The 288,358-nt window shown below is 42.3% G+C and overlaps 1 non-coding gene across 1 annotated transcript; it reads left to right on the top strand.

Annotated features, from left to right (window-relative positions):
• The first annotated feature begins 187,665 nt into the window (after nucleotides 1-187,665).
• LOC124620918 lies at nucleotides 187,666-187,771 on the top strand. Its single transcript, XR_006980423.1, has one exon. It is a non-coding gene; the product is annotated as a U6 spliceosomal RNA (small nuclear RNA).
• Nucleotides 187,772-288,358: the final 100,587 nt, after the last annotated feature.

Genomic DNA, 288,358 nt, shown 5'->3' on the forward strand with positions numbered 1-288,358 from the left:
GAAAAGGCATATTCAGTTTCTGCGCTTGGTGCTGTGTCCCTGAGAGGTTTCTTTAAATTTGGGTCACTAGGTTTGACAATGAGTGCAGTAACGACACTTTCCATACTCGTAGATGTACGTGCCTCCTGTCTGTATTCCGGCAGAGGCAGCTGAGTTACGGTTTGCACTACGGATAGGATGGGTGTCGCATCTGTGACAGGTGTCTCTACTGGCATCGAGTAGTCAGCTTATGGCAGTCTTCTGTTGGTGGATGACAGGTGCCGTCCGGTCTACTGGCTGTGTCTGCTCCACGAGAGGGCTGTCTCGCGCGAGGGTTGTTCGAGTTGCGGCTACGACAGCAGCTAATTACGTCAACGGAATGGCTGAGTGGGCCGCCGCGTCGTCGCCGGGCGGTAGCTGGGCCACGCGGCGGCGAGGGCACTCGGCGCGTACGTGATTCGGAAATAGCAAATTGCGCACGTTCTTGGCTGCCCCTCGTACGTGACCAGTGCTCTATAGCCAGACACAGTAATGAATGACGGGATGTGTTTCACCAAATCAGTTTTCACCTGGCGAACGCCGTTCAACACACGCAATGAAAACCGTTACCCCACCTCTCCTCAGTGACTGATATACACGCCCATATCATATAACGAGTCTCGTTTCAAATTATATCGATCGGATGGACGTGTACGGGTATGGCGACAACCTCATGAATCCATGGAGCCTGCGTGTCAGCAGGGGATTGTTCAAGCTGATGGAGGCTCTGTAATGGTGTGGAGCGTGTACAGTTGGGTTTATACGGGACCCTTGATACGACACTGACAGCTGATACGTAAGTAAGCATCCATTCTGATCACCTGCATCCATTCATGTCCAATGTGCATCCCAACGGACTTGGGCAATTTCAACAGGACAATGCGACACCACACACGTCCAGAATTGTTACAGAGTGGCTTCAGGAACACTATTCTGTGTCTAAACACTTCCGCTGACCACCAAACTCCCCAGACATGAACATTATTGAGCATGTCTGGGATGCCCTGCAATGTGCTGTTCAGAAGGGATCCCCACGCTCTCGTACTCTTACAAATTTATGGACAGCCCTGCAGGATTCACCGAGTCAATTCCTTTCAGCACCGCTTCAGACATTAGTCGAGTCCATGCCACGTCGTGTTGCGCTGCTTCTACGTGCTCGCGGGGGCCCTACACAGTATTAGGCAGGTCTACTAGTTTCTTTGGCTCTTCATTTTATATCGATCTTTCTTGTAAAGATATCGATATATCAATATTTGCTTTCAACAGCCCTACTGCTCATTGTCGGTGAGTTGGACATACACACTGTCTTTATATATATATATATATATATATATATATATATATATATATATATATATAGCCAGAAACCCAGAGAATATTTCCGCACCTCCTTGACTGTACCATCGACCATGAAACGTTGCGGTGAGGTAGTGTCGCACGATCCGCAGAAAACGAGTGAGACTCCGTCTTGTATAAACCGTAGTCGTCTGTCTCCAAGGTTCTTCAATAGCGCTGGTAATTCATCGCGCAAAAATCAGTGATACGCAGCACCTTTTATTCTTGTAAAGTGTGTGGCCCTATCAGTCCCTCGCCGACAATTCGTGGCCAGACGTGGATACTAAAGCGATCCTGAGGCCTCATCATGACTGCTCGAGTATTTGCATCTACCTACGAGTGGGTATAGAGCTAATTTACTGTGCCTTCTCTTGTGAATCCTGCCTCATCTGTAAATTAAATTACAAACTATGAACTGTAGATTTTCGGTCCATATCTCAGCAGATAATTGTTTCCAGACATATACACTGATGAGCCAAAACATTATGACCAGTGCCCACTGCGAGGTTGGGTGTCGCTTGGTCGCTTTGGAGGAAAAATGTCTAAGCGGATCAAAGACGGAAGGGGAATCGTTCCAACGACGACACGGGTTGCAAATGGGGAAATGTACTGACAAGCGACTTTCACAAAAGTGATATTATTGTTATCCAGAGGCTGTGAATGAGTATGTCGAAAACGGCGTAGCTCGTCGAATGATCAGATGCTCTGTAGTGAGCGTCTATGGAAAGTGGTAGAACGACAGTGAAACTACCACCGGGCGGTAAGTGGTTGGACGTCCACGACTAGTGCGTGGGATTTCCTGCTCTGTAAAGCAGAATAGGTGACAATCTATGGCATATGTGTCGAAAGAGCGCAACGGTGGTGCACGCGTAAGTGTTTCGGGGCACACCGTTCATCGCACATGGGGCTCCGCAACAGATCACCCCTACATGTTAGCCCAGCGACATCGCCATTTACGATTACAGCTGTCACGGGAGTCGAGATTGGACCGTGTGTCGATGGAGACGTGTCGCCTACTCGGATGAATCGCGTTTTTGGTACACCAGGTCGGTGGCTCTGTCTCCACAAACGCCGTCATCCACGTGAACGGCATTTAGAAATGTGCACCGCGCTACGGAGGGTGGTGGGAGCAGTACTACATTCTGGGACCTGCGGCAGTGATCGAAGAGACGCCGACAGCTGTGCACCACCTGCACTCCTCCATGCTTGATGTTTTCCCCTCCGGCGATGTCGTCTTCTAGCAGGATAACTGTCTACGTCTCAAAGCCAGAACCGTGCTACAGTGGTTTGAGGAGCATGATAGTGTTCTCAGGTCGATGTCTTGGTCACGAAATTCACTTGATATGAATTTGATGGAACCCATTTGGATCGCTATTAGGCTCCATCATCGCAATCACAAATCAGCGGGCCGCGCGGGATTAGCCGAATGGTCTAGGGCGCTGCAGTCATGGACTGTGCGGCTGGTCCCGGCGGAGGTTCGAGTCCTCCCTCAGGCATGGGTGTGTGTGGTTGTCCTTAGGATAATTTAGGTTAACTAGCGTGTAAGCTTAGGGACTGATGACCTTAGCAGTTAATACCCATAAGATTTCAAACACATTTGAACAAATCAGCGGCCCGCTGTTTAAGGAAATAACATGCGAGGATATCTCGTGCGACAAACCCCAACAAACCTACTAAAAATGTAAATGTCGTGTGACTAGGGCCTCCCGTTGGGTAGACCGTTCGTCGGGTGCAAGTCTTTCGATTTATTTTTTTTTTTTTTCGGTAATGTTCGTTGCGTTTGGTCTGGGCAGACGTCATAGGACATCCGTTCAAGGTGATCGTTGATCCCTTTACCCAGTTTTTTTTTTTTTAATTACAGAGGGCCCGCGCCTCTCTGACCGAACACGCTGAGCTACCGTGCCGACCGATTTGACGCCATTTCGGTGACTTCCGCGTCGATGGGGATGAAAATGATGATGATTATGACAACACAACACCCAGTCCCTGAGCGGAGAAAAATCTCCGACACAGCCGGGAACAGAACCCCGGCCCTTAGGATTGACATTCTGTGGCGCTGACCACTCAGCTACCCGGGGCGGACAACACACCTACTAATGAACTGTCGAATCCATGATAGGCAGAATCGGTGACCTATCGCGTTCCAAAGATGGAACAACAGCTTATTAAGCAGGTGGTCATGATGTTTTGACTTGGCAGTGTAATTATAGGAACTTTCATTGCTATTTTGACCAACACTGCCTCCGGTAGTGGTACGCAAGCGATACTCTTTTTTAAACATCCTATACAAGCGGAGCAGAGACGAATGCGGAGGTGTCTTTTGCGTGTGTGGCATCAGTCTTCTGACTTTGTGTGGCTCACCACTAATTCCTTTCTGGCTTCAATCTCTTCATCTCAGAGTAGCACTTTCACCCTACATCGTCAACTATTTATTGGATGTATTCCAATCTCTGTCTTGTTCTACAGTGTTTACCCTCTACAGAAATCCCTAGTGCCATGGAGGTTCTCTCCTGATGTCCTACGACGTCTCCTAACAAATGGCTCTGAGTCCTATGGGACTTAACATCTGAGGTCATCAGTCCCCTAGAACTTAGAACTACTTAAACCTAACATAAGGACACCACACACATCCATGCCCGAGGCAGGATTCGAACCTGTGACCGAAGCGGTCGCGCGGTTCCAGACTGTAGCGCCTAGAACCGCTCGGCCACTCCGGCCGGCAGAGGCAGCAACTCCAGCCACTAGAAAGCGAGCTGGGGACAAAATCTCCGATGAAACCCTTTAAGGTTAAATATTTTCAACATTCCGCGGCCCTCTCAGCACCTATATAAATATTAATTTTAATTTCAATAATGAACAGCTTCAGTTGCAACCGTTTAGCTAGAATTTACCTATGTTTCAGACAGGATAATCCAACCTTCTTCAGAATAACAGTAACTACCGTTTGTCCATAGTGGACATCGCCAAGTTAAAACTACAAATCCATAAATTATCGTCAGACAAAACTTATCTGAAACTTTTGAATACATTATGGAAGTGGCTATTAAAAACAGGCTTGATCACGATTTATTTATCAAGGTGACCGTTTCGACCACTACTGTGGTCATCTTCAGACCTACAAGTTGTATACAAAGCTTTAATTAGTGGGCTACATACATTAAAGAAAATGGACAAAGTTATAAAGATATAAAACGATGAATTACCATTGAGTAGGAACCTCTTTCTGTTGGAGAATCACTACTGCAAAAACCAGTGCACGTCTTATTACAATTATCTGAGACTGCCTCGGCCTCACTTCGCGACCGCGATGCGGCAGCCATGAGTGCTGTTCAGGAATTCCAATACAGCACTCGTGGCTGCCGTATCGCGGTCGCAAAGTGGGGCCGAGGCAGTCTCAGATAAGTTTTTACAGTCTGACGATAATTTATGGATTTGTAGTTATAGCTTGACGATGCCCTCTAGGAACAAACGGTAGTTACTGTTATTCTGAAGGAGGTTGGGTTATCCCGACTGAAACCTAGGTAAATTCTTGGTAAACGGTGAAAGTGAGGCTGTTGATTATTGAAATTAAAATTAACCTTTAAGATTACTCTGTTATTTTACTTTAAGTTTTTATGTGAAGCCTGTACTGTTATAATTACTGCTGGCTCTATGGTGAATGTTGGCTAAAGACAAAACAAATAAATAAGTAAAAAACAAAGGGCAATAGCTGGATGACCCCCTGTAGCCTCCGCTATCGTCGTACGGTAGGCGGCAGCCGCCTCTCGGTAAACAGAGTAATAAGCTCTGGGCGAGGAGCGAAAGACGGCAGGCGGGAGGCGGTGTCCGCTAAGTTGTTGACCCTGCGCAGCGCCGCCTCCGCTTCCACCTCCGCCTCTGCCGCCCCTGGGCGCGGCAGCGGACAAAAGGCGCGCGCGGTAGCCATGCATATTAATGGCCCCGGAGCCGGGCCAGCGCCTATTATCATTATTACCGCCATTATTCCGGAAGCGGCGCCGGCACGCGGGGGCGGGGGGCGGAGCGCGGGGGCGGAGGGCCGGCGCGCGCCATATCATCCGCTCGGGCAAAAGCGCGCTCATTTGCCGGCAATTATCACGCAAATGTCGCGCGCCCGCTCCGCTCCCTGCGCTCTTCTGGCGGGCGCCGCAAATTGGGCGCCAGATGATCCCGTGATTTACTCGTTAACTGCGCGCGTCAGCCGCAGACCCGGCCACTTGACTCCAGCTTGCCGCCGCCTTTTGTGCTCGCCTGCAGCCGCCGGCGCTGCCACTGACACCCACTCGGCGCCTGATCGCCGCTTTCTGCGTTCCCCGATCGCAGCTGCACCAGTCGGCAGATCAGCTAGCGCTTCACAGCTGGCTACGACCGCTGCGACCCACTTGCGGTCGGTATCTTTACATAATAAGCGAACACTACAAATACCGTACAAAATAGTATTAGTCGCATCTATTGTCTGGCAGAACTTACAGAATACGAGAACAATACGAATACCAGACGAAATAATATGAGTAGCATCTAATGTTTTTCAGAACTGCGTTAGCACCAATGCAGCGTAAATCCTCCTCTTCAGGGCCGAGGTATACAGGGTGTAAATGTTTACTCCGTACCAGATCTGGTATTACTTCTTAAGTAATAGAACCCAGTAAGTTGTCCTCGATGCTGAGTGTTCATCGGAGGTGAGGACATCATCTCGAGTGCCCCAGGGAAGTGTGGTAGGTCCACTGTTGTTTTCTATCTACATAAATGATCGTTTGGATAGGGTGGATAGCAATGTGCGGCTGTTTGCTGATGATGCTGTGGTATACGGGAAGGTGTCTTCGTTGAGTGACTGTAGGAGGATACAAGATGACTTGGACAGGATTTGTGTTTGGTGTAAAGAATGGCAGCTAACTCTAAATATAGATAAATGTAAATTAATGCAGATGAATAGCAAAATGAATCTTGTAATGTTTGACTACTCCATTAGTAGTGTAGCGCTTGACACAGTCACGTCGATTAAATATTTGGGCGTAACAATGCAGAGATATGTGAAGTGGGACAAGCATGTAATGTCATTTGTGGGGAAGGCGGATAGTCGTCTTTGGTTCATTGGTAGAATTTTGGGAAGATGTGGTTCATCTGTAAAGGAGACCGCTTATAAAACACTAATACGACCTATTCTTGAGTACTGCTCGAGCGTTTGGGATCCCTATCAGGTCGGATTGAGGGAGGACATAGAAGCAATTCAGAGGCGGGCTGATAGATTTGTTACTGGTTGGTTTGATCATCACGCGAGTGTTACGGAAATGCTTCAGGAACTCGAGTGGGAGTCTCTAGAGGAAAGGAGGCGTTCTTTTCGTGAATCGCTGCTGAGGAAATTTAGAGAACCAGCATTTGAGGCTGACTGCAGCACAATTTTACTGCCGCCAACTTACATTTCGCGGAAAGACCACAAAGATAAGAGAGATTAGGGCTCGTACAGAGGCATATAGGCAGCCATTTTTCCCTCGTTCTGTTTGGGAGTGCAACAGGGAGGGAATATGCTAGTTGTGGTACGAGGTACCCTCCGCCACGCACCATATGGTGGATTCGGAGTATGTATGTAGATGTAGATGTCGATGTAGTCTGAGTCGCATCTAATGTCTTGCAGAACTGCGTTAGCACCAGTGCAGCGTAAATCCTCCTCATGAGGGTCGAGGTATATAGGGTGTAAATGTTTACACCGCACCAGATCTGATGTAAAGAAAGTCGACACAAACAGTTTGGTACGTGGTATCTGCGGTCTGTCAAACTGGAGAAAAATATCCTTGCCCGATGGCCAGTAAGTTATGTTCGTTATTGAAAGTACGATACCGCCTATCATGTTGGGAGCCTGACCTGTGTCAAACATGAATGTTATTTATGTTATATTGCTTGTGATGAAATGTGGTGAAATGTGTACCATTTTCCATTATAAATATACCACTCCTCCTCTACTACGTACGGACTGTGTTTCATGTCATCCGTCATCTCACGTGATTATTCCCGTCCAACAATCTCTCTGTTCCTCAGAAACTGTCAAGCAGAGTATTCCGTCCGGCTGCTACAGTCATTCTTCGCGTTATATTCCTCGCTGAGCGGCAGCGGCAGTAACGGCCAGTGGCGCAGACAGGCGGGCTGCCCACACACTGCAGCGTCGATACCGCCGTCCTGACTCGGCGGTAGTGACGCAGACGCCGACGAGACCTGCTATTGTTGCGGTGCCGAGCAAGGCCAACCAGTAGCGCCACCTGTCTTAGTTGCAGGCCGCAGCGATGCCGTTGCCCGGGTTCGACCCGAGGACCGACGACTGGAGAGCAAGGGCGGGCGGGTTCGCGGTGTTGACTGCCCTGGCTGGGCACGCTGGCAGAGGTCCTTCCTTCGCGGCCCGGTGGCGGCAGAGTTACGGCGACGACGTCCATTGACGCAGACATACTGTCGAGCTGGTCCAACGATGATGAGCTGGTACGGCTGTAGTTAAATACTACACCGCCCCCCCCCCCCCACCCCACCCCCCTGCTGATTCCACGATAACAGTGGTGTTCCTCGATCACGGCGAACCTTCTGGAGCGCGTCGATATCCGAAACGTGTGGCATAACCGGCAGTCGGTCAGCGAAGCTGCGTAGATTACGTGACGTGGGGATATTGCCTGATTCCGACGCTAGTGATCTGACGACACAGAAGATGACCACGCAGTTAAATAACAGCATCTGCTCCCTGGCTGTGGCCTCATTGAAGTTCTGGACTCTCACTTCTGCTTCAAGTTCCCCTATATATTTTTTTCCACATTATAATTGCTTCATAAAATACACATATTGGAAAAGTCAATACGGCGATTTTCAGCCTTATGGTGGTATTTGTTGTGTCTAGACAAGACAGCCTAGACACAATGAGAGGAAGCCGAAAGGCACGCGCTAAGCCAAAGCAGGGTGCGTGAGGTCTGAAACAGGATACGTAATGAATGCTATAAAGAAAAGTACGTAGCTTCTGGAATACTTAACTTTAATGCATCCTTTTGGTACATCTGGAGATTGTGGCGATACAAGTGAGACTCTTTAGATACAAGCTATGTAAGGCTAATGGCGCCTTGCTAGGTCGTAGCCACTGACTCAGCTGAAGGCTATTCTAACTATCTGCTCGGCAAAGGAGCGAGGCTTCGTCAGTGTAGTCGCTAGCTACGTCGTCCGTACAACTGGGGCGAGTGCTAGTCCGTATCTCGAGACCTGCCTTGTGGTGGCGCTCGGTCTGCGATCCCTGACAGTGGCGACATGCGAGTCCGACATGTACTAATGGACCGCGGCCGATTTAAAGCTACCACCAGCAAGTGTGGTGTCTGGCGGTGACACCACAGTATTTGCTCCCAGTTCTCAGTTTTAGCAGTCCAATATCACATAAATATTTATGAAGACTATTCAGAAAGTAAGGGACGATCAGTCGCGAAATGGAAACCACAGCGAAAATCAAAACTGATTGATTTGCAACAACCTTCCAGCTATCTCTAAATTGTCAGCGCTCAGATTTAAGACCCCTGTCCTAGCGTTCTACCAACTTTACAGTACCCTAACCATAGAAGGCAGTCTCCTGTGCTTTCCGTAAATTTTCTACGCTGGATTACAGCCCGTTGTCCGTGCCAAGATGTTCTCTTCGTAACCAGCAGTCTATTTGAGCAGAGATGAAAATCAGGCGGACCCAAGTTCGGACTGAGATCAAAGCCTTCCCAGGGGAAACGCTGCAGGAGCTTCCTCATAGACGCTGCAAAATTATCAAAAAATGGTTCAGATGGCTCTGATTACTATGGGACTTAACATCTGAGGTCATCAGTCCCCTAAGAACTACTTAAACCTAACTAACCTAAGGACATCACACACATCCATGCCAGAGGCAGGATTAGAACCTGCGACCGTAGCGCTCGCGCGGTTCCAGACTGGTGCTCCTAGAACCGCTCGGCCACACCGGCCGGCGACTATCATGAAGAAGGGAATCCAAGACACTTGCGTTATGTACGGCTGTATGCCATCAGGCGGAATCTCACGTCAGGAACCCATACTTGACGGAAGACACTATTTTCTAGGCATTTCTACACGCTCACCGTGCGCTCAGAACCGAGAAGAGCGATGTGGCGCTATCCGCTGGCATACTAGAGACGCTGCCCAACACATCTATGCAAAGCTTCTATGGATTTTCACCGTGGTTCCCACTTCGAGACCGACCGTTCCTTAATTCCCTGACAGTACTCGTATTTTTCCCCTCAATTACCCCCTCATTGCAATTTAGATTTCTCGTGTCATCGTGTTTGAGCCACTTGCTGAGCTGCTACTTATAATAGAGAAGATTAGTCAGGCTCCTGGTTCTCTCGTAAGTAAGAAGACAGCTAGAATGGCCTAAATGTTAACGTCCTGGATTCTAATCTGACACCTGGTCCGAATAATGGACGTTAAGAAACAAAATGTTTTAACGAGTAACTTCAAATGGTTCAAATGGCTCTGAGCACTATGGGACATAACTACTGTGGTCATCAGTCCCCTAGAACTTAGAACTACTGAAACCTAACTAACCTAAGGACATCACACACATCCATGCCCGAGGCAGGATTCGAACCTGCGACCGTAGCAGTTGCGCGGTTAACGAGTAACTTATTATGTCTATAAGAACGAACACACATTTCGGAATTTTGTACTGGTAATCAAAGAATGCATTCCTTCCAGAAAAGTAGATACTTTATTAGATTTAATCAAAGAATGCATTCCTTCCAGAAAAGTAGATACTTTCTTAGATTCATGTTTGAAATGAACAAGTTAATTGAGACAATAACTTCTCTTCGTCATCTGAAAGTTGAATACGTATTCATCGCTTTACTGGAGTGCATCTGAGTAAAAGGACAACACCGTTTCCTGTAGAATAAATACAGCCATGCTTAAATTTGATCCAAGCGTTTCTAGCGTCCATTTTTCCTGCGCGATACCGTGTTTACGTTAGCTGTCGCAAATGAAACGTCTGTATTAGCACTTTTCTTGGAATCGATTGCTTGAATGTTACCGAATTGTTAGAGAAAACAAAACTTTTTGTTTCTAGCAACAACTACGCATCTGATACCACTACCAGCACCTCTGCGCAACCTAGACCAGAAATAACTGTTTTTTTTTCTCTCATGCGGTATCAGTTAGCGTAAAATAAATTTACGTCGGGCTATGCTTTACGCGTAGTAATCACATCGGTAATGTTAGATAACTGTTCGAATATCCCGCACTGTGATCAATTAGACAAGCAGGACTGCAGACGGAATGTTAGGTCACGGACGGTAAAGTTATTTTAGAGGTAGGCTGCCTCCACTAGGTACATTGTTCGGTCGAAGCTAGAAGTTCATGCAAAAGTGGTCGCCTCTGGTTTTCGAAATGAAAGATAATTTTAAAGAATCAGCAAAACAGTCATCAGCCTGTCAAGATTTAGTACATTTAATAGAATATGCCACGCTAAGGTTAAATCCCAAAATATTGATTTTTTTTGTACGTAGACCGTAGTACACTTCGGCTGCTTGAAGAAGATATTACTTTTATTCAACCTCGCCGTTGTCAGATTTTTGCTATTGAGTTACTAACCAAAGGAGGTAGAAGGCCGAGTTATCTTTCCATAGTCAATTTCATTGTGAGGAATGTTTGCACAATAGACTATATTAACAAAGTTCAACAACTGATTTGATAATCAGCTACAGCTTTACGAATCACTAATTCTTCCATTTTTACCTCCCTCACTGCTCCAAACATGATATCTGGAGCAACTTCCACTCTTTTGATCTTTTCTATAGTGCCTCAATATTTTTACGTGCAACAAGTGAAAGTCTACACAAATTCTGCTGGGAAAGGTTTTCGCACATGACGACCATTCCCAAAACTTTTGCGACAATCAACTCCGAACAGACATTTCGGACAAAAAGCGATATCGAAAATTAGACCTTGAACTTAACGTCAATGTTGGTACGGACTAATATTGTGCAACTGTTATACAATAGTAAATATTGGGAATTTAAATTTCAGTGAATACAGAGTAAATAGTGAGAGTTAATTATATCAATATATCAACAGTCACAGCCCTAAAAACGTAACAACACCACTTAAATATAGCAATCTGTGGCCAGAAGCTAGAAACTCGGTACACCCTGCCCAGAATATGTTGTCGCCCTGCTATTCTTCCATGAATCATATTATTCACGATACACGTCTTGATGTGGAACCTATCAACAGAACCAGCATAGAATATATATTTACATATAAAAAAGATAAAAAATATTTGTTTAAAAGTTTATCCGTTTAAGGGAGTAATTATTTCTATTTCAGAATTGCTCTATAGTATAGAAGGAGTTGTTATGGAGAAAAATCTTTAATCCACAGTTGAAATCACTTCACCTATCCGTCAGATATTTTATTTCCTTGGGTATATTTACAGCTGCACTCGCTCTCTTCCCTTGATACATAACAACACAAATTCAACACTCCACTGTGCATGTACTTATAACAGTCACACACACGGTACAAATATGTCCCTGGCACTTCATAGCAGACCAGAGGAAGGCAACAGCAAATCGCATCCACTAGGACCTTGTCACGAGCAGCGATGTAGGATTTCTGCATCTGCATCCGTGCGCTCGTTTTCTGAATGTGAGACTATATAGGCTTTTGACTAGATGTTATTTCTTGTTGGTGTACAAGGGTAATAGGGGTGGGACTTTTTTGACAGTACAAAACTGGATGAGCTGTATCTTTTTTTCTTGTCTATTTATGCCAGCCCATTTGTGCAAAAGTAGTAAGAAATTGTCACAAAAAAGTATTTATTTTCTCTGTCAGTGGTTCTTTGCTTGATTTCACAAAAATGCTCATATCTTCTGCAAATAGGACAACAATACTGGCCATTAGAGTTGCTACACCAAGAAGAAATGCAGATGATAAACGGGTATTCATTGCACAAATATATTATACTAGAACTGACATGTAATTACATTTTCACGCAATTTGGGTGCATAGATCCTGAGAAATCAGTACCCGGAACAACCACCTCTGGCCGTAATAACGACCTTGATACGCCTGGGCATTGAGTCAAACAGAGCTGGATGGCGTGTGCAGGTACAGCTGCCCATGCAGCTTCAACACGATACCACAGTTCATCAAGAGTAGTGACTGGCGTATTGTGACGAGCCAGTTGCTCGGCCACCATTGACCAGACGTTTTCAGTTGGTGAGAGATCTGGAGAATGTGCTGGCCAGGCCAGCAGTCGAATATTTTCTGTATCCAGAAAGGTCCGTACAGGACCTGCAACATGCGGTCGTGCATTATCCTGCTGAAATGTAGGGTTTCACGGGGATCGAATGAAGGATAGAGCCACGGGTCGTAACACATCTGAAATGTAACGTCCACTGTTCAAAGTGCCATCAATGCCAACAAGAGGTGACCGAGACGTGTAACCAATGGCACCCCATACCATCAAGCCGGGCGATACGCCGGTATGGCGATGACGAATAGACGCTTCCAACGTGCGTTCACCGCGATGTCGCCAAACAAGGATGCGACCAACATGATGCTGTAAACAGAACCTGGATTCACCCGAAAAAACGACGTTTTGCCATTCGTGCACCCAGGTTCGTCGTTGAGTACACCATCGCAGGCTCTCCTGTCTGTGATGCAGCGTCAAGGGTAACCGCAGCCATGGTCTCCGAGCTGATAGTCCATGCTTCTGCAAACGTCGTCGAACTGTTCGTGCAGATGGTTGTTGTCTTGCAAACGTTCCCATCTGTGACGCAGGGATCGAGACGTGGCTGCCCGATCCGTTACAGCCATGCGGATAAGATGCCTCATCTCGACTGCTAGTGATACGAGGCCGTTGGGATCCAGCACGGCGTTCCGTATTACCCTCCAGAACCCACCGATTCCATATTCTGCTAACAGTCATTGGATCTCGACCAACGCGAGCAGCAAAGTCGCGATACGATAAACCGCAATCGCGATAGGCTACAATCCGACCTTTATCAAAGTCGGAAACGTGATGGTACGCATTTTCTTCTTTACACGAGGCATCACAACAACGTTTCACCAGGCAAGGCTGGGCAACTGCTGTTTGTGTATGAGAAATCGGTTGGAAACTTTCCTCATGTCAGCACGTTGTAGGTGTCGCCACCGGCGCCAACCTTGTGTGAATGCTCTGAAAAGCTAATGATTTGCATATCACAGCATCTTCTTCCTGTCGGTTAAATTTCGCGTCTGTAGCGCGTCATCTTTGTGGTGTAGCAATTTTAATGGCCAGCAGTGTATTTCTACTTCCTATCTCACGTAAAATGCCAGATCATTAGTGTCATGGATGAACAGTAACGGAGCAACGATCGAACCCTGTCGGATTACCACTGTGACATCTCCCTATGCTTTTGTTTGAGTGCAGACCGATGGGAAGTAGCAGCGCTTGACGGTTGAGACTTATAACGACGTGTGACAACCTGCTCCAGTCTCTCGTACAGAGGGACGGAAACGGTGAGGGCTGCAAATATTGCTCTGTAGTCACGCTGAAGTTCTTTGCTAATAGACGGGACTCCTGTTCCCAGGTAGTATAGAAGTGGCTGCTGGCCTGGACAAATGAAGCAGAAGGTCGTCAGGCCAAACCACGAACGGCATCTAGAGCAGATTCTGCCGGCTGCAGACTTGTATTATCTGTGGCAAACGAGTCATCCCGAAATCTTTCAAACACCAGAGGAAGTGTAAATGCGATATCCACATCCAACATTCCACCACTTCACTAATAGCTAGAAAGTACGAAAGACAGGTGTTCAGCACTATCCACAGCATTAACTGCCGTTATTTCCTTGCAGATTATGAAAATCCTCGGGCAACTGCCCCTAGGATGGCGGCGAGTTTTAAGGCCTGCACGCAACATGACTACTGCAATTTAGAACCTCGTTGCGATGTTAATTCCGCCCCTTTGTTTATGTTCTGACGCGGACGCTTAATGCTCGGCGCGCGCTCGACAAAGGAGACCCCTTGTCTGACGCTCATTTCTTTCTTTTTTGCGCTTATGTATAGAAAATATTATGAAATTGTAACTCCCGTAATTTTTTACGCTCAAGTTTTGATAACGAATTCGAACGGACGACGCGTCGCTCTTTCGCTTCGCCGCGGCGGAACGCACACGACCGCACCCTCCTTTTTTTTCTCTTTTTTTTTTTTCACCGCGCGTATTTTTTTCCACCGAGCGGGGGACGTGGCTATTGGCGCAAGTTTTGATTGCAGACACGGCCCGGCCCGGCCCGGCCCGGTCTGCACAGCACAGCCACTAAGAGCGGGCTGCGGCGCACTCATGCAAGTTTAATTAACGATTTTAATGAGCGGCCTGGGAAGAATAACAAGACCGCGGCTCTCGCCGACCGCGCCGAACGCCTCCCACCTGTTAATATTTTTATTGAGGTCCAGACCCCCTTTTTTTACTATTGTTTTCGCCATCAGCGAGCAGTAAAATGATTTTTCGCCTCTTTCCACTGCCCATCATGTCAAACTTCCCCGTACTCACCGACATCTGTTCGAAACAGCAATCGTGCTGCCTGTGAGGTGTATGTGATGCAGTTCTCTCTCTCTCTCAACCTCCATGTGTGTGTGTGTGTGTGTGTGTGTGTGTGTGTGTGTGTGTGTGTGTGTGTATGCAACTTCTCGCCCAGTGCCACGTTGTTTATAAACTGTAAATGTAATCATGGAAATAGTAAATACATGTAATCAGGGTACCTCATTATCATTGTAATAAAAAAAACACAGTGCAGCCTGCAAAATAAACAGTGGAAAAGCGGTTATTTTGTTGCATGTGAAGGGGGAGTGCCGCGGTGCACTGCGTTTGTTTCTGATTCATTAACGCCAGTGGCTCTACCCATCCAGCCACTTCCGTTTTTTTTATTTGAAATTAATTCATTTTATTTATTTTTATTTTTTTTTTTTTCCCCGCAGGGCGTAGCGCGCATGCTGCGGTCCAAATTGTCGAGAAGGTAATGAGTTAAAACAGAGGTTCACAGCAGTCGAATGTTCATTCTGAGAATAACGTGTGAGAAATAACAGCGAAAAAAAAATGTAAAGCTGCCTAAAATACTCTGCTCAAAACAATAACGTGAGCGAACGAGATATTTCAGGTTATGTGAAGATAAGCTTTTAATCTACTTTTATGCCGTACATGTGAGGCTGTGATTCTCGCAGATGGTACTTTGGTTAGACTCGCTTTACTGCCAAGTTTATTAGCTTCGTGGGAGTATGCTAGCGAGAACAACAGAAGAGCCACGTAAACGAAAAATATTGCCCCGATTCCGAAAACCGAAATTAACGGGTGCGAGAGTGGTATGTCAAAGCACGTTACCCTCCACGATGTCGTCCAATGATGTTTGCAACTGAAGTTTAAGCTACAATCTGTTGGAAGTGTCGTGTGGCTACAATGAAGAGATTGCAGGGTAGCCATTATTGTATACACGTGTGGACCTCTTCGTCCGAGGTAAATCGATGACCACCGATGTCTTCGTTGGAAATCGCTTGGGGAGAGATCGGAATTACATGGGAGATGTGTAAGGGTTTTCGAATGCAACCTCAACAGTTTAGTCAAATGGTTCAAATTGCTCTAAGCACTATTGGACTTAACATCTGAGGTCATTAGTCCCCTAGACTTAGAACTACTTAAATCTAACTAACCTAAGAACATCACACACATCCATGATCGAGGCAGGATTCGAACCTGCGACCGTAGCAACAGCGCGGTTCCGGACTGAAGCGCCTAGAACCCCTCGGCCACAGAGGCCGTCGCAGTTTAGTCGAAACCATAGGCAGGTCAGGTTTGGGAAAGTCATGATGCGTTTTTCCTTGACTGAAAGCGCCCGCTGCTCATCGAATTTCTGGAACATGGGACCATAATTAAGGCATAGCGGTACATGGACACTTTGCAGGAATTGAACCGCTGCATCAAGTCCAAACGTCCAGAAATATCGACGGAGGCACCATTTTGTTGGAGGGTGATGCTCGCACACATGTTTCGACTGCACTGCGGAAGTTTCGTTAGGTAACCCTTACATATGCTCTCCCCTTGCGATTTCCACATCTTTGGAGCCCTGAAGAAAGACATTCGTAGCCGTCGATTTGTTTCAGAAGAAGAGGTGCTTACCTGGGTACAATCATGGTTCCGTAGGCATTCGCAAACATTTTTCCATGAAGACATTCACCGTCTTGTCTCACAGCGGAATAAATGTTCTAACTGTTTGGTGTTTTTTTTGAAATAATAAACAGCTTACTTACTTTTGTTCCATGTGCCTTGTTTTCATTTTTGACTGCTCCTTATAGAATCCGATATAATAACTTTTATTTGCTAGAAGATTTTCAGTCGAATATTCCGTACGCAGTGGGCGACGGCGTGGAACTGTATTCAAACCTTTTCGGTAGCTTAGAAACACATCAGTCTGCCTCATATTGCACAGAGTGTTTTAAAATGATTAAAAGAGTGCATCTGTTAAACATACACGGATAACCGCGCATCACAGTAATCGGCTTCCGGGATTCTGTGAGGCGGCGATCCCGATCGAATCCTCCCGTCGATTAACCACGAGGGTCGATATGCCATATAGCCTAGATGTGGTTTTTACGCGATTTTTCACATCCGATTAGGCGAATACTGGGCTCGTAACTACGTCCTGCCTCAGTCTGACGACTGGCAAACATTTCGGAAACGTCCACACACTCTCGCATGGGATAGCAATGACATTAGACGCAGAGAGGTGAGGTAAGCAAATTCCATCTTTGGCGGAAAGGGAGGGGGAGGGTTCGATAATGGGGGGAGTGTCGACAGGAAGGGTATTCGGCCACTCTCTACCACGAACATTGCCAAATATAGATCGACACGGCAACTCTGTGAAGACAAATGATAAGGGCGGGAAAAAAATACAGGCTACATCTCTTTAAAAAAGAATACCTTGACGGCTGATGTATACAGCGGACACAACAGTTATGGGATTCCAGAATGAGTGTGCGCTGATATGAAACATCCTGGCAGATTAAAACTGTGCCGGGCCGAGACTCGAACTCGGGACCTTTGCCTTCCGCGGGCAAGTGCTCTACCAACTGAGTTCGAGTCTCGGTCCGGCACACAGTTTTAATCTGCCAGGATGTTTCATATCAGCGCACACTCCGCTGCAGAGTGAAAATCTCATTCTGGAAACATCCCCCCGGCTGTGGCTATGCCATGTCTCCGCAATATCCTTTCTTCCAGGAGTGCTAGTTCTGCAAGGTTAGGAGAAGAGCTTCTGTGAAGTTTAGAAGGTAGGAGACGAGGTACTGGCAGAATTGAAGCTGTGAGGACTGGTCGTGAGTCGTGTTTGGGTAGCTCAGTCGGTAGAGCACTTGCCCGTGAAAGGCAAAGGTCCTGAGTTCGAGTCTCGGTCGGGCACACAGTTTTAATCTGCCAGGAAGTTTCATATCAGCGCACACTCCGCTGCAGAGTGAAAATCTCATTCTGGAAACATCCCCCCGGCTGTGGCTAAGCCATGTCTCCGCAATATCCTTTCTTCCAGGAGTGCTAGTTCTGCAAGGTTCGGAGAAGAGCTTCTGTGAAGTTTAGAAGGTAGGAGACGAGGTACTGGCAGAATTGAAGCTGTGAGGACTGGTCTTGAGTCGTGTTTGGGTAGCTCAGTCGGTAGAGCACTTGCCCGTGAAAGGCAAAGGTCCCGAGTTCGAGTCTCGGTCCGGCACACAGTTTTAATCTGCCAGGAAGTTTCAGTCTTGGGACAGCTCGTGTCGGCACTTGTTTTGTCCGGCATGGTGCAGTTCGCGACGTGACATGAACTCAAGACGGCACTGGAAGCCCCATGCACACATATCGAGTCATGCTGCCCCCATAGCTGTCCACAACTGTGAAACTGTTGTCGATGCAGGATTTTGTGCCCCAACTGACCTCTCGTTTATGTCCAATAAATGTTCGATGGGATTCATTTCGGGCGATCTGGGTGGCTAAATCGTTCGTTCGATTTATCCAGAATGTTCTTCAAACCAATCGCGAACAATTGTAGCCCGGTGACACGGCGCATTGTCATCCATAAAAATTCAATCTTTATTTGGGAACATGGTTGCAGATGGTCTGCAAGAAACCGAGCATAACGATTTCAGTCAATGATCGTTTCAGTTGGACCAGAGGAATCCAGTCCATTCCACGTAAACACAACCCACACCCACCAGATTGCACAGTACCTCGATCACAACTTGACTCCATAGCTTCGTGGGATCTGCCCCACACTCGAACCCTGCCATCACTTCTTACCAACTGGAACCGAGACTCATCTGACCAGGCTACGGATCTCTAGTCGTCTATAGTCCAACTGAAATGGTCAAGAGCCGAGGAGAGGCACTGTCGTGCTAATAGCAAAGGTAGTCCCGTCGGTATGTGCTGTCATAGCCGATAAACGTCAACTTTCGCCGCACTGTCCTAATGGATGCGTTGTCGTACGTCCCACGTTGATTTCTGCGGTTATTTCACACAGTGTTGCTTGTCTGTTAGCACTAACAATTCTACGCAAACATCGGTGCTCTCGGTCGTTAAGTGGAGAGAATCGGTCGTCGCGTCGTTCGTGGTGAAAGGCAATGCCTGATGTCTGGTATTCTCAACACACTCTTCGCACTGTGGATGTCGAAATATTGAATTCCCTAACGATTTCCGAAATGGAATCATTAATTAAATATTTTATCGTTCCAGCGATAGCACAATAAATTCCTCGCCCTACATGTAGACAAAGACAAATGAAAAACATAGATGCCCCAATAATTTTATCTTGGAACTCCTCCATATGGTCCGTGTTTGCATAGAAAAACAACAATATCAGAAATTGAGTCCACCTTGATGAAAAACACCTTGTTATTCGTTTATTTCTTTATTTTCCCAAGCTAGTTTCGGCGACAAATGTCACCATAATCAGTGTTTTTCTTATCTAAAACATGCAGAAAATAGCATCGTTATACGAACACAGTGGCACATTATTACATTTTTACTACGCGCTTTTTGAAATATAGTCTTCTTTGGATACTTGCATACTACCTTATTTATTGTATGTTACAACATGTTTTTGAGAATTATTGTCGCTGTTTGCGACATATTTTCTGTGCGCTTTTTTTGTTGCCGTTTTTTACTCAGCGAACATGTCATCTGCAACTGTGTGAGCGGCTGATAGTAAACAAAATACTAAAACGTGAACTTCGTATGTCAGCAATATACACTTGGGGTTGCGGTAGTGTTGTGGAATTCAGTTATTTTGTGTGTACTGCGCTGTTACTTAGCTATTCGTGTACTCACGAATGCCCATTTTGCATGTTCCCATGCGTCTAGCTCCTACTACTATTCCGCTTTCAGAGTCCGTCATCTCCCGTCGTGAGGCCGTAATCACGTAGAAAGCTTTTCCACATGACATTCCTGAACACAAGTGAAAGCTCCACCAACGCACTGTCCTTTTTTACCTCGTGCACACGATACTAACGCCATCTGTATACGGCGTCTGCACATCGCTATCCCATGACTTTTGTCACCTTAGAGTAAGTTTCCGTGTTATATATGGTTGCTGGTAGCGGTTTCCTTGGTGCAGCTAGATGCCTCGCTCTTTCTTTATCCAATGTATGTTGAGTCGAATCGGCGATAATACAGCAACAAAAGGCATTTTGCGTACAGCAGGTTCATCCATTTCTTATGCAACTGATCATCCAACAAAAATATCCGGACTCAGTGCATCGAGCTTTTACTGATCCTGGATTCTCATTTTGGTAATACATCTTGAGCCAGAGACTACGTTAACAGCTTTCTGTTCTTTACTATTCAGGTTGACTGTGTGATGATGTGAGAAAGAGTGGTACAGAGAACATGTGATTTTACCTAGCTTCTGGGATGTCTGGGTAATACATATTTTCTCACAAGGTATTTGTACGACTGCTGACACCATAATGTTTCCGCCATAAACAAACAGACTACATCAACAACCAGAGACCGACCTGAGGTGTCCAGTCAGGACTGGTACAGGGTGTTTCAAAAATGACCGGTATATTTGAAACGGCAATAAAAACTAAACGAGCAGCGATAGAAATACACCGTTTGTTGCAATATGCTTGGGACAACAGTACATTTTCAGGCATACAAACTTTCGAAATTACAGTAGTTACAATTTTCAACAACAGACGGCGCTGCGGTCTGGGAAACTCTATAGTACGATATTTTCCACATATCCACCATGCGTAGCAATAATATGGCGTAGTCTCTGAATGAAATTACCCGAAACCTTTGACAACGTGTCTGGCGGAATGGCTTCACATGCAGATGAGATGTACTGCTTCAGCTGCTCCATTGTTTCTGGATTCTGGCGGTACACCTGGTCTTTCAAGTGTCCCCACAGAAAGAAGTCACAGGGGTTCATGTCTGGCGAATAGGGAGGCCAATCCACGTCGCCTCCTGTATGTTTCGGATAGCCCAAAGCAATCACACGATCATCAAAATATTCATTCAGGAAATTAAAGACGTCGGCCGTGCGATGTGGCCGGGCACCATCTTGCATAAACCACGAGGTGTTCGCAGTGTCGTCTAAGGCAGTTTGTACCGCCACAAATTCACGAAGAATGTCCAGATAGCGTGATGCAGTAATCGTTTCGGATCTGAAAAATGGGCCAATGATTCCTTTGGAAGAAATGGCGGCCCAGACCAGTACTTTTTGAGGATGCAGGGACGATGGGACTGCAACACGGGGCTTTTCGGTTCCCCATATGCGCCAGTTCTGTTTATTGACGAAGCCGTCCAGGTAAAAATAAGCTTCGTAAGTAAACCAAATGCTGCCCACATGCATATCGCCGTCATCAATCCTGTGCACTATATCGTTAGCGAATGTCTCTCGTGCAGCAATGGTAGCGGCGCTGAGGGGTTGCCGCGTTTGAATTTTGTACGGATAGAGGTGTAAACTCTGGCGCATGAGACGATACGTGAACGTTGGCGTCATTTGGACCGCAGCTACAACACGGCGAACGGAAACCCAAGGCCGCTGTCGGATCACCTGCTGCACTAGCGGCGCGTTGCCCTCTGTGGTTGCCGTACGCGGCCGCCCTACCTTTCCAGCATGTTCATCCGTCACGTTCCCAGTCCGTTGAAATTTTTCAAACAGATCCTTTATTGTATCGCTTTTCGGTCCTTTGGTTACATTAAACCTCCGTTGAAAACTTCGTCCTGTTGCAACAACACTGTGTTCTAGGCGGTGGAATTCCAACACCAGAAAAATCCTCTGTTCTAAGGAATAAACCATGTTGTCTACAGCACACTTGCAAGTTGTGAACAGCACACGCTTACAGCAGAAAGACGACGTACAGAATGGCGCACCCACAGACTGCGTTGTCTTCTATATCTTTCACATCACTTGCAGCGCCATCTGTTGTTGAAAATTGTAACTACTGTAATTTCGAAAGTTTGTCTGCCTGAAAATGTACTGTTGTCCCATGCATATTGCAACAAACGGTGTATTTCTATCGCTGCTCGTTTAGTTTTTATTGCCGTTTCAAATATACCGGTCATTTTTGAAACACCCTGTATATGCTGGTTGTAATTTTCGCATTATCGCTAAATGCTTCAGTAGTGTGCCGTTTCAAATTTGAATGGGTTCGACGCACATTATATAAAATATACATGAGAGTGAGATGCCACAATACAAATACTTCACTTGACTAACTGAGCTTTATAGCAAGTGTATCATTTTCCCCATATCCTAATTTCAAAAATTTCAAAGGCAGTGCATTTTTTTTAAAAAAAAGAAAAAAGATCTTCTGAGTTAAAACTTCACCTCCTCTGTGCAATTTTCTCTAGTAATTCACTTACGATTTTCGGTGTGATTTTCAGCATTATTGCAAAATGTGGGTGACGATCCGCCATGTCTTGGTGAAATTGTTGTGACCAACTAACTGTGCACCATCGACAATTACAAAAAAGTGATGCAGACGAATGACTGTAGACAATACAAATTTTTGTAATTTAAAGATTTTTTATATTCACATTTCTAGTTATAAATATTCTTTAGATGATTATAATTATGAAATGAACTACAAATTTCTTATTTAATTTTAATATAATATTATATGACTGCTTTTCATATCAAGTACGAATATGGCCGTATTATTTACGAATTTTATTTAAAACAATATGAAAATTATCAATTTAAATGATCAGTTCCAAATGACGCACACAATGTAGAAACTTTTTTAAAAAGAGCTTTTGGGAAACGTGCAGAATTGATAAAACTGTAACTTTACCTCACGTCTCCGTCCGAACAGGCCTTGGAAGGCCCAACGGTACCGACCGGCCGCCGTGTCATCCTCAGCCCACGGGGGTCACTGGATGCGGATATGGAGGGGACATGTGATCAGCACACCGCTCTCCCGGCCGTATGTCAGTTTACGCGACCGGAGCCGCTACTTCTCAATCAAGTAGCTCCTCAGTTTGTCTCACAAGGGCTGAGTGCACACCGCTTGCCAACAGCGCTCGGCAGACCGAATGATCATCCATCGAAGTGCTAGCCCAGCCCGACAGCGCTTAACTTCGGTGATCTGACGGGAACCGGTGTTACCACGGCGGCAAGGCCGCTGCCATTTTACCTCCAACTCTATAGAAAAAAATCTACGTACTACCAAAACTATGTACCCACAAACTGTTACCGAACTTAAACTCGTATGCTAACCTCTGACTAAGCAGAACCTAATTTTAACTGGACTGTAACTGACCTGATTGAGACTTGTCTTTAAAGTCACAACGTAAGTAAAACGGTTATCTGGCCCTAGTCAAAATATCCACCTACCTCGAGTATTAAGAACATTGTTGCAGATCTCTCGTAAGCACGGGCAACATCGCAAGGCACATGCACGTTACCGAGTGCGTTCGCCCTTCCGCCTCTCAGGGGTATAACTGATACTAAAAAGATGCTTGACAGTGCCAGCAAACATTTTGTCTCTAGTAAAAGTTGGTTCCTATGACGTGATCTACATGGCTTGTCCAGAAAGTAAGTTCCGATCAGTCGCGAAATGAAAACTACATTGAAAATCAGAAATGTTTTATTTGCGGCAGATGACTCCACCTTCCAGCTACGTCTCTACACAGTCACAGCTCCAGCTAGGACATCTGTCGCACCGTTATACCAACTTTCCAATCTAACAACCCTACCACAACAAAGGTCAAAAATTAATAATGATTGTAGTGTTGCTCACGCTGCTAAATACTGCATTTTAGGCCAACAACAAAGTTATATTATGTGGCAGGTGTCATTAGAGCACAGTTAATAAAGTCATTTCTTGAAATAATGAATAAACAAGGCACTCATTTTTTCGTGTTTCCCACGCTGGTCTCGTTGTGAACTCATGGCTCAATCGTCAAAAATCTAGGTATTGATGATTCCAAGTTCGGATGCAAAGAGGCCTAGGTGTTATTCTGCGATATTCAAAAGTTTTATAGATGTGTTTCATAAACCTTTCTTGAAGATTAAACTTTTGCAAGTTAGGACAATGGTGATGTAAAAAAGGTTTCAAATGGCTCTGAGCAATATGGGACTTAAATTCTGGGGTCATCAGTCCCCTAGAACTTAGAACTACTTAAACCTAACTAACCTAAGGACATGACACACATCCATGCCCTAGCCAGGATTCGAACCGGCGACCGTAGCGGTGGCGCGGTTCCAGACTGTAGCGCCTAGAACCGATCGGCCACTCCGTCCGGCCGGTGATGTAAAAAAGTAATCAGCACTCCGAATTTAAGTTACACTTCTTTTTTATTACTTTTGTTGCAATATCACGTAACTCGTTCCAAAACATCACTTCACAATATAAAACATACTTGAAAATATCTTTCTCACTGTTAAAGTTCACATTTCATAAACTGACTACAATTTGCGCCGTTTTAACATGACGACCAAAGCTTGGCTCTCTAATAACCGCTTACGCACCCAAAAATCAGAGTTATAAGTACGTCAATGATTATAGTGACAAAAGAAAGAATACGCATAAGAATTATATCATTGCAATATATACATATCGATGTACCGAAGCACCTCTACATTAATGAAATCAAATCTGAATGTTGTCACAGAAATATGTTAACTATTTTACAGAAACACAGTAGAATATTGCTGGTATCGAGAGGTTGAGGTGAGGTGCCGTAATGGTTACGTAATTCAAGTACCATTACACCAATACCCTCGTCATAGAAGGCAGCCGCCTGTGCTTCCCGCCAATTCTCTACGCTCGTCTATAGCTCGTTGTCTGAGCGAAAATGTTGTCTTCATAGCCAGTGGTTAATGTGAGTAGAGATGAAACACAGAGGGAGTCTGTATTGCGGGTGATCAAACACTTCCCATCGAAAACGCTGCAGGAGGACTTTTATCGTCCCTGCAGATTGTGACCGAGAATTGTCACGAAGTGGGAACCGTATGACAGTTCTGTAATGTGGGCTGCATAACATCAGGCGAAATCTCTCACCAGGTCCTCATACACTCCTGGAAATGGAAAAAAGAACACATTGACACCGGTGTGTCAGACCCACCATAATTGCTCCGGACACTGCAAGAGGGCTGTACAAGCAATGATCACACGCACGGCACAGCGGACACACCAGGAACCGCGGTGTTGGCCGTCGAATGGCGCTAGCTGCGCAGCATTTGTGCACCGCCGCCGTCAGTGTCAGCCAGTTTGCCGTGGCATACGGAGCTCCATCGCAGTCTTTAACACTAGTAGCATGCCGCGACAGCGTGGACGTGAACCGTATGTGCAGTTGACGGACTTTGAGCGAGGGCGTATAGTGGGCATGCGGGAGGCCGGGTGGACGTACCGCCGAATTGCTCAACACGTGGGATGTGAGGTCTCCACAGTACATCGATGTTGTCGCCAGTGGTCGGCGGAACGTGCACGTGCCCGTCGACCTGGGACCGGACCGCAGCGACGCACGGATGCACGCCAAGACCGTAGGATCCTACGCAGTGCCGTAGGGGACCGCACCGCCACTTCCCAGCAAATTAGGGACACTGTTGCTCCTGGGGTATCGGCGAGGACCATTCGCAACCGTCTCCATGAAGCTGGGCTACGGTCCCGCACACCGTTAGGCCGTCTTCCGCTCACGCCCCAACATCGTGCAGCCCGCCTCCAGTGGTGTCGCGACAGGCGTGAATGGAGGGACGAATGGAGACGTGTCGTCTTCAGCGATGAGAGTCGCTTCTGCCTTGGTGCCAATGATGGTCGTATGCGTGTTTGGCGCCGTGCAGGTGAGCGCCACAATCGGGACTGCATACGACCGAGGCACACAGGGCCAACACCCGGCATCATGGTGTGGGGAGCGATCTCCTACACTGGCCGTACACCACTGGTGATCGTCGAGGGGACACTGAATAGTACACGGTACATCCAAACCGTCATCGAACCCAACGTTCTACCATTCCTAGACCGGCAAGGGAACTTGCTGTTCCAACAGGACAATGCACGTCCGCATGTATCCCGTGCCAACCAACGTGCTCTAGAAGGTGTAAGTCAACTACCCTGGCCAGCAGGATCTCCGGATCTGTCCCCCACTGAGCATGTTTGGGACTGGATGAAGCGTCGTCTCACGCGGTCTGCACGTCCAGCACGAACGCTGGTCCAACTGAGGCGCCAGGTGGAAATGGCATGGCAAGCCGTTCCACAGGACTACATCCAGCATCTCTACGATCGTCTCCATGGGAGAATAGCAGCCTGCATTGCTGCGAAAGGTGGATATACACTGTACTAGTGCCGACATTGTGCATGCTCTGTTGGCTGTGTCTATGTGCCTGTGGTTCTGTCAGTGTGATCATGTGATGTATCTGACCCCAGGAATGTGTCAATAAAGTTTCCCCTTCCTGGGACAATGAAATTCACGGTGTTCTTATTTCAATTTCCAGGAGTGTACTTGACGGGAGCCATTATTTTATACACATCTTTAAGTGCTCACCAAGCGCTCAGAACTGAAAAGAGCGAAGGACAGGGATACTAGATACACAGTCGAACACATATGTGCAAAGCTTTATTAGATTTTCACAGTGTTTTCTATTTCTTGACCAATCGGAGCTTACTTTCCGAATATCCCTCGTATCACCCCTCGACCTTTGATGAACTGTGTATGAACATTCAGGAGTGTGACGCATAACTTTCAGTCTAAGCATTTTGTACTCGTATGATAACGTCAGTATCTGTGTGTGTGTCAACAGGTGTGGTTCAAGAACCGGCGCGCCAAGTGGCGCAAGCAGAAACGCGAGGAGCAGGAGCGGCTGCGCAAGCTGCAGGAGGAGAGGGCTGCCGCCGCCGCAGCCGCCTCCCAGCAGCAGCCGCCGCCCCCGCCGCCCCCAGCTGGCGCCGGCTCGCCGCCCCCGCAGCACCCGCGCCTGCACCCGGCGCTGCTGGTCGCCCCCAGGCACCATCACCTGCACGACGCCGACGAGGACGGCTCCGACCTGGAGGTGGCGTAGGCGACGGGGCAGCTTCCGACCGAGAACCGAACCCGGGACCGTATTATTGTCTACGGACCTCAGTTTGTGCAGGACGGTGACGGCAACGCCTCGGAACTGGAGCTTTGTGTACCGTCGCCATCTCTGACAGCTCCTGTACAATCTGATAATGACGTCTCTGACAGGGTTAGTCTATTCTGATTCTGTGTCATCACAGTCTTGAAGACGACGTTGACCGTCGAAACACAGTGAAACGTGTGGAATAACTCCTGAAATCGTAACAAACGTTATTCAGTGATTCAAATCTGCACTTCAGTCTCACTTCTTGCAAGATTGTCGCTACGCTCAACGGCTACAGTACTTGAGATATGAGGTTGCCATTTATGAGGACGGTTGACGCCTTTCAAGTACAAATCCAGCTACTTCGTCTGCCTCATTCCAGTACGCGGCACTGCAGGCTGCATCTAGTCAACGTATTCACTCAGCGGCCGTGCCAGTGAAACTGTACAGGCCTCATTGGTCTCCTGGAAAGACTGTTAAATCACACCTTCAGCTTCGTAGGCGAATTTTGTACCAACGCCGTTCCCAAGTTACCACTAGCTCCAACTTACCGAATGTTGAACGAAACTGTGGATTCATCAAATTCCAATAGTCTTGGTGCACGTTTTCTGTACAGCTAAGCCTACTACGATTTGCACTTAGGAGCCATATCATATTCCTCACTTGTTCGCACGAAAGGAAACCTCCAAATCCATATTGACTGAATTCCTCAAATTACGTAAATTGGCATGCTTTCGGCTAATGTGTGAAACAGTCATATTTAGGTTTTTTATAAGCTGTTCTACCTCTTCAGCCACAGAATAAAGTTACCATCAACGTCCTTCAGTGTGGAAGAAATCGATATCGTAGAACAAATATATGTATGACACCCATCCATTCTCTACGTCGTTCATTTGCCTAAGCTTCATATAGGTAATGTGTCCATCTATAAGACGACTTACCAGCATTAGCATATTATAGGCTTTAAACAATATGTATATGGTATCCAATAAAACGCAGCAGATCGTGCGAACTCAACACGGCAGGAAATTGTGGTGTTTCGACACTTTGTCGCTAGTAAAATGTCCGGTTAGTGAATTCCGTGGCACGATCTCATTACTGGGCCAAAATCAGTTAATCGAAAGAAATGACTGCTGTACCAAAGACCAGAAACAGAGCACAAAATTACGGCTGGTTTAATGAAAGTCTCCGGGAACGTAAGAAGCTTACTTGAACCCCATGTTACGAAATATTTGTAGGCGAGTTTAACTTCACTGCTACCACCAAACATTTTTTTTCTTTCTCTTCATGCGACATGCTTCGAAACTTGTTGATAAATAAACAAAGTCTTAAGTCCAAGGACATTAATACGCCACTATTAACTCCATCTGCGTTATAACAGTTTAAGGTACCTTAGCAAAGTAAATAACTCTCTAAATTTGATATTTCTGACTGCCTGTAGAAATATACTTCTTTTCACGTCCTGTTCAATATCAAAGTTCCAAAAAGAAAATTTTAGGTTTTATGTCTGTTTAAGTTTACCCCAAATTTCGATGAATTACAAGGAAGAGAACATAATGCACATGGGGGACTAATGTAAAGTTCAACAGTTTATAAAACACTGCTGTTTTCAAATCCATCGCATTTTTCGATGCACTAAGGAAATGCGTTTAGTTCACTTTTTATTTATATCAGCACTTGAGAGCTTTACTCTGTACGTAGTGCTTGTAAGTAATGATTTTTCACTGTCCATCTTTTCATATCACATTACCTCGAACGTTCGTTTTTTCGTCTCATGTTTCATGAAAGCACTGTTGGCTATACGTATTTACGTATTCCAGCGGTTTGTTTCGCTTTTTAAATCATTTTTCACGACTTGATACTCTTTCAGTTCGTAGGAACTCACCGGATCTCGTAGTGTTGCTGAGCTTTTAACATAAGAGAAAGTTTTCTGTCACCATTCACAAACAGTCAATGAAGCATACGACTCGGATTAGTTCACCGAACATGATAACTATGATACGGAAACTACCACACTGACATATCAGGCACGATGGAGGAATGAAGTAAGTTGGTTTATGGATAAATGGCAAGGGCTTTTGTGAGTATATCCCATTTTTGGATCTGAAATGAGCATCACATCAATGGTGAAAGGGAGGTGCTACATATGTTTAAAAAATACTGGTCTGAATGCTTCGCTAGGATCCTCATTGTGTAATCAAGCAAGTGTTTTATGATAGTGAAATATGAATTTTGCTTGTTGCACGTTTGCATGAAATAAGCGAACTGCTAAAGAAGATTCGTTATCGGAGAGCTGCAGTCAACAGACTTGACTATCTGTTTCTTCGAAAAAAGACGTATGAATTTTTCTGTGAACATTTCGTCACAGTTACTGGACGAGACCTTGTGCAATACTCTTCGCCATTTCCAGTTATATTGTTCTTAGGAAAATGAGTTATTGTAATTCGTAGCTTCTTCTTCTCGGATAATGTCTGAACACTTAATGACATTTTAAATTACTTTAGAAACTAAAAACAGAGGCATAGCTATGTAACCCCCGTCAACGGCAAGTGAGACTGCTATGGAAGGGTTGTGACTTAAAATATCCTCAGTCAGTTGTGTGTGGCTGTAAACTGTTTCCATGTTTATCGTTTATTCGTATGGAAGTAAATGGTGAAGTGCTCGACGTATGAAATTTATGTGTTGTAATTTAATCAGTATTATCAATGAAATGTATAATTTGTTACAATAAAATACCGTTGTTTGCTGCATACGAGTTTTATTCCAACCAACCTTACTAGATGAGCAGTCATGCCCTTTTCTCGATTATTAATATTTATTTTTTGCTATTGGGAACACTTATAAGTACAATATGTGTAATAACACAGTAAGACAAATTAGGTATAAAACAATATATAACATATAGCTAACAAGCACGCTAAAACAATTTTACAAACTGCAGTAAGTTAGACGATTTTAGTCCAGCATCAGACCATGAAGCGTGCGTTTACTGGTCAACAGCTTATACTGAGCATGTCAAGTGTAGGAGTGGTTGTGGGAGATGCGCTGTAGTTTAGATTTCTCCGATGTCATATTTATTGTCTTTTTTCTGCCGCTTCATAAAAAGTGTAAGAGAACGTCAGTGAAGAATTACTGACCACCTAGTTATGGTCAGTATTTTCAAAAAATTTGGAGAACTTCATGTACAATAGGGTTTATACGTACTTAGTACAGGAAAACGTACTCAACAGCAAACAGTTTGGATTTCTAAAAGGACACTCAATTGAAGAAATTATATTTACCTTGACAGATAATTACTAGAATCGATACATCAAAAATAGTTCCCGTTTAAAATATTTTGTGACTTCGCAAAGGCTTCTGTCTGTGTGACCAAGGATATGACAGAAAGCAATGTGATCTTTTCCAAGCCAATCACAAGAATAGTATTTCCAGGATACAGAAATGTGTTGTAAGAAGTATATGTGATGTTAGTTCAAGAAAGCCCTGCAGAGACCCATTCAGAAAGCTGGGTTTACCTATTGTACAATACATATATTCGTTAATGCCCTTTACCATTATCAATATTCCTCTTTTCACAAAAAATAGTGGAAAGCCTGAATATAGCTCAAGGATCAAAAACAACCTCTACGAAGACCTCAGGAGGTTAATATTAGTGCAGACAGGAGTCAGACATACGGGTACCCATGTATTCAACAACCTATTAGACTACATTAAATGTCATGTAGATAATGTAGTGTTTAAGGGTCAATTAAAGTACTTTCTCTCCACTGAAGAATATCCTCTCACAAACTCTTAAATTGGATGTCTAATAAGAATTAGCACTTTAATAGAGTACTGTAGTATAATTTCACTCCACGCCCTTAAATTAAGTTGAAAAGAGACTACTCCCCGTGGAATGCATGGAATACAACTAATGTAATACAATAAGTTGGAAGAAATCCCGCTTTATTAAGTTCTTGTGATGTACATTCGCCTAGCGTCGATTCTTTATACCACACCTCTCAGACAGCTCTTTACAAAGACTGCTCATATACGATAAAAGTACTCAGTCTAGTTGACTTTTCAGAATACTTCGCATTCATATGGTCTTACACACGCCTAACAACATATATTAATAATACCATTACCAATATTTATAACTGTAATAAATTTTTTTTCTCACATTAATGACAGGAAACAAGCTTAATTTCTTCGACGATTTTCCGGTGATGGTAACATAAATACAACGTAATTCTGTCTATTGAAACTAATAATGATAATAATAACAATAATAATAATAATAATAGTAGTAGTAAGAAGAAGAAGACGGCCTACGTAAGAATTCACGACATCTACGCCAAAAAATATCTCTCCATACATACAGACGCCTGTCACTGCAACACAGAAATCGAAACAGCTAAACTCACACGTTCCATATAAAATGTGACACGAAAATCAACCTGAAGGAGAAACGCAATATTATGAGAAAAATTGTCGTCCCAAACAGAAAGGAACAAGTCTACGGAATAAAATCCCTTAAACATAAAAATTACCCAATATCGTGGCAGCCATCTTAAAAAGAAGATTCAAATTATATGGACACATTTACAGACTCCCAGAAACAAGATTTACCAACGAAATTTTAACATACACGAACGGCTGGAAGATATGCGCTGATAAAATAAGTCAAAACACATCTAGAAAGAACCCAGAAAAAATTGTCTCGAATTTCACTCAGAAAAAAAATTGACGGTAGTGCAGTAGGAGAACGAAACTGAGAAGGAAACAGGTACTAACTGGACTATAGAAGGGAAAAACATCGAGGTAAAAAATCAGTACAGCACCAAAATTGCTGAGATTGAATCGTAAAGCTTTGTGTGATCCATTAAGATATAGTCGCACTTAATAATATTAATAATAATAATAAAGGCACGTATTTCAGATCCAGTCTAAAAACTTACTAGAAACTGAGCATAAGCGATTGTTCGGAGATAAAATTATAATGACAGATCCCACCTAATCAGCTGATCGGCCTGATACGTTGTATGGGTTTAAACTTTGCCTAAATAACGGCTCAGATATTTCAAATTCCGAGAAACACCTTACCAAAAATCAAATGTAGAAAATACACTGCCAGGTGATAAAAGTGAAGTAACCAGAAGATGTGGTCTGGTATCAATGTAGCTTTGTACACCTACACATGACTGGCGTGTATATTATTCGTTAAAGTTGCAGTACTCTCTGACAAGTAGAATGCATTACTACTGTTCGTCTTTAGCGTTGTTTCCACCCCTGGTAGGCTATATAAGGGGCGTGTCTAATAACCAGTTTGAAGGACTCGGAGATGCCGCAGGAGGCGACTACGCGTTTAGCGGGGGCTGTGTGGCGTGGACTTCAGTCTCAAAGAGTGCTGGTTGAACACAGGAAGAACGTAGATCTAGGAACTATCGGTATAACAGTTGAAAATTGCCGTAGCTGCGTTAAGGAAGTAGCAGAGCTCCAAGCGCTAATAGAAAGCACTGATCCTCAAATCGTTATAGGCACTGAAAGCTGGTTAAAGCCGGAGATAAGTTCAGCCGAAATTTTTGCGAAGGACCTAATGGCTTTCAGAAAGGATGAGCTAAACACAGTTGACGGTGGCGTGTTTGTTGCTGTTATAAGTAGTTTATCATGAAGCGAAATTGAAGTAGATAGATCCCGAGAGTTAGTATAGGTCGAGGTCATTCTTGGCAACCGGAATAAAATAATGATTGGACCCTTTCGCCGACCTGCCAACTAGGATGATACAGCCGACTCGTACAATTATAGTTGGTAATGACTTCAATTTACCCTCGACATGTTGCAAAAATGCATGTTTAAATCCGGAGGTACGCATATAATGCACTACTGGCCATTAAAATTGCTACACCAAGAAGAAATGCAGATGATAAACGCGTATTCAGTGGACAAATATATTATACTAGAACTGACGTGTCATGACATTTTCACGCAGTTTGGGTGCATAGATCCTGCGAAATCAGTACCCAGAACAACCACCTCTGGCCGTAATAACGGCGTTGATACGTCGAGGCATTGAGTCAAACAGAGCTTGGATGGCGTGTATAGGTACAGCTGCACATGCAGCTTCAACACGATACCACAGTTCATCAAGAGTAGTGACTGGCGTATTGTGACGAGCCAGTTGCTCGGCCACCATTGACCAGACGTTTTCAATTGGTGAGAGATCTGGAGAATGTGCTGGCCAGGGCAGCAGACGTACATTTTCTGTATCCAGAAAGGCCCGTACAGGACCTGCAACATGCGGTCGTGCATTATCCTGCTGAAATGTAGGGTTTCAAAGGGATCGAATGAAGGGTAGAGCCACGGGTCGTGAAAGTGCCGTCAATGCGAACAAGAGGTGACCGAGACGTGTAACCAATGGCACCCCATCCCATCACACCGGGTGATACGCCAGTATGGCAATGACGAATAAACGCTTCCAATGTGCGTTCACCGCGATGTCGCCAAACACGGATGCGACCATCATGATGCTGGAAACAGAACCTGGATTCACCCGAAAAGATGACGTTTTGCCATTCGTGCACCCAGGTTCGTCGTTGAGTACACCATCGCAGGAGCTCCTGTCTGTGATGCAGCGTCAAGGGTAACCGCAGCCATGGTCTCCGAGCTGTGATAGTCCATGCTGTTGCAAACGTCGTCGAACTGTTCGTGCAGATGGTTGTTGTCTTGCAAAAGTCCTCATCTGTTGACTCAGGGATCGAGACGTGGCTGCACGATCCGTTACAGCCATGCGGATAAGATGCCTGTCATCTCGACCGCTAGTGATACGAGGCCGTTGGGATCCAGCACGGCGTTCCGTATTACCCTCCTGAACCCACCGATTCCATATTCTGCTAACAGTCATTGGATCTCGACCAACGTGAACAGCAATGTCGCGATACGAAAAACCGCAATCGCGATAGGCTACAATCAGACCTTTATCAAAGTCGGAAACGTGATGGTACGCATTTCTCCTCCTTACACGAGGCATCACAACAACGTTTCACCAGGCAACGCCGGTCAACTGCTGTTTGTGTATGAGTAATCGGTTGGGACTTTTCTCATGTCAGCACGTTGTAGGTGTCACCACCGGCGCCAACCTTGTGTGAATGCTCTGAAAAGTTAATCATTTGCATATCACAGCATCTTCTTCCTGTCGGTTAAATTTGGCGTCTGTAGCACGTCATCTTCATGGTGTAGCAATTTTAATGGCCAGCAGTGTATCATCCGAGATTGTGCTAAACGCATTCTCGGCTTATATTTCGAGCAATTAGTTCATTAGCCCTATCGAATAATACATCTACATCTACATCTACATTTATCTCCGCAAGCCACCCAACGGTGTGTGGCGGAGGGCACTTTACGTGCCACTGTCATTACCTCCCTTTCCTGTTCCAGTCGCGTATGGTTCGAGGGAAGAACGACGGCCGGAAAGCCTCCGTGCGCGCTCGAATCTCTCTAATTTTACATTCTTGATCTCCTCGGGAGGTATAAGTAGGAGGAAGCAATATATTCGATACCTCATCCAGAAACGCACCCTCTCGAAACCTGGACAGCACGCTACACCGCGATGCAGAGCGCCTCTCGTGCAGAGTCTGCCACTTGAGTTTGCTAAACATCTCCGTAACGCTATCACGCTTACCACATAACCCTCTGACGAAACGCGCCTCTCTTCTTTGGATCTTATCTCTGTCAACCCGACCTGGTACGAATCCCACACTAATGTGCAATTCTCAAATATAGAACGAACGAATGTTTTGTAAGCCACCTCCTTTGTTGATGGACTACATTTTCTAAGGACTCTCCCAATGAATCTCAACCTGGCACCCGCCTTACCAACAATTAATTTTATATGATCATTCCACTTCAAATCGTTCCGCACGCATAGTCCCAGATATTTTACGGAAGTAACTGCTACCAGTGTTTGTTCCGCTATCATATAATCATACAATAAAGGATCCTTCTTTCTATGTATTCGCAATACATTACATTTGTCTATGTTAAGGGTCAATTGCCACTCCCTGCACCAAGTGCCTATCCGCTGCAGATCTTCCTGCATTTCGCTGCAATTTTCTAATGCTGCAACTTCTCTGTATACTACAGCATCATCCACGAAAAGCCGAATGGAACTTCCGACACCATCTACTAGGTCATTTATATATATTGTGAAAAGCAATGGTCCCATAACACTCCCCTGTGGCACGCCAGAGGTTACTTTAACGTCTGTAGACGTCTCTCCATTGATAACAACATGCTGTGTTCTGTTTGCTAAAAACTCTTCAATCCAGCCACACAGCTGGTCTGATATTCCGTAGGCTTTTACTTTGTTTATCAGGCGACAGTGCGGGGACTGTATCGAACGCCTTCCGGAGGTCAAGGAAAATGGCATCTACCTGGGAGCCTGTATCTAATATTTTTTGGGTCTCATGAACAAATAATCACACGATCGCTGTTTCCGGAATCCATGTTGATTCCTACAGAGTAGATCCTGGGTTTCCAGAAATGACATGATATGGGAGCAAAAACATGTTCTAAAATTCTACAACAGGTCGATATCAGAGATATAGGCCTATAAACGGTTCTGTAAACACAATTGACCTCTTAGCAACAAATGACCCTGAGACAATAACGACCATCAAAACAGATACAGCGATTAGTGAACACAGCGAGACTGAATACCATAACTTCCAAAATAAACGAAAAATATGCCTATTCAGAAAAAAAAATCGCTTGACCCGCTCGCGAGAGACAATCTCCACTCCTTTCCAAATTAACAATGTAAGTGTACACCAGATGTGGCTTCAATTCAACGAATTTGTATCGACAGCAATTGAGATATTTATACCAAATAAGTTAACAAACTTCGGAGCTATCCCCCTTGATACACAAAACGGGTCAGAACACTGTTGCAGAAACAACGAAAAAAGCATGCCAAAATCAAACAAACGCAAAATCTGCAATATTGGCGATCTTTTATAGAAGCGCGGACCTAAATGCGAGATGCTTACAGTAGTTTTCACAGCTAAATTTTGCCTCGAAACCTGGCAGAAAATAAGAAGAGATTCTGGCCATATGAAAAGTACACTAGCGGCAGGATACAATCAATGCCTTTGGTGTGCGATAACAATGGAAATACTATTGATGACAGTGCTTCTAAAGCAGAGTTACTAAACGCAACCTTCCTTCACGAAAGAGCACGAAGTAAATATTCCATAATTAGAATCAAGAACAACTGCCAACAGGATTAACTTAGAAGCAGGCATCCTCCGAGCAGTGAAGCAACTTAAACGACTTTATAAAAGCAAGTCATACGGGATAGACTGTATACGAGCTAAGTTCCTTTCAGAATACGCTGATGCAACAGCGCCATACTTAACAATCATTTACGACCACTCGCTCGACGAAATACCCGTAACCAGAGACTAGAAAGTTGAACAGAACACACCAATATTCAAGAAAAGCAGTCGCAATATTCCACTAAATTACAGGTCCATATCATTAAAGTCGATACGCAGCAGGATTTTTGAACATGTATTGTGTTCGAACGTTATGAAGTACATCGAAGAGAACTGTCTATTGATACACAGTTAATACGGATTTAGAAAGCATCGTTATTGTGAAACACAACTAGCTCTTCTCTCGATGGAATGATGGGAACGGTGTCTGAGTTTAATGTCCTCATCACAATACTGTGTTCGCAATCACAAGGAGTAAAGCTCAGATTATGCCACGTACAATCCGGATTTAGGTTTACAGCGTTTTCCTTCGAAAACCTGAAGCGAATACTTACATGGATCCTTCGAGAAACTACAGATGACATCCCGCCCCATGCAGTCTTGTACTCTGCCACTAATGGCTTCGCATCCAGACGGTAAGTTCTAACCTAAGTCACTATTCCTCACGCTACACTTGGGAGATGCTCAGGGTGTAAACAAGGACTTTGGCAAACACTCTGGCGACCAGGGATTGTTTCCTTATCGGGCACATTATAGAGATGAAAATTTCTCTGAACTTAAGGATTCGAACCGGCTACGTACTTATGATTGTAGAACAGACTCGTTCCGTATCACAGCGAGAGGTTGCAATTATGATTCACGGAAGATAAAGATAGCTCACAGTCAGGCTCGAGTTCCACATAAGGACGTTCACCACTGGTACCGAACATGCTCAGGATTTGAGGGGTAGATCACGTAAGTAATGAGGAGGTACTGAATAGTATTGTGGACATCCAGAAACAACAACAATTTACTCTCTTGAAGCGTACAGTATATGCCTATAAACATGGTATGAAAGTACTAGATAATTTAAAAAAATTGCCCATTTTCTTTATTTTTCGGCTAAGTATAAGTATACACAGAAAAGAAGGAAAGGAAGGAATGAAATAAAAAAATTATAAAAAATAATATACAAATAATTCCGTTTTTTACTACCAATAAGCCTTAAACGATTATAAACTCGAGTACAGCTGTCCTCCAGTTATGTATTGGCAACAACAACATAAGTCCAGTTTAAGAATACTAGATCACTTTTTTTCTTACCGATTCTGCTGTCTACACCACGCCCAACAGTTCATAGTGTCTGACAGAATTAGAATCTCTACTTCCTGTAATGGTTATCATCAATCCTTTTTCACATACAAAGTATTCCGATACTAAAGCACACTTCGATTATACAAAAAAATAATATTGTATGAAAATACGTATAATATTATTTATAATGAGATGTATTTCGTAGACTACTTACTCTTATACTATCTACAGCAACAAGAAATAAAATGATATTGCTACAGACAAATTGCCGGCCGGTGTGGCCGAGCGGTTCTAGGCGCTTCAGTCCGGAACCTCGCGACTGCTACGGTCGCAGGTTCGAATCCTGCCTCGGGCATGGATGTGTGTGATGTTCTTAGGTTAGTTAGGTTTAAGTAGTTCTAAGTTCTAGGGGACTGATGACCTCAGATGTTGAGTCCCATAGTGCTCAGAGCCATTTTTGAGCTACAGACAAATTAAAGAACTTAAGAATTACATAGGAAAGAAATGTTTGTAGTAGCAATAAACCAAACAGCGATGACATATCGAAACATATTTACAAAGGGCTGGAAGCTTCCAAATAGTATTCACTATTTATTAAGATCACAATAATTACATTTCCATGAGAAATCCTACAAAAAATTGTAATGTCAGTTTCCCATTGTGCCCTGAACCTGAGAAATTTCATATTTGGCTGGTGATGTGTAGCGATTATGTCTAGCCAATGTCGATGTCCAATATCGTTGTTTTACGTATGTTGCAATAGAACACATTCTGGTGTACCATTCTGATTCTCTGCTGCCTATTTTATACAGATTGACGTGTTACATTTCAGATCCTGTTATAAACTGAATCATGTCACTATTTGATATATGCATCCCAGTTACATTCATTCACAATACAACAACCATGCTTTTAATATCATTTATGACAGGATGACAAGCACTGAGTGGCAAAAATGAAGGAATCTTGACACGACAAAGCTAGTTAACGCAAATTTTCTGTTGTGAAATGATACTCCGTTAATGGAACTAGGAATAAACACAATAAACTATGTGCATCCTACATTTTAGCAGCTATCGGGTCAACACGTCGGCATTGCTGTGAATGTTTGAATGCCAGAAACTTTTACGCAGTGTAATGCAGACACGAAAACAGACCTGTTGAAATTAAGTTAATGAAATCAAACACTGTTTTCTGTTTTAAATTGTAAGTTGACAGCCTCTACTAACACATGCTCCACCTTGTCATAGCAATCAACTGTCTATTTTCTGTTACGTAACTCACACATAAACATCTTAGCATATGGAAATGGGATAATTAGTTCTAATTGCTGAATTACTCATTAAAGGAAATTTTGCTTTATTCACATATATTTTAACAATTGGCACTATCAATAACACATGCTTTATCTTACATCAAACCTGATAAACCAAAGCTAATTGCAATATGATGATGCTGAACGCAGCATTTGTTTAGCATCTCATATAACATAGACATAATTATTACGCAGCTGCATAGTCATTGTTTCGAAACAGTACCGAGCACTGTTTTTATTGAACTGTAGAAAGTTGGGAAAATTATCAATCGAAATATGTAAGATTTGTCTGATGCTACCAATGATGCTCATGTACAGAAAATTTTTTCTGATGACTTATTTTCACAAAGAATATTTTTGTCTTGAGAACAGTGCTACACCTAGAAGTAAATGCGAGTGGGAATTTTTCATTCAACTCACGCTTTGTGAATAACCCAGACAAGTTCTCGAATGTGACACAGCAGTCACCATTTTGGCTAGACAATTTACTGTCGATTTTCATCGAGTTATTAAAAGGAAATGTGTCATTTGTACACATCTATTTCTTTACGTAACTGTTAATTTTATTTCTGTGCATAATTAAATCGATATAATTGAAATCGCAGCTGTGTGGATCGCACATTTACATCCTGAACAGTTTTGCAAATAACAATTACCGTTTATTTCTAATATGCAGTCTATTTGTCAGTTCATCACTCACAATGGATATCAATTACGGACATCGAATGTCGGCGACCTTATTACTCCTATCCTTTTGCTATTCGTCAGTTGAAAAGGACTTTAATCGAACATTATTCGCAATTTGGCAACCATTGATCTGCCTCATCAACTCATTATTACCTTTCTTCAATTAGCAGCAGAGAGCTCTGTGTATGGCAGCTGTATATGCAGGACAAATTCCCAGAATTAGCAATAATCTACTAATAGTATGATGCCAATGTTTCAGCTAACCTTGGAAGCACACGTAATTGCATACCTCTGACGTTAGGTATGCTTTAACATGCCCATAGCACAACTGTAAGGATGATGTTCTTGCTAAGAACACAACAGTATCAGTGAATGGCACTGATTCACTTCTGGCAGTGGTTGTATATATGTGACAGCTTTTGGAACCATTTTCAGACGCGACGTCGAAACGAGACACAAAATTAAGTATCGACTCGCCTGATTATATTGAACAGAACGTCATCCTCATTTTAGGGTAACATTTGCAGTAAGGAACAATTTACCTTTTAGTAGTAAATAAGTTGTCTCAGACATCTGACTATTTTTGACTCGATCGTGGCGTACAGGATCACATTACCTACATAGGAGTTCGTTCATAACGTAGTGCCAAGCTTCCTACAAAGGGTAGGGCAAGGCACTGCTAAAAGGAATAATTTTTATCTTCAATGTAAAGTACTATGAAAGTAAATCAGTAATGATGGCATCCACAGATAATGAGTCAATGAATACAGCTGCTGTGCAACTAACGATGTTAAAAGGCAAACGTAAATCGCTACTGTAGTGGCTACACTTACTGCCTTTTTTAAATATATATACAGCGATTTTATTTCCCAGATTTCAACTCCGAAAGAAAATACATAGGTCGTATTACCACCATTTACCTAATGTTTTCCCGCAGTGAGATCTATACACACGTAGCCGGATGTTTCCGCATTCTTACTTGTCTTAAATACAACTACTCATATTAATACAGTTTACAAAAGAAAAATGTACTTTTCTTCCCTTGGAATACGACAGCTAGACTGCAGTGATACATATCTCAGTAAAACAGTAACTCAGTAATAAAGTAACTGTAAGAAAACTAAATACAGTCTGTAAGCATGTTACATGACAAGCAAATGCATTAAATATAAGAAACCCATAGTAACACATCCAACGCACAGTTCGTCCATAGAACTTTCCAACTGTTGAAACATAGTAGCTGCAGAACTAGAACACAAAAAAATCTGAGCCGACATAACGAGACACAAAATCAGTTTGAAAGATGTGCTCGATACATACGGTTTGAGTAATTTGGCACATCATTTCAACAGCAGACATGTCAAACAATGGCATAATACGATGGTACAAATGCAACGATGAGATAACACTGTAACTTTATAATTCATGTGTTTTTCGATTTTATGGACATCTGACACGATAAGTTGACAAAAAAATTGACACTGATTGTTAGTACCAACGGAAAGCAATAAATATCAGTGATATGCCACAGTTCTGAAAGCCAAACTATCTGTTGCTGTGGGTTCAATAGCGCTCTAGGATACGCAAAACACAGGTTGGAATTGAAGACTTTCCTATATTTTGCTTTTACCAAAAGGTACCGTAAACTTCTTTCGAGTGAATATCATAGGGATCAAATGATTAAGATTTTGGTCTTATGCAGCTGAGGAAAAAAATGCTTAATGTACATGTTCCTAAACGTTGCCTCTGTTTACTGCAGGAGAAAGGAAGTAGTTTATTGGAGTTATTGCATAAAAAATTCACTTAAGGCCAATAGGAACGGACTATCGCTAAATAGAAAGTATCAACTTGAAAACGGAAACTGAGCGGACAAATACGGTGGATGGCATTTGATCACTGGAGTCAATTCAGAACAAGAATATAGAAGAGAATGCGTAACAGAATTCAACAAACTGGATATTTACAATGGAAATACAGTGCAATGTATAAACTACATCTCTGTTTATCCATACTAATGGAGAAAGGGGAACTACTATTACGTTACATCCCATTCATCAAGTACATTTCCTTTTTCTACGACATATACAAGCTGTAAGTAATGTTACGATCTTCATTTCGTGGAGTGCTATTATTTGGTAACAACATTACTAGCATTGAATATAAATACGCGCTTATTTTAGTCCTGATATGAATACGAGTCGTAAAACAAGTACTTAAAATGATCTACAGATATTTTTGTACTGGATATTAATTATATATTAATGATATACAGGGTGTTTCAAAAATGACCGGTATATTTGAAACGGCAATAAAAACTAAACGAGCAGCGATAGAAATACACGGTTTGTTGCAATATGCTTGGGACAACAGTACATTTTCAGGCAGACAAACTTTCGAAATTACAGTAGTTACAATTTTCAACAACAGATGGCGCTGCGGTCTGGGAAACTCTATAGTACGATATTTTCCACATATCCACCATGCGTAGCAATAATATGGCGTAGTCTCTGAATGAAATTACCCGAAACCTTTGACAACGTGTCTGGCGGAATGGCTTCACATGCAGATGAGATGTACTGCTTCAGCTGTTCAATTGTTTCTGGATTCTGGCGGTACACCTGGTCTTTCAAGTGTTCCCACAGAAAGAAGTCACAGGGGTTCATGTCTGGCGAATAGGGAGGCCAATCCACGCCGCCTCCTGTATGTTTCGGATAGCCCAAAGCAATCACACGATCATCGAAATATTCATTCAGGAAATTAAAGACGTCGGCCGTGCGATGTGGCCGGGCACCATCTTGCATAAATCACGAGGTGTTCGCAGTCTCGTCTAAGGCAGTTTGTACCGCCACAAATTCACGAAGAATGTCCAGATAGCGTGATGCAGTAATCGTTTCGGATCTGAAAAATAGGCCAATGATTCCTTTGGAAGAAATGGCGGCCCAGACCAGTACTTTTTGAGGATGCAGGGACGATGGGACTGCAACATGGGGCTTTTCGGTTCCCCATATGCGCCAGTTCTGTTTATTGACGAAGCCGTCCAGGTAAAAATAAGCTTCGTCAGTAAACCAAATGCTGCCCACATGCATATCGCCGTCATCAATCCTGTGCACTATATCGTTAGCGAATGTCTCTCGTGCAGCAATGGTAGCGGCGCTGAGTGGTTGCTGCGTTTGAATTTTGTACGGATAGAGGTGTAAACTCGGGCGCATGAGACGATACGTGGACGTTGGCGTCATTTGGACCGCAGCTGCAACACGGCGAACGGAAACCCGAGGCCGCTGTTGGATCACCTGCTGCACTAGCTGCGCGTTGCCCTCTGTGGTTGCCGTACGCGGTCGCCCTACCTTTCCAGCACGTTCATCCGTCACGTTCCCAGTCCGTTGAAATTTTTGAAACAGATCCTTTATTGTATCGCTTTTCGGTCCTTTGGTTACATCAAACCTCCGTTGAAAACTTCGTCTTGTTGCAACAACACTGTGTTCTAGGCAGTGGAATTCCAACACCAGAAAAATCCTCTTTTCTAAGGAATAAACCATGTTGTCTACAGCACACTTGCACGTTGTGAACAGCACACGCTTACAGCAGAAAGACGACGTACAGAATGGCGCACCCACAGACTGCGTTGTCTTCTATATCTTTCACATCACTTGCAGCGCCATCTGTTGTTGAAAATTGTAACTACTGCAATTTCGAAAGTTTGTCTGCCTGAAAATGTACTGTTGTCCCAAGCGTATTGCAACAAACGGTGTATTTCTATCGCTGCTCGTTTAGTTTTTATTGCCGTTTCAAATATACCGGTCATTTTTGAAACACCCTGTAGATTTACAATATTGAAGGACTGAAAAAATATAAAAAATTTCACGTGGCAGCATTATGCTAACAACAGAACATTTATTACATAACTAACAAACCGGCGTAGCTTTGCACGGGCAGCTTTAAGTGTCTACGGCCCGACTACTTGTCTGACATAGTGATAAGTTTGTTTACAGGCCGCTCCGTAGAGTTAAGCATGAAAATCACAGTACAACGTGAAGTAGCTGAATATCATCACTTCCACATAATCTGAATGACTTAACAACCAGCACACACCAGGAAAGTCCTCGGAGGCTCGAATGTTATCTGCTGCATACATAGAGTACAAATATCTATGAGGCGAGCATTGGGGAGCGAGAATTCTGTGCGCAGCATCTGCTGTAGTTCAAATCACGTGATTTTGGGACGGCGCATTTTAGCCCGTATAGCTTTTAGCGTATTTTGAGTGTTATTACATCACTGCTACAGATAGCTCACCTCCAGAAGGGCCGTGAAACTTTGTATAGGAGTTTTACAGACATGTTAACAAACTGAAATTCTTTTAAAGATGTGAAGAGCAATGGTCCTGTGCTTTTTCATAACAGTATCACAGCTCGGATTCTACTGCATTTACGTTTTTTCAGTGACAGAATAAGAGGTGACAGACAGCAATACTTATTTTAGATTTTCTGTTGAACTTATTCATATTACCAGGTCACTGTTCTAATTAATAACGTTGCAAATATACTGCAGACGGCAGCGAAGTGTCACGAAAAAACAACGCGTTTGGAACTATGAAATAGTTACAGTAAACACGGCAAGTGGTTCGCACCACCCGCTTGTCCTTACCATTAACAATGTTTCTTTATTTACCCTTCTGATTTTTATAGACAAGTATATGTCTATAACATTTTTTCGCCATCTCGTCAGCGAAGTAAAACCACTCACTATGTACAAAAAAATAGAAAATACGACTTCAGTGCTCGAATTGTGGAGTAATAAAAGCAGTGACAGCCAACAATATATTTTGCGTTTTCTGTTGCACTGATTCATACTGTCGAATCTGTTCTAATTAATTACGTTCATCGACAGTGAATAGGAAACTGTCTCACATAGAATTACTTACACACGCACAAGAGTTTGACAATCTGCATAAACTGTAGGAAATTATTCAGACTGTCACGTACAATTTTTTCTGTATGTGAACATAGAACCGATATGTACACACTGGCTGGCGTTTACTCGAATACACTTGCAAATTTATCTAGCACTTGTGTCGTAAACACATGGCCATAAAATAGCAGAAATTACCTCTACAATACGAGACTTTATATTACCGTGTCTCGATATTTTTCAACATGTAAAGTGCCTCGTATCAATATGACATTTACAAATATACATTTGTTGTACATACTTCTCTTCGAATCCGTAGAAACGACAGGACAGTACTGCTCCACAGCTGTTACTAAAATGTGCAGAAACGTACATTAAGCAAGGCGAGTAGTGCAGTATCCACGTTTCGCTGTTACCGCAAATTGTTGACAAGCAGCGTCATCCCAGAATTACGACACCAGCCCGGAGTGATGTTAACGACATGCGCAGTGCGCTTTGCTCACTCCATAGACTTGCCCCCCTTCTAACAGCCGTGTACCGCAAGTCTCTAGAGGAACGGAGGGTTCCAAATGATTGGAAAAGAGCACAGGTAGTCCCAGTCTTCAAGAAGGGTCGTCGAGCAGTTGCGCAAAACTATAGACCTATATCTCTGACTTCGATCTGTTCTAGAATTTTAGAACATGTTTTTTGCTCGAGTATCATGTCGTTTTTGGAAACCCAGAATCTACTATGTAGGAATCAACATGGATTCCGGAAACAGCAATCGTGTGAGACCCAACTCGCTTTATTTGTTCATGAGACCCAGAAAATATTAGATACAGGCTTTCCAGGTAGATGCCACTTTCCTTGACTTCCGGAAGGCGTTCGATACAGTTCCGCACTGTCGCCCGATAAACAAAGTAAGAGCCTACGGAATATCAGACCAGCTGTGTGGCTTGAATGAAGAGTTTTTAGCAAACAGAACACAGCATGTTGTTGTCAATGGAGAGACGTCTACAGGTGTTAAAGTAACCTCTGGCGTGCCACAGGGGAGTGTTATGGGACCATCGCTTTTCACAATATATATAAATGACCTAGTAGATAGTGTCGGAAGATCCATGCGGCTTTTCGCGGATGATGCTGTAGTATACAGAGAAGTTGCAGCATTAGAAAATTGTAGCGAAATGCAGGAAGATCTGCAGCGGATAGGCACTTGGTGCAGGGAGTGGCAACTGTCCCTTAACATAGACAAATGTAATGTATTGCGAATACATAGAAAGAAGGATCCTTTATTGTATGATTATATGATAGCGGAACAAACACTGGTAGCAGTTACTTCTGTAAAATATCTGGGAGTATGCGTGCGGAACGACTTGAAGTGGAATGATCATATAAAATTAATTGTTGGTAAGGCGGGTACCAGGTTGAGATTCATTGGGAGAGTGCTTAGAAAATGTAGTCCATCAACAAAGGAGGTGGCTTACAAAACTCTCGTTCGACCTATACTTGAGTATTGCTCATCAGTGTGGGATCCGTACCAGATCGGTCTGACGGAGGAGATAGAGAAGATCCAAAGAAGAGCGGCGCGTTTCGTCACAGGGTTATTTGGTAACCGTGATAGCGTTACGGAGATGTTTAATAAACTCAAGTGGCAGACTCTGCAAGAGAGGCGCTCTGCATCGCGGTGTAGATTGCTCGCCAGGTTTCGAGAGGGTGCGTTTCTGGATGAGGTATCGAATATATTGCTTCCCCCTACTTATACCTCCCGAGGAGATCACGAATGTAAAATTAGAGAGATTAGAGCGCGCACGGAGGCTTTCAGACAGTCGTTCTTCCCGCGAACCATACGCGACTGGAACAGGAAAGGGAGGTAATGACAGTGGCACGTAAAGTGCCCTCCGCCACACACCTTTGGGTGGCTTGCGGAGTATAAATGTAGATGTAGATGTGGACTCTGTAGTTCTATATTTAAATGACCTTTGGAGTTGCATCTCGTGGCAGTGGTGGGAACAGCGAGCTACTGCACCACTTGGCTTTTCCGACTCCAGAGCCAGTTTGGCACGAACTACAGCCAGTTGCCAGCTGCCCGACTGCAGTACCAGTAAGGCATTGCCCGAGCGATCGCAACTGGTTTAAACGTAGGCTACAGCCATCCTCTGCGTGACTTCCCCGGCGTTTCCATTTACACGCTTTAAGTATTAACTCTATACCAAAAAAATCTGTTCACAGTTCAATATCCGATATGCCTTGCGCCGTAGATCATTTAGGAAGTCAGCAGTAACTCAGGCAGTCCACGCTTTGTAGTCGGGTGGTTCAGGGTTTTTATGTGCCGTACAGTACAAGATGCCGAAAGTTCCTGCGGCTTTTGTCTCTATAGTTATTTCATACCGCTCACCCCAGTGGGCGGGGGAAGGGAGGTTGTCAACAGTGCAATACTCTGCTCTTCAGGTAAGAACTATCTTAAAAATATAATAAAGATGACAGAAAAAATACGATTACTGTTTTCCGTTCTTAAGTTAAAAAGATTAACGATGGAGAGTTGAAGGAACGAAAAAATATACGATTTAAAAAAACAATTGCAACGTTGTGATGATGTTCTACGAAAAAGCACTGGAGCATTGTGCTTCCACTTAAAATCTGAAGGACCTGCACTGGGTGAGAAGCAGTTATGGCAGGAGAGAATGTGTTCCATAAGAGCGAGGGGTGTGGGTAGAAAGAGTATTTTGTTAGGTAGAAAAACTATGGAGATTAGAGGTACGAACTGAGGCGGACAGAAGGACTACGAATGGTGGCTGAGGTTATTTTATTTTGTACTCTCATGTTATCGCCAGTCTGATTAAAATATTTGCCTTTATATCGACTTAAATACAAGTAAAGAAGAACAAATTACATCTTTGTGCAAAGTAGGCCCATGTCATATCTTTCTGTCTAGATATTTGTTACAAGCAACAGTTGTAAAGCGCATGCTGGATGCTGGAAAAGTCTCGCTATGAGAGTGTAAATTAATATAGTTTTTGTGGAAGTGTGTGTAGTGATATAACTACTGGACATCAAAATGGAGGCAGACAGATGGACACTAACCGAAAAAGCCGCCTATACTGTCGCAGTAAGTAAAAAACTAAATTTACATCCATATCGACAGATAAGCTATAGTCATGGCAACTTGAAGAGATAGTAGAGGATCCATGTGGGAGAAGGTAAACGGATGTTGAAAAAGAGAAGGAGTGCATGGCGTTCGAAGATATGGAAGAACTAAGAACTTATAGAATTTGCCCAAGCCTTCTAGTTGGATACTGTCCCATGTATGTTTCTTAAAGGTAGTTGTCATTTGGTACACACAGCCTAACTAACAAACTCACTTATATGCACCAGAATCTCAGCCATGTTTATATCAGCCAGTATAGACAACCATAATAAGTGAAATGGGAGTGAACCATTGGGTAAAATGAATATAAAGGGACGAAAGGATGGTCTTAAAATGTGGAGAACAGAGTTTTAAAAGACAGTCAAATCATTGAGCATTTGGATAGCAGAGGATGGGTCAGATCTGGGTTTTGGAGGTGTAGAGACTAGTGAAGGGGTGTAATCCCCAAGTCCAGCCAGTAGTAGTTTCAGTCTATTATAGGCTTTCTGTGGGATAGTTAATAGATGAGGTTTTCACATTAGTTGCTGATCTAGTCCCAAATACTGTAGTGTGTTATTTAACTGAATAGGATGGTCGTAGACAGTAACATAGAAGGTGGTTCATCGTACAATTATTGCCTGGGTATTGGAGTGATTGGTTACACCAGGATGTAAACAGACTGAGGTAGATTTGGAGGGATTGTTGTGATTTCTGTGGTATATGACAGCAGTCGAGGAAAACGGTGTTATCAACATCTTCCTGTGGCATATAGTAAGTCTTGTATGCACCCAAACTGTGCGCTTTGTGTTTGAGACTGACACACAGGAGTACTATGTGACTCGGCAAATTGTGACCATAAAAATTGTCGTCTATACAAGTGGAGACAGGATTGATATTTTACAGGAGTAGTGATTGACAACCTACATGTGCACTGTATTTCGAGATGAAAACTACACTGACAGTGGCAGAAGCGCTTTACGGGAGCAGGAGATAGCCACCCCACTGCAGAGCCAGGCCGGGGGAAGCTACCCCTATTAGGAGACTAGATCTAAGGATTTCTGGCATTCACTGCTAGGTGGCAATAGCATCGTTTTCACACTGGTGGGGGACTTTAATTCATCATAGTTAAGCCTATTTGCGTGAAATATTAATAAATTTTACACACAAATCTTGCTATGAGTCGTTCTATCTATCACTGAAAACCATATCAAAATCATTACAATAGTTCCTGAGATTAGCCCAAACATACAGACAGAAACCAATGGGGGCGGGGGAGGGGGGAGCAACGGACTTCAGGTTATATATGTGTCGACAGAGGAAGAGGAAGAAGAAAAAAATGCAGTGGAGGAGTATAAGATACTTAACAAACACTCAAGTTGCCCAAGCCTTCTAGTTGGATACTGACCCATGTATGTTTCTTAAAGGTAGTTGTCATTTGGTATACACAGCCTAAAGACAAACTCACTTATATGCACCAGAATCTCAGCCATGTTTATATCAGCCAGTATAGACAACCATAATAAGTGAAATGGGAGTGAACCATTGGGTAAAATGAATATAAAGGGACGAAAGGATGGTCTTAAAATGTGGAGAAAAGAGTTTTAAAAACATAATTGGAAAGTTAAGGCCAATGAGAAGAGTCTAAGTACAAAATGTGTACAAACCACAGGGTCCAGAAAAAGATTTATTACATATCTGAACATCAGAAACATGAATAAAGGATGAGGATGTGTTCAGACTATATGGCTTATTTATATTGAAATAATGTCGAATTTATCATCGTGGAGTATTCGCGCCTTAACTTCTGTAGTTTCATGAAGTTCTGATGGGTGGCGGCATTATTCCTAGCTTTCGAAATAGCGTCTGTACGGAGGTGCGTTCCAAGCAGAGCGCTGTCATTGAGTTCTTTCCATGGAAAACCGGAGCAGCGCAGATATTCATAGGCGCTTCCAGAATGTCTATTGATATCTGGCAGGAAACAAAAGCATGGTTAGTCGTTGGGCAAGGTGTCTATCGTCATCGTAGCAGGAGCGCGCAAACTTGTTTGATCTTCTGCGTGCCACGTGAACGCACACATCTGTGACTCTTGCAATATAGGAACGTGTGGACACTCTCATTCGAGGTGATCGACGGATCACACTCAAGCACACCACTGTTGGTAGTGCTGGTACACTCGTCCACCTGTTGGGGTCCTCAAAGTTACGTGCCCTTTGTGTTCCTCGCCGTCTAACAGAAGACGATTAAGAGCGACAAAGAACCATTCTGCGGAATTGCTTGCGCTTTACGATGCTGATCGTGACAATTATTTGTGGAACATCGTCACAGGCGGTGAAACATGGGTTCATTACTTCCAGCTGGAAACAAAACAGCAATACATGGAACGGCCCCACATCACCCTTCCTTCGAAGAAGTTCAAACTCGCACCAGCAGCCAGTAACGTCATAGCGATGATCTTCTGGGACTCTGAGAAGGTTATTCTGTTTCATGTTCTTCGTCATGGTGCAACTTTAAAGTGTATTGTGCTACCATCACGAAACTGAAGAAACGACTTTCATCGTTTTCGTCGCCACAGAAATGCAAACGAACTTCTCCTTCTCAAGGACAACGGGAGGCCTCACACAAGTCTGCACATCCTAGAGGAACTCACAATACTCCATTGGACTGTTCTCCCGCATCCATGCCCCTCATACACATAATAGCATGACGGAAATTTATATGTCTCTGCAGTCAAACATTATATTAATGAAATATAGAAGGAAGAGAGAGGAAATGGAAGACATGGAAAGCTATGATCATAGAAAACCAAAATATAAACAGTGAACTACTCACATTACAGTATGCAAGCAGAGAACAATAACAATCCTCCTACTGACCTGGCAGTGAACTTCAAATACGGGAAAATATGGCGCGAGAATCTGTATTGCTGCTTTCCGAAATACAAGTATTAGATTACAATATTTTTCATGTATAGTTTATGGGAGGTCCTCGTATTTTAGTGGTAATGTGGGGGCCTGGATACGTTTCTGCGTATTATATTCAAGAAATCTTAATCAAAAGTTGAGATTAAGTTCTCTTAGCTTGGGTTTACAGCCATGAAAAAATCTTTAAATGACGTTGTGGGCAGCTTTGACTTCTGAAATGTGCTAAAGCGCAGTTATCTCCATTTCATAATAGCCACACAATAAAAATTGGAATTGTGAGTTGTACAAATAAATGACGACAATTAAAAGACGACAATGGTGCTATTTACAAGAATCTATAATCCCAAAAAGAACTGTACTTTTACATCTACTAAAATTTAATTTCTATTGTTTATTATTTATGCATATTCGTCATTCGAGATTATCCTTCCAAACGTGACTTTCAAACAAATTAAGTTTACGAAACTAACAAAATACCTTTTTGTATCGGTTGAAAAATAAATATTAAACAGAGGAAGTACACACTGGATGAATGTAGTCAAAACTGTTAATCATCTTTACGATTTTGAATAATGAAATGAAATTTAAGTTCAGTATTTATTTATTAGTTTTTCGAAACGTTGTTCAGTTCATTAGTTAAAATGAACACATAAATTCGTGCCAGCATTACTTTAATCATTACATTTCACAACTCTTCTGTCAGATGCCCATCATCAAGTTCATGTACTGTCAGACGAATCTGGAACAGAGGAAAAAGGAAACCGGCAGCAGAAACTTTATTTTGCATAGGGACACACTTATTATCAGACTGAATATGTAATTAGCATTCCATGAGCGTTTAGCGTTTCTGTGAGCCAACATAACACTTACAATGAAGGAACATTTCTCAAAAAAAATTTTCTTGAAGTTCTAATCTAAAATTCCTTTCCTCCTCCAACCTCTTGTTGTATACTGGCAGTGCACTATAAAGTATGATGCGAATGTGGCTGACATGTCCAGGTTGTTCTTGCTTGAGTATAGAGGGATCTACTGTTGAATGTGCTATACCTAATCACAGTCACTGTAGTTTGTAGAAGTTCAGCTCTGATCAACACCTCACATTTGTATATTCATAGAAAAGTTGATGTAATTTTGTATGTGATGGATAATGAAATACAACTTTTATTAAAATGATTTGAACTTCCTCTTCTTTTCAATTTTAAGTTGTTGAACACACAACTTCCTTTTTTGAAGTTTTTCTTCTCCTACACTTATATATCAGGAATGGTACACTTGTCATTAGAGGTGCCTCTTCTATGGCACAATTATTACAAAATACTACATATATTCTTATTGTGTCACTATGGATAACTAGATAATCATACAGTTGATCATGGAGAGTCCTCAGGAAAATCATAACATTAAAACCTGTACATTTCTAATGAGAAGACACTTCATTATTCTCCTTGAATGATGTAAACAAATGATTTTCAGTTACAACAGATGAGCAGAGATTGGTTTTACATGTGTCACAGCCATATAGTGCATGAATAGTTTGCTGCATGTAGCCTGCTACATTAGCTAACGCCTGGTGATCTTCTACAGTTTCACTCACATCATTTGAGTGAGAATTCAGAATTAGCTGGGACATATCAGTGTTATTACAATCATTTAAATCAGTTTTATTTAAATGTTCAGTACTATCATTATTTGTAAAAAGTGGTACAAATTGTCCAGTGGAGTGTAATCAACATTATCACAATTATTTACTCATTGTTTTGAAAGGCAAAGTCACATGATTTATCAGGTATAATAAATTTTAGCAGACAACAGTGTAATAGAATAATCCTCCCACTCCAAGAAAAATTTGAAAGTAAATAGTATACCAGTCACATGCTTTCACCATTGACTGTACTAGATGCCTCTGTAATAGCAGAGTTTATTAATAAAGTAGTGATCAGTATCAGTACTGCAGAAATACATTCATACTATACCATACAGTCCCATGTACGAATGTGCAGTTCTATGTAGAATATTTTTGCTGCATGCAAATAAATGGCACAATACCAACTGATTCTTTCACTAAGATTTCAATGTGCACTCAGTTTTTTCTATTCAGTTTCCTCTGTGTTATAGGAGGAGTTATTATGAAGAAGCATCTTTAATGCACATTAGAAAATACTTCTGTATGTCAGACATTTTATTCCATGGGTAGAGTGTCACAGAGTCTTAGAGCTGCATATTTCATCTCTTCTGTGCCAAAATTAGATAAATAAAAGGTTAATATAGATCATGTCTTGTGAACAATGTTTCTAAAATGCGCTGTAAAATCGTCAGCGAAATAATACAATCTTTGGAAGGCATGCTGGTGTTGAGAGAGTCAGTTCCTGTTCAGATGATGGTCATATTTGAAACATACAACTAACACAAAATTTGAATTTAATTCACAAGTACAGTTTGCAATTATTGACTATGAAACATCATTTTTATACATTAACAAATAATAATTTGGGATGTAAAGTGAAGAAAAGGACTCATCAAGGACCTGATTCAAAATGTTAACTAAAGGTATAAAAACATAAGATTATTAGCATATTATTATGTCACCATGTATGAAACTAAAGATAATTTTCAAAGAGTTATACATTGTAGATGAAAAGTCCCGAATCATTACTTTGAGCGGGAACATACAATAAGGTTCTTGTATACTATACAACTTAACACACTTCATCGTTCAAAATTTTGGGATGTAATGTAAGCTATGAAAGAGGCAGTCATCACTGATAAAATATATAGATTCCACGCCATGCACAGATAAACAAGAAAAACCTCAATTATTGATAATGTGAAATTTCACAGAGAAATGATTATAGGAAATAAGTGGAAGAAACAAAACCAGAAGCTAAAGAAACTGTCGAAAATAAACCCACACAATAGGATCAATGGGCACCAGCATACAAATATACAATCAATGAGAAAGTTGTTGATTTAATGGTTGTAAAATTATCAAAACAGGTAGAACACCTGTTGGAACAGTTTTGAGGATAAAAACAAAGCACACACAGAACAACAGAAAACACACTTGTAGAAACTCGAAGAAATGAAGGATTCAGGAAACCAATACAGTGCCTAATCAGCGACCTGCTACCAGAATAAATCAGGCATACTCTTAGAATGAAGAGAAACACCATCAGTATCAATGGTAACAAGACGAAAACGGAGGAGAAAACATCGAAAAACATTTACAACAAAATGCAGACATACAATGCAGTCATCATAAGAGCAGACGAGGAGAGTACATTGATCAACCTGTATGAAAGGAATTATACACTGAAGTTCATTACTGAGAACAAAAAACCAAGACTCAAAAATGACTCATGAGAAATTTCAGGGCTACAGCAACACACTATTTAGCTATGTACATACATACTTCTTTATTTACAAACCCACTACTCATATATAAACAAAAGATGCTTAGAAAACACCAATGGCCTAATTTAAAATACTCAAATATATGAATATATTCAACACAGCCACAGTTTTCTCATTTGACATCACACAATTGTACACCTACACAGCTACTGAAGAAGAAATCAAAGAACATCTCTACCTTCATCCATACTCTGCAAATAACTGTGAAGAGCATGGCAGAGGGCACTTCCCAATTTTACCAGTTATTAGGGCTTCTTCCTGTTGTGTTTACATATGCGGCATAGGGAAAAACGCTGTCTAAGTGCCTTTGTGTGCTCTATAATTAACCTTACCTTGTCCTTGTGATCTCTACAGGGTCGATACCTACCAGGTTGTAGTATACTACTAGATTTGTCTTTTAAAACTGGTTCTTCAAACTTTATAAGGAGGCATTCTTGGGATATCTTGCGTCTATCTTCTACTGTCTGCCAGTTTTGTTTCTTCAGCACCTTTGTGACAGTGTCCCACAGGTCAAACAAACCTGTGGCGATTCATTCCGACCTTCTCTGTGAAAGTTCAATACAACATGTTAGTCCTATTTGCCATAGGTTTCACACAATTGAGCAATGTTCTAGGACAGATGGCACGAGCGTTTTATTACTGAAAGACACTTAATATGGCAAAACATATACCAGAAAGACAGAGTCAATAAATCTCAACTGTTTGGAAAGTAATTACAAAGCAAAATTACTTCATGTTTAAGGACGAATTTTACATCTGACTGGAAGGTCTCCACATGAGATCACCTACAAGTGGTATAATGGTCAACATCTTCCTCAACTGTCTTGAGAACTTTGCCTCTGAGGAAAAAATATAACCTAAACATTGCAAAGCAGTATACTGGTACCACTGTGTTGATTACGTGATTTGCTAGGCAAATAAAACATATAACATAATACTACAGCTACACAGAGATATCAATACTGTCCATCCAAACATCCATTTCACACTTGAAACTGAAACAGATACACTTCCTAGACATCACAGTGGAAAATAAAAACCACCAACAACAATTCTCAATGTACAGAAAAACCACTACAACAGGTCTACTCACCCCACAGCATACAAACAAGCCAGCCTCAGATATCATCTACACAGAATGAACAGAAATCCAATGAATAAATACAGCTACATACAAAAACTAAACATAACCAGATTGCCCAAAAAATGGCTATGAAGTGAACTCAGCAATCTGAACAACAAAATAAAAATATAGCTGACACGTAACACACATATACAGCACCACATAGTTATAAAGCTGATACAGGAGAGAACGACACACAAGGTACACAAGATGAGGAAACTAAAAACAACAGAGATGCACGGTATGTACCTACATTCGACAACAAAATATCCCATGATATAGGAAAATGTATGAGAAAACAAGGAATACATGTGGCACACAGAAAAAAGTACACTAACACCCAACGGAAACTCAGATAGGTTCAGCAAAGCTTGTGTACCTCAAAATTGCAAAAATGTGAATCAGTATATGTGGAATAGACAGAATAACATACTGTGAATATTTAAGAACGGTGGAAAGCGATAGCACACACTCTACATATGCAAACCACTTCACTGAAAACACTTATGGCACGGAAACTGACCTCCAGATCCTAAAGCGCAGCAGTATAAGAAATCTCAACAGTTTTGAAAGTAAACACGAGACGAAACTACTTCATGTTTAAGGACGAATTTTACATCCACATTCACAAAGCCATGACACAGGGCAAAAAACATCTGACTGACCAAACAGTACTCTGCAACACAACGTTATTCTACACATGAAGTGAACTGCAACACAACGTTATTCAACACACTAAGTGAACCCTACATGAACGGTAAAACTGTTATAACCAGTCGCACTCTCATCCCTTCGACAGTAATGTCATACGTCGTTATTTTAGTGGATGTTTTGCACCCTACTGCTACAATACAAGCTGTTCATGGAGTATAGGACGCAGTGAGAATTGAAGCTTAGAATCTTTCTGTTGTTACTCCTCGTAAATGGTGTTATCTGTGAAAATTAAAACTTATTAGTATCATGTTTAGATCTGTTAATATGTATCATATTTATGAACACAAGATAAAACGTTGTCGGCTTAGCAGAAATACAAAATTTTGTTTCTGTAATGCAAAAACATAACAAGTATCATCTTCATTTGTACGTATTTTTAAAGTAGTTCTATCACTCCCATTTCGTTCCAATGGCTAAATTTTCAACTATATTGGTTTGCGGTTCTTTGCTGGGACTGTTCAGTGCTAACAGGAATTCAGCCAAAGCAAGTGAAAGCTTCTATGCCATCTGCATTTACATTTTCAGTAATACGGAATGGGCTGTTGTATCTATTGTCGCTACGCTAAATTTTGAACAAGGGCTATAACAATCACCACATAAATGATCTCGAGCAATAAGATCAGCCGTGAGGAGCAGGAAAAGAGCCATGCTTTCATTCATTTCTGTGGCTCCATGTCAGGCAAGGTAAGCAGCGCGCTGAAAAGACACAAAATGAAATCGATCTTCAACCTGAGATATGTAGTGTATGCTATCGCACTGACAACACTAATTTCTTACTGTTAGGGTTACAAAATCAAATCCACAGATTAAGAAAAGATATTATAGAGGAATATATGATTAATGTGTGCTCTGTTGCATATTGATTGATTCAAGCCACATCTCACTACGACCTTTGTATCTGTAGACATTAGTATTTTAAAAGGACATGTAGCTAATGGTAGCTCCACCTCAGCTGCACAGTAAGCTTTTTAATCATTCATCTTTTGTTGGCTATCTCAAAATATGACCAGTTGCCTATACTGAAATATTGGTAGCGCAGGTGAACAAACCTTATCCCGTGTTGTAACGTCATCTCTCACCCTGCTGATGGTAACCAGCACGATCCTTATACCCGGGCGTGAGCTTTCTCGTTGTTGTATTAAATCGTCGTTTATGCCGTTGTGGTCGTGACTGTGTGGACCTGTACGTTTATCATCTTGGAGAATGTAGTGTGTCTTATCGCCAAGCTTATTCAGAACTGTCCACTAACTTGCCGTTTCGTTTTCCAAGTCCCATGTAACAGAAGCAGTATTATTGTGAACTCATATGGGTTGCTAGTGGGTTAAATGTAGAAGTATTTCTGGTCAGTAGGAAATAGCGTATAGTTTGAGAGTGGTTCTGGTCAATTGGGAATAAGTCTCTGTTATAACTCGCCTGTTATTCCCCTGTTTACGGTAGAATGGAATACTGCTGTGTAATCAATACATGTGTAAATTTGAACAGAATTCTGCACAGAAGCGTTTTCAAAAGGCAATACTGCCAAGGAACAGCTGGAGTATGGCTCGTCCTTTTAGAGCGAGATCCTTTTAGAGCGAGAAAAGGAGAGTTACGACGGTCCGTCTACTCCAGCCATTGGCAGATATAATCGACACCTGGTCGCAAACTACACTCCTGGAAATTGAAATAAGAACACCGTGAATTCATTGTCCCAGGAAGGGGAAACTTTATTGACACATTCCTGGGGTCAGATACATCACATGATCACACTGACAGAACCACAGGCACATAGACACAGGCAACAGAGCATGCACAATGTCGGCACTAGTACAGTGTATATCCACCTTTCGCAGCAATGCAGGCTGCTATTCTCCCATGGAAACGATCGTAGAGATGCTGGATGTAGTCCTGTGGAACGGCTTGCCATGCCATTTCCACCTGGCGCCTCAGTTGCACCAGCGTTCGTGCTGGACGTGCAGACCGCGTGAGACGACGCTTCATCCAGTCCCAAACATGCTCAATGGGGGACAGATCCGGAGATCTTGCTGGCCAGGGCAGTTGACGTACACCTTCTAGAGCACATTGGGTGGCACGGGATACGTACGGACGTGCATTGTCCTGTTGGAACAGCAAGTTCCCTTGCCGGTCTAGGAATGGTAGAACGATGGGTTCGATGACGGTTTGGATGTACCGTGCACTATTCAGTGTCCCCTCGACGATCACCAGTGGTGTACGGCCAGTGTAGGAGATCGCTCCCCACACCATGATGCCGGGTGTTGGCCCTGTGTGCCTCGGTCGTATGCAGTCCTGATTGTGGCGCTCACCTGCACGGCGCCAAACACGCATACGACCATCATTGGCACCAAGGCAGAAGCGACTCTCACCGCTGAAGACGACACGTCTCCATTCGTCCCTCCATTCACGCCTGTCGCGACACCACTGGAGGCGGGCTGCACGATGTTGGGGCATGAGCGGAAGACGGCCTAACGGTGTGCGGGACCGTAGCCCAGCTTCACGGAGACGGTTGCGAATGGTCCTCGCCGATACCCCAGGAGCAACAGTGTCCCTAATTTGCTGGGAAGTGGCGGTGCGGTCACCTACAGCACTGCGTAGGATCCTACGGTCTTGGCGTGCATCCGTGGGCCGCTGTGGTCCGGTCCCAGGTCGACGGGCACGTGCACCTTCCGCCGACCACTGGCGACAACATCGATGTACTGTGGAGACCTCACGCCCCACGTGTTGAGCAATTCGGCGGTACGTCCACCCGGCCTCCCGCATGCCCACTATACGCCCTCGCTCAAAGTCCGTCAGCTGCACATACGGTTCACGTCCACGCTGTCGCGGCATGCTACCAGTGTTAAAGACTGCGATGGAGCTCCGTATGCCACGGCAAACTGGCTGACACTGACGGCGGCGGTGTACAAATGCTGCGCAGCTAGCGCCATTCGACGGCCAACACCGCGGTTCCTGGTGTGTCCGCTGTGCCGTGCGTGTGATCATTGCTTGTACAGCCCTCTCGCAGTGTCCGGAGCAAGTATGGTGGGTCTGACACACCGTGTCAATGTGTTCTTTTTTCCATTTCCAGGAGTGTATGTTGACAGAGTGTTTACGACCAGCTCTTGGAAACTTTGAGTACCACCGTCACCCGGCGGCATGGCTGTTTTCTGTGTCACTCTGAATGCACGACAACACTTGTGGTCTATACTTACCGTATAGTCATGCTGCCAGCACGGGTTCGAAATCGTATTACTAATACGGACAGGATAAAGGTAGAAGTTGGCAGTATCGAAGGTTCCAATCCTGGTATGTTCTCTACTCGAGTATAGTATGGAGATGAAACTGTTGCAGAATCCCTTAGTGTTGGATCAGTAACTCAAGTTAAAACCGGACCAGTTGTACTCCAGCTGAGCAATTCCGCACCTAGCAGCCCGGATGATACTTGCATAATGGCAGAATCAGTGGAGGAGCAGTTGTTCCCAGATGCCAGCCCCGATGGGCAGAAGATTTTGTTATTGTCAGTTGAGACGTTAAGGAACTTTAAGTTCTAATTGCAAAACAACGACGCCAACTTAAGTTGGGTTGGGTTGTTTCTGGGGAAGGAGACCAGGCAGCGAGATCATCGGTCTCATCGGAGTAGCGAAGGACGGGGAAGGAAGTCGGCCGTGCCCTTTGAAAGGAACCATCCCGGCATTTGCCTGGAGCGATTTAGTGAAATCACGGAAAACTAAATCAGGATGGCCGGACGCGGGATTGAACCGTCGTCCTCCCGAATGCGAGTCCAGTGTCTACCCACAGCGTCACCTCGCAAGGTACACCAACCTAAGTATCAGTTTAAACATGAAGTTGGATAAGGTAAATCTCATTGTAAAAACTGAGATCGGTGAGGTCAGTTCCAGTGCAAAAACACAGATTACAAATGTAACAACAGAGAGATAATATCCAAACATATGTTTAGATGGTAATCTCAAAGTTGAAATCAGAAGTAAAGCAAGACACAAAACACCAACTTGGCCAACAGAGAGAAACAAACGGATGAGAGCGCTAATTCGCAGTTGCAAATCATTGTTTCGGAGATAGACTCAGAACACAGTGCTGCGTGCAAAATCTGTGAAATACGCGCAAAGAAACACGCGTTGCAGGCCAAGAAAAGTTTGTAACCCAATGAAAACATCTTTCACTTTTTCACGGAATAGGTAGAGCTAAAGCAAGCCGTACGCGAGGAGACTGTGTGGAAGGACTTGTGTAACATAAGTGATATGCAAGATCAACGTACAAATTTTAGTAATCATGTAACAATACCATATCGCACAAAGAATGCCGAACGAATAGTGCGCTAGTTGTTTCAACAGGAACAGCTAAGTATAATAACGTTTTTGATGCGAAATTTGTCATAGGTGACCTGGAAATTGTGAATTTGTGCGAAATCTTAGTACACCATTCGCCTGTTACGTCAGTGGAAATGTCCCTCATGGGTGGTTAAACTTGAGTATACTCATCAAAAAAACTTGAGCTTACTTCCAATTTACCCACCAATAGTCACTCTGGACGTTCATTTTGTGTTTACGTAGGAAGGAGGTTGTGAACATAATGCGAACTTGTTCGTCGTTGCCACTCTGCCTCTTCGGGGGAAGTGCAATCACGGCTTGTAAACAAACCCAGTACACCAGGCGTGAGTTCTTATGAGTGTGCAGCTGTCCGTGTGTCTTGCAGGGGAGCACGGTGCGTCGTAACAGACTCTCCATGGCAGACCATATCAGAATCATCACACTGACGGGACAAAACATGAGACTAGTTGAAGTTGCGGATATCTTTCACGTTAATCAAAGTGTTGTCTCGAGACGGTGGAAAAAGTTCCGTGAAACGTATTCAATAGCGGATCGACATCGCGAACTACAGCAGCTCATGACTGGTATTAACAATATCTGCACGGAGACCCCCTGCAAAGAGAGGGACTGCTCTGCGCCGTAAGCTTCGAGAAGCTAGGTGTTACCGTAATACTCAGACTGTGCGCAACAGACTGCACGCTGGGGGACTCTACAGTCGAAGACAAGACTCCATTGCTCCGTCCACATCACAGGGGTGCTCATGTAAGATGAGGCAGGGCACATGAAGATTGGACACGAGACCAATGGATCAAAACGCTGTTCACAGACGAAGTGCATCCTGGCGACAACTCTGTTCACATATGGAGGCGAACAGGCGAAAGCAATCACCACTCATTGACTGTGGAACGTCACCAACAATCCGGTGGCTCAGTCGTATTCTAGGCAGGTATCATGTATAGCCGCCGCACACCGCACGTTCCAATGGAAGGCAACATGACTGCTGCAGTACGTGGAAACAACATTCTTAGACCCATAGTCAGTGGTTCTGCAGAGACTGTAGGGCAAGAGGTCAGTCTACAGGATGATAACGCCCCACATCATCGTGAGTGTCCGTACCTGACAGGACGTGGGATCCGGAGAATGGATCCGTCAGCACGCTCACCAGGTTTGAATTGCATATAGTATGTATGGAGCTTGCGATTTCTTGTCGTCAACATCCTCCATTAACGATTGCAGCTCTCAGGAATTCTGCCATTGAGGAGTGGATAATATGTCTCAAGAGGCCAGCAGTGAGTTGGCACTGAGCATGCCCTGTCGCATTCAAGAGTGCCTGAGGGTTCGTGGAGGACCTAAACATTATTGAACAGTGCACTGAACACAGATTTTTATGTTTTTTGATGTGGAACACTGCAACTTTTTTGTTTTTTTTTTCAAATAATGTTCCTTTTTCATATCATGAAAGGTTCAAAGAGAACATATAGTGTAGTTTCCTTCTACATAATATTCTATATTATCAAAAAATAGAGTCTCAGACGTCTATCTCATTTCAAGATACGAGAACCAGTTACATGCTCAACCTTTTTTTGAGAGGTGTGTAAATCCAGTTTTATAGTCCGTGAGACGAGTGATTGGTAGTGACAGTTCCGGCGGGCAGACGGCGCTGTTGCCGAACGTGGCTCACAGCACGCGGCGCCCTGTCTGCTACACGCATTCTCTAGCAGCAGAAATAAAAGCGAGACAAAATACAAGTCGCATTGGTACGCGTGAATTTATTTAAAGTTGATGCTCGAAATATATTAACTCGAAAGCTGATAAGAGCTATTTAGTACAAGTATCTAAGATGCTGAAACATAATAAAGCTATTTGTAAAACTTCACAACTGAAATGAAAACTATTTTCGCAAGTTGTTGAACATTAGCAGTTTTGATTTCCATTGTTAAGTATTAGCATTATTAATTTGTTCTACTACAAGCTACAGAATAATTGGTCAGTGCATTAAGAGTTATAATCTGAAGAAAGTACTCACAATATGATGATCTGGTTGTAGATCGATAGCAAACTCCCTCCTTACATTCCTGAATACGTTGTAGTTACTGTAATGGAAAAACACCACTCACATCACTGTCAGAATCTGATTTGACATTGTCTTCCTCAGCACTACTCGAACTATCACTGCTCTCTCCCAGATGTATAATTAAATTTTCGATGCATTCTTCCACAACCCCTTCGGTTTTGGCCGCCTCTCTGATGGCACTTGCAGTGCTGTTTACAATTTTAGCCCAAGTCTCGCTTGTCACTTTATTGATAGCTGCTGGAAGGAGAGTTTCCACTTCAGAGATCGTGAATCTTTTATTGTTTGCAGCAATGTAATTTTTTATCTGCGCCCACACTCCTTCAATTGCATTGAAGTGACAGTGGTATGGAGGAAGCCGAACGATTTCGTGTCCGTGCCTTTTAGCAATCTCGTCAATTACATATGTTGGAAATTGGGGTTTCTTTTGTGCCACAATTTCGAGCAGTTCCGCCTTCCTTAAATCTTCACTGAAATCTACTTTTCGCCGTTTCAACCACTGAATGATATCGTCTTTTTTTGTTGCCAAGGTTGGTGCCTTATCGTGAACAACGGAATGATAAGGCGCATTGTCCATAACAATCACTGATGGACTTGTCAGATTCGTCATAAGCGATGTCTCGAACCATTCTTGAAATACTACACTGTTCATTTCTTCATGGTAATCTCCCGTCTTTTTTGACCGAAACATTTTCAAGCAGTTTGGCACAAAACCTTTCGATGTTCCTGCATGTAAGACAATAATACGCCCTCCTTTGCCAACAGGCACTGCCATTGTCCCCTCGGGCGTTCCATCATTCCAGCCTCTATGTAAAGAATGGCTGGCATTGACCCAAGTTTCATCTAACCACACTATACTTTCGAATTCCACACCCATGATCCTGCGCAGAAATCTGCACCGCCATGCAACTACATCTGTCCTTTCCATTAATATTTTGCGTCCGTTAAACAGTGAATAGCTGAAGCCTATGTCTTTCAACACTGTACGCAATGAAAATTTGCTCCCTTTAAAAAGATCGTCTTTCTGAAGCGACACCTGTAATTTAGATAGAGTGGGATGTTCCCTTCTCTTATAATAGCTGTATATATGACGACGAATAGCGTCTTTCTGAAAATCGTCCAAAGCTGTCACCTGCTTATTTCTCGGTCCCTTCTTTCCTGGTGTGTGCAGCTTTGTTGTGCCACTCTCGTCACAATCTACACTATACTGTTCTTTCCCTATCTTTACAACAGTGTTCTTACTTATTTTCAATGCTGCTGCAGTTCTCTTCACAACCTGAACGACAGGAATTAAGGGCCCACCTTTGTCCTTTTGTTTCTCAAAGTAATCCCTCACAGAGCACACGAATTCACGGGCCTGGGTGTGTAGCACACTTTTCTTCCTCCGTTTCACTTCTTGTGTTGGGCTGGTACTACCCGCCGCACTAGACATTGTTTACAACGAAACATAAACAAAGAAACACTAAAAACAACAAAACCGAAATAAACTGCGAATTCAACTTCAGACAAACGACGAACGACCGCACCGCCTGCCTGCACGCGAGACACTGGTAAGTTTCATAAGCACGCGCGACCGGGTTTCAGAGCGGCAACGTAGCCCTTGCTACCCGCTCAAAGTCAGGCCGTCATTGGCTGCCTGCCTGCGGTCGCTAGGCAGCGGAAAGACGCTACCGAGCTGTCAATACCAAAGACTCGTCTCCCAGACTATAGTGTTCTTGTGAAATTAAATTGACTGAGCAGCCGTTAGAGTCAGGGTGGAATAGAGAATGGTTCATGCACACACATCTAAGGAGAAAAAGAAGATGGATGTAAGAATCTAGAAAGTGTGACATTCGTTAAACCAAAATGTTTCATTACGAAGAGTCGAAAGTCTAAGGTATAAAGAGTTTACTTTGATGGTCGGTTTTCAAATCAAATGGCTCTGAGCACTATGGGACTCAACTGCTGAGGTTATTAGTCCCCTAGAACTTAGAACTAGTTAAACCTAACTAACCTAAGGACATCACAAACATCCATGCCCGAGGCAGGATTCGAACCTGCGACCGTAGCGGTCTTGCGGTTCCAGACTGCAGCGCCTTTAACCGCACGGCCACTTCGGCCGGCGATGGTCGGTTTTGTTAGAAGATGGAGTCGGAATATGTTTCGAAGGTTTCCACGGTTCTGGCGAACAGAACTACGAAGGTATCATGGCAAAGCAGTCGAGCAAATGGATTGTGTCCAGGTCGCAACAGACGATTGTCACGAGAAACTAGGGGGCCACCAGCCCACAATTGGGCATACATCGTACACTGGGGCGACAAAAGTCATGTGTACGCCCATATACAGATGGTGGTAGTATCGCGTACACAAGGTATAAAAGGGCAGTGAAATGGCAGAGCTGTCATTTGTACTCAGCTGAGTCTTGTGAAGAGGTTCCAGAAGTGATTCTGGGAGCATCACGGGAATTAGCAGATTTTGAACGCGGAGTAGTAATTGAAGTTAGACGCATGGAACATGTCGTTCCTAAATTCGTTAAGGAAGTCAATATTCAGAGACAGTGTCAAGAGTGCGCAGAGAATATCAGATTTCAGGCATTACCGATCACCAAGGACAACGCAGTGGTCGAAGGTATTCACTCAACGACCGAGAGCAACGGCGTGTCTAAGTAGTGACCGATCCATCGGCAGTCATTCCACGTGAAAACGCCCAGGGAATAGTTGGCCCAAAGCTCGTGGAAATGGAACCACCACTTTTCGTGACTGGAGGCCCATGAGGAAACGATTTGTTCTATCGTCTGGGTGTTTGTCACAAGTTCGGTGAAGTGCATATCTAACATCTGTGAAAAGTAAATTAAAATATTGATTGCGAACGTAATGTGTGTGTCTCTGTGTAAAGGATATACTCTGACCAAATAGGATGGTTGCTTTGAAAATAAAAACTTTGTAGCACTATGTGTACTTTAACATTCACGCCCAGTTTTTATATTCATTCGTGTAGAAGATCTTGTGAATTCGTATCAGTGATTTTGAAACACCTTGTATTCACGATGGGACATCAGGCAAGGATATTCTCTAAACCACTGAAGAAGTTATGAAGGTTTTATATGCAGCAGATATTAAATCGAATGGAGAAGAGTCAAGCGAAAGAGACGTAAAGAGACAGACATGGAGGACCTTAAATCACAGCGAGTTGGAAAGGGGATAGGGAGCGATCTAGGCGAAAGGGGAAAATCCTATCAGGAGCTAATCTAGAACGGCCGCGGGGAAGCCCCGCAGAAACGGCGCCATAATTACGCGCGGCGCCGCTCGTTTGTTTTCACAGGGGCTTCCCCGATCTGGGGCTCCCCCCAGATGTGCAGCACCGGCCGCAGAACACGTCAAGACATCTGCGACTCTCCCAACTGCGCTGCAGAAATCAGCAGGAGCGAGGTGCATTCTGCCTTTCGAATACGTTGCTGTGAGACTCAGAGATTCGTCCGAGGCCTTCTAGTGTTTAAAAAGATTTCAACGTCAACCCAGCTTTCAGAAATATAGTGGTACGGTATCCAAAATTTAAAGAAAAAAAGTTACTTTCGCGTGATGTGTCACTGCCGTGTAATTTGGACCACACATGGAAAGAAATGATACAGTACAGCACAGAAGGTAACCGAAAGAAATATACACTCATGCTCATAAATTAAGGATAATGCTGATAAATGATGAAACAACTCTCTGGTGGGCGGTTTGCGGATTTAAATCACCTCGGGGTATGTTCATGCAGTGAATTTCACCTGCGGTCGTCGCACGGTGGCGCTGGCAGCAGTCCACATATGCAGAAGTGTGTTGGTGCATGTCAGAGTACGGTGCAGCGAGTAAGTGCGCAGACGTTTTCAGACTTGCTAATGGTGACTGTGTGTTGAAAATGGCTCAAAGACGCTATGAGGGGTAGAATACTAGAGCGACTGGAGGCTAGTCAAACACAGCAGGTCGTAGCACGGGCCCTCCGTGTGCCACAAAGTGTGATCTCATGATTATGGCAACGATTTCAGCAGACAGGAAAGGTGTCCAAGCGCTACAGTACGGGACGTCCACAGTGTACAACACCACAAGAAGGCCGATATCTCACCATCAGTGCCCGCAGACGACCACTGAGTACTGCAGGTAGCCTTGCTCGGGACCTTAGCGCAGCCACTGGAGCAGTTGTCTCCAGACACACAGTCTACAGACGACTGAACACATATGGTGTATTCGCCTGGAGACCTCCAACGTTCATTCCACTGACCCCTGGTCACAGGAGAGCCCGTAAAGCCTGGTGTCAAGAACACAGTACATGGTCATTGGAACAGTGGTCCCATGTTATGTTCACGGACGAGTCCAGGTATAGTCTGAATAGTGATTCTCGCCGGGTTTCCATCTGTCGTGAACCAGGAACCAGATACCAACCCCTTAATGTCCTTGAAATGGACCTGTATGGAGGTCGTGGGTTGATGGTGTGGGGTGGAATTATGATTGGTGCACGTACACCACTGCACGTCTTTGACAGAGGCACTGTAACAGATCAGGTGCATCGGGACGTCATTTTGCACCAGTATGTCCGCCTTTTCAGGGGTGCAGTGGGTCCCACCTTCCTCCTGATGGATGATAACGTACGGCACCACCGAGCTGCCATCGTGAAGGAGTATCTTGAAAGAAGATAGCAGGCGAATGGAGTGGCCTGCCTGTTCTCCAGACCTAAACCCAATCGAGCACGTCTGGGATGCACGTCTTCAAACCCCTAGGAGACTTCAGGAACTCCGACAGGCACTGGTTCAAGAATGGGAGGCTATACTCCAGCAGCTGATCGACCACCTGACCCAGAGTATGCCAACCCGTTGTGCGGCCTGTGTACGTGTGTATGGTGATCATATCCCACATTCATGTCGGGGTACATGCGCAGGAAACAGTGGCGTTTTGTAGCACATGTGTTTCGGGACGGTTTTCTCAACTTATCACCAATACCGTGGACTTGCAGATCTGTGTCGTGTGTGTCCCCTATGTGCCCATGCTATTAGCGCCAGTTTTGTTTAGTGCTACGTTGTGTGGCACCACATTCTGCAATTAACCTCAATTTATGAGCATGAGTTTACAATGAAACGAAAGGAAATGAAACTTTCTTTAATAGACAACAATTATACTGAATTCATTCAGACGTTACAAAAGGCGGGACATGGTTCTTCTCAATATGGTGTGTGATCACCGTGAGTGGCAATTCCTGCTCTGCATCGCGATCCCGTGCTGGCTACCAGGCAGGTAAGTAATTCTTGTTGTAGGGCGTTCCATTCCTCCACCAGCGCGGGTGGCAATTGCTGGATGGTCTTTGGTGCATGTGACTTCCCCCAACACATGCCGCACGTGCTGGAACTGATTTAAGTCGGGGGTAACGGGCGGGTCGGCTCTTTCGCCGAATATTTTCTCGTTCCAAAAGCTCCTCCAACTGTGCTGTTCAAAGCGATAGTGCATTATCATCCATAAAAATGAAGTTAGGCCCGACTGAACCCTTGAAAAGATGCACACTGGGAGGGTCACAAGATAACGCTGACCGTTGAGTGGTTTTGAGTCACCAGTCTTATGACTGGTTTGATGCTGCCCGCTACGAATTCCTTTCTTCTTTTGACACCATTCCATCTTTCGGCTAATGGTACAGCAACCTCTTAACATGATCAAGCAAGAATATGCAGTCTCGGTTCAAATGGCTCTGAGGACTATGGGACTTAACATCTGAGGTCATCAGTCCCCTAGAACTTAGAACTACTTAAACCTAACTAACCTAAGGACATCACACACATCCATGCCTGAGGCAGGATTCGAACTTGCGACCGTAGCGGTCGCGCGGTTTCAGACTGAAGCGCCTAGAACCACTCGGCCACAGCGGCCGGCCGTGTGTCGGTTGCAAAATGGTTTTTTATTTATTTAATTTGTGGCGCTTCTCACTGTAGCAGGAGCATGGTAAGAGATCTGGGGGAGGGAGGGGGGACAAGTTTCCTCAGTACAAATTTACGAGCCAGGAATCAGCTGTAAAGCTACATTGTCAGTTAAATAAAGCAACTGGGAAAATCCGACCCGAATTGTGAAAAGGACATAACCAAAGACAAACTCACGGGGTTAAACCACTCGAGGACCACTGGCAAGTGTACAGAAAGACCCGCAATCACCAAAAGTGGCACCTCATCCAATAAAATTTGCAGGACCCATCCGACGGGTAAAAGCACTCTGCCGGCCGCGGTGGCCGTGCGGTTCTAGGCGCTCCAGTTCGGAGCCGCGCTGCTGCTACGGTCGCAGGATCGAATCCTGCCTCGGGTATGGATGTGTGTGATGTCCTTAGGTTAGTTAGGTTTAAGTAGTTCTAAGTTCTAGGCGACTGATGACCACAGCAGTTGAGTCCCATAGTGCTCAGAGCCATTTGAACCATTTAAAAGCACTCTTGGACCACTGGCAAGACTACAGAACGTCCCGCAGTGAACAAAAATAGCACGTCATCCAATAAAATATATGGGACACAACTATCACGGAAATAAGGAACTTCCTGGCAGATTGAAACTGTGTGACGAACCGAAAATCGAAATCGGGACCCTTGCCTTTCGCGGGCAAGTGCTCTACCATCTGAGCTACCCAATCACGACCTACCTCGTCTCCTACCTTCCAGACTTTACAGAAGCTCTCCTGCGAACCTTGCAGAACTAGCACTCCTGAAAGAAAGGATGTTGCTGGGACTTAGCTGCAGCCTGGGGGAGGTTTCCAGAATGAGATATTCACTCTGCAGTGGAGTGTGTGCTGATATAAAACTTCCTGGCAGATTAAAACTGTGTGCCCGACCAGACTCGAACTCGGGACCTTTGCCTTTCGCGGGCAAGTGCTCTGTGCTGTGAGGACGCGGCGTGACTCGTGCTTGGGTAGCTCAGGTTGCCCGCGAAAGGCGAAGTTCCCGAGTTCGAGTCTCGGTCCGGACACAGTTTCAATGTGCCAGGAAGTTTCATATCAGCGCACACTCCGCTGCAGAGTGAATATCTCATTCTGGACTATGGAAATAGATAAGAATAAATTTCAAGGTGAAGAGCGGTAAGCGGAACAAACATAAGAAACCACGTAAATACGGGTGGAGATAAAGCAGCAAATATTGAGGGCTAAGAGACCTTCGCTGACAGAATGTGTGAGTAATATAAGAAATAAAATCGTACAAGAGTCATGAGTTGCCTGTGCTTACGTGTACTCGCTCTTAACACAACGCAGGACGTGTTTACAACACGGATTAGGTGTATAAAGCATTCTTGTGGCACAAGATTACGACTCCTACTACTCAGCTATGAATGAAAGTGACCGATCCCGTACTAGGTGGAGCCGCCAGAAGCCTTCGAAGTCTTTCCCCTTTTCGAGATCGGGATACGTAAAATTAAGTTTCTTGTGTGTAACGCTCACTATCCAGGGAGGTCCCTTATAGCACAGATCAATGAGCATCTTTTCAAAAAAAAGTGAAACCTTAAAAAAAATATTCTCCCTTCGCGCAACATTTTAAAACTTCTCCCCCATTGCACACCATTCATAAATGATCTCGATATTTTGCATGTTCTACAAAAAGGCAAGAAGATGAACATGTTCGAAGAATTTGAGATTTCGAAAAGAGTTTATTTTAAGAGCCCAGGCCCGCTCAACGAATATCTAACCTTTTACAACCTGGATTACATTTTAGATAAACGTCTGTGCACACGGGGTTTATACATTGATATTGTTTAGTTGTGCTTCCTTGTTTTTATCTTATATAGTGAATCTAACTTTATATATATGAAGATGGTATCTGTTCTTTCGGACATGTCCGAAAGAAGAGTTACCATCCATATATATATATATATATATATATATATATATATATATACCATCTTCTTCTGTGCGGATACACAAACAGTGCCCAAACTCTTACAGGAATCGATAACAAGCCGCGAGTAGTGAGTATAATGGGCAAGAGCACTAGGAATATAGTGCGGGACAATAAGTTGAGAATGTGGGTCTCACGGAAGGCGTGTCACAGATATGTCCCCGCAGTCGCATCATCCTCTGTTTCGCCATGTAAGCAAGAGATCCCGGGTTCGAGTCCCTGTCGGGGCACACATTTTCAACTGTCCCAGTTGACTTATATCAACGCCTGTATGCAGCTAGGGGTATTTATTTCATTGTAATTTCATTCTAACTTTATCATCACTCTGAAAACACACTCTCTGTTTTCCCGTCTGGCGGCGCCACCATATACGTTGCCGGTCACTTTGACTCATAGCTTATCTGTAAAAGTCTGCCATGATGACACTTTACACACCTGGCCTGTGTTGTAAACATGTCCTGCCTTGTGTTAAGAGCGAGTATACGTAAACACAGGTAACGTGGGACTCTTGTATGGTTTTATTCCTTATACACTCCTGGAAATTGAAATAAGAACACCGTGAATTCATTGTCCCAGGAAGGGGAAACTTTATTGACACATTCCTGGGGTCAGATACATCACATGATCACACTGACAGAACCACAGGCACATAGATACAGGCAACAGAGCATGCACAATGTCGGCACTAGTACAGTGTATATCCACCTTTCGCAGCAATGCAGGCTGCTATTCTCCCATGGAGACGATCGTAGAGATGCTGGATGTAGTCCTGTGGAACGGCTTGCCATGCCATTTCCACCTGGCGCCTCAGTTGCACCAGCGTTCGTGCTGGAGATGCAGACCGCGTGAGACGACGCTTCATCCAGTCCCAAACATGCTCAATGGGGGACAGATCCGGAGATCTTGCTGGCCAGGGTAGTTGACTAACACCTTCTAGAGCACGTTGGGTGGCACGGGATACATGCGGACGTGCATTGTCCTGTTGGAACAGCAAGTTCCCTTGCCGGTCTAGGAATGGTAGAACGATGGGTTCGATGACGGTTTGGATGTACCGTGCACTATTCAGTGTCCCCTCGACGATCACCAGTGGTGTACGGCCAGTGTAGGAGATCGCTCCCCACACCATGATGCCGGGTGTTGGCCCTGTGTGCCTCGGTCGTATGCAGTCCTGATTGTGGCGCTCACCTGCACGGCGCCAAACACGCATACGACCATCATTGGCACCAAGGCAGAAGCGACTCTCATCGCTGAAGACGACACGTCTCCATTCGTCCCTCCATTCACGCCTGTCGCGACACCACTGGAGGCGGGCTGCACGATGTTGGGGCGTGAGCGGAAGACGGCCAAACGGTGTGCGGGACCGTAGCCCAGCTTCATGGAGGCGGTTGCGAATGGTCCTCGCCGATACCCCAGGAGCAACAGTGTCCCTAATTTGCTGGGAAGTGGCGGTGCGGTCCCCTACGGCACTGCGTAGGATCCTACGGTCTTGGCGTGCATCCGTGCGTCGCTGCGGTCCGGTCCCAGGTCGACGGGCACGTGCACCTTCCGCCGACCACTGGCGACAACATCGATGTACTGTGGAGACCTCACGCCCCACGTGTTGAGCAATTCGGCGGTACGTCCACCCGGCCTCCCGCATGCCCACTATACGCCCTCGCTCAAAGTCCGTCAACTGCACATACGGTTCACGTCCACGCTGTCGCGGCATGCTACCAGTGTTAAAGACTGCGATGGAGCTCCGTATGCCACGGCAAACTGGCTGACACTGACGGCGGCGGTGCACAAATGCTGCGCAGCTAGCGCCATTCGACGGCCAACACCGCGGTTCCTGGTGTGTCCGCTGTGCCGTGCGTGTGATCATTGCTTGTACAGCCCTCTCGCAGTGTCCGGAGCAAGTACGGTGGGTCTGACACACCGGTGTCAATGTGTTCTTCTTTCCATTTCCAGGAGTGTATTACTCACATACTCTGTGAGCCAAGGTCTCACAGCCGTCAATATTTGTCCCCTGATTTATGTGGTTTCTTTTGTTTTTTCCGCATACTGCTCACCACCTTCAAACATATTCATATTTATTTCAAATGCTTCGGTTCGCTTCTGTTCCAGGTTACCCACAGTCTATGTTTCGCTACTATTCAATACTATGCTCCAAACGTATACTTTCAGAATTTTTTTTTTCAGGTTGAGACTTAATGTTCGATACTTGCAGACTTCTCTTGGCCAGGAATCCTCATTTTTTCAGTGCTAGTCTGCGTTTTATGTCCTTGCTCCCTCCGTAAAGGGTTATTTTGCTGCCTAGGTAGCACAACTCATTAACTACATCCACTTGGTGATCCCCAGTTCTGATGTTAAGTTTCTCGCTGTTCTCATTTCTGCTACTCCTCGTTACTTTGCTCTTTCTTCGATTTCCTCTCTAGCCATATTTCGTACTCAGCAGACTTTTCATTTCATTCAAAACATTCTGTATTTCCTTCTGTCACCTTGAATTTTAATCCCACTCTCGAAACTTTCTTTTAATCACGTCATTACTCCTTCTATGCATAGGTTGAACAGTAGGGGCGAAAGACTACATCCCTGTCTTACAGCCTTTTTAATCCGAGCACTTCGTTTTTGGTTTTCCAGCCACTGTTCCCTCTTGGTTGTTGTACATATTGTATATTATCCATCTTTCCTTGTAGCTTACCCATACTTTTCTCAGAAGTTCGAACAACTTGCACAATTTCACACTGTCAAACGCTTTTTCCAGGTCAACAAATCCTTTGAAGGTGTCTTGATTTTTCTTCAGTCTTGCTTCCACTATCAATCTCAACCTCAGAACTGACATTAAGTTTCCTAAAGCCGAACAGTTCGTCATCTGAAAGGTCATCAATTTCCTTTCCCATTCTTCTGTATACTATGCTCGTCAGCAACTTGGATGTATGAGCTGTTAAGCTGATTGTTCAATAATTTTCGCACTTGTCGGTTTTTGCTATATTTGGAATTGTGTGAGCCATATTTTTCCGACAGTCTGATGGTATATCGCCAGTTTCACACATTTTACACACCAATGTGAATAATCGTTTTGTTGCGCCTTCCTCCAGTGATTTTACAAATTCTGGTGGAATGGTATCTATCCCATGTGCCTTACGTGATCTTAAGCCGTCCAACGCACTGTTAAATTCTGACTCTAATACTGGATCACCAGTCTCTTCCCTGTCGACTCCTGTTTCTTCTTCTATCACGTCATCAAACAAGTTCCCTCTCAACAGCGATCTGCAGTGTATTCTTTCCACCTATCCAATCTCTTCTCTGCATTTAACAGTGGAATTCCCATTGCACTCTTAATGTTACCATCCTTGCTTTTAATTTCACCGAAGGTTGTTTCGATTTTGCCATATGCAGAGGCAGTCCTTCTGACAATAATTTCTTTTTCGCTTTATTCAAGCTTTTCACGCAGGCATTTCGTCTCAGCTTCCGCACATTTCCTGTCTATCTGATTCATAAATGACTTGTATTCCTGTGTTCCTTCTTTCGTCGATCAACTGAAGTATTTCTTCTGTTACTTATGGTTTCTTCGTAGTTACCATCCTTGTACCCATATTTTCCTTTCCAACTTCTATGTCTGCTTTTTAGAGATGTCCTTTCGTCTTCAACTCAACTGCCTACTGTGCTAGCATTATCGCTGCATCTATCCCTTCAGAGGAGTTCAAGTGTATCTCTTCATTCCTTAGTGCTTTCGTATCCCACATCTTTTCGTGCTGATTCTTTCTGACTGGTCTAAAACGTCAGCCTATCCTTCGGTTAGTGTACCGGGAACAAGTATTTGGCGGTCACGAGACCCATGCAACATTATGCTTCCTACACTATAAATCTAGACCACTGAAACTATCACCTTCGACAGTGTTCCTCATACGGTGGAATGTGCAATGCACTCAGGAACATTGAGCACCTGATGGCAGATGACTCTTGCATGTACAATGGCTCTGCATATATACTGCACGCGTCGCCAATGGAGACATATACCAGTCTGGAGATGTCTATCTACAAGTGAAAGCAGTTACCAGAAAAGTAAGCACCATTTGCGATCTAGACTCATTGTCTTTTGTTAAATTTCATACAACGTCGATGTTGTTCCAGTTATGAGTTCAAAAATTGTTATGGTATGACAGTATTTTCTATGTATGGTCCAAGTCTCATTGAATTATGTTACTTGGCAGTGACATATCATATGTCACTTACTTTCATCCTCGAGTTTTTCTCGCCAGTATATTACATATGGTATACGAATGGATGGTTTCTCGGCAGTATGTGTTCATTATGTTCCCTCGAGCTTTCAGCTGCGTCGAGTGATTAAAAACCCATGAGGATTTTTGTCTTTTGCTCCTCGTCACTGTCATGTCAGGACTCTCATGTGATTACTGTACTTAACTAGCCGTGCTACCGCCTGTGACGTCACTGGCGCTCGCTCAAATACCATACTCACACAAGATACCTATTACATTGAAAGCGTTTATGCTTATTAAGAGCAATTTGGATGCGATACTTTGTATCAACAACGTTCTGTGCCTTTGACAATGAGGAAATGCCAAAATGCGTACGGAAGAAGTAAGTATTTAGTTGTTTCATTATAAGCCCTGTAGTCTATAAGAATGTTTTGTAAGGGGCGATTCCCATGAGGGTACATAAGTACCCACATGTAGGCAAGGGATTAGTGTGGCATTCATGTTTTTATGACACGCATGCTGTAAACGCGGAAACATGGACTACGGTAATGTTATTACCAAATGCGTCCGAAAAGGACCGAAGTGCAGTTATTCTTTTCTTGGCTGCCGAAGGACGAACTCCAGTAGACATTCATCGGAGAAGGACGAATGCGCATGCGGCCGTATATCTGTCGAAAACCATCGTTGTGGAATGGTATGCCAAGTTCCGTTCAGGTTGAGATTCGACATAAGATGCCAGTCCGTGTGAGAGGCCAGCGTCATCCATTACGGACGAAGTGGGTGGTTGATGATACGTTTAGGATGGACCGGCGCATACCGATTTGTACGCTAGCGAAGGATCTCGACATCCGCTTCGATAGTGTGCAACACATTATCTGGCAGCAGTTAGGCTACCAAAAGGTCTGCAGCCAGCGGATACCCCACCCGCTGAACGCTGAACAAAAAGCTAGCCGGATGGTTGTTTGTCTGAATCATCCGATGCGTTTCAGTATTGAAGGCATCACGTTCCTTGAGAATCGGAGTCGTAAGAGTCGACGATGCTGTGGTGTTATCATCCATCGTCCCCCCGGTTCAAGGAGTTCAAGAGCCAGTCATCTGCTGGAAAGGTCCTTTGATTATTGGGGACCATTGCTTATTGATTTCAAGCGACCTTGCGTCTCCATTATTCGGGAACGGTACTGTACAAAGCTAGAGAAATTACGGCGGCCAGTCCAGAAAACTGCTACAAGGGCAGCTGCTGATTCACGCCAACGCACATCCCCGTGATGCAAATGTCGTAAGGCAGAAATCACGCCAACTGAAGTGGGAGGCACTCAAACAGCCGCCGTATGGTCCTCACCTCTCCGCATGCGATTATCACGCCATCGGTCCTCTCAAAAATGCCATGAAGGGTCGACGATTACATCGGACTGGGATGTGCAGCAGGCTGTTATGGACTTCTGCACGCAGCAGGGCACAGTGTTTTACAGAACGGGTAACCTCATCCTCGTGCTTCGGTGGGATGATTGCCTCAATGCTCACGGCCATTTTGCCTGATTAGCTTACTGATTATGGACTGTACGGCCTTCAAACGGAAACTTTTGATCGCTACTTATAACTGCAAGACCGTCGTACCCGCTTCAACCTGCTGATGGCCGGGGCCCAAACCGCTTAGCTACATTGTGGGTGTTTCAGAAATTTTGCTGTCGGAAAAGCGATCGAGACTTTCTGACTAAAGCCTCAACAAAGAGGCCGTCTGCAGCAAAGTGTAGCTTAGGATCCGGCCTTTGGAAAGTTGAAGGGAAAGGTGGTCTTCATACAATCATAAGAAACTGTCTGTAAAATCCTTTTTTTTTTTTTTTTTTGGATGTTGGTGAACTCGTACATGACATTGGCTTCATTGTCGATTATGTCGTCAAAGCATTGACCAATCATGTGAATTTCTGCACTTTGTCGCTTTGCGATAGGCTCTTGTCGATAACACCAAGCCTAGTCATCCGCGATGACATTTTTCTTTTTTTTTTTGTTTTTTTTTTTTTGTTTTCAGAAAAGAACTTCTGCAATTTTCATGTCAATCACGTTGCAGCGGGAGTCCACGCTTAGTTGTTTTTGTTCGGGAGTCAGTATGCGCAGGACAAATTTTGAATAAACTTTTCTTTTCTTCGAAAGATTCTGGAGAATATTTTGAAACGTCCCCTTAGAAAAATTATACATGACTGTGCTTAAGCTGACACACAATATTTTTAGCGCAACGCAATCTGACTTTCAAAAATCCCTACAAAAGAATGGCCCTGACTAACATTAACCTATACGTTTCACAAATCACTTACCTCACAAAAATCTTGGTTACTCGAACTACTGCAATACAGCAAGCGCCACTACTGCCAGCTAAATAAAATATTCAAAATACGCAAGGCACTAACTACTGATAGGCATAGTTAGCAAATGAAAGATTTTGATAGAGAACAAACAATGTATTTACCTTAATAGTGTTCAAAAGTCATAATATATATAGCAGTTCATGACATCCAGTCTTACAAATTTCAAAACTCAGCCATTTCTCTCCCCACATCCACCACTGCTGGCGGCTCACCTCCAACTGCGCAACGCTACGCGCTGTTCACATCTAGCTGCCGCTGCCCAACACTACAATGGCAGACAACAATGCAAACTAGCCACGGACTGCACACAACACAGCCAGTGATTTTCATACAGAGCGCTACGTAACGTTGCCAATAAGAAAACATAAACAGCTTACTTACAGTTTTGAACAGTTTCTTTAAAGTTCTTGCTCCACCGCAATTTTTGACACAACAACGTTTGTACAGTATGGCCACATATTCACTACTTAACACTCCCTGATTACAGCTGAGTGGTCCGATGCATATCTATGATTAAAAGCGGTTATTTCAAATTGTCACCGTAGTCACTGCCCTGACGTCGCTTATAAGCCACGAACAAAGTCAGTCTCAAAATTTTCTGGATCTGTAGCTCGTGACAGCGCTACATTGTAAGAGTATCCCACGCCTCGCCATGTTCCTCTGCATAAACAAGAGAGTACTGCCACCCTGGCTAGGTCTTCACTTCGCTTTATTGGGTAATACAATGTTGTTTTAAATCTTCAGTCTTCTGTGGTCGGTGTCAATTTTATTAACATAGGATAGTTTTACATCATCTTTAAAAATTCTTAAAATACACTACTAGAGTAAACCGACGTGTTGGCTGTGTTGCAACGGCTTTCTGCAGGACAGAGACTAACTAGAGCCGCCAGAGAAGAACTCTGGAGATATGAGGACAGTGTGCTTCTCCAGGCAGATAAGGTCAGCGCCACAGTTGTAATGGATACTACGCACCATGAATCGAAAATGTCCAGTGTGGCAAGTGATCCCACCTACAAAGAATTTAGAAGTAATCTAGCTGATGATGAAAACGTGAGCCTTATCCCGAGACTAGAGTATGGATCATGAAAGAGCCAGTGGTCTCATCACTAATATTCAAGTACCATCAAGAACTTATGGATCACGGTACCTAAGATCCGCAAAGAAAACTGCCCCTTCAGATCTATTGTTAACAGGATCGATTCATCTGTCTACAAATTGAGGAAGTACCTAGCCAGAAACTACGTCTCCTGGTAGAACACACAGAATCGTGTGTGAAGGCTTTGACTCGCATCGTTCAACTTACCCAGGATCAAGATGTACAGCATTGAGATATTTCGGTCAGTCGGTCAGTTTTGACATACTCTCTGCACCAAGTAACAATAGTAGAGAAGAAATACCGCTGTATGTGGCCTAGTGTGATCATGTTTATCTTCAACCTATTTCATCTGGTGTGGTAAATATTATCGACAAGTGAGCGTAGTGGCAATGGTATTCCCCACCCCCACTCCGCTCCAAGAATCTGAGAAAACTGCGTTTTAACTCCACGACGTTTCGCCCCTGACGTTCATGACATAATCCCAGGTATCATCCGGCTCAGAAATGTTACGTCCTACACACGCTGACTGCTAGAGTCCATCGCATCAATGAGAAAAGGAATACCAGACAAGGATTGAAAGAGGTGCCAACACCTACTGACACAACAGATACGATCAAGAAGAGCTACCAAGTTCAGTAGGAAGCCAGACGCAAGAAATGAAATAAAACAAGAGATTCTAGTGATGTGTTTACCTTATGTCAGGGGTGTCACTTATAAAGCGGGTCTGGTAATTCGCTGCAGAATCATTAAACCAGTTTTTCGGAGTGTGCGCTGGATCCATGATTTGGTAGGGTCCATTAAAGATGCAGCAAAAGCCTTCAATGCCACAGGTGTTTGTGAAATACCGCGCTTGTGTGTGTGTGTGTGTGTGTGTGTGTGTGTGTGTGTGTGTGTGTGTGTGTTGTGGCATCTACATTGAGGATAAGGGAAGGTCTATTAGCATCCACATAGCAGAACATGAGTGCAATGTTCGATTGGGCAGCACAACAGATCAACTCTAGAGGAGCACCATTGCGATCCTGTACAGACTATTAAGTTTCTAGAAGCACAGATACTTGCAAGACAGACGTAGACGTGGGCACAAAAGAGACAATCGAAATCCTAAGCAAGGAAGTCGGCTACAGACTCCTCCCTTTAATCACTTCTTTTCACTAAAATAAAGTGCTACTTTAAATGAGTATGTTTATGTGGCCACTTGTTATTACGAAAGACAATGGATTTTCTAGGTCTTAATTTAGTCTATAAGGACTAAAATAATTAATAACTTTAAGGAAAATAGTCCATCAGCCTGAGGAACACCAAAAAGAGAGCGAATCTGATAACACAAGTATGTCCCAATACAAGGAGTGTTACATCTAATTTTGATGACCAAGTGGTGAATCTGACTGACAAAAATTTCTCCAATGATAAAGTTGATATAGTAGAAAAAGTTTTAAAGTAAAACTTATGTCCCGAAGCAAATGGTAAAAATATAAAAAGTTTAATTGCCAGTATAAAGCTAGCAACAGATTATTTTATGTCTGCTAAAGCAGCGAAGTTTGTAAAGCAACATATTCAAGAAGATAAAGGGCAATATACATGTAATAGACATGAGTATTTCTTGAAAAAATCATAAATGGTAACTTGCTGAGGAACAAGCTTTAGTCTTCAAGCAGAGAAAGGTAATTTCACTGACATCATGTAAAATCATCAATATATTAGCCAAATATAAAATTTTTTGAAAAAAGAGACAGCATTGGTCGTATATTTTTTACTATTGCAAAATCGATTTTCTGTCACTGAGTGACCATCTTCAGTGCTAGAAGTTAAAAATTTTTTTCACATTACGATCAGAGAGTACAACATAGAAAATCACAATTACATCTGCATATGAACATAACACTTGTTAGAAACAAACCTATATTGTATAACTTAAATTGGGATGCACTGTTGTGCAGGTAAACAGCGACCTCAGTCTATGTGATTGCCATAAGCTTAGTGACAACAGTGTATCCCAATTTAAGTTATACAATATAGGTTTGTTTCTAACAAGTGTTATGTTCATATGCAGATGTAATTGTGATTTTCTATGTTGTACTCTCTGATCGCAATGTGAAAAAAATTTTTAACTTCTAGCACTGAAGATGGTCACTCAGTGACAGGAAATCGATTTTGCAATAGTAAAAAATATGCGACCAATGCTGTCTCTTTTTTCAAGTATACCTGTTATCTGGTCGTAGTGCACAAGACAACATGGAGTCTCCAATCAATAAATATAAAATTTTTTGATGCAAATCACATTTCATAGTTACATTGTGATTCCACTGAACCCTTTCGGAAAAACATAAACGAAAGCATATGTGATATGCAATTCTTACCCAAAGAGTTTCAAAAAGAAGTTTGTCTGGTTAAGAGCCCTAAACACCCTAGGCTTAGGTCCCAACCTAAATTCATAAATTACGTACACCATTCAGACAAACTGTGAATTAGATTGACAGTCAAGATTGGTTACACAGCCAAAACCTTAATCACATTATCACCAAAAATTGTGTCTTTTAGCAGAAATACATGATTAGAAAGGCAAATGACTTGGTCTGTCATTTAAAAGACATTAAATTCCCAGATAATGCTACAATTTATAGATCTGATGCGATCAACTTATACACAAAAATTTCTATCAGTGAATCAACTGAGCTGGTTAAAAAAAATGTACACAACATATAAAATGAGCCTCCTAGAAATAGTGGAACTAATTGAGCTCCTGAGCCTGATACTTCCCCAGGTGTCTGTTATTTCAGTCAGTGGTTTGTAATGTCCTTTGTCTTAATTGGATTTGGTTCTCACATGTGTCTACTGTTATATGCCCCTAACAAGTGTCTCACCAGTCGATAAAGAATTTCCTTCCACACATTTGTACCTTTTTGTGTTTTAAGTTGTTAAACCCATACACTAGGTCATATATATTTTTCAGTGCTCTCATTTTGCAGCTATATGCTAACCTATAACACATTCTATTTTTGCCCCTTTCTTGTAAAGTCGTCATTTATTAAAAAGTTTTTCAGGGTCTTCTTATTACTTACTTTGTTCCTCCAATTACACATAGGTTATAACACTGTGGATTGTATTTTCAATTTAAACTTGTGACATGAATAGATTAAGGACAATGGATTATGAACATTGGATTGTAATATACCTATCTCCTTGTGTTATATCATCATGTTACATATCTTATTATTACTTTTTCTATTCTTGTCATTACATCAGTGCATGTCATAGAACTGGTACACTATTATTGTGTCTGATGACTTCATATTTTTTATGGAATAATATACTTCACGTTTTCATAATATTATTATGTATTAACAGTATTTCTGACGATAATCAGTGCCATTGGGAAAAAATAAATAAATACTGTGACATTAATAATACGTTACATTTTCGCCTTGTATATTGTATTATGGTGTAACTGTTTTATTATATGATACTGCTCATTTCAATGTGTTAACTTCTGTGTTTCTATCATTGGTAAGTAATTTCTTTGGTTATGTATCTCTCACAGCTGTTTTGGCCATGCCTGGAATTTTAGCATCCAGTTATTTCTCTGTCATTGGGTTTCACATTTGAAAATTTAGTTTTTCTGGGCGTACACTATGAAGTTGATTTTACTCGAAATGTTACATGTAAAATTAAGCATGATGTGTGAAGTCGTTACTATTTTCTTTTGTAAACATCATAAAATGATTAGTTGGTTGCATGTGGCCATGCTGTTCGTTGTTTCTACAGTAATTTTCTTTGCTCTATATTGAAACAGTTACTGGGGAGATGGTCGACGACCGAAACGGGTTGTAATAAATGAGAAATGCAACACAGCACTGTATTATATAAAATATATGGCTGATGTTGACAGCCGCCAGAAAAATATAATTTTCAATTTTGTTTCTTTCAGTAATTTCTGATTACAATACGGAAGTAAATATTTTTCTTTTTTCCTTAGCAATTAATCAGTCCCTTTCTGCCTGTTTCTATCCAGCTTTTTGTTTCTCCCACGTAAATATTTATGCTCTGACTTGGTAATGCCTATTTAACTCTCCTGATAACGCAGCGATGATGACTATTTTATAGTTGAAATCTTGGACTGCAATAAATTATGGATTCTGCGACTGGCTGCTGTCCTTTACATTTGTGCTTTACCGGTGCTACCAGTGGACTCTAAATCGTCTCGGATTTGTAGTCGATAGTGGGTACAGTCTTCTTGTGAATGTTCTTCGTAGGCTGTCAGAAATCATCCATTTCCCTTAAAAATAGTTTTACGTTCATAGAATTCGTTGACATTTCGAGGCTTAGTTTTTGTGCTGCCTTACTCTCTGAAAGTGATCAGGCAAAATTGGAAACTTACGTATGTAAAAATATAAACTGAAACTAAACAGAAAAGCCTTTTTTGGTCTGGGGAGGAGGGGGGCGGCGGCTTTCAAGACTCCAAAAAACATACCACCACGCCCATCATTACTTTTCTCTAAGAGTTAGCTGAGAAGTTTGAAAATTGATGTACGTCAACATATAAACAATTTTACTGAAAATATATTTTTGTTGGGTAGTTGGATTCCAATCCGAAAGAAAGCAGGTGTTGACAGATGTGTAAATTACCGAACTATCAGTTTAATAAGTCACAGCTGCAAAATACTAACGCGAATTCTTTACAGACGAATGGAAAAACTGGTAGAAGCCGACCTCGGCGAAGATCAGTTTGGATTCTGTAGAAATGTTGGAACACGTGGGGCAATACTGACCTTACGACTTACCTTAGAAGAAAGATTCTAGCATTTGTAGGCTTAGAGAAAGCTTTTGACAATGTTGAATGGAATACTCTCTTTCAAATTCTAAAGGTGGCAGGGGTAAAATACAGGGAGCGAAAGGCTATTTACAATTTGTACAGAAACCAGATGGCAGTTTTGAGAGTCGAGGGGTATGAAAGGGAAGCAGTGGTTGGGAAGGGAGTGAGACAGGGTTGTAGCCTCTCCCCGATGTTATTCAATCTGTATATTGAGCAATCAGTAAAGGAAACAAAAGAAAAATTCGGAGTAGGTATTAAAATCCATGAAGAAGAAATAAAAACTTTAAGGTTCGCCGATGACACTGTAATTCTGTCAGACAGCAAAGTACTTGGAAGAGCAGATGAACGGAATGGACAATGTCGTGAAAGGAGGATATAAGATGAACATCAGCAAAAGCAAAACGAGAATAATGGAATGTAGCCAAATTAAATCGGGTGATGCTGAGGGAAATAGATTATGAAATGAGACACTTAAAGTAGTAAAAGAGTTTTGCTATTTGGGGAGCAAAATAACTGATGATGGTCGAAGTAGAGAGGATATAAAATGTAGACTGGCAATGGCAAGGAAAGCGTTTCTGAAGAAGAGAAATTTGTTAACATCGAGTATAGATTTAAGTGTCAGGAAGTCATTTCTGAAAGTATTTGTATGGAGTGTAGCCATGTATGGAAGTTAAACATGGACGATAAATAGTTTGGACAAAAAGAGTATAGAAGCTTTCGAAATGTGGTGCTACAGAAGAATGCTGAAGATTAGATGGGTAGATCACATAACTAATGAGGAGGTACTGTATAGAATTGGGGAGAAGAGGAGTATGTGGCACAACTTGTCTAGAAGAAGGGACCGGTTGGTAGGACATGTTCTGAGGCATCAAGGGATCACCAGTTTAGTATTGGAGGGCAGCGTGGAGGGTAAAAATCGTAGAGGGAGACCAAGAGATGAATACACCAAGCAGATTCAGAAGGATGTAGGTTGCAGTAAGTACTGGGAGATGAAGAAGCTTGCACAGGATCGAGTAGCATGGAGAGCTGCATCAAACCAGTCTCAGGACTGAAGGCCACAACAACAACAACTACAGTTGGCGTCACGACCTTCATCACCCCGCTTTTTGTGATCCGCGTCTGTGTACTACACTCTTCATCCACGTCTATTCATCAACTACTACACTAACTCCACACACTGTCCACACGCTATCTGTTGACTTCATGACAACCGTACTTGGTTATTAAGCTTTGTACTGATGCGCGGCCACAGAAAACCGATAGCGCAGTCGCGGCGTTGCGTGTTCGTCATTTGCCGTGCGACCACCACTCGCCCGCCGCTCTGTTAACATCAGAGAGGGGAGCTGGCCGCACGGAACGCACCCCCGCACGCACACGTCTGAGGCACGCCTGAGCCCCAGCGCGGGAAGACCCTGCCCGGCGCCAGCGGCAAGGATTCCTACCGTGTCACCGCTGCGGCGCCCGCCAATTAAGTTAATCTAGCGTAATCCTCACAAAGGTGCGCCACTCAATAATGCAATTAGTTCCCCGGCTGAACTAATGGGCACAAACAGTTTCCGGGCGGGCAGCGTTGCACTAATTGCCGTTAAGGTATCATCGGGTTTCCAGCCTGTTTACACGCCACTTGATGACAATCAGCCAATTATGCCTGTGCGCTCCCACAGCGCTGCCCGCACGGAAATTGTTATGAATGCCGCGTAATCACGGTTTAATTAGATCTCGCGTCTCTTCTTTCTCGCCTAGTGTCAACAGAGCTGCGCTACGTGAAAGATGCCACTGTTACGTGAATGCGGACGTAAAACTCTTTCGACTCCTCCCTTACATTAGCGTCCACTTGCAGACGTTGTACGTTGTTCTTGCAGTCTTCTGTCCTAACACTTGCGTGCTTCAGCTCTCCACGTTAATCTATCATCATCTCTGAAAAACTACCAAAACCTACAGTCACCCAAAAGCCCGTTAACATTTGAAAATTCTTCACGGAATAATGAAGGTAAAGAGGTAAAAATTGGCACGCCTGCTTGAAATGACATGGTGTTTCATTGAAAGCAATAAAAGTGCACAAAATGACCAAAAGATAAGCTTCATATGATACAAAAGCAATAGTTACCACAACTATTTATTTTCAGCAAAGCCGATATTCTTGATGTGTCGACAGAAGTGCCGACACAGTGTGGTTTGAGGGGACCGCAATGCACGCTATAAGCTCACGAAGGATGGTGTGAGGTCTGAAACAGGATACTTAATGAATGCTATAAAGAAAAGTACGTAGCTGCTGGAATACTTAACTTTAATCCATCCTTGTTGTACATCGCTATTGACGATACAAGTGAGACTCTGTAGATTCAGGCAATAAACTACTAATGGCGCCTTGCTAGGTCGTAGCCATTGACTTAGCTGAAGGCTATTCTAACTATCTGCTCAGCAAATGAGCGAGGCTTCGTCAGTGTGCATCGCTAGCTACGTCGTCTGTACAAATGGGGCGAGTGCTAGTCCGTCTCTTGAGACCTGCCGTGTGGTGGCGCTCGGTCTGCGATCACTAACAGTGGCGACACGCGGGTCCGACATGTACTAATGGACCGCGGCCGATTTAAAGCTACCACCTAGCAAGTGTGGTGTCTGGCGGCGACACCACAATTCTTTATAACAAATGCTGAACAAGTCGGCAGTCATTCATCAACAATACAGATAGGCAAGGGGCATTATTATAAATAGCACTGTACAGCGTATCAATAGGTATTGTGAGAAATTTCGTCGGATGTTGTCTTTTAGTTTGTGACAAAATAAAACACTTACAGCCGTCCTTAAGATTTTATTTTATTTTGTTGCAACCCGTTTCAACACTTCAGTGAGTCATCTTCAGGTTGTTGTTGATGCGGTACGGGCATCAACAACGGGCATCAACAACAGTCTGAAGATGACGCACTGAAGCGTTGAAACTGGTTGCAACAAAATAACATAAAAACATAAGGACGGCTGTCACAGTAGTGAATAGCCGTCGTCTCAGAGACCTCCTGGCAAAAGGATGGACATACAAAAACTTGTCTTTTAGCGTCCCTAATGAGGTCGGGCGATGGCGGTAGACTTGCTACTTCAGTTAACCTCACAACCAGTAACAATACCGATTGTGGTCTGGGGTCCAAGCATGACGTACGTAGCGGCTCAGTACATGATCCTTACCAAACGATGTGCGCAAGACATCTTTCACACGTGAAGCAATGTGGGGTGGAGCGCTATCTTGCATTAAGGTCGTACCTTCCAGCAGGTGTTCATCAGCCAGGCTACGGGTGGTCTGGTTATTTCTCTCAGTACAGCTCATTTTACAAACTATTCACATGCAGCGTCGCTGACGTGCTGCTGCCCAGCGCCTTGGGTTGGGCAGTTTTTGCGCTCATTTTTGCTCTCAGTAAAACCCCACATCGATTCAGGTATAAGTGACAATTTTTGCATTTGTACCTACATTATTCCTTGAATTAGTGTATTTTCAAATGTTGATGCTGTTCTGGATCATCCTGTACATTAATTTGAATCTGTTTATTGTATTCAAGCATAAAAAAACACAAAACATTTGAATATAATACTCACTTCCATGATCATTTGTGAGGTGATTGTCAAAGCATGTCAATACATCACAGTGAACTGGAATTGCTAGTATTTACAGAATTAACACACTGTCAAAATGAAACATAGTTATTCACTTTTAACAAATTTATCACATACGGAATAGCTAATAATGACTTTTATGACCAAGTGCTGTCAAAACTGAAGTCTAACATATGTTTTTACTTAAGCAGGTCTGACAGTCCCTGTTAAGACATTAGTCTATTGAGTAGAAGGAGTTGCCTACCAAAAAGTCTTTATTCCTGTCTAACCTATGCTTTTCCTGAAACAAAGTTTTCAATGGTTGCTGCCAAGTTATCGAAAACCTATATTGTTGAATATTGGACCCTTTTTCTGGACCAAGGTAAATGATTTTAGGCCTTTATATGGATTGTTCTTACTCCTAGTATTGATACCATGTATTGAGCTATTGGCTGGAAAAAGAGAAATTATTTGGAACGAATTTCATTAAGGAATAAATTTATTGAGAAGCAGTGGTTAGAATACCCGGTTCCTTGAACAGGTTTCTATATGATATTCTTGAATTTTCACCACAAGTGAGTCTTATTACACGCTTTTTCGCTCCAAAAACCTATGCTCGGTTTGACGAGCTACCCCAAAATATAATCCCATATGATATAATATAAGTAAAGTATGCAATTTTTTTTATTTATATCTCCTACATCTGTCATTATTCACTCTGCAAATATTTGTTTAGACACTTCAGCAATTTTATGGTATGCCCTTCCGACTGAATTTATTATCCAACTGTATTCCCAAAAATTTAACACGGGTCAAAATCTTCTTTTCTCTTGTTGGAACTGTTTATCGTCCACGTTTCACGTACATACAAGACTATACTCCAGACAAACGTCTTCAGAAAAGTATTCCCCACACTTAAACGTAAATTAGACATAAACACACTTCCTTTTTTTTCAGAAGTACTTACCTTGTCATACTTTCTTTTATATTCATAGAACTTCCATCCCGTAAGCTAGCCATCCGGTTCAACCGCTCTTCAATGTCATTTTCGTACATGGGAGAACTACAATGTCATCAGAAGTTTTCATTTATTTTCCCCGAACTCTTGATATTAATACCGCTGCTCTTCTTTTCTCCAGGAGTCGCTTCAATTTTCCTATATGTAATATCTAACTTTCCCCTACTGATGCACGCTCGCACAGCCTTGCATTTGTCCTCTAGCCATACCCACTTAGCTGTTTTCTACGTTCTGCTTCATTTCCTCAACTTCAATACGTCTGTCAATTATTTCTTTTTTTAATCAAGTTTCCGACATTTGACTGTAAATTACAGTCATTATTTTGAATTTATAGCCATTCTCAATTGCAAATAACACTGAAAATTAATAGAACGTACAACTCACACAGTGCAGGGTATAAAAAGTAGCAAAAATTCATTACATAATTTAACAATATTATTTACATGTCACAAAGTATCAGACGTGCCTAAATAATGTCACCGAAGACATAACATATCTTCGGTCTTCTAAATCAGTCGACGGACTACAGTATATCCTGTAATGCGACGATTGTGTTGTAAGACCGGATGTATGTTATTTTGACGATGACATGTCATTTAGGCATGTCGAACACTATGTGACGTCTAATGATCTTAAATTGCGTAATGATCTTTTGTTCACATATTATGCCCTACACTGTGTTATCTGTATGTTCTATTAGTTTTCAGTTCAACATGCCCTTGAAAATCATGATTGTAAAATAAACGAATAATACTTTACAGTCAAATGGCCGAAATTTCTTTCAGAAATTTCTATATGGCTGTGGTACCTCACGAAGGTGAAATCATTTTCTGTCGGTTAAATTTGGTGTCTCGTGTGTTATTATTTCTACTGGGCGTAGTCATTATGTCTCATTGATCTTTCACTATTTAACTTAAAGAAAAGAAAAAGTTTCAGTATTTAGAAGTTAAGCTTGTCTTTGTTTATTCAATAGTAAATAAATATTGTTAAGTAATTTAATGAAATATGCTCTTGCCTGAGTTAAGGAAATTCCAATTTTTACCTTCACTGTTAATGACTAAATAGTGTACTCACGCTGAAGGCCAAATAAATGAACGAATAAGATTATTTGTTGTTCTTTCAATTTATCCAGTCACACGTATCGCTTAAATTTTCATCTCCCTTAAATTTCGATAAAGCTTTTGAGAATATTGACTGGAATACACTCTTTGGAAGGTAGAAGGACAGTGGCGTGATTATGGTACGGTAGCCTGAGAGCTATTTCTGCGGGGTTGTAGTATTACGACAAGCGAACAAATAGAGACAAAACAAATGAAAACAGCAAGAGGGAGGACAATGTAGAAGAGGGTGGTGGCAGTAATAGTAGTAGTAGCAGTAGTAGTAGTGGTAGAAGGAGATGAAGAAGAAGAAGAAGAAGAAGAAGAAGAAGAAGATGATGATGAAGATGATGATGATGGCGGTGATCATGGTGGTGGTGATGAACGCAATGAATGGGAAGGGGGATGCAAATGGCCTCCCTCTCTCTTCTAAGGAGATGTTCGTTTCTTGTTACCGTCTACTCGATGGACCCCTCTCGTTAGCCCAAGGTACTAACGAACGTAAGTTTCAACAGTATATTGTGAATTTGTTATTTTGCTTGATACGGTTTTAGATTGTTCGCCAATGAAGCACTGAAAAAGAAATCGTGTAAATATTGCGTACAATGAGACTTTGGAATAAGTCTTTTCCCTTGTTCCCCCTGCATCATATGAACAAGATCAACTGAAATGTGTGTTGATCTTAACATGAGAATAAACAGGTAAAGCAACGATGAGGATTGTAGAGGTATGGGGGGAGGTGAAAAACTGAAGTTTGTTTTCTACATCAGTTACACTGTAGAAATTATAAAATCCAGAGAGTGAAAGATTATTATCTATAATTTGCACAGAAATCAGACTGCAGATGTGGAAATGAGAATCTGAAATTAGTAGAAGAGCTTTGATGTTTGGACAGCAGAATAACTATCAACGGCATACGTGTTTAGGATATAAAATGAAGACTGGAAATAGCAAGGAAAGGTTTCCTGAATAAGAGAAATGTAATAAAATTAAATATAAATTTCATTATTAGGAATTGTCTTCTGAAATTATTTCTTTATACTGAAGTGAAGACATCAGAAGCTGGTGAAACGCGGTGCTACAGAATGCCGAAGGCTAGTTGCTAATGAAGAGGTACAACATCGAATTTTGCTTGAGAAAACGACGGAAAAGACAGGTTGGACACGAGTCGTAGAATAATAGTTACTTCGATTACGGCTGTAAGTATGGGAGAAGGGGAAGAATTTTCACGTTTCTCAGCCAAGAGTGATCTTCGATAAAGAGATATATTGGTCCAAAATTTAAAGTTGAAATAATTATCAAAATACTTTTAAGAATGTACAAACGGATGGAATTCAGAAAGTTTGACCCCTTCATCGTAACCAAATGAAACTTTCGGTCTGTTTCAGTGTGGGTATCGTTGCAGTTCTTGTTGCTATTGTTGCCCTTATCAAAACATCAAAACAGCTTTCGGTGAATCCAAAATCAAAGGCGTTCGATTAGAAGTACGAGAGGAAATCTGCTATGCTGAAGAGAGTACATAAATATAAAGAGTGGATTGAAGGTCTCTATGAGAGGAGGAAATGTCAATGTGTTAGATAAAACAAGGGATTCGATATGGATGATATGGGGCACCGAGTAATATACAGTTCAATAGAGCTTTGGAAGATTTCCGGTCAAATAAGGTGGAAGACGTAGATAACTTCTGTTCGAAGTTTCGAATGTCATAGGGGAAAGACTCTACCATCTGGTGAGCAAGATGTATGAGACAGGCGAAATACCCACAGACTTCAAGAAGAATATAATAATTCCAATCCCAAAGAAAGCAGGTGTTGACAGATGTGAAAATTACCGAACTATCAGTTTAATAAGTCACAGCTGCAAAATACTAACGCGAATTCATTACAGACGAATGGAAAAACTGGTAGAAGCGGACCTCGGGGAAGATCAGTTTGGATTCCGTAGAAATGTTGGAACACGTGAGGCAATACTAACCTTACGACTTATCTTAGAAGAAAGATTAAGAAAAGGCAAACCTACGTTTCTAGCATTTGTAGACTTAGAGAAAGCTTTTGACAACGTTAACTGGAATACTCTCTTTCAAATTCTGAAGGTGGCAGGGGTAAAATACCGGGAGCGAAAGGCTATTTACAATTTGTACAGAAACCAGATGGCAGTTATAAGAGTCGAGGGGCATGAAAGGGAAGCAGTGGTTGGAAAAGGAGTGAGACAGGGTTGTAGCCTCTCCCCGATGTTATTCAATCTGTATATTGAGCAAGCAGTAAAGGAAATAAAAGAAAAATTCGGAGTAGGTATTAAAATTCATGGGGAAGAAGTAAAAACTTTGAGGTTCGCCGATGACATTGTAATTCTGTCAGAGACAGCAAAGGACTTGGAAGAGCAGTTGAACGGAATGGACAGTGTCTTGAAAAGAGGATATAAGAAGAACATCAACAAAAGCAAAACGAGGATAATGGAATGTAGTCACATTAAATCGGGTGATGCTGAGGGGATTAGATTAGGAAATGAGACACTTAAAGTAGTAAAGGAGTTTTGCTATTTAGGGAGTAAAATAACTGATGATGGTCGAAGTAGAGAGGATATAAAATTTAGAATGGCAATGGCAAGGAAATCGTTTCTGAAGAAGAGAAATTTGTTAACATCGAGTATAGATTTAAGTGTCAGGAAGTCGTTTCTGAAAGTATTTGTATGGAGTGTAGCCATGTATGGAAGTGAAACATGGACGATAACCAGTTTGGACAAGAAGAGAATAGAAGCTTTCGAAATGTGGTGCTACAGAATAATGCTGAAGATAAGGTGGGTAGATCACGTAACTAATGAGGAGGTATTGAGTAGAATTTGGGAGAAGAGGAGCTTGAGGCACAACTTGACTAGAAGAAGGTATCGGTTGGTAGGACATGTTCTGAGACATCGAGGGATCGCCAATTTAGTATTGGAGGGCAACGTGGAGGGTAAAAATCGAAGAGGGAGACCAAGAGATGAATACATTAAGCAGATTCAGAAGGATGTAGGTTGCAGTAGGTACTGGGAGATGAAGAAGCTTGCACAGGATAGAGTAGCATGGAGAGCTGCGTCAAACCAATCTCAGGACTGAAGACCACAACAACAACAAGGGGAAAGTGACAACTACACGACTATTCAAGGTGGTCGTCGAATCTATGAGTCGAGAGACATTGTGTCAAACTTTCAGAAAAATATCTTTCACAAAATGCCAAAGATAAAAAAGGCGGATAACTGCGAGAACAGTCACACATTTGGTTTAACAGTTCACATTCAAGTTATCAACAACAAAAAAAGAAAAGAAAAAGAAGAATAAAAAACTGAGGATATGTTAGATGATATTAAGCTTGGTTTTACGAGAGGTAAACGCACCAGAGACTGTTCTGAGGATGAGCTGTATAATGGCTCAAGAAGCGCTAGAATAATTTATAGCCGGCCGAAGTGGCCGTGCGGTTAAAGGCGCTGCAGTCTGGAACCGCAAGACCGCTACGGTCGCAGGTTCGAATCCTGCCTCGGGCATGGATGTTTGTGATGTCCTTAGGTTAATTAGGTTTAACTAGTTCTAAGTTCTAGGGGACTAATGACCTCAGCAGTTGAGTCCCATAGTGCTCAGAGCCATTTGAACCATTTGCCAATAATTTATAGGACATAACAACCCACAAAAATCGTACGACAATGTAACGTCATGTTCTAAATCCTCAGGAAAGTAAGTACACGCCGTAGAGAAGAAAGGGTAGATAAACAAAGTGTGCAAGAACCAAGAGGTAAAAATATGAATGGAAGATTAAGAACAGAGTGCTCACATTTGAAATTGTGTGATAGAGTATAACACAGGGATGCAGTCTTTCGACCCTACTGTTGAATCTATAAATCGAAGCAGTAACTACGGAAATGAAAGAAAGAAGTGGAATTAAAATTCAGGGTGCAAGGGTACCACTGACAATGTTCGTTGATTACACTGCTGCCCTCAATGTAATGAAGAATTACTGGAGCTGTGGAATGAACTAAACAACAAGAGAACAAGATACTGATTGAGAGTAAACCCTAAGAAAAAAGAAAGTAATGAAGAGTGGCAGAAATAAGGTAATTGATGAACTTGACATCAAAATTCAGGATCACGAAGTGAAGGACTTGTACTACCTTGGAAGAAAAATAATACATGACGGATGAAGCGATGACACACAAAATGCGCTCTATCACAGGAAAGGAAAGCGTTCACGATGAACAGACACCTACTAGTATCAAATATCGGCAGCAATTTGAGAACTACATTTCTAGGAATGTACGTAAAGAAGAAAATCGAAAGCGTTTGAGATGTGGTGTTGCAGAAGACTGTTCAATGTTAGGTAGACCGGTAATCTGGCAGGACATATGTTAAGATAGCAAGGAATAACTTCCGTGGTATTTGTGGGAGCTGTAGAGAGTAAAACTTGTAAGGGAAGAAAGGGATTGGAATGTATCCAACAAATAACTGATGAATTTAGGTATAAGTGCTATTCTGACGCCGAGATGTTGGCAGAAAAGCTAACGACACAAAGGAAAAACATATATATTCTTTCAGGAAGTATCTAGTCCACAGACATTCTATGTGTATTTATTTCTTGAATCACAACTTCTTGTAAGTCGAAGCCTCATTATCCGATGCTCATGCTCGCTGAAATTACGCAAATAAATAAGATGTGGATGCAGAAGAGTTATTTCCTGAAATGTTATCAGTTATGCAACCACAACAATTTTCCCTAGGAAAAATATTTACTGTCTTAGGATATAGTCATATCGTCCATCACTTTAGCAGGGGTACATTCAGAATAAGACTACGAACGTAGAAAGTATATGAAACTGGCCTACCCAAAGAAAGCAGGTGTTGACAAATGAGAAAATTACCGAACAATCAGTTTAATAAGCCACAGCTGCAAAATACTAACACGAATTCTTTACAGACGAATGGAAAAACTACTAGAAGCTGACCTCGGGGAAGATCAGTTTGGATTCCGTAGAAATACTGGAACACGTGAGGCAATACTGACCTTACGACTTATCTTAGAAGAAAGATTAAGGAAAGGCTGACCTACGTTTCTAGCATTTGTAGACTTAGAGAAAGCTTTTGACAATGTTGAATGGAATACTCTCTTTCAAATTCTAAAGGTGGCAGGGGTAAAATACCGGGAGCGAAAGGCTATTTACAATTTGTACAGAAACCAGATGGCAGTTATAAGAGTCGAGGGACATGAAAGGGAAGCAGTGCTTGGGAAGGGAGTAAGACAGGGTTGTAGTCTCTCCCCGATGTTATTCAATCTGTGTATTGAGCAAGCAGTAAAGGAAACAAAAGAAAAATTCAGAGTAGGTATTAAAATCCATGGAGAAGAAATAAAAACTTTGAGGTTCGCCGATGACACTGTAATTCTGTCAGAGACAGCAAAGGACAGAAGAAGGGATCGGTTGGTAGGACATGTTCTGAGGCATCAAGGGATCACCAATTTAGTATTGGAGGGCAGCGTGGAGGGTAAAAATCGTAGAGGGAGACCAAGAGATGAATACACTAAGCAGATTCAGAAGGATGTAGGTTGCGGTAGGTACTGGGAGATGATGAAGCTTGCACAGGATAGAGTAGCATGGAGAGCTGCATCAAACCAGTCTCAGGACTGAAGACCACAACAACAACAACAACAATTATTTCTGTTGTGGTTTACACTCCAATGACTGGTTAGATGCAACTCTCCACGCTAATCTATCTCGTGAAAGCCTCTTCATCTCCGAAACACAGTTGCAACTTACGACCATTTTAGCTTGCTTACTGTATTCATTCCTTTGGCTCTCTCACCAATTTTTATACTCCAGACTTTCCTCCAATACCAAACGGACAATTCGTTGATGCCTCAGAATGTGTCCTATCAACATTTCCCTTCTTTAGTCAAGTCGAACTATAAATTCCTTTTCTCTCCACTTCGATTGATTACTTCCTCATTATGTACACGATCTACCCATTTTATCTTCAGCATTATTTTGTCGCATCACATAGCTGCAGTGTTTCCAAATGCAGGTTAAAAACGTTTCTTCTTACAGATCCCATCTATACCTTAGAAGAATTCTTGAATAGAAATTACTAGTCATTTTTACAGAAAAAGCTGTAAATGGTCAGAGTGTTTCCATGAAAATATTTTTTCGTAGTTTTTTAAAATATATCTGTATGTGTTCTGTGTTTCTTCTGCGGACACGTTCCACGTCATAAGGTTTATCGTGAATGTGATCTATGGAACAGGTAACTAATTGACCAACTGTATATCTCGACTATTGTGTATAAAAAACGTTATTTGAGGCACATACATTTCCAACTAAAATTGATTAGTCCAGCAAAGGAGCAGCTATAAGATATCGAGGATTAAAAAAATCGACTGTATTACTACCATTACATTCGCATGTTTTTTGTTGTTTTTTGTACTTTCTCTAAGCACTTTTCACTGTCTGAAGTAATGGTGCACTACAGGCAGTTAAACGAACAAAAAAAGCGTTTACCTCTGTTCAATAATGTAGCATTAAACACGAAGCGAAATGAAACAATGATCATATGTGTTGGCTTAGTTATGCGCCAGCTGCACTTGAGTGTTTCAACCATCCGCAGACAAGCAGGAAAACCAATATGTCAAGCATTTAAATGCACATCATTTCACAGCAGTATTGGTTAGGTATTTGTACAAGCTAAAACAGTGCAGTTCTTTCTCGCATGATTTACCTGTGGACAACTCTCAAATTTCAAGATAATTTGCCGTATATCTCCCTCCAGTAGGAGTTCTGTTAACGCACCTCCCTTATGGCATCAAAAAAGTGCAGTGGAAACCGCGACAATGAGACATCATATCAATTAAAACTTCCGAAAATAATAATACGTCCTATGCCACACGAAAACAGAAGAGGCAAATATGGCCGGAAGAGCCACGTGAAGCCAATCAGGCTCTTCAGACGGCAGTAAGCGGAAAGGAAAAGGCTACTCTCTCCTAATCCGTCCTCACACGAGACGGGAAGGAGTTCGTTGACGTGGAGTTGGTCGAGGTCTGTAAAGTCACAACGAGGCAACTGAAGCCCATATTCGCTGGTTTTTAAGTATAATTAATGTCCGACGTATATAAGCTGGCCGGCGGTCAGAGCCTTCAGCACGTCTTGAACATCAAAGGCATACATTTACACAACAGTTCTACATCTACATCTTCATTTATACTCCGCAAGCCACCCAACGGTGTGTGGCGGAGGGCACTTTACGTGCCACTGTCATTACCTCCCTTTCCTGTTCCAGTCGCGTATGGTTCGCGGGAAGAACGACTGCCGGAAAGCCTCCGTGCGCGCTCGAATCTCTCTAATTTTACATTCGTGATCTCCTCGGGAGTTATAAGTAGGGGGAAGCAATATATTCGATACCTCATCCAGAAACGCACCCTCTCGAAACCTGGCGAGCAAGCTACACCGCGATGCAGAGCGCCTCTCTTGCAGACTCTGCCACTTGAGTTTATTAAACATCTCCGTAACGCTATCACGGTTACCAAATAACCCTGTCACGAAACGCGCCGCTCTTCTTTGGATCTTCTCTATCTCCTCCGTCAACCCGATCTGGTACGGATCCCACACTGATGAGCAATACTCAAGTATAGGTCGAACGAGTGTTTTGTAAGCCACCTCCTTTGTTGATGGACTACATTTCCTAAGGACTCTCCCAATGAATCTCAACCTGGTACCCGCCTTACCAACAATTAATTTTATATGATCATTCCACTTCAAATCGTTCCGCGCGCATGCTCCCAGATATTTTACAGTAGTAACTGCTACCAGTGTTTGTTCCGCTATCACATAATCATACAATAAAGGATCCTTCTTTCTATGTATTCGCAATACATTACATTTGTCTATGTTAAGGGTCAGTTGTCACTCCCTGCACCAAGTGCCTATCCGCTGCAGATCTTCCTGCATTTCGCTACAATTTTCTTATGCTGCAACTTCTCTGTATACTACAGCATCATCCGCGAAAAGCCGCATGGAACTTCCGACACTATCTACTAGGTCATTTATATATATTGTGAAAAGCAATGGTCCCATAACACTCCCCTGTGGCACGCCAGAGGTTACTTTAACGTCTGTAGACGTCTCTCCATTGATAACAACATGCTGTGTTCTGTTTGCTAAAAACTCTTCAGTCCAGCCACACAGCTGGTCTGATATTCTGTAGGCTCTTACTTTGTTTGTTTGTTGACTGTAGTGTAGTGGATGGAGGTGGGGATTTGTGAACTTACACGTAATTAGCTCGCTATCGGCAAATATTTCTTATTTACCATCACGTGTCCTGAGAGATTCTGGAAATTTCTTATCAATTTAGTGGAAATATTTATGTAATATTGGATGTTATATATATATATAGATATATATATATATATATATATATATATGTGTGTGTGTGTGTGTGTGTGTGTGTGTGTGTGTCAAAGCGCTCTTTCTTCGTAATGAGAGTGTCAGATATTGTGAACAAGCCACGAAACGTGGGGCAACGCGACGCAAGCAAGATTCCTTTCTATATCATTACTGGATTCGATCGCAACTTAGTATTTATTCGCCTAGAAAACTTCTGCTGTTTCGGATACATATTTGCTTGATACATAATGTGTACGGCTTTATGTACACACACATGGGACTGCATCCAGATGTACTTTGATAACTCGGGTGGGAACGATTCAGCCGTCTTATAATGATATTCTAACATGTCCACAACACTCACCCCAGCATGGCTGAATTGTTGTCAGCCGGAACATCACTGGAAGTTGTCGACGTCATATGGCTGCAATCTCGAAACCGCATGGAATACTCATTACACCGGGAAAACTTCAAGAATCACTCGTCTTAGGATGAAATACAAGTGTGGCGATAGGAAAGTCAGCCGGTCACAAAGGTGAAATTAAGTAAATTTTCTACGTCGTTAACAACAGTGAGCTCCATCCGAAATGATAAGCGTAGAGAAATGGAAAGACTGAACCATCACAATACCAAGAGAAAGGGGGGGGTATACTTCATGATCACCTTTTAAAAATATTGTCATTTAGTCAGTTACTTTACATTTTAAATTGAACCTTTTAAAAATATTGTCATTTAGTCAGTTACTTTACATTTTAAATTGAAAACACTATTTGCTGCTTTTTAATGAAATAAATTTTTTAATTTTTTAGTTACACTTAACCCAAAAATTTAAGTTTTAGTGGTAGCTGTCATTTTCCCCAGCGAATGTCATAGTCAATACTTTCAGGTTCATAACCTTACTTACACATCAATATCTCTTTAAAAATGATATTGTAAGTAAAAGTCAACAACAATTAACGAATTTTGCTTTTTTACGATGGACATAAAGTACCCCCCCTTGCTCCCATTCTCCGTCGGCAATAAACATCACTAAAAGTGCGTTAGTATTGCTAGCAGTTTGCTAAAAAGATATATTCTGGTTCCGGACGATAGTTACACATCTGTATCCCTTTAAAAATTATGTTGTTAATATATGTCCGCAACAATAAGGGAGTATTGTTTAGGGTGGGCATAAATTAACACCTTCCTCTTGATAATGTGCTCTAAAGAAAATGCACTGGTATTACTAGTGTTAAGGATTGCATAAATTACCACCTTCCCCATGACAATGTGCTCTAAGAAAAATGCAGTGGTATTACTAGGTTTAAAGACATATTAGCAATCACGAAAAGTTTAGGCAAGAAGGTCGCGATATATAACATACCGTCACGCCAAGCAGGAGGTGCAGATCCTAAAGTTTAAAGATGTGTGAATTACATGAACATGTTGTGATTTACAAACGAAGTGTGAGAAACTGTATATTGCGACGTCACACTGACATACATGCGGTATTCGAAACCAACTGTCTGAAAGTTAAAAAAATTCTAAGTATAGTTGAAAATGAACAGTAGAAGAATTTACGGTGTGCAAACGAATCCTTCCGTTTCCACCCTGTCCAATTTAAGAGCGTACAAAACAATCCGAACTCTGGTACGTTCATACAGCAATATTTATGGAAAACCTTTTGCGAGACATTTAATCAAACAAGAGAAGTCTCATTTCTTCCTTCCTTTTCTTTTACGGAGCAAAAAGGAAATTTTTAGGAACAGGATTTCATACCGCGGGACGAGGACACGGGCTGACATTTTTCGGAACGCAATCCGTGCGATACAAAAACAACGCGAAGGAAAAATATACTTGCGATTCGCCGAGTCATATTAAAATATTTTTCCGTCCGTAGTCCTTTTAATTACGGACAGCGGTGACGACCGGCAAAAAACAGACGCTGTCGCAATATTGTGACTGGCGCGCCGCCATACGGCTGACGGGAAATCGCGCGCCACGCGCATACAAAACAAAAAAAAAATGAAAAAATGAACAAAAAAAAAGGGTCTGCGCCACCGCGAAAGGGAAACATTTATAAAAACAGTTGTTTACTCAATATAGTGTTTCCTCGCGAACCTAAATTACATTTTTTTATTTATTTTTCGCTGGCGCCACCAATGTGCGTATGTCCATCTGTGTACCTCTGTACACGCACCTGAATTCACGTACCCGTGCTCGTGTGTTTGTGAATATGTTTCGGCCGGACCGGACGAGTGTATTTTTTTCACCCGCCATTTGCGACCAACGGGATGAAAACAATTTTCCATTGGGACGGCGATAAACTAGAGTGGTATTATAATTGTTTACTTTCTGTAATTTTATCAAAACAACAGCAGGAGCCAAAGTGATACGGAAAAAGGGCTGTCCAGAGGCAACGACGATTCACCCGTTTGCCGCGTTGGTCTCGGCGCTGATGTCTCGCCGCGTACGTTAGTTTAATCGTCCGCCGCCGCCGGCGCCACCGCCAAATCTGAATTACTCGCCACTCTTCGCTGCCGCCCGTCGACTGTTCTCTCACACTCTCACCCTTCCCTCTATATATATCTCTCTCTCGCTTCTCTCTCCCTCTCCTTCGTCTCCCTAACTCCCCGCTCTGCACCCTCGCCGTTGCTATCCCACGGAGCAGCTCGGCGCTGTTCGCCTGATTTTTTTTTCCCGAACCTCTTTTTCTACTTTTTTTTTCGCTCCAGTTTATACCGAACAGCACAAACAATTGAGGCAACGAGGAAACCCTTCATCACACAGGCGTGTTCGTGTATTTTCTGAAATTGTTCTCTGCTTATCCCACAATCCATTCATAACCGTTTCCTTTTTTTAATTTTTTTTCACCTTAACCCCTGTTCGCTAGAGTGCATGTTTGTTTCGTTTTTTATACCTCCTTAATTAATGCGGAATTGTAAAATTATATCCCTAACTTTTAAACACGGTTCCCCCATCGGTTCAAACACCCAGTTAGAAATCTGAGTATGAGTTTATGCGGAAAAAAAAGAATAAGAACGGAAAAATTAAAGCAATCCACATGAGGCCCTTAAAAGCATTTCTCCCCACCTACTGTTTACACTCTCCTTTGCGTTTGCCGCGTTTTTTCTCGTTCCAGAGCTTGATTAAAAACCCTTCAACACATAGGGACATTGATGCATAAGGCTTCTGAGCCATTTTCTGTTTTTTAAATCCTGATCCCTGAAATTTAAGTTTATCGTGTAATACTATTGCAGCTTATTTAATTACTGCTCGACCACTAAGGGAATATCGACCTTTCTATGAACCATGTAAAAATCTAATTTATCAACTTCAGACTATAGAAGAGTAAGGCAGTTTGCGACGTTAAAGCTAAATATGTTCATTTGCACTCTCCCGTACTATGTAAATATCTGCAGAGATCTTCAGAGGTGGCCGGAGTGGCCGTGCGGTTCTAGGCGCTACAGTCTGGAGCCGAGCGACCGCTACGGTCGCAGGTTCGAATCCTACCTCAAGCATGGATGTGTGTGATGTCCTTAGGTTAGTTAGGTTTAAGTAGTTTAAGTCTAGTGACTGATGACCTCAGAAGTTAAGTGCTCAGAGCCATTTGAACCAGATCTTCAGACATTCAATATTCACGCAGAAGTGGCTCCAGGGGTAAGTGAAGATAAACCTAAACATACTGGTAAATGGTACTTCGCAGCTTGCGTGATTTTCAGGAACAACATCTTTATTATCCGATCGCTTCCTGGGTAACCCCTTAATCACGGAAAATTTTGAAAAACATGCACGGTACACATGTATTTTAAGGACTTTGTGCACACCGCGACGCTGTTGAAGGCTTACCAATGAAGATCGCTCGAATCAGGATCATTCATGAGTTTTCCGGAGATAAAATTACAGATTTAGTGAACTACTTCATAACGCTGAATTTTGTGGTGAAACTGGTCCCTTCTGAATATGAGACGTTGACGAAGACAACAATTTATGGAGTTCCAACAGTGCAGTCCCGCCAACATAAAAACTTTCTCTGGCAGTTGGTACAGTATGGCTGTATGTCGTGAATATCTGCAAGTTCAAATTATTTGAGAAAATATGTGGTAAGAATTTTCTATGTTCACTTTCAGAAACTGTTGTAAGCTTAAGTTATTGATTTTCTCCTTTGTCTATACAGCCTATTGAGCTGTGTGGCTCGATCAGCGATATTCCCGCCGCCGATCTGGGTCATCTATCCGGTGGTGTGCGCAGAGAGTGCTGTGGCGCCGATCGCGCCGATCGCGGAGCGAGGTGTAAGCTCCAGCAAGTAGCGAGGATTTTTTTTGTTTTCGGACGCCTGAAAGTAACGTCGTTTGGGAGGTCTGGCGGACAGTACAGGCGTCGTGCGAGCCAGCAGGAAGAGCACATCTAATAGGGGCTGTTTACTCGGGTGACGGCGACGTAGGAAATATCGCCGGCGTGGAAGCAGTCATGTTACTGGGAAGCCGTTGGTGTATTTCGCTTCCTGTATGTCTCCTGGCACCGGGATCTGCCGCGGCTGGCTTCGTCGAACAAGCAAGAGGGTGAGGGCCTTGCTTGTGCTGCAAGTTGTGGCCGCAATCGACTACTGGGTTCAGTGCTGTTGACTTCATTTTCTTGGCCGGCTGTTGCTACTCCTACTGAGTCTGTCCTCGAATGTGTTAATTTCAGCTTACTTAGTACTCAAGGTCCTAGTGAGAGCTGTATGTGATGTGACGATTAACATTTACTAGGGCCTAGGTTGCTGATACACTATGTTGTAGATTGCTACTGTCAGTGTTAACGGCCATTGAAAATGGTTTGGTTTGTCCTTGTCTAAGTGCCGCCTGGTTATTGTGCTTATATCACACGACTGAGTTAAGCTGGCCAGTTGCTATAGATATACATGGATAAAATTTTCCCTGGATATATTTTGTTGCGAACTGCAATGATATTACTGTTAAGTTTCTATCTGAAGTGATAGTTTGTCTGAGAGACCCGTATCTAATTCTAAATGAGTTGTTGTTGTTGTCTTCAGTCCTGAAACTGGTTTGATGCAGCTCTCCATGCTAGTCTATCCTGTGCAAACTTCTTCATCTCCCAGTACTTACTGCAACCTACATCCTTCTGAATCTGCTTAGTGTATTCATCTCTTGGTCTCCCTCTACGATTTTTACTCTCCACGCTGTCCTCCAATGCTAAATTTGTGATCCCTTGATGTCTCAGAACATGTCCTATCAACCGGTCCCTTCTTCTACTTACTCCATCCACCTTTCTGCTTTCCCTTCTTTGCTGACCTCTTGATATTCATACAAGTGGCTCTCTTTTCTCCAAAGGTCTCTTTAATTTTCCTGTAGGCAGTATCTATCTTACCCCTAGTGAGATAAGCCTCTACATCCTTACATTTGTCCCCTAGCCATCCCTGCTTAGCCATTTTGCACTTCCTGTCGACCTCATTTTTGGGACGTTTGTATTCTTTTTTGCCTGTTTCACTTACTGCGTTTTTATATTTTCTCCTTTCATCAGTTAAATTCAATATTTCTTCTGTTACCCAAGGATTTCTACTAGCCCTCGACTCTTTTACCTACTTCATCCTCTGCTGCCTTCACTACTTCATCCCTCAGAGCTACCCATTCTTCTTCTACTGTATTTCTTTCCCCCATTCCTGTCAATTGTTCCCTTATGATCTACCTGAAACTCTGTACAATCTGTGGTTTAGTCAGTTTATCCAGGTCCCATCTCCTTAAATTCCCACCTTTTTGCAGTTTCTTCAGTTTTAATCTACAGTTCATAACCAATAGATTGTGGTCAGAGTCCACATCTGCCCCTGTAAATGTCTTACAATTTAAAACCTGGTTCCTAAATCTCTGTCTTACCATTATATAATCTATCTGATACCTTCTAGTATCTCCAGGATTCTTCCATGTATACAACCTTATTTTATGATTCTTGAACCAAGTGTTAGCTATGATTAAGTTGTGCTCTGTGCAAAATTCTACCACACGGCTTCCTCTTTCATTTCTCTCCCCCAATCCATATTCACCCACTATGTTTCCTTCTCTCCCGTTTCCTACTCTCGAATTCCAGTCAGCCATGACTATTAAATTTTCGTCTCTCTTCACTATCTGAATAATTTCTTTTATCTCATCATACATTTCATCAATTTCTTCATCATCTGCAGAGCTAGTTGGCATATAAAGTTGTACTACTGTAGTAGGCATGGGCTTCGTGTCTATCTTGGCTACAATAATTGTTTAAATAGATTGAAACTGATTGTATTAATGAAAATACAAGAATTCCTTCAATGACAGTATTTGGATATGGTAATTAATTCTGATTTAATCACAAATTTAAATGTGGCTATTTGATGTAAGTCGCCTTGTGTTTTGCGTCGGGGGGAAGACGGCGGCAGTCTCGATATACCGTTAGCCTTCACTCTAGTTATTGCAGTTTATTTCGTTTTATCGGGACTTTGGCTGCTTGTCTTGGGTAGCGGGTGCTGGGTACTGGGTTGCGTCCTGCTTGTGCTGTTGTGTATTTTCCGCCCCCTTTGCCCGCGCGTGCCGGCTGGCCGTGTATCAAGTCCGCTCTCGGCTTGATGTATAGTTGGCCTTACGCACATAATAGATTTGTACTGCTTAGCTGATGTTCATTAATAGGTTGATGTGCTGTAATGAATTACTGTTTCAAGTTACATACAACAGATGTCAATCTGTTGTAGATACCCACTAGTTCTGAGATTTTTTTGTGCCTTTTCGTTACCGTTGCTTGCTCCCGTTTGGGGGTCAATGCCGAGCCTGTATTTGAAACATCTGAATGGGCGAGCGTCCGCTTCTGGGCGTAGTTTGTTGAATCCACGAGGTTGCTTGGTCACATGAAATTTTATATTTTATATCCTACATTATAAGGTGTCTGCCATTTAAGTTACGTGGTTGTGTGCCATCCTATCTGATTTGTTGTTGCATGTACTCTGAATTACTTCGTTAAATATTAGTTCAAAAATGGTTCAAATGGCTCTGAGCACTATGGGACTCAACTGCTGTGGTCATAAGTCCCCTAGAACTTAGAACTACTTAAACCTAACTAACCTAAGGACATCACACACATCCATGCTCGAGGCAGGATTCGAACCTGAGACCGTAGCAGTCCCGCGGTTCCGGACTGCAGTGCCTAGAACCGCACGACTACCGCGGCCGGCTAACTATTAGTAAATTGTTGTTCAGGTTGATCATAGTTTTAGAGTAATTTTAACTCATTTCACTAAATGTGTAGTAGGCCATAAGTACCGTGGTTTATGAATGTTTAAATTCTGAAGTAACCTGCTCTCACCTAAATGGTAATTTTAAAGATGTGTTGGTTTTATTTGTTATTTGTCTCGTTTAAATGTGCCAAATAAAAGTTCAGTGCAACTGCCGATGGTGATTGCCTGATATGTCACTTGGTTCATTTCTACCACCCCACAGCCTATTGTGCTGAGCTTGTATCGTTGTGTAAAAGTTGAATTCCATGCTGACACATGACTAGCTTAAAGAGACACAACTACCTGTGTGTTGAACTCTAATCTCCGAGTATTGAACTTCGGCGTGCCTGCAGGTTCTTGTCATATACATAGTCTGCTAGAAACTTCCGGCCAGATTAAAACTGTGTGCCCGACCGAGACTCGAACTTGGGACCTTTGCCTTTCGCGGGCAAGTGCTCTACCAACTGAGTTACCGAAGCACGACTCACGCCCGGTACCCACAGCTTTACTTCTGCCAGTATCTCGTCTCCTACCTTCCAAACTTTACAGAAGTTCTCCTGCGAACCTTGAAGAACTAGCACTCCTGAAAGAAAGGATATAGCGGAGACATGGCTTAGCCACAGCCTGGGGGATGTTTCCAGAATGAGATTTTCACTCTGCAGCAGAGTGTGCGCTGATATGAAACTTCCTGGCAGATTAAAACTGTGTGCCCGACCGAGACTCGAACTCGGGACCTTTGCCTTTCGCGGGCAAGTGCTCTACCAACTGAGCTACCGAAGCACGACTCACGCCCGGTACCTACAGCTGTACTTCTGCCAGTACCTCGTCTCCTACCTTTCAAACTTTACAGAAGCTCTCCTGCGAAACTTGCAGAACTAGCACTCCTGAAAGAAAGGATATAACGGAGACATGGCTCAGCCACAGCCTGGGGGATGTTTCCAGAATGAGATTTTCACTCTGCAGCGGAGTGTGCGCTGATATGAAACTTCCTGGGAGATTAAAACTGTGTGCCCGAACGAGACTCGAACTCGGGACCTTTGTCTTTCGCGGGCAAGTGCTCTACCAACTGAGTTACCGAAGCACGACTCACGCCCGCTACCCACAGCTTTACTTCTGCCAGTACCTCGTCTCCTACCTTCCAAACCTTACAGAAGTTCTCCTGCGAACCTTGCAGAACTAGCACTCCTGAAAGAAAGGAGGCTGCTACCTTGTAGTTATGCTAAAAATTTTCCACGTGATAAAGAATTCTTTACTTGCTTCTGGCTTTGAACTTTATATCAACATGCGATGTAATAGACTGATGTGGGAGAAGAATCGAAAAGTATTTACATATTGCGTTCTCGTGATATTTCGTGGTAGCGAAATTATGTACGAAACGAAGTATGAGCACCTTTGGTCGGCACGCTGGAACGGCATGCAGACAGTATAGAGATCACTGCAATCAACACAATCGGTGAACTGTTGGTTTCTGCTCTAGCAGCTACAGCTGAAATTGATATTTTCTGACATTAATATGCGACTCGATTACTTTCCAGGCCATCGGACTCTTTCCCTAACCTCAATATACAGTTCATAGCTCTTTCCAATCCTTGAAACATCGAAATATGTGTCTATTGTTGATGATGATTTATGGCGGAGGGCGCTAAACGGCAAGGCCATCAGTGCCTGACTTTCTTAATTCACGTCGTCGAAGTATTAGCTTGGTGCGTAAGGTCGTAAGGTTTTACCATAAATTTAAGAAACACAACAGATAAACACAAGACACATTAGTCAACAATAATACACTACTGGCCATTAAAATTGCTACACCAAGAAGAAATGCAGATGATAAACGGGTATTCATTGGACAAACATATTATACTGGAACTGACATGTGATTACATTTTCACACAATTTGGGTGCATAGATCCTGAGAAATCAGTACCCATAACAACCACGTCTGGCTGTAATATCGGCCTTGATACGCCCGGGCATTGGGTCAAACAGAGCTTGGATGGCGTGTACAGGTACAGCTGCTCATGCAACTTCAACACCATACCACAGTTCATCAAGAGTAGTGACTGGCGTATTGTGACGAGCCAGTTGCTCGGCCACCATTGACCAGACGTTATCAATTGTTGAGAGATCTGGAGAATGCGCTGGCCAGGGCAGCGTTCGAATATTTTCTGTATCCAGAAAGGCCCGTACAGGACCTGCAACATGCTATCGTGCATTATCCTGCTGAAATGTAGGGTTTCGTAGCGATCGAATGAAGGGTAGAGCGACGGGTCGTAACACAAATGTAACGTCCACTGTTCAAAGTGCCGTCAATACTAACAAGAGGTGACCGAGACGTGTAACCAATGGCACCCCATACCATCACGCCGGGTGATACGACAGTATGGCGATGACGAATACACGCTTCCAATGTTCGTTCACCACGATGTCGCCAAACACGGATGCGACCATCATGATGCTGGAAACAGAACCTGGATTCAGCCGAGAAAATGACGTTTTGCCATTCGTGCGCCCAGGTTCGTCGTTGAGTATACCATCGCAGGCGCCCCTGTCAGTGATGCAGCGCAAGGGTAACCGCAACATGGTCTCCGAGCTGATAGTCCATCCTGCTGCTAACGTCGTCGAACTGTTCGTGCAGATGGTTGTTGTCTTGCCAACGTCCCCATCTGCTGACTCAGGGATCGAGACTTGGATGCACGGTCCGTTACAGCCATGCGGATAAGATGCCTGTCATATCGACTGCTAGTGATACGAGGCCGTTGGGATCGAACACCAGTAACGATACATGATAGGCTTGGTCGGCGTTGTTCACGAGCCAACTCATGACGAGCAAGCAGAGATGCACAAATGGCAACCCGCTGATTTTTATGATTTTGCCATAGAGCACACGGTACCCATACACTCGACTTTTTAGTCTTTCCCCATTGCATGCAAATGTCGCACTATGGTGGGATGATTGGAGTTCACCTACATCTGCCAGTTCTCGAGAACACTGACTTGGATGATTCGGGATTAAAGCGTGTAAACAACGTTCATCAAACCCCGAAAGTCTTCCTGAAAGTGAAGAGTCTCTGATATGAAAACGAACCTCCTTAAAACGAGAAAACGAGTTTCTTGGCGTGCTCTTTCCAGTGGGATTATCGCCATACACGGCGCAAATGTTTCTAGCTGCGTGCACTACTTTCGCCCCTCGGCTGAATTCAAACAGAAGAATAGGTCGCGAATGTTCCGATTTCTCCACATAGCTCAGTAATTTCTGTCTTCCACAACTTCACTCACTATCTCCAAATGACAATATGTAAATAACAACAGTGAACTACAAATAAAATATGACAGTCGATATATAAATCCGTAGCAACCGAACTACCAACATGAAAAACTAAAACGCTACGAACTTATCCACCGACCTAATATTATAAATCCAAAGATGTACTTCTGACTTTTAACACGCTTCAGAATTACTTTTTGATATACATCTAACTAGTTCACTATAATACTATAACAGGCACAAGTGAGATACGTTTTCTTTTGACCGCCTCAATAGCTGAGTGGTCAGCGCGACGGAATGTCATGCTAAGGGGCCCGGGTTCGATCTTTTGCTGGGCTGGAGATTTTTCTCCACTCAGGGACTGTGTGTTGTTGTCTTATCAATCATCATCTCATCCCCATCGACGCGCAAGTTACTGAAGTGGCGTCAACCCAAAAGACTTCCACCAGGCGAACGGTCTACCTGACGGGAAGCCCTAGCCACACGACATATCATTTCATTTCATCCTCCTCTTGCGTGTGTATTATGGTATAAATTATTCAGTGAATGTAAGTTACTTTATATAAAAATAGTCGACCTTGGTTCATTTCCACCAACGATGTACAAAGGTTAATCACGTAACAAAGAGTCTATAGTCATTCCATGAAAACGTTAAAATGAACCTCATTCGAGAGTGGCCGTAAACAGAATGAGTACGTGTTGAAAGACATACATGACACCGAATATTCAATTATTTATTTCATTACCAGAACATAATCGCCGCAGGGGATGCAGTATAACATCTGGCTTCTGGTTGCGGTATATGGCCGTCGACCATCTGAGTACTGTATCCGGCTATGGATTAAACTCACGCCGCGCGATATATAACCACAGTCCAACACAATCACAACATGCTTGCTCATTTTTGTCATACGGTGAGACAGCAGCGCTCGTAGCGGACAGAGACCTACACTTCTGAATACGATATCGCATGAGTGCGAATACTATTGTTTATACCGATTTGTGATATAGTTTTTACAATAGGGAATGTACGTAGTGCCATAAAAATCGGCAATAATTAAGTCACATCATATTTGTCTTTAGTTTCCTAAGGACGCTAGGAGGTAAGAAACGGTACAATACAGGGAAGTTTATTTACGATTCTCTTGTGACCTACAGAATATTTAATGAAGAATGTAGTTTTTTTTCAAACAACAAAAAAGGCTAGTAAACAGCAGAAGACCTGACCTGCAAAAATGGGTAATATATCTCCTCAAAAACATGAAATTTTTTTCATTAACTTCCATTTGAATCAGTGAAAGTGGAACGCAGGAAACGTCTTTGGAATGTAATACCTTCACTATTTAACGTAACAAATGAGCCACAAAAGCTGCAGCTGAAGGGAAAATCACACAGAAACAACAATACAAAATCACAAACAGTAAAACTGTTTCGCAACACAAGAAACCAACTCAACGGTTGTTGGTGCACCTGAACCACAAACGGTAAGAATTTTCAGCCCATTCGCTTTTGAAGCAAATGTAATTAAATTTACAAAAATATTCTGTATTAGACATTCGTGTAAAGCGTAAAAATGTGCGAATCATTTCACCCCATACACAAATTTTCGATGTCAACGGAGCTACCTATCATAATAAGAACGGACAACAGAAATATATGCTTCCCATGCATGAAATAAGTGTGTATATTCTTTTGATTTCAGCATAGTAAGCTGCAGTTATACGAATATTCTAAAGTATTTCTTCGCGCAGGCTATGTCACTGTCAGCGATATTCGGCTGTTTATACGCTTATTTCATTAGCATTCATGTCTCTTTATCATTTACTAATACCTGAAAGCAGTAATATAATATCTGTTTCGTTAATTAAGTAGAAAAATAATTAAAAACAAACATTAATCTTACGGCTGTCTTTCTCGCCGCTAGGGATGCTAATCGCGTCCCAACTGTCAAACAGCAGCAATTTTCACATCAGTGAGTGTCGCGACCATATACACTTTATAACCTTAAGTACTGGCCAGAGGCCGGCCGCTGTGAACGAGCGGTTGTAGGCGCTTCAGTCTGGAACCGCGCGACCACTACGGTCGCAGGTTCGAATCCTGCCTCGGGCATGGATGCGTGTGATGTCCGTAGGTTAGTTAGGTTTAGGTAGTTCTAAGTTCTAGGGGACTGATTACCTCAGATGTTAAGTCCTATAGTGCTCAGACCCATTTGAACCATTTTGAAGTATTGGCCAGATCTCCGAGGTGTACATGTAACAAGTAATACAAGGAAAACACTTGTAGTTTGCACTAAATAAATAGATTATTGTAAAAAGCTCGGTGGATTAATTAGATACAGTAACAGACATCGTGTGTCGAAGTTCTCTGTGTATGTGCTTCTGTGTCACTACAATTTTCATCATAGACAATCGGCAATCATTGGTTTTAAAATAGGCTTGATTGCACTGATTTCTAAAATGATGCGCTTCGGTACAACACGATTCATGCGCATGTCTATGGATGCTCTAAGAGAATCTGTACTATTGTATCAACACGTGCCGGTGGTGTTTATCTCAAAATCATGTGTATTACTGCATGTTGACGAGCCACCATTTAGCGTTCTTTTCAAATATTTCAAAATATAAATATTACACCAACTTATCATGTGCTTGTAACGGTGTTAGTCCGATTTATGCTGACCACGTTTAGTTCCTAAGCACGATGGTCAAATTTGTAGATAAGTCACGAACTATCTATAGCTGAATAAATTGTCATCACAACAATTCGACTAGGCAGTTACGTAAACCGTAATATTTAGTTTTTGTTTTAAAACAGACTGCGGGAAAGAAAATGCTGATGCTGAAAAATGCGCTGCTCCATTTCCTTCCACGCAGTCAGTTTTAACAGATATAATTTTAAACAAATGTTGTTTACATAAAAATGTGCTGTTTTTTCTTTTCCTCGCCGTCGGTTTCACAAAAAATCGGAAAGTTGTATTTATGTCTCATGGGTTTATGATTACAATACTACTACGGAGATTGAGTCGTCCGAACCTTTGTAATGCTACTCGTTCGCAGATTGAAACTATGCGTAATACTGCATTGAAGCTACTACCGTCACAGGTCCACCAGCTGGAGAGGTCTCTCCCATGGCGTGTAGACCAATGGTCCCAACCGATTTAACCAGTAATTTTAAGCGACTTCAATTACAAATCAAGGCTCAGAGTCGGAGAGAGAGGAGAAGAATGGACAGAAAAAGAGAAAGAGAGAGAGAGAGAGAGGGAGAGAGAGAGAGAGAGAGAGGGCGAGGAAGGATGAAATAATGGACAGAGAGAGGTGAAGGAGGAGATGAAGAGTAGGGAAGTGAGGCACAGAGAGGGGGCAGAAGGAGAAGGTGGATGAGGAGTGGTGGATAGACAGAGCGGGAGTGGAGGAGTTTAGGATGCATATCCAATTCGCTTGTTTCGCAATTGCGAAGCACTGCTGACTTCGCTTTTTTTTTTTTTTTTTTTTTTTTTTTTTCATCAGTCTACTGACTGGTTTGATGCGGCCAGCCACGAATTCCTTTCCTGTGCTAACCTCTTCATCTCAGAGTAGCACTTGCAACCTACGTCCTCAATTATTTACTTGACGTATTCCAATCTCTGTCTTCCTCTACAGTTTTTGCCCTCTACAGCTCCCTCTAGTATCATGGAAGTCATTCCCTCATGTCTTAACAGATGTCCTATCATCCTGTCCCTTCTCCTTATCAGTGTTTTCCACATATTCCTTTCCTCTCCGATTCTGCGTAGAACCTCCTCATTCCTTACCTTATCAGTCCACCTAATTTTCAACATTCGTCTATAGCACCACATCTCAAATGCTTCGATTCTCTTCTGTTCCGGTTTTCCCACAGTCCATGTTACACTACCATACAATGCTGTACTCCAGACGTACATCCTCAGAAATTTCTTCCTCAAATTAAGGCCGGTATTTGATATTAGTAGACTTCTCTTGGCCACAAATGCCTTTTTTGCCATAGCGAGTCTGCTTTTGATGTCCTCCTTGCTCCGTCCGTCATTGGTTATTTTACGGCCTAGGTAGCAGAATTCCTTAACTTCATTGACTTCGTGACCATCAATCCTGATATTAAGTTTCTCGCTGTTCTCATTTCTACTACTTCTCATTACCTTCGTCTTTCTCCGATTTACTCTCAAACCATACTGTGTACTCATTAGACTGTTCATTCCGTTCAGCAGATCATTTAATTCTTCTTCACTTTCACTCAGGATAGCAATGTCATCAGCGAATCGTATCATTGATATCCTTTCACCTTGTATTTTAATTCCACTCCTGAACCTTTCTTTTATTTGCATCATTGCTTCGCTAGTACATAATATTATCATACTAGATTGTCATCAAACGGCAAATGTACCAGAAAGTACCTGATAGCATGTGTTACAGGAGTAACCTGTCCATCCATCAGCACCATTTACGTGCTATGTCTCAGGATAAAATAGTGATTTGGTAGAATCCACGTTATTAATCTATGCCACCCTCAACGATACAAGTGGGCATACTTCAATTTATAGCATATTAAGACTGCCACTAAGCTAGCAGGAAGAAGAAACGGAACAGAGCGTTTAAAAGCAAGTAGCTGTAGTGAATGGGTACGGAAGCAGGGACGTGGTGGAAATTTCTAAAAAGATAAAGAAGCAGCTACATAAAATATGTGGACATCACGACGCAGCTAAGAATCACAAAAACAAATAATACGTGGCCGTGACTTAACAATGGAAAGTCTTCCGACAAAATCGAGAGATGTTTTCGTAAAGTAAGAACTGAAATCGGTTTTCGTACAAATAACGTGTTAAAATTACTGCTTTGCTATAAGATCTGTAATAGTAGGAATAAGTTTCAGGACTGAGGTGTGGACAGGATCAAACGCAATAACTGCGCTGAAAATACATCGACAAATGGGGAGAAACTTCGAGAACAGATTCAGGGAGCACACAAATTGTCAGATCAAAACAGCGTTTGGGACACATTCGCTAACATTAAAGCACTCAGTCACGAATATTGGCTCTGAGCACTATGGGACTTAACATCTATGGTCATCAGTCCCCTAGAACTTAGAACTACTTAAACCTAACTAACCTAAGGACAGCACACAACACCCAGCCATCACGAGGCAGAGAAAATCCCTGACCCCTCCGGGAATCGAACCCGGGAACCCGGGCGTGGGAAGCGAGAACGCTACCGCACGACTACGAGATGCGGGCTCACGAATATTGATCAACGGCAATAATGTAACGCCTTGGAGGAACTCGAAATTTGCACTTACAAAATGCAAGGCCCGATTCTAATTGTGGATGAGCAGAAAGCCTATTTTAACAGTTATGACGATTTACAAAGGTGATGATTGTTCCGTTGGATGTCCACAGCAATAGAGGAGAGAGTGTGTGCGTTATGGCAGCGGCATCATGTGAAATCTGTCAACACCTTCAACACTGTTGTGTCTGCTCTGATGGTGTTCGTGAACTGGTGATTTTCTAGAAATTTTTAAAGAATAATTACACAATATGCAACCATATTAGGAGTACACATCTATCATCATTTTAAACCAAGTACGTTATAGATTAGGAAACATGCTAGATTGTACATATTTTCGCCTCAGTACTGTTGTTAACATTGCCAAGAAACATGAAAAAATTACTCCCAGAGGATGTTTTACATTTGCTGACAAAGATTTCTACTAGAAATAAACCAAAAAAATCTTCCAAATGCATATAATTTCATTTTTCGTGACAAAAACGTTTACTGTACATGTAATTTATCCATAGTTCACTTCCAAACGGTAGTGTTGAAAACATTACACTCTTTGTATCACCATCTGCATTCATTCCTTATCTGCTTGCGAGTGTCTTTCTTTCCTTTGTCAGAGAAAACTTAACAGTAGCGCGTCGCGTTTACTTTGTTGGAAGTGGGTGGTACCTTTCCTGGAAAGTGGCGACCAAAGTTTCTGTCTGGGCTAGCGGAAAGTGTTGGTTCCTATGATCGAATGTCTCCTCCTGCCGCTACCAAGTCCATGATAACCTCTTTTATAAATTCAGTCACGGACATTGCTATCCTGAGTGAAAGTGAAGAAGAATCAAATGATCTGCTGAACGGAATGAACAGTCTGATGAGTACACACTATGGTTTGAGAGTAAATCGGAGAAAGACGAAGGTAATGAGAAGTAGTAGAAATGAGAACAGCGAGAAACTTAACATCATGATTGATGGTCACGAAGTCAATGAAGTTAAGGAATTCTGCTACCTAGGCAGTAAAATAACCAATGACGGACGGAGCAAGGAGGACATCAAAAGCAGACTCGCTATGGCAAAAAAGGCATTTGTGGCCAAGAGAAGTCTATTAATATCAAATACCGGCCTTAATTTGAGGAAGAAATTTCTGAGGATGTACGTCTGGAGTGCAGTATTGTATGGTAGTGAAACGTGGACTGTGGGAAAACCGGAACAGAAGAGAATCGAAGCATTTGAGATGTGGTGCTATAGACGAATGTTGAAAATTAGGTGGACTGATAAGGTAAGGAATGAGGAGGTTCTACGCAGAATCGGAGAGGAAAGGACTATGTGGAAAACACTGATAAGGAGAAGGGACAGGATGATAGGACATCTGCTAAGACATGAGGGAATGACTTCCATGGTACTAGAGGGAGCTGTAGAGGGCAAAAACTGTAGAGGAAGAGAGAGATTGGAATACGTCAAGCAAATAATTGAGGACGTAGGTTGCAAGTGCTACTCTGAGATGAAGAGGTTAGCACAGGAAAGGAATTCGTGGCGGGCCGCATCAAACCAGTCAGTAGACTGATGACCAAAAAAAAAAAAAAAAAAAAAAAAAAAAAAAACGGATATACTTGCCTTAGTGACATACTTGTGCAAAATAAAAGCATTCAGAGAAGACGTTACAAAAACTCGAAAGAAGTATCCACTTTGTAAGGTGGCAGCTTGAATAAATATTAATTTTGTACCTTACATGAGATTGTATGTGTCGTAACAAGTAGATGCATATGTCGCCTTACATACTTCGGTGAATATGTCACCCGACATACTTCGGTGATAATGAGCAAATTTGCCTATCAAAATGTACAATAGGTAATGACAAAAGGGAAAACGCTCGATTCGATGGTATTAACACACTGAACCCAAATCCTGCATGTCAATGAGCAAAAGATGATGAAAGCTGCTGGAAGAAACGCTTAAGTTTGGGGACAGACTCAAGTTGGGCCCTCATGGCCCAAATACAATGAAAGGCTTCTCACAGGGGTCGGTGACGCATAGCTAGAGAAACAACGAACGCGCTGCCTGCGACAGAGAAATTCTGTAGAAAACTGCGTTGGGGAATTTCCAGGTGGATACAAACAGGCCTGAGACGCAGTTAAAAGAGAGATGCAGTTACTGAAGACGTGAAAGGTACGTGGTACTCTTGGGATGTACGGGTGTATCTTTTAGGAGTCAGGAGTGGACACAAAATGTCCGATTGGCTAAAATAAATTTGGAAGAAGTGGCGATATTTCGACGAAGTTTAATGGTAGGCCCTTTGCGATTGGCGGGGGTAGCTTCCACGAAATGAAAGGAAAGCTCCCATTGGTCTGAAAAGACCATGACGCGAAGCATGAAAGGACACATGTGAGGGACAGTTTGCTACGAAAGACAGAATAGAGAAAATGGGGACTCTCCTCTGAAGCAGCATCAAGTAGTGTAGAACAGGGCGCACCACGCTCCGTACGACGTCAAAAGTGTAGTTCTGTGTGAACGCTGCGTTAACTTTGGCTGACATTCAGCTAGAAATTAGCTGAAGAGTCATTGAGCTCTGATAGCGGGGAAACGAAACAGCCACGTAGTTAATTGTTCATGCGAGAAATGAGAGGGCATTGAAGTACACGCGCTGCTCCATCTATGCACGTGTATATCACCACATTTTCCAGACTAGGGATGAGTGCATATTTTCTAGCCTAACGAGAAAAATAGGACAGTTTCAGCTGATAAAATCAGTCAAGATTTTGATTAGCTTCTTATAGGATTTTCTGAGGGCGACAGCAGCCATGCAGCTGACAACTCGACTCAGCTAAAGGTAAATGCCGCTGGTAGAGGCGCAAAATTGTTGGATCACCAGCTTGCAACTACTGTGAACATGAACAACCTTGCGTAATTTTTTGCACTTCTTGTCACGAAAACTAACCATCCTCCGTAGACTTGATTGTCATTCTAAATAGTACCAAACTTAGAACCGGAATCCGGTGATTTGACGTGATATTGGTCGTCTCAGGCAGTGCTTCACTGTCTAGATGTAAGAAAAATCTTGTAGAGAGTCTTCTATCTAAATTTGATATTGTTGTGTCCAGTGTTATTTCTGCTAATCAGGATGTAATACGTCATCTCATGTCCTTAAATTGTCATGTCAGAGTCTATGTAAACCAGTGTACTTCTTTTGACAACAATACAGAAATCAAACAAATTTTGTACAGCTGAACACCGATGTGTTCTGTCATGGAATAAGGGTCCACTCCTAACTCCATTGATGTCTGACGAATGAGAAAAGGAGTTGGGTGTCAGAAAATGGTGACCCTGCCAGGATGGCAATTGGTCTGCCATTATGGCAATTAGTCAAATTAGATAGAGTAACTAAAAATTGGTATTAAGAAATTTGTATGTGTGTCTGCATAGTGGTAGATTACTGTAAATTTGTGATCCACAGAGCAGAAAAGATTGTATTAACGAGTGAAGAAAAATGTTTGTGTTTTGATTAAAAGTAGCTTCTGTATGACCTTTCTGGCGCGCGCTGAGTTATTCACAGCGTTGTTGGGTTGTTCTGAGTTCCCACAAACTGTAAACGGCGTTGATAATGATGTGTTAATGACACAAGAAACTTTCTATGAAATTTTGGAGACGTGTCATGTCGTATAACTTCATGTTGACTAGAGCTCAGGCACGCGCAAATCGTGAAAGACAGAGGTCAGTTAGACGGTCTGAGATGGCGGACGGACGTAGATCATCGCATATAGGACAAACTGAAGATCTTGATAGAAAATGACGTACAACAAAACGTATCGAATGCGAGTCGCGAAACCAAAGTGATAATGCAGAGGAATAATGGTGGCAGTTTCGCAATCGGTATCTCAGGCTGAGACCGCACAAAACCGATGACGGATCTAGTGATTCAGAAGCAGAATCAGAGGACGTGGAGCTCTGGTTCGTTGAACCAAATGTTGTAATTCTGAATCAAACGGGACAGTTTCCTATCGAAAGAATTTGTGTAAGTGCGTCAGCAACATGCACAGAAGTCGGTGAGATGTCACATGAAAGATGCGAACGACAAAATTTACAACAAACGATGACAGATGACGATTGCGAAGCGTCTGATAGTGTGTTCGCAATGTTGAAGCAACTCACTTTTGTTGTCAAGCAAACAAGTTAGCAGATTTAAAAACAGAAACAAATGTAGGGTTGGTGGCTTTAGAAACCGAAACGGCGAATTTAAAAACTGAATCGAATGGAGGGTTAGCGAGCACAAATGCTACTTTAAATGATTTCAAAATTGAAACCTATGATGGGTTCGATAAAGTTCACAAAGATCAGCAAAAGATGCGAACGGAGGTTAATGAACAGTATACTGAAATACGGAAAGAAGCGAGGGACTAGCGCGAACTAATTCAATCGCTTATGGCTGATCAGAAAAAAGATGCGTACTGACTTTGACCAGGTGCAGGATACAGTGTCTGATATCAACAACAGAGTTGATAATTTAGCACGTATGGCGTCTGGTAAGTCCGCAGCTCGTGGTCGTGCGGTAGCGTTCTCGCTTCCCGCGCCCGGGTTCCCGGGTTCGATTCCCGGCGGGGTCAGGGAGTTTCTCTGCCTCGTGATGACTGGGTGTTGTGTGATGCCCTTAGGTTAGTTAGGTTTAAGTAGTTCTAGGTGACTGATGACCATAGATGTTAACTCCCATAGTGCTCAGAGCCATCTGCATTTTTTGCTTCTGGAAAGGCGCAACAAATCGTGGATGAACTCAACGTCAGAAAACGTGTCACGCGAGCCGCGTTAAAAAGATTCGATACACGCATTGTAAATATCGAAAGTAAGCAGCACTATGAACAGCTTCCTACAGAACTGAAGAAGTGTACTGAGAACCGTACAGAAAGCACTAGTGAGGCAACGGAATTGGTAGTATCATCTGACATAGTGGTGGAAAAAAGTCCAGATGTAACCAATCTCGTTATGCAATGTTCTGTGTCAGTAGCGGAAACGCAAAAGAAGTCATGAGATTCCACTTGTATGTCGACAAGATGTTGCGTCAGCATTTTCCGGTCCGAAACAGAAAAATGGAATAAGTACAATTGAGACAAGTGAGCGAAACAGGTAATGTGGATTCACAGCAGACAATAGTGCGACAATTGGTAACTGCGTGCGTACCAACAGAGCGGCAGCAGACCCTCCGAACGTACGGGAATGACGGGATAACAGAGCAGTTTACTGTAGTAAGTCTTTCCTTGAACATTTTTCCGCCGATGCATTTCAATTCACGAGTTACAGTACAGCAGGCCATATACCACAGGTCGATATGAAGCAAGTATAAAGACAAAATACTGATCCTGTAACGGGAAATTTAAACGTATCTTTCAGTCCGATAGACGAGGAACGGTACGGTCTAGATAACTGCACATCGTTGCGCAGGTGTGATGATAGATGGGACTCAAATATGTTATCTCAGGATCCAAATGTGGAACTACGAACAAAGGAAAACGATGCAATTGAAACAACGGAAAATGTTGCGAAAACACAAATGCCATATGGTGCAATACAGAAAATTGATAATGATCCTTTTTAGACAGAAAATTCCGACGTACGCTGGTCCAATTTGGGGATACGCAGCTCCAAACCGTCTGCGCCGCCTGCAGGTCATACAAAAGAAGGTGCTACGTGAGCAATGCTCCACGATACACACGCACCGCGGACGCTCACAGAGAATTTCGCGAGACTCTCGTGGGAGTGTTCTAAAAAGTTGCCACACGACTGTACTGGAACTCGAGGCACTCGAACAATCATAAACCTGGAAACTACGATCATAGCAATAGGCGTAAACGTAATTGCCCAAAAACTCTCTACGCTAGGGCCAGTTAATCATCTATGGCTTGTACAAGCCCGCAGACAAATCAGATACTGATGATCTTCTGGATTACAGCAAAACTGACTCGCTATCCCAGGTGACTGCACCCAGCCGACCATCCGGCAACGCAAGGAAACCGTATTGCACACTAAACACAAACAAAGCCCTTCACTGTGCGATCAATTTATGACCAATCGACCACTCAAATGACAGCCGTGGCTGGCCCGGGAGACATCGTAGGTGCCCAGCCTGACCAGTGCCTCTCATCGGTTTGCATTGATACTCTTTATGACGAATATAAACTATGACTCAGTTTGGATTCCGTAGAAATGTTGGAACACTTGAGGCAATACTGACCTTACGACTTATCTTAGAAGGAAGATTAAGGAAAGGCAAACCTACGTTTCTAGCATTTGTTGACTTAGAGAAAGCTTTTGACAATGTTGACCGGAATACTCTCTTTCAAATTCTAAAGGTGGCAGGGGTAAAATACAGGGAGCGAAAGGCTATTTACAATTTGTACAGGAACCAGATGGCAGTTATAAGAGTCGAGGGGCATGAAAGGGAAGCAGTGGTTCGGAAGGGAGTGAGACAGGGTTGTAGCCTCTCCCCGATGTTATTCAATCTGTATATTGAGCAAGCAGTAAAGGAAACAAAAGAAAAATTTGGAGTAGGTATTAAAATCCAGGGAGAAGATATAAAAACTTTGAGGTTCGCCGATGACATTGTAATTCTGTCAGAGACAGCAAAGGACTTGGAAGACCAGTTGAACGGAATGGACAGTGTCTTGAAAGGAGGATATAAGATGAACATCAACAAAAGCAAAACGAGGATAATGGAATGTAGTCGAATTAAGTCGGGTGATGCTGAGGGAATTAGATTAGGAAATGAGGCACTTAAAGTAGTAAAGGAGTTTTGCTATTTGGGGAGCAAAATAACTGATGATGGTCGAAGTAGAGAGGATATAACATGTAGACTGGCAATGGCAAGGAAAGCGTTTCTGAAGAAGAGAAATTTGTTAACATCGAGTATAGATTTAAGTGTCAGGAGGTCGTTTCTCGAAGTATTTGTATGGAGTGTAGCCATGTATGGAAGTGAAACAAGGACAATAAATAGCTTTTGAAATGTGTTGCTACAGAAGAATGCTGAAGATTAGGTGGGTAGATCACGTAACTAATGAGGAGGTATTGAATAGGTGGGGAGAAGAGAAGTTTGTGGCACAACTTGACTAGAAGAAGGGATCGGTTGGTAGGACATGTCCTGAGGCATCAAGGGATCACAAATTTAGCATTGGAGGGCAGTGTGGAGGGTAAAAATCGTAGAGGGAGACCAAGAGATGAGTACACTAAGCAGATTCAAAAGGATGTAGGTTGCAGTAGGTACTGGGAGATGAAGGAGCTTGCACAGGATAGATTAGCATGGAGAGCTGCATCAAACCAGTCTCAGGACTGAAGACCACGACAACAACAACATAAACTATGACAATGGCACCGAGCGTTGCACGATACCCAAAATGTAACCCCAACCTTACAGTTGCATGTCGCAGATAGCAGGAAAATCGCTACAGCTCTTACTACCCGTCTTGACTATCGTAGATACGTTTTCCCTTTGCACATGCAATGGAACTTTTTCCTTTCTGTGCTTAAACCTGTTGCCTTTCGCTCGCTTTTCGACCACTTCTATCCACTAGATGAGTCCATATTAGTGGGTAATACTACCCAGACGCACAAACGATATGACGGAACCACATCTCGTGATTTCCTCGTCTGAAATTAAAAACGCAGAGGTCACAGAAGATCTTTTGTGATGGTTATCACTTGAGTGTGAGCATGGAGAAGTTCCACCCTTTTAAAAAAAATTTAAACAAAGCCACCGGTGTCTTGTGAGATTCACGCCTTCTCGCTGTGTCCTGCGGCGGCCTGGTCGTGCCACGTTTGAACCAGAGCGGGGCGCGATGTTGAGCACGCTGACCTCGGTCGCTATATCGACGTCACCGACACGTGTAGCACGAAAAAACAACGATGACACTAGGAGTAGATGGAGACCTAATGGCAGACAAGACCGCTGTACTGAATCCAAGCTGTAGGTTGTTGTATTTACGAGAGTATATGTTACGTGCATCTCTCAATTTTATTGCGAAGTACAAAAAAGCGCAAAGTGTATGTGTAGAGCATGAAATATGTGAAGGAGATGTTCCGTAAACATTGTATCACCAGCCGTAACCTCACCACATTATGCCACACGTTAATGGTAATATTAGGAAAAAGGTATAATTATTGGTAACTTATCAGTATTATAATCCAGAATAAATTTTCACTCTGCAGCGGAGTGTGCGCTGATCGCTGATATAAAGCTTTCTGGCAGACTGTAGCTGTGTGCGGAACCTAGACTCGAACTCATGACCTTTGCCTTTCAGGGGCAAGTACTCTACCAACTGAGCTACCCAAGCACGGCTAACGACCAACCTTACTTCCGCTAGCATCTCATCTCCTATCTTGCAAACTTCACAGGACCGCTCCTGCGAACCTTGCAAGACTTTCACTCCTGGAATAAAGGGTATTGCAGACATATGGTTTAGCCACACAATCTTAGGAAATATTGATAATAGTAATGATCTTTTAAGAACTGTTTAATTTCATGACAGTAACACAAATAACCATTTGGTATTTACCCACAGTTTGAGAACTAGTGACGGCCGTTGTGGCGGTTCTAGGCGCTTCAGTCCGGAGCCGCGCTGCTGCTACGGTCGCAGGTTCGAATCCTGCCTTGGGCATGGATGTGTGTGATGTCCCTAGGTTAGTTAGGTTTAAGTAGTTCTAAGTCCAGGGGACTGATGACCTCAGATGTTACGTCCCATAGTGCTCAGAGCCATTTGAACCATTTCAGAACTAGTGGTCTAGGACCATTAGCACTGAAAAGTGGCGAACACTCGTGAAATTCACCTGCCAATGAGAGAAATGAAAAGGTAGACGCTGAGCTTTAGCCTCAGGCGAAAGAACAGGACGAGGTCCTCAGAAGTAGAAGGGTCACAGACGCCGTTGAAAGGGTTACTATAGAGAAATGGCAATGACTGGGTGCAAAGCCGGGCAAGACCTCAACAGATGGTTTCCGGGAGGCCTCGCTGCGACACAGAAGAAACAGGGTGAATCCGGCAGAGGCCTGCGTGCGGTATAAATTTCGCACTCCTTGTGGTTTCGGTAAACACAGACTGAGAGTGTCCGTAACGGCATTGGGGCTGCTCAGCGCACTCCAGGCCCCTATAACAAAAGTGTTTACGTTTCGATAAAGGACATTTTACATAAGCTCCGTGGGACTAGCTGAGCTAAATACCTTCAAAACCTTTTTCAGCTTCATGATTTGTTGGTAGTCTATGCTAAATAGCCAAATATTTCCAAATGTTTGAGTAGCCGTGGTGACAGTAGGTTATGCCGAGCGTGTTTTGTTTCTATTGCTGCCATCTTGGCTCTGAAGGTCATGAATTTATAAGGTGCGGCGTCTCTCCCCTATGGATCGGGATACATGCCACAATAAAATTCCGTAAATATGCCGCACATTTTTTCGTTAAGGATACTTTCCGCAGATATGAAATAACAATTTTAATAAATAAGTGAAAACACTTCTCTTTTGTTTGTATTTTCGTTAAAACGACTTAGCATGCACAATTTTTCAAAATCCAACGACTCTTGTGAGGCACAGAAGAATCAAACAAAAGTATCCCTCGATATGTGTAAGGAGTGCGGAGAATTGCACCTGAAAACATAATAAAAAGATTGGTTACGTTGCGCAACTTCTAAGTTTTGGTTTCACGGAGAATGCTCAGTTTTTGATATGTTTTTCTTTGTCGATTGTGGGCTGGAAAATAGAAAGAAAACCAAATGAACTAAGTTTGCAAATCTTACTTTTGGTTTTTATTTACTATTTTGCGAGAGTTTATTAAGTGCATTAACTAAAGATACATGGATTATATGTCTTAGTTTTAATTTTTCAACTATCAGAAAGTAAACTAGTTACCTAACCAGTGAACTACTTGGATATATAAGATACTTAAAAAACTGTTGTTAGCACTTCATACTTTTCTCTTCATACCATTGCCATAAATGTGTACATTTGAATAATCATTTTTAAATAGGATTAAATGTTCATTAGAAGAAGCAAGGCAGTTAATGGAAGAGGCCTTACCCACACCATTTGATACAATTGAAATTCCACCCACCTCTCCTTCTGAAATTAGGAAGATAATAAACTCTCTCAAGAATAAAAGCTCACATGGAATTGATGGCATTTCCAGCAGGGTAATAAAGCTTGTTCCCAAGAAATAAGTGGGATTCTCAGCCACATATGTAATAGCTCTCTGAAGCAGGGCATTTTCCCAGATAGACTGAAGTATGCCATTGTTAAACCACTGCATAAAAAAGGGGATACGACTGATGTCAACAACTACCGCCCAATCTCTCTTCTGACTGTCTTATCCAAAATCCTTGAAAAAGTAATGTAATGTAGCTTCACACCTTTGTAAAAATAAAGTTTTAACAAATTGTCAGTTTGGTTTCCAGAAGGGTTTCTCAATGGAAAATGCTATATAAATTTTCACTAATGAAATATTAAATGCTCTGAGTAACCGGAAGTCACCCGTTGGGATTTTTTGTGATCTATCAAAGGCTTTTGATTGTGTAAATCATGGAATACGTCTAGATAAGCTCATGTACTGTGGTATGAATGGGACAGTGCTCAAATGATTTAAATCATACCTAACTGGAAGAGTGCAGAAAGTTGAAATAAACAGTTCACATAATAAGCAAAAAACTGGTGATTTCTCAAACTGTAGAACAATCAAGAATGGGGTGCTGCAAGGTTCAGTCTTGGGTCCTCTGCTGTTCTTAATATACATTAATGACTTGCCATTCTATATTCACGAAGATGCAAAGCTGGTACTTTTTGCCGATGGACAAGAGTTAACTGGTGAAATTGTAAACGATGTTTTTCAGAAAATCATTAAGTGGTTCTCTGGAAATGGGCTCTCATTAAACTTTGACAAAACACAGTATATACAGTTCCACACAGTAAATGGAATGACCCCATTTATAAATATAGACTTCGATCAGAAATCGGTAGCTAAGGTAGAATATTCAAAATTTCTAGGTGTATGCATTGATGAGTGGTTGAACTGGAAAAAAACACACTGAGGATCTGCTGAAACATTTGAGTTAAGCTACTTATGCTATTAGGGTCATTGCAAATTTTGGCGATATACATCTGAGTAAATTAGCTTACCACGCCTGTTTTCATTCTCTGCTTTCGTATTGCATCATATTCTGGGGTAACTCATCATTGAGTAAAAGAGTGTTCATTGCACAAAAGCGTGTAATCAGAGTAATTGCTGGAGCTCATCCTAGATCATCCTGCAGACTCTTATTTAAAGAGCTAGAAATCCGCACTGTAGCCTCACAATATACATATTCACTTATGAAATTTGTTATTAACAATCCGAACGAATTCAAAAGTAATAGCGTACATGGGTACAACACTAGGAGAAAGGATGATCATCACTACTCAAGGCTAAATCTAACTTTGGCTCAGAAGGGGATAAATTATGCTGACACAAAAGTCTTTGGTCACTTACCCAATAGCATCAAAAGTCTGACAGATAGCCATATAGGATTTAAAAGGAAATTAAAAGAATTTCTTAATGGCAACTCCTTCTACTCATTAGATGAATTTTTGGATATAGTAAGTGGGTAATTTCTCAACCCCACAAAAAATAAAATTAAATTAAATTGAATTTAAAAAAAGTAAAAATATTCAGTGTCATGTAATATTTTGTTAACGTAATATCTTGTATAGACATTTTTATTAACCTGACATGTTCCACATCATTACGAAGTGTCGTATTCATGATCTATGGAACAAGTGCTAATCTAATCTAATGTACAGGTCTTGACTTAAGAGACAGGATAGTTCTGCGGTGTTTTTACCATGCGGCTTATCACCCGTAGCTTAAGGGATGAATGCCCCAATGTAAAAACGCTTTAGTGGTCAAACATTACGTTGGAAAAAGTCAAAAGGAGGAGGAGATTAGTGTTTAACGTCCCGTCGACAACAAGGTCATTAGAGGCTTAGCACAAGCTCGGATTAGGGGAGGAATTCGGTCGTGCCCTTTCAAAGGAACTGTCCCGGAATATGTCTGGAGCGATTTAGGAAAACCACGGAAAACTAAATCTTGGTGGCCGGATACGGGTTTGCATCGTCGTCATCTCAAATGCGAGACCACTGCGCTAACCATTGCGCCACCTCGCTCAGTCTTATTAATGGCAAACAGTGCTTACATCACACTGACATAATTGCAGTGGCATACAATAGTGTTGCTTATGTACAGCCCGAGAGTGAGAAGAGATCCGTGTTCGAGTCCTAGTTCAGCATAGAGCTTACCACAAATAGTCGGTAGTGTATTATCTTTACACCTCTGTTAACTGGAAAGTGACAGCTTCCTTTCTTCTTTGTTTAAAGCATGAGGATAACTCCGTACCGATTTTAGTGATTTAAACGTTCCCTATAAATTATGATTACCGGACAGAGTATTTCCTGTCAGCGTTGACCAAACATTCGCCGCACAATAAGGGAAAATACGACGGATACAAATTTGGTCGCAGTACCGCGCAGTTGACTCGCGCTGCATGATATCGGAACACCAATATTTGAGCGTTGTTTCAGCGTTTTGCATTCAGTGTGTGCAGATCGGATAGAGGGTCGACAAAAGTGCATCAAAAATGGCTGTTACCCAAATACCTTCCCCAAAACGAAACACGTTATTAGAGAATGCCTAAATTTCTGCCACGTATGGAAAAGGCGTCCGGGTGTAATGGTCTACACAAACGATACATTAAGTGATAACAGACTCATAGCAGGAGCTCGGTCATTCTTGGGATTGTTTTTGTGTAGTATTACGCACTCTTTTGTTTGGAATATTCATCTGTACAACAAGCTACGTACTCTCCCCACAATACCGCAGGGTGGGTTTGGATTCCAAACGTAAATGTGCAGCCAATAAAGAAAAGGTTTTATTTCTGCCGACCACACTCCGATCAACACAGAGCATTCTAAAATGTTATCTAAGACTTTGACATTTACATTGTTTCAAAAAATCTCAAACCGATATACAGAGTGGACGTAAAGTATTCGCACAATTATCAATATATATTTTACAAAACTACATAAGTTACAGATTTCTGGTTTTTGGCAAATGAAGGAAGAAATCATGAACTTTGCATCCCTTCGTTGCAAGCAGAAGCTAAGCGGAGAGCACTATAATCGCTGTTAATGTAAAATAGCATCAGGTAAGGAGAACGCGCAGCGTGTTGTATGGTATCACGGGACAAAATCTTCAGCTATCATGCAGCGAAATTTTCGAAGATAAAACTAGAGAGAAGCGCCTGACAGAAGTACTGTTGCGTTATACATGAAATTTAAGCAGACTGGCGTTTGTTGATCTTCCGCAAACAGGACGGCCTTCGGTCAGTCAACAAAGTGTCGGATCTGTGCAACAAGCCTTCTTATGGAGCCGTTCCACATCGACTCGATGCGCTTTTCGTAAATTAGCAATTTCTAGTACCGCAGTGCGAAGAATTCTGCACAAAAGGTTCCACCTGCATATATATAAAGTCTAGATAAGACATGCACTCCAACTAGGTGATGGAATGGTGTTAATAAGAATGAAACGCCTTACTAAACCCGCAGGACAGAATAGGTAGTTTAAATTGTGGAAAGGGACCAAAATAAGGGGCTGACAGTTACACTCGAACATACAACTATACTATTTGATCAAACATTACAAGAGCGCAAAAAAACTTTGATTTTTGGGGCTTAATTACCGGCTGAAAGCCACTTTAATTTAAAAACGGCTAAAGGCCAATGACTTAAAACGCAAGCATTATCAGAAATTAAAAGGCAAGCCTTATCTTACAACAGTTCTTTACTTAGGTCGAAGGTCCAAAGAATGTGAGATTTTTAGAGCAAACAAGTTAAATTCAAATCGGCTGAAGAAAAACAGGATTAAAATTTTTAAAATGCCGAAAACCTTACGTGAAACAGTTCTTTCAACTAGGCTGAAGGCCTTAAGAGCAAAACAACTCACTCAAAATCAGCTGAAGGCCAAACACTTAAAATTCAACAACGTTAAAACCTTTAAAATGCGAAAGATCTTACGTGAAACAGTCCTTTAAATTAGGCTGAAGGCCTAAAGAATCTTACGCCTTAAGGGTAAAACGACCTTAATTTTAAAAAAATCGGCTAGAAGCCATACAAGTACAAACAACGAAAAAACAATACAACCAAGGGCGCTCAGATGTTCGAGGGTCGGCCTTGAATTCAAACACTAACGTTCGCTTAGGTGAGACAGGCAGTCGGGCAAACCATTCACGATCCGACGACAAACCAACCGACCGACAGTCAACGGACCCATCGACAAGATAACTTCCACTTCACCTGACCAGGGTACAACAGGGAGTTCAACGGAACAACGTAGAAGATATTGGCACCCACAACCAAACATACATGGAGCTGTCAAACCACACACCGTGCTGGGCAGCCTTCGGTGTCGACTCAGAATTATCATCAATCACCCGATGTGCAGTTGGTCAATAGCGCAACGCACGTTCAATCTGTCTATCGCTATAACCATTTTGACGAAATGTAACTTCAAGATGGGACAGCTCAGCTGGCAAAGTCTCAGCGTCAGAAATGACATGTGCCCTGTGTACCAAGATACGAAGTATCCCTTCACGCTCATAGCCAACACGTCAAGAAAGGGGAGGCAACCATCCTCTTCCACCTCCATCCGCTACGGTCGCAGGTTCGAATCCTGCCTCGGGTATGGATGTGTGTGATGTCCTTAGGTTGGTTAGGTTTAAGTAGGGGACTGATGACCTCAGAAGTTAAGTCCCATAGTGCTCGGAGCCATTTTGAACTACCTCCATCGTAAAACGAATGTTCGGGTGGATCGAGTTCAGATGTTCTAGGAAGGCATTCAAATTCTCCCCACCATGAGGCCAAACAACAAAGGTATAGTCAACATATCTAAAGAAACAGGCGGGTTTCAATGGCGCCGACTCCAATACACGTTCCTCGAAGTCTTCCATAAACAAATTTGAGATCACAGGAGACAATGGACCACCCATCGCAACTCCATCTGTCCGCTCGTAATACTGGTCATTGAATAAAAAGTAAGTGGATGTCAACACATACCGAAAGAGATTAGTTAATTCAGCACCAAACCTATCCTCAGTTAACCGCAACGAATCACAGAGGAACACGTGTAAAGAGAGAGACCACATCGAAACTCACTAAAATATCAGAGTCATTCAACCGCAGTCCCTTCAAACGACGTAAAAAAAATCTGCCGAGTTCCTTATATGATGTTCACGCCAACCTTATTGTGGACTCAACAGAGAAGCAAGATGCTTGGCTACACGATATGTAGGAGCACCGATGTTACTCACTGTAGGACGGAAAGGAACCCCTTCCTTGTGAAGCTTCGGAAGGCCATATAACCTAGGGGGGGACAGCACTATAGGTGTTAGAACTCTTGATAGTGTCCTGAGACAAACCACTTTTCCTCAGGAGGAACATCGAGGTATAACATCAGATTCCGCGCGGTGAAAAAGTTCAAACTTTGCCAAATGCCGGGCAGTAACGGAATTGTATTCCCAGTTAGTTTGAGTCCATGAGGCACCGACAAACCAATCCCAAGTGAAATCAGACAATTCCGATGCAACCATTAAATGAAAACGATACAACTCTTTAGAAACAGAATCCAAACTTCGACAATTAAAACGAATCCTTTCCCGAACAAGAGTCAAGCCAGCACGTTGCTTGGCGGCAGGAGAATTAATTTGGTGCACAACCATGACAAATGGTGGGACATGATTTTCATCACGTCATCTCAATAAAAACGACAAAGCACATTGCAGTCTAACTCGCAGTTACGAAGTTTATCCAACTTAACGTAAACACCGATGCATTTCCTCCCTGTAGAGGTAAACAAGGTACCTAGGTACGAAGGACCCCTTCAGGCTGAGCCTGAACTTGCATTGGAGTCGGCGCCTTTGGAACCCGCCTGTTTCTTTAGATATGTTGACGGTACCTTTGTTGTTTGGCCTCATGGTAAGGAGAATTTGAACGCCTTTTTAGAACATCTGAACTCGATCCACCCGAACATTCCTTTTATGATGGAGGTGGAATAGGATGGTTGCCTACCTTTTCTTGACGTGTTGGTTAGGAGGAATGATGATGGATCATTGGGACATGCAGTCTATAGGAAACGTATTCACGCCGACTTGTACTTACAGGCTAATAGTTGTCACCATACAAGTTGGTTCAGCATGAAGGGATATTTCGTATCTTGGTACACAGGGCACATGTCGTTTCTGACGCTGAGACTTTGCCGTCTGAGCTGTCCCATCTTGAAGTTACATTTCGTCAAAATGATTATAGTGATAGACAGATTGAACGTGCGTTGCGCTATCGACCAACTGTACATCGGGTGTTTGATGATAATTCTGAGTCGACACCTAAGGCTACTGCCTCTTTGCCTTACGTAGCAAACACTTCCAACAAGATCAGTCGTATTTTACGGAAATACGATGTGAAATGTGTTTTCCGACCTCCATCTAAAATTAGAGCACTTTTGAGTTCCGTTAAGGATGATCTAGGACTGCGTAAGGCGGGTGTACTCGTATATCGTATTCCTTGTAGCTGCGGCATGGCATATATTGGTCAAACTATCAGGACTGTGGAGGACCGATATACTGAGCATAAACGGCACACACGATTACAGCAGCCAAGTAGATCTGCTATTGCCGAACATTGCTTGGATACTGGTCACCCCATGTTATATCATAACACCGAGATATTGGCATGCACGTCCAGCTGTTGCGACAGTGTTATTAAGGAGGCAGTTGAGATTAAATTAGCGAGCAACCTCGTTTATAGGGATGGAGGTTTCTGTTTAAACTCTGTTTGGAATCCGGTTCTCTCCCTTGTCAAAAAACAGAGGGACAGAGTCAACGCTACCTCACATGAGAGTTCGTAGTCTCACTATCGATAGCTCTGACTTTGGTCATCTTTGGTGGCACTAGTGTTCGGTGTGTGTGTGTGTGTGTGTGTGTGTGTGTGTGTGTGTGTGTGTGTGTCCGAGAACCGAGGTTTTAAATTTGCATGTACGCCGCCTGTCCTTTGCAGTTTGCCTTGAAAATGGCGGGGTGTTCTCCCGCCGAAATATCGGCGGTCGCTGGAAGTGTTACCTGGCTGAATTCCCGGATCTTACTTGAAAGTTGTATGCGCCAGGAGAAACTCAGGTCTCACAATAACGAAGATTATAAGCGTAGACGAAATAACTAATGAGGAGGCACTGGAGTTGAATAGGAGAAAAGAGAAATGTATCTCGCAAGCTGACTAAAAGAAGGAATCGGCTGGTATCACACATTTTTAGATATCAAGTAATTGTCAATTTGTTAGTGGAGGAATTGGGGGAGGAGGACGGCGGGAGAAAAAATTATAGGGGTATATCAAGGTTTGATTACAGAAAGTAGGTTTTAATGCATCTAGAACGCAGGATTTCGTAGAGATGAAGTGGCTTGCACAGGTTATAAAAGGATAGGGAACAGCATCAAACCAGACTGAATACCACGACGGCAGCAACTTCTTTGTTTCCATTTTAAGAGTTTTCTTCGCGCCCGACGTGTGCCAATCTAGAACCTGCTGGAAGCTTTCAGTAGCAAGTTAGGAAGTAAGCATCTCGTCCTCGGAAGGCTGAATTAGTTCCTTGCATAGGTCTGTTTATTTACATCGCAGCGAGAGACGGTCACACCTTTTCAAAGGGAAAGCAAAATGGACTTGGGAGCTAACTACATAACAGTAGCACAAACTTCCTCTTCTTGCAGCTTGTATGTTGTACGTTAACCGGGGACCTAGAAACGACGGAGAGGCTCCGTCCCCGCCGCAGCCGCAGTGGTGCACAACCCGACGACGACTACCGCAGTCTACTTCAGCCCTCCGCCGCCCCACACCGAACCCAGGGTTATTGTGCGGTTCAACCCCCTGTGGAACCCCCAGAGAACGTCTCACACCAGACGAGAGTAACCCCTATGTTTGCGCGGTGGGGTAATGGCGGTGTACGCTTACGTGGAGAACCTGTTTGCGCAGCAATCGCCGACATAGTGCAGCTGAGGCGGAATAAGGTGAACCAGACCGCATTCGCCGAGGCAGATGGAAAACCGCCTAAAAACCATCCACAGACCGGCCGGCTGACCGGACCTCGGCGCAAGTCCGCCGGGAGCGTTCGTGCCGGGGACCAGGCGCTGCTTCCCACTCCGGGAAGCCGTGCGTTAGAGCGCTCGGCTAACCGGCGGGCTTTCTTGCAGCTTAGTTGGTCATACTCCAAATTTGATCAGAGTGACGTCCGTGGCGGAACACGTAGTCTTCTCGAATGACACCGCTCGTGGGAGAGACATACCGAGTTGCCTGCACGCGATATCTTGTAAACATGTTTTAAGAGGGGCAGTAAATATTTTGTGAGGTGATGATATAAACTATTTCGTATACAACATTGCATATAAAATTTGTGCAATTTTATCGGTTGCAGATGCAGTTAGTTACAGGGGCAAGTCTTCATTCCTCGTATTGGTAATCCACTTTCACTCGTGATGGGATCATCTGCACACGTAACTCACATCCGGATTCAACTAAAACCTCATCCCTTTGTAGAGACACATTTTCAAGAACGCTTGAAACGTCCCCTTTTTTGAAGAATTATACAAGACTGTGCTTTAACTGACACACAATATTTTTTAGCGCAACGCAATCTGACTTTCAATAATCCCTACAAAAGAATGGCCCTGTCTAATATTAACCTATACGTTTCACAAATCACTTATCTCACAAAAATCTTCGTTACTCGAACTACTGCAATACAGCGAGCGCCACTACTGCCAGCTAAATAAAAGATTCAAACTAAGGAAGGCACTAACTACTGATAGGCATAGTTAGCAAATGAAAGATTTTAATAGAGAACAAACACTGTATTTACCTTAATAGTCATACTATATATAGCAGTTCATGACAGTCTTACAAATTTCAAAACTCCGCCATCTCTCTCCCCACATCCATTACTGCTGGCGGCTCACCTCCAACTGCGCAACGCTACGCGCTGTTAACATCCAGCTGCCGCTGCCCAACACTACAATGGCAGACAACAATGCAAACTAGCCACAGACTGCACACAGCACATCCAGTGATTTTCATACAGAGCGCTACGTGGCGTTACCAATAAGAAAACATAAACAGCCTACTTACATAGCCCCCATGCTCCCCACAAAAAAATTTACAAATTGTTTTGGGCAGTGGCCAATAACGATTTGATAAAATTTTTCATAATTGCAATAACAAAGATATCAAATGCACACACTTATTGATACAATGTTGGTCAAAAGCTAAAATTTTCTCACAGTCCATAAAGACAGTCCTGATCATTCATCACAGTAAAACTGCCGTTTCTTTTCTCAAAGTCTGAGCAGTAAAAGACAATGCACACGGAAGTAGTGGATTTCCATGCAGTCTTGAAGAAGTAGTGTTGTCCTTCCAACGGAAAGACAGTGCTGACTCTTGACATGCTGACAGGTAATTGGCCACAACAGAGCAAACCCACAGCAGAGTCATTCGAAGTTTTGAAGAATATTGGTAGGTAGGTCATCACAGAGTAGACCCACTGTAGTCCTGGTAGAGATTACGGTATTGGTGGGCCATCAGAGGTGCAGACCCACTGCAGTCCTTGTAGAAATAATGGTACTGGTGAGTCAGCAAAGACGCAGACCCACCGCGTGCGTTGCGCTAAAAAATATTGTGTGTCAGTTAAAGCACAGTCTTGTATAATTCTTCAAAAAAGGGGACGTTTCACGCTTCACTGTAAAAGTGCAGCTCGTTGGGTCTGTTGTGTTACCGCATCGTGTTACGGGGCCCTATTAGCTACACATTCTTGGAAAAGAGGTTCCAGCATTACTGAAAGACATGAAATGTATTCAAGCTGTGTAATGGAACGACGACGAAGGAATACTGCGTCGCACTTCTTGCCAACACAGGCACTGCAGTTTTGTATTTATTGGCGGATACAGGACCTGCGACTTACAAATAAAAAATGTCTCCCACGCACGGGAATATCATTAATGGGATGTGCGAGTACAGGAATGACACATCTACGACGATATACAGGGTGAGTTACCTAACGTTACCGCTGGATATATTTCGTAAACCACATCAAATACTGACGAACCGATTCCACAGACCGAATGTGAGGAGAGGGGCTAGTGTAATTGTTTAATACAAACCATACAAAAATGCACGGAAGTATGTTTTTTAACACAAACCTACGTTTTTCTAAATGGAACCCCGTTAGTTTTGCTAGCACATCTGAACATATACACAAATACGTAATCAGTGCCGTTTGTTGCATTGTAAAATGTTAATTACATCCGGAGATATTGTAACCTAAAGTTGACGCTTGAAACCTCCGACGTTCAGTTGCGTGTTGTAACAAACACGGGCCACGGTCGGCGAGCAGCATCTGCAGGGACATGTTTACGATGACGACCGTGTTTACGGGTGTGGCTGTAGTGCACTGTTGTGGTTTGGTCTAGCTGTCGCAGTGTCCGCATGTAGCGCTTGCTGCTATTGTTATTCTGCATTCGTCTCCGCATGCAGACCAACTGTAGTACACTGTGTTACCAGACGTCTGTGATAGTGTAGAGTTGTAGGAACTGTGACCATGGTGTATTCGAACTCTGAAAAGGCGGAGATGATACTCATCTATGGCGAGTGTCGACGAAATGCAGCTGAAGCCTGCAGGGTGTATGCAGAACGGTACCCGGACAGAGAGCATCCAACGTACCGCACATTGCAAAACATCTACCGCCAACTGTATGCAACAAGTATGGTCGTAGCACGCAAACGGGTCCGTAACAGGCCCGTTACAGGAGAAGCGGGTGCAGTTGGTGTGTTAGCTGCTGTTGCCATGAACCCACACATGAGTACACGGGACATTGCGAGAGCCGGTGGACTGAGTCAAAGTAGTGTCATGCGCATACTGCATCGTCACCGCTTTCACCCGTTTCATGTGTCGCTACATCAGCAATTACATGGTGATGACTTTAATCATCGAGTGCAATTCTGTGAATGGGCATTAACAGAGAATGCGTTGCAGTTCTACCTGTTTACCGATGAAGCGGGTTTCACAAACCACGGGGCAGTGAATCTACGGAACATGCGCCGGCCGAAGTGGCCGTGCGGTTAAAGGCGCTGCAGTCTGGAACCGCAAGACCGCTACGGTCGCAGGTTCGAATCCTGCCTCGGGCATGGATGTTTGTGATGTCCTTAGGTTAGTTAGGTTTAACTAGTTCTAAGTTCTAGGGGACTAATGACCTCAGCAGTTGAGTCCCATAGTGCTCAGAGCCATTTGAACCATTTTTACGGAACATGCATTACTGGTCCGTGGACAATCCTCGCTGGCTCAGACAGGTAGAGCGACAGCGACCGTGGACTGCAAATGTATGGTGCGGAATCATTGGCGACCACCTCATTGGTCCTCACTTCATTGCAGGGGCCCAAACAGCTGCAACATACATCGCGTTTCTGCAGAATGATCTGCCAACGCTGCTCGAAAAGACCAATAAAAAGGTGTTAGCATGTGGACGTAATGTGCTGTTCCAGTCTCTTCTGTACCTAAGGTCCATCACCGTTCCCTTTGGATCCCTACGTAATTCGGTGCTCTCCGATACACACGGTCGAACAGCGGAGGAGTGGTACTCAAGCGTCAACTTTAGGTTACAATATCTCCGGATGTAATTAACATTTTACAGTGCAACAAACGGCACTGATTACGTATTTGTCTATATGTTCAGATGTGCTAACAAAACTAACGGGGTTCCATTTAAAAAAACGTAGGTTTGTGTTAAAAAACATACTTCCGTGCATTTTTTTATGGTTTGTATTAACCAATTACACTAGCCCCTCTCCTCACGTTCGGTCTGTGGAATCGATTCGTCAGTATTTGATGTGGTTTACGAAATACAGGGTGTTTCAAAAATGACCGGTATATTTGGAACGGCAATAAAAACTAAACGAGCAGCGATAGAAATACACCGTTTGTTGCAATATGCTTGGGACAACAGTACATTTTCAGGCGGACAAACTTTCGAAATTACAGTAGTTACAATTTTCAACAACAGATGGCGCTGCAAGTGATGTGAAAGATATAGAAGACAACGCAGTCTGTGGGTGCGCCATTCTGTACGTCGTCTTTCTGCTGTAAGCGTGTGCTGTTCACAACGTGCAAGTGTGCTGTAGACAACATGGTTTATTCCTTAGAACAGAAGATTTTTCTGGTGTTGGAATTCCACCGCCTAGAACACAGTGTTGTTGCAACAAGACGAAGTTTTCAACGGAGGTTTAATGTAACCAAAGGACCGAAAAGCGATACAATAAAGGGTCTGTTTGAAAAATTTCAACGGACTGGGAACGTGAAGGATGAACGTGCTGGAAAGGTAGGGCGACCGCGTACGGCAACCACAGAGGGCAACGCGCAGCTAGTGCAGCAGGTGATCCAACAGTGGCCTCGGGTTTCGGTTCGCCGTGTTGCAGCTGCGGTCCAAATGACGCCAACGTCCACGTATCGTCTCATGCGCCAGAGTTTACACCTCTATCCATACAAAATTCAAACGCGGCAACCCCTCAGCGCCGCTACCATTGCTGCACGAGAGACATTCGCTAACGATATAGTGCACAGGATTGATGACGGCGATATGCATGTGGGCAGCATTTGGTTTACTGACAAAGCTTATTTTTACCTGGACGGCTTCGTCAATAAACAGAACTGGCGCATATGGGGAACCGAAAAGCCCCATGTTGCAGTCCCATCGTCCCTGCATCCTCAAAAAGTACTGGTCTGGGCCGCCATTTCTTCCAAAGGAATCATTGGCCCATTTTTCAGATCCGAAACGATTACTGCATCACGCTATCTGGACATTCTTCGTGAATTTGTGGCGGTAGAAACTGCCTTAGACGACACTGCGAACACCTCGTGGTTTATGCAAGATGGTGCCCGGCCACATCGCACGGCCGACGTCTTTAATTTCCTGAATGAATATTTCGATGATCGTGTGATTGCTTTGGGCTATCCGAAACAGACAGGAGGCGGCGCAGATTGGCCTCCCTATTCGCCAGACATGAACCCCTGTGGCGACACTTGGAAGACCAGGTGAACCGCCAGAATCCAGAAACAATTGAACAGCTGAAGCAGTACATCTCATCTGCATGTGAAGCCATTCCGCCAGACACGTTGTCAAAGGTTTCGGGTAATTTCATTCAGAGACTGCGCCATATTATTGCTACGCATGGTGGATATGTGGAAAATATCGTACTATAGAGTTTCCCAGACCGCAGCGCCATCTGTTGTTGAAAATTGTAACTACTGTAATTTCGAAAGTTTGTCTGCCTGAAAATGTACTGTTGTCCCAAGCATATTGCAACAAACGGTGTATTTCTATCGCTGCTCGTTTAGTTTTTATTGCCGTTTCAAATATACCGGTCATTTTTGAAACACCCTGTATATCCAGCGGTAATGTTAGGTGACTCACCGTGTATAGAAGTCTGGGTCTCGCCATGAATCGTGCATGGATAGCCAAAGTGTTTAAAACTACTCGCATTGGCTAGGTTTGTCCCCTGCGTCTGACTATAATCCAACGTCCTCTGGCCCTCTGTCATCTGTTTGGCTAACCTTTGATATCGCAATCTGGCGGGATTTTATGTAATGGCTTTGGAGGCATGTCCCCTGATTTGAGATGATGGTGTTATTGGTGGTTATAAGGATTTGTGATGGTGATGGAATATACTAGTGATGATGGTGGTGATGGTGTTTATTGTCCAAACTGACGATGCTTGGTGATGGTGGGCGTCCTGTGATGGGGGTGGTCTTCTACTCCAAGGGAGTTTGAGATTATATTGGGTGTTGTGACTTGACTGAAAGAATGGGATTGATTTTTGTTGCATGATGTGATAATGCGGAGGATGTCCTGTCATGTTCTTGACCTCTTCATTACTGCGTCGGCGATTAGTCTAAGTACTTTGTTTCGTACTACCTCGACTTTCTTTAAATTAGTATCACCCACCATGCTCCATCTTCAGAGCCGTAAAGTAGAGTTGGAAAAATAATTGTTTTTCAGATACGAACTTTGGCTTGTTGCCTTAGCCCTCTGACTTTTAGTAATGGATACAGCAGGATTAATTTACCAATGCTTTCGTTGGAAGTTTTCCAGATATGTGGTCTGAAGATGAACAGCTTGTTTATGTTTTCTTATGGGCAACGTTACGTAGCGCTCTGTATGAAAATCACTGGCTGTGCTGTGTGCAGTCTGTGGCTAGTTTGTATTGTTGTCTGCCATTGTAGTGTTGGGCAGTTGGATGTTAACAGCGCGTAGCGCTGTGCAGTTGGAGGTGAGCCGCCAGCAGTGGTGGATATGGGGAAAGAAATGGCGGAGTTTTTAAATTTGTAAGAGTGGATGTCATGAACTGCTATATATATTATGACTTTTGATGATATTAAGGTAAATACATTGTTTGTTCTCTATTAAGATCTTTCATTTGCTAACTATCCCTATCAGTAGTTAGTGCCTTCCGTAGTTTGAATCTTTTATTTAGCTGGCAGTAGTGGCCCTGCTGCATTGCCTCGTTCCTTAGTTTAGCATATGAGCTCAGTAGATTTAGGTTAGCTTAAGAGGGGGTAGACTATATAAGATAATGAGTTGCGATGAATTGGAAGAAATGCATTGAGAATTTATACGAAAAAAGTACAGAAAGCAGGTACAGGTAGGATTTTCTTGGAAATAAATGATGAGGTAATATAATGGAAAATAAATAATGAGGTAAGAAATATGTGAACATATAAATACAGAAAGCATGCTTGGATAGGATTTTTTTGGTGGAAACAAATGTTGAAATAAGAGGGACAATCTATGGAATGAAGTTTTGGGTTGGACTGCAGTACCAAATGTTACACTGAAAACAAACCCTGTCCTTTCCTTTTGTGTTATCCCACTATATGTTTATGTACCCTTGTGTATTTGTCTTTTTCCTGTCTTTATGTGTTTAGCTAATAAGATTTATGTTGTAGAATTTTTCAAACACTATGTTATTTTCTTTGTAAAGGTGTTTAGACATTATTTATTCTGTTTTGTTTTAATGCTCATGTGTGAAGTTGTTTCAAAAGTTATTCTGATCTTTTATGTATGTACTTATGTCATAATTCCTGTAACACTGATGTATATGTAAATTTCTATTCTTTTGTAAAGCCTGTACTACTACAAATTTATCTGTATTGTTATGTTCTTTAATAATGTATTTTGTACCTTTGTTATTGTATTCTCATGTTATAAAATTGTAATTGACACCAGTTCATCAAATTAAGTAACTAGTAAGTTCCATTTCCTGCACACATTTCTGTTGGTCATAATATATGGACAATATGTGAGAAGTAGGGACTGTTAGTGTTTGCACGTGTGTTAATAATTCAGCAAGGGACTGGATAACAGCATTGCTGTTTCTAAGGACAATTCCAAAAACTTTGTGAGTGCACAAGTGGTGGTTATGGACTTGCTATATTATCCACAAGACTCTTCAATGGTGATTGTGCACCTGCACAGTCACAACAGATGGCTGCTGGCCATCTCTACAAGGACTACAGTGGGTCTGCATCTTTGATGACCCACCAATACCATTATTTCTACAAGGAATACAGTGGGTTTACACCTTTGCTGACTCACCAATACCATTATTTCTACAAGGACTGCAGTGGGTCTGCACCTCTGGTGGCCCACCAATACCACAATCTCTACCAGGACTACAGTGGGTCTGTTCTGTGATGACCTACCTACCAGTATTCTTCAAAACTTCGACTGACTCTGCTGTGGGTTTGCTCTGTTGTGGCCCATTACCCGTCTGCATGTCGAGAGTCAGCACTGTCTTTCCGTTGGAAGGACAACACTACTTCTTCAAGACTGCATGGAAATCCACTACTTCCGTGTGCATTTTCTTTTACTGCTCAGACTTTGAGCAAAATACTGCAATTTTACTGTGATGAATGATCAGGACTGTCTTTATGGACTGTGAGAAAAGTTTAGCTTTTGACCAACATTGTATCAGTAAGTGTGTGCATTTGATATATTTGTTATTGTAATTATGAAAAATTTTGTCAAATCATTATTGGCCACTGCCCAAAACAATTTGTAAAATTTTTTGTGGGGAGCATGGGGGCTATGTAAGTAGGCTGTTTATGTTTTATTATGGGCAACGTTACGTAGCGCTCTGTATGAAAATCACTGGCTGTGCTGTGTGCAGTCTGTGGCTAGTTTGTATTGTTGTCTGCCATTGTAGTGTTGGGCAGTTGGATGTTAACAGCGCGTAGCGCTGTGCAGTTGGAGGTGAGCCGCCAGCAGTGGTGGATGTGGGGAAAGAAATGGCGGAGTTTTGAAATTTGTAAGACTGGATGTCATGAACTGTTATATATATTATGACTTTTGATGATATTAAGGTAAATACATTGTTTGTTCTCTATTAAGATCTTTCATTTACTAACTATCCCTATCAGTAGTTAGTGCCTTCCGTAGTTTGAATGTTTTATTTAGCTGTCAGTAGTGGCGCTCGCTGTATTGCAGTAGTTCGAGTAACGAAGATTTTTGGGAGGTAAGCGATTTGTGAAACGTATAGGTTAATGTTAGTCTGGGCCATTTTTTTGTAGGGATTTTTGAAAGTCAGATTGTGTTGCGCTAAAAATATTGTGTGTCAGTTTAAGCACAGTCATGTTTAATTCTCCTAAGGGGACGTTTCAAGCTTATCGATTTTTAGTTCTAGGTACGTGATACTCCTCTCCAGGGCAGTTCGTGAGCCCTGATCGTAATGTTCCTGATAGGTGAATTCGTTTTGTTGGTGAAGAAGATTGACTTTTTCGGGTTTTATTTTCATTTTCTATCTGTTGAAGCACTTCGTGATACTGTCCATTAGGCACTGAAGTTTCGGCACTATTCTATTTGTGTTCCTAACACTGGCGCTTTATCGTCAGCGTAAGGGCTGATTGTCCCACCGGCTCCTCTGGCTTGATGTAAAGCGGGATATCGGTTTGCGAGTCCCGCCACAGCACAAATTTTCGTTGTCACAATTCCATTAACTGTTGGAGATGGTTCATATTCACAACTGCGTATACATTTCATGTCTTTCATAGTACCTGTGTGCCTTTGAACATACATGCATGCTCCAAGGAAGATTGCATCGTACTTCCAGACAACATGACCACTGCAATTTCGTGTTACTGGAAGAGGAATCCTTTAGGTATAAAGATAGGTACGTGCTACCAGTATGACGACGCCACTCTGCATCATCCAAACCTAAAATTCCCTGGAAGACGGATGGACAGATATGATCATGTTTCTTGGCAAGCTAACACCTTCAGATTTTGCCTGTGGGGACAGTTGAAAGGCGATGTCTGTAAAGAAAATGTAAACACAAGAGACGAATTGATTGATCAGATTATAGCACTGCTACATTCATAAAAGAACACCAAAATGGCCTCAGAAGAGCTACACGTGGTCTCAAGTAAATTCGAAGGTGTACTGAAGTGAAAGGTGGAATTTACACTACTGGCCATTAAAATTGCTACAATAAGAATAACGCAGATAATAAACGGGTATTTATTGGACAAATATATTATACTAGAACTGACATGTGATTACATTTTCACGCAGTTTGGGTGCACAGATCCTGAGAAATCAGTACCCAGAGTAAGCACCTCTGGCCGCAATAACGACCTTGATACGGCTGCGCATTGAGTCAAACAGGGCTTGAATGGCATGTACTGGTACAACTGCCCATGCAGCTTCAACACGATACCACAGTTCATCACGAGTAGTGACTGGCGTATTATGACGAGCCAGTTGCTCGGCCACCATTGACCAGACGTTTTCAGTTGTTGAGAGATCTGGGGAATGCATTGGCCAGGGCAGCAGTCGAACATTTTCTGCATCCGGAAAGGCCCGTACAGGACTTATAACATGCGGTCGTGCATTATCCTGCTGAAATGTATGGTTTCGCAGGGATCGAATGAAGGGTAGAGTCACGGGTCGTTACACATCTGAAATGTAACGGCCACTGTACAAAGTGCCGTCAATGCCAACAAGAGGTGACCGAGACGTGTAACCAATGGCACCCCATACCATCAAGCCGGGCGATACGCCAGTATGGCGATGACGAACACAAGCATCCAATGTGCGTTCACCGCGATGTCGTCAAACACGGATGTAACCATCATGAAGCTGTAAACAGAACCTGGATACATGCGAAAAAAATTACGTTTTGCCATTCGTGCACCCAGGTTCGTCGTTGAGTACACCAGCGCAGGCGCTCCTGTCTGTGATACAGCGTCAAGGGTCACCGCAACCATGGTCTCTGAGCTGATAGTCCATGCTGCTGCAAACGTCGTCCAACTGTTCGTGCAGATGGTTGTTGTCTTGCAAACGTCCCCATGTGTTGACTCAGGAATAGAGACGTGGCTGTACGATCCGTTACAGCCGTGCGGATAAGATGCCTTTCATCTCGACTGCTAGTGATACGAGGCCGTTGGGATCCAGCACGGCGTTCCGTATTACCCTCCTGAACCCACCGATTCCATATTCTGCTAACAGTCATTGGATCTCGACCAGCGCGAGCAGCAGTGTCGCGATATGATAGACCTCGATCGCGATAGGCTGCAATCTGACCTTTATGAAAGTCGGAAACGTGATGGTACGCATTTCTCCTCCTTACACGAGACAATACAACAACGTTTCACCAGGCAACGCCGGTCAACTGCTGTTTGTGTATGAGGAATCGGTTGGAAACTTTGCACGTTGTAGGTATCGCCACCGGCGCCACCCTTGTGTGAATGCTCTGAAAAGCTAATCATTTGCATATCACAACATCTTCTTCCAGTCGTTTAAATTTCGCGTCTGTAGCACGTCATCTTTGTGGCGTAGCAATTTTAATGGCTAGTAGTGTATGAACATCGACTTTGAACTTAATTGTTTACGTATCCCTAGCTCCTTTGGTGAGTATTGGTTTGGTTTACATTGTAACTGCTGTATCTTTGTTACTAATAAAATCTTGACGAGTGTTATATGGAATGTTTTATTCGAATTAGTCTACACTTCCATCTTGCACATCTCCTCTTGAAACCACCGTATATCCAGTTTACGAGAATAGCGTATTTACCAAAATAGTATTGCGTTGCACGTCACACAGTCAGAATCGCATGTAACCAAGTTTTAAACTTTCACGTATCGGCTTGAAGGTCTACCTTGCTGTTATTTGCAAAGATATTGTGTTTGACAGGGACTTTCTCTCTCTCTCTGTTTCTCTCTCTAACATTTCATCCTCTATTGAACAATCGTATATTAACGTAATGGCATAACTCCACAAACCAAATTCGCACCATCACTAAAGCACTTGAAGTGGCTATGCAAGAGAAGTAGTATATTTATTTATTGTATTTGGTGACTTTAAAATCACGCTTAAATTTAATTGTGTGGTCCAAATGAAAAAAATTAACTGATTTTTACTTCCTAGAATATTAAGTGGGAATGAAAATATAACAGTATGATAATTAGCCTCGGCGTATTTATGCTTTACAGAGACTCACAAGTTTATTGTGGACCCACACGACACTCGAAGAATACACCTCTTAACATCATATTCAGGCTGTGGTGGTCAAATCCTGGCTCTCAGCGTAAGCTGAAAAGTAAAATCTTAAAACTAATTTTGCTCTCTGCTGCGGCTCATTGCTGTGAAAAAAAGTTTGTTACATGTTAAAGCGGGCGATCTCTGCGCTTCCGCTATGATTTCGCTTTTTAGATTGACGCGTAATGGCATCCGTTGAAGCAGCGGCCGCTGTTATTGTGGAGCTGTAAGCGTCTTATGAAAAATTAAACCAATGCAAGGAACATGACAGAGGGCTCACTGTACATAGAAATAACTCAAATAGAAACTTTAACGTACAATATTAACAAGGTTAACAGCCTAAAAGCTTACATTAATTCCGTGCAGCAAGTTGTCTGCTTCTTAACGCCAGAAACAAGCGAAGAAAGAGAAGAACAATCTGGGAGCGTTCTTCTCCCTTATTAACATCGTAGAGATTATCACATTTTAAGAGTTTACTCCTTGATACTAAAATTAAAATTTAATATTTGCAATAAAACATGCATGTGCAGTCGGTGAAACATATAAGGTTCGTTTACAGTTATTTCGTCGTATAATATTTCTCGTTCCAAGATTTTTTGTTTTAAATGTCTTTACGACACAATCGTCGCTGGGACGACACACACTGAAGTAATACACGTAGATTTTGAGTATAAGGACATTGATAGTTATTTTTTATGTAGGTTGTTTCATTTGTTATTCTATTTTTGTGTTTTGCAAGTTTAATGGAATAATTATGTTGGTATAAAACAGAAAGAAAATGTAAGTGTTCGCTGCAGCATTTTGTTGCTAAGCTATACAGGACAAAGTTTTTGAACTACACAAATAAAACGCCTAAATTTCTCCATAGTGTACTGAGGAAAGCAGCTATTTTTTCCTTTATTGGATTTCAATTCAGCATCGTAATATGATGCTCTACAGTCTACAGAAAAGTTAAAAAACGTAATGAGAAGATAAACAAACAAGAAAAACAGGCGATAAAATGGTGACATTGTACAAACCTGTAAAATGGTGGAAAGGTGTGGAATTTAAAATATAAAAACACTGCGGTGACAATGCGGATGAAGATACACAAGAAGGAGACAGGCACAATTAAAAAACACCGCGACAGTCTGGTTTCCATTCGCACAATATAAGAAACACAACTAGTGACAGTATGGTGGCTGATCACAAAACTGACAGGGGACGCACAACACTGGACATTCACCTATAACAGCACTATGCAGGTGACACGACGGCAGATGGGGGGGGGGGGGGGCGACCCGGACCTATTATAAGTAGGCTGTTTAGGTTTTCTTATTGGCAACGCCACGTAGCGCTCTGTGTGAGAATCACTGGCTGTGCTGTGTGCAATCTGTGGCTGGTTTGCATTGTTGTCTGCCATTGTAGTGTTGGGCAGCTGGGCTGTGAACAGCGCGTAGCGTTGTGCAGTTGGAGGTGAGCCGCCAGCAGTGGTGGATGTGGGGAGAGAGATGGCGGAGTTTTGTAATTTGTCATGAACTGCTATATATATTATGACTTTTGATGATATTAAGGTAAATACAGTGTTTGTTCTCTATTAAAATCTTTCATTTGCTAACTATGCCTATCAGTAGTTAGTGCCTTCAGTAGTTAGAATCTTTTATTTAGCTGGCAGCAGTGGCGCTTGCTTTTTTGCAGTAGCTCGAGTAACCAAGATTTTTGTGAGGTAAGTGATTTGTGAAACGCGTAGGTTAATGTTAGTCAGGGCCATTCTTTTGTAGGGATTTTTGAAAGTCAGATTGCGTTGCGCTAAAAAAATATTGTGTGTCAGTTTAAGCACAGTCATGTATAAATTTTTCTAAGGGGACGTTTCACTATGATGAGGAAAAGGGGGGAGGAGAGTAAAGGAAAGAAGGGGGGAGCCAATGGAGGGAAGGGACATAGAAAAGGATGGGATGCAAGAAGGAGTGGAAAGGCAGGAGAGGGGAGAGCAAAAGGACTCAGGGGAGAGAAGGGAGGCAGAGAGAGGGTAGGCAGGGAAAAAACAGGATGAAATGGGGGGAGAAGAGGGAGCCCGGGGAAAGGAAGGGAGGGGGAGGTGAGGATCAGAGTTGATAGGAGGAATAAATGGAGGTAAAGAGGGCATCATCCATGAGGGGGAGTCGATGGAAGCCACCTTGGGAAAAGAGATGGAGGCTGTAGAGGGGGAAGGTAGGGGGGACACAACGGTGAAGGCATAGGAGAGGGTCGGGGTTGGAGAGGAGAGGAGCAACCAGAGGATGAGGGGGATCAAGGTGGCTGGAGGTGTAGAGGACGCTTACTGTTCGAGGAAAAGGACCAGATGGGGGAAAGGAATCAGGTTGTGGAGGATCCGCATGGGGGATGGGAGGTGTACACGGAAGGCGAGGTGGAGTACATGGCGCTCGAAGATCTGGATGGACTTATAGAAATTGGGAGGGGGGGGGGGAGGAAAGCAGCTTTTTTTTCCTTTATTGAGTCTCGATTCCCCCCCTCGCCCCCCCCCCCCCCCGAAGGGAGCGGACTGGCAGCAGCTTAGTACACTGCTCTTCAGCCTACAGAATTTGTTTTAAAAAGATGAAGGTAATAAATAATAAAAGCAGGCAATAAAATCGGTGACTTCGATGGTACAATGGAGGAAAATCGTGGATCTTAAAACATAAAACAGAGGGTTGATGATGCTAATAAAATACATATGAAGCAGACAGGTAAACTAATAGACAGACAATTAAGAAACACGGTGACAGTCTGGTTTCTGTTCACAAGAGATATAAAATTCACACCCAGTGACAGCATGATTTCCGTTCGCAACACTTTGGAAAGATGAACAATACTGAACATTCACTTGAACACTGCACTGAGAAGTTGACACAAATATGACATACCACAGCCAAGGGCAGACAGGGGGAAACCTGGACAGAGGATGGGAAAGAAAAAGGGGAGGAAGGATACGAAAAACGAAGTGGGGGGGGGGGGCAAAGGAGCTGATGGAGGATGAGGACCCATAAGAGGGGGCGGGGGACTGGGCATACGCGACAGGGAGTGGGGAAAGGTGGAGGAGGGGAATACAAAAGGATTCGGTGGGAGGGGGGGATAAGGGAGGCAGAAAGGCAGGGAGAAAAACAGGATGTGAGGGGGGGGGGGAAGAGGGAGCCTGGAGAAAGGACAGAGGAAAGGAGGGGGGATGTGGATCAGAGTTGATAGGAGGGATAAATGGAGGGAGAGAGGGCATCATCCGGGAGGGGGGGTTGACGGAAGCCACCTTGGGAAAGGAGATGTAGGGTGTAGAGATGGAGAGTAGGGGGGTCACAACGGTGAAGACGTGGCAGGGGGCGGGTGTTGGAGAGGAGAGGACCAACCAGGGAGTGAGCGGATCCAGGCGGCGGGAGGTGTAGAGTATGCGGATATGTTCGAGCAATAGGAGCAGATGGGGGAAAGGAATCAGGTCGTAGAGGATCCGCGTGGGGGACGAGAGGCGTATACGGACGTCGAAGTGGAGTGCATGGCGCTCGAGGATCTGGAGGGACGTATAGAATTTGGGGGGAGGGGGGAGGAAAGCTGCACCCAACTACGCTTATCTATCTGTACATATTGTAATTTGAAGTCCCCCAGCCGCATTTTCCTATCTTCTTTGAAGGCTAATTTCATAAACCACTCTATGCGGTTTTTATCAATAGACAAACTGATACTCGAGGTAGGTTTTTGTGTATAATTCATAGCTATAGTAACGAAGAGTGTATAACATACATACTGTTACCTGTTCCACATATAACTGGCGCTTGGAGTGACATCTCATGGCAATAATGAGAGCTAGGAGCTGGTCAGCTACAGAGGATGCAGCATCTGGTGGGAAGAGCAATAAACACCCGCTGCGATTCCAGAGAGCAGCAAAGCTTGACCACTGTCGAGGATGTCGATACGTACTTTCTTCTTCTATACGTATTACAAAGTCGCCCACCGCGTTTTTCCGCCTGTGTGTCAGGGCTAATCTTAGGAAGTACTGTACGGACTTTCCCACAGCTGATTGATTCAAGAGGAAGATTTCTGGATATAGTTAATTACCAATACGCCAGGAAAGTCGTCTAGCTGCGAATACTTGGGTTATCCAGGTGAAGTTAGGGCTGGTCGTTGATATACTTTTAAATCTAGGCTGAGTAAACATTCACTTTCTAGCGACGGTAACAGGTGTAACAGGTGAGAAGAGTAATCGACACGATCAGTGCCTTTACTAGTTAACAACAAAACTGCTTGTTGAGTTATAGCGTCTGGCAAATCATACTTCGTTAGCCTCCAATTTTTCGATACTGGATACTGATGTTACAGTCAGGGCCGAAAATGAGAATTTCCAACCATGCTTTTTTCGGTCCTCGCATGAAGCTAATGTTAGCACTGACATTGCAGTGGACCGTAAGTAACTGCAGGCTATTTAAAATTTCCGAATGCGCATGTGACAATGCTCCAGCTAATGGCTCGCAGGTTGCCAGTGTTAGGATTCATGACCGTCGGCAGAACGCAGCGTCCAGAGCGGCGCGTGGGCGCCGTCGACAGCTGCTGCTCTCTCGCCAGCGACTGTAAATATCGCCGGCCGAGCTGGTTAAACAGCGTTATGCAAATGCCGTAAACGATAACAGACGCGCCGGCCGCCGCCGCCGCCGACGACCAAGTATCGGCGCGCTTAAAATATTCCGCTCGATTTAATTAAGGAGAAATTAGATTCGGAATTTTTAAGAGGGCGCAGCAGCGGCGGGGTGAAGCCGCCGGCCGCGGGCTGCTGATCGCCAAACCGGCGGCGCGTTTCGCTTCTGCGCGATTGGTCAGCCGCGGGAGGCGGGGTGGGGAGATCGACTGGGGCATCGACAGCGGCGAATGAGTACAGCTGCGGCTGCGGCGGCGGCGGCGGACGGAGCGGGCTCCGGATCCGAAAGGGAATCAATTCGATTCGAATTCCGGGCGGGCCGGTTAGCGGTTTATTCAGGCCGCTTAAAACAAACAGAGCGCCGGCGTAACCCGCTTGACTCGCGCACAATAACACGATCCAGTATTCGGGTTTTAATTACCGACCGGGGCGCCGCGACGGCGGGCGGCTGGACTAGACGCTCCCCCCACCTCCGCCAGTCACAGGGCGCCGGCGCTCTGGCAGTGCCATGGCGTCATGGGGCTGCGGCGACGCCACCAAACGGACGGCGGTGCAGTAATTACCACCCAGCAGCGTCCCCACAATGGCAAATAATCAGCTGTCTGGCCGCCACCGGAATTTTGAAACTGCAGAGGAGCGACGAAATATTCGAACACGCTTGCCACAGTCAGTTCAAAAGTTGCGACTTACCCGCAGCAAAAATATCCTAGCGATTCGAGCATATACTTATACAGGGTGTTACAAAAAGGTACGGCCAAACTTTCAGGAAACATTCCTCACACACAAAGAAAGAAAATATGTTATGTGGACATGTGACCGGAAACGCTTAGTTTCCATGTTAGAGCTCATTTTATTACTTCTCTTCAAATCACATTAATCATGGAATGGAAACACACAGCAACAGAACGTACCAGCGTGACTTCAAACACTTTGTTACAGGGAATGTTCAAAATGTCCTCCGTTAGCGAGGATACATGCATCCTCCCTCCGTCGCATGGAATCCCTGATGCGCTGATGCAGCCCTGGAGAATGGCGTATTGTATCACAGCCGTGCACAATACGAGCACGAGGAGTCTCTACATTTGGTACCGGGGTTGCGTAGACAAGAGCTTTCAAATGCCCCCATAAATGAAAGTCAAGAGGGTTGAGGTCAGGAGAGCGTGAAGGCCGCGGAATTGGTCCGCCTCTACCAATCCATCGGTCACCGAATTTGTTGTTGAGAAGCGTACGAACACTTCGACTGAAACGTCCAGGAGCTCCATCGTGCGTGAACCACATGTTGTGTCGTACTTGTAAAGGCACATGTTCTAGCAGCACAGGTAGAGTATCCCGTAAGAAATCACGATAACGTGCTCCATTGAGCGTAGGTGGAAGAACATGGGGCCCAATCAAGACATCACCAACAATGCCTGCCCAAACGTTCACAGAAAATCTGTGTTGATCATGTGATTGCACAATTGCTTGCGGATTCTCGTCAGCCCACACATGTTGATTGTGAAAATTTACAAATTGATCGCGTTGGAATGAAGCCTCATCCGTAAAGAGAACATTTGCACTGAAATGAGGATTGACACATTGTTGGATGAACCATTCGCAGAAGTGTACCCGTGGAGGCCAATCGGCTGCTGATAGTGCCTGCACACGCTGTACATGGTACGAAAACAACTGGTTCTCCCGTAGCACTCTTCATACAGTAACGTGGTCAACGTTACCTTGTACAGCAGCAACTTCTCTGATGCTGATATTAGGGTTATCGTCAACTGCACCAAGAATTGCCTCGTCCATTGCAGGTGTCCTCGTCGTTCTAGGTCTTCCCCAGTCGCGAGTCATAGGCTGGAATGTTCCGTGCTCCCTAAGACGCCAATCAGTTGCTTCGAACGTCTTCCTGTCGGTACACCATCGTTCTGGAAATCTGTCTCGATACAAACGTATCGCGCCACGACTATTGCCCCGTGCTAATCCATACATCTTAGGGATTTTCTCTGGCTCGTGATGACTGGGTGTTGTGTGATGTCCTTAGGTTAGTTAGGTTTCAATAGTTCTAAGTTCTAGGGGACTGATGACCATGGATGTTAAGTCCCATAGTGCTCAGAGCCATTTGAACCATTTGAACCAATCCATACATCAAATGGGCATCTGCCAACTCCGCATTTGTAAACATTGCACTGACTGCAAAACCACGTTCGTGATGAACTCTAACCTGTTGATGCTACGTACTGATGTGCTTGATACTAGTACTGTAGAGCAATGAGTCGCATGTCAACACAAGCACCGAAGTCAACATTACCTTCCTTCAATTGGGCCAACTGGCGGTGAATCGAGGAAGTACAGTACATACTGACGAAACTAAAATGAACTCTAACATGGAAATTAAGCGTTTCCGGACACAAGTCCACATAACATCTTTTCCTTATTTGTGTGTGAGGAATGTTTCCTGAAAGTTTGGCCGTACCTTTTTGTAACACCCTGTATACAGGGTCTGTAGTAGTTAATGGCGCAAACACATACAGTTGAAAGCACACAATACTGGAAGCAAACGAAGTTTAATAATGTTTGGCTCTAAAATGCCTAGCTGAAGAGCTATGGGAACGTCTTTATCTTCGAGACTGTGAAACATATATCTTCTACTGAAAGCTTTTTGTTTTTCTTATTTCGAGAGGACACACAACATGAAAAAAAATCTGATACACATAGGCTCCAAAATGCGTAGCTTAAGGGCTATACACATTTGTTCAGTAGAAATGTGTTTCATAATATACATGATGAACAAGTGCTCAGAGTGCCCTGTATATTATTCACATTACGTATTACAAAAATTTGTAATACGTCAGGTTATTAATTTCTTTTCGTAATAGCCATGTTCAATCATAATAAGATAAAAAGGCAATAAGTCACACAAAATACGCCAAACTTGCGTCCGAAGGCATCAGAAATTAAATTAAAAGTTGGATGTCCCAGGACTAATGGTCAATATTCACGGATATGACAGGGTCGTTCATTTGAAGCAAAAAGCTTCAGGCGGACATATGTCCAACATCTAACGGTTTCCGAGACAGAACACATTTAATATACGCTGTTAGTTATGGAACTGATGGCTTTATACACAAATGGTTTGAATCATACTTAACTAATATAATGTAAAAAGTTGTACTGAATAATTCAAACTTTGTTGTAGAAAATTTCAATGGTGGAGGAGAAGTCGTAAAGGGATTCTCACAGGGTTCAATTTTGCGTCAATTCTTATTCCTATGACAGAAAGACATCCTGGGCAAATATGTTGAAAGCAACGAGGTAGGTTGGGCTAGCATAAAATGTCAAAGAGGTCGACGGTAAGACACACACATGGCCGCCAATAGTTCCAAAATAAATGTGCATTAAATATTTTCTATAACGATCAGAAAGCATTCGGCTTAGGGCGTATGTGCAAATGAAACTCTTTGCTTCAACTGAGCGCTTCTGTTATGTCCCTGAGTGTTGACCATACGTCCTGGGACACCCTGTTTAAGTGAGGTAGTTCGTTAATCATATTAAGTTGGAATATATAAAACGATAGGGTCCCAAGAATGAGCCAAATCACCTTCGTCATGTACGTTTAAAACTGTAAGTGCCATAGGCACGGTCGTAATACATATGCGTTGCTTCAGTAAGAGTTATGCAAAAAGTAATTACGCTTGCGTCGCACTCTAAACTTAGCACTTACGAGTGCAGTAGTCTCATACTAAGAAAGCCAGAGATACAGAACGTTTTACGTGTTACATTTACGCGTTTAAAACTCTCATACTTTCGGCGTAAAATTTACACATATATCAATTTTACTATTTGTATGTCCGAGATCAAGGTGTATTTAAAATTTAATGACGATTTCAGCGAGAAATGGACACGAGCTTCAAACGGTTGAATTTGGAAATTTGTGGAAAGGTCTTATGGGAACAAACTGCTGAGGTCATCGGTCCCTAAGCTTACACACTACTTAATCTAACTTAAACTAATTTACGTAAGGAGGACACACACACCCATGCCCGAGGGACGGCTCCAACCTCCAACAACGGGGGAAGTCGCGCGGACCGTGACAAGACGCGTGAGACCGCTCGGCTACCCCGCGCGGCTTCAGACTGTTAAGAGCTATTAAGCCCATTAAGCCTATTAAAATCTTTCTCAGCGCGGATACGCTGTAGCTTTGCTTTTGTAGGCCAATTTGAGGGTGTTTCCGCCTTAAAGGGCCATGCTCCTGAAAATGACCAAAAATTTGAAAAAAAATTTCTTGGTCTGTAGAAAAGAGCACTTCATGCTGATTTCAAAAATGTATAGTTTATGGACATTATCATTTTCTGTTCACTCTAAAATTGAGGTTGAACGTAATGTTGCACAGGGGCCACGCCCATCTTTCAGTTTGAAGGGCGTTGGAATACGTGATGCATTATTTTGTTCTTCCGTTTTTTCTGTCGTTAGTTATGGATCGTTAACACAGGTGTATTCTAGAATGCACTGAATCCCGGAACCAAAGTACAGGCATGTCAAGAAGGCTATGGTTCGAATGTAAACAAAGATCTGAGAATATGTGATTTCGGAATTTCAAAAGTGTGTACTTTCGTAGTTGTTGTGTGTTGTTTTGTTTCTGTGTGTGTATTTCCTGTGCGACAAATGCCGAGGCTTAAGAAATTTAGCCCCAAACGGAAGTTTCGCGGCAACCAGTTCCAAACACAACCGAATAATACACATCGGTTGCTTCAAAAGTCGCCTGCGGAAGTTGTCTACTGGCAGTGCTTCTAGACCAACTTTCGCTTTCTGAATGTAATAAGAACAAGCCTAGTAGTATTGTGAGCAGCAATAACGACGCAAATGTTATTGTGAACCTAAATATGCTGTCAAGATTTCTGAAGAGTGCTGTGAAATGTAAGTACTGCAATTGTGAAGATAGTATTGACGTTTCTGAGGACATTACAGCTAGAAATTCTCTTTCAAGTCGGTTAGTGATTGCTTCTACCTCTTGTAAAATGCACAGTGACTTTTTCTGTAGTGATGGATTTGCCTCCACTTCCACTGAGGTTTGACAGATACAATAAATTAATACATAATGCTTTATGTGGTGTAAGTTAACATTCAATGAAAAGAGCAACAGAAGAAGCAGTAGCCTTGTCTGAGAATACAGACATTGTAGGCGTATTTGATACAGACATTGTAGGAGTATTTGATACTTCTCTGAATGGAGTTTTAACTGCCACATTTATTGAAACTGGTAAGATACTAGATTGTGAATGTCTAACAAAGTATTGCCAGAGTTGTTCAAGTAAATTTACTGGCACCCATGTTTGTGTAAAGAACTTTGATGGCCCAGGTGAAAACATAGAAACGAAAGGAGTTCTAAACATTTTTAGAAGATCAAAGATCAGTCGTGGTGTAAGGTATCTAGGCTACCTTGGGGATGGAGACTGTAAAGGACACACTATTGTTGTTAATGACAGACCATATGGGGACACACTGATAGAAAAGCTTGAATCTGTTGGGCATGTACAAAAAATAATTGGACTTCGGCTGAGAAAATTATGTAAAGACATCAGTGAAAAAAACTGTCAGACGGAAAACACATACGCGGTCCATGTCGTCTTACAAAAAGTGAAATTGATTCTTTGACTCAATGTTATGGACTAGCAGTAAGGAGAAATGTAGGAGATTTTGAGAACATGAGAGAAGCTTTTTGGGTAACGTGGTTTCACGGAGTGTTAAAAGACGAAACCCCACAGCATGGTTTGTGTCCAAAAGGGGACGATTCGTGGTGTGAGTACTGGTTGAGGAATGCTACAGGCGTACAATATACCCAGAAGCATTCCTTACCATTTGCTGTAAAGGAGGCAATTGGGGCTATATATAGGGATCTGGCAAATAGAACTCTACTTAGGAAATGTATGCACGGTCTCTCTCAGAATGCAAATGAAATCTTCAACAGCTGTATATGGGAGATAACACCCAAATCTGTATTTGTTGGGCTGACAGTGCTGAAGATTGGTGTAACGGATACAATAATAACATTCAATGATGGTGCAATTTCAAGGGCCAATGTTATGAAGAAATTGAACATATGGCTTCAGCTCTAACTGCTATTGATAAGCCGCGGGTAACGGAAGCAGAGACAGCTGCAGAATCTGTTGTCAAGGAGTCAAGGATGAAGAAAATAATGAAGAGAAAGAGTATGGAGGATAAGAAAACAGGAGTATGTTCTAAACGAGCAAAGTGGTAAGTTAATAAATCTGTAAATCTTCTTTTGGTTCAAATGGCTCAAATGGCTCTAAGCTCGATGGGACTTAACATCTGAGGTCATCAGTCCCATAGACTTAAAACTACTTAAACCTGACTAACCTAAGGACATCACGCACATCCATGCCAGAGGCATGATTCGAACCTGCGACCATAGCAGCAGCGCGGATCCGGAATGAAGCGCCTAGAACCGCTCGGTCACAACGTCCTTCTAAATCTTCTTTTACGATTTATCGAAAACTTGAATTTTCATCATTCAGGTACTCTTTTCTCGTAAATGACTGAAGTTACAAAAATTCGTACAGATGTTTAGAATGACTTCCTCTATCTCCCTTGCCTACTATTTCCTGATGATGTCTGTGATATTTGAGCTACCTTTTTAAATATTTTTGTTGAAGTAAAATAAATTGTCTTTTTCACAGATCAGCATCAGGGAAGGAAATTGGAGGCATAAAACTCTCATGTGAATGTTGTCTGTACTCTGACTTTTCCAAGCTGTGCAGTCAATGGTTCCAAAGAAAATGGTACCGCAGTGCAATAGTATTCCGTTTTTTATACTGTTATAAATATTGTTGTCAGTACCAAAATATAATACATATCTCAATGACTTTTTGGTAAATGCTTTGACTAATCACCCTAATTGTGTGTAAGAATTTTGAGCTATCTCTCATAGATCAGCTGCACTATGAGGGTGAAGATAACACTAAAAACGCAGCCCGTTCAGGGGCGAGTACCCTTAACAAAACACAAGCGTCGCATATTAAATTCTTAGTCTCGGTTTCCCCCTGCTACTAAAGTACGTTGCAAACAGATATCGTTTACACACTTTACCTCTATACGTTGCGTAGATGTTGTAAGTAAGTCAGAAAAGAAACCCTAGAGACGAACTGATTATAATAAAATGTGCTACGTTAACTAGCGCACTTAACTATTTTGTGAATGTATTTATTAAATGAATAACCGAGCGAGGTGGTGTAGAGGTCAGCGCACTAGACTCGCATTCGGGAGGACGACGGTTCAAATCCCCGTTCGGCCATCCCGATTTAGGTTTTCCGGAATTTCCGGAATTTCCCTAAGTCGCTTAAGGCAAAAGCCGGAATTGTTCCTTTGAAAGGACACGGCCGCTTTCCTTCCCCATCCTTAAAAACACAGGGCAAGTGTGAGTAGAAGGGTTCCGTACAAACTTAATGGTAGGATTACGGGTAGTATTGGTAGCATTGGTAGGGAAATAAACACAAATTTATGTGATAGCAACTGGGAATCGATGACTTCCCTTTGTTTTTGTTCTGCACACAGTTAGAACCCCACATCGTTCAGTGTTAGACTGTTGTATACTTCGTAACCTTGCAAAATATAAATTGCATCTTATATGTAAGAAAAATTAGCTGATCGTGTAAGTTCTGGGCTTTTATGTAACCATGGTAATTGCTTTCGATGCGAGTACAGTTTACAAGCACAAACAAAGAATCAGTATGATTATTGTTTTATTTTGTGTTCAATGGAACGTTCTTCATCATGATCAAATGCAAGTTTCCTGTTATTATTGATAACTGCGAATGTTGTTCGCAAGTAACAGAAATATGTTTTACATAAGCTCGACGAAGTGTTGAAGTGATGTTTGATATGTTTTTGTTTTGAGGTTTTTTAAATTTTAGCCTTTCCTAAGGAAACTGCGTTTTCTAGCAACACACGAGAAGTCTGTACTTTCTTTCTTTTTACAGCAGCATCCCTCGATTTCAAGTAATGAATTAACAGTTTTCGAGTAAGACCTGAATTAAACACTGAAAATTTCAATTTTACGGTAAATACCGTTTATTTTTAAGTAACAGACAGGGAGATAACTATGTAGAACAAAAATGTTCTGTATGTTATGTGGCCCTTTATATACCCTGACCCAGTTTCCAGATGGTTCATAGCTTCCGGTTTCTAGGGAAACCTAGTAAGATATTTATCGCATATACAAACAGAGAGATCGAAATGAGGCAACGCCCAATAAGTATGCAACCCACATAATGTACAGGTAACGCGGTTACAGTCTTAAAACAACTACGAAAACTAGTGTAGTCAACCAAACGTAAATACTTTTTGCATTAAACTTACAAAGGAATTTTTTGCCTACGTTACCCTCAAGCAGAAAGCTTAAATTACCAATGTTAACGAAATAATAAATTCCAAAAATATGAAAGACTGACGTTGGTAGGGTGAGGGCGAGAGTGTATTCAAAATAAGATGCAACTTTTGTAGGCCAATTTGAGGCTGTTTCCTGGCTTGATAGACTAGAGTGTCCTGTATCACACTGCATGTCTTTAGTTCCCCTATACCACTTTGGTACGGTGTAAACAGCTGCCGTTTACACTCTGTAGACAGCGCTTGCCCCTATCTCTGCCGTGCTAAGGTTTGAAACCAGCATATACGCGTGATGGAGGGCAAAAGCTGAGTTTCTGTCACTACGCACTGCGTGGAGTCGACACTTATAGTTTCTCTCCTTTATAGCTAAAATCAAGCACTGATTTTAACAACTGAACGATTTGTTGTTTCGTATCACAAATAAAGTATACTAGTACAGTGAAACTAACTTCTCCGAAATTTCCAATATTAATGCTATAGCCATCCTATTTACTTTTGACCAGGTGAAAGGGTAACAAACAGTTCGAAACACTTTATTGATGGTTCTTTCTCTTTACAAATGACAGATTAGAGTTCTTCACTGCATTGCCTGTTTTTTTTTCCATTGAGAGCCATTTAGTTCAAGGCTTCCACAAGACTAAAAGACGAAATACCAGTTTGGCATACAGCTTTAGTTTTCTGGCGATTCGTCAACAAAACGTGTGAAATGTTTTATTTGGCTTTTGTAAGAAATTATACCTATTTTTATCCAAAATGATAGATTTTTACACAAAATAAGCGTTTATGTTTTATGACTTTTGTTTAATCCAGTACAGCTACTGAAACAATATCAGGTATATTAGGAAGCGTTGATTAAAGAGAAAACTCTTGCAGTGTGTTGGAAATTCATTGCATTATGGATCTTTGGAACAACGTACTTTTACGAGATGGAATACACACAGAGATTCCCTGATGATGTTAGTAACTGTCAGGGATGGTACAGAACGTAATTTTACCAATTTGGGGTAAGAGACCCTGGTCCGCGAAAGACCGAATCTAAAATTATAAGCGAAAATCGCTCAGATACCTATGACAATGGAATACGTGTACAGGTACTATTGTTGGTGATATTCTGTGTTAGGAAACTTCCAGACGTGATTGTACGGAACATAACAAGAAAAAAATTCCTCGTAAGCATGGGCTCTAATACGCATACGTTAAGTGTTATGAGCACTTATCCATTTACGGTACTGTGAAACACACCTCTCCTATTGAATATGGGCTCTAAAATGCAAACCTCAAAAGCTATGAGCACCTGTTCAGTAGAAGATATGTGTTTCACAGTAGCGAAGATGGACAAGTGTTCATAGCTCTTAAGGTATTTATTTTAGTGCATGTGTGTGCTAGATATTTTTTCCTTGTTTTGGTCGTTACTACAACCTCTGAAAGTTGCGTACCCTATTATCTCGGAAACAACGGTATCAGTATATGAATCTCACTGTCAGAAGTATCAGAACGATTCTCTACCAGGGTCTCTTAGATCATTTGACGCGGTTACCCCTCTCCGTCAGCCCTTAAAGTTGTAACATCGTCACGGAATCACTCTGTAGAGTATCATTCATAATATTTACACACAAATAAATAGTCTCAAATAAAAGTCCAATTGCGTCTGCTTTGTGATGATATAACTCCTTAACTTCAACTACAAATTTGCTGACTTATATCGAGAAGTGTGTTCATAATTTTTCTATGTATACATCTTCATCTGTGGAACCAAACGCTCCACATAATTTCACACTTGTAATAAATAAATCTTTACGGGAAATACAACAATTATGACAAAGACACACTGAACGGTATTACAGAAGTCACCTACAAGTGGCAACCGCCACCAAGTCAGCTGATTAACATGTTCGTTTCAGTACAATGACGACATGGGCGGCCTGTATCATTTATGTTCTGGAGGCTCCGCACAGGCGTGATCGACTGCGTTTTCCTTTCTTTACCGTGTTCTACGCCAAATTAGGCGAACACGAAGATATTCACGAAATTACCTGTATTGTATAAGTAGTATAAAAGATGCAGTGGTGAAGGGACATCACACGATTGTAACGTTATAAAATACTTTCTTGATAACGTCTGATATTGAAAAGGAATCGGTAACACTATTACCTGTAAGTGGAATGGCTATGGAGAGTCAGGACCAGTTCGACCGACCTTAAACCCTCGCACTTGCACATGTGCAAAAACATATCAACCATCTGAATTTTGTACGTGTTAAAAACTATCCCACCTATCTGAATTCTGCTTGAATTGGCACCATGTTCAAAAATATGTGAACGATGCGGATTTTGACCGTGCTCAAAAGCATCTGAATGATCTGATTTTACGCCCTGTTAAAAAGCATCTGAATGATATAAATTTTGAATTAATTGGTGCCACATTCAAAAGTATGGAGTGATCTGAATTTTGTACTATGTTCAGACGTATCTAAATGATCTGAATTTTTTGTAAACTTATGTCATATTCAAAAGTACTAGAACATTCTGAATTTTGTATAAATTTGCATTATGTTCAAAAGTATTCAAACACTGTAAATTCGTGCCATGCCCAAGCAGATGCTGCATATGAAGCAAGGAAGGGATATTACAGTTTGAAGTCCCATGATTGTCAAAAGGTAACTGTGGAAGACGGATGTGAAGAGAGCAGCAGATTCCTTCGTTAGAAGCTTTTTCAAATTGGGCTTGTCTGACCTTACACATCTCTCTCTCTCTCTCTCTCTCTCTCTCTCACACACACACACACACACACACACACACACACACACACACACACACACACACACATACGATGCATAGTGTCTGCAATTTAACCTGAAAGTGTGCCTGTGGACCTTTGAGGCCACTTTGACCGATATTTAACCCTTGCGCTGGTACATGTGCAAAAATATACAAATGATGAGAACACTGTGTCTTGTCAAAAAGTATCTTGCAGATCGTAATGAAACGTCCCCTTTCAACAATTTATACAAGACTGTGCTTAAACTGACACACAATGTTTTTAGCGCAACGCAATCTGACTTTCAAAAATCCCTACAAAAGAATGGCCCTGACTAACATTAACCTATACGTTTCACAAATCACTTACCTCACAAAAATCTTGGTTATTCGAGCTACTGCAATACAGCGAGCACCACTACTGCCAGCTAAATAAAAGATTCAAACTACTGAAGGCACTAACTACTGATAGGGATAGTTAGCAAATGAAAGATATTAATAGAGAACAAACAATGTATTTACCTTGATATCATCATATATAAATATAGCAGTTCATGACAAATTTCAAAACTCCGCCATCTCTCTCCCCACATCCATTACTGCTGGCGGCTCACCTCCAACTGCGCAACGCTACGCGCTGTTCACAGCCAGCTGCCTAACACTACAATGGCGAGTATTACAACAATGCAAAGCAGCCACAGACTACACACAGCACAGCCAGTGATTTTCATACAGAGGTGGCGTTACCAATAAAAAAACCTAAACAGCCTACTTACATAGCCCCCATGCTCCCCACAAAAAATTTTACAAATTGTTTTGGGCAGTGCCCAATAATGATTTAATAAAATTTTTCATAATTACAATAACAAAGATATCAAATGCACACACTTATTGATACAATGTTGGTCAAAAGCTAAAATTTTCTCACAGTCCATAAAGACAGTCCTGATTGTTCATCACGGTAAAATGGTAGTGTTTTTCTCAAAGTCTGAGCAGTAGAAGAAAATGCACACGGAAGTAGTGGATTTCCATGCAGTCTTGAAGAAGTAGCGTTGTCCTTCCAACGGAAAGACAGTGCTGACTCTTGACATGCAGACAGATAATGGGCCACAACAGAGCAAACCCACAGCAGAGTCATTCGAAGTTTTGAAGAATATTGGTAGGTAGGTCATCACAGAGCAGACCCACTGTAGTCCTGGTAGAGAGTATGGTATTGGTGGGCCACCAGAGGTGCAGACCCACTGCAGTCCTTGTAGAAAGTGTGGACAGGCCCACTGTAGTCCTGGTAGAGATGACCAGCAGCCACCTGTTGTGACTGTGCAGGTGCACAATCACCAGTGAAGAGTCTTGCAGTTAATATAGCAAGTCCATAACCACCACTTGTGCACTCACAAAGTTTTTTGGAATCGACCTTAGAACGATCAATGTTGTTATCCAGTCCCTTGCTGAATCATTAACACACGTGCAAACACAATCAGTCCCTACTTCTCACATATTGTCCATATACTATGACCAACAGAAACGTGTGCAGTGAAATGTAACTAACAAGTTAATAATATCATGAACTGGTGACAATTACAATTTTATAACATAAGAATACAATAACAAAGGTACAAAATACATCATTAAAAACATAACAATACAGATAACATTTGTAGTACAGGCTTTACAAAAGAATCGAAATAACATATCCATCAGAGTTCCAGGAATTGTGACATAAGTATATACATAAAATAATGAGAATAGTTTTCGAAACATTAATTTCACACATGAACATTGAAACAGAACAGAATTGTAAACAACTTTACAAAGAAAATAACATATTATTAATGCAACTTATATTTGAGGATAACAGTATTCCTCCTCATAGTGAATATAGCTTAGTACCAGAAAAATTCTACAACATAAATCGTATTAGCTAAACACATAAAGACAGGAAAAACACAAATACACAAGAGTACACACACATATGACGGAATAATACAAAAGGAAAGGACAGGGTTTGTTTTACTGCAGTATTTTGCATGGAGATCTCCCTTTGTTCATCATTATTCCCAAAAGTACTATCTATACCTGCTTTCTGTACTTTTTTCGTTTAACTTCTCAATGCATTTCTTCCAATTCATCGCAACTCATTCTCTTATATAGTCTACCCCCTCTTAAGCTAACTTAAATCTACTGAGCTCAGATGCTAAACTAAGGGACGAGGCAATGCAGCAGCACAAAACAAGTAACACAAACAGCAAGGACAAAAAAAATCAAATTTGCAAAGCAAGCTACAGTAAATCTAAATTACCAAGCAATTCAACATTACAACTAATATGAGGCAATGCACAGCAAACAAGAAAAATAAATCTGGCTTAGCAGAGTAACACAAATTAAAATTCAGTAGCACTATGCCTGGCAAACAGCAGCTTATATCTAAACATGACATAACTCAAGCAGAAAAAATAATACACTAAAGATAACAATGCAGATAAGGGAAATGTATAATCACATCTTAATATCTATGTAAATTAAGTGGTGCACCACAAATTATTCTACAAAAGAAATTACCAAGTACTTGAAAAGAAAATTATAGATGCAGTTACTGTTATTAGTCCCTTCTTATTGTTCTCTCCATTCCAAGAGCTCCTTTTTCGGAGAATGTGGATCAGAAAATAATTATTTAATAAATCTGTTGACAGAAAGTGTTCACATTAGCAGATGCATTTAAGTTTATTTTATAAAACCAATGCTGCAACACAGCTGGAAACCAGATATTAAACAAAATGAGCAATCTCTTAACTACAAAGACAATAGATGTAAAATGTTTCTAATCATTTCATTAGGCATTTTAGTAAATATCACAAATTACGAGCTCCACAGTATGCTTTCAACAAGGAAATGTCAATAGCGAGGACAATGGCCTCCCCTTTCTTTTTTTCTACCTGTGCTTCTGATGAAGCACTCACTAATGACTTGTTCTCCCGGCGTCTGACACAGCTGCGTGCCCACGACGCATTACGTGCAGGTGGTCACTTAACTTTCTTACGGAAATATTTACGACAGCAGTTTTCGCTACAGTGATAGTCTCATATAAAAAAATTCACAGGTCGAGAATTTACATTGCAAATATGTAGAAACAAAATCCTATGAATATAACAGTGTCCAAAAAATTTTCGCCGGCATTGTGATACATTCACGCATTTACACACATTTCATAACTCTTAAAGTACGATTCTTGGTTTCCAACATCCTGTTTCACAAGTCAAGAGTCCCTACTTCTATTCATTATTCATATACATATAAACACGTAATCACATTCCTCATATATGGTAACATAATACACATCGTCGTCATAAAAATAACATAATAACACCTCATTCAAATCTCAAAAAGGTCGTAGCTTTCTGCAATAATTTCAAACCATAAAAAATATTCTCTGCTCATTTCAATAGTGTCATCTGCCTCAAACGTACTTTAAAAATCATGATCTCATACCAAATACATCACTGAAAGCTCTCATAGTATCACAATGGTTCCGAAAAATGTGAGCATTTCTCAAACTACAGACAAAATACAATTTCGTAAGTGTGAAGTTATCCAACTGCGTAATTACGTAAACATCTGTCACTGATGTAGTAAAAACGTTTGTCTGTCTCAGTTAAATGATCAGATAGCTGTGTAATTATGTGTTGGAGAAATATGGTACCGATGTGTAAAGTTGTATAAGCAAATACCATATTAGCTAGGGTTCCTTGTGGTTGCCACACACATGGTACACAAAGTAAGCATGTACCCCCCTGAGGATTAATGTAATTATACCCTCAGGTGTTACAGATTACAGCAATGGAATGAAATGTATCATGGAAAACTTTCTTTGTAATTCAAAAATCTTTAAAAATAAATGTTTTAAGTACAAAATTAATCACTGAAATGCGTGTCCTGTAGCGCTAAAGGTGCATCTTGTTGTAAGATAATCTCTGTGGAAGTATCGTAGTTATTTTCCTCCGAAAGCTAAGTTCTGCAGAAGCCAATGTACTTACCTCATGATAATCAAAAGTGAAATGCTTGGCGTAGAGATATCTTAGTAATTACGCTTATTGTTGTGATGATGAAAGTACTGTGCTGTAACGTATTGTTGTGCTATGGAAAAGGCTGACTCCTTGTAGCTATACCACAAAAGTTACTAATAAAACATGTTTTGCTTTCCAGAAGAATTCAGAAAAACTGTGCGGATATAAAACAGATACACCGCAAAAGCAACATTGCAAATTGTCACTCATTAGTAGCGTCGTGATACAATCGTGTAGCTGTCACATAAACTAACCACTGTCATCTGATATCTCACAGAAAGTACTTTAAATCCAGAACGTATTTTCAAGTAAACCAAAATATTGCATTAGAATCTCATTAGCAGTACCAGATATAATGTTATTTTTGTCGGAGCCAGCCGGCGCACGTGTATGCCTGCGGTGCGAGTCGTTGTCTGTCTCTTTGTTGCCGCGCGTCGTTACTGGGATTAGGAGGCCTAACTTCCACAAATTCGCCTTGCCGAGAGGGCCCAGCTCTGTTTAAATCCCGCCAGTTGTGATGCAATTCAGGTCTGTCGTTACGATCACATCGTCTGTCGTCATGTCGGTAGTTCCTGTAGTTTCTTTCTTGTCGGTTAAGTGGTGGAGAATTTCTCCCTGAATCGTAACTGCGCGCTGGACCGTTGCGTCTAAAGTTATTCTGTCTCCCTTGATAATAATTATTTTGGTTCCCAAATTGTATGTTTCTTTGATTGTCTCTGTGATAGTCACTACTGCGGAGAGGTGATCTTTCCCTGTAATTATTACTACTCTGCCAACGGTTGTAATACGGGTGGTGTCTGTTTCGGTCACGATTTGTGTTGTGAGAATAGCCTTGTCGCATCCAGTTATTATTTCTTTCATCGCGGAATTGCGACTGATGTGATCTGCAATTGTTGTGGTCCTGCGTTCCGCGATTGTCAGTGTCACTTTCCAGTTCTTGTAACAGTCCCTGAAAAGCTTCAATGTCGTCTTTGCAACGTCCTGCCAAAATAATATGTCGTAAATGTTCAGGTAATTTGATTAAGCAAATGCGGATGAGTTCTGAGGGGCTGTATGGGTTTGACAGGTACTGATTCTTGTGCAACATGTCTTCAAAATATTTCACAAGACTGGAGAATTCAGATTGTTCGAAATGTTTCATCATTATGATGCCATGTTTTACTCGGTCTTGTGTAGCTTGAGACCAATATGCTGAGAGGAAGGCATGGTAAAATTCTCCTTCACTGTGACAATCGTGAATGACCGATCGCATTCTTACAGCTGGTTCATTCTCTAAATAGCCACACATAAATTCTAATCTGTGCTCCAATGACCAGTTGGGAGGAAAACAATGAGAGAATTGATGGAGCCACGCTTGTGGATGAATGTCGTTGCCGGAATTCTTAAATGTTTTGAATTTACGTTTAGTAATGAACAGCTTATAGTCAAAATCATCATGTCGGCGAGTCGCATGTCGGTCATTGTTACGTCGTGTCGGCTGTTCAATCTCAAAATTCGGTGCACATTGCCAATTTCTGTCATAATTTCCGAAATGCGTTGTGTTATTATTTTGTGGCTGTTCCGTATTTCTATGTCCCTCTTCCCGTATTGGGGCGCGAGTGTCCTCTGAAATACGTAATTCTTGTACTACTTGTGCCAACTGATCTTGCACTTCCCGGATTTCTCTTTTGTACTGTGTATTGATTTGATTTTGATTTTGTTTGAATTTTCTAATTTCTACATACTCTACATCTACATCTACATCTACATCTATACTCGGCGAGCCACCTTACGGTGTGTGGCGGAGGGTACTTATTGTACCACTATCTGATCCCCCCTTCCCTGTTCCATTCACGAATTGTGCGTGGGAAGAACGACTGCTTGTAAGTCTCCGCATTTGCTCTAATTTCTCGGATCTTTTCGTTGTGATCATTACGCGAGATATATGTGGGCGGTAGTAATATGTTGCCCATCTCTTCCCGGAATGTGCTCTCTCGTAATTTCGATAATAAACCTCTCCGTATTGCGTAACGCCTTTCTTGAAGTGTCCGCCACTGGAGCTTGTTCAGCATCTCCGTAATGCTCTCGCGCTGACTAAATGTCCCCATGACGAATCGCGCTGCTTTTCGCTGGATCATGTCTATCTCTTCTATTAATCCAACCTGGTAAGGGTCCCATACTGATGAGCAATACTCAAGAATCGGACGAACAAGCGTTTTGTAAGCTACTTCTTTCGTCGATGAGTCACGTTTTCTTAGAATTCTTCCTATGAATCTCAACCTGGCGCCTGCTTTTCCCACTATTTGTTTTATGTGATCATTCCACTTCAGATCGCTCCGGATAGTAACTCCTAAGTATTTTACGGTCATTACCGCTTCCAATGATTTACCACCTATGGCATAATCGTACTGGAATGGATTTCTGCCCCTATGTATGCGCATTATATTACATTTATCTACGTTTAGGGAAAGCTGCCAGCTGTCGCACCATGCATTAATCCTCTGCAGGTCCTCCTGGAGTACGTACGAGTCTTCTGATGTTGCTACTTTCTTGTAGACAACCGTGTCGCCTGCAAATAGCCTCACGGAGCTACCGATGTTGTCAACTAAGTCATTTATGTATATTGTAAACAATAAAGGTCCTATCACGGTTCCCTGCGGTACTCCCGAAATTACCTCTACATCTGCAGATTTTGAACCGTTAAGAATGACATGTTGTGTTCTTTCTTCTAGGAAATCCTGAATCCAATCACAAACCTGGTCCGATATTCCGTAAGCTCGTATTTTTTTCACTAAACGTAAGTGCGGAACCGTATCAAATGCCTTCCTGAAGTCCAGGAATACGGCATCAATCTGCTCGCCAGTGTCTACGGCACTGTGAATTTCTTGGGCAAATAGGGCGAGCTGAGTTTCACATGATCTCTGTTTGCGGAATCCATGTTGGTTATGATGAAGGAGATTATCTAAGAACGTCATAATACGAGAACACAAAACATGTTCCATTATTCTACAACAGATTGACGTAAGCGAAATAGGCCTATAATTATTCGCATCTGATTTATGACCCTTCTTGAAAATGGGAACGACCTGCGCTTTCTTCCAGTCGCTAGGTACTTTACGTTCTTCCAGCGATCTACGATAAATTGCTGATAGAAAGGGGGCAAGTTCTTTAGCATAATCACTGTAGTGTCAGTGAAGGCTACAGGTGTTGTGTCATTCAGATCATCATCTACCTTTGTAGATAAGTTAGTGAACTGATCTGAAAGTTCGGCTACTTTCTCCAATAGTGAACACATTTCCTCAGTGTGTCTTTCTGAACCAAGTTTCAGAGTGTCCATTTGTGTTGAAATCGAATCTACTGTGTCCTTTAAGTTTTCCTGAGTTTTTGCAAGTTGCGTAACCGAATCGGTAGATGCAATTGAGTCAATTTTAGCCCACAAGGTCTCATGATTTTCATGAACAATGGTTTGCAGTTCTTTTATGGCTGCTTCGTGATTCTGTAATGCATTTTCATGCCACGAAAAAATAGGTTGAAAATGCTCACAAATTTGTGTTTTTACGTCATTACAGACTTTTTGACATTTCGATTCAATGTTATGTAACTCAGTAGTTAAATCTTCACGTGTTTGTTCAAGCGTGGTGTGAAGATTTTGTTCCATTGCGTCTAACTGTTGCTGTGTTTGTCTCTGGTGTTGTTCCATTGTGTCTAACTTTTGAAGCTTTTGCTGTGTTTGTCTCTGATTTTGTTCCACTGTGTCTAACTTTTGAAGCTTTTGCTGTGTTTGTCTCTGATTTTGTTCCATTGTGTCTAACTTTAGAAGATTCTGTTCTATTGTGTCTAACTTTTGTAGCCTTTGTCCCATTTGTTGCATTAACTGTAATAACAGTGCACTGGTGTCTGAAACATGATCCTCAGTGCTATTCGGCAACACGTTTGAACCGGCAATATTCGCAGTTTGAATAGCAGAAAATGTGTCTTGACTTATTTGAGAAAAGGGTGAGGACGCAAAACCTGAATCTACAGTATTTGCAAGATTGTGTCCTGTCATTTCGGATTCCTGAGGCGAGCTGTTGCCGACCGATCGATCGATAATGCTTCCCTCTTCACTAATTGTTTCACTGTCCACGCCATTGTTTGCCGCCCGCTCCATTTCCCTATGCACAATTACCAAATTACTACTTTGAACATTAGTTAATTCATTACTCGGTGGCGCTAACACACTGCTTTCTTCACTGTCATTTCTCAGTTTACTTTGGAGCCTAGTATTACGTTTTTCACACGCCATTATTGTCACAATATTTCACACGACAACACAGAAAAGCACAATTTTAAGAGCAAAAATAAGAGAACACATTAACATAGCACTGAAAATAATATCTAGTTAATTGCAGCTACGAAATACTTGGTGCAAATCTACATGCATGCCACAACTGTTTTACTGTGCAACAATGAAAAACCACAACTACCAAGGAGATTCTCTTTACAATTACGCAATAGCAATAAACAAAATCTACACTAATTACACAAACTACAAGAAAAAATCAGAAGATTCCAGTGAGGTATCCTAGGCTAAGGGTCGACATATGAAACGTCCCCTTTCAACAATTTATACAAGACTGTGCTTAAACTGACACACAATGTTTTTAGCGCAACGCAGTCTGACTTTCAAAAATCCCTACAAAAGAATGGCCCTGACTAACATTAACCTATACGTTTCACAAATCACTTACCTCACAAAAATCTTCGTTACTCGAGCTACTGCAATACAGCGAGCACCACTACTGCCAGCTAAATAAAAGATTCAAACTACTGAAGGCACTAACTACTGATAGGGATAGTTAGCAAATGAAAGATATTAATAGAGAACAAACAATGTATTTACCTTGATATCATCATATATAAATATAGCAGTTCATGACAAATTTCAAAACTTCGCCATCTCCCTCCCCACATCCACCACTGCTGGCGGCTCACCTCCAACTGCGCAACGAAATAAGTGTCCAAGGAATAGAAAAGCAACTGGAATCACTCAATAGTGGAAAGTCCACTGGACCTGACGGGATACCAATTCGATTCTACACAGAGTACGCGAAAGAACTTGCCCCCCTTCTAACGGCCGTGTACCGCAAGTCTCTAGAGGAACGGAGGGTTCCAAATGATTGGAAAAGAGCACAGATAGTCCCAGTCTTCAAGAAGGGTCGTCGAGCAGATGCGCAAAACTATAGACCTATATCTCTTACGTCGATCTCTTGTAGAATTTTAGAACATGTTTTTGCTCGCGTATCATGTCATTTCTGGAAACCCAGAATCTACTATGTAGGAATCAACATGGATTCCGGAAACAGCGATCGTGTGAGACCCAACTCGCCTTATTTGTTCATGAGACCCAGAAAATATTAGATACAGGCTCCCAGGTAGATGCTATTTTTCTTGACTTCCGGAAGGCGTTCGATACAGTTCCGCACTGTCGCCTGATAAACAAAGTAAGAGCCTACGGAATATCAGACCAGCTGTGTGGCTGGATTGAAGAGTTTTTAGCAAACAGAACACAGCATGTTGTTATCAATGGAGAGACGTCTACAGACGTTAAAGTAACCTCTGGCGTGCCACAGGGGAGTGTTATGGGACCATTGCTTTTCACATTATATATAAATGACTTAGTAGATAGTGTCGGAAGTTCCATGCGGCTTTTCGCGGATGATGCTGTAGTATACAGAGAAGTTGCTGCATTAGAAAATTGTAGCGAAATACAGGAAGATCTGCAGCGGATAGGCACTTGGTGCAGGGAGTGGCAACTGACCCTTAACATGGACAAATGTAATGTATTGCGAATACATAGAAAGAAGGATCCTTTATTGTATGATTATATGATAGCGGAACAAACACTGGTAGCAGTTACTTCTGTAAAATATCTGGGAGTATGCGTACGGAACGATTTGAAGTGGAATGATCATATAAAACTAATTGTTGGTAAGGCGGGTACCAGGTTGAGATTCATTGGGAGAGGGCTTAGAAAATGTAGTCCATCAACAAAGGAGGTGGCTTACAAAACACTCGTTCGACCTATACTTGAGTATTGCTCATCAGTGTGGGATCCGTACCAGGTCGGGTTGACGGAGGAGATAGAGAAGATCCAAAGAAGAGCGGCGCGTTTCGTCACTGGGTTATTTGGTAACCGTGATAGCGTTACGGAGATGTTTAATAAACTCAAGTGGCAGACTCTGCAAGAGAGGCGCTCTGCATCGCGGTGTAGCTTGCTCGCCAGGTTTCGAGAGGGCGCGTTTCTGGATGAGGTATCGAATATATTGCTTCCCCCTACTTATACTTCCCGAGGAGATCACGAATGTAAAATTAGAGAGATTAGAGCGCGCACGGAGGCTTTCAGACAGTCATTCTTCCCGCGAACCATACGCGACTGGAACAGGAAAGGGAGGTAATGACAGTGGCACGTAAAGTGCCCTCCGCCACACACCGTTGGGTGGCTTGCGGAGTATCAATGTAGATGTAGATGTAGAACGCTACGCGCTGTTCACATCCAGCTGCCTAACACTACAATGGTGAGTATTACAACAATGCAAAGCAGCCACAGACTGCACACAGCACAGCCAGTGATTTTCATACAGAGGTGGCGTTACCAATAAAAAAACCTAAACAGCCTACTTACAGTAATACTGAGTAAATTGGCATCATGTTCAAAAGTACTTCCTCTGAAAGCTATTATATGATATAATCTAAACAATGCATGTAACATACGGAATATTCGCTTATGCAGGTTTAAACAGGACATAATAACTAAAGATCACAAGAAAAGACAATGAGATATGTAGCTCGTGATACATTAAGATTCTGAGTACATAAACACACCCAGGTTGCTTATCATAATATTCATATACATTTACAATTTGCAGTTGTGAACGAAAATTTATTCTTTGTACCAAAATAAAATTATTTACAAATTATGTAAGATTTTAAATATAAAACATATGTGGCACTACTTTCATAACGTTATGGTTCTACCACATTACAAAAAAGTAGCCAGGTCTTTCATATTGGCTGTACTGCTGTAATCTACAGGTTAAGCAGCACTTGATGACAAGCTTACTATGAACCTTGTCCCACGCATTAAAGGACCAAAACTAGTTAGATATCAAAGTCAAAAACCAGTATAGTGACCCTTAGCCTAGAGTATTGATTTTATCTTTCAGTACAAAACGTTTATCATCTACTTCTGATATTACTAACTGAAGCTAACATACAGTGGGAGCTACGTGACACTTAGATGAAATATATATTGAACAGTAATAACACACATTTGTGTAGGTAGGAAACAAGATCTCCTACGATATCTAACAATCCACGGTCAACCACTTTTTCAATGTCACCCCAACATTATAGCAATTCAATTGTAGGGTATTAACATTATCTTGCAGAACAAAACGTTTGCAATATTCTGCTGATAATGCTAACTTACATCGCATAGTGTCAGCTACATAATACTCCCTCGCTCATTCATCGCCATTTTACAACAAAATTGTATAAAATTACCCTATACATGTTACAGGAAAATTATAACAAATTCCCCCGTACATCTTACAGCAAAATTGTTAAAAACTACCCATAAATCACCATTGTTACACAAAAAGTAGCAAACTGCTCCATACAGCCTTATGTTACAGCGCAATTACAATAAATTCCCCTCTACATGACCATTGTTGCATGAAATTGTAAAAGATTGTCCTGTACATTGTCATGTTACAACAAAAGTGTTAAAATTATGCCACTTACTTCATTTTACAGCAAACATATAACACGTTCTATATGTTATGAATGTATTGTAGATACTGGTGGGGCAATGACAGTAACCATTACCATGATCATAGTCACTGCAGTTATCCCAAATTCAGTGTGGATACTACTGTAGGGTAATGTTGGTCAGCTAGCGTGGTGACTGCTATTACGACAGCTACTATTGTTGGCGATGACAGTCAGTTAACAAGGTGACTACTATTACCCTGAATGACATTGCGGGGGAAGGGAGGCAAAGATGGTCAGTTGATAAGTTGGTGGCCATTAGCTCAAATATTATTTGGTTGCTCAAAGATGGACATTTTGTGAGTAAGACCACTGAGATAATAAATTTTCTTAATATAATTATTAGATTAGGAAATGAGACACTTAAAGTAGTAAAGGAGTTTTGCTATTTGGGGAGCAAAATAACTGATGATGGTCGAAGTAGAGAGGATATAAAATGTAGACTGGCAATGGCAAGGAAAGCGTTTCTGAAGAAGAGAAATTTGTTAACATCCAGTATTGATTTAAGTGTCAGGAAGTCATTTCTGAAAGTATTCGTATGGAGTGTAGCCATGTATGGAAGTGAAACATGGACGATAAATAGTTTGGACAAGAAGAGAATAGAAGCTTTCGAAATGTGGTGCTACAGAAGAATGCTGAAGATTAGATGGGTAGATCACATAACTAATGAGGAAGTATTGAATAGGATTGGGGAGAAGAGAAGTTTGTGGCACAACTTGACCAGAAGAAGGGATCGGTTGGTAGGACATGTTCTGAGGCATCAAGGGATCACCAATTTAGTATTGGAGGGCAGCGTGGAGGGAAAAAATCGTAGAGGGAGACCAAGAGATGAATACACCAAGCAGATTCAGAAGGATGTAGGTTGCAGTAGGTACTGGGAGATGAAGAAGCTTGCACAGGATAGAGTAGCACGGAGAGCTGCATCAAACTAGTCTCAGGACTGAAGACCACAACAACAACAACTTATTACTTCAGATTGGCTACATCTGTCATCAGACACTTGCAGTTAAGATTAAAGGAACATAAAGAGTGACAGGAACTTGTTACACGACATCAAACTACAAAGGACGAAAAATTTAAAGTTCAAAAAAACGTTTTAAACGTTTGATCACCAAAAAACTTGGAAAAGTTAAAAAATATATTTTAAAAGTCGGCTCACTCAAAAGCTTGTTAGCTGTTAAACAAAGTTCAGTGTCAGTAGTAAGAATTTATGCCTAATCAGGGCACCACCTAGCTGCTTGGCTCAAAAAATTCCACAAACATGTAAGTTACAGCCGAAAGTTGGTGCTACTACCTCCGTTGCCTTCAAATTTTATTTTGCTTTATTTCTTTTTTTTTGTCCTTTATACTTACAAGAAGACAGTCAATATGTAAATTATAATTATTCAAAGTCAAAATACTTAAGTGATGTAAATGAATGTAACTGCATACCCATAAAACTCGCTTTTCAGGTGGTGTCAGTTAGTCTATGTGCAGTTCATCTAAACTTAACAACTGAACCTGCGAGACAATAATATCTTACAACTGCATGAAATTTGCTACTGAATACATTTCGCATTAGGTGCTTCAACACTAAAGAGTCAAAGAAGCTGGTTCACACGCTTAATATCGTGTAGGGCCCCCGCGAGCACGCAGAAGCGCCGCAACACGATGTGGCACCAGCCCGACTAATGTCTGAACTAGTGCTGGAGGGAACTGACACCAGGAATCCTGCAGGGCTGTCCGTAAATCCGCAAGAGTACGAGGGGGTGGATATCTTCTCTGAACAGCACGTTGCAAGGCATCCACGATATGCTCAATAATGTTCATGTCTGGGGAGTTTAGTGGCCAGCGGAAGTATTTAAACGCAGAAGAGTGATCCTGGAGAAACTCTGTAGCAATTCTGGATGTTTGAGGCGTTGCATTGTCCTGCTGGAATTGCCGAAGTCCGTCGGAATGCACAATGGACGTGAATGGACGCAGGTGATCAGACAGGATGCTTAAGCACGTGTCACCCATCAGAGTCGTATCTAGACGTATCAGGGGTCCCATATCACTCCAACTGCTCATTCCCCATACCATTACAGAGCCTCCACAAGCTTAAACAGGCCCCTCCTGACATGCAGGTTTCATGGATTCATGAGGTTGTCTCCATATATATATATATATATATATATATATATATATATATGCGTGCCTTTATTCTAGGTTTATATATATATATATATATATATATATATATATATATATACATCGTGTGAGGCAGCTAAGTCATAACAACCCTCGTATCTCCCCAACCGCAATAGATACAAAGATGCCGTTTGGACAGTGGATTGCAGGGACAGGGGCAACTTGAATACATCACATTTCATGTTTGTTCTATTTTTTATTACATGTATATGAGGCCATCTTCAATTTTTTTAAATAGAACCCTATGTTAAATTTTAGCATAACATGATGGGCTTAAAAAGATGGTTTCAGGTATGTTGATGTGGTCTTCAGTCCTGAGACTGGTTTGATGCAGCTCTCCATGCTACTCTATCGTTTGCAAGCTTCTTCATCTCCCAGGCGAATAGTTTTTGAGACACAGATATCTTCCCGTATCGTATTGGGCCTTCCAAGCGGCGTTGTCCAATGCGACCTTTCCTGTTGACCACTGAGGAACTTAACAGGGAAGGCGTTGTTGTCCTGCTTCTCGATAACGCCGCAAGGTGACGCACGAGGTAGCTGGAGAGAAGGGTATAAACGTGCTGCTGGGGTAATGAGACATCGCATTTTCGTCACAGTTTCTTGGAGCAGACATGTACACCAACGAAGAAATGTTAGATATGCTTCTAGTGTATGGTGAAAGCAGAAGAAATGCTCTTAGAGCAATAAAGCGGTATGGAGAGCTGTATTCTGATCGTGAGCGCCCTACGCACCAGCTTCTTGCTCGTATTTGCAAGAAACTACTTGAATCGGGATCATGGAACTCCATACACAGGACAAAGCAGAAAACTGCAACTGTCGAGGTATGTGAAGAGGGCGTTCTAGCGTTGGCGCATAATGACCCTACTGTTTCGACCCGATGTATCGCCTCGGAATGTGGTATAAGTCAGAGAAGTGTTCTACGCATATTGCACCGGCATAGATTTCACCCATTTCACCTCTCATTACATCAAGAACTCTCCGGTGTGTATGTGTGGATTTCTAACGGCGCCAGGAATTTTACCGATTTGCTCTGCAGCGCCTACAAGATGATGCAACGTTTTTTCAACGGGTGCTTTTTACTGGTGAAGCGACATTCACCAACCACGGTAATGTGAATTTGCATAATATGCAGTACTGGTTAGTAGAGAACCCTCACTGGCTTCGACAGGTACAGCATTAGCAGTGGAGTGTTAACATGTGGCGCGGTATCGTAGGAAATGTCATTGTGGGGCTGTACGTCATTCCGGGTATACTAAATGGCAATAACTGTGCACAGTTCTTTGAAACGTTCTGCTCATTTTGCTGGAAGATGTACCACTAACGACGCTTCAGTGCACATGGTTCCAACATGACGGCTGTCGTGCTCACTCTTCCCGTGTGGCCGCGCGGGATTGGCCGAGCGGTCTCGGCGCTGCAGTCATGGACTGTGTGGCTGGTCCCGGCGGAGGTTCGAGTCCTCCCTCGGCCATGGGTGTGTGTGTTTGTCCTTAGAATAATGTAGGTTAAGTAGTGTGTAAGCTTACGGACTGATGACCTTAGCAGATAAGTCCCATAAGATTTCACACACATTTGAACATTTTTTTCTTCCCGTGTGGCTGCAGAGCTGTTGAATGAAAAGTTCCCGTGTTGTTGGACAGGACGACGTGCTGAAGTGAAGTGGTCAGCCCGGTCTCCAGATTTGACCCCTCTTGATTTTTTTTTCTGTGGCGAGCAATCAAACATGAAGTGTATGCTCAAATACCAACTACGTCGGAAGATATGAAACAACGTATCATCGAAGCGTACGCTGATATCTCACGTGACACCCTCGCAGCCGTTCAAAAATCATTCGAACGGCGACTACAGATGTGCATTGCAGCAGAGGGGAAGCATTTTGAGCACATGCTTCAGCAAAGTTTTGTATCATGTACACTATGTAGTTTGCATATTTGTGTGCATCTGCTTCGTAGTGTGATCAATAGTAAATATTAAAAACAAACACATACGAAATAATTGTGACCAATTAGGGCCTCCCCATTTACATTTGTATTTCTGTTACTTAAAATGTATTAACATCTTGCAGTATTTTAATACTATATGTTGTCTACTATTTTGGTATCACAGCTGTCAAATAACTGAATAATATTTGCGTGACATCATCAGTTAATTTTTGCGCAACATATCGCAGTATGTATTACTATTGTCGGGTAAATGGACGTGTTTGTGTAAGGACGGGCTCACGACGTATACCATGTACTCTACCCAACAGGAAAGGTCGCATTGGACAACGCCGCTTGGAAGGCCGAATACGATACGGGAAGATATCTGTGTCTCAAAAACTATTCTCCTAAATATTGTGATATACACATATTTGAAACCGTCTTTTTAAGCCCATCATGTTAAGCTAAAATTTAACATAGGGTTCCATTAAAAAAAAACAAAGATGGCCTCATATCTCTATAATAAAAATAGCACAAACACGAAATGTGATGTATTCAAGTAGCCCCTGTCCCTGCAATTCACTGTCCAAACGGCGTCATTGTATCTAGTTCGGTTGGAGAGATACTAGGGGTGTTATGACTTAGCTGCTTCACCGCAGGATATACCCTTATTCTTCACTGGGAAAATTTAAGTTTAAAATCGTGCTACTTAAAGGAAAATCTTCTCTTTTTTAAGGGCATCCTACAGCTTCCGAGCAGCCTGCATATCTGCCATTCATCTTAAAGTGTGTGGTAAACAGACAGCATTCTTGTTTCAGTCCTTTAGGTGTCCTGATGGCCTCTCTATAAATTTCTTTCCCCACTTTAACGACACACTCTGTTGACTTCTAGAGATTAACTACACTTCTTACATACATTTTTGGCAATTCCACTGACTACAGCACGTCGAACAATAGCTTTAATTCTACTGTGGCATATGCTTTCCCAGCATGTATGAAGACCAAATGACTACTTGGATTTCTTTCAAGTCCTCCATGGTCTGTTGTAGGATAAAGGTGTTACCCACAGATGACTTGCCTCTTCTAAAGCCAATTTGTTCTCCCAGTTCACTCTCAGTCTTCTCCATTTCTATTCTTAGAATCCTCCCGTACTGTCTGGTAATCGAACTTGTGACTTACACACTTTCTTGCTTCCTTCTTTATTATAGGACTTAGATATGCTAAGTTCCATTCTTCTGGAATTACTTCCTTATACTACATTTATTTATTAGATATTCATATAAAATGCTTGGGCCATACATCCTTAAAATTACTGACATATTCCCAGGCCCTGCTGATTTACACATTTTCATTTCTGTAGCCACCTTCTGTACCTGTTTTGTAGTTATTTTCTCTACCTCTTTATCATCCTGTTTCTCCGTCATCTCCCACTTTATTGTATTCTGTCCTTTCTTCTGTTAGCAGGTCTTTAAAATGCTTCTCTAATTCAGCCAGACTGATAATCGCAATTTTTCTCTTTCTTTTGCTTTTTTCCTCAGCTCTGCAGCCATCTTACCAAGCTGCCGCCATTTTCGTGCCGCCCCTCCCCTCCCCCCATGCTTCAGTCGGTGTCGTCGCATTTATCTTCCCAATTTCCTTTTTTTTCTTTTACAGACGTCCTTTTTTTGCTTCTCTGTTCAATCTAATACAGAAGGTGCTGCCATTGAGTCCTGTTCTGAATCAACTATTACGCAACATCTTTTTTTGGACTGCATTTTTCTTCAGTGTTTTGAATCCAACGTTATGTGTACCACTTCCCTCCTTCTTGCTGCCCAGTGCTTCAATTGCTGCTTCATCTGTGGATTTTTAATGCCTTGGTGCAGGCGCTCCGTCGTTCCTTCTTCTAGGGGCCTCAGTTTGTTTAACAAACGTAATTTATTAAGAAATTTTACTGACTTCTGTGACAAACTATCTAAGCTGTCTTTCACAGTTTCCACTGCCTTGATGGGAATATTTTCCTCTTTAATTTATCTTTGGGCCTTAGATGTTACTATCATCTTTGGACCTAATAGTTGGCGTCGGAGACACATTCTGCTCCTGTAGACTCTAATATCATTTGTTTTTGTGTTGGATCTTTTATTTTGAGTGATACAGTTGAAACGTCAACTTTGAACAATTTATACAAGACTGTGCTTAAACTGACATACAATATTTTTAGCGCAACGCAATCTGACTTTCAAAAATCCCTGCAAAAGAATGGCCCTGAGTAACATTAAACTATACCTTTCAAAAATCACTTACCTCACAAAAATCTTCATTACTCGAACTACTGCAGTACAGCGAGCGCCACTACTGCCAGCTAAATAAAAGATTCAAACTACGGAAGGCACTAACTACTGATAGGGATAGTTAGCAAATGAAAGATATTAATAGAGAACAAACAATGTATTTACCTTGATAGTCATAATATATATATATATACATATATATAGCAGTTCATGACAAATTACAAAACTCCGCCATCTCTCTCCCCACATCCATCACTGCTGGCGGCTCACCTCCAACTGCACAACGCTACGCGCTGTTCACATCCAGCTGCCTAACACTACAATGGCGGACAACAATGCAAACTAGACACAGACTGCACACAGCACAGCCAGTGATTTTTGTACAGCGGTGGCGTTACGAATAAAAAAACCTAAACAGCCTACTTACATAGCCCCCATGCTCCCCACAAAAAATTTTACAAATTGTTTTGGGCAGTGGCCAATAATGATTTGATAAAATTTTTCATAATTACAATAACAAAGATATCAAATGCACACACTTATTGATACAATGTTGGTCAAAAGCTAAAATCTTCTCCCAGTCCATAAAGACAGTCCAGATTGTTCATCACAGTAAAATTCCAGTGTTTTTCTCAAAGTCTGAGCAGTAAAATAAAATGAACTTGGAAGTAGTGGATTTCCATGCAGACTTGAAGAAGTAGTGTTGTCCTTCCAATGGAAAGACAGTGCTGACTCTTGACATGCAGACAGGTATTGGTCCACAGCAGAGCAAACCCACAGCAGAGTCAGACGACGTTTTGAAGAATATTGGTAGTTAGGTCACCACAGAGCAGACCCACTGTAGTTCTGGTAGAGATTACGGCACTGGTGGGCCACCAGAGGCGCAGACCCACTGCAGTCCTTGTAGAAATAATGGTACTGGTGAGTCAGCAAAGGTGTAGACCCACTGTAGTCCTTGTAGAAATGGCCAGCAGCCATCTGTTGCGACTGTGCAGGTGCACAATCACCATTGAAGAGTCTTGCGGAGAATAGAGCAAGTCCATAAATCACCACTTGTGCACTCACAAAGTTTCTGGAATTGTCCTTAGAACCAGCAATGCTGCTACCCAGTCCCCTGCTGAATCATTAACACACGTGCAAACACTATCAGTCCCTACTTCTCACACATTGTCCATATACTATGACCAACAGAAACGTGTGGAGTGAAATGTAACTTACAAGTTAATAATATGATGAACTGGTGACAATTACAATTTTATAACATAAGAATACAATTTCAAAGGTACAAAATACATCATTAAAGAACATAACAATACAGATAACATTTGTAGTAACACAGGCTTTACAAAAGAATAGAAATAAACATACACATCAGTGTTACAGGAATTATGACATAAGTACATACATAAAAGATCAGAATAACTTTCGAAACACCAACTTCACACATGAACATTAATACAGAACAGAATAAATAATGTATAAACATCTTTACAAAGAAAATAACATAGTATTTGAAAAATTCTACAACATAAATCTCATTAGCTAAATAGATAAAGACAGGAAAAAGACAAATACACAAGGGTACACAAACATATAGCGGAATAATACAAAAGGAAAGGACAGGGTTTGTTGTACTGCAGTATTTTGCAAACAAAACTTTCTTTACTTCTTGGAGATCTCCCTTCATTCATCATTATTCCCTAAAAGTCCTATCTATACCTGCTTTCTGTATTCTATTCATATTTCTTTCAAAGTAATTATTTCTCAGTGTACAATACTCATTTTGGCCCAAATCTTTTTCATATAACTTCTCAATGCATTCTTTCCTTATTGTCCATAGTCAGTTTCTTATATAGTCTACCCCCTCTTAAGCTAACTTAAATCTACTGAGCTCAGATGCTAAACTAAGGGACGAGGCAATGCAGCAGCACAAAACAATTAACGCAAACAGCAATGAAAAAAAAATGGAAATTTGCAAAGCAAGTTACAGTAAATCTAAATTACCAAGCAATTCAACATTACAACTAATATGAGGCAATGCACAGCAAACAAGAAAAATAAATCTTGCTTAGCAGAGTAACACAAATTGAAATTCAGTAGCACTATGCCTGGCAACCAACAACAGAAAATGAAATAACTTATACGTAAACATGACAAAGCTCAAGCAGAAAAAATAGTACACTAAAAATGGCCATGTCTAATACCTATATCACATCTTAATACTAGAGTGATGCATCACAATTTATTCTACAAAAGAAATTACCAAGTACTTGAAAAGAAAATTATGAATGCAGTTCCTGTGAAGGTAAATGTCTTTTTGTGCTCCCTCATTTTTTTTTGAAAAAAATTATTATTTACTCGATCTGTAGACAGAAAATATTTATATTAGTACATCTATAAAATTTTATTTTAACCAATGCTGCAGTGCAGCTAGAAACTAGATATTAAACACAATGAGCAATTATGTACAAAGTAAAGCATAAGAACATCATTCAGTAGTCATGAGGCATTTCATAAGTTAGTAGAAAAATCTCTTAACTAGAGAGACAGTAGTCATAATCAGGTGTATAGACATAAAAATATTTCTCGTCATTTCATTAGGCATTTCAGTAAATATCATAAATTAAGAGTTCCACAGTGTAATCATATGTTATCAAGTTCGACCGTGTCGTTTTTGCGATGCTTTCTACAAAGGAATGTCGATAGCGAGGGTAATGGCCTCCCCTTTCTTTTTCTACCACCTAATAGCTTTTTCTCAAGGCGGCTGGCACACCTGGCCGTTCACGACGCATTACGTGCAGGTGGTCACTTAACTTTCTTACCGAAATATTTACGACACCAGTTTCCGCTACAGTGACAGTCTCATATAAAAAAATTCACATGTTAAGAATTTGCGTTACAAATCTGTAGAAACAAAATCCTGTAAATATAACAGAGTCCAAAAAATTTTCGCCAGCATTGTGATACATTCACGCATTTACACACATTTCATAACTCTTAAAGTACGATTCTTGGTTTCCAACATCCTTCTCCACAAATCAGAGTCCCTAACCACTACTCATTATTCCTTACCTTATTACACATATACATATTCGTCGACACGTCAGTCTTGCGACGACACTTCAATATTTCATTGTAATAAATACATAACATAATCAAATTCCTCATATACGGCAGCATCATCTTATTGATCATAAACATACCTCAACAGCATAATACACATCGTCGTCGTAATAATATCATAACATCTCAGTCAATTCTCAAAACCGTCGTAGCTTCCTCCAATAATTTCAAAACCTAAAAAAAATTCTCTGCTCATTTCAAGAGTGTCATCTACCTCAAACGTACTTTAAAATCATGCTCCCTTACCAAAGACATCATTCAAAGCTCTCATAGTACCACAATGGTTCTGAAAAAATATGAACAGTTCACAAAGTACAGACAAAAATACAATTTCATAAGTGTGAAGTTACCCAACTGTGTAATTGCGTAAACATCTATCACCGATGTAGTAAAGAAAAATGTTTATCTCTCAGTTAAATGATCAGATAGCTGTGTAATTTGTGTGTTAGAGAAATATGGTACCGATGTGTAAAGTTGTATAAGCAAATACCATATTAGCTAGGGCTCCTTGTGCTTGCCAAACACATGGTACACAAAGTAGGCGTGTACCCCCCTGAGGATAAATGTAATTATATCCTCAAGTGTTACAGATTACAGCAATGGAATGAAATGTATCACGGAAAACTTTCTTTGTAATTCAAAAATCTTGAAAAATAAATGGTTTAAGTACAAAATTGATAACTCAAATGCGTGTCCTGTAGCGCTAAATGTGCGTCTTGCTGTAAGATAATTCTGTGGAATTGTCGTAGTTATCGTCCTCTGTAAGCAAAGTTCTGCTGAAGTCAATGTACTTACCTCATCATAAACGAAAGTGAAATGCTTTGCGTATGGATATCGTAGTTATTACGTACTTTACCGTGATCAAGAAAGTACTATAATGTAACGTATTGTTGTGCTACGAAAAAGGCTGTCTCATTGTAGCTATACCACAAAAGTTACTACTAAAACATGTTTTACTTTCCAGAATAATACAGAAAAACTGCGCAGAAATAAAACAGAAACACTGCAAAAGCAACATTGTATATTGTCACTCATTAGTAGCGTCGTGATAAAATCGTGTAGCTGTCACATAAACTAACCACTGTGTCATCTGGTATCTCACAGAAAGTACTTTAAATCCAGAATATATTTTCAAGTAAACCAAAATGTTGCATTAAAATCTCATTAGCAGTACTGGTAAATGTTCTAAGTATGTGAGCCTTATAGTCGTTACGTAATCGTGCAACTAACAAGCAAGAATGTACAAATAACAACATTGTGTCGTCTGTTCACTATAACATTGCATTCGTAATTTCTGTTTAAATAAGTTCTCTTGGTTCTTGATTGGATATTTAACTTCAAACATTGTTGCATGGTAACAGTTTCTAAGTCTGACAATGCATACTAGAAATGTGAAGTGAAAAGTTTTATGGCAAAGACAAAGTTAAAAAGCAGATTATCTTTCAATAAATGGTTTTACATGTGAAATGTGGTGTAAACCTTTACTCTTCCTAGTACGCAGAGTTTCAACTTCAACGCAATTATCATGTGGTATACGTCGGATTCTGTATGGTCCATTGTAAACTAGAAAGAATTTGTGACTTACGTGTTTCTTCTTATGTGACAATGAATGAGCTTTAATGAGAACTTTCTGACCAATATACAATTTCTTTGCATTTGCTTTACCGTGTAGTTTTCTCCTTTTGTCTGCTGCAGATTTTATATTTTTAAGAGCCAAATCAATTATGTCTTTGTGTCGAAGTTTACGTGTATTCGGGAAAGGTACAAGCTCTCTGATTCTGTTCGGTGGTTCTTCATTCTTCAGTACAAGAGTATGTGGTAAAGCAGTGGAATCATGAGGCATTTCATTCAGCACGTTTTGAAATAAGTGTAAATATCTGTCCCAATGCTGATGCTTTCATAATCCGTTCGGAGGGGTTACAATGTGGTGAGTACAATGAAATAAAAACAGGTTTGATTTTATGGTTGCGAAGCATGCGTGACCAAACAGCAGATCTGAATTGCGGTCCGTTATCTGAAATGACTTTACTAACGTGTCCAACTTCTCGTAAGAAATTTTTAACAAAGGCGTTGGATACAGACCGTCCAGTGGCTTTACGTAACGGTGTTAAAGATACAAATTTTGAAGTAAGTTCAACAGCGACTAGAACGTACGAAAATCCATTAGATGTTCTGACAAGCGGTCCCAACAGATCAACAGCAGCAAATTCTTTTAATTTAGAAGGAATAATAGGAAACAGCGGAGCACAATGGGAGATAGTAGATGGTTTCGCCTTTTGACAAAGTTTACAAATAGACAAGACTCTTCGAATTCTCTTTTCCATATTGTTAAAATAACAAGTCGTTCGAAGAATATGATAACATTTTCGTGGGCCAAAATGTGCATAGCTGAAATGAATATACCAAATGAGCTTATTAACAAAATCATCTGGAATGCAAAGTACCCATAGCTTGTCATCAACAGTGCAGCGTTTGAAGAGTATGTTGTTTCTAACCAGGTAATAATGCCGAATCTGAGTGTGTGTCTTTTCATGCCATTTACTTTTGATGTCTTTCCAAATCGGATCTTTATCTTGTTCATGAGCAATGTCCTTTAAAGATGTGGTGATGAAGTTTTCAAAGGCGACTTTCTGAATGTAAAGAATACTGAAATTTTTCTCGAGGTTGCCTTCTGTGTTACTTTTCTCAAGCCCAGCCGGTGCGCGTGACAGTGCGTCCGCAACAATGCTCTCCTTACCGGGAATGTAGACTATTGTGAAGCGGAATTCTTGCAGAAACAATGCCCAACGTTTTCACCTGTCATGATTTAATTTTGAAGACATAATAAATTGTAATGCACGATGATCACTGTATACTTTTACGTGCTTACCAGAAAGAAAGAAACGGAATTTGTTAAATGCCCAAACGATAGCTAAAGCTTCTAATTCAGTAACGGAATAATTTTTTTCAGATTTTGTTAGCACTCGGCTAGCAAAAGCAATGGTTTTCTGAACGGTAGTGTCATTTTGTATGGCTTCTTGAAATAAATGGACACCAAGACCGACTTTAGAAGAATCCGTGCTAAGGCAGAAATCTTGTGACAGATCTGGATGAGCTAGTATTGGCGCGTTAAGTAGCGATTCTTTCAAAGAATTGAATTCCAACTGTGCTTGTTCGTCCCAGTTCCAAATAGTATTTTTTCCAGTGAGAGAACAAAGTTTTGGTGTAACAAGAATTTGCATGTTCAGAAAACGACGGTAAAAATTTACGAGACCTAGAAAACTGCGGGCTTGTCTTTTTGTGGATGGAACTGGAATGGCTCTGATTGCTTCTAACTTTTCAGGATCCGGCTGAATGCCTTCAGAAGAAATAATATGTCCCAAAAACTTCACCTTTGTCCTACCGAATTCAGACTTTTCCAAGTTAACTGTAATTCCAGATTCTACAAAAATACGTAACAAACTGTTGAGGATGCGATTATGTTGTTCCCATGAAGCTTCTGCTATTAGAATATCGTCTACATATAAGGTGACGCGTTTTTTTAAGAACTCAGGTAATATGGAATTTAGCCCGCGAATGAATGCTGCCGAAGAAATGTTCAAACCAAAAGGAAGTTTCCGAAACTGATAACAAACGCAGAAACAAAGGAAAGCTGTGTATTTTCTACATTCTGGATGAAGTTCGATCTGATAAAAGCTGGATCTGAGATCAATGGAAGACAACACTTTTACACCATTAAAATTTTGAAGAAGTTCTTCCATCGTCTGCGGCCTGTCTGTTTCAGGAATAATGATAGTATTGGTTTGTCTCGAATCTAAGACAAGCCTGATCGATCCATTTTTCTTCTCAACAACATGTAACGGATTGTTGTATGAGCTTACTGCAGGCTCAATAATGCCCTCGTCAAGCATAGATTGTATTTCTGTTCTAACACGGTCCCTATAATGTGCTAGAATTACGTATGGTCTAACACAAAATTTAGTATGCTCACGAACACTAAATTGGTATTGAAATCCCTTGATTGTTCCTGTTTTGTGAGTAAAAACTGTGGAATGTGCTTGTAAAATCTCAAAAAGGTCCTGCCTATCAGTGTCATTACAATTCTCAATTGTTTGAATTTTATTCTGAATTAACTTATTAGTGTCAAATGCGCCGTCGATATCATCCCTGTCAGTACTTGCAGAATGATTGTTAGTGTCAAGTTCCGTCGAAAATTCCGAACTGTTGTCTAACAGGAGGTAAAGCCGATTAATTTCTTCGTCATGGTTTGAGAGCCAATCTTCAAATTTCAAAGCTACTGACTTACCTTCTTTTTCTAAAGTTATTTCAGCATCGTGAAAGTTTAAGATTGCTTTGTATTCATTCAAAAAGTCTACTCCCAGTATAATTTCCGTCGACAATAATGGAACAATAAGAAAGTTCATAGAGAAGCTGTGGCTTTGACAAAAGAATTCTAGGTTGGTTTGTTGGCGTACATCTACACTTTTTCCAAAGATTGCACCTTGTAATTTAATCTTACGTAACGGAAGTGTGGGGCAATCGTTCGATTTGTTGCATTTCCTAAAGGCTGTTTCACTGATTACTGAAATGGGACTGCCAGAGTCAAGTACTGCCGTAAATTTTACGTCATTTACTGTAATGTGAATCACAGGATATGCAATGTTGTTATGTTTTACGTCGTGTTCTTGGAGTAAGATGTCCCTAATGTCTTCCATATTTACGTAGTTACTAGCTACGGCAGCTGCGTCGTCAGTTTCATACGTACGTTTTGTGGCTGCCACCGGTATGAGTCATTGCCTATTGTCTCTTTGTTGGCGCGCGTCGTTATTGGGATTTGGAGACCTAACTTCTACAAATTCACCTCCTCGAGAGGGCCCTGCTCTGTTTGAATCCCGCCAGTTCTGATGCAATTCAGGTCTGTCGTTACGATCATATCGTCTGTCGTCATGTCGGTAGATGCCATAGTTTCTTTCTTGTCGGTCACCTGGTGCAGAATTTCTCCCTGAATCGTAACTGCGCGCTGGACCGTTGCGTCTTAAGTTATTCTGTCTCCCTTGATAATAATTATTTTGGTTCCCAAATTGTCTGTTTCTCTGATTGTTTCTGTGATAGTCACTACCGCGGAGAGGTGATCTTTCCCTGTAATTATTACTACTCTGCCAACGGTTGTCATACGGGTGGTGTCTGTTTTGGTCACGATTGTGTTGTGAGAATAGCCTTGTCGTGTCCAGTTATTATTTCTGTCATCGCAGAATTGTGACGGATGTGACCTGTAATTGTTGTGCTCCTGTTTCCGCATTCCGCGAATGTCAGTGTCAATTTCCAGTTCTTGTAAGAGCCCCTGAAAAGCTTCAATGTCGTCTTTGCAACGTCCTGCCAAAATAATATGCCGTAAATGTTCAGGTAATTTGATTAAGCAAATGCGGATGAGTTCTGAGGGGCAGTATGGGTTTGACAGGTACTGATTCTTGTGCAACATGTCTTCAAAATATTTCATAAGACTGGAAAATTCAGATTGTTCAAAGTGTTTCATCATCATTATGCTATGTTTTACTCGGTCTTGTGTAGCTTGAGACCAATATGCTGAGAGGAAGGCATGGTAAAATTCTCCTTCACTGTGGCAATCGTGAATGACCAATCGCATTCTTACAGCTGGTTCATTCTCTAAGTAGCCACACATAAATTCTAATCTGTGTTCTAACGACCAGTTGGGAGGAAAACAATGAGAGAATTGATGGAGCCATGCTTGTGGATGAATGTCGTTGCCAGAATTCTTAAATGTTTTAAATTTACGTGTAGTAATGAACAGCTTATAGTCAAAATCATCATGTTGGCGAGTTGCACATCGCTCATTGTTACTTCGCTTCAGCGGTTCCATCTCAAAAGCCAATGTGCCTTGCCAATTTCTTTCATAATTTCCGAAGTGTCCAGTGTTATTATTTTGTGGCTGTTCCATATTTCTGTGTCCCCATCCCGTATTGGGGCGCGAGTGTCCTCTGAAATACGTAATTCTTGTATTACCTGTGTCAGCTGATCTTGTACTTCCCGGATTTCTCTTTGGTGTTGCGTATTAATTTGATTCAGATTTTGTTTCAGTTTCCTAATTTGTTCGCACTCTTCTGTCTCATTGAAGACTACCGGTTTTGTGTCATTCAGATTATCATCTACCTTCGTAGATAAATTAGTGAATTGATCCGAAAGTTCGGCTACTTTCTCCGATAGTGTACTTATTTCCTCAGTGTGTTTTTCTGAACCAAGTTTCAGAGTGTCCATTCGTGTTGAAATCGTATCTACTGTGTCCTTTAAGTTTTCTTGAGTTTTTGCAAGTTGCGTAACCGAATCGGTAGATGCAACTGAGTCAAATTTAGCTTGCAAGGTCTCATGATTTTCATGAACAATAGTTTGCAGTTCTTTTATGGCTGCTTCATGATTCTGTAATGCATTTTCATGCCGCGAAAAAATAGGTTGAAAATGCTCACAAATTTGAGTTTTTACGTCATTACAGACTTTTTGACATTTCGATTCAATGTTATGTAACTCAGTAGTTAAATCTTCACGTGTTTGTTCAAGAGTTTGTTCCAATGAGTCTAACTTTTGAAGCTGTTGCTGTGTTTGTCTCTGATTTTGTTCCATCGTGTCTAACTTTTGAAGATTTTGTTCCATTGTGTCTAACTGTTGCTGTGTTTGTCTCTGATTTTGTTTCATTTGCTGCATTAATTGCAATAATAATGTGTTAGTGTCTGGAATCGGTTCCTCTATGCTTTTCGGCACTGCATTTGCACCGGCAACATTTACATTTTGCCAAGCGGAAAATGTGTCTTGACTCGTTTGAGAAAACGGTGAGGACGCAAAACCTCAATCTAAAGTATTTGCAAAATTGTGCCCTGTCATTTCGGATTCCTGAGGCGAGCTGTTGCCGAGCGATCGATCGATAATGCTTCCCTGTTCACTACCTGTTTCACTGTCTACGCCATTGTTTGCAGCCCGCTCCATTTCCCTATGCACAGTTGCCAAATTACTACTTTGAACGTCTGTTAATTCATTACACAGTGGTGCTGGCAAGCTACGCTCGTCGTCACTATTATTTCTCAGTTTACTTTGGCGCCTAGTGTTACATTTTTCACACGCCATTATTGTCACAATATTTCACACGATAACACAGAAAAGCACAATTTGAAGAGCAAAAATAAGAGAACACATTAACATAGCACTGAAAATAATATGTAGTTAATTGCAAGCGCAGCTGTGAAATACTTGGTGCAAATCTACATGCATGCCACAACTGTTTTACTGTACAACAATGAAAGACTGCAACTACAAAGGAGATTCTCTCTACAATTACGCGCTAGCAATAAACAAAAGCTACACTAATTACACAAACTACAAGAAAAAAATCAGAAGATTCCAGTGAGGTATCCTCGGCTAAGGGTCGACATATGAAACGTCCCCTTCGAACAATTTATACAAGACTGTGCTTAAACTGACATACAATATTTTTAGCGCAACGCAATCTGACTTTCAAAAATCCCTGCAAAAAGAATGGCCCTGAGTAACATTAAACTATACCTTTCAGAAATCACTTACCTCACAAAAATCTTTATTACTCGAACTACTGCAGTACAGCGAGCGCCACTACTGCCAGCTAAATAAAAGATTCAAACTACGGAAGGCACTAACTACTGATAGGGATAGTTAGCAAATGAAAGATATTAATAGAGAACAAACAATGTATTTACCTTGATAGTCATAATATATATATACATATATATAGCAGTTCATGACAAATTACAAAACTCCGCCATCTCTCTCCCCACATCCACCACTGCTGGCGGCTCACCTCCAACTGCACAACGCTACGCGCTGTTCACATCCAGCTGCCTAACACTACAATGGCGGACAACAATGCAAACTAGACACAGACTGCACACAGCACAGCCAGTGATTTTTGTACAGAGGTGGCGTTACGAATAAAAAAACCTAAACAGCCTACTTACACAGTCTGTCACAGACGTTATATTTCTGGAAGGATTCTCCCATGAATACTTGTGGATCTGCTTGCAAGTAAAGAAACCATTTCATATCTTCAAGGCAAAGTCTCACACATACCAGCTAACATTTCTTCAGCGTCATTTAGTGTGTCATCTACATATCCTCCCACTACAGCACCATCGGTGGTTACTCCTAATTTTCCAGTAAAATTTCTCATTAAAATTATTTATTTGCGGGTGCTTATGCTTTCTAGCACACACATTAATTTTTAATTATAGTTGACTGTCTATGCTGATGTAGTAACTGCATTTGGTACAGTACAGTGTCCTTCAGACAAGCATGAGTGTCGAAAGGAACAGACAGTGCCTTTGACTATTTGCAGCTGTGAAAGTCATGTAATGGATTCGTGTATTGTGAGTATGTATTAACGTCAGTCCAGGTCCCGGTCTGGTACAAATTTTCATTTGTCACAAGCAGATGACATTAATGTGTGTTCACAATATGTGAATACAATTCAAGTGTTTCACAGCTGCAAATCGCCAAAGACAGTGTCTGTTCAGACAAGCATGGATATCTGAAGGACATTGTATTGGCTAAATGCAGTGACTGTATCATCACGGACATTGTCACCATTAATGACATAATCGCACCTGCAAGGCTAAAGTAACGATTAAAATGATAACAAAGGTCTTCCTGTGCTTAGTTTCACGAAAGTCGCGCATCTGGATTGTGATTGTGTGAAATGTGGAGGTTTGGAACGGCACTGGGTGCGTACTGTCATTGCCAAAGTGGCCTTACACGCTTCGGTGGTACACATACTAAAATCGCAACAATACAGAGAAGATTAGCATAGCCCCCGACCAAGAATTTAAAAAAAATTGACTAACGCGACAGCTCATGACAAGTGGGAAATCCGGGTTCGAGTCCCGCTTGGGAACAGATTTTCATTCGTCACTAGCAGATGAGGCTAGAATGTATTCACAATATGTGAATCCATTTCGTGGCTTAATTTTTCATAAAACTCCTCTCTGACTTTGCTGTCACGTCAATTGTAGCCTCGACGATGATAACTTAGTAACCACATTTTGAGATTTCTAAAGTCATTATCCTCTCATCAGTTTCCTCCCAGCACCTGACATACACACATCAAAAACAGTTTTGCATCACCCCGGTTGCCAGAACTCCTGAAGATAGATGTTGACTGTGGATATTGTATCACAGACACAGCCCCTTTGATTGTTCAGAGATGTTACTAAAAACCGCCCGAAGATATAAACATCCATGCTTGAGCAGCGCCTGTTAGACGACGGGGATCCGACAGCCGATCAGTTCCAGCCATTCCACCAGGAAGGAGGTACATGGCTTGTGTTGTCTGTAGTTCAACCATGCCTATACAGTCAATATCGCGGTTCGATCGAGTCCGCATTGTTGCTTTGTGCCAGGAAGGGCTCTCAACAAGGGAAGTGTCCAGGCGTCTTTGAATGAACCAAAGCGATGTTGTTCGGACATGGAGGAGATACAGAGCCAGGAACTGTCGATGGCATGCCCCCCTCAGGCCGCCCAAGGACTACTACTGCAGTGGATAACCGATACCTACGGATTATGGCTCGGAGGAACCCTGGCAGCAACGACACCATGTTCAATAACGCTTTTCGTGCAGCCACATTACGTCTTGCTACGACTCAAACAGTGCGCAATAGGCTGCATGATGCGCAGCTTCACTCCCGACGTCCATGGCGAGGTCCGTCTTCGCAACCACGACACCATGCAGCGCGCTACAGATGGGCCTAACATCATGCCGAATGGACCGCTCAGGATTGGTATCAACCTCTCTTCACCGATGTGTCGCATATGCCTTCAACCAGACAATCGTCGGAGATGTGTTTGGAGGCAACCCGGTCAGATTGAACGCCTTAGACACACTGTCCAGCGAGTGCAGCAGGGTGGAGATATACGGGGCCGGCGTAGCCGCTGGTGGTCATGGAAGGTGCCGCAACCGCTGTACGATACGTGAGTGCCATCCATCGACCGGTAGTGCAACCACTTTTTTTTTTTTTTTGTCATCAGTCTACTGACTGGTTTGATGCGGTCCGCCACAAATTCCTTTCCTGTGCTAACCTCTTCATCTCAGAGTAGCACTTGCAACCTACGTCCTCAATTATTTGCTTGACGTATTCCAATCTCTGTCTTCCTCTAAAGTTTTTGCCCTCTACAGCTCCCTCTAGTACATTGGAAGTCATTCCCTCATGTCTTAGCAGATGTCCTATCATCCTGTCCCTTCTCCTTATCAGTGTTTTCCACATATTCCTTTCCTCTCCGATTCTGCGTAGAACCTTCTCATTCCTTACCTTATCAGTCCACCTAATTTTCAACATTCGTCTATAGCACCACATCTCAAATGCTTCGATTCTCTTCTGTTCCGGTTTTCCCACAGTCCATGTTTCACTACCATACAATGCTGTACTCCAAACGGACATCCTCAGAAATTTCCTCCTCAAATTAAGGCCGGTATTTGATATTAGTAGACTTCTCTTGGCCAGAAATGCCTTTTTTGCCATAGCGAGTCTGCTTTTGATGTCCTCCTTGCTCCGTCCGTCATTGGTTATTTTACTGCCTAGGTAGCAGAATTCCTTAACTTCATTGACTTCGTGACCATCAATCCTGATGGACCACATCGGCAGCATATTGGCGAGGCATTCGTCTTCATGGACGACAATTCGCGCCCCCATCGTGCACATCTTGTGAATGACTTCCTTCAGGATAACGACATCGCTCGACTAGAATGGCCAGCATGTTCTCCAAACCTGAACCCTATCGCACATGCCTGGGATAGAGTGAAAACAGCTGTTAATGGACGACGTGACCCATCAACCACTCTAAAAGATCTACGCCGAATCGCCGTTGAAGAATGGGACAACCTGGACCAATAGTACCTTGATGAACTTGTGGATAGTATGCCACGACGAATACAGGCATACGTCAGTGCAAGAGGACGTGCTACTGACTATTAGAGGTACCAGTGTGTACAGAAGTCTGGACCACCACCTCTCAAGGTCTCGCTATATGGTGGTACAACATGCGATGTGTGGTTTTCATGAGCAATAAAAAGGGCGGAAATGATGTTTATTCCAATTTTCTGCACAGGTTCCGGAACTCTCGTGACCGAGGTGATGCAAAACTTTTTTTTATGTGTGTGTTTCCTGTGCTTCTTATGAACGGCCATAGAAATCCCTTTCTTGGCTCTTTCCTCCATTTCAGCTCCACTATAAAAATGATTGTGATCTGCAGTATTGTAGGTCTAAAAATGGCGAGTAAAAAATGATGAATAAAAAATGGTGTGGTGGCCGCTATGCTCATTGATTGGTTTATTTATGTACGTAAACAATTACCGATTTTTCCCCAATTGTTCACTGGATATTTTCCTCACACAAGACTAAATCCATGTAACACACACCACTCAGTTTCCAGTCAAAGGTTTTCCACTGTTTTGTGTTGCCGTTTGTCACGAGCAGTGGTATCCAAGATGGAAGTCTCATGCTTTTCCGCGCATCTGTCTTGTGATACGGAGCGAGACGGTGGAGTTGGTTATGAATCTGTGTGTTGTCAATGGTGCCTCTTTGTCGCTCAGACGACATCCAATAGATCTCCGCTGCAGGGAGGGCGACGGCCTGGTCGCAGGGGAGGGGAGAGGACGGCTACGCTTATTTCAAAGGGCGTCAGATCGACACGGGCAGCCCTTTCAACGCGGAGACCATTTCGAGGGACACGAATACAATTTTCCGCTCCTCCAAAGGAGAGGTCTCTATTTAGGAGACGCTATTCGTATTTGCATTGCATAACATCTGTATTGGCAATCGAACGGAGCGGGTTTCGCTGATAGAAAGCCCTCGCAAGATTTAAAATTACACGTAGGGGAGAGATGGGCGTGGAGGTGGGGTATGGGGCGGAGTAACAAAATAGAATACATCACGGAACGAGTCACAAATGTATCGTAACTCTACACCGCAAACCAGAGAACGAAAAAAGACGCACGTGAAATTCTTACTATTTGCTGATTTTAGAACCGTTGCTGCCAAAAAGCAACGTGCAGTCTACTACAGCTCGACATTTAGAAATACTAGGAAACAGAATTTTCTAGATGGAACCACTCGTCACTTGGTCCATCTCATATGTCGTTCATTACGCACTGCCTGGTAAAGAAAAGTGAAGAGTACTGACGATATGATCGGATATCGTACACGTACACGCAATCAATGAGTCTATAAATATTAGAGATTGAATTTCCTATGATAGGTAGATAGGGTACCAGAGTAAATTAGCGTCTTTCGTATTTAGTTTTGATACCAGGCCTGGTGTTGTATATAAGGGGGCGTGAAAAGTGTCAGACATTGAATTATCACTGTGAAGGACACGTAGGTTGTACTTATTTTACACGTATTATTACGTATGACCAAATTGAGAAGTAAATCTGCGTGGTAATGGAACGAGTCAGTGTATGTAATTAAGATCAGAGAAGTTAACCTATGTAAACAAAAATTTTATGCTGTTCGTTTGTAAATCCATCAGTTGAGAATGACCGCACCGATTTCGCTAATTTTTTTTTTTAAGTTGATAATAGTACGAATACGATTTTAGGGGAAAAAATTGAAAAACTTGCCGGAAAATTGGAATAGGAAGGAAGTCTGAAATTTCTTTTTATTATGGGACTTTTATTATCAATTCAAGAGCATAACTCACGATTGGAACTATGTATATGCCCGATTCTTTGCGTAATTCTTTTTTTTCCTTTTGTCATTACAGTCCTGGAAAAGTTTTCAGAAAAAAAATTAGAGACAGTTACAAAGGAAAGTCAGAAAATTCGAGATGGTTCAAATGGCTCAGAGCACTATGAGACTTAACATCTGAGGCCATCAGTACCCTAGAACTTAGAACTAGTTAAACCTAACTAACCTATGGACATCACACACACTCATGCCCCAGGCAGGATTCGAACCTACGACCGTAGTGGTCGCGCGGTTCTAGACTGAAGCGCCTAGAACCGCTCGGTAACACCGACCAGCAGAAAATTCGAACAATTTGAAAAAATCAAAGCTTTTGTATGCACTCTCGATCATAACAGACGATAGGAACGAAATATTTCGTTGATTCTTTTTTGAGTGGTTTGTTAGGCTCGCGGGATGAAAGTAAGGCAGCTGAATGATTTCAATGTTCGCGCCAGACAACAAAGCAAAAAATGTAGTGCATCATGAAGCATTGCAATGAACGAAATCATGATGACACAGTACACCATTCAAATCAAAGCATTGTTTACTTGAACATTTATCTTGTAATCGTAATCGAGTTGTAAATAAAACATCTTGAGATTCATTGTGATTTCAAATTTAATGAAAGAAAATAAATTATTTTGTTGGCATGAAATTCCGACTTAATCCAAGTGAGACTTGAGGTTTGCAATGAAACTTCCAAGTCAACAGTTCTAGACACATCACACATTTCCAGCATTTCAGCGTTGTAATGTGAGTACAATTCATCTCGCATGTAAAATTTCCCAGTGGCGTACTTCTGAATACTCCTCCTCAAATTGAGTATCCGTGGTCACAATCGTTAACAGATGCAATAATAACTCAAAAATTCGTGTTTTCCTGATTTTGACTTTGTTCATGCATTTTCAATAGCTTTTCACATATTCAGAAAACATCGCAAACAAATTTATTGAAATTTGGACAGGACAACAAAAGTGTCGAATCAGCTAGAAATAAGTAAAATTTTTTTCAGAAACGCCCCTACAGAGTAGAAGGACCGGACCGAGCCATGAGCCCGAGGATAACAGCTAAGATCTTTCGTCACTGTATTAGATTACTGACCCGACGAAAGATTTTTTTTCATCAGTCCTCTGACACGTTTGATGCGTCCAGCCACGGATTCCTCTCCTGTAGTAGCCTCTTCATCTCAGAGTAGCACTTGAAACCTACGAACTCTGTTATTTGCTGGATGTATTCCAACCTCTGTCTTCCTCTGCAGCTTTTGCCCTGTACAGCTCCCTTCTAGTACCATGGGAGTCATTCCAACATGTTTTAACGGGTCTCTTACCATCCTGTCCCTTCTCCTTATCAGCATTTTCCACATATTATTTTCCTCCCCGACTGTGCACAGAACCTCCTCTTTCCCTACCTTATCAGTCCAGCTGATTTTCAACATTCGTCTGTAGCACCAAATCTCATATGCTTCGACTCCCTTGTGTTCCGGTTTTCCCACAGTACATGTTTCACTACCATACAATGCTGTACTCCAGATGTACATTCTCAGAAACTTCTTCCTCACATTAAGGCCGATGTTTCATATTGGTAGACTTCTCTTGGTCAGGAATGCCCTTTTTGCCATAGCTAGTCTGCTTTTGACGTCCTTCTTGCTCCGTTCGTCATTGGTTATTTTATTGCCTAGGTAGCAGAATTTCTTAACTTCATCTACTTCGAGACCATCAATCCTGATGTTAAGTTTCTCGCTGTTCTCATTTCTACTACTTCTCATAACTTTCGTCTTACTCCGATTTACTCCCAATCCATACTCTGTTCTCATTAGACTGTTCATTCCGTTCAGCATATCATTGTAATTCTTCTTCACTTTCATTCAGGATAGCAATGTCATCAGCGAATCGTGTCACTAATATCTTTTCACCTTGTATTTTAATTCCACTCCTGAACCTTTCTTGTATTTCCATCATTGCTTCCTCGATGTACACATTGAACAGTTGGGGCGAAAGACTACATCCTTCTCTTACACTCTTTTTAATACGAGCACTTTGTTCTTGGTCGTCCACTCTTATTATTCCCTCTTGGCTCTTGTACATATTGTATATGAGCCGTAACTCCCTATAGCTTACCCCTACGTTTTTCGGAATTTCGAACATCGTGCAAACTTGTTTTGATTTTTATTTAATCTTGCTTCCATTATTAACTGCAACGTCAGAATTGCCTCTCTAGTGCCTTTACCTTTACCTTTTCGAACATCGTGCAAACTTGTTTTGATTTTTATTTAATCTTGCTTCCATTATTAACTGCAACGTCAGAATTGCCTCTCTAGTGCCTTTACCTTTTCTAAAGCCAAAGTGACCGTCATCTAGCGCATCCTCACTTATCTTTTCCCTTCTTCTGTATATTATTCTTGTAAGCAACTTGGATGCATGAGCCGTTAAGCTGAATGTGCGGTAATTCTCGCACTTGTCAACTCTTGCCGTATTCGGAATTGTGTGGATGATGCTTTACTGAAAGGAAGATGGTATGTCGCCAGACTCAAACACTCTACACACCAATGTGAATAGTCGTTTTGTTGCCACTTCCCCAAATGATTTTAGAAATTCTGATGGTATGTTATCTATCCCTTCTGCCTTATTTGATCTTATGTCCTCCAAAGCTCTTTTAAATTCTGATTCTAATACTGGATCCCCTGTCTCTTCTAAATCGGCTCCTGTTTCTTCGTCTACAGCATCAGACAAATCTTCCCCCATAGAGGCTTTCCATCTATTCTTTCTACCTATCATTTCTTTTTCGATGTCTTCAAATTTTTCCTGCTTTCATTTTGTCTTAGCATCCCTTAACTTCCTATCTATTTCATTCCTTTACAGTTTCCCTGAAAATTTTTGTACTTCCTCCTTTCATCGATCAATTGAAGTATTTCTTCTGTTGTCCGTGGTTTCTTTGCAGTTACCTTCTTTGTACGTATGTTTTCCTTTCCAATTCTGTGATGCCCCTTTTTAGAGATGTACATTCCTCTTCAACTGCACTGCCTACTGAGCTATTCCGTATTGCTCTATCTGTAGCCTTAGAGAACTTCAACCATATCTCGTCATTCCTTAGTGCTTGCGTATCCCACTGCTTTGCGTATTGATTCTTCCTGACTAATGTCTTAAACTTTAGCCTACTCTTCATCACTACTATATTGTGATCTGAGTCTATGTCTGCTCCTGGGTACGCCTTACAATCCAGTATCTGATTTCGGAAAATAATAAACACAAACACGTCGTAAGTGATAAAACGGATAACATCTGCCAATTTAACAACGCCGAAAAATTCAGTAGAGAAACACCAGGATTGTGTTTCATGAATGAAAAAATTCGATTACCACTATTGGAATCACCTCCGCAGGAATTTGTACGTTACATGACCGGAGAAACTCCAGAATCAAAACACTTTCTTCAAAATATAAAAACGTACAACGTCTGCTTCCAACTGACTTTTTTCGGTTTTACTTCGATCAACACTAACAGAGATGAAGTCGATTATGCTTTTTTCCATCCAATAACAAATCTATCACAACATTAGGTCATTACTACCACTACCCAACGAAGACCATAAATTTCTGCAAGTATATTTCATCGGAGATGAAGAAACAGAAACAGAAACTGATCAACGATGAACAAATATCAGTGGACTGAGACGGGAAGTAATTCGAGATGTATGGAGGATCTTACACGAATCCAATCAGCTGTTTCACATATTCAAAACAGCACTAGATCAAATGATTTCTGATGACTAAAGTTATAATTTGAGTTGACAAAAGACCACATGGAGAACACAAATGTCGATGTAATGCATCTCAGAGAGACGAAGTCGCCATCGTAACTGTGGACAATCAAAACGCAAGCCGTGACGTAATTGTACAACGAAGAATCTCTTCAACGCACTGCGGAGATACACCGTTCTTGGGTTACCCTCCAATGTCCTTTAAAATTTCTGTCGGTGAGTACGGGTGTCATTTTAATGCGAAACAAATCCAACCCGAAACAGGCGTAGAAACAAACAAAAAGATCACTTCCAAGGAATTTTGTGCTTACCACTTAATGATCAGAGACGATTAAACATACAATCACATTCTCAACACTCGCCTTTGGTTCCAACGATTCCTTGTATATAGGTATGCAAAAATATAAGCGGAACGGATACTTTGTATAAGGCCGAATCAGAAGAAAGTACTCACGGAAGAATACATCCATCTTCGAGACGCAATCATCAATAATGGAAACATTGATGACATTCGAATAATGGTAATCTTACCTTCATAATACATAGGAAGTCCGAGACACATGCACGAATACACTCAAGATGCTATGAGCTACATAAGAAAATATGGACACCTGACCTCTTCATAACATTCACATGCAACTCGTCGTGGCCAGAAATCAAAAAACAATAACGTAATAGACCAGGTTTACCGACAAAAACAAATGAATTTATGTAGTCATCACAAAAACCACATCTCTGGAACCGTTAGATGCTGGATGTACCCAATCGAATGCCAAAAACGAGGACTGCCTCACTCACACAATCTCATATGGCTACACGACAGAATTCATACCATGGATGTCGACAAAATCATCCAAGCTGAATTTCCCAGTCCACAAAAACATCCGGGACTGAACGACGTAGTAGTGAAAAACATGATTCAGGGACCTTGCGGGGCATTAAACCCCAATTCTCCGTGTGTGAGTGATCGAAAATGTACAAAAAAAAAAAAAAAAATAATAATAATACCCAAAACCATACGTGGACGACACACAAACCAGAGTTGATGGCTATCCCAAACACAGAAGACGATCATCCATAAACGGCGGCTTCACAGCAAAAATATGAATACGAGGCAGCGACGAATCAATGGACAGTGTTATATGAGGGTTGTTTTTTAAGTAAGGGCCGTTCGCGCGTATAGTCACCACTTGCCGGCATCCTTCCCGTTCACACTGATGCAAGTTGCAGCTCTGTAGCTGACGTGTACGCATCGCTGTGCTACTTTATAATGTTTACGATTATTGAATCGCCCGCCGCGTGTGAGATACGGTCAGTGATACGTTTTTTGACCGCGAGAAGCCTACCAGCTGCAGAAATTCATCGTCAGTTAACAGAAATTTATGGCTTGAATGCAATGAGCGAAGGTAAAGTGCGTCAATGGGTTAGAGAGTTTAAAAATGGCCGTCAAAACGTCCATGACGAAGAACGCTCAGGCCGGCCCTCTGTGATCACTGATGATTTGGTGGCTGCAGTCGAAACAAAGATTCGTGAGGACAGAAGATTCATAATTTCCACAATTTCTTTGGAATTTCCACAAGTTTCAAGATCGGTTTTGTACAAAATTGTGTCTGAAAACCTAAACTTTAAGAAACTGTGTTCTCGGTGGGTACCCAGACTCCTCCCAGAGGACCACAAAGGGAAGAGATTTGCCACTTCATTGGACTTTTTGATTCGTTACGAGGAAGAAGGGGATGACATGTTGAGTCAAATTGTCACTGGGGATGAAACATGGGTATCCCATATCACTCCCGAAAGCAAGCGACAATCGATGGAATGGCGATACACAACCTCACCCGTCAAGGTCAAAGCCAAACAGACGCTGTCAAAGCGCAAGATTATGGCAACTGTGTTCTGGGACCGGCGCGGTGTTTTGCTAGTGGACTTTATGCCACGAGGAACGACAATCAACTCAGAGGCCTACTGTGCAACTCCAAAGAAGCTCCGCAGAGCAATTCAAAACGAAAGGCGCGGCATGCTGACAAAAGGAGTTTTGCTCCTGCACGATAACGCTAGGCCTCACACCTCTCAAAAGACTCGGGATTTGATTGATTCTTTTGGCTGGGCAGTTTTGGACCATGCACCATACAGCCCCGACCTTGCTCCTAGCGATTTTCACCTTTTCCGGTACCTGAAACACGGTCTTGGCGTGCAGCGCTTCAATGACGACGATGAAGTGAAAGCGGCCGTGAACTCTTGGCTGTCGGAGCAGGCGGCCGAATTCTTTGAAGAGGGAATTAAAAACTTAGTTGTACGGTATGACAAGTGCTTAAATAAACAAGGCAACTATGTAGAAAAATAGGTAAAAATGTGTAGAATCAGAAAATAAAAGTTTTTTTTACAAAAGTATTTGTATCTTTTTTAAAAAATAAAAAGGGCCCTTACTTAAAAAAACAACCCTCGTATAACACACTACTTACCAAAACGTTCCAAGCACACATAACCGTAGAATACTGCAATTCAGTGAAATACGTCAAATATGTAAGTATGTGAACAAAGGCAGTGAGATGGTAGTATTTCAAACAGTCAAAGACAGCGAACAACAAAAGAGAAACGACGAAATCCTCACGTACCAAATTTGAAGGTACGTCAACAGTAATAAAGCAGCGTGGCATATTTTCTGTTTTCCCATACACGAACTCGAACCAACCGCGCAACGTCTAGCAGTTCATTTGATGAATGGTCAGAGAATTTACTTCACGAAAGACACCGCCAGAAAAACTGCAAGCGAACTACCTCAGAACACAACATTAACAGCTGTTTACCAACTGCGTCAAACGGATCCATTCGCGAAAACATCACTATATGTCGACGTCCCTACTTATTATGTGTGGGGCACAACAAGCAAAATCTTTCTAAGACAGAACAAGCAAATCCAGTAAAACATCGTCCAGAATCTTGTAGACCGCCGCTTTAGGCAGAATATACACTGTACGTCCAAAAATTGCTAAATGTTTCCATCTCCGGATATTGATACACGAAATAAAAGGAAAAACAAGATCACGGATCTTAAGATTGTTGACGGTTACCTGTGCGAGACGTACAGAGAAGTATGCCAACCCTTAGGACTACTGGAGAACGACAACCACTGGGAATTAAATCGAGGAAAACGTGCTGTTTTCGCAACTTTTTGTTTAATGCGTCCAGTGCTTCACAGAGAGGAGAGAACACAGCATTTACAGTTGTTAAGCCACTTCTAAAACCAAATTGTAGGTTTTACATCAAATTACGAGAATTGAAATGATCAGTTACCCTTAAATGTATAGCTTTCTCAATAACTTTTGCAAACGCTATGGCATAGAAACACTGAGTACTGTAGTCGTTCAGCTAACTGACCATTCCTCAAGGGCCAATTACAAAATTGACAAAATACTGAGTTAACACACAGAACACAATGCTTCAGTATCCTGCTAGATACTCGTCATATCCATGATAGCCCTTTGTCATCAGAGATTTAATTATTGACTCAGTCTCCCACTTGTCAGTTCCACGAAGGTGTATTTCAGACAGAAGTCTTGGAAAGCCATTTTTGTAAGAGACTTATATCATTCCCTGTAGATACTAACTTACTAGTTAATTCGCCTACTACATTCAGAAAGTGACTCTTAAATGTTGGATATATGTCTGATTTATCAGTAACAAGAACATTTTTGCTACGTATTCACTTCACACGGTCATCGTGCTGTTGGCCAGACACTCCCTCCACGACTGACCACATGGTTTTAATTTTTCCTGAGAACTAGCTATTCTGTTTCTATACTACATTTTTTTTGCCTTCCTAATATTTTTAAGCATCATACCAGTACTGTTTGTAATTGGGTATTACAGCTCGACTGTGACTATTTCTAACGTTTTGATGTACTCGTAGTTCCGTCTTTGTTCTACATGATGTCATTACCCCCATCAGATAGCCACTCAGGATGCCTGAGGGCTCGTACCTTGTTACAATGGAAATCAACTTCGAAAGATAATGAGAAATGTTGTAAGTAGGCTGTTTAGGTTTTTATATTGGTAACGCCACGTAGTGCTCTGTATGAAAATCACTGGCTGTGCTGTGTGCAGTCTGTGGCTGGTTTGCATTGTTGTCTGCCATTGTAGTGTTGGGCTGTTGGATGTGAACAGCGCGTAGCGTTGCGCAGTTGGAGGTGAGCCGCCAGCAGTGGTGGATGTGGGGAGTGAGATGGCGGAGTTTTGGACATAGACAGTAAATTTGTATGACTGGATGCCATGAACTGATATATATATATATATATATATATATATATATATATATATATATATATATATACTCCTGGAAATGGAAAAAAGAACACATTGACACCGGTGTGTCAGACCCACCATACTTGCTCCGGACACTGCGAGAGGGCTGTACAAGCAATGATCACACGCACGGCACAGCGGACACACCACGAACCGCGGTGTTGGCCGTCGAATGGCGCTAGCTGCGCAGCATTTGTGCGCCGCCGCCGTCAGTGTCAGCCAGTTTGCCGTGGCATACGGAGCTCCATTGCAGTCTTTAACACTGGTAGCATGCCGCGACAGCGTGGACGTGAACCGTATATGCAGTTGACGGACTTTGAGCGAGGGCGTATAGTGGGCATGCGGGAGGCCGGGTGGACGTACCGCCGAATTGCTCAACACGTGGGGCGTGAGGTCTCCACAGTACATCGATGTTGTCGCCAGTGGTCGGCGGAAGGTGCACGTGCCCGTCGACCTGGGACCGGACCGCAGCGACGCACGGATGCACGCCAAGACCGTAGGATCCTACGCAGTGCCGTAGGGGACCGCACCGCCACTTCCCAGCAAATTAGGGACACTGTTGCTCCTGGGGTATCGGCGAGGACCATTCGCAACCGTCTCCATGAAGCTGGGCTACGGTCCCGCACACCGTTAGGCCGTCTTCCGCTCACGCCCCAACATCGTGCAGCCCGCCTCCAGTGGTGTCGCGACAGGCGTGAATGGAGGGACGAATGGAGACGTGTCGTCTTCAGCGATGAGAGTCGCTTCTGCCTTGGTGCCAATGATGGTCGTATGCGTGTTTGGCGCCGTGCAGGTGAGCGCCACAATCAGGACTGCATACGACCGAGGCACACAGGGCCAACACCCGACATCATGGTGTGGGGAGCAATCTCCTACACTGGCCGTACACCACTGGTGATCGTCGAGGGGACACTGAATAGTGCACGGTACATCCAAACCGTCATCGAACCCATCGTTCTACCATTCCTAGACCGACAAGGGAACTTGCTGTTCCAACAGGACAATGCACGTCCGCATGTATCCCGTGCCACCCAACGTGCTCTAGAAGGTGTAAGTCAACTACCCTGGCCAGCAAGATCTCCGGATCTGTCCCCCATTGAGCATGTTTGGGACTGGATGAAGCGTCGTCTCACGCGGTCTGCACGTCCAGCACGAACGCTGGTCCAACTGAGGCGCCAGGTGGAAATGGCATGGCAAGCCGTTCCACAGGACTACATCCAGCATCTCTACGATCGTCTCCATGGGAGAATAGCAGTCTGCATTGCCGCGAAAGGTGGATATACACTGTACTAGTGCCGACATTGTGCATGCTCTGTTGCCTGTGTCTATGTGCCTGTGGTTCTGTCAGTGTGATCATGTGATGTATCTGACCCCAGGAATGTGTCAATAAAGTTTCCCGTTCCTGGGACAATGAATTCACGGTGTTCTTATTTCAATTTCCAGGAGTGTATATAATGACTTTTGAACACTATTGAGGTAAATACATTGTTTGTTCTCTATCAAAATCTTTCATTTGCTAACTATGCCTATCAGTAGTTAGTGCCTTCCATAGTTTGAATCTTTTATTTAGCTGGCATTGCTGCATTGCAGTAGTTCGAGTAACGAAGATTTTTGTGAGGTAAGTGATTTGTGAAAGGTATAGGTTAATGTTAGTCAGGGCCATTCTTTTGTAGGGATTATTGAAAGTCAGATTGCGTTGCGCTAAAAAAAATATTGTGTGTCAGTTTAAGCACAGTCATGTATAATTTTTCTAAGGGGACGTTTCAATGTGGCGCGGAAAACATTATGTTTATCGGTTATTATCAATACCGTAAACATCCTGTCGCTCATGTTCTTTAATGAGGTTTAAAAATGTCTCTGTTGCCGCTGGATTAACATTTTAAATAGTTTGTGATTATATTTAATGTGTGAGTGTCCATAAATTCCTTAAGTGCTAAAATTTATCCATCATCGTCTGAAAGGCATTTTACCCTCTTATTAACGGAATGCCCCTATAGCATTAAAAAATGAATGAAAATATCTGTGGTAGTACTACTGTTTCCTTGGGCTCTGGTTGGAAAGAACACGGTCTTACCAGATGCTATGAATTTAAGAGATCTTCCAACATTCTTTTCCGTGCACAGTCACTCATGAAATTAATTTTGAAGTCACCACATGCAACAAATTTTTGGTACTTTCTGTAAAGCGAACCAAGAATTCTCTCTAGGTTTAAGACAAGTGTCTTGAAATTAGAATTAGGGGATCTACACATAACTGCAACTAAAAGTTCAATTTCACTAAATTCGCAACAGTCAACAATCTGACCAGTACAGTGCTTTGATACGTCAATAGACTCAAATGGAAAACCATTTTTCACGTACACGCCCACCTTCCACTTTGCCAAGAGCTCCTTCAAGAATAGCTTGCTGGTCTGTAACCCAGCAAACTTAATTGTTACATTGCTCAAGTGGTCTTCTGGTATACCAATAATGTCAGTCAACCTCTACAAACAGTTCACAAACTTTTTCTCTACTATCGCTTATATGTTAATTAAATATGCTAATTCTTTCATTACTCAGGTACTTGACCTTTCCTGAAGGTAGTTCCTTTCTTAAAAAGACTTCTCTTAAGCAGGGATACCTATCAGCCGACCTCAGTCTAAAAAAGGTACAGCTTTAACACTACTTACTACTGGAATTTTTCCGTGTAATTTACCCGTGAGTGGCGCCACGAGTAGTCCCCCCCCCCCCTTTACCCCTTCCCACCTCCCTCCTCTCTCCCTCCTCCCCCTCCCCCCTCCCCACTACATATCACCTGTAAGTTTGGCCAAAATCCCCTTTTCATACACACAGAGGCATAGGCCGTCCCTAGTGAAACCCGAGCTATCGGTAGACTCAACTGGAACCGCTAAAACGTGAGCCACACCCTTTGTCATTAGTGCTTTCTGTAGTCCCATGTTAATACACCTAACAGCTGTATTAAGATGTAGCTGATTAAGGGGTTGAAACAGGGTGCTCATCACTGAAGACAATTCTACTGCAGTCAACGAGATTAGAGGCTGAAGATGTGTCTGAAGACCTCCTGGACACGGATGCGATATCTACATCTACATCTACGTGATTACTCTGCTATTCACAATAAAGTGCCCGGCAGAGGGTTCAGTGAACCACCTTCAAGCTGTCTCTCTACCGTTCCACTCTCGAACAGCACGCGGGAAAAACGAGCACTTAAATTTTTCTGTGCGAGTCCCGATTTCTCTTATTTTATCGTGATGATCATTTCTCCCTATGTAGGTGGGTGCCAACAGAATGTTTTCGCAATCGGAGGAGAAAACTGGTGATTGAAATTTCATGAGAAGATTCCGTCGCAACGAAAAACACCTTTGTTTTAATGATTGCCACTCCAATTCATGCATCATGCCTGTGACACTATCTCCCCTATTTCGCGATAATACAAAATGAGCTGCCCTTCTTTGTACTTTTTCGATGTCATTCGTCAGTCCCACATGATGCAGATCCCGCACCGCACAGCAATACTCCAGAATAGGGCGGACAAGCGTGGTGTAAGTACTATCTTTAGTAGACCTATTGCAGCTGCTAAGTGCTCTGCCAATTAATCGCAGTCTTTGGTTTGCTCTACCCACAATATTATCTACGCGATCGTTCCAATTTAGGTAATTTGTAATTGTAATCCCTAAGTATTTAGTTGAATTTACAGCCTTCAGATTTGTGTGACTTATCTCGTAATCGAAATTTAGCTGATTTCTTTTAGTACTCATGTGAATAACTTTACACTTTTCCTTGTTCAGGGTCAATTGCCAGTTATCGCACCATACAGATATCTTATTTTGCAAGTCCTTTTGATCATCTGATGGCTTTACAAGACGGTAAATGAGAGTATCATCTGCAAACAATCTAAGACGGCTTCAGATTGCCTCCTATGTCGTTAATATAGATCGGGAACGATAGAAGGCCTATAACACTTCCTTGGGGAACGCCGGCTATTACTTCTGTTTTACTCGATGACTCTCCGTCTATTATTACGAACTGTGACCTTTCTGACAGGAAATCACGAATCCAGTCGCGCAACTGAGGCGTCACTCCGTAGGCACGCAGTTTGGTTAGAAGACGCTTGTGAGGGACGGTGTCGAAAGCCTTCCGGAAATCTAAAAATATGGAATCAATTTGACATCCCCTGTCGATAGCACTTATTACTTCATGAGTATAAAGAGCTAGTTGTGTTTCACAAAAACTTTATTTTCTGAAACCGTGCTGACTATGTGTTAATACACTCCTGGAAATTGAAATAAGAACACCGTGAATTCATTGTCCCAGGAAGGGGAAACTTTATTGACACATTCCTGGGGTCAGATACATCACATGATCACACTGACAGAACCATAGGCACATAGACACAGGCAACAGAGCATGCACAATGTCGGCACTAGTACAGTCTATATCCACCTTTCGCAGCAGTGCAGGCTGCTATTCTCCCATGGAGACGATCGTAGAGATGCTGGATGTAGTCCTGTGGAACGGCTTGCCATGCCATTTCCACCTGGCGCCTCAGTTGGACCAGCGTTCGTGCTGGACGTGCAGACCGCGTGAGACGACGCTTCATCCAGTCCCAAACATGCTCAATGGGGGACAGATCCGGAGATCTTGCTGGCCAGGGTAGTTGACTTACACCTTCTAGAGCACGTTGGGTGGCACGGGATACATGCGGACGTGCATTGTCCTATTGGAACAGCAAGTTCCCTTGCCGGTCTAGGAATGGTAGAACTATGGGTTCGATGACGGTTTGGATGTACCGTGCACTATTCAGTGTCTCCTCGACGATCACCAGTGGTGTACGGCCAGTGTAGGAGATCGCTCCTCACACCATGATGCCGGGTGTTGGCCCTGTGTGCCTCGGTCGTATGCAGTCCTGATTGTGGCGCTCACCTGCACGGCGCCAAACACGCATACGACCATCATTGGCACCAAGGCAGAAGCGACTCTCATCGCTGAAGACGACACGTCTCCATTCGTCCCTCCATTCACGCCTGTCGCGACACCACTGGAGGCGGGCTGCACGATGTTGGGGCGTGAGCGGAAGACGGCCTAACGGTGTGCGGGACCGTAGCCCAGCTTCATGGAGACGGTTGCGAATGGTCCTTGCCGATACCCCAGGAACAACAGTGTCCCTAATTTGCTGGGAAGTGGCGGTGCGGTCCCCTACGGCACTGCGTAGGATCCTACGGTCTTGGCGTGCATCCGTGCGTCGCTGCGGTCCGGTCCCAGGTCGACGGGCACGTGCACCTTCCGCCGACCACTGGCGACAACATCGATGTACTGTGGAGATCTCACGCCCCACGTGTTGAGCAATTCGGCGGTACGTCCACCCGGCCTCCCGCATGCCCACTATGCGCCCTCGCTCAAAGTCCGTCAACTGCACATACGGTTCACGTCCACGCTGTTGCGGCATGCTACCAGTGTTAAAGACTGCGATGGAGCTCCGTATGCCACGGCAAACTGGCTGACACTGACGGCGGCGGTGCACAAATGCTGCGCAGCTAGCGCCATTCGACGGCCAACACCGCGGTTCCTGGTGTGTCCGCTGTGCCGTGCGTGTGATCATTGCTTGTACAGCCCTCTCGCAGTGTCCGGAGCAAGTATGGTGGGTCTGACACACCGGTGTCAATGTGTTCTTTTTTCCATTTCCAGGAGTGTAAATCAACTTGACTTGTCTTCGTGCGTGCCAAACCCTACATTGGTCTATAGAGTCACCAGGTCTCTCATCAACTGAGAATGTCTGGAGCATTATGGTCAGGTCTCTCCAACCAGCACGGGATTTTGGTGATCTAAGGTGCCAATTGGACAGAACTTGGCACGGTATCCCTCAGGAGGACATCCAACAACTCTATCAATCAATGGTAATCCGAATAACTGCTTGCGCAAGGGCCAGAGGTGGACTAAAGCGTTACTGATTTGCTTAGTTTATCCTGCCTTGGGTATGGATGTTTGTGATGTCCTTAAGTGAGTTAGGTTTAAGTAGTTCTAAGTCTAGGGGAGTGATGACCACAGATGTTAAGTCCCATAGTGCTTAGAGCCATTTGAACCATTTTTGCCCAGTTTGTGGAGCACTTTCTCTTGAATAAATCATCCATGTTTTTCTGAAATTATAATCACTTGAAACTTCCTGGCAGATTAAAACTGTGTGCCCGACCGAGACTCGAACTCGGGACCTTTGCCTTTCGCCGGCAAGTGCTCTACCAACTGAGCTACCGAAGCACGACTCACGCCCGGTACTCACAGCTTTACTTCTGCCAGTACCTCGTCTCCTACCTTCCAAACTTTACAGAAGCTCTCTGCAAGGTTCGCAGAAGAGCTTCTGTAAAGTTTGGAAGGTAGGAGACGAGGTACTGGCAGAGGTAAAGCTGTGAGTACCGGGCGTGAGTCGTGCTTCGGTAGCTCAGTTGGACGCCGGCACGGTAGCTCAGCGTGTTCGGTCAGACGGTTAGCAGCCCTCTGTAATAAAAAAACTGAGCTAATCGATCAACAACGAACTTCAACGGATGTCTCACGACGTCCGCCCCGAGCAGATGCAACGAACAAAAATGAGACTCAAAAAAAAAAAAAAAAAAAAAAAAAAAAAAGTTGGTAGAGCACTTGCCCGCGAAAGGCAAAGGTCCCGAGTTCGAGTCTCGGTCAGGCACACAGTTTTAATCTGCCAGGAAGTTTCATATCAGCGCACACTCCGCTGCAGAGTGAATATCTCATTCTTATAATCACTTGTTTGTCTGTACATGTACATGACACATAACATTTACAGATTTCCGTCCTATTTGGATAATTTCTTTGTAGTACGTCGCTTTTTTTTCTAAGAGTGTTTTATAAATTATCAATTAAAATAAACAGTCAAGATCGCAATAATAATTTATTTAGGAATGATAACCGGTTTCGTCCCTAATACTGGCAGTCTTCAGGTTTAATGCAACATACCGTGCGTCGTAATTAAACTTTCCCCGTTTAACACATTATAACGCGGAAACTAATTGCCGTACGAGTACCAAACTCGGTAGTATTAATATCAAAGATATTGGGAGGAGCAATAATGCACAGTCAGTTCAACTGAAACACTTTTAATGTGCTGCTACGGTACATCATACCATACGGCTACAAAAGAGGCTCAATATGGCGCCCATCAGTCTGAAAGCGCAGGAATGCATTGTGCACAGCAGAACGAATTATGTCCATAGGTATGCTGGCTACCTCTCTTGATGAGCTGCGCTTCAGACCAACACAAATGTGAATATTCCTCTGGTAAACCCTGTCCTTCAAGTAGCTTCACAACCAGAAATCACAAGGAGTGAGATCAGCTGATCTTATCGGCCAAGGATTTGGAAACTATCGGCTTATGATTCGATTGTTTCCAAATGAGTTTCGGAGAAGCAGGTAAACTTCACGAGCGATGTGCGGTGGGGCCACATCTTGCATAAAAAGTGTTGAATTCAATGGGTCTCTCTTCTGTAGGTCGGGTATGGCATGCTGGCGAAACGTATCGCAGTAAAGCTAGCCAGTCGCACTGCACGTCTTTGGTCCTTGAGCGGCAACCCGTTCAAAAAAGAACGGACCAATGATGAAAGCAGCCGTCAAGCTACACCATATGGTGACACGTTCGCCATACAGAGGAACTTCATGCACAGTGACTGGAGATGAAGATCCCCGTATTCAGAAATTCTGTGCGTTCACCTCCCCCGTCAGAGGAAAATTAGCTTCGACTGTCCATAGGATGGTCCAGGGCCAGCCCTCGTCAACTTCTAACCTTGAGAGAAAGTGGAGAGCAAAGTCAACACGTCTTTGTGTGTCCTGTGGTGCAAGCTGCTGTACGATATGGATCTTGTACGGACACCATTTGAGAATGGTTCGAAGCACCTTCCGTACAGTGGACCACCAGATGTTCAACAGTCATCACACAGGACGCGCACAGCCTGACGATCGGGAATTGCGTGCAGCGGTAGCAACAGCGATTTCATCAACCACCTGTGGTGCAACCGGCTGTCGGCCTCTTTCCCGGGCGACGCCCAGTTCTCCAGTTGAAGCTCCGCGCAGCAGGTGGAGAAAGAGGGGCCTTCCGTTATCCTTTCAGCCGGCGATACTCTCGAAGTGCAGCTGTAGCATTATTGCTGTTTTGATAATAGAGCTTCACTAGTAATGCCCTCATCCTTTTGTCCAAGCTCATGTCGACACTTCGACAAAAGCACTGCGACAGGTCAGGTTTGTGAGACTATGGGTCATAATGACGGATAACGGCACCTGGTGGCCATAGTTACAACTGGACGGTGGCGCTGCGACACATGGAAATCATGCACCCCATAATATGTACAGTAATACTACCAAGTTTGGTACTTGTACGGTAATTACTTTCCGTGTTATAATGTGTTAAATAGGGAAAGTTTAATTATAACCACTCGGTTCGCTGCGAAGCACGTAACCGTCGCGTGAAATTTCGGCTGCAACCACGTGGTGCGTTAGAGCTGAAGACGGTCAGCATAACGGGCGAAGAAGGTTATCATTTTTAAATCAATAATTGTTACGATCTTGACTATTCTAATACTCGAGAAGACTTTGTGAGTTACTCTCTGCTAGAAGTTACAGGGGGTTCAGGTTGTCTGCTCATAGGTTACGAATTACCCCCTGCAAGGTACAAACATCTGAAGCGCGTAATCTGCGTGAGGTACCGTGATATTAACTGGGCGAGGTATTAACGTGTAATGCGTCTTACTTGGAGCAAGCTGCCGGCAAGTTCTGGCTGCAGGTAGCGGGCCGCCACCTGCCAGGAGTTAACCGCCAGCCAACTTCTCCAGACGAGGTCGCCGACCTCAGGCAAACTTCGACAACTGCAGCACTGCTAGCATACCGGACCCTCTGTGACCGCAGCACCCTCTGCCCAGCAAGTGTTTGCCCCCGGCGCTCCACTCTGTACACGCATCGTGGCCATGTACAATGAAATCCGCCTCGAAACCCTCCGCTCAGCTGTACTGGAACTAAAGACAATCGCAGAGGTTGAAAATACCGTTTGAGTTGTAAGATGGTTTATTTTCACACGACCGGTTTCGGACCGTTATAAGCCCATCCTCAGGTGACGTAGCTGTGTTGAGCGCTCATAGGCAGCACACCGCCCATGGTACACGCGGCGCTCGGGGACCACAGCACAGCTACGACACCCGAGGATGGGCTTACAATAGTCCGAAACCGGTCGTGTGAAAATAAAGAATTTACAACTGAAGCGGTATCATCAACCTCTGCCATAATGCTCAGTTGCGGATGTTTCGCCAACAGGATTGTTTGTAAAGACAATCGACTAACACCTTCATCGTTTACCTGGAGAATTACGATCAAGACCATGGGTGGAAACTTAACAGACCAAAATAGTCTTTCGCAGGGAACTCCAACAGGCACGGATTCGTGCTTCCGTTCAGGAGGGGAGTGTGGGTGGCGATCATACTTTCTAACTCTCTCTTCTTTATTCTGTGAGGTTTCGGAATTGCTGCCAGATCTTGCCACAATATTTCGGCTGGAAACCGTCCAGCCATCATCAGGTAAGTGTAGCGGACACTCAACTGAAGATGGCCGAACGGTTTCCAGCCGAAATATTGTGGCAAGAAGTCAACACGATCCGGCTGCATTCCCGAAACCTCATAGAACATTCAGTAGGCCAGGAAAACTTCAAGAATCTCTCTTCCTTTTCTTTTTTTTTATGTTTTGACTCATCAGTCTTCTGACTCTTTTAGTGCGACCCGCCACGAATTCCTCTCCTGTGCCAACGATTTCATCTCAGACTAGCACTTGCAACCTACGTCCTCAGGTATTTGCTAGAGGTATTCCAGTCTCTGTTTTTCTCTACATTTTGCACTCTCTACGCTTTCCTCCAATACCATGAAAGTTACTCCGTGATATCGTAACAGATGTGGTCCCATCCTGTTCCTTCTTCTTGTCGGTGTTTCCCGTGTATTCCTTTCCTCGTCGGTTTTCCGGAGAACCTCCTCTTTGCTTACCTTATCAGTCCACCCACTTTTCAACAGCCTTGTGTAGCATCACATCTCAAATGCTTCGATTCTCCCACAGTCCATGTTTACTACTATACAATGCTGTGCTGCAAACGCACATTCGGAGAAGCTTCTTCCTCAAACTAAAGCCTACGTTTGAAACTAGTAGACTGCTTTTGGCCAAGATCGCTCTTCTTGCCACTGCTTTTTATGCCTTGCTTGCTCCGTCCGTCATGGGTTATTTTACTGTCTAGGTAGTAAAATTCCTTAAGTTCATCTACTTTGTGATCATCAATCCTGATATTAAGTTTCCCGCTGTTCTCATTTCTGCTACGTATCGTCTTTCTCCGATTTACTCTCAATCGATATTCTGAGCTCATTACTCTTCATTCCACTTAGTACATCCTGTAATTCTTCCTCACTTTCACTGAGGATAGCAAAATCATCAGTGAATCTTATCATTGATATCCTCTCACCTTGAATTTTAATTCTGCTCTTAATGGTTTCTTTTATTTCTGTCATTTCTCTTTCCACGTATACATTGAGCGGTAGGGCTGGAAGATTACATCCCCGCCTTACGCCCTTTTTAATCCGAGTACTTCATTCTTGGTCTTCCACTTTCATTGTTGCCTCTTAGCTCTGTTACATGTCGTATATTACCAGTCTTCTCCTATAACTTATCTGTATTTGTGTGAGAATACCGAAAATCTTGCACCATTTAACACTGTCGAGTGGTTTTCCTAGGCCGACAAATGCCATGAACTTGTCTTCATTTCTCTTTAGTCTTGCGTCCATTGTGAACCACAACGTCAGAATTGCTTCTGTGGTGACGTCACCTTTCTTAAAGCCTATCTATCCTCATTTAATGCCTCCTTAACTACCTTTTCCGTTCTTCTGTACAACATACTTGTCAGTAACTTGAGTGCGCCAACCTGTTAAGCTGAGTTCGCGATAATTCTAGCACTTGACCACTCTTGCAGCCTTCGGAACTGTGAGGATGATGTTTCTTCTGAAAGTCAGATAGTACACTACTTGCTACACCAAGAAGAAATGCAGATGATAAACGAGTATTCATTGGACAAATATATTATACTAGAACTGGCATGTGATAACATTTTCACGCAGTTTGGGTGCATAGATCCTGAGAAATCAGTATCCAGAAAAAACACCTCTGGCCGTAATAACGGCCTTGATACGCCTGGGCATTGGGTCAAACAGAGCTTGGATGGCGTGTACAGGTACAGCTGCCCATGCAGCTTCAACATGATGCCAAAGTTCATCAAGAGTAGTGACTGGCGTATTGTGACGAGCCAGTTGCTCGGCCACCATTGACCAGACGTTTTCAATTGGTGAGAGATCTGGAGAATGTGCTGACCAGGGCAGCAGCCGAACATTTTCTGTACCCAGAAAGGCCCGTACAGGACTTGCAACATGCGGTCGTGGATTATCCTGCTGAAATGTAGGGTTTTGCAGGGATCGAATGAAGGGTAGAGCGACGGGTCGCAACACAAATGTAACGTCCACTGTTCAAAGTGCCGTCAGTGCAAACAAGAGGTGACCGAGACGTGTAACCAATGGCACCCCATACCAGCACGCCGGGTGATACGCCAGTATGGCGACGACGAATACACGCTCCAATGTGCGTTCACCGCGATGTCGCCAAACACGGATGCGACCATTATGATGCAGTAAATAGAACGTGGATTCATCCGACGAAATGACGTTTTGCCATTCGTGCACCCAGGTTCGTCGTTGAGTACACCATCGCAGGCGTTCCTGTCTGTGATGCAGCGTCAACCACAGCCATAGTCTCCGAGCTGATAGTCCATGCTGCTGGAAACGTCGTGGAACTGTTCGTGCAGATGGTTGTTGTCTTGCAATCGTCCCCATCTGTTGACTCAGGGATCGAGACGTGGCTGCACGATCCGTTACAGCCATGCGGATAAGATGCCTTTCATCTCGACTGCTAGTGATACGAGGCCGTTGGGGGCGTTCCGTATTACCCTCCTGAACCCACCAATTCCATATTCTGCTAACAGTCATTGGATCTCGACCAACGCGAGCAGCAATGTCGCGATACGATAAACCACAATAGCGATAGGCTACAATCCTACCTTCATCAAAGTCGGAAACGTGATGGTATGCATTTCTCCTCCTTACACGAGGCATCAAAACAACGTTTCACCAGGCAACGCCGGTCAACTGCTGTTTGTGTATTAGAAATGGGTTGGAAACTTTCCTCATGTCACCACGTTGTAGGTGTCGCCACCGGCGCCAACCTTGTCTGTATGCTCTGAAAAGCTAATCATTTGCATATCACAGCATCTTCTTCCGGTCGGTTAAATTGCGCGTTGCCCTCTGTGGTTGCCGTACGCGGTCGCCCTACCTTTCCAGCACGTTCATCCGTCACGTTCCCAGTCCGTTGAAATTTTTCAAACAGATCCTTTATTGTATCGCTTTTCGGTCCTTTCGTTACATAAAACCTTCGCTGAAAACTTCGTCTTGTTGCAACAACACTGTGTTGTCTACAGCACACTTGCACGTTGTGAACAGCACACGCTTACAGCAGAAAGACGACGTACAGAATGGCGCACCCACAGACTGCGTTGTCTTCTATATCTTTCACATCACTTGCAGCGCCATCTGTTGTTGAAAATTGTAACTACTGTAATTTCGAAAGTTTGTCCGCCTGAAAATGTACTGTTGTCCCAAGCATATTGCAACAAACGGTGTATTTCTATCGCTGCTCGTTTAGTTTTTATTGCCGTTTCAAATATACCGGTCATTTTTGAAACACCCTGTAGGTATACATGGTAAGGACGGAACCGGTGAGCCGGCCGGTGTGGCCGTGCGGTTAAAGGCGCTTCAGTCTGGAACCGCGTGACCGCTACGGTCGCAGGTTCGAATCCTGCCTCGGGCATGGATGTGTGTGATGTCCTTAGGTTAGTTAGGTTTAATTAGTTCTAAGTTCTAGGCGACTGATGACCTCAGAAGTTAAGTCGCATAGTGCTCAGAGCCATTTGAACCATTTGGAACCGGTGAGGTGTAAGAATGTGATGCACACTGGTTTTAGGAATGCCAGTCTCGTATTCAAGCTGTCGTGTGCTCACATGTGGATTCATGCAGCAGAAGCGAGAATAGTGACTTCGGCAGCTTCGTCTGTGCGAGTGCTATGACGATTGCGTTATCGGTGGTTGAAACTTCCCGCAACAAGACGAGGGAACATCCGTCGGAAAGGTGGGTTCTTGTCAGGATATCGCTCTCTGTACAGTTCCGCTGCCTGCGTAGCATTCCGCCTGCCTTCGACAACAATAAAAGAAACGTTATGTCGATTCAGTTTGTAGGGAGGACAGCCATTAATGTATGCCTGCTCTACACAACGTAATTTAAAAGGACTAAACTAGTGTACTAAATGTCCGCGAACATAAGAAAACAGTATTGCCATTTGATACCTTCACTTTTCCCAGCGAATTGAATCTTCAAATAACTTACGGGTTTGCTGCCGGGTGACGTCGTCGACCACCTCCGATATTTCAACAGGAGCACACCCTGCCATTCTCAAGGCACAACTGCAAGGAGGAAGCAATGTGCAAGGGAATTTAGTACCTCGGTTCACAGAGGAGAAACAAGGAAGATACCACACACAGAACAAGTAACCGCAGAATCAACACACAACCAAAGATAACCAACCATCATAAATATCGATAGTGACTATTAATCGACAGGTGAGGTAGCACTAATTCTGTCCCTCTGTTTTTTGATGAGAGACAGAGCCCGATTCCAAGCAGCATTTAAGCAAAATCCACCATCTCTGTTTATAAGGTTGCTTGATAGTTTGATTTCAACAGCTTCCTTGGTAACAGTATCCCAATAGCTGGACGTGCAAGCCAGAATCTCCGTATTCTTTACATATTTTCTGCTTCACTGTTTATACTGTTTTGTCGCAAAATAAAATCTTGCAAAAATTCCGTTTGTTGCTACAACGTGAGTGATGGAAGACAAAAATGTTCTTCGTTTTTTCCAACTTAACGGGTTTTCGCACACACTCCGACAACTGATTAACGTGCTCAGTATGGGGTGTGATCACTTCTCGCAGCAACGCAGGCCTGACAACGACGGGACGTGCAGTGAGTCATGCCATCAGTCTCATGTCGAGGCGGTAAAGCGCATTCTTCCTGCAGAGCTGCTCGCAAGTGTTGTGCAGTGGTTGGTGAATGCTGACGTGATGCAACCCGTCTCCGCAGTGCATCCCAGACACGCTCTATAAGACTAAAATCGGAAGAGCGAGTAGGTCACGCCGTGCGTGCAATACCTTCCGTTTCCAAGGAAACATATACCACCCGCTCTCTATGAGGCCCATCAATACAAAGTCTGGGCCCACAGCACCTTGCGACAACCACACATGAGATCCCAAGATCTTCTCACGATACGTGACAGCAATTAAACCTTGCCGATTCACTCGCACAATTTCATGAAGAGCTGTTCGAGTGGTCAACACAATCCCTGCGCACACATTTAGGAATCCTCCTCGACGACACTGGACTCGCATTCGGGAGGACGACGGTTCAATCCCGCGTCCGGCCATCCTGATTTAGGTTTTCCGTGATTTTCCTAAATCATCTACATCTACATCCATACTCCGCAAGCCACCTGACGGTGTGTGGCGGAGGGTACCTTGAGTACCTCTATCGGTTCTCCCTTCTATTCCAGTCTCGTATTGTTCGTGGAAAGAAGGATTGTCGGTATGCCTCTGTGTGGGCTCTAATCTCTCTGATTTTATCCTCATGGTCTCTTCGCGAGATATACGTAGGAGGGAGTAATATACTGCTTGACTCTTCGGTGAAGGTATGTTCTCGAAACTTTGACAAAAGCCCGTACCGAGCTACTGAGCGTCTCTCCTGCAGAGTCTTCCACTGGAGTTTATCTATCATCTCCGTAACGCTTTCGCGATTACTAAATGATCCTGTAACGAAGCGCGCTGCTCTCCGTTGGCTATTCTCTATCTCTTCTATCAACCCTATCTGGTACGGATCCCACACTGCTGAGCAGTATTCAAGCAGTGGGCGAACAAGCGTACTGTAACCTACTTCCTTTGTTTTCGGATTGCATTTCTTTAGGATTCTTCCAATGAATCTCAGTCTGGCATCTGCTTTACCGACGATCAACTTTATATGATCATTCCATTTTAAATCACTCCTAATGCGTACTCCCAGATAATTTATGGTATTAACTGCTTCCAGTTGCTGACCTGCTATATTGTAGCTAAATGATAAGGGATCTTTCTTTCTGTGTATTCGCAGCACATTACACTTGTCTACATTGAGATTCAATTGCCATTCCCTGCACCATGCGTCAATTCGCTGCAGATCCTCCTGCATTTCAGTACAATTTTCCATTGTTACAACCTCTCGATACACCACAGCATCATCCGCAAAAAGCCTCAGTGAACTTCCGATGTCATCCACAAGGTCATTTATGTATATTGTGAATAGCAACGGTCCTATGACACTCCCCTGCGGCACACCTGAAATCGCTCTTACTTCGGAAGACTTCTCTCCATTGAGAATGACATGCTGCGTCCTGTTATCTAGGAACTCCTCAATCCAATCACACAATTGGTCTGATAGTCCATATGCTCTTACTTTGTTCATTAAACGACTGTGGGGAACTGTATCGAACGCCTTGCGGAAGTCAAGAAACACGGCATCTACCTGTGAACCCGTGTCTGTAGCCCTCCAGGCAAATTCCAGGATGGTTCCTCTGAAAGAGCACGGCCGACTTCCTTCCCTAAACCGATGAGACCGATGACCACGCTGTCTGGTCTCCTTCCCCAAACAACCAACCAACCAACCACCTCGACGTCGGTCTCTTTCCACAATTTTTGGTCCCGAAATCGTATTCCAAGTTTCCTCCAGAGGCGAATCCGTCGAGAACCACTCTCCATATCAAATAGGGACTCATCCGTGAGATGAACATTGGACCACTGTTCGAGCGTCCAGACGACACGTCGACAACTCCTCTCTAAACGTTTCATTCTGTGAAGAAGACCACTCTGCCGAAGCCTTCTGTGTACAGTTTGCCTCCTGCGGATGCTGTGAGGTCCGATGCCAGTTGCCGTGCGGTAGTAAAGCGGTGCCGTTGTACTCTTACAGCCAAATAACGGCCTTCTCTTTCTGATGTCACACGAAGCTAGCCCTGCAGTTACATTTTCGGTCTGTATAAACTGTCGCCACTTCCCAGATACAACAGAGCGATTGGGCCACATCAGTTTGCGACTGTCCTGTTTCCAATCCTGCTACGCCCCTCCAACGCAGTGAGTCTGGCAGGCGTCTTCTCCGTGCCATACGGCACCGCCTGTGACAGCGTTCACAGCTATTGTGGAATACCGCCCGTTTGATGGGTGCCTTGACGTCATTACTGGCGTGGTTTTCCGTTGACCAGAATGCCACCTTCCGTAGAGAACACCATCGTAAGGACATCTGTTGACAGTTTGTATGATTATTTCGTGAAGTAGACATAGGAAGGGAAATATTTGCTTTAATTTTGGACACCAGTGTAGTTGCGTGTTGTGACTTGGCGAGACAGCCAAGCCACTACGAGGTAGCCGAAAGGCACGCGTTTAAGCTCACGCAGGCTGGCGTGAGGTCTGGAACGGGTAAAGTAATTGAGACTAGCAAATAAAGTACGTAGCTGCTGGAATACTTAACTTTAATCCATAATTGGTGAACATCGGTCTGACGGTACATGCATCACAAGATAAATAGCAAATGATAATGGCGCCTTGCTAGGTCGTAGCAAATGACGTAGCTGAAGGCTATGCTAACTATCGTCTCGGCAAATGAGAGCGTAATTTGTCAGTGAACCATCGCTAGCAAAGTCGGCTGTACAACTGGGGCGAGTGCTAGGAAGTCTCTCTAGACCTGCCGTGTGGCGGCGCTCGGTCTGCAATCACCGACAGTGGCCACACGCGGGTCCGACGTATACTAGCGGACCGCGGCCGATTTAAAGGCTACCACCTAGCAAGTGTGGTGTCTGGCGGTGACACCACAGTTGCGTACAGCAGGAACACCTGCAGAGGACCGACGCTTGGTGTAGCGAGTGGCAATTGCCGCTCAACATAAACAGTTGCTCATGAATAAGCAGAAAGAACCATTGTTGTATGATTACACGATTGCAGAGCAATCACTGGAAGCAGTTACTTCCATAAAAAGTCTATGAGTATGAGTGCGGAGCGAATTAAATTGGAACGACCACACAAAACAAATCGCAGGGAAGGCAGAACGCCAGACTGAAATTCATTGGAAGAATTCTCAGAAAATGTAGTCTGTCAACAAAGGAGGAGACTTAGAAAATCTAATTCCAGCAATATCTGAATACTGCTTGTCAGTGTGGGATCCGTGCCAGATAGAACTGATGGAAGAGATAGAGAAGATACAAAGGACAGCAGACGTTTCGTTAATGTTCATTTAGTAAGTACGAATCTGTCACAAAAATGTTCAACCATCTCTAGTGGCATACGCTGCGAGAGAAGTGTTCTCCATCACGGCATTGTTTACTGTTCAAGTTCCGAGAGCGTACTGTAATGCGTTACATGCATTCGTTTTCACTTATTTAGGCCAAGTATTACCCACATTTATTCGATCAGGAATGCTCAGTAGCTGCGATGCTACACGTACATCTCACAATTATGCGTCAGTAAGGAGCATTAATGATATCATAGGAGGCAATGTTGTGCAACCTTAGTAGGGACAAGATCCGACTATTCGGGAGAGGATGTTACAATCTGAGACAGCGTTCCGAGACAAACTTCTGTCACAGTGTTCGCAAACGTGAGATCAGATCTGCCTAGCAAAGCGATCTGAACGCCCATTGCCTGAAAGTATATATATATATATATATATATATATATATATATATATAGTGACGAGTGAAGTGTCCTTTGTGGTGTCACCGCCAGACACTACACTTGCTAGGTGGTAGCCTTTAAATCGGCCGCGGTCCGTTAGTATACGTCGGACCCGCGTGTCGCCACTGTCAGTGATTGCAGACCGAGCGCCGCCACACGGCAGGTCTAGAGAGACTTTCTAGCACTCGCCCCAGTTGTACAGCCGACTTTGCTAGCGAAGCTACACTGACCAATACGCTCTCATTTGCCGAGACGATAGTTAGCATAGCCTTCAGCTACGTCATTTGCTACGACCTAGCAAGGCGCCATTATCATTTGCTATTTATCTTGTGATGCATGTACCGTCAGACCGATGTTCACCAATTATGGATTAAAGTTAAGTATTCCAGAAGCTACGTACTATTTTTGCTAGTTCATTTCCGTGTCCTGTTCCAGACCTCACGCCAGCCTGCATGAGCTTAAACGCATGCCTTTCGGCTCCCGTCCTCGTGGATTGGCTGTCTTGCCAGTCCACAAAATCCTTATTGGGTAAGGGAGAAAGGTGAGGCCTCTCTTGTCCTTCGGGAAGACAGGGCGAGTTAGAAGCGAGACGCCACTCAAAACGCACAATCGAGAAACCGGGGGCGGCTCCAAAAGAACGATCGCGAGTAAATATTCTACTGTCAAACAGGAGATAAAGTGAAGGTTAGTTATCAGTGAACGCCACGTGTCGTCGGCAGTGTATATCACGATTATGGAAAGTTAGAAATGTGTTAATGTGTTGTAAAGGGTTGAATATAACGGTGTAGCCAAGAGCCACCATATTGGAGATTCCATGACATGTTTCAAACTATTCTTTGTTAAAACGAGTATAGTACAAAACATTGTTGATATCTACCAACTGGCATCCCGAAACACCCCCACTGCAGCAGGATCACAAATCTACATTGAACCCGGCGCCTGAGCGCTACTATTGTGCGACGAGGGACTACCGAAGCAGCAAGACACCAGGATAGTGATACAGAAACCAGAGAAGTAAGGCAGAGTCGCTTCCTTCTCGCTACAGTGCCACAGAGGGCATTGTAGTACGTTCAATAAATATCTTACTTCGCCCTACTTCGCGAAAAGACATTGTAGACAGAATCAGAGTCCACACAGAGGCTTGCCGGCAATCGTTCTTCCCACGAACCACTCACCCCTGGAACAGGAAATTGGGGAAGTGACAGTGGTGCTCAAAGTACCCTCCGCCATACACCTTCAGGTGGCTTCCGATGTACGGCTGTAGATGTAGATGTTCTTAAGATTGCATTTCAGGCGCGCGTTTTGCAATGGCGTGCTGGCCGCGGTGGTCTAGCGGTTCTAGGCGCGCAGTCCGGAACCGCGCGACTGCTACGGTCGCAGGTTCGAATCCTGCCTCGGGCATGGATGTGTGTGACGTTCTTTGTTAGGTTTAAGTAGTTCTAAGTTCTAGGGGACTGATGACCACAGATGTTAAGTCCCATAGTGCTCAGAACCATTTGAACCTTTTTTTTTTTTTTTTTTTTTTGCAATGGCGTAAACATTATGTGAAGACTCTGTAAATGTTCACTTGTAATTCGCTCCTGCTACAGTTACATCGTCCAGATAATAACTGCGACGAGCCGGAACGTTACGCTTCAGTTGTTCTACATAGAGTTGCAAAATAGCGAGGGCACTGGAGATTCCAAATGGTAAACGTTATCGGTACATGCCGAATGGCGTGTTCAAAACTGCCGGGTAGACTAAAGTCACAAGAAAACCACTTTTTTTTTGTCCTTTTGCGTTGCTGATGAGATGAAACCTAAAAAATAAGTAACAGTTTTAGTCTTCCGTAATGGGTCTTGCTACGTCTTTCAGCTAGTGTTCCCAGCGGCTATACCGTCAACGGTTTCATAGGTGATAGAAAAGTGAACGCCTGATATTCAGACGTGGAACTGACTTCATATCTGTCACACGTATTGATGTCGTCTATCTCACTCGGTTATACAATTCGATGCCCTTTCGCTGTGGGTGTATATGCAGTTCGCGTCATAGCCGTTGGCTGTTGCGCTTGCCACAGAACGTTATTTCCAATGCAGAACATGTCACTTCTGAAAATAGCTGGTTGATATAGTCAGGAATTTTGCATATTTGCATTTCTTTGCTCGGATGTATACTGCGCTGCGTTGCTTATAGTGCGACAGCGACATTCACTCGCAGCGGACTGTTTCGTTTCTGTTTAACTGCTTCAAGTGCAGTAACGGCACATACACACACGAGTGTGTGTGTATGTGTGTGTGTGTGTGTGTGTGTGTGTGTGTGTGTGTGTGTGAGGGTGGGTATGTACGCGGGCACGTATGTGCCATTACTTTACTCACAAATAGAACCATACAATTTTCAGTTTTGGTAGTTTATGAGCCTTAAATTTCAACAGTGATACTCATATTTTCAACTTCATTTCGTGACAGACCGCTTATGCCAAATCCAACTTCGAAACTTTGAGAGTAATTCTTCATGAATACATTAGAGGTATGCATAGGGCCGTTGTCTTTCAGTGCATTCGAAATAACAGCGAACCAGTTACAAAACATAGGTTTATTAAACCCTGACCATAGTTTCGGCGGTTTTAAAACCGTCTTCGTAAGAAGATGTAGGACGCAAAATCACATTGTCTATAGTCAAAGTGGGAGTCACTCACTCTGTCTAGTACTTGATGATTAAGTGGATTTAAGTGGATGGCATGTAAACAATGTGATTTTACGCCCTTCTGAAGAAGACGGTTTTAAAACCATCGAACACCATGGTCAAGGTTTAATAAACCTGCATTTTGCGACTGGTTGTCTGTTATTTCGAATGTACAGCTGCTGTAGTTCAAAAAAAGATTCAAATGGCTCTGAGCACTATGGGACTTAACACCTGAGGTCATCAGTCCCCTAGAACTTAGAACTACTTAATCCTAACTAACCTAAGGACATCACACATATCCATGCCCGAGGCAGGATTCGAACCTGCGACCGTAGCAGTATCGCGGTTCCAGACTGTAGCGCCTAGAACCGCTCGGCCACTCCGGCCGGCTGCTATAGTTCAGCCACATTCAAAATCTTGCCGTTTCCTTTAGTACCGTTACCAAAAGTAACATGACGTAATTGTCACTCGCGGTTGCAATATTTACACACAGCTGTTAATGTTAGGAATGGGGTTGTATAGATCCTGTTCTGTTGGTAAGCTAAGATTTGGTTTGAGAGACTTATTTTATACGTCACGGTGAGTGATGGGAATTGGTTACACTTGACGCAAACAACACAAGCAACGTAGCTTTAACACAAATTTGTTCAACTTCATTCGCGAGTAATGTCAAAAATATATACACGAAAGTGATGAAATGCATTCATTAAGATGATCAAAAATGAACTTCACGATTAAACAGAGCGCTATGGATGATACCAAAACTAAATAAGCATTTCTAAAATTTGTTGATTACTTCTCTTCTTTCAGGAACCTTAGTCAATGAGACGTTCGGGTTACTTTTATTGGTACCCAACTGCTTTTTCTGAATTGTTCTGATTACTTGGCTGTTTTAGGTCTTTACCTTTCATTGTTATGCTAATAGAATATTATTGATTAATAACTAAAAATTTCTTTTTTGAGCAGTTCTTTATAATAATTCGAAATTTGCAGATAGTTTCTTTTGCTGGATTTAATCATATGAGGGTATAATTTCTATCATTACATTAAAAAAGGTATCACCCACGTACACTTTAATAATGTGAGGAGATGTATTTAGTGCATATAAAACAAGTTCTGCTTCCTTTTTCGCTGTAAAACAAAGCTTCTACGAAGAAGTATTGAATAGTTTATAATCGATCCTGTTTGGATCTCATAAATTTTGTACGTATCCCGAAAGACACATTTTAAAATTCAGTGACGAGTAAGCAGGACCAAGGTCAAGTGCTCCTGTGACCCCACGGCACCGCCAACCACAGCTACTCTGGTTTGAGAGGGGAATGGCGCTCTGATTTCTTCAATTAGAGTAGGTTCTGGCTGTATGCGAGTGATGGACTTACACCTGTACAGCCTGGTGAACGGCGGACGGACGGCCGCTGTGGCCGAGAGGTTCTAGGCGCTTCAGTCCCGAACCGCGCTGCTGCTACGGTCGCAGGTTCGAATCCTGCCTCGGGCATGGACGTGTGTGATGTCCTTAGGTTAGTTAGGCTTAAGTATTTCTAAGTCTAGGGGACTGATGACCTCAGATGTGAAGTCCCACGGTGTTCAGAGCCATTTTTTGAACGGCGGCCTATTCGGACGTGCATTCGCCCACGATACACAGGTCCCAACCCAGGCTTCGTTGCGTGCAGGGCCATCAGTTCCATCTCGTGGTGACATTTGGTGCTCTTGCAGGGCGAAGTAACGGTGCTCAGTACATCACATAAGTTGTTAGCCGCGTGCCACTGCCATTTCTTCGACATGATTTCCAGCAAGACAATGCACGTCCACATACGGTTGTAGCGACTCGCCGTGCTCTTCGTGCTGTACAGTAACTGCCCTGGACAGCAAGTTCATTAAGCCACTCACCGACTGAACACGCATAGGACATAGTGAAGCGGGAACTTTCTTCTCCAGAGCCTGCAAGAAACATTGCAATAGGTGCAAGGAGCTTGGGACAGTCTACTACAGGATTCCATTGGGCACTTTAGGATCGTTTTCGCGCAGGTGTACAAGCCTGCGTCGCCGTCAGGGTGTTCTACACTGTGTGTTGGTGGGGTCTCAAGTGCGTTTCATTTGGTCTGAATTTATCATGTGCCTGTACAATGACGTACTACATGTCACATCACTTGTCAGTCAAATGGCTTTTCCTTGAAGGTGTTGCAGCTTTTTTCTTCGGTGTATAATGTCTAATTTAGACATCTACATCTATACTCTGTAAACCACCATGAGGTGCATGCCAGAAGGTAAGTCCCAGTTATTAGGGTTTCAAATTGGTTCAAATGGCTCTAAGCACTGTGGCACTTAACACCTGAGGTCATGAGTCCCCTAGACTTAGAACTACTTAAACCCAACTAACTTAAGGACATCACACACACATCCATGCCAGAGGCAGCATTCGAACCTGCGACCGTAGCAGCAGCGTGGTTCCGGACTGAATCGCCTAGAACCTTTCGGCCACAGCGGCCGGCTATTAGGGTTTCTTCCTGTTCCAGTCACGTATGGGAAGGATGACTGTTTAAATGATTCTGTGCGTGCAGTAATTATTCTAATCTTATCTTCATGATTCCTATGTAAGCGATAGGCAGGGGGTTGTAGTTTATTCTTAGAGTAATCATTTAAAGCCAGTTCATGAAACTTTGTTAATAGACTTTCTCGGAACAGTTTACGTGTAACTTCAAGTCTTCCAGTTCTGTTCCTTCAGTATCTCTGTGCACTCTCCCACGGATTAAACAAATTTCTGACCATTCACGATACCCTTCTCGGTATCCATCCAATATACCCTGTTAGTTCTATTTGGTACGGGTCCCGCACACTTGAGCAATATTTTAGATCCGGTCGCAGGAGTGATTTGCAAGTAATCTCCTTTGTAGACTGACTGCACTTCCTCAGTATACTCCAATCATTCATTTCCGTGTCCGGTCAGCATTTACCGAAGATAGCAGCTGCGATAGCTTTGTCATTTCCTTCATAAACATCTTGTGTTGTGCACGGGTTGTCCAGGAGGGGCATACAAGTAAGTGGCTTGGATCATCTTCAGCCCCGCTGTCGCAAGAGGTGTCTGCGCTCGCTGGAAGGATTCCCCGTTTCTTCAGGTTGGTCTTGCATCGGGGGCACCCACTCTTAGGCGGTTGAGGGACCTCCATGTAGGGTATTGTTGGTTTGCGCTAGGAGCTAGTTCTTCTTTTGGTGATATATCTACGGGCAGTGACCTCTTCCATGTTGCAAGACGAATTGCCGCTGATGCTCCCTCCAGTGGCAGTGTTAGGCGGGTGACGGAGCCCCTTAGGGTAATAGCGGAAAGGTCGGGGAAGAAGGCCAGTGTTCACTCTGTCTGCTTGCCGGGGGGTCTCATCCGAGATGTGGAGGAGACCCTTCCAGCGGCGATAGAGAGCACTGGGTGCACCCGACTGCAAATTGTTGCTCATGTCGGCACCAATGACTCCTGCCGTCTGGGTTCAGAGGTCATCCTCAGTTCGTACAGGCGGTTGGCGGAATTGGTGAAGGCGGAAAGCATCGCTCGCGGGGTGGAATCACAGCTAACTATTTGTTGTATCGTTCCCAGAACCGATCGCGATCCTCTGATTTGGAGCCGAGTGGAAGGCTTAAACCAGAGGCTCAGACGATTCTGCGGAGATCTGGGGTGCAAATTCCCGACCTCCGCTATCGGGTGGAGAAATGAATAGGTCAGGCGTGCACTACACGCCGGAAGCGGCTACAAGGGTAGCGGAGTACGTGTGAAGTGCACATGGGAGTTTTTTAGGTTAGAGAATTCCCTCCCTAGGCCCGACAAGAAGCCTCCTGACACGCGGCAAGGTAGGAGTAGGCAAAATGCAACAGGGAATAACAATATTAATGTGCTAATAGTATACTGCAGGAGCGTCTATAGAAACTGCTCTCATTAATAAACGGTCATAACGCCCATATAGTACTAGGGACAGAAAGTTGGCTGAAACCAGACGTAAACAGTAATGAAATCCTAAACTCAGGTTGGAATGTATATCGCAGAGACAGGCTGGACAGTGAAGGGGGAGGCGTGTTTATAGCGATAAGAAGTGCAATAGTATCGAAGGAAATTGACGGAGATCCGAAATGTGAAATGATTTGGGTGAAGATCACGGTTAAAGCAGGCTCAGACATCGTCACTGGATGTCTCTATAGGCCGCCTGGCTCAGCAGCTGTTGTGGCTGAGCACCTGAAGGATAATTTGGAGAATATTTCGAGTAGATTTCCCCACCATGTTATAGTTCTGGGTGGAGATTTTAATTTGCCGGATATAGACTGGGAGACTCAAACGTTCATAACGGGTGGCAGGGACAAAGAATCCAGTGAAATTTTTTTAAGTGCTTTATCTGAAAACTACCTTGAGCAGTTAAACAGAGAACCGACTCGTGGCGATAACATATTAGACCTTCTGGTGACAAACAGACCCGAACTATTCGAAACAGTTAACGCAGAACAGGGAATCAGCGATCTTAAAGCGGTTACGGCATCGATGATTTCAGCCGTAAATAGAAATATTAAAAAGGGTAGGAAGATCTTTCTGTTTATCAAAAGTGACAAAAAGCAGATTTCAGAGTACCTGATGCCTCAACACAAAAGTTTTGTCTCAAGTACAGATAGTGTTGAGGATCAGTGGACAAAGTTCAAAACCATCGTGCATTATGCGTTAGATGAGTATGTGCCAAGCAAGATCGTATGAGATGGAAAAGAGCCACCATGATACAACAACCGAGCTAGAAAACTGCTGCGGAAGCAAAGGGAACTTCACAGCAAACATAAACATAGCCAAAGCCTTGCAGACAAACAAAAATTACGCGAAGCGAAATGTAGTGTGAGGAGGGCTATGCGAGAGGCGTTCAATGAATTCGAAATTAAAGTTCTATGTACTGACTTGGCAGAAAATCCTAAGAAATTTTGGTCTTATGTCAAAGCGGTAGGTGGATCAAAACAAAATGTCCAGACACTCTGTGACCAAAATGGTACTGAAACAGAGGATGACAGACTAAAGGCCGAAATACTAAATGTCTTTTTCCAAAGTTGTTTCACTGAGGAAGACTGCACTGTAGTTCCTTCTCTAGATTGTCGCACAGATGACAAAATGGTAGATATCGAAATAGACGACAGAGGGATAGAGAAACAATTAAAATCGCTCAAAAGAGGAAAGGCCTCTGGGCCTGATGGGATATCAGTTCTATTTTACACAGAGTACGCGAAGGAACTTGCCCCCCTTCTTGCAGCGGTGTACCGTAGGTCTCTAGAAAAGCGTAGCGTTCCAAAGGATTGGAAAAGGGCACAGATCATCCCCGTTTTCAAGAAGGGACGTCGAACACATGTGCAGAACTATAGACCTATATCTCTAACGTCGATCAGTTGTAGGATTTTGGAACGCGTATTATGTTCGAGTATAATGTCTTTTCTGGAGACTAGAAATCTACTCTGTAGGAATCAGCATGGGTTTCGAAAAAGACGGCCATGTGAAACCCAGCTCGCGCTATTCGTCCACGAGAGTCAGAGGGCCATAGACACGGGTTCACAAGTAGATGCCGTGTTTCTTGACTTCCGCAAGGCGTTCGATACAGTTCCCCACAGTCGTTTAATGAACGAAGTAAGAGCATATGGACTATCAGACCAATTGTGTGATTGGATTGAGGAGTTCCTAGATAACAGGACGCAGCATGTCATTCTCAATGAAGTCTTCCGAAGTAAGAGTGATTTCAGGTGTGCCGCAGGGGAGTGTCATAGGACCGTTGCTATTCACAATATACATAAATGACCTGGTGGATGACATCGGAAGTTCACTGAGGCTTTTTGCAGATGATGCTGTGGTGTATCGAGAGGTTGTAACAATGGAAAATTGTACTGAAATGCAGGAGGATCTGCAGTGAAGAATTGACGCATGGTGCAGGGAATGGCAATTGAATCTCAATGTAGACAAGTGTAATGTGTTGCGAATACATAGAAAGATAGATCCCTTATCATTTAGCTACAAAATAGCAGGTCAGCAACTGGAAACAGTTGATTCCATAAATTATCTGGGAGTACGCATTAGGTGTGATTTAAAATGGAATGATCATATAAAGTTGATCGTCGGTAAAGCAGATGCCAGACTGAGATTCATTGGAAGAATCCTAAGGAAATGCAATCCGAAAACAAAGGAAGTAGGCTACAGCACGCTTGTTCGCCCATTGCTTGAATACTGCTCAGCAGTGTGGGATCCGTACCAGATAGGGTTGATAGAAGAGATAGAGAAGATCCAAAGGAGAGCAGCGCGCTTCGTTACAGGATCATTTAGTAATCGCGAAAGCGTTACGGAGATGATAGATAAACTCCAGTGGAAGACTCTGCAGGAGAGACGCTCAGTAGCTCGGTACGGGCTTTTGTTAAAGTTTCGAGAACTTACTTTCACCTAAGAGACAAGCAGTATATTGCTCCCTCCAACGTATATCTCGCGAAGAGACCATGAGGATAAAATCAGAGAGATTAGAGCCCACACAGAGGCATACCGACAATCCTTCTTTCCACGAACAATACGAGACTGGAATAGAAGGGAGAAACGACAGAGGTACTCAAGGTACCATCCGCCACACACCGTCAGGTGGCTTGCGGAGTATGGATGTAGATGTAGATGTAGATGTAGATGTAGTGGCGCAGTCCTAGCAAGGAAACTCTTGCGGGATTTAAGGCGGGATCTTGTTGCCTGATGACCATACAGGGGATGGTCGGCGTTCATTCTCCGGCTTTGTTCTGATGGTACTATTCCAACAATCTGATAGAGTTTCTACACTGATGTTGGCTTCAAGCATCCTGAGATGATCCTTGCAGTACCGTTGACCGCAATATCGACTTGCTTAGCATGAGCTGAAGCGTTCCACACAGGAGCACCATACTAAGCCCATGATACACAAAGCGCAAGTGCAGAAGTGCTTAGGAGGTGCGGTTTGGCTCCCCAGCTGCTGCCAATCAGCTTCTTAAGTATATCATTGCGAGCAATGACTTTTTGTTTCACGTTTAGACTTTGTTGCCTGTACGTTAGAGCCCTGTCCAGTGTGACAGACTGGTGTTGGGCAATGTTTCAGTTGCTCTCCTCGCCATGTGATGTCCAGCTTTTGCTGTGCTTCCCTGTTTCCCAAGTGGAAGGCGCTCACTTGAGTTTTACTGGGATTGGGCTTCAGGTGGTTGGCGTCATAGTACTTGGAGAGTTCATCCATTGCTAGAGACAGTTTTCCGTCTACTTCTTTAAAGGCTGACCCCTGAACAGCTACTGCTGTGCCATGGGCATCGATGAAAAGCCTAGTACTTGCTGGTGTTGGCTGATTATTTGTGTGGATATTGTACAGTGCTGGAGCAAGCACACTGTCTTGGGGGAGCCCGTTCTTCTGCGTTCGCCATCTGCTCCTCTTACCCTGTAGTGAAACTTGGAATCTTCTGTTCTGAAGGAAGGTGCTAATAAGGGATGTTAGTTGTTAGTCATTAGTAAGTTCATAGACTTTATTTGACAGTTTCCTATGATTCAAAGTGTCGTATGCAGCTGTTAGATCAACAAAAGCGACTCCAGTAATCTCACCACGCTCAAAACCGTCCTCGATTTGTTGGGTTACATTTAAGAACTGACCACAGCATGATTTGCCAGCACGAAAGCCTGCTTTACTTCGAGGGTGGCACTGATTCGGTTAAGTGCCAGCCGTTCTAATATCATCCAGGTGTGTCGTGAAAGGGAGATAGGTCGAAAATTTTTTGGGTCGTTTGGTTCCTTCCCAGGGTTAAGTATTGCAGTGACACGAGACTTCCGCCACATTTTGGGGATGTGTAGCTTGGTGACACATGTGATCATTAGGCTTAGTAGCCACTCTATCGCTTTACAGCCGAAGTTCTTTATCTGTTTAACTCTAAGGTCGTCGACACCTGCAGCCTTATGCACTTTCAAACTGGAGGTGGCAGCTTCGAGTTCAGTCATGGAAAAGGGATCCCTGAGAAAACAATGCTCTGTTTCTGGGTCGCGCTGAAGAGCTTCTTTGGGCGTCTTTCTTTTATTTTGCCGTTATGTAGGAGCTGGGTTGCCACTTTATCAGGAGTCACACTCGAAAAATTGTGATTTTACAGGGTCTACTAATAAACCTAAGTCTACCACATGCTTTGTCCGCGACTGAAACTAAGTGATCACTCCACTTCATGTCCCTATAAAGTGTAAAATTAGGCGCGGGCCAGTGTGGCCGAGCGGTTCTAGGCCCTTCAATCTGGATCCGCGCTGCTGCTACGGTCACAGGTTCGAATCCTGCCTCGGGCATGGATGCGTGTGATGTCCTTAGGTTAGTTAGGTTTAAGTAGTTCTAAGCTAGGGGACTGATGACCTCAGATGTTAAGTCCCATAGTGCTCAGAACCATTTTTGTAAAAATTGGCCGTTTCCAACAGTGACCGACTGATATTATAGTCTTAGGATACTATGTAATTTCGTTTTGTGAAGTGCAAAATTTTACACTTATGAACATTTTTTACAAATTACCAATATCTGCATCACGAAGAAATCTTATCAAGATCTGACCTAATATTTACGCAGCTTCTTATAGTACTTCATTATAGACAACTGTACCATCTGCAAAAAGCCCAGTCTTAGTATTAATATTGTCTGCAAGGTCACAATATAAACCGCAAGGGTCCCAACACACTTCCCTGGAGCACACGCGAAGTTACTTCTCCATCTGACGATGACTCTCCATCCAAGATAACATGCTGTGTCCTCCCTACCAAAAAGTCCTCAATCTAGTCACAAATTTCACCTGATACCCCATATGATCGTACTTTTGGCAGTAATCGTACGTTCGGTACTGAGTCAAATGCTCTCCGGAAATCAAGAAATACTGCATGTACCTGGTTGCCTTGATCAAAGGCTTTCAGTATGTCCTGTGAGAAAAGTGCGAGTTGGGTTTCACATGATCCATGCTTTCTAAATCCATGCTGGTTGGCACTGAGAAGGTCATTCTGTTCAAGGTACCCCACTGTGATTGACCTCAGAATCTAAGCTAAGATTCTACAATAAATCGATGTCAAGGATATTTGACGGTATTTTGTGGATCACTTCTACTACCCTCATTGTAGATGGGTGTGACCTGCGCCTTTTTATAAGCACTGGGCACCCTTTTTTGTTCGAGCGATCTACGATAGATTATAGTTGGAAGAGGGGCTAGCTCAGCCGCAGATTCAGTATATATTCTGAAGGTATTTCATCAGGCCCTGGAGCTACATTCTGTTTTAACGATTTCATATTATCGAGAAACATTAGACAGCCTTCTGTGATGGTACGCTTTATACCGTATTCAAATTCTACATCGTTAGTACCCATTTCTTGTTTACCTGTCACTCCTGCCGTCTCACCCAGCACCAGGTCGAACAGAATCGGTGATAATATTTACGGAATATTCCTTCGGTTCTTGGGGGAACACACACATATTAATAACTTGAATACAAAGTATTAATGTTCCACAATAATATTTATTAGTTCGTTATGAACCGGCTTTCGGCTTCTTAGCCATCGTCCGATAATTTAATTCTAAACAAATAGTTCACACAACTCTAACGAGAGTTCATAGCTGTACAAAGATATGTGTATTTTATGACTATATCGATACAAAACACAAGCATCGTGTAATTTCGAAAAGTGAACCTGAACAAATAAGCTTATGTTAAAGTATATTCCTATATGCAAACTCTGTGAATGTATAAGCCAAAAATGTTCTACAGGCCACTATGTCATATGGACAAACTGGTGAATGTGACGAACACACCGAATAAATGGAGGGGAGAAAGAAGTCTATGAAATGCGGGTATTGGACAGTTATAACAATCTTATTAGCTAATGGCGAGAGAAATAATAACTGGCTGTTACTTTAATAAGGGTGAGTCGCGGAACTGTGTCTGGCCACTAAGGACCGGGTAACGATCCTTTGACTGGCGTTTATTAATCGCCAGAATTTCTAGTAATGTTAGTTTCCTACCTTTAGTTCCTTTATGGAGAACATCACATTTCACATCATATGCATGACATTCTTTCAGAGAATGTTCAGCAAATGTGGAATCTTTCTTTTTCAGTCTCCGACTCCCTTGATACTCAGACTAGCGGTTATAAGACTACCTGACTGGAATCTTATCTTTACTGTTCAAGAGAAGGTGGGCAACAGTATTCTTAGAGTAAAAAGCTGGAGGAGATTTGTTGGATTTTGATTTCCTGGTAAGAATCTTTGAAGTTCCATCCACATGTAGTTGGAGGCCATGTGTTATCACTGTTGTTTTGTGCTTTCTGATGTGCATAAAGGAGAGCTGTTGTCGTGTCTCTGTTCTCTTTGCTGAGTGTTCGTCAATTAGCGTAGGACTACAACCATTGCTATACGCTATTTCTTTAATTATTTTCAAATCATTTTCAAAATCTGGTTTGGTTTCTGGTATAGATTGTAGGCGGTGCAGCCTGTTTGCGTGTTATGGGATGCTGGGAATTTGCCAGTATAACTGTGTCTCCTGAGGTTACTTTCCCGTATATCTTAAATAAATGCTGGTGCTTACTAATGTCAATGGGGAGGTTTAAAAAGTTGATAGTCTCTTCCCAACTCCATTATAAATGTGATTTTACTGTGGTGTGATAGCTTATTCCCCTGCTCGATCGTTCGATTACACGGAAGATAGGCTCTTCGCTGTCGCCTCTGGTTGAGATCTGTTTCTCGGCGATCAGTGGCCGGGACATTGACATCTGAAACAGCGAGCCTAACACAGTGTTGAAAACGAGAGAGAAGATCCGGAAAATAAGTACTTGTTTCTACTACGCGGCACAACTTTCTTTTATATCCAGGATGTAGACAATTTATCATCTATTTTAGCTTAATCCTAGTTTAGCATTACAGTTTCTCATGGATAAGCCCGAAAGAATTCTGAGCATTAAACGTAGCAACTGTAGCATAACGTAACAGTCAGTTGGGTTAACTTTGTACCACTTCGTTCCAGTTTTTTAAGACATTAGATACAACAAATTACACATCATAAAAGACAGTGTACCACTTTACATCTATAGTTACTGAATGTTTGGGAAAGTGAAAATGTACACTGACCGTGCCTTATCAGAGTACAATTTAAATTTTAACGCTGGTAGAAAGTTAGATTGTCATTTAGGGTAACTGCACACCAGTCTTAAAAACAGTATTTTCCGTATGTAAATCATTCTGGGTAAACTTAGATAATACCAGAATCAAATGCGGTGTTCAAAAGAAGTAAAAACAGATGTGTTAATTCAGTATTGTATGTTTTACCTTGAAGCATGAAGATATTTGTGTCGACCTAGCATTATTCAACTTCAACCACTGTCACACTCAATCCAATTAAAGGATAATCAGAAGCCTAACACTTACAGGAATGTGCAAAGATGACTGAAATACTAACTACAAATCACAGAGGTAATAAAACTGTTACTTTTGGTACAAAATAAAGTAAGCAAATGGAGCAGCAGCCATATGAAACAAAAGTAGTAGGTGTTACAAAGATACTGTGACTGGTTAAAAGTTACCCTGATGGACTGTAGCCACTTGAAACTTTACGGACTAAAGAGCAGCATTGAGCGAGCAGCTACGCCTGCTTAGTCCAAGAGGGGGCGGTAAGTGAGAGCGCCGTCACGGCAGTGTACTGAGTTCTGCGCTAAAACGCGTACAGAAAAACCCGCCCCAACCAAACGGAAATCGTCTTCCACCCCCCCCCCCCCCCCTTGTTTTGGCACAGCTTCATTCAGCAAGCGCCAAAGTGTCGCTGTTAAAAATCCGAGAGCGTAGGTTCCTAGAAGTGTCAGCCAATATATTACTGTCTGCAACGCATATCTCGCCAGAAGACTGCGGAGGTAAAACTTGGGAGTTCTAATGCTGTTCATCTTAAGGACCGGAGGTAACAATTGTGAAGATAATTGTTATAATCAATTTAGCGTACAACTACGAATGTAAGGAACGTAAAACTCAGCGACGCGTTTCGCGAGTCAAAGCTCCCATCATCTGGCTGTCTGTTTTACCCTTACATCAAACTGCACTTAAAATAGCACACAGCCGGTCGGAGTGGCCGAGCGGTTCTAGGCGCTACAGTCTGGAACCGCGCGACCGCTGCGGTCGCAGGTTCGAATCCTGCTTCGGGCATGGATGTGTGTGATGTCCTTAGGTTAGTTAGATTTAAGTAGTTCTATGTTCTAGGGGACTTATGACCTCAGCAGTTGAGTCCTATAGTGCTCAGAGCCATTTGAACCATTTGAAAAAGCACACAGTCATAAAATAAAAACAAATTTATCCGGAAGTAAAGTCCTCGTCTTACTTTAAAAACGGCTGGACGTACTTGAAGAACTTGAAATAGCAATTCACCGATATAGACCAGATAATGCTAGCCTACTCCTACTTAATGCAAAAACGGGCGTCAGTGTAATGCTTTCTTCAACGGTTTTTTACTTCTTTTTTTAACATTTGTAAATGTTAGCAGTTTGGCTAGATAACCACTGATATGTTATCTCTTCGGGTCTCTCGTAACATCTCTGTGACGCGACTGAGCGCATGTTTGGTCAGTGCAGTACGTTTGGAACCGTGCGCGTGTTTACTGAACTAGCGGGTGCATGGGACGACAGGTGGTGGCATTTGAAACTGTCGTAACTGATGCTACGGTAAGACCGCGCCGACCGGAATTGCACTGCAGCAGAGTGACGCGTCACGACGCGAGCAAGTATATTTGTATGAAATCTATGGAACACAAGTTTGCCCCGATAGCTGAGTGGTTTGCCGGCAAGGCAGCTCAGCGTGTTCGGTCAGAGGGTTAGTTGCCCTCTGTGATAAAAAAATAAACTGACTTAATGGGTCAACGACGAACGTAAATTGATGTCTTACGACGTCCGCCCCAAACTGATGCAACGAACGAAAAACGAACAAAATGAGATTTTTTTTAAAAAAGTGGTCAGCGTGCCGGATTGCCGTCCTGCGGACCCGGATTCGATTCCCGGATGGGTCGGGGATTTTCTCCGCTCAGGGACAGGGTGTTGTGTTGTCTTCATAGTCATTTAATCCCCATCCGGCGCGCAGGTCGCCCAATGTGGCGTCGAATGTAATAAGACCTGCACCAAGGTGGCCGGATCTGCCCCGTAAGGGGCCTTCCGGCCAATGACGCCAAACGCTCATTTCCATTTTTGTGGGACAGAACGCGCTACGTGACAGAGGAACTCGCGGTGCATCACTGCGAGGCAAAGTCGACCAACTGGCCGACTGTGACGCGGCGTCGCGTATTGTCGCTGTTGCTAGTGCGCTACAGAAAGTCTCGTGGCACTGCATATCATTCAGACAGTACCTCTTTCAAGTGCGAAACGAAAGTTTGTTTACCAAAATGGTGTTACACGAGGAAAAGTTAATTGCTTGTATAAGTGGATATGAGTTATGTGACCTTCAAAATGACCAACATACACAGTGTTTCCGTAGGAGTGTGCAAAAATTTAACAGGACATAGAGGATGCTCCACTGAACAATCTGAGATAGGGAATCTGGAGTCGGAGAAGCCAGCTTAACGAGATGTGGAAGTAAACGTGTACACCGCTTTGTCTAGCATTACTGCTTTCCAGCTTATTTGCAGCTGACATGCGTACAGGTTTACGTGTGCTGTGCTCTTTATTTATATGCACATTCTTTATTCCCTGCAAGGAAATAAAGAGGACGAGTCTGATTACTAAGTCATGATGCAGGTTTTGTTTACTTTACTTGTCTGTAAGGTGGCTCTGTTGCATTGTATTTACATTGTCCCATGACAGAACGTGCTATGAATCAACGGCAGACCCATTCATTACTCAGTGTTATTCAGAAACACAGAGTAAAATACAATGAAGCAGTCCCAGTACAGTATTTCGTGGTGGCTGGATTGGAAGGGAAGGTCCTATTCCATGGCTTGCAAGGTCATCTGACCTGATTATTTCCTACGGGGATATATAGAGTGTAGGTGGTAGGGAGAGAGGGGGGAAGTGGATATGGAGATGGAATTAGTTGCCGTAATAGTAACTGTCAGCGATGCGATTTGAACCACACCGCTGATATTTGCAAGGTGCGTCAGAATCCCGTTGACGTATGTCGTACTTGCATTGAGGTTGTCGGCCGCCGTTTCAACAGATTTTGTAAGATACAGTACAAATGGTACGTTCATTGTGTGAATGATGGTATTTTCAGTTAAGTGCAACTAATGTAAATAAATAAGTACACAGTTATGTGCTTTAATTCCTATTACCTTATTAATCTGGCTTCTCCGACCCCATGTTCTCTATCTGAAATTGTCCAGTGGAGCAACCTCTGTGTCTTGTTATATTCTTGCACGTTCTTCAGGAAACACCCTGTATATATAGGACCAGAAAAAGCAAATTTTGGAAAGAAATTGCCAAAGAAATTGGAGTAAACATAACGTACGATTACCTACAAATAACACTTTTGTTTATTTTGTGAAACTGAAGATTAGGTCATCGTTTTTTACTATCTGTACCTAGTCACGCTTTTTTGTGGCTCTATCTGCTTAAATGGAAAAGAAAGAAAAGAGAATGCACACGCTTGTAATACGTATGGGAATTGTGTATATACCTAATCTCCTTTTCTACCTTGTCTCTGTCCATCTTCCCCTTACCCTTTCTCTGTCCATCTCCTCCTCCTTCCACCTCTCTCTTCTTCATCTCCTCCCCCTCTCTCTGTCCAGCTTCCCCTTCCCTGCTCTGTTTCCTCTCCCCCTCTCTCGGCCCGCCACCCGTCTCTCGCTCACCCTTTCTCTGTTCATCTTATCTCCTCATCCCTCCCCCCGTCCCTCTTCACCTCATCCTTCTCCCCCCTCTCTTTGTGCAGGTGGAGCTGGACTCGCATTCAGTTCAAACCCACATCCGGACATCCTGATTTACGTTTTCGGTGATTTCCCTAAAATCGCCTCAGGCGAATGCTGGGATGGTTCCTTCGAAAGGGCACAGCCGACTTCCTTCCCCATCCTTCCCTAATCCGATTGGACCGATGACCTCGCTGCTTGGTCTCTTCCCCCAAATCAACCAACCAACCCTCTCTCTGTCCACCTCCTCCTTCTCTTTTTCTATGTGCATTCCCCGCTCCCCTCTGTCCATCTCCTCGTCCCTCCTCTCTCTGACCCTCAGCCTTGTTTATTGTTATTGCAAAATGTCTAAACATTTATTACAATAATGCGTAAAAATTTGAAGTAAATTGGAAAAATACATTTCGAGATTTTTTGTAACAATGTTTTCCCTTTACATGTTGCATATATATTTATATATCATATGTATTAAAAATATAAATCTATTAAAGAATTAGGTGCCTAAAAACACGCCTATACTACAATTCAACGGTGTGCGGAACTTTCAAAGCAATCGGTCATGAATTTTCGGAGATTAACAATATTGAACAAATGAATGTATACATTTATATTTATATAGATGACTACATGCTTATTATTACATTTTTATTACTTATTTTATCTTTGACGACATCCATTGTTTGCCATGTCGTTTTGCCAGACCAAACTACTCGCGGGGAACTGAAATAATCCCATACCTGGATAGCATTATTCACAAAATTGCCTTCTATATGAAGAGGGTATCGATATTGTATCTCTTCAGTCTCTTCATTGTCAAACAACACTGTACTGAGTCTGAGAACATAGTGCAAGACAAAAGTGGCAAGAATCACGCTCTCTATATGTTCCAGACTGAAACAGATCTTGCGTCAGTAAATCCCAAATTTTTGCCACAATGTAACAAAAGCATTTTCTGTAACTCTTCCGACTCTGTTATGTCTGTAACCGTCTACTTTTTTCGATTGGTCATCAAACTGTGATCGAGGATAAGGTCTCACCAAATAGGTTATTAAAGGAAAATCTTCGTCTCCGAGAATCACGTGAGGCAGTCGAACCCTCGTGCCCGGTAATTCTTTTGGGCCTCGGATATTCAAGATATTTGTGTCCAGTTTTGTTGCTGAATCTGACCGTGAAAAGATCCTCGCATCGCTATTCTTACCCAGATCACCAACGCTGGCATACGTATATTTATAGTCTTCTGCCTCACACAACAAAGACATTATTATCATATCGATGTCACATACGCCCATTTTGCTTCGAGGTTTCCGAACGACTTAGGTACAAAACTTGAAAAGTATTGTTCTGCTGCTGCAGTTCAAATGCGATATATTAAATAGAGTCGCACCGTGCTGCACGGCTATGCTGCAGTCTAGTTCCACTAACAAGGGAAACTCCCAGTTGCGACCCCTCCTACCCCCCCCCCCCCCCACCCCCACGGGTTTAGTGATAAGATGGCCCAGTGAACAGCCCGTCAACAACTGAACACAGATCAAGCATGAAAACAGGAAAAAGGCGTACAAAATTGTGGAAAAAGAAGCAAAATCGGAACAGTGAACAGTCCAAGCCCAAGAAAATCCTGATCATGCCGTTGTAATAGTGGGTGACTCCAACTTTTCAAGTTTAAATTGGGAGTGTTATTCCATCCAAACTGGTGCCAGAGACAGCTAATCATGTGGCATTCTTCTGGGTGTCTTGTCCGAAAATTACCTTGAACAGATAGTTAGAGAACCAACTCGTGAGGGTAACATCTTAGACCTCCTGGCAACAAACATACCTGAACTTATCGAATCAGTTAACGTAGAGGAAGGTATCAGTGATCATAAGGCTGTGGCAGCATCTATGACAACGGGCCCTACAAGGCATGTTAAGAAAGGTAGGAAGATATATTTGCTCAGCAAGGGTGACAGGATACAAATTTCAGAATATCTCAGCAGTCAGCATCAAATATTCGGTGATGAGGACAAAGATGTGGACAACAAATGGAAAAAATTCAAATGCGTTGTTCAATATGCCCTAGACAAGTATGTCGGGAGTAAGGTTATAAGGGATGGGAAAGATCCACCGTGGTTTAATAGCCGTTTTAGAGAAGCGCTACGCAAACAAAGAGCACTTTTTCTCAGATTCAAGAAAAGTAAAAACCTAGCCGACAAACAAAGCTGAACGAAGCGAAAATGAGAGTAAGGAGAGCAATGAGAGAAGCGTTCAACGATTTCTAAAGTAAGACGTTGTCAACCGACCTAAGTAAAAACCTTAGAGATTTTGGTCGTTTGTAAAATCAGTAAGTGGGTCAAAATCGTCTATTTATTCTCTCAGCGACCACACCGGCACCGAAACGGAAGATAATAAAGGCCGAAATATTGAATTTGGTCTTCCAAAGTTGTTTCACGACGGAAGATCGTAACGCCGTCCCTCCTTTCAATCGTCGTGCGAACGTCGAAATGGCGGATATTGAGATAACCTATCGCGGAATTGAAAAGCAGCTACACTCGCTTAGTAGTGGAAAGGTTTAAGGACCAGATTAGATACCTCTAACATTCTATAAAGATTATGCGAAAGAACTTGCTCCCTTTCTATCAGTAATTTATCGTAGATCGCTTGAGGAACGAAAGGTACGTAACGACTGGAAAAAAGTGCAGGTCATTCCCGTTTTTAAGAAAGGCCGTAAAACAGATCCACACAATTACAGCCGGCCGGTGTGGCAGAGCGGTTCTAGGCGCTTCAGTCTGGAACCGCGCGACCGCTACGGCCGCAGGTTCGAATCCTGCCTCGGGCATGGATGTGTGTGATGTCCTTAGGTTAGTTAGGTTTCAGTAGTTCTAGGGGACTGATGACCTCAGTTGTTAAGTCCCATAGTGCACACAGCCATTTGAACCATTTGAACCACACATTTATAGACCTATATCGTGGACGCCAATCTAATGTAGAATTATGGAACATGTTTTATGCTCAAGAATTATGACGTTTTTGGAAACTGAACAGCTTCTCCATAAAAATCAACATGGATTCCGCAAACAGAGATCCTGCGAAACTCAGCTCGCTTCACTCCTTGAGATCCACAGAGCAGTAGACAACGGTGCTCAATATAATGCCGTGTTGCTTGGTTTCAGTGAGGCATTTGACACCGCCCCGCACTGCCGTGTAAGGAAAGAATACGAGCCTACGGAGTATCGGAGCAGGCCTGCGATTGCATTCAAGACTTTCTTGCAGATAGAACTCAACACGTCGCTCTTAAGGGAACTAAATCGTCAGATGTAAAGGTAATATCCGGATTGCCACAGGGAATTGTGATAGGACCGTTACTGTTCACAATATTTACAAATGATCTTGTAGAAAACGTCGGATGCTCTTTAACGCTAGTCGTAGATGATGCAGTTGTTTATATCAAAGTAGCAACGCCAGAAGATAATAAGAATTTGCAGAACGACATTCAGAGAATTGATGAATGGCGCAGACTCTGGCAGTTGATCCTGAACGTAAATAAATTTAACATACCGCCCATTCAAAGGGAAAGAAATCTACACTATTGTTGACAAACAGCTGGAGACAGCGTCTGCCCTAACATATCTAGGCGTAACTATCCAGAGCGACGTTAAGTGAAATAACCATGTAAAACAGATAGTGGGAAAAATCAGACACAAGACTCAGATTTATCGGAAGAATCTTGAGGAAATGCAACTCATCCATGATAGAAGTGGCTTATAAGGCAATTGCTCGCCAGATTCTTGAGTATTGTTCATCTATATGGGATCCCTGTCAGGTAGGACTGATAGAGGAGATAGAGAAGATCCAACGAAGAGCGGCGCGTTTCGTCACGAGATCGTTTAGGTGGCGAGAGAGCGTTACGGAGATGCTAAACAAACTTCACTGGCAGACGTTACAAGAGGGACGTTGTCCATCACGGAGAGATTTACTACTGAAATTTCGGGACAGCACTTTTCAGGAGGAGTCAGACAACATTTGCTTCCCCCCACATACATGTAACGTATTGACCACGAGGAGAAAATACGAGAAATTAGAGCCAATATAGAGGCTTACCAACAATCATTCTTCCCACTCACTGTTCGCGAGTGGAACAGGTTTGGAGGGATCAGATAGTGGTACCGAAAGTACCCTCTGCCACACACCATTAGTTGGCTTACGGAGTATGATGTAGATGAGATAGAGGAAATTTGAATAGCTCCGGCTTCGTGGTTATGTTGTCACGGTATTGGTCTACAAAGGGGGAGATCCGTGTTCAACTCTCCCTCGTGCCCAATTTTATTTTATTTAATTTTATTTTATTTATTTATTTTTTTTCACGAAATTATGAACTGTCCGCCCGGTCACTGACGAGTCTGTTCGCTGTATTTAAATTTTTGTCCGTGTCGTGGTGTAGTGTCTGTTTGCAACATTGTGGTCTAAGTAAGTGAACTCCAGACCTACGTACCTTCTATTTGTTCTACACAAGTACCACATATTACGATTGTTACGTTCCGTTTAGAAAGTTTTCACTCTTTAATTCCTTTGCTGTAACCTAGTTCACACCCGTTTGTTTGTTGTGTCCATTTCTGTGAGAGGTCAATGCGGCATCTCGCCTGCTCTCACTAATCGTCACATTCACGGGTAATATATTCTTACCATATGAGTCATATTCTGTAACCAGTGTGTAGTATGACAGTTGCCAAGACTACAGAAGGAGAACAGACACAGCAGTCACCTGAAGTAAAGTTCACAATTTTGTGAAAAAAGGGGCACCTGGGAGATTTGAACACGAATATTGCGTTTTGCAGTCCAACACTGTGACCACACAACCACGACGCCATGATTATTGCAATTCACTCGATGTTGCACATTTTGAGCTTGGGCGGTTCATTGTTTCTATATTTTGTTCTTTTTCCACAATTCAGTACACCTCTTTCCTGTTTACATGCTTGATTTGTGTTCAGTTTCTGAGGGGCTATCAACTGGGCCATTTTACCATTAAATCTGACGGGGTTGCGATGTGGATCTTCTCTTGTCAATACGGTCTTACCTTTACCGCTACCTGATAGGAACGCTTTTGTGGACAGGCGGTATAATGGCTAAGTCGAACAGAGAATCTGGTGTTGCCGGTTTTAAAGTAAGACGCGGACTTTGTCCGAATAATTTAATTTGTTTTTATTTTATGACGCTGTGTGCTTTCTAAGTGCCTGTTTATGTAGAGTTAACACAGACAGCAAGAAGGTGGAAGCTTGACTCCGGAAACGCGCTGTTGAGGATTACGTTCCTAGCATTAGTGGTTGTATGTTAAATTAATTATAACGAAAATTGCAGAGTGTCGAGCTCACACTGAGACCTAAGCCGTCCTCACGTGGGACGTGCTTCTCATCTTGAAGCAGGCCAGACTTGGCTACCACTGTGGTTGGTGCACGCTCGGAAACGTGCTCCTCATAGCGGATTGCGAGCACAGCGCGCTCCAGTGGCAGTCTCGGCTGTATCTGTCGAGCAGGCCACACAGTTTATTTACGAAAATGGACGCGCGTAGAGTAGCGACGTTCGTCTATTAAAAAACATATTTGCTAGCCATGTTGTCCTGTCCGTAGTAAGACTTCGTAGTAAACTTCGATGTCAATGAATGAGATATAAGGCAAAAAGAAAAGTTCGTGTTTTTTCAATAAAGGCATCAGCTTTTATTACCAATATTGCAATACAAATTTACAATATTTTTCCATATACGATAAATATCATTTCATCATTCACTGCTTCTATCCAGTAGCAGAATTTTTATAACAAAATAAAAGTCAATTGCACAAGGAATTGCAAAATACGCCGCGCCTGAACGAAGAGCGCTCTTATCTATTCAGAGCAACGAATATTGCATAACACACTACTGTTAAAATAATCAGAAAGTTCCACACGCCTCTATACATTGAACTACATTTAACACTTTACTTTCAGTCTATGTGTTTAATCTTACGATACCCTCAGGGCTTTAACCATTGACACTTTCTTAATTGACATTCAGTTAGAACAAATCTTAACCAAAAGCCACCACTTTTTACAAATTTTAAATGCACTGGTGCTTCGAAACGGCTTACCTTCACAGCACAGAGGTTATAATACGAAAAGTTTTAGCAAACGATATGTCGTTTTCCGAAACAACAGTATGAGATTGTGGGTCCGCCTTAATGCAAAACATTTATTTATTTCCCCAAATTAGTTTCAGCGACAAATATCGTCATCATCAGTGAGTTCTTTCATTCTATTTCATGCTGAAATAGCATACTTATAAAACGTTATTATATGTGCACTGTTTTGTTCCAAATATTTTTTCTATGAATAATTTCATAATACCCTATTTACCATACATCACAGCATGACTTTACGATTGTTGCCGCTGTTTCCGGCATGTTTTCTCCGTTTGTTCTTTTTCTTGTCGTTCTTCTCGGCATACATCAATCATGTCATCTGCAACTGTCTGAAAGGCTGCTAGCAAATAAATACAAAAACATGAATTTATGCATGTCAGAGTTGCACAGATGAGATTGCGGTGTGCTGTGGATACAGTTGTGGTGTGCTAAGTTGTTACGTACTTTGTCATGCACTCACGTTCGTTGGGCGGCTTGCAACTACTTACAGACGCAGAAAAACGACTTTCCCACCATGTTCATGATCCAAAACGTTACGCCGTCTTGCTGTCCGCGTGTGTCGCAAGAAACGTATTGCATTTTGCGAGAAAGTCATGATTGTAGCTGGAGTTCCGACGACTTCTGTCCCTTATCCCGCGCCCGCGTTCCCGGGTTCGATTCCCGGCGGGGCCTGGGATTTTCTCTGCCTCGTGATGACTGGGTGTAGTGTGATGTGCTTACGTTAGTTAGGTTTAAGTTGTTCTAAGTTCTAGTGGACTGATGACCATAGATGTTAAGTCCCATAGTGCTCAGAGCCATTTGAACCATTTCTGTCCCTTATTTATGTATCTATGCGTGAATTGGGGGGGGGGGGGTGATTTTGTGTGTGTGGGTGTGCGTGCTTGCGTAGGCGCGTGCGTGTGTGTGTTTAGCTGTTTTGTATTCCGTGTCAGTTCTCTTACAGCGGTAAGGAGTGTGTTGTTGCAAAGTGTGGTGATTTCGTTACGTTATTTCCATCCACTATAGCCTTTTGTATGTAATAATTTCGTTGCATTGTTAGTTTTCGCTATAAACCGTTGCTGTATTTCAGGATGTGTAGAGCACTTTCGATATTACTGCGGTTGTGATTTTTGTTCATTAGGTGTTCTGAGAAAGTGGAATGTGTACTGTCACTCTTTAGAGCTCTCATGTATTCTGTGTAGCTTGTTCGGAAATTTCTGCTTGTTTGTTCTAAGTATTAGGCCTGACAGAGTTATATGCGAGTTGGTGTATTCCAGCATTGCTGAATTTGTCGATTGTTCTTTTGTCTGGTCTTAGCCTATGTTCAGATGGTTCAAATGGCTCTAAGCACTAAGGGACTAAACATCTGAGGTCATCAGTCCCCTAGAACTTAGAACTACTTAAACCTAACTAACCTAAGGACATCACATACATCCATGCCCGAGGCAGGATTCGAACCTGCGACCGTAGCAGTCGCGCGGTTTCGGACTGAGCGCCTTAACCGCGAGACCACCGCGGCCGGCCCAGCCAGCACAATGGCTGCGTGTAGTGAGTTAAAAAGAGCGGGCCGCGGTGGTCGAGCGCTCCTCATGAGCCACACTTTCCTTTAGTCAGTACTAGGGGAGGCTTGAGATGGTACAAATAGTGACGCTGTTGGGTAGTGGATGACTGGAAACGAGTGACATAATGACCGGCTATATCCTGAGGCAGTCGGACACAAGGGTTTGAGTTTGGCAAATGCTTGGAGTACGTTAATTACTTTCATGTATACGTAGTAGTAGTAGTAGTAGTAGTAGTAGTAGAGGGTTTTTTTTGGGCGCACGACAGCAAGGTCTTCAGCGCCCGTTCAGGAACATAGGGAGACGGGTGTCAAGAAAAATCCCAGAACAGAAATATAAAACGGAACATAAAACACGGGTAACAATCGTTGAAAAATATGTGCTCATCCACACCGAAGCGTGGGATGAAGCAGGGTGTCAACAGTAAAACATGGACAACACAGGAAGAAAATGATAGAGGGAGCTAAAACAATGTAGCAGAGGGAAGTGGCTGGCTGACCACAAGGAAAAAAGGGGAGGAGTCAGCCACTCTGCAATACACTAAAACCTCCAGCCTAAAAGTTTAGGCCAGAGTCCAGACACGTCACAAAACTTAAAAACACTAGACACACACGTCTCATCATTAGCTAAAACAGAAGGCAGATCCCCATCAACTTGTGCTTCTGCCCGTGCATCACGGTATAAAATGCAGTCTGTTAAAATGTGCCGGACAGAGATGTGCACACCACAAGCATCACAAAACGGAGGATCCTCCCGCCGTAATACAAAGCTATGTGTGAGAGGACAGTGCCCGATCCGAAGACGTGTGAGGGCCACCTCTTCCCGCCTGAGCAGCCGGCAGGAGGAACGCCACGGCCGAGTGGTTGACTTTACCGACCGCAGTTTATTGGCCTTCACCGCCAGCCATTCGTCCTCCCACATCTCCATGCACTTCCTGTGGAGTGCAGCGAGGACGGACTGCAAGGGGATAGGACACTGGACCACATCCTGCTCTCTGCAGGCCTCCTTGGCAGCCCGATCAGCCTGTTCATTGCCCCAGATGCCGACATGACCAGGCACCCAGCAGAAGGATACCTCTTTACCCCGCCGTTGGAGCAAGTACAGTTGGTCATATATCAGCTGGACCATCTCCTCAGTCGGGTATAGGTTGTGCAGTGATTGTAAGGCACTAAGAGAATCGGAGCAGAGAAGAAATCGATCGCCCCGAACACGATGCATCAGCTCCAGTGCCTTCAGGATCGCGTGGAGCTCCGCTGCGAAAACGGTATATTCAGCAGGGAGGCGAATCCGGGTAACATGATCAGGGAACACCACAGAACAGCCAAGGAAATTCTCCTGTTTGGAGCCATCAGTGTAAACGACAGTGAAACCGTGATGCACATCTAAAATGTTGAAAAACAGTGACTGGAATGTAAAATCTGGCGTGCCATCCTTCTTAAAACGAGTCAAATCTAAAATAAGTTTGGGTCTCCGGAGGAGCCAAGGTGGAGATCTGCTCCAACCGCGACGTAAAACACGAAGACCAGCCATAGACATCGCAGCGAGGCAATCCTGTGCGCGAATCCCATAGGGCTGCGTCGCACGTTACCGGTTATGAAATAACCGTGCCAGAGGAGGCTGAGCAACGGTATGGTATGCAGGTGTGTGTGGTGTGGACAAAGTTTTATACGCCTGGCGTACCGTAAGTAGCCGTCGCCGCATATGAAGTGGCGGTTCACCTGCCTCTGCACAGAGGCTTGGTATGGGGCTAGTTCGGAATGCCCCAGTGGCCAACCGAAGCCCTTCATGGTGGACAACGTCCAAAATCTTTAAGTAAGAAGACCTCGCAGACCCATACACCGTGCACCCATAATCGAGCCGAGACCGCACAAACGCCCTGTAAAACTGGAGCAGACAAGTCCTGTCAGCTCCCCATGTACTGTGGCTAAGACATTTTAAAATACTTAAAGCCTGAAGCGACCGCCGTGTCATCAATGTAGTACGGAGCAGGTGATTGTAAGTTATGACGATGGTTTTCGTGCATAGGGTGTGGTCCCCTTTTGTGCTTAAGGAACCGCTAAAGATGGAAGGATATGAACATGGTGTTTGATGAAATTTTGGGGTTTCATACGGTCGTCGTCAACTATACTTAACGATATTTCAACTGGGCATCTGCCAGGTGAGCTCGAGAAGATTCACGAGGACGTCCTCCGTTCTAAAAATAACTGATAAACCAAAACGCTATGACCACTGTCCACCGCGCCGTCGGATGCAGCCTGGTTACGTTGCGGGTACGTGAGTGTCAAGTATGTAAACGGAGCACAAACGAACAGGGGATCGCCCTTAGAGAAACTATCGGCTGCAAATGGGGAAATCCATTGAGATAAGCGACTTTGACAAAGGCTAGATTATTATTATTCAGAGCCTGCGAACGAGTATCTCGAAAACGGCGAAGCTGGTTGAATGTTCACGCGCTATTGTCGCGAGCATCTACTGAAAGAAATAGGACAGTGAAACCAACTCTAGGTGCTAAATGCTTGGACCTCCATGACGCATCACAGAACATCGGAGGCTTGTCTGTCCTGTAAAGTAGGACAGATGGTGATCTGTGGCGTCTCTACCGAAAGAGCACAATGCTGGTGCCCGAGTAAGTGTTTCGGAGCACACAGTTCATCATATATTGTTGAACATGGTGGAGCTCCGCAAACAGACCACCCCTACGCGCTCACATGTTGAGCCAACGACATCGTCAGTTACGACTGAAGTGGGCACGGGACCATCGGGATTCGACCGTCGATCAATGAAAATCAGTTGGTATGGTGTCACCGCCAGACACCACACTTGCTAGGTGGTAGCCTTTAAATCGGCCGCGGTCCATTAGTATACGTCGGACCCGCGTGTCGCCACTGTCAGTGATTGCAGACCGAGCGCCACCACACGGCAGGTCTAGAGAGACGTACTAGCACTCGCCCCAGGTGTACAGCCGACGTTGCGAGCAATGGTTCACTGACAAATACGCTCTCATTTGCCGAGACGATAGTTAGCATAGCCTTCAGCTACGTCATTTGCTACGACCTAGCAAGGCGCCATAGCATTTGATATTTATCTTGAAGCATGTACAATCAAGAGCGATGTTCTACAATTATGGATTAAAGTTAAGTATTACAGCAACTGCGCCCATTTTTCTAAGTTCTCATTTCCTTGTAATGTTCCAGACCTCACGCCAGCTTGCGTGAGCTTAAACGCGTGCCTTTCGGCTTCCTGCCAATTCACACCAGTTGGTTCTTCGGGTGAATCACATTTTTGCTCGTCTGCACAGAGGCCGTCATCGAGGTGAATGGCGGCTCGAAACGTGCAGGTTCGTGGGAGCAGTGCTATGGGAGACGTCTCCTGCGCTTGCATGGGACCTGTGGTAATAATCGAAGACACGCTGACAGCTGCGATGTCTTCTCCGACGGTGATGTCATATTTCGGCAATATGACGGTCCGTGTCTCGGAACAGTAGTTTGAGGAGCATTACAGAGAACTCACGTTGATGCCTCGGCGACCAGATTGCCTGATGTAAGTCCTATAGAACCCATCTCGGCTGCTATCGGGCGCCCGCCGCGGTGGTCTCGCGGTTCTAGGCGCGCAGTCCGGAACCGTGCGATTGCTACGGTCGCAGGTTCGAATTCTGCCTCGGGCGTGGATGTGCGTGATGTCCTTAGGTTTAAGTAGTTCTAAGTTCTAGGGGACTGATGACCATAGATGTTAAGTCCCATAGTGCTCAGAGCCATTTGAACAATTTTTTGCTATCGGGCACCATCACCGCGTCCACAAATCAGCGACCCGTTATTTACGAGAATTATATGACCTGTGGCATCTAATGCCTCATACCTCCACAAACCTACCACAGATTGAATACGCAGTATCATTGACGTATTCCATTTCAAAGACCGACAAGCAAGATATTAAGAAGCTGGTCATAATGTTTTGGCTCATCAGAGTATATAGCGAGGTGTGAGTAATCCACCCAGACTTCAAAACCAAGTTGAGAGACAGACCACACTACCTGTCGGCAGCACCCTCGCTGGTGGAACCGTGGAACTCGACTGTCCTCGGCACTGCCACTCGAAGCAGACGTCGGCGCACTCTGTCGTCTTGAATTCATGGAGATTAAAGGATTGCGCGCATTATCCAGCTGGCAGCCAATGTCACGATTCATTACACACACATCAAAAAAAGTTTTACATCACCTCGGTCACGAATGTTCCGGAACCTGTACAGAAAATTGGAATAGAGATCAACATAAGCATCATTTCCACCCTTTTTAATGCTCACGAAAACCGCACATTGTATGTTTTACCACCATACAGCGACACCTTCCGAGGTGGTGGTCCAGATTTCTGTACACACCGGTACCTCTAATACTCAGCAGCACGTCCTCTTACATTGGTGTATGCCTGTATTCGTCGTGGCATACTATCCACAAGTTCATCAAGTCACTATTGGTCCAGATTGTCCCACTTTGCAACAGCAATTCGGTGTATGTCCCTCACAGTGGTTCGTGGGTCACGTCGTCCATAAACAGCCCTTTTCAATCCATCCAAGGCATGTTCGATAGGGTTCAGGCCATCCTAGCCGAGCGATGTCGTTATCCTGAAAGAAGTCCTTCACAAGATGTGCACGATGGGGGTTCGAATTGTCGTCCGTGAAGACGAATGCCTCGCCAATATGCTGCCGATATGGTTGCACTATCGGCCGGAGGATGACATTCACGTATCGCACAGCCATTACGGCGCCTTCCATGACCACCAGCGACGTACGTCGACCCACGTAATGCCTCCCCAAAACGGTAGGGAACCTCCACCTTGATGCACTCCCTGGACAGTCCAGCCTGACCGAGTTGCCTCCAAACACGTCTTTGACGATTGTCTGGTTGAAAGCATCATCGGCGAAGAGAACGTGATGCCAGTCCTGAACGGTCCATTCCGCATGTTGTTGGGCCCATCTGTACCGAGCTGTATGATGTCGTTGTTGCAAAGATAGACCTCGCCATGGACGTCGGGAGTGAAGTTCCTCATCGTGCAGCCTTTTGCGCACAGTTTTAGCACGAAAAACATTATTTTCAACATGGTGGCGTTGCTGTCAGGGTTCCTCTGACCCATAATCCGTAGGTAGCGGTCATCAACTGCAGTAATAGCCCTTGGCCGGTCTGAGCGAGGCATGTCATGGACAGTTCTTGTCTCTCTGTATCTCCTCCATGTCCGAACAATATCGCTTTGGTTCACTCCGAGACGCCTGGACACTTTGGCACAGAGTAACAATGCGGACGCGATCGAACCGCGGTATTGACCGTCTAGGCATGGTTGAACTACAGACTACACGAGCCGTGTACAGTCGTGGACAGAACTAGCGAGACCCCTCACCTTTTCGCTATGCTGATCTGCACGGCTTTAAAGTCTGCTGCACAGCATAACAGGCAAGGCGACGAAGTGCTACCAACATACTACGCACAGGCGTGAAATTGACAAACTATTTGAACTTTTTTAGATTGTTTTCAATAATTTGTAAGACTATATTAATGCTGATTAGTGTGTTAAACACAACACGTAAATACAAGACAGAAATGAAAGAAGAAACGCTAATTGATACGAACTGTGCCAATGAAAATGAATTTCAACTTATCGAGATAACATAACTGTTTTAGTAAGACAAAGAACCCCAGATCGTTACGAATTAGCAGAATATTATCCGCATTTGGCCGCGCAAAAGTGTGCAAATTTAGCAATGCGTGAAGATTCATAACGAAATTCATTTAAAAATCATTCAGTGTCACACTTAAGTCAATTCCATTATTGACAGAAGCGGAAAAAGTGGGCAGTAACATGTATGAAATTCTACAAGTGTGTCATATTGAAATGCACATGGCGCCAGTACAGAATAAAGGTAGCGATAAAAGGTATTGGGGGCGCGAGAATTTATCAAAATTGATTTACTTATATTCTACCTGCCTCCATCGAGATTAGAACCGAAAACAAACCAGACCTTCCTTTCACTACGCTAGTAGACAACCTAGGCAAACAGCCCTCTATTATTACCCCAGACATGAATAAGCCAGCAATTTCGCAATGAAAATGGCAAAATGATCTGCAGCTTCTGTTGCATAGAGCTTTCTGGACTCATTCTACCTTTATGTCATCGCTTATGTGACAATCATTCGGGATGTTTATCGAAATAACAAAATACTGTTATTAGCGAGTGAATTTAGTAGGATCATTCTGCACCACCCCAGGAAATAAACGGCTACATAGCTGCCAAACGTATTCTACACTGTTTCGAATTCTCCACTAGACTCGGCACAGCCAGGAAACGTTCATTAGCCGAAGTGTTTCGTAAGCTAGCTAGCAGTGGGAATGTTCGCACTTCTAAAACGCGGTGGCATTAATACTGGGATGTGAATTACCACGTGTATAGGCAAATGGATTCTATTTGCATTCCTGTAACCGTGATTTGGATCTAAAGCGTAGCTACGATTAATATGTTGATGTATCGACTGCAACTAGAATATTTCGAATAAAGAGTAGGGGTTGTTATTTATGCGGCCCTAATCTTTACTAATTGTCGTAGCTGTTTTCGTTGTTGGGATTTCGTCACCTGAACCGGTAAAAACGGAACCTTACTGCTCTCACTTTCTTGACCGTCTATCGGTCTACTCAACCCTTAAAAGCCGTTTACCTCGAGAACGCGTAGACATAATAAGCGGAAATGTACCGCACTTCTTGCGGTAACCGGTCCCTTGGTGGTGTAAAAAAAGTTAGCTGCTATGTCAAAGCAATCTAAAGATACGGCCGTTTATGTAAAGAAAATTTACGTGAAATTTCAAAAAATGGCTCCAAGAACTATGCGACCAAACTGCTGAGGTCATCAGCTCCTAGACCTAGAAGTACTTCAGCCTACCTAACCTAACACACATCCATGCCCAGGGAAGGATTCGAACTGACGGCTCAAGCAGCCGTGCGATCCGCGATATGACGCCGTTGAAAGCACGGCTAACCCGCGCCGGCAAGCTGTTAATATCATCTGATGTTGCTAAAAAGTTATTTACTTCTGATGAATGATTTTCTGCGCAGTTCATTTAAGATATAATAATTAAAATATATTTGATATTACGGAAGACGAAGGACGCCTAATTCATTTCCCTCTCTTTATTTATGAAGTTAGATTCGCAATCTGAGCATACGTATTATCCATAAGCACCCTTTAGCGCCACGCAGATATGTGAATGCAACACATTGGCGTACACTTGAGATATTTCGTTTCCCATGAAGTGAAGTGGTGGCAGACGATGCTGTGGCGTCTTCGAAGCGCGAGCTTCGTCAGTGCAAGATGTCTCAGCACAGCTGAGCGAACGTTTTCTTCCTGCTGCTAGTCTAATGGACAATGACAATACTGTAGAATACTTTTGACAACTATGTGACCATCGATTTACGTTCGTGAGTGATTCATAATTATGTTAGTAAATTCACTCGATATTTTTATCTCCTTTAAATTTCATTTGCTATATGATTCGCATTGAAGACGTAGTATGTTATTTGGTCCAGGAAGCACGTTCCAACAGAAATTGTGCTTACGTTGACATTTATGTTGCGAATTAGTCGTCTTATCCATCACATGGATAACGAGGATGCTCCGTTTTGCTACAGTTGTTTCATAGCTTACAAGGGAACCTCCCCATCCCACCCCCCTCACATTTAGTTATAAGTTGACACAGTGGATAGGCCTTGAAAAACTCAATACAGATCAATCGAGAAAACAGGAAGAAGTTGTGTGGAACTATTAAAAAATAAGCAAAATATACAAACTGAGTAGTCCATGCGCAAGATAGGCAACATCAAGGAGAGTGTAAGGAGCGCCGTGGTCGCGTGTTTAAAGTGAGCAGCTGCGGAACGAGAGGTCCTTGGTTCAAGTCCATCGAGTGAATGGTTAATTTTTTTATTTTCAGACAATCCTCACCACACGCACTGTTTATCAACAAATGGAGGAAATAATCATACAAATGTTCGACAATCGTTCAATCCCTTAACGAACTTTCGATTTCTTACAGTTCGGAAAATATTCATTGACCTTGTTATTGAAGTCGCGAGCTATATTTGCTGGATTCGTATTGCCCACGGAATGCATCTCACGTATTTAATGCACTCTCGTCCAAAGTAGCGAACAGTCAACTGCCAGCCAGGGAGCCTCGTTAGCAGGAATGCTCGGTCTTCCGTGCGCTGTAGTCGACTGACGTCGTGTGTTTCCACGTTTCTTTAGGTGTAGCGTCCCCATACTACGGTGCAGTTACCTCGCATCGGACGGACGGACGGACAGATAATAATTGTCTGAAAATAAAAAATTAAACTTTTCACTCGAGGGAAGACTTGAACCAAGAACCTCTCATTCCGCAGCTGCTCACGCTAACCTCGGGATCACGTCGCTCCTGAACTCACACTATCCTCGATGTTGCCTATCTTGCGCATGGACTACTCCGTTTGTATATTTTGCTTATTTTTTTCATAGTTCCACACAACTTCTTCCTGTTTTCTCGATTGATCTCTGTTCAGTTTTTCAAGGCCTATCCACTGTGCCAACTCATAACTAAATCTGAGGGGGGTGCGATGGTGAGGATCCCTTGTTAGTGGTATTGTGTGTTGGTGTCGTTGCCAGTTTACATACTGTGCATGTAACACACAATAAATGCGTTGGATGCCTCCTGTGATCAGTTTACTTGAAAAACGTTTGTTGCCATCGTAATTTATGTAACTGGCTCTTCGACTTCCAATTTGACAATTTGTGAAAAATTGTTTACCTTGCTAGTCCTAGTTTCAAACATTGTCTGACAGAAAACGTAGGCATGAAGGAATCAGTAAAAGCAATTATTCGCTATTATAGCAAACTTTTGAATCCTCTGGACACTTGAATTCTCTATATTGATTCTAAGAGTTTTGTTATTTCTCTTGTTATTTACTGTCTCAATGTCATCCGCGAGAGTAAAATTAAAGGCAGTTGGATTAGGTTCCTGATCTATAAACTATGATTTCATATTCTGCGCTGCTAAATAAATTTTGAAGGTTATATTCTTTACGTAAAACAGAGTATCGGTTTCAGTCGTAGGATTGGCGATAAATTTCAGAAATACAATTACAGAATAGTGGCATATCGATTATGGCTTCTCACCATCAACAATAGTTGTTACCCATAGTTTCGTATTTGCTATTTGACCGTCGTTACCCTTTAGAGACCAATCTGATCTTTCCACAATGCCATTTTTGACTTGCTTCTTAATATGTCCTATAACTACAGATTTGTTGAAAACATTAACTGTTAAATACGCTATTCCACAAATTAAAAACTTCCAGTTGAAACGTCCCCTTTGAACAATTATACATGACTGTGCTTAAACTGACACACAATATTTTGTTAGCGCAACGCAATCTGACTTTCAAAATTCCCTACAAAAGAATGGCCCTGACTAACATTAAACTATACCTTTCACAAATCACTTACCTCACAAAAATCTTCGCTGCTCAAGCTACTGCAATACAGCGAGCGCCACTACTGCCAGCTAAATAAAAGATTCAAACTATGGAAGGCACTAACTACTGATAGGGATAGTTAGCAAATGAAAGATATTAATAGAGAACAAACAATGTATTTACCTTGATATCATCATATATAAATATAGCAGTTCATGACAAATTTCAAAACTCCGCCATCTCTCTCCCCACATCCACCACTGCTGGCGGCTCACCTCCAACTGCGCAACGCTACGCGCTACGCTACGCGCTGTTCACATCCAGCTGCCGCTGCCCAACACTACAATGGCAGACAACAATGCAAACTAGACACAGACTGCACACAGCACAGCCAGTGATTTTCATACAGAGGTGGCGTTACCAATAAAAAACCTAAACAGCCTACTTACATAGCCCCCATGCTCCCCACAAAAAATTTTACAAATTGTGTTGGACAGTGGCCAATACAGATTTGAAGAAATTTTTCATAATTACAATAACAAAGATATCAAATGCACACACTTATTGATACAATGTTGGTCAAAAGCAAAAATTTTCTCGCAGTCCATAAAGATAGTCCTGATCGTTGAATTGCAGTGTTTTTTTCAAAGTATGAGCAGTAAAAGAAAATGCACACAGAAGTAGTGGATTTCCATGCAGTCTTGAAGAAGTAGTGTTGTCCTTCCAACGGAAAGACAGTGCTGACTCTTGACATGCATACAGGTAATGGGCCACAACAGAGCAAACCCACAGCAGAGCCAGTCGAAATTTTGAAGAGTATTGGTAGTTAGGTCATCACAGAGCAGACCCACTGTAGTCCTGGTAGAAATTACGGTACTGGTGGGCCACCAGAGGTGCAGACCCACTGCAGTCCTTGTAGCAATTGGTGGGCCATCAAAGATGCAGACCCACTGTAGTCCTGGTAGAGACAGCCAGCAGCCATCTGTTGCAAATGTGCAGGTGCACAATCACCATCGAAGAGTCTTGCGGACAATATAGCAAGTCCATAAACCACCACTTGTGCACTCACAAAGTTTCTGGAATTGTCCTTAGATCCAGCAATGCTGTTATCCAGTCCCTTGCTGAATCATTAACACACGTGCAAACACTATCAGTCCCTACTTCTCACATATTGTCCATGTACTATGACCAACAGAAACGTGTGCAGTGAAATGTTACTTAATTTGAAGAACTGGTAACAATTACAATTTGGTAACATAAAAATACAATAACAAAGGTACATGATACATCATTAAAAACATAACAATACAGATAACATTTGTAGTAATACAGGCTTTACAAAAGAATCGAAATAACATATACATCAGTGTTACAGGAATTATAAGTACCTACATAAAGATCAGAATAGCTTTGGAAACAACAACTTCACACATGAGCATTAAAACAAAACAGAATAAATAATGTCTAAACATCTTTACAAAGTAAATAACATAGTATTAGAAAAATTCTACAACATAGCTCTCATCAGCTAAACACATAAAGACAGGAAAAACACAAATACACAAGAGTACGCAAACATATAGTGGGATAACACCAATAGGAGAGGACAGGGTTCGTTTTCAGTGTAACATTTTGTACTGCAGTCCAACCCAAAACTTCATATATCTTTTCTCTTATTTCATCCTTTGTTTCCACCAAAAAAATTCTATCTAAGCATGCTTTCTGTATTTTGTTCACATCCTCTGTCAATAATAGTTTTTCTCCACTGTACAGTATCCTATTTCTTTTGCCAGACCATTTTCTGATAGCTTCTCAATGCATTTCTTATAAATTTATAATAGTTAGTTTCTTATATAGTCTCCTCTTAAGCTAACTTAAATCTACTGAGCTCAGATACTAAACTAAGGAACGAGGCAATGCAGCAGCACATAACAAATTAACACAAACACCAATGCAAAAAAAATGGAAAATTGCAAAGCAAGCTACAGTAAATATAAATTACCAAGCAATGCAACATTACAACTAATATGAGCCAATGTACAGTAGCAAGAAAAATAAGTCAGTAGTAAAATTAGCTTAACAGAGTAACACAATTTAAAATTCAGTAGCACTATGCCTGGCAAACAGCAGCAGCAAATATAAAAAATATAAAAAATATAAAACTTATATCTATACATGACAAAGCTCAAGCAGAAAAGATATTACAGTAAAAACAACAATGCAGATAAGGGAAATGTATATTCACATCTTAATATCTATGTAATTAAAGTGGTGCACCACAAGAAGTTATTCTACCAAAAAGTTACCAATTATTTGAAAAGAAAATTATGAATGCAGTTCCTGTGAAGGTAAATGTCATTTTGTGCTCCCTCATTTTTTTAAAAAAATTATTATTTACTCGATCTGTAGACAGAAAATATTTATATTAGTACATCTATAAAATTTTATTTTAACCAATGCTGCAGTGCAGCTAGAAACTAGATATCAAATGAAATAAGCAACTATGTACAAAGCAAAGCATAAGAACATCGTTCAATAGTCATGTGGCATTTCATAAGTAGTAAAAAAATCTCTCATCTAGAAAGACAGTAGTCATAGGTGTGTAGACAAACTATTTCTTGTCATTTCATTAGGCATTTCAGTAAATATCAGAAAGTACGATATGTTTCCAAGTAATCAGCGTGTCGGATTTGCGATGCTTTCTCTAAAGGAATGACAATGGCCAGGATAATGGCCTCCCTTTTTTTTTCCTGTGCTCTGAAAGGCTAATGGCTTTTTTTTTTTTTTTTTTTTTTTTAGATAACGAACAATGTATTTACCTTGATATCATCATATATAAATATAGCAGTTCATGACAAATTTCAAAACTCCGCCATCTCTCTCCCCACATCCACCACTGCTGGCGGCTCACCTCCAACTGCGCAACGCTACGCGCTGTTCACATCCAGCTGCCGCTGCCCAACACTACAATGGCAGACAACAATGCAAACTAGACACAGACTGCACACAGCACAGCCAGTGATTTTCATACAGAGGTGGCGTTACCAATAAAAAACCTAAACAGCCTACTTACACAGTTATTCTTCATATCTTGAAACTTACTACCGTTCACTTCCACTGAAGAAAATATACATAACAATAAAATGAAATCAAAGATCAGAATGTCAAAGCATAGTGTGAATGGTTAAAATGAAATGAACTAAAAATCATCTTCTTGTCTAAAACACGTTACTGTTCCAGAGAACTTCCGCACCTCTCAAAATTTTTTACACCTCTGATGTTAGGCACATGTGGACAAATAGTGGGTCTCATGGTGCAGCACTGTTTAGCCGTCACAAAATAAAGCCTCAAAAATCAGTAAATAAAACTATTCTTCTACTGTTGCTCCGAATCGCATATACCAACCGCCCTCTGCTGCGACAACGACTCAAAGTCTATTGGGTATTTGATTTTTCTCTGCTTTTTCGGGCCTCCTTACGTCTCCGTCTAGCCCAACCTTTGTTCTCCAATTACGCCTTCATCGGCGAGCTTCTCCTCAATATTTTTCATTTGTGCTGAATTGTTTTGTACCCAAATTGCATATACACGTGTGTCATGTATTTTTTAGAGACTGCATGAATATATAAGGTGAGTATTTCTTCTCTTAGCAAATTAAATATTACATATCTTGCTGTGAATTAATTTGTTTGTCTGTCCACATTCCACTTACTGCGTTTCCTTAAAATTATATAAAATATACGTCTGTAAAAAAAGAAAAAAACTTTAAGCATGTGTTGCAGCTGATTGGTGAAGGCCTGAAAAAAAATACGTCTCTACTGATGCTGCTTAGTATCGCGTATAGCCTCCTTCGGCTTCCACAGCAACTCGAAGTCTATTGGGCATTGAGCCCACAACTCGAGCCACATAACTAGGAGATTCAAGTAACTCATTCCAAGCGTCATGAATCACATGAGAAAGCTGTCGGCGAGTCGACGGTGACTGCCCCTTTTCTCGTATTACTCTGACCATTTCTGTCCAAATATTCTCAATGGGATTCATGTCAGCTCCTTTTGGGTGGACATTCCATTACAGTAATATTACTATGGTCGTCGAACCACCTCTTAACCACACGTGCCATATGAATAGGCGAGCGATCTTGTTGGAACATAATCTGATCATCGCCAAATCTTGCTGTCACAGAAGGCAACATCACGTTCTCCATAATTGATACGTAATTGCGGGTATCGAATCTTCCTTGCACTTTCCACAGGAGCCCACACTCTTCGGCCGATATACATGACCATACCGTGACCGACTCCCTGCCACTCCTTCGGCAACTGTAAATATATTTTCGATTATACCTAGCACCTTTAGGCCGGTAAACAAGTACTTTTTCGGATGATGTCGTAGAGAAAACTTTTTCGTCCGTGAAAATCACTCACCTCCAAAACTGGAGAGGTTTGTCAACATTTTCAGCAGCAAAAGCAAGGCGGTCTTCTCTGTGGGAAACAGTCAATGTCTCTTTCACAGCAGCGCTTTTTGCTCTCAGTCCACCTTCCCTTAGACGACGAGTGACGGTCTTACTGCTAACATTGAGGCCCAAAGTCTGCTGAATTTGTCGTGCGTTGACAAATGGGTGGTTCTCACTGAAACGGCGTATCTGCTGACCCTGAGCTGCTGTTGTTTTGCGGCGACGGCCATGAGGCCTCCCACTCAGGTTACCACTCTCTTCCTTTCGTCCGATCCACCTGGCTACCGTCGACTTGTGAAGACCCATAGTTCTTGCTATATAGCCATTTGAAGATCCCTCTGCATGGAGTGCTATTATAGCGCCCTTGTCTGCCTCAGCCAGATGGGCCATTTAGCGTTGACTGAGTGATTCGTCGCGGTTAATATCTGCTGCTGAAACAGCGCTAGTAGAAAACAGACTGCCTCCTCCACGACTGCGGCCACAACGCAGTGGCCGAGTATGTGGTAACACGGAAATCGATGGCATAAACGAGAGATCGCAGGCCCGTACCTGTGTCATTACATAGTGGAGCAACTCATAATCTGCAATTTTTCTCAGAAAGGACTGGTCCACTCTTGTCATGTCTTATCCTGATAAATATTACATGAAATTAAATGCTTACGTTTTGCATATGCGGCAGGCCTAACGCAAGAAACATTTCTGAAATATCTGAGGCAACCTGAAGAACGCTTCGTGAACTTTAGCTGTAGAATGTTGCCTTATAAGAAGGAAAACCTGTTTATCCCCGCTCGCCGTGTTTCCAAGTGGCGCAGTTTACTCTGAGGCATACATAGTTCTCGCCGGGCGTAAGAAAAAAATGGCTCTGAGCACTATTCGACTTCCCAGCGGGAAACTGAGTCTCCCAAGAAAACCCCATGGCTTCGCTCAGCTCAAAATGTTCAGGAGTTTCAAGTTCCCCGATCGGATCTCCGGGGGAAACCAGGTTGAGAGGAGCTTCCCGAAGAGTAAGATGGTGCAAAGTGAAGCACTGCATAGGAACATAGAATGTAAGATCCATGTATCAAGGAAAACTAGACATAGTGAAAAGAGAAATGGAGAAAATTAACATCGACATATTGGGAATAAGTGAAATGAGGTGGACTGGCATGGGAGAATTTGCTTCGGATGGCCATATGGTGTATTATTCTGGGCACGATAACAACAGAAGTAATGGAGTAGCCTTCATAGTTAGTGATAAAGTGAGAAAAGCTGTGATGGGATGCAAATATAAAAATGATAGAATGATGTCCATCAGACTTCAAGGTCAGCCCCTCAACATCACAGTAATTCAAGTTTATGCACCAACAACCGATGCTGAAAAGGAAATTATTGACCAGTTCTATGGAGATTTACAAGAATTACTACTGTCAACACCAAAAAAGGATATCGTCTTCATAGTTGGAGATTGGAATGCAAAAGTGGGAAACCAAGCTGTAGAAGGTATAACAGGGAAATATGGTCTTGGTACAACAAATGAAGCTGGACAGAGACTCCTAGAATTCTGCCAAGAAAATTCATTGATAATTACTAATACACTGTTTCAACTACCAAAACGACGCCTATATACCTGGATTTCGCCAGATCGCCAACACCGGAACCAAATTGATTACATACTTTGTAATCAGAGGTGGAAGAGCGCGGTTCAGTCAGCTACAACAAGACCTGGGGGGAACCAAATTGATTACATACTTTGTAATCAGAGGTGGAAGAGCGCGGTTCAGTCAGCTACAACAAGACCTGGGGCTGACTGCGGATCAGATCATGAGCTCCTGATTGCAAAATTTCGGCTGAAACTTCAGAATGTAGCAAAAAGTATCCCAACTTGCAGATACGACCTTAACTCTATACCCTCCGACTATGCTGTAGAGGTACAAAACAGATTTAATGTATTACAGCTGGAGGACAAAAGCTCGCAAGAGATGTGGACAGAAGTAGCTAATACTGTCAAGGAGGCCGCAGAGAAACACATTCCCAAGAAAAGGAACAGTAAGAAGGCTAGATGGCTATCAGTTGAGGCACTGCAAGTTGCAGAAGAACGAAGGAAAGCAAAAATCAAGGGAGATAGATCAGCTATGTTTGAATTAAATAAAGATTTTCAGAAATTAGCTAGAAGAGATAAAAATATATTCTTTAATGAACAGTGCAAGGAAGTTGAAGATAGTAACGTAATGGGGAAGACAAGAGATCTTTATAAGAAAATGAGAGAAATTAAAGGAAAATTCCAGGCAAAAATTGGAATGATAAAAGATAGAAACGGGAAAGATCTGAGCGAAGGAGAGGATGTTAAGGAAAGATGGGCAGAATATGTAGAAGACCTATACAAGAAAGAACTGCATCATGACAGGGCTCCTACTGCTGATGTTAATGTTAATTTAGAACTAGAGCCAGATATTTTGGAGAGCGAAATCCAGTGGGCCCTTGAAAATATGGCTGATAACAAAACTAGTGGACATGATGAAATACCAGCAGAATTGTTTAAAGTCACTGGAAAGGATGCAGTGAAAGTGCTGCACTCAATATGTCAAAAAATATGGACCACGCAGCAGTGGCCAGAAGACTGGAAAAGGTCAGTATTCATCCCCATTCCAAAGAAGAAAAGTTCTAAAGAATGCTCAGATTACCGAACAATCGCACTTATTTCACATGCTAGCAAAGTTATGTTGAAAATCTTACAAAATAGACTTCGCCAATATCTAGATCGAGAGCTGCCAGAAGAACAAGCTGGATTTAGGAAAGGAAGAGGAACTAGAGATCAAATTGCTAACATTCGGTGGATTATGGAAAAAGCGAGAGAATTCCAGAAAGATGTGTACCTCTGCCAAAGCCTTTGACTGCGTCGATCACAACAAATTATGGAACGTACTGAAAAACATGGGTGTACCAGATCACCTCATTCATCTGATACGGAGTTTATACCTTGACCAAGAAGCCACGGTGAGAACTATGTATGGAACAACGAAATGGATAAAGATTCAGAAAGGGGTCCGGCAAGGCTGCATACTGTCACCGTACTTATTCAATCTGTATGCAGAACATGTCATGAGGAATGCGAGGCTAGATGAAGGAGAAACAGGAATTAAAATAGCTGGAATAAATGTAAACAACCTCAGGTACGCGGATGATACGATCCTGTTGGCAGAAAGTGAAGAAGAATTGAGAACACTCTTACTGAAGGTGAAAGACGAAAGTGAAAAGGCCGGTCTTATGCTGAATGTGAAGAAAACGAAAATTATGGCAACTACACCTACCAATTCGTGAGATATAGCAGGAGAAACCATGGAGGTAGTGACCACATTCAGTTATCTCGGTTCCCAGATCTCTGCTGATGGCGACTGCAGCCATGAAATCCGGAGACGCCTGTTGCTCGGTAGACAGGCGATGTCAAACCTTGACAAGGTTATAAGGTCCAGAGATATAACACTAGCAACAAAGATCCGTATTGTGAGGGCTATGGTCTTTCAAGATGTGACGTATGGATGTGAGACCTGGACCATTAGAAAGGCTGAACGGCAAAGAATTGACTCCTTCGAGTTGTGGTGTTGGAGGAAACTTCTTAGAGTTCCATGGACTGCAAAGAGAACCAACAGATCAATATTGGAGCAAATTAAACCAGATTTCTCCCTGGAAGGTCTAATGTTAAAACAAAAGCTGACCTACTTTGGACACACAATGCGAAGGCATGCCTCGCTGGAAAAAACATTAATGCTAGGGAAGATTGAAGGAACTAGAAGAAGAGGACGTCAGGGGATGAGATGGATCGATGGCATCACAGAAGCAGTGTGTTCCAACCTGGAAGGTCTACGGGAGAAAGTGCAAGACAGTAAAAAGTGGCGTGATTTGGTTCATGGGGTCACGAAGAGTCGGAACCGACTAAACGAATAGAGAGAGAGAGAGAGAGACTATGCGACTTAACTTCTGAGGTCATCAGTCGCCTAGAATTTAGAACTAATTAAACCTAACTAACCTAAGGACATTACACACATCCATGCCCGAAGCAAGATTCGAAACTGCGACCGTAGCGGTTGCTCGGTTTCAGACTGTAGCGCCTAGAACCGCACGGCCACTCCGGCCGGCGGGGCGTAAGAAGCGACTCGACTAACGAGGGGAACTCGCCAGGTGCCGTAGGCTGATTGTCGGGAAACTTTGCTCAGTGAAGGCGAGGACAAAATAAGCGAACATGTGTTTCGACTTATCTGCAGACACTCGACCGTTTCCGGGAAAACGACGGTCAAAGTTATCAACGCGCTGTTGCTATAGTGTAGATACCTTCTGCAGCCGAGAACGCAATTGAAGCGGTGGCTCGGTGGCTACCGTCGTTCCTTCTTAACTTTGATTCCCGTGTTCGAGACCATATTGGTTTTTTTATTATTATTTTTTCCTGCCTATCTATCAGAATTATCTACGAATGTTTTTTTTTCTAATTTATGTTGAAATAATGTTGTCGTTATTCGTCAATTAACTTTATGTGTAATTAATGAATTAAAAAAATAATAAACGAATGAGACAAGCTGATCTAAAATCATCTGGTCTGCCTCACGTATCGTTCTATCCAAATGGTTTACAAATGTTAATCTACATTCGGATCCGATGATGGCACATTTAGTGCGTTGAAACCGGTTATCCAGTAAACAGTATTTAAGCGATCTTGGCTTCTGAATTATTTCTACAACAGAGTGATCGCCCCACTACGCACTATGTGTTCCCTTTTTAACTTCTTTCTTTACACAGTAAATTAACTGACGAATAACGACATAAATTGGAATAAACATTCGTAGATAATTCAGAGAGTGAGGGGGGGGGGGGGGGGGGGGAGGAAAAACCGGGTTTCGAACTCGCAGCGCAAAGTTCCCAAGTTGCTATGGTAGCCGCAGAGCCACCGCTTCAGTTGAATCCTTACCCGCTAAGAGGTATCTACACTATAGCAACAGCGCATTGAAAACTTTGACCATCCTTGTCTCAGAAGCGGTAGAGCGTAAGCAGATAAGCCGAGACACGTGTTCGCTTATTTTGTCCCCTCTTTCACTGAGCGAAGTTTCAGCAAGATCGGGGTATGACACATCGCGTGTTCCCTCGTAAGTGGCGTGCGTTGCGATTCAGTAGACAGAATGCGTCCACTTTCCTCGACTACTCATTGACATGTTTGGAAACTTTCTTTCTTGTAATGGCACTTTGCATTATGAGGGCTGGTTTTCCTGATAACGATCTACTAATGGACTTTGCTCCTAATTTACTTTACTGTGTAGTAGACCTACTGCAAATACTTGAACCGGAAATGTTTGTTTATTTGGATACTCCGCTTCTTAGTTGCTATATTTCACTATAATATTTTCCTTTGTTTCAAAACGGCAAGTTTAGATGACCTCTGCAACCTGGTAACATCAGTAACAATTTAAAACTTTGAAACAGTTACGTGTGGTGTACGAGGAGTGTACTATGTTGGATGAGGAATACATTAAACACGAAAGCTGCGTCCTATAACAATAATTAACTTTCGGTTACATGACAAAACACAAGTCGAAGCACTGTCAGTTAATCTCAGTACCCAGTAAAACTTAAACTGGAACGATCAAACACATACTTTTGTGGGGAAAGCAAACGAAAGACTGCGTTTTATTGGTCGCACACTAAGAACAGGCCAACTGAAACACTGCCTACACTACGTTTGTCCGTCCACTGCTATGATATCCTTGACAGACGTGATTTGCTGTGCACTCAAAAACGTCCAAGGAACGGTAGCACGATTTGTAATGACACGAAACAGGGGAGAGAGAGTCCCAGATTTGATAATCGAGTTGGGGTAACATTCATGAAAACAAAAGCGTTTTTCGTTGCCGCGAGATCTTTTCACGAAATTTCATTCACCAACATCTGTTCTGAATGCCAAAACACTATTTCCTCGGGAACTTACAAAGGAAGAAACCATAGTAATAATGTAATTCAAGGCTCGTTAGAAAAGATTTAAGTGGTCCTTTTTCCCGCACACTGTTAATGAGTGGGACGGTACAGAAATTAGTCCGAACCTTTTGCCAGGCACGTAAGTCTGGATTGTAAAGAAATTCTGTAGATGTAGTCATGTAGATGTAACAACGAAATTATGTTGTAATTGCGACATGTGAGTTACATTTGATTTGAACATCGAAGTTGTTTGCTGTTTATTTACTTTTTGTTCATTATTTTCAGTCATATACAAACACCTAGGCGCGTTAAATTGATACTGAAATAAAGTGTCATGCATGGACCAATAACAATAAATTCTTACCTGCTTGTTATGGCACTGCAGTACCTGCCAGCGTCTTCAGAAGTGGATATCGCATACGACGTTCCTAGGGTGTTTATAAATGGATATTGCAGACGACTTCGAACAAAGTTTGAATGTAGCTTCGTAAAACTTCCGTGATCAAACAATTTGAGTTGCTGTCGAATACAGTTTATCCTCACTAGACAGTATATATTGTCATTATATATGAGGTGCATAGGGTTTCGCCGGGGGCGGTGGCCGAGCGGTTCCAGGCGCTTCAGTCACGAACCGCACGGCTGCTTCAGTCGCAGGTTGCAATCCTACCTCGGGCATAGATGTCTGAGATGTCCTTAGGCTAGCTAGGTTTAAGTAGTTCTAGTTCTAGGGGACTGATAACCTAAGCAGTTTGGTCGCATAGTTCTTGAAGCCATTTTTTGACCTTTCGCGTAAATTTTCTTTACATAAACGGCCGTATCTTTAGATTGCGTTGACATAGCAGCTAACGTTTTTTACACCACCAAGAGACCGGTTACCGCAAGAAGTGCGATACATTTCCGCTTATTATGTCTACCCGTTCTCGAGGTAAACGGCTTTCAAGGGTTGGGTAGACCGATAGACGGTCAAGAAAGTGAGACTAGTAGGGTTCCGTTTTTACCGGTTTAGGTGACGAAATCCTAGCAACGAAAACAGCTACGACAGTTAGTGAAGATGAGGGCCGCATAAATAACACCCCCTACTCTTTATTCGAAATATTCTAGTTGCAGTCGATACATCAGCATATTAATCGTAGCTACGCTTTAGATCCAAATCACGTTTACAGGAATGCAAATAGAATCCATTTGCCTATACACGTGGTAATTCACATCCCAGTATTAATGCCACCGCGTTTTAGAAGTTCGAACATTCCCATTGCTAGCTAGCTTAAGAAACACTTCGGCTAATGAACGTTTCCTGGTTGTGCCGAGTCGAGTGGAGAATTCGAAACAGTGTAGAATACGTTTGGCAGCTATGAAGCCGTTTACTTCCTGGGGTGGTGCAGAATTATCCTACTAAATTTACTCGCTAATAACAGTATTTTATTATTTCGATAAACATCCCGAATGATTGTCACATAAGCGGTTACATAAAGGTAGAAAATTCATGTTTATGAGTCCAGAAAGCTCTATGCAACAGAAGCTGCAGATCATTTTGCCATTTTCATTGCGAAATTGCCGGCTTATTCATGTCTGGGGTAATAATAGAGGGCTGTTTGACTGGGTTGTCTGCTAGCGTAGTGAAAGGAAGGTCTGGTTTGTTTTCGGTTCCAATCTCGATGGAGGCAGGTAGAATATAAGTAAAGCAATTTTGAGAAATTCTCGCGCCCCCAATACCTTTTATCGCTACCTTTATTCTGTACTGGCGCCCTGTGCATGTCAATATGACACACTTCTAGAATTTCGTACATGTTACTGCCTTCTTTTTCCGCTTCTGTCAATAATGGAATTCAATAATGGAATTATCAGTGTGACACTGAATGATTTTTAACTGAATTTCGTTATGAATCTTCACGCATTGCTAAATTTGCACACTTTCATGGTAGGTTGGCAACGGTAATCCAGTATGACTGGTCTGAACGTTGACACAGTCCGTTTCGCGGCCGAATGCGGATAATATTTTGCTAATTCGTAACGATCTGGGGTTCTTTGTCTTACTAAAACAGTTATGTTATCTCGATAAGTTGAAATTCATTTTTATTGGCACAGTTCGTACCAATTAGCGTTTAATCTTTCATTTCTGTCTTATATTTACGTGTAGTCTTACAAATTATTGAATACAATCTAAAAAAAAGTTCAGATAGTTTGTCAATTTCACGCCTGTGCATAGTATGTTGGTAGCACTTCGTCGCCTTGCCTGTTATGCTGTGTAGCAGACTTTAAAGCCGTGCGGATCAGCATAACGAAAAGGCGAGGGGTCTTGCTCGTTTTGTCCTCCATCCTGGTGGAATGAATGGAACTGCTCAGCTGGTTTTTTTTTTTTTTTCATTTATTGAATTTCAATTCCCCCCGAAGGGGGCGGACTGGCAGCAGCTTAGTATGCCGCTCTTCAGCCGACAGATTTTGTGACAAAGATCAAGAGAACAAATAATAAAAAACAGGCGATAAAATCGGAGACTTAGAGAGTAACAAGGCGAAAAGAAATCGTGGAACTTAAAACAACAACACAGGGATGATGACGCTAATAAAAATACATACGAAGCAGACAGGGAAAACAATAGACAATTAAAAAAAACACGGCGACAGTCTGGATTCTGTTCGCAAAGGACATAAAATTCACACCTAGCGACAGCATGGTTTCTGTTCGCAACACGAGAAAGACAAACAACACTGAATAGTCACTGGACCACTGCACTAAAAAGTTGGCAAATGTGACACCACAGTCGAGAGCAGGTGGGGGGAAACTGGACAGAAGATGGGAAAACAAAAAAGGGGGGAAAGGAGAGTAAAAGCGAAGGGGGGAGCCGGGAAGGGAGCTGAAGGAGGATGAGGACCCATAAGAGGGGTGGGGGGCAGACGCGACAGGGAGTGGGGTAGGCAGAGGAGGGGAATACAAAAGGACTGGGGGGGGGGGGGAGAAGGGAGGTAGGGAGAGGTTTAGTGGGGAGAAAAACAGGACGGTAGGGGGGGGGGGGGCTCAGCTGGCGGACCCTCTCCGTCTTATAGGCGCTGCCCATGCATGGTTGTTTACATCTTTGGGCGGGATTAGTGACATCTGTGGACAGTCAAAGGAACTGTGTCTGTGATACAATACCCACAGTCAACGTCTATCTTCAGGAGTTCTGGGAACCGGGGTGATGAAAAACTTTTTTTGATGTGTGTATTTCCCACAATGACGCCAACAGCCTAGCCGCAGTGATAACAATGGTTCCCGTCAGATCACCGAAGTTAAGCGCTATCGGGCTGGGCTAGCACATGCATGGGTGACCACCTGGTTGGCAAGCGGTTTGCACTCAACCCTTGTGAGGCAAAATGAGGAGCTACTTGATGGAGAAGTAGCGGCTCCGGTCTCGTAAACTGACGTACGGCGGTGTTCCTGTGCCCAAATTTGTTGTTGAATGTCTGGTGGAGATGCAACATTTGGCACAGTTGCAAAAGGCGAGTGCAGTGTTGATATTCGGTGCAGCGTTCTTCCACGTTACGCCTGGTCTGCGCTATGTAAGTCATACCGCATTAGCACGCTATTTCGTACATTTCAGGCTTGTGGAATCAGAAAATATTTTTCACTGATCCCAGCATGTCCGCATTCACAGTGGGTGGAAAACTGGTTTTTCCTGAAAATTACGGAGGGTTGTTGCTGTTTTAAATGAAATATTGCCGATAAGGGGAAGAAAAACTAGAGATTTTGCAGGCATCCTCTCCTCAGTATCCAGTCCTGACCGCCGTGCGTGTCACCCCAGCCTCTAGGAGTTGCTGGAAGCGGGTGAGGGGGGGGGGGGGGGGGGGCGTGGTCAGCACACCGCTCTCCCGACCACTGAGAAGTAGCAGCTCCGGTCACGAAAACTGACAGTCAGGTAGCTCCTCAATTGGCCTTACGAGTCTCCGCAGCCCCAGACGGACGATGCAACTGCAAAATTCGGCAAATCGACTTTATTGCCTCTGTCTTCTGACAAATAGGGAGAGCGTACAGTGAAACATCCTCAGAACTGCTGTTGTACACAGTGCCGCTAGAGGGCAGTAGCGTCTTGGTGGAAATATCGTTTGTTGTGAGTTATCTTCGAAAGAACGTCTTCGTAATTGTCAGTTGCGTTTTTCAGTATGGCAAATGATGTACCGTATTCAGTGCAACAACGACGCAGGTGTTGAATACTGCAGATTGAGAATCATTTCAGATGAAATCCTAGGACGATAACGACGTAAGTGTACATTGTGTCATTGGTTTCCCGATGAGAGAATTAACTTCTGCATCATAAGCGTACTTAGCGTCATTGTTTTCTCAACGTTTAAGGGGAGGTTTACTATCTTTTGGTTCAAAAAATCGATTTTTTTACTTGTATTTTTGGATCCACAAAAGTACTTAGAATCCACCTCTGAAACGGTTTTCCCGAATACGGAACGGAAATGTTTGTTATTCGCGGATGAACAAAAAATGCACCTGCCTGAAATCGACCTTTTTTCACGCACCATTTTTTTCAGAGGACGAGTTATTGTAGCGGTACTTGGGAGGAAACACACAAAATTCAAATGAAAGTTTGAACGCGTGGGTTTGGAAGTTAGCCCCGAACCATCTGCATTCTGGTGCGAAGATTGTGGAGACTGCGACTTTCCTGGCAGTGAGCAGCTTCAGCGAAGGGTATTCAGCAATTCTGAAGACCATGACAACGATGGACGTCATCCTGGAACTCTATTCGACGCAGTTCGCCAAGCATCCACCGGATTCAAGAGGCCGAATACCGTTTGTCACCGGCCGTACGAGCGGCTCTGGAGCAGCGCAGGATGGCCCAGATCGAGCAGAGCGCCATGCGGAAGAGGAAGGACTAGTTTATGGGCCCGCAACAGCAGGTTGAACGTAAGTTGCATAATATTGCATTTATATGTAGTCAAAACTTCAAAGCGTTTTTCTCGAATGCCTTTTTTTTTTTTTATCGCGCGGTATGGTAACTTCAAATCTACTGAACCGATTGGCATGATTCTTTGTTTCCGACGAAGCTAACTAAATTGTCTAGAAGTTGCAACACTTTGATTCCGATCCATCAACTATAAATATTTTTACTTGGCCGACGAAGTCGAAAAATCGATCAAAAAACCCATTTTTCTTCAAATGGCCGCCATTTTGTTTCCTATGGCCCAAATAACTTAAGGGAGGTACAACTCCTAAAGAATCTGATATACTTCGCTGACGTCAACTCAATTTTGATTTCAGACGAGCCGGCTGACCTGTGATATACCACTCGTGGACGTCTGCATCGAAATTTTGTTTCGTTCCGACGGCACTTCCACCTTTCCTCTTCGACATTCCGGTCAAAAAAATTCCAGTTTGCAGAGGAAATATCAATAAACATACTGACAAAATTCAACATTGATATCTATAACACATCCAGAGAAAAAAAATTCTCAAAGAACATGCTTTTTTCGGGCCAAAGATAGTAAACCTCTCCTTAAATAACTTTTGTCATAACTCATAATTGTACTAAGCATCATTGTTGATGTGAGTAAAGTGGCTTGAATATATTTAAGTCAGTATCATTTCTGTTTTATAAGATTAAAAATGAGCGACCGAGCAAAGAAGATTTTGCGCCTTGCTCTTGAAGGTATAATGGAGAATAAGAAAAAGACAGCGAAGTAAACTGTTCCTCGATAAGTGAAACACAAACACGGGTCAGTAGTGCAGAGGATCAGCCGTCAATCCCACAATGATAAATAACTAGGTAAACAAGTAAAGCAAGGCGGAGTCACTGGCATTGGCATCAAAACGTAAGTGCAGCGTGACACAAATGACAGAGGATTCAAATGTGTGTGAGACTGAAAGAACAAGTGCGACAAAATCAGTTTTGCAAGGACTGCCAGTAACTTCCCCTTTCCCGAGCAGCAGATCCGAAAGCAGTTCAGATTTGTTCTCTGGTTCAAGTGACTAAGTGAAAGATCATTCACCCATAAAGAAAAATCTCCCATTAAAAACTTAAAAAAGAACGCTGAATGTTAGCAACTGGGACAGAGTAAAAGCTAAAATTGCAGAACAGCAGGAAAAGTTATATATCGCGAACGGGTAAAATTGTCAAGGTTCGAAAAAATTGATGCTGCGTGTACTGATAAATGTATTCTCTCTCGTACAAAGAAACTATCAGAAGAGGACAGATGTCAGCTGTTCACAAATTACTGGGCGCTGGAATCGTTATATAGACAACAGGGTTTTCTGAATTCATACACTGAAATGCTAGTACTCAAATATCGCCTCATTACTGCGCGAGAACTAGAAAACCGAACTGATGAAAGATGAGCAGAAGACTCGTGTGTGAAAACGTTTTTGATGAATACTTAGGGAATAACCGGAAGAGAAATCCGTATTGTTATGGAAGTGAAAATGACTGGGACTGGAGTGGTACCCGTCGACAAAAGTGCGCAACATGAAAAACATCGTAAGACGTATCCAGAAATCTTGCAGTCAGTTAGGAATCACGTAAACTCAATACTTTGTATTGAGAGTCACTGCGTGAGGAGTAACACAACAATAGATTTCGTTTAGGTGACTTATTCATCATAGAAATTGAAAGGGTACAGTACCGCCCGACATTCAAAATAGGTACAACATACTTCATTATTTTTGTCAGAACAACACATTTTTTTTGTAAAATAACTCAATTTCAATTAATACAGCGAAGCCGGATACCAGTGTGGGAAAGAATGACAATTTATTTATTTAATTGATCACATGTGCACTCCCACAAAGTAAATCCCTACATCCAGTTTGGTGAGATCTGTGAAATGAATGAATGTATGGTCGTCTGCTAATCGCAGATAGTGAATGTGAATATATGATCATCTTTGAGACGATCCTTTGGCCACCTTTGGTGGGACCAAAGAGATGAAATTTACCTGAGCTTTGAGCGCCTGAAATGTGGCTGACCAATACAGTAGCATGGTCTTCCCCCACCTCGACAGAAGTACGAGATGACCTGGAGAACGGCCATGTTTCAGCACTCTGCCGCTGGATCTTGTGCTGTTAAGACCTGTTTTAGTTGTGCTCCGTAATGACGAAAGAGTGGAGACATGGTATGCATGTGGAATATTTAAGAGTAGTTTGAAATAATAATTTCTCTATTTCAGGAACTTTTGTGGGGAAAATTAAATGTCAGGCAGGTAATAAAAAATGGCTCTGAGCACTATGGGACTCAACTGCTGTGGTCATAAGTCCCCTAGAACTTAGAACTACTTAAACCTAACTAACCTAAGGACAGCACACAACACCCAGCCATCACGAGGCAGAGAAAATCCCTGACCCCGCTGGGAATCGAACCCGGGAACCCGGGCGTGGGAAGCGAGAACGCTACCGTACGACCACGAGATGCGGGCGGCAGGTAATATTAATGGGATTGTAGTAATCTTTGGAAGTGACCAACGGTCACAATGAAACCACGTGTAGCAATAAGTTGAAATACTTCCATCTGCTTAAGTTAAGCTGAATTACTAGCGTGTGTACAATAAGTTGAAATATTTAAGAAATAGTGTGTGTACCATAAGTTGAAATATTTAAGAAATGGCGTGTGCAGGACTTGAAATTAGAGACGAGTACTCCCACGTGGTGGGTACTGTGTGAGTCTCAAACTGTGTATGAGACAAAAGATAAAGAGAAGTACTCGTCCATGGTATCAGTTGAGGACTATCGTGTGTGATGAATACGTTCTTAATATTACTTTGCGTGATATGATTCCGTGTGACGCTAGATTCAAACTCTGTGAGAGAAGCAAGGTGAGTCGGCCGTCTATCCAGCAACGCCACTTGGCTTGCATTGCACAGGAAGACGTCCAAATATCTCCAGAGTTCATAGTAGGAAAGTAGAATTACAAAGTGGGGCAGTGTCGTGTGAAACTGAGATAAATACTAATTGAAGTGGGAAAGCTGAAAGTGATAGTGTTGTGACTATTTAGTGTTTTGTATTTCATATTGTAGTGTGATGTATGTCATATAATTTGGGTATGTGTGGTTTGCATGGGAGAGTAGCAAGGTAGTTTCAAAAGATTAGTGGGTTATGCTTGTTCCTTCTGTATCGCTCGATCTGGAGGAAAGTTTCGTGATGATGATTGTGAGAGTCGAAGTGTGAGATATAATAAAAGATCCACCATCCTATCCAGAAGGTGCACTGTAGCATTAAATAATTACGAGACCATAATATAGAGATTCACCAATGTAAAACCATGCCCACTGGGCGGAATTTCTCATGTGTAATTGTTGTAGGTTATAGAATTTGTGTGCTTAGGTTATAGAATTTATCGGAATAAATAAGATAGTGAAAAGAAAAAGATTGGTGGACTTTTCCTTCGAATTGTATGTTGTCATGATGTTCCGAATTTATAATGTGTGCGCCATTCATATTCAGTGCGGTGGCCACGTGTTGATAAAAGCCGTTAAATAAAAGACAAAAAGAAAATGTGGTATTGCCAGTGCGCAGTGAACAGTCAGAGTTCTGTAAATCACTGATAGTCAGATGCGTGTTTCCGTTGCGTATTAATCATATAGGAGGATAACTTGTAACTTAAGTGTGAGTACTAGAGTTCATGTGACTCGATAAATAAGAATGAATCCACTCGCTTGGCAGACCACTCATCTTGCAGGCCTGACTGCTTGATGCCACAGTATGAGCAAGGCATGTGGGTGCCTCTCAAAATGCACAAGAGATTATTCTTCAGAGCCACACCCCATTAACCTGCCATCTGGAAAATACGGTGGAAAGTGCGTATATCGAATACAGAATTTAATATCTTTTTTTGTGCCAAAGAAGAATCAGCGCGACCAGTTTATATATCCGATCAATACATATCACTCATCCTAAATGCAAAAAAGATGGGAAGTCCTCTACATCTTAGAAAAATGGGTTTACAGTTTTCAAAGACATCAAAGCTTTTAATGACGAAATGGGTCCTCACGTGGCCAAAGACGTCGCTGGGAATATTTTCAAAGTGTCTGAAATGAAATTATTTCTCTGTGTGAAGGGAAGTGACGTGTTTCAATTCTTATGACTGGTTTGATGCGGCCCGCCACGAATTCCTCTCCTAAGCCAACCGCTTCATCTCAGAGCAGCACTTGCAACCCATATCCACAATTTTATGCTGGTTTATTCTAGTCTCTGCCTTTCTATACCGTTTTTACCCTCTATAGCTCCCTTTAGTACCAAGGAAGTTACTCCCTAATATCTTATCACATAGCCTACCATTAAGTCCCTACTTCTTGTCAGTGTTTTCCACATATTCGTTTCCTCTCCCATTCTGCCCAGAACGTCCTCATTCCTTACCTTAACAATCCACCCAATTTTCAACATTCGTCCGTAGCACCACGTCTCAAATTGTTAGATTTTCTTCTGTTCTGGGTTTCCCACAGTCCATGTTTCACTACCATGCAATGCTATGCTCCAAATGCACATTCTAAGAAATTTCTTCCTCAAATTGAAGCCTAGGTTTACTTCTAGTAGACTTCTTTGGGCCAGAAATGCACTTTCTCGCAGAGCTAATCTGCTTTTGATACCCTCCTTGCTCCATCCGCCATGGGGTATTTTTCCGCCTAGTTAACACAACACCTCAACTTCGTCCACTTCGTGACCATTAATCCTAATGTTCAGTTTCTCGCTGTTCTTATTTCTGCTTCTCATTACTTCCGATTTACTTCGATTTATTCTCAGTCCATATTCTGCACTCAGTAGCAAACCTTGTAATTCATTAACATTTTACTCAGGATAGCAGTGTCTTCATCGAATCTTATCACTGATATCATTTCACCTTCAATTTTAATTCCTCTCTTGAACCTTCCTTTTATTTCATCATTGCCTCTTCGATGTATAGACTGAACAGTAGAGGTCAAAGACGACGTCCCTGTTTTACAACCTTCTGAATCTGAGCACTTCGTTCTTGATCGTCCACTCTTATTATTCCCTCTTCGCTCTTGTACAGGTTCCAGATTTCCCGCCTCGCCCTATATCTTACCCCTATTTTTCTCAGAATTTCGAACATCTTGCACCATCTGACATCGAACGATTTTTCCAGGTCGACACACCTATGAAGATGTCTAGATTTTTGTTTAGTCTTGCTTCCATTATTAACCGCAACGTTGGAATTGCCTCTCTGGTGCCTTTAGATTCCCTAAAGCCGAACTGATCGTCATCTAGAGCATCCTCAATTTTCTTTTCCATTCTTTTGTATATTATTCTTGCAAGCAACTTCGATGCATGAGCTGTTAAGCTGATTGTGCGATAATTCTCGCACTTGTCAGCTCTTGCCGTCTTCAGAATTGTGTGGATGATATTATTCCGAAAGTCAGATGGTATGTCGCCAGACTCAAACATTCTACATACCAGCGCGAATAGTCCTTTGTTGCTACTTTCCCCAGTGATGTTACAAATTCTGATGGAATGTTATCTATACCTTCTGCCTTATTTGATGATAAGTCTTCCAATGCTCTTTTAATTTCAGATTCTAATACTGGATCTCTTACCTCTTCCCTATCGACTCCTGTTTCTTCTTCAGTCACATTAGTCAAGTCTGTCACCTCACTGAGGCCTTTAATGTACTCTTTCCACCTACCCGCTCTCACCTGTGCATTTAACAGTGGAATTTCCATTGCATACCCAATGTTATCACCCTTGCTTTTAATGTCACAGTAGGTTGTTTTGACTTTTATTTACGCTGAGTCAGTTCTTCTAACAAACATTTCTTTTTCGATTTCTTCACCTTTTTTTTATTCAGCCACTTCGCACAACCTATTTATTTCAGTCCTAATCTACTTGTATTTCTGTATTCCTGAATTTCCTTGAACATTTTTGCACTTCCTTCTTTCATCGATCAACTGACATATTTTTTCTGTTACCCGTACTTTCTTCAAACAAAGTTACCTTCTTTGCACCAATGTTTTTCTTTGCAACTTCTGTGATTGCCCTTTTTAGAGATGTCAATTCATCTTCAACTGAACTGCCAGCTGAGCTTTTCCTTATCGATCTATAGTCTCAGAGAACTTCAAGTGTACTTCATGATTCCTTAATATTTCCGTATCCCACTTGTTTGCGTTTTGATTCTTCCAGAGTAGCCTCTTAAACTTCAGATTACTCTTCATCACTAATATATTGTGATCTGAGTCTATATCTGCTCCTGGGTGACTTGCAATCGATTATCAGTATAATAATAACTGAGATGGGTCTGAATGGGGGCAAATTGAGTTTAAAGGTAAGAAGAGGGAATGTAGACGAGGAAAACAGGCAATATAGATGAAAATAACTTAGATATTAAAGCTGCTTATTCTACAAAAATGTCTCCTCAGAAAAAATTCGATATTTAAATAATTAGGTTGACAGCAACATTACTCCTAAAATTTAGAAGAATTTCTATGATTCTCTTTCCACATAAATGTAATTTATTGCTTCTTATGTCATTTTTGTCGAAGTTCTTTCTTTCACTCCGTCTATTATTTTACATCATTCATAAGACACAAATAATAAAAGTGATAATAGAACAATGAAACCTTTCAAATAACTTCCGGGAATACAGCCAGGCAACACTTTCAGCGACCGCCGATATTTCGGCGGGAGAACACCCCGCCATTTTCAAGGCAAACTGCAGTGGACAGGCGGCTTACATGCAAATTTAAAACCTCTGTTCTCGGACAGAAGCAGGAAAGATAACACACACACACACTGAACACTAGTGCCACCAAAGATGACCAAAGTCAGAGCTATCGATAGTGAGACTACGAACTCTCATGTGAGGTAGCATTGACTCTGTCCCTCTGTTTTTTGACAAGGGAGAGAACCGGATTCCAAACAGTTTAAACAAAAACCTCTTTCCCTGTTAACGAGGTTGCTCGCTAATTTAATCTCAACTGCCTCCCTAATGACACTGTCCCAATAGCTGGACGTGCATGCCAATATCTCGGTGTTATTATATAACATGGGGTGACCAGTATCCAAGCAATGTTCGGCAATAGCAGATCTACTTGGCTGCTGTAATCGTATGTGCCGTTTATGCTCAGTATATCGGTCCTCCACGGTCCTGATAGTTTGACCACAATATGCCATGCTGCACATACAGGGAATGCGATATACACCCGCCTTGTGCAAGCAGAAATCATCCTTAACAGAACTCAGAAGCGCTCTAATTTTAGATGGAGGCCGGAAAACACATTTCACATCGTATTTCCGTAAAATACGACTGATCTTGTTGGACGTATTTCCTACGTAAGGCAAAAAGGCAGTAGACTTAGGTGTTGACTCAGAATTATCATCAATCACCCGATGTACAGTTGGTCGATAGCGCAACGCACGTTCAATCTGTCTATCACTATAACGATTTTGACGAAATGTAACTTCAAGATGGGACAGCTCAGCTGGCAAAGTCTCAGCGTCAGAAACGACATGTGCCCTGTGTACCAAGATACGAAGTATCCCTTCACGCTGAGCCGGATGGTGACAACTATTAGCTTGTAAGTACAAGTCGGTGTGAGTACGTTTCCTGTAGACTGCATGTCCCAATGATCCATCATCCTTCCTCCTAACCAACACGTCAAGAAAGGGAAGGCAACCATCCTCTTCCACCCCCATCGTAAAACTAATGTTCGGGTGGATCGAGTTCAGATGTTCTAGAAAGGCATTCAAATTCTCCCTGCCATGAGGCCAAAGAACAAAGGTATCGTCAACATATCTAAAGAAGCAGGCGGGTTTCAAAGGCGCCGACTCCACTGCACGTTCCTCGAAGTCTTCCATAAACAATAGTTCGTAGAGGGTGATTGACTGTGTCGGAGCTACAATGCATACTGTCATATGGGGGAATGGTTTGTAGAGAATAACGTACCTGATATGGATTGGCCTGCCCAGAGCCCTGACACGAACCCTATGGAGCATTTCTGGAGAGAGTTAGAAAGTTGACTTCGCTGCAGACCCCAACTTCAACACTGTCTTTGGTTTCGGCTCTTGAGGAACAATGGGCTGCCATTCCTTCACAGATGTTTGGACTCCCCAGGTGTCCATACAGAGTTCAAGCTGTCATAAATGTGAAAAATGATGGAAACTGAAGAAATGAGTTAGAATATGTGCCATGGATGGATATTGAACTCTGGTCTCCTTGCTTCCATTACTCCACCACAGCAGTATAACACAACCCATTGCCGAAGCTGTGAAGTTCATGTTAGGGAGAGCATTGGACTAGGGTAGTCACTGCAGCGGTATTGGCTATGGTGCTGTGGTCGTGTAATGGCTAGCCCACCCGACTCGTAACCAAGGAGAGTTGGGTTCAAGACCTGGGCAAATTTTAATTCATTTCTTCAGCTTCCATCATTATCGTAGATAAAGATGGGACCCGAATGTCTCGAGGAGAATTTAATTATATCAGATCTACAAATACGAAGAATGGACAAACCCCATATTAATGTCCAGTAACGGGTGTCTGGATTGTTTCGACCATTTCGTGCAGACTTACACGTAGACGCGTGGGTGCAGGGTCGGGAGCAGCGACGACTCGAGCTGTCACGGCCGCGCCGTGGGCGTCCGGGATTAGCGTCGGTGGCTGTCGCGGCTGACATCGGGCAAACACTCGAGCCGCTGGGGGTGTGTTTGCTCGCCGCATAGCTGGCCGTCACCGCGGCCGCTGCCGCTGCCGCTGCCGCCGCCGCCGCGTCCTCGCGCCACCCGCCCCGGGCAGAAGCCACAGGCCACGGGCCGGCCGCCCACCGCTAAATCGGAATCGGCGCCGGATTTGATAGTAATGTTGTTATTCAATCTGCGAGCGTAAACAAACAGCGCCGGCGAAACAACTGGTGGTAATCTGGCGCGTCGCCAACTGTTCAAACAGCGCGCCGCCTGTTTTCTCTGCAAACAGCCGCGCGTGGCCTCCGCCTCGTCTCGTCTGTCACATGCGTGGCGTGCCACCAGAGCGCACAGGTTTTCTGCGGACTCGCAATGTCGTGGCGGGCCAGTGCGCGCGCGTCATGACGGCCACGCTGTCCGTCAAAACGCGCTGCGCGTACTGGCTACTGGCTCTCCCGTAGCGCGTTAACGCGACTGCCAATGTCAACACAGTCTGCAGCGCTCGTAGGCCGTGTCGTCGTGTAAACGACTTCTGTTCACACTTTTCGGGACCTTCGGACTGGCCCTTTTCGAATGGATGCCTTTTATAACAATCTATGTTCAGGCCACCGACTACTGGTTTTTTTCACTTGAGTCAGGACTATACATACACATGATCCACGAATTTACAATTTCAGATAAGGAAATAGGAATTCACAGCTTGCATCATAATTAATGGCGTAAACGCGTACAGTTGAAAGTGCTGTGTCGTTCGGACAAGACGCAACCAGGGCAAAACCACCATATGCGCAAAGATGCCAGTGCCATAGAGATTCGTCACTTGCGCGATTTCCACCAGCGCCACGGGTGGCGACTTCGCCTCGACCAGTTACCAGCCGAGTACAATCCACCAATGATGGGACGACAACGGACAGAGGCCTACTCGGAAGAGAGAAGAGCAGCTCTCGCCCACTTGATTACAGAACATCGTCCAGGGCTGACTTAGCCAGGCAACGTCATTTAGTGAACTCTTAGAAGTGAACAGGCAGTTATTGTAAGGTGCATTTGCTGTGTACTGTGAAGTCTGCCTACGATTTTTTGCACTTAACCATTGAGGGCCTTTTTCGTGCTACATTACAAGCATTCTTGCAGACTTCCTTATTCAACTAGTCACATAGATAAGTAAACCTTTTTAACTCGTTTACTTCACTTTGTTACTAATTTGTTGGAGTGTTGTACAACCTTCTTCTTTCTAACCTGTTACCTGACCCTGGGGCATAGCTGTGAAATAGCGACATGGTGAAACTGTCTTAGCAATGTACTGCACCAGAAGCCTTTTCATGAACTCACACACAGGACTTACTGCAACAACAGTGCCAACTTGGCCTCCCCACCAGTAGTGACGAGGCCTTTATAAAACTGGCGACGAGGGTTTACAAAAGAAAGTACATGATACCAGAAGCAGTTAGGTCTTAGCAAATGAGGCCTCTAAAAATGGATATCTTAAGAGCTATCAGGACTTCATCTTCGATACTGTGAAACATATTTCTTCTACTGGAAGCTCTTTGTTCTCCACATTTTGAGAGGTACTAGTATGGACCAAAACAAGAAAGAAATGTCAATCAACATGGGCTCTAAAGAACATATCCCAAGTGTTACTAATACTTGTTCATCTTCGTTACCATAAACCATGGTTACTTGGACCCAGTTCTTATATATTCATCATTCATCTTCTTGGAAACTATAATTAGAAAATATGGATACTGGTAACTGTATTGTTCTTGATCACGATTTATATACTTTTTATTTGTGACAGTTATTACCTGTTTTACATTTCAGGATTTCAAAAAAATAAAAAAAATTGGGCTCTAATAGTCCTCAGGTTGGCTTACATGCACTCATATTCTATTTTCCTACGCAAATTAATTATAAACGTGTGTTGGTTTCAAGTATGATGCAGTATCTTGAAATAATACCTAGACGTGCATTTGAAAAATAATTTTATTCGGGAAATTCTTTTAACAGCATAATAAAATAATGAAAAAGTGGATGTGTGCAACAAATTATAGAATGTTAACCAACTCTAAACGTCGTCTTTGATTGATGGATTAGAAAATAAAACCCTTTTGAAACGTTTTGGAGGGTTGATCTTCTCCTTAATATCGCACCATTTATAATGTAGAACATCTTTTTGTTCAGGCCACTTCCAGAATTTTTTGTTTTCTGCATGCACTAGATGACTTCACACTATGGCAGTAGATTCAATATTCTTCCATAAACGATTGCAAAGTTGCCTTCCTGCAATGTCTATTCAAGACTACTCTCTTTTGAAACACTGTCTTCTTTTTTCTTCCCACTTTTCACACTGCCAATTCTAGCTTGTTCATCTACAAGCCTACTGGTATACAGCAATCAAGGTCCCTCGGGTGACACGTTTCACCCTCACTGTTAAACAAACTAAAATCACTTTCTCATGACCAATGGAAGCTGAAGTCATCAGCTTCTTCTGTTGTTAACCCAATGTCGACTTCTTCTGATCATTTCTTTTTTTTCTTGGTTTTCTTCTCCCTATTTTCTGCTTCATTGATGCTATCAGCACAAATGCTTTTTCCAGGTGGAACTTGCAGTATTCTCTTTTTAGTTAATCAAGTCCTGACAAAGTCATGTCACTTACCTTCAAGATGTACATGAATGAATTATTTCCTCTTAAGAAAGACCTTTAAGTAATTCCCACCTGTCAAGAGGACACTACCCAGTTTTAAAAAAATCCTGCATGTAAATTACTTGACATTCAAGATTCGTTCTCTACCACCACCATTTACAGCAAAAATGGAAACTGGTCATTCAGGAGTGTTGGTACTCTTTTACCAGTATCACATTGTTTCCATCTGGTAAGAGCAGACCTCCATTTGGGCTTAAGTAGTCTAAAGTAGCTGGAGGCTGCATCAGGTTGCTGCAGTTTGGAGGTCAACACACAAATTTTAAGTTGTTAACTTCCCACAATTCACAATTTCTGTCCACATGCTCCAAAGATACCTTGTAAATTACATGCAGCAACACTCCCACAAAACATGACTGACAAATTAGTTTTCATACATTTTAATACCATCTCTGGACATTTAAAGCCTCTACAACAATTAATCTTTTGTCTTTCAGGGTCATTCGACATAGCAGTTTCATTGTAACTACAGATGTATTGTGGGGGAGGGGGAACCTTCACCTGAGAGACTTAAATGAGCCACATATTCATAAACTACTTTGCCGTCAAGAAAAGCTCTAATTCTTCTTCTAACGTGACTAATTTTTTATAAACTCATTAGGTTATCTTTTTCTTTGTGTACTAATTTATAAGGAAAAAATTTTAATTACTTAAAAAATTATTTAAAAATGGAAAATATGAATTCGGCAGAATTAATTTATAACATAAAAATATATGATATTTTATAAATGAGTTTTTTAATTTAAAAATTCGCAAGCATGATTCTATGAAATTCTCTGAGGAATTCACATACTGAGTTCAAGAATGTGAATCTCATTATTTTTATCTTTTTTCATTCCTATCTATATTAGTTCAGTATTTCCATTTTCAAAATAATTAATATCATATCCATTAATTACTTGATGATATCTGTCTAAAATATTATAAATTCATTATTGAGTTCTAAACAACTGTTGTCACCAAATCTACTATTTAAATATTCACAGCTAGTAATATTATATAAAAAATTAATTCAAGCAACTAATTTCCGAACAAATTAGAATTGTCTACAATCCTGACCTTTTTAATAAATGGCTGCATTTATATATGTAGAAAAATATTTCAGAATTTGATAAAGAAATAACATCACACTTATTTTAAAATAATTAATACATTTCCCAAATGACTGTTACAGTTTTACCACTTATAAGTTTGTTATATTCATCAGTAATATTTCTTTCTAAATCATGAATTCATATATTATAAATTGCTACAAACATAGGATGTATTGGTTCATAAATTGTAGGAAAACCAGGTTTTAAATTAGAATCAAAAGAAGCAATAATATTATTTTCTTGATGGAAATCATTATCTTTCTGTACAATCATTCCATCACCTAAAGTAAAATTTGTATTTATTGACTCAAAATATATAATAATTGCAAAATTATTATAAACATTTTTTGTTACCTTCAATAGTTTGACCACAGTCCAAAATTTTCCAATATTATCTTTTATGTCCACACATAATTTAACATCACTCTCAATGATAACTTTATTTAAAATTTTATATTCTTTAATGTGAATAATTTGTTTCTTGTATGAATAAATTTTTCTAAACTTGTTTAACTATCTTGGCCAATAGGATTTATTATAATTTCTCAACACAATATAATTTAATTTCTTTTAAGTAATATATCGAGTTAATCAACTCCTGCAACATTTTTATAGCTATCTCTTATAGGAACAGATAATCTTTATTTTAAGAAATGTTGAATTACTTTTAAATTGAAATAGGGGACCCATGATAAGATACTGAATTACATTTCATGTGCAATAAGAGGACCAAGTGGAAAATGGAAAACAACATGAACAATCAACAATCATAGTTTATCTCCTGGATAGTTAAACTATGATAAAATTAATCATTTATACATTTAATCTAAAAGTTTGGATCAGCCTAAATATTCAGAATTTATAAACCCAGACAAAAATAAGCATAATAAAAAAATTGATACTTTTGTTGTAATGTGGATGTAATTATACCATAAGATGAATGTGAAGATAATTCAGATCTTTTTTATCATTTGATTCTAGAAAATCAAAATATAGTTCAAGATTTTTTTTACTAATGGAAGGCATAAAAGAATAGATCGTTTTAATTTTGCTCAAAATATTCAAATATAACAAAACAATTAAAGATAATTATAAATTTTTAAAATATTTTTAGACAAGATGATACAAATTCAAATCATATTTATCATGAATTTTTCAGCAGCATTTAAAAACATCATCATTTTATAGAAATGTATACTAACTAGTAAACCTAACTAAGGGAATTATTGGTATTGATCAAAATATATTTAATCACAAAAACAAAAGAAAAAAAATGTTAAAGTTTTTTAAAGAACATAAACATTGACCATGATGGTTAAACATAAAACATTAAAAAATAAATCATTAATGTTTTCAGCCTTATTAAATGTCAAAAAATGTGATGCAGAGGTTGTTAAGCAGCTAGACACAATGGAAAGACAATGAAAAAATTAAGAGAGGAGTATAAAAAAGGGAAATACAGTTGTGAGCAGAATATGAAAATATAGAAAAAGATCAACCACTTATTGACGTTATTGAAAATCCATTGAAGGAAATAGAACAACATTATTTAGACAAACTTAATGATGCACCAAGAATTAAACTATATGAAACGGATTATTCTTTAAGAGAATCAGAAATAAAGGATTTATTAGTTAATTATGTAGAAGAGGTTAAAGATAGACAAACATTAAAAGATGATAAAAAGGTACATATAAGTGAAATAATGCCAGAATATAACTACAGTGAAGATCTAGTTTTTTGGATTAAGACCTTTTGGTGTTATTTATTGGTAAATTACCAGTAAAATTTAATTCTTATTAATAAATAGTTGGTGGTTCAAATGGTTCAAACGTTTCAAATGGCTCTGAGCACCATGGGCCTTAACATCTTATGTCACCAGTCCCCTAGAACTTAGAACTACTGAAACCTAACTAATCTAAAGACCCTGCACACATTCATGCCTGAGGCAGGATTCGAACCTGCGACCATAGCAGTCCCATGGTTACGGAGTGATGTGCCTAGAACCGCACAGCCACAGTGGCCGGCAATAGTTGGTGGTAAAAAATACTAAGGAATAAATGGTTTAAGAATCTTTTAGTTAAAGACAAATTACTGTGGATGAAATTTAAACAATTTGATGGTGTTGATTTATCAAATTGAGTGCATATAATATAATTCAGGGGCATTATGCTTTGATATTAGTCTTAATAAAATAAAATCAAATAAAGGTAATAAATATAAATATTTCATAAAACAATTCATCAATGTTTATTTTTCAAAAAATTTTCAGTGGGTTTAGATTCTTAGCCAAGTTTAGATGAAAAATTGGTCAGGGTTTTTAAAAATATTACAGATAAAATTGAATATATTTGGATGAATTATAGCTGTGAATTAATCGTTACATTAACAGTAATTCATAGAGTAGAATTACCTAGAAATCAAAAGTAATAAAACAAAAATTTGTAATAACAACAATGGTAGGAAATAAATTTAATGGTTTTATTATTAATATACAAAAATGTATCTTATTTAATTAGATTTTTGAATAACTTACCTCACACATTTTGAACTCAGAAAAATATGGAATAAGATTAATTAATACTTTAAGTAACAAATCCACTTTTGAATGGCAGCTTCGTGGTTATAATTATTGCAAAGCATGGATAAAAGTAGAAAAAAGTTTAGCTTGAGATGACAAAGAAATAAATTTGTTAATTGAAGCTTGTAAGAAGCTTGATATTGCATATAGAGATGACAAATAACTTCAGTCAATTGTGAAAGATAGAATGTATATGAAATTTCTGTATTTTGCGAAATTATAAGGAACAGCAGGTAGAGGGATAATGCATGGAAAACTATAATAATGATAATATTTGGGGATTATAATTTCTTAAATATAATCAATCAAATCTACGAAATTTTAATCTAAGTAAATGAAGAACTTCACATCTAATTAGTAATTTGCCACTGAGTGGTAAAACTAAACCTAAAGCAGTTAATATTAATCTTTATAATGAACAGTTAAATAGTACTGATAATTAATTTTGTAACTGATACACAAAAGGAATAATTAGATAAAAATGTTGGTCAAAATTTACTTATAATGTTAGGTATTCCAATTGTCAAAAACGTTATTGAAAAAACCATAAAAAATAGAAAAAAACAGGTTCTGGATTAGCAAAATATGAAGAGGGATTTTTACCATTATTATTGGTGCATTATCACATTTAGCTGCTGCTAACACAGTGACTACTCCAGCAATAAAAACAGTAACAGATATAAAACACAGATAGAGAAATCAAACAACATGAAAAACGTAATTTTTCAATGGAAAAAAAGGAACATCAGGAAAAAATTCATAAATAATAAAAATAATATGTTTTTATCAAATTTATATGTAGAAATTCTTACTAAGAAATTAAAAATTAAACATTTGAGATACATTTTTTGGTTGAAGAGATACTTGATGAAGAAAAGAAACTGAATGGCATTAATTAGATGATACAGATATTTCTGAATTTGTTATTATAAAACAAAATATACAATTTTTTTACTCATTTGGTGAGAAAACTACAAAAGAATTAATTAATTATTTGAGAAAAAATAATTATTATTACAAAGTCGAAAGTTACAGGATTATAATGAAATCCTATATGGTTATTTTTGTACACTTGTGTTAAAATTATTTTCAGGTAATTATGAAACACCAAGGACTTAAATTTAGTAAATGGACAATTCTAGAAAAAGAAAAAAATAATATATGGAGAATTAGAAAAAAATCAATACACAAATTAAGAAACTTTAATTAGGAGAAACGAAATCAAGTATTAACAAAAAAGAAGTAGTGAAAATAAAAAATGAAATAGATGTAAAACCAGAAAATTTAGTTAATGAAATTCAGAAAGAATTATGTAAAATTTTTCAAGTGAGTAAGAATTTTATTGCTTTTAAACTAGATGATTAGTAGAAGTGGGTGATCCAGTCAGTAGCTATGATACAGTTACCAACTTGTATTAAGAAAAAAATATTTATTAATCTTGTTACTTAAGTTGAATATAAAAGTTTATGACAGTACTATAGAAGATTATTTTGAAAGAGAAATAATGTCAATTCAACATCTAATTATGCTTTAGATCAATTTAAACACTTACAAAATGAGGCCATAAAATAAATGCATTTTCATTTATAACTGAAAATGAATAACAAACATAATTTTTAGCTTGTGTTTCCCTTTAAAAGAGTTATTTTTACTGGCAAATATGTAAATTATTAATTTATAAATTAATAATTTTGCTATTTTGTTAAGTGTGTTTGATTATCCTAACAGAATAACTAATGCTAACCAGTCAATAAAAATATTGCGTGAATACAGTTTTCTATCTGTAAAATTAAAAGGTAAACTTAAAGCTGTTCTAGTAAATCTGAAAATAATTTTACTTGGTGAAATTTAGTGTCATATAAATTAATACTGGTTATCACATTTCAGACAATCATATTTGTTGTTTGAAATGTAAAAATGTACTGACACACATAATCAAAATAGAACAACACGAAATGGTAGACAAATAATTGAAGGAATTTGTTCAATTTGTAAAACAAAAACATAATTTTGTTAATGCTAATATTTATAAACAAATAATTAATGAATTACATAAAGCTATGAGAAAAAGTTATAAAACTAGAAACATGTTTTCTTTTGAAACAGCAAGCAGGTGTAGTAGAAATGGGTTCTACAAATTTAAAAAGAATTTAAAAAGTAAATATAGGCTATAAATATTTATTAACTATAATAATTTTTTCTAAATTTTTTTAGGCTTTTCAAAATGAAGATAAACCTAGTAAAAATATTTCTGAAACTTTTGAAAAAATTTAATACAAAAGTCTCCTTTATTTACAAACAAATAATGACAAATAAGTTTGCAATAAAGATTTTCAAGAATGTGTGAAAATTATAGAATCAGAGATTATTCAACTTTATCAGAATTAAAAGCATCTGTCGTTCTATAATTAAATACCACATTAAAAGAAAACAGCATTGAAAAAGTTTTACTTCCAAGGAAATCATAAATGATTTAATTTCTAAATTAATTTTATTACAAACTGAATATGCAACAAATCCTGAAAATACCTGAGCCAAAATTTGAAATATGTGATAACAAAATAAGGAAATTAAAATAATTTTTTGAAAAGACTACACAGCTAATTGTTTAATGGAAATTTTTCATATTGAAAGTGTTATTTATTCTAATCCAATCACATACAAGTTAAGAGCTTTAGATAGAGAAGAAGTGAATCGTTATGAACAAGAACTACATAAAGTACAAAGATGTAGTAAGTCTTTCTGAAAAACTTATAAAAAGGAAATAAGATAAAGTTTTTATTAAATGGCTTCCTTTTGCTAATTTTCATATTAGTTGAGTATCAAAAAATAATGTTATAATATAATTTGGAATACTATCAGTTTTATTCTTTTACAGTGAATGGGATTTGAATATCCTTATGTTATTGTTGTGGTCTTCAGTCCTGAGACTGGTTTGATGCAGCTCTCCACGCTACTCTACCCTGTGCAATGTACATCCTTCTGAATCTGTTTAGTGTATTCATCTCTTGGTCTCCCTCTACGATTTTTGCCCTCCACGCTGCCCTCCAATGTTAAATTTGTGATCCCTTGATGCCTAAGAACATGTCCTACCAACTGGTCCTTCTTCTTGTTAAGTTGAGCCACCAACTCCTCTTCTCCCCAATTCTATCCAGGACCTCCTCATTAGTTATGTGACCCACCCATCTAATCTTCAGCATTCTTCAGTAGCACCACATTTCGAAACCTTCTATTTTCTTCTTGTCTAAACTATTTGTCATCCATGTTTCACATCCGTACATGGCTACACTGTATACAAATACTTTCAGAAACGACTTCCTGACACTTAAATCTATATTCGATGTTAACAAATTTCTCTTCTTCAGAAACGCTTTCCTTGCCATTGCCAGTCTACATTTTATATCCTCTCTACTTCGAACATCATCAGTTATATTGCTCCCTAAATAACAAAACTCCTTTGCTACTTTAAGTGTCTCATTTCCTAATCTAATTCCCTCAGAATCACCTGACTTAATTCGACTGCATTCCATTATCCTCATTTGCTTTTGTTGATGTTCATCTTATATCCTCCTTTCAAGACACTGTCCATTCCGTTCAGCTGCTCTTCCAGGTCCTTTCCTGTCTCTGACACAATTACAATGTCATCAGTGAACCTCAAAGTTTTTTATTTCTTCTCCATGGATTTTAGTAAATACTCCGAATTTATCTTTTGTTTCCTTTATTGCTTGCTCAATATACACATTGAATAACATCAAGGAACGGCTACAAACCTGTCTCACTCCCTTCCCAACTGCTGCTTCCCTTTCATGCCCCTCAACTCTTATAACTGCCATCTGGTTTCTGTACAAATTGTAAATAGCCTTTCGCTCCCTGTATTTTATCCCTGCCACCTGTAGAATTTGAAAGAGAATATTCCAGCCAACATTGTCAAAAGCTTTCTCTAAATCTACAAATGCTACAAACGTAGGTTTGCCTTTCCTTAATCTTTCTTCTAAGATAAGTCGTAAGGTCAGTATTGCCTCACGTGTTCCAATATTTATACAGAATCCAAACTGATTCTCTGTGAGGTTGGCTGCTACCAGTTTTTCCATTCGTCTGTAAGGAATTCGCGTTAGTATTTTGCAGCCGTGACTTATTAAACTGATAGTTCGGTAATTTTCACATCTGTCAACACCTGCTTTCTTTGGGATTGGAATTATTATATTCCTCTCGAAGTTTAAAGGTATTTCGCCTGTCTCATACATCTTGCTCACCAGATAGTAGAGTTTTGTCAGGACTGGCTTTCCCAAGGCCATCAGTAGTTCCAATGGAATGTTGTCTACTCCCGGGGCCTTGTTCCGATTCAGGTCTTTCAGTGCTCCGTCAAACTCTTCATGCAGGATCGTATCTCCCATTTCATCTTCATCTACATTCTCTTCCATCTCCATAATGTTGTCCTCAAGTACATAGACCTTGTATAGACCCTCTATATACTCCTTCTACCTTTCTGCTTTCCCTTCTTTGCTTAGGTTTCCATCTGAGCTCTTGATATTCATAAAAGTGGTTCTCTTTTCTCCAAAGGTATCTTTAATTTTCCTGTAGGCAATATCTATCTTACACCTAGTGAGATAAGCCTCTACATCCTTACATTTGTCCTCTAGCCACACCTGCTTAGCCATTTTGCACTTCTTGTTGATCTCATTTTTGAGACGTTTGTATTTCTTTTTGCCTGCTTTATTTACTGCATTCTTATATTTTCTCCTTTCATCAATTAAATTCAATATTTCTTCTGTTACCCAAGGATTTCTACTAGCCCTCGACTCTTTTACCTACTTGATCCTCTGCTGCCTTCACTACTTCATCCCTCAGAGCTACCCATTCTTCTTCTACTGAATTTCTTTCCCCATTCCTGTCAATTGTTCCCTTATGCTCTCCCTGAAACTCTCTACAACCTCTGGTTCTTTCAGTTTATCCAGGTCACATCTCCTTAAATGCCCACCTTCTTGCAGTTTCTTCAGTTTTAATCTACAGGTCAGAACCTATAGATTGTGGTCAGAGTCCACATCTGCTCCTGGAAATGTCTTACAATTTAAAATGTGGTTCCTAAATCTCTGTCTTACCATTATATATGTAAGTAAGCTGTTTATGTTTTCTCTATGTAAGTAGGCTGTTTATGTTTTCTTATTGGCAACGTTACGTAGCGCTCAATATGAAAATCACTGGCTGTGCTGTGTGCAGTCTGTGGCTGCTTTGCATTGTTGTAATACTCGCCATTGTAGTGTTAGGCAGCTGGCTGTGAACAGCGCGTAGCGTTGCGCAGTTGGAGGTGAGCCGCCAGCAGTGGTGGATGTGGGGAGAGAGATGGCAGAGATTTGTAATTTGTCATGAACTGCTATATTTATATATGATGATATCAAGGTAAATACATTGTTTGTTCTCTATTAATATCTTTCATTTGCTAACTATCCCTATCAGTAGTTAGTGCCTTCCATAGTTTGAATCTTTTATTTAGCTGGCAGTAGTGGCGCTCGCTGTATTGCAGTAGCTTGAGCAGCGAAGATTTTTGTGAGGTAAGTGATTTGTGAAAGGTATAGTTTAATGTTAGTCAGGGCCATTCTTTTGCAGGGATCTTTGATAGTCAGATTGCGTTGCGCTAAAAATATTGTGTGTCAGTAAAAGCACAGTCCAGTATAATTGTTCAAAGGGGACGTTTCATATGGCGACCCTGCCTGATGTATATGTCTATTTCTAT

This window comes from Schistocerca americana, chromosome 6 (assembly GCF_021461395.2).
Source record: "Schistocerca americana isolate TAMUIC-IGC-003095 chromosome 6, iqSchAmer2.1, whole genome shotgun sequence".
Lineage (NCBI taxonomy): Eukaryota > Metazoa > Arthropoda > Insecta > Orthoptera > Acrididae > Schistocerca > Schistocerca americana.